This window comes from Micromys minutus (genome assembly GCF_963924665.1).
Source record: "Micromys minutus genome assembly, chromosome: 28".
Taxonomy (NCBI): domain Eukaryota; kingdom Metazoa; phylum Chordata; class Mammalia; order Rodentia; family Muridae; genus Micromys; species Micromys minutus.
Window position 1 is genome coordinate 19,921,396 of NC_137963.1, and position 288,358 is coordinate 20,209,753.

At 43.5% G+C, this 288,358-nt stretch overlaps 5 protein-coding genes across 8 annotated transcripts; 3 read left to right on the forward strand and 2 right to left on the reverse strand.

Annotated features, from left to right (window-relative positions):
- Window positions 1-5,387: 5,387 nt before the first annotated feature.
- CTNNAL1 (catenin alpha like 1) lies at window positions 5,388-56,645 on the forward strand. Of its 2 annotated transcripts, XM_080939944.1 has the most exons (20): window positions 5,388-5,562; window positions 19,767-19,956; window positions 25,657-25,844; window positions 29,826-29,945; window positions 32,149-32,238; window positions 33,286-33,456; window positions 34,957-35,157; window positions 36,832-36,918; window positions 40,838-40,996; window positions 42,758-42,850; window positions 43,631-43,781; window positions 45,990-46,027; window positions 50,660-50,710; window positions 50,810-50,964; window positions 52,215-52,263; window positions 54,066-54,122; window positions 54,880-54,993; window positions 55,573-55,656; window positions 55,778-55,870; window positions 55,972-56,645. In XM_080939944.1, exons 1-19 carry the CDS (start codon window positions 5,425-5,427, stop codon window positions 55,835-55,837), a joined length of 2,196 nt encoding a protein of 731 aa, XP_080796070.1. In that variant the 5' UTR covers window positions 5,388-5,424; the 3' UTR covers window positions 55,838-55,870; window positions 55,972-56,645. The 2 variants fall into 2 exon arrangements, with proteins under 2 accessions (XP_080796070.1, XP_080796069.1); XM_080939943.1 differs by having other exon boundaries at window positions 55,778-56,645.
- Window positions 56,646-61,229: 4,584 nt separating this feature from the next.
- ABITRAM (actin binding transcription modulator) lies at window positions 61,230-65,257 on the reverse strand. Its single transcript, XM_080940152.1, has 6 exons — window positions 65,044-65,257; window positions 64,122-64,173; window positions 63,565-63,694; window positions 61,896-61,972; window positions 61,704-61,773; window positions 61,230-61,616 (listed from the first exon to the last, which is right to left on the reverse strand). The coding sequence occupies exons 1-6, from the start codon at window positions 65,156-65,158 to the stop codon at window positions 61,479-61,481; spliced, it is 582 nt and encodes a 193-aa protein (XP_080796278.1). The 5' UTR covers window positions 65,159-65,257; the 3' UTR covers window positions 61,230-61,478.
- Window positions 65,258-65,469: 212 nt separating this feature from the next.
- Window positions 65,470-111,337, forward strand: ELP1 (elongator acetyltransferase complex subunit 1). Of its 3 annotated transcripts, none has more exons than XM_080940307.1 (37): window positions 65,470-65,607; window positions 67,724-67,886; window positions 68,992-69,144; window positions 70,774-70,855; window positions 71,760-71,840; window positions 73,093-73,178; window positions 74,699-74,795; window positions 75,054-75,144; window positions 76,101-76,224; window positions 76,929-77,022; window positions 78,992-79,222; window positions 80,279-80,443; window positions 81,966-82,065; window positions 85,130-85,315; window positions 86,520-86,626; window positions 87,229-87,335; window positions 89,425-89,478; window positions 89,570-89,675; window positions 90,613-90,728; window positions 91,052-91,125; window positions 91,366-91,444; window positions 91,531-91,610; window positions 92,735-92,872; window positions 92,970-93,055; window positions 93,258-93,406; window positions 94,373-94,496; window positions 94,837-94,934; window positions 96,597-96,798; window positions 97,954-98,015; window positions 98,931-98,993; window positions 99,488-99,548; window positions 101,931-102,044; window positions 102,725-102,836; window positions 103,298-103,425; window positions 104,157-104,311; window positions 105,984-106,059; window positions 109,391-111,337. In XM_080940307.1, the coding sequence occupies exons 2-37, from the start codon at window positions 67,737-67,739 to the stop codon at window positions 109,456-109,458; spliced, it is 3,999 nt and encodes a 1,332-aa protein (XP_080796433.1). In that variant the 5' UTR covers window positions 65,470-65,607; window positions 67,724-67,736; the 3' UTR covers window positions 109,459-111,337. The 3 variants fall into 3 exon arrangements, with proteins under 3 accessions (XP_080796433.1, XP_080796434.1, XP_080796435.1); XM_080940308.1 differs by having other exon boundaries at window positions 87,232-87,335; XM_080940309.1 differs by having other exon boundaries at window positions 73,093-73,169.
- A 4,116-nt stretch (window positions 111,338-115,453) lies between these two features.
- ACTL7A (actin like 7A) lies at window positions 115,454-116,880 on the reverse strand (the record flags this gene model as incomplete). Its single annotated transcript, XM_080940112.1, has 1 exon — window positions 115,454-116,880. The coding sequence occupies exon 1, from the start codon at window positions 116,774-116,776 to the stop codon at window positions 115,454-115,456; it is 1,323 nt and encodes a 440-aa protein (XP_080796238.1). The 5' UTR covers window positions 116,777-116,880.
- Window positions 116,881-118,793: 1,913 nt separating this feature from the next.
- On the forward strand, window positions 118,794-120,085 carry ACTL7B (actin like 7B; the record flags this gene model as incomplete). Its single annotated transcript, XM_080939999.1, has 1 exon — window positions 118,794-120,085. The coding sequence occupies exon 1, from the start codon at window positions 118,832-118,834 to the stop codon at window positions 120,083-120,085; it is 1,254 nt and encodes a 417-aa protein (XP_080796125.1). The 5' UTR covers window positions 118,794-118,831.
- Window positions 120,086-288,358: the final 168,273 nt, after the last annotated feature.

Here is a 288,358-nt window from a genome sequence, read left to right on the forward strand (position 1 = left end):
ATTTCTCACAGTTACTGCATTGGATACATTTTGAAATCTGAGACTTTTTTTTTTTTACAGTTTCTTTGGAAGTGGTTGAATTGACCACAATTAAAGCATTGGGCATTTTTCTATCCGAGACCGGTAGCATAGCTTATACTGTGGTGTTAGCATGATGCTTGTGAGAGCTAATATCAGTTGTGTTCCTTATCCACTCCTCCACTGGTGCTCCCAACGCTTCAATGGTCTAATTTTTACATTGTATATTAGCATTCTCAAATGTCAACATCTCTCACAACACCTGTCTGGCATCAGGGGCTTATATGGCTTTGTTTACAGCTGAAAGCAATCTTTGCAAGAACTTTGTAAAGGCTTCCCCAGCGCCTTATATAATCTTAGTGAATGTGGATCTTTTCCTGGGTTCCTCAGCTTTGTCCCACCCTCTTAAAGCTGCGAAGCCACATTGTTCTATAATGGCACCATCAAGTTCAAGGTGTTGAATATTGCCCTTCACTAAGCACAATACTCAGTACCATTCTCTGTTGTAGTGTTCCAGTGTCCTCTCTCTACCGTGTTAACCACTGTAAGTGGTGACCAGCCTCCAGCACAGCACCAATCCCTTCCAATCATGAGGAGTAATTCTGTTTTGGATAACTCGGTTACTTAATCTTTTACCTAAGGGGAATGCATTCCTTAGGAAGCACAGACTCTTTAAAATGACTCAGATCTATCATTTCTATAGGGTGCCACTTATGGTCATCACCATTAGCAGGCATCTGCTTTACAATCACTGGGAGAACCTGATAGTGATTTGTAATTCAAGGCCACACAATTGGCTTGAGATTAACCCTTTCTCTAACAGGCTGTTTCAGCTTTTCTGCATGCACCCCCCCCCCCACATCCCACCCTGCATACCCCCTGCCCTCCCCAACCTCCTGGCTGTTGGGACCTGAAACTGAAAGTGGGCAGTACTGGGCGTGATTGGCCCTCTAGCCCTCATTCATCCAGCTGGAAGCCCCTGTTCTCAGCCACTGCTTCTGAGCCCCTTTGTTCTCTCTTTTCAGGCACTTTCCAAGAGCTTCCACCACAGCCAATTCTGCAACCCTTTTCAAAAACAGAGTAGACCCTGGTTTTCCCATTTCGTCCATGCCGTGTTTCTCCGATTCCTCTCTATCTACTTGCAACCTTCCAATTGCTCAGCTATTCTTCCAACTGTTTTTGAGACAGAATATGGGAAGAACAAGAAGAAGAAATAGAATTCCCTCTGGGAACAAAGCAGGAGATAGGCGAGTGGCAGCAGCCACAGTAAACTTCTTGATGATGTCTTGAAGCAGAATATCCATTCCTTCATACACTCCTGACTCCTCTACACATTGGAAACTAAGTTTCCCATTTCACCTAGCCCCTTGTCTGGGCACCACTGTAGGCAGACTTTTTGGCTACCTTATATATGTGTGTGCATTTATTTGTGTGTGTCTGTGTGTATGTTTGTAAACAGGACCTCAAGAGAATGCACAAGAGAATGCACCAAGAAGCAAAAGTAGCATTCAGTAAAACAGAGAACAGAGATCTTTCATAGCATCTTGGATTGTGTAGGTATATTGGTTAATTTCAAGTTACCATTTACTGTCAACTTCAGACTGAAGGGTTACAAGAGGGAGCTAAAAAAAAAAAAAAAAAAAAAAAAAAAAACTGTGTACACCTATTTTCTCCCATTTTTTGCTATGAGAACGAGGTGCAGGCCTAGGAGTGTAAACTCCATGTATGTACATCCTACCAGCATTAAAACCGTGAGTCTCCTGACCCTCCTTCCCTGAGAACTGGCTGCTTTCCTCTGGGCTCTGAGATCAGCCCAGGTTGGAAAGTGGTGACCCGAGTGTGTTTTGTAGAGACCCTGTGTGCAAACTCTGTGGCTTTGGGGATGGCAGCTGTTTCTGCCAGTGTACAGCCAGTAAAGCACTTGCAGGAAAGAAAGGTCTTCTGGCTAACCTTGGTGTTGGTGTGAACTCATCACACTCTCTCAGAACTTCTTTCTCCATTTCCCACTTTGGTTAGGTGACCGAGAAGTGTGTCAAGAAGTGCTGGGAACTTCAGGCTAGTAGGGTGTAGACCAGAATACACTTGTTGAGGTAGTGTCCAGAGGTTCTAACCTAGTCTATGAGAAAATACTTTCCATACTCCAGTCCTAACCTTCCAGTATTTTCTGAGAGTTTCCCATAGCTTTTCCAAGAGTATCACAGTGGGACTTGGCCCCTTTCACAGTGAAAATTGCTTATGGCAACATACTCCCAAATTTTTGTTCCTGCAAAGAGTAACCAGTATTTATTTTCTATTTATTTATTTATTTCATCAGTTTCTAGTCTTTGCACATTATGCTGTCAAATGTGTTCATTTAACTCACTATGGTCTGGGAAGAAGTAAGATCTGAACCCACCAAACAGCCCTCTCAGTAGCTTAAAAACACTTAGAGAGTTTTAGGTGAAGAGTCTTCTTACCAGTGTCCCAGAAGCTTGGTGCTCGAATGGGCTGTTGTAATTGGATTGTGTTTGTTTTCCAGAAGAAACAAACTCACGGGTAAAGTAGCTTATGCAACATCTAGTTAGCAGCGGAATCCAGAGTGGGGTAAAGGTCCTCCTCAGCCTGCCTTCCTTATAGCTCAGCCACTTTTGTCATAAATAAGAAAAAAGTTCCCTCTAGCAGGTATTTGCAGAGTTAATAGAGTTGTAAGAGAAAGGCTGCCATGGGAGGGGAGAGTCCACGGTCAATTGAAGTTGAGGAATTCTAAATTCTTTCCTTTTCCCTGGGTGGCTTTGAGTTTGTTTTACGCCGTGACACGTTTTGATCTTAGGCGGGGACAGATTGTTGCACTTGATTTTGTTCTCCTATCCTTTTCCCCTTCCTCTTGAGCATCTCCATCAGATTTTGGCCTAGTTTACAGGTCTTTTAGAAGACTATTTCCAGTGAAAATACTGGCAATGAATTTGTTACCGTGGTACGATGGCATTGGTAACAAGTCCCAGCAGTGTGGTGAGATACCAGAAAGACGGCACATTAGCTGCCTAGAGTTGTCCTTGTGAGGAGTTTCTTCCCTACCTGTGGCATACAGAGTCAGTATTTGTGTTTCATTCTGCAAGCTACCCAAGAATCAGTTAATACTGCATCTTAGCAATGCTTTTGTATGGCACTTTATAATCTTCAGGCACCTTTGGGGACAGCCCTGTGAGCCAGACAGTGTTACAGTGATTGTACAAGGTAATGTCCTAGAAGCTCTGAAAACCTTGTTGCTGATTCCTTCTCTTTCCCCCTCTCCTGACCTCCTCCCTCCGAAGTTTACATCTTAAAAGGATAGAGCCAGAATTTGGTTGCAGAGTCTCTGACTCCAAGTCCAAAGTTCTATATACTGGTCTTTCCTTCCAGCTTTATGTATACAATGAAAAATATGGAAACAACTTCACACTGTTTGCTCATTGTGAAAACCAGGTTTTTTTGTGTTGGAATGACCCCGAAGTGTAATTGTCACTGCTCTTTGTCCCTGCAGTGCCACTTGTTCAGGTGCTTGATGTACTCCAGATACTGTTTGATTGTGAAACTAAGATTGAACTTACCATTGTAATTATTTAACTTGGAAAATACATCGCCTCTGCATTCTCAGGTGAAGGAGAGAGATGGTTTGAAAGGAGAAATAATACTCAGATGCAACCATAAATATTTATTAGACAAATGCCATTTCTTAGCTTTAATTTGCTTTCACAACTTACTGATGTAACATCTTTGTAAAATGTAAAATATTTATATTTTGAAATAAAGTTACAAATATTGGATGAAACGTGGTTGACCATAGCCTCTTCTTGAGAAATTTGAACTTTATCCAGACTTCCCTGCATATCGTACCTTTGGTGCCAAGTCTGTACTGCTGCCAGTATTCTTATGAAAATACTCTTACATGAGGGGAGCTGTCTGAGAAGTAGGTGTTGTCACCCTGAAGAGGCCAGAGGGTCTGTAGCTGAGGCAGAAGTCCTCAGTGGGTTGGTGGGAGACAGCCTGTGGATAAGGTATAGAGAGGTTTAAGGTAGATGTCGGGAGACAAGGGGCTTGGTGGAACGGCTCTGCAGTTCAGGGTGCAGATTGTTCTCTCAGAGGACCCTAGCTCAATTTCTGACACCTATGTTGGATGTGCCCTCACATGTGCATGCCCTCATATAGGCACAATTTACAAGAAAAAAAAATAATGGGACGAGTTGAATTCAGGGGTTCTTTTGTAGGAAATGCCTAAGCTTTGCTGATCTCCATTACCAGAGACACCCATGCTGCGCTGGCCGTCCTGAAACTTCCAGCACTGCCAGTTGAGCCCATCAGCATAACTTGATGGAGAAAGCCAGGGTTCCTTTTCACACCATACGTGCTCATGAGCCGCTATGGTCCTTCAAAGATGCTTTCTTAGACTGCTTAGTCAGTTGCTTGAATCCTGAGGTCAGTCTAGAATCCTTCCTAAGCTACAGGCTTCTGAATGCCTTCTTTGGCTTTATTCCTGGAAACTGGAGGGAAAGGAGCTTTGTCACCCCTTCTCACCACAGGGATTCTGTGTGAGCTCATGGTTGGACTCAAAATGGATTCTTAGCCTTAAGTGACTTCAGTCAGACACATCTTTTAATTCGAGGAGCAGTTAACACACTGCTAGCTCTTGGCTAATATTAAAAATAATTATTGAAAGTTTTTTAAAAGATAGTATCTAGCAAAGCCCAAACTTGTTTTTAATTCTCTTGAAGATGAATTCTAAAGATAACAAGATAACACTGCCTTCTTACTGAGTATCAAGAGAGTTATGTGATTGTATTATCAAATGTTTCAACTCTGTAAGAGATATATAATCAGAGAATAGTAGTGGAGGCAAAATGGGACTGACCTTCCTGGGAAGCCATGGAAAGAAAGTTGGTTACAAGTGTAATTGGTGTCTCAGAGCAGAGGTTCAACCCCATCAAAACATGATTCACGGGAATCAGAATTGATTTTTTTGAAGCAAATGGATTTGGTAGGAAGCTTTGTAAGGTCTTAGGTGTCTTGATTCTCCTGCTCTAGATAAAATTATGCTTTGGAACACATCCTTGAGGAAAGAGGCACAGGGGCGGCCAGGGGGCGGAGCTGTGGGGGTGGGGCAATGGCAACGGGTGGGTGGGGCCGCCCAGGTATTAGGGCGGGGCCTAGAGGGGCATGGCTAGGCTGGCGGGGCAAAACTAGCAAGAGTGGGGTGGCCTTGAAGGCGGGGCCGGGGCGGTGGTGCGGGCCTGGGGGCGGGGTTGTCGGGCCCAGGGTCGTTTGGAGGCGGAGCCGAAGTGGTGGCACAAGGGTAGGGGTGGGGCCTCGGTGCAGCGAGGCGGCGGGCAACCGGGAGGCTGGTTGGCGGGCGGGCAGAGGTGTAATTGTGCGCTGTACTGTCGGTGGCGGGCCATGGCCGCGTCTCCAGTCCCCGGCGGTGGCGGTGCGGGAGCTGTCCACTCCTCCAACGCGTCTGGCCTCGCGTTCGACTCGGGACTGGAGATCAGAACGCGCTCGGTGGAGCAGACTCTTCTGCCCCTGGTTTCTCAGGTACCGCGGTCTCTGGTCCCCGTACGCGCTGCCCGCGATGGCGGCGGGCGCTCTTTTCCCGGTCCGGCGTGGCGGGGCGGGAGGCGGCGCTGTCCCGCATTCCGCGAGCACCGCGGCGGTACGGCCGGACTCGCGTGGGGGCCCAGAGCCGGGCGGCTACTCCTGGGCTCGCGTTGAGGCACTGGAGCCCAGCAGGTGCGTTGTTCGGCCTAGGCAGCCGGACCCGCCTGTGGCTGAGTGAGGCCCTGCGGCGGGTCAGTAGGACCCCTGGGGGGTCTCGTGGCTCCCAGGGCCGAGCTGGCTGCCGCTGCGCACTCGGCCGCCACCGTCGCTGTCCGCATCCCAGGCCAGACCCAGACGCTGGGTGCAGACTAAGGCATTCCAGTTTGCCTCCTACTCCAGCGTGTTCTCCAAGGCCTTTGTCCTGTTCCCTTGGTCTTGTGTGGGCTCGCCCAACTCCCACCCACTCCAGCCACCTGTCCTGTCTCTCCCTGTCATTTGTCTGCCCACCACCTTTGGTAGAATTCTGCAGAGTGACAGGAAGGGGTACTTGTGACTTAATTCTGTTTAATGCACGTCTTTTGCCAGGTCTCAGTTGGCCTTAGTGCATTATTGTATTCGTGGGTTATAAAAGAAGTCTAGAATAAGCTAACTGGTGTGCTTAATTAAAAAAAAAAAAGTTTTGTTTCTCTGAGCTGAGGTATACATAACCCGAGGGCTAGAATTCCTCACCTACAGCTATGGTATTGTGCCAAACTCCAAGAGAGGAATTTTTGTCTTTGGCTGTGCGTTGGCGATGTGTGACTCACACTAAACTTTGTAACACCTTGGTGACTCATGCCAGGATTACCAAGATTTTAGAGATAGAAAGAATCTTAATTTATTTTATCCGACTCTAAATTAAAAGTTGATTTCTTACAACAACCTCAACTCCTGTTCACCAATGCCTTACATAAACACGTTTAATGAAGGGGAGGTGGGGGCTGGAGAGATGGCTCAGTGGTTAGGAGCACTGCCTGCTCTTCCAGGGGTCCTGAGTTCAAATCCCAGCAATCACATGATGGCTCACAACCATCTGCAATGAGATCTGATGTCCTCTTCTGGTGTGTTTGAAGATCTTAAAAAAAAAAAAAGAGGGGAGGTTGTCACTATCCCACAGACTATTAAATACTGCCCAGTCCCAAGAATATTTGAAAATTGTAGTTATATATGCTCCCTAAATTCTTCTAATGCTAACTAAGTAAATATCCCCATTTTTTTCCTGTATCCTGTGATTAGTGGAGCAATGGTGACTATACCTGGCACTCGGCGGCTTTCCCGCTTCCTGAGTAATGGATGCTTGGATGGAAAGAGTTCTGCCATTTCCTTTCTGGTGCTTACACCTCCTTCTGCCCCAGAGACCTCCCAGAACCCCCCATCACCAGAACAGCCACACCCCATAAGCAGTGAGGGATGGAGAGAGATGGGAGTGATAGACTTGAAGCTGATCGTGCCTTACCCATCTATTTAGTTCTACAAGTAGGCTGTGTTCCAAGCACTTTGCCAGTGTTAACTCATTTAATTTTTGTCCACCCCTGAGGTGAGGTGTGTGGATATTCTCAGAAGACAGATGACGAAATGGACCATTAGTTAGATCAGTTCATCTGTTGTTAGGAATTTCAATTCTTAAAATGACAAACTTAGACCTGATTCCAGGTAGCTTGGCTCCAGTAGTCTGCATTTTAGCTTCTCCCCTGTCCCCTCTGCAGAATAGAGGAGGTGTTGAGGTCATCCGTAGAGAAGTTACAAAGAAAAAGTTCCAGTGTAGAAAAACTAGCCAGAGAGCTACAATCTGGAAAAGCGGTAACTTTGTATAGTATCATTGCTAAAACATCACCAGTGCTATAATGGGGCTGTAGTTTTTATTCTAGAGCAAAAGAGTAGAAGAGGAAAGGTGTAATTTGCTGCTAAAAATTAGCTAGAGGGGGAAAACGCCCCTCCCCGTTTGGTGTGAAGCCTTTTTCAGCATCACGGTTGAGGTTCTGTGCCCCGCAGCTGAATCTGTGCCACAGTTCCACAGCTGATATGCTTAATGGCAGGCCGTCCTCAAGACGAAAAGTTAAGTTCCCCACAGTATCAAGAGATGCATAAAGCATGGTTAGGGTGCTTGACTGGCAAGCCAGAGAAGTACATAAAGATAATTTAGAATGATTTCAGTCTCACTGAGTTTAAGATATTAAAACTGGAGTGAGCGGGAACATAGTTGCAGTGCTGGCCTTTTTTACATGAAGCCCTTGGTCGATTCCTGGAAACACATAAACTATGGTGTTTATTTAGGGTTGGGGTTAGGGTTAGGGTTAGGCACTAAGGAAGTGGAGTCAGAATCAGGAGTTTGGGGCCAGTCTGACTTGCATGGATCCTTCTCTTTCTCTGTCTCTCTGTCTGTCTCTCTCTATCTCTGTCCTCCCCCTCTTCCTCCTCTTCTCACCCTCCTTCTCTCTCCTCCTCTCCCCCTCTGTGTTTAGGAGTGGGTGTGGGGACAGTCCTCTAGAACACTCACTTTGTCTTCTAAGGATACAGCACTAATTTCCACATCTCCCTAAGAATATTTATGTACTTTAAGCAGGAATGGTTGCTGCTCTTTAAAGGGCATTTGTTTTAGTTGGTAGGTAGAGTGTGTATAGAATAGCGAGCGCATATAAAGTATCAAATGAGCTTATCAATAATAAATGCTCCTGGAGCTCAGACTTTGAGTGGGGAAGGACACTGTGAGGGAGACCAGGCTTGAGGTAAACAAGTAAGATTAGTATCACACGCTGTGAGGTAGATAACTGTTATTCTTGTGTTAATCGTCCCTCTGAAAGTCTTGACTTTTAGGTCTTTCTAGAAAAAAACAGGTCTTGTCAGAATCAGAACAACCTGTAGAGTTTTCTCTCTTCACAGATTAGAAACGAAATACTTTCACAGCAGTAGATACAGAAAGAACCTTCATTTTCCTTCAGATTCTAATTATAACAAATAATTGAAAACTACTAGTAAGAAATGCTTTTCTTGAGTGGTTGTAACACAGCCCAGAATTGCTCATCTCAATGTGAATGGTAGGTAAACTTAAGAATGTCTGTATTGTATTTGAAGACTTTGCCACGAATCTAAAGTCAAACCTAGGTATTTTTAATTTGGTATGCTTAAGAATAATTAATGTAAAATCTTTTTTATGTGATATTGTAATCTCAGTTCAGATTTAATTCCAAGTATAAAACCCAAATGGTTTTTATATGTAGTAAACTGAACTGTAATGGTAACTTGTGTGTGATTCTGAATATACAAATAAAATGTTTTTATTCCTCAAAAAGAAACAAAGAAAAGAAATGCTCTCCTTGCTTGGGATGCAGATCAGTGAGGAGAGTGCTTGTCTAACATGCAGGAGGTCCTGGGTCCAGTCCTCAGCATTGGGGCTGGGGCCGGTGATGCTGAGGGGCCTGCGGAATGACTGAATGGAAAGGTGCTTGCTGGGCAAGCATGAGGACCTGCTTTTGGATCCCAAGCAACTGGGTAAAAGCTGGCATGGGGTAGAGTTAGATGGATCTGAGAGCTGGTTCTTGAGAGATTCTCTTAAAAAAACAAGGTGGAACTGGGCACAGAGGTGGTGGCAGGGTGGGAGGGGGGAACAGGGGGCAGGGATCTCTGTGAGTTCAAAGCCAGCCTGGTCTACAGAGTGAGTTCCAGGACAGCCAGGGCTACACAGAGAAACCCTGTTTCAAATAACAACAGCAGCAACAACAACAAAGCCAAAAAAAAAAAAAAAAAAAAAAAAAAAAAAAATCAAAAAACAAAATTGTGGAAGACATCTGATTCTGACCTCTGGCCTCTCCATATACATACATAGGCACCAATACTTGCATAGATACATGTATATACATAATACACACACACACACACACACACACACACACACACACACACACACACTAAAAACATTGCCAGAACAACCTATGTTAGCTGATAAGGGTGTCTACTGGAAACATTATAGCAACAGTAAACTTTAAAGATCCATTTATTTTTAAAAGGCAGAGACAAGAACTGGTACCTGCTATCACAGACCTATTCAAACTATGCTGGAAATTCTAGACCTTCTATAAGAGAAGAAGAAACAAAAGGTACAGAGATACTAAAAGAAAAATCAGGAGCCCCATTGCGTTAGAATTATCAACATGAAAATAGCACATTCATAGAATGCATATTCTCTGAATTGTCAGTTGCATTTATCTACATTAAAATTTATTTACATAAAAAGTCATTAAAATAACAAGTAAGACAATAAAATGTGAGGTTACTAGAAAGATTTTCATGTATGTATAGCAAAGAAAGATATCAGACTATGGAGAAAAATTTAATGAAAGCCAAAGTAGATTTGGGTGACTGACAGAAAAGTACTATGTTCATGCCTAGACCAATAGAAAACTCAAGACACGGCTTTTCCTAACGATTTGTGAATTTAATGCAATTCCAATGAAAATTTAACATTTGGGATAATATTTGGCTAAAGTAAGTTTAAAAATTTGTATGAAAGACCAAAGAACTAAGAACAGCCATAAATAAAGCAAGATGTGTGAGCTTACTTTACCAGAGTCCAGATGTGATGGTGTGTGCTTTTAGAACCAGAATTTGGGAGTTGGAGGCAGGCAGATCACTGAGACTCGGAGGCCAGCCTGGTCTACATAGCAGGATCCATGCCACAGGGCTATAATCCCAGCACACGAGATGAGGCAGGAGAATGATTAAGTAACAGGCCATTCTGAGTGACATAATGGGACCCTGTCTAAGAAAAAAGTGATATGGGCTGGAGACATGGCTCAGTGGTTAAGAGCACCAACTGCTCTTCCAGAGGTCCTGAGTTCAAATCCCAACAACCACATGGTGGCTCACAACCATCTGTAATGGGATCTGATGCCCTCTTTTGGTGTGTCTGAAGACAGCTACAGTGTAGCAATATACATAAAATAAATAAGTCTTTTAAAAAAAAAAGGAAAAAGGTTGATACTATGAATGTTCTAGCAATTCAACCCGTCTATACCTGCAGAGAAACCCTGTATATATTTGAGACATAGAATCTGAGTATTAATAGCATTTTTACTAGTGAAGATCCCAAATGAAAACCTACCCAGATCTTTTAACAGGATGTTTAAATAAATTGTGGAGTGTTTGGCCCCTGAGAGTCTGTGTATGAATAAAATGACTGAGTCACAGCTGTGAATCTAGCCCGTTGCTTGCCTTTGCTACCTTGTGGGTTCCTTTTTTTTCTCACTCTTTATTTCCTGGGTTTCACTCCCTATCAATAGACAGGAGAGAAAGAAGGATGTGGGGGGCGGGGAGATCTGAAGATCTGAATCTCATATCTTTCTCCTTTGAGCATGACTACTAACAAACTATAATCAACTCCCCATGAACAGCCACCAACCCTGCCTCTCAAGGTCCTAGGATTTATACACCCTCAGAAAAGTCCCCAGAATTCCAAATGGCCCACAACCACAGAAACTATCTACAGCTGGCAGAACTGTGCCCCTGTTAGAGCACAAGACAAATCATAGCTGCTTTGGACAGTCCTAAGCAGTCCCATATTCCCATAGCTGGGGTTAATACGAGAACATATGCTTATAACATTTCTGGGGTTTTTGTTAGTTTGTTTTTAATAAGTACACTGTAACTGTCTTCAGGCACTTGAATAAGACTTTGGATTCCATTACAGATGGTTGTGAGCCACCATGTGGTTGCTGGGAATTGAACTGAGAACCTCTGGAAGAGCAGGTAGTCAGTTAGTGCTCTTAACTGCTGAGACATCTCTCCAGCCTATTTCTGTTTTTTTTTTTTTTTCTTTTGGTTTGTTTGTTTGTTTGTTTGTTTTAAAGAAACCAGAATTCTCGCTACACTGTCCCTCTTCGTGTTTGTTGTAGATCAAACCCAAGGTCGTATGAGAACTAGGCAAGCACTATGCCACTGAGTTAGAGCCCCAACTTTCTAACACCAGATAGCATCATAGCCTAGGCAGGACTCAAGTTCACAACCCTCCACCTCCCACAGCTGGGAGTATACATGGGTACCTCCAAAATGGGGCCTGATAGTCTGTCTTTTTAAAATCTAAACTTGTTTTAAAAAGCTCCAGGCTGAGAACCATGCACCCACCCTTTAAATACTCATTCCCCCCCCCCCCCCAAGGCTTTCCTATAGATAGTTTTTATCCAAGGGAGGGAAGGAGGATTCCTCCACCCTGGTATGGAATGTCATTGTGCCCTTGGGCTTTTCCTGTGTGTGATTTCCTCAGCTCGAACCCTTTTCGTGTCTAAGATAACCTCACTTCATTCTTCCCATCTATCTCTTTGCTTGGGGAGCTTTTTGGAATCTTTGCGTCGCTAGGGATTGTGGGAGAAGGTAGTCAACAAGTGGCCATCTCTTCTTGCTGATTGGTGCACTGGACCTAAGCGTGCCTTTGACCCCAAAGATAAGGGACCGCTCAAATGATGAGTGTGCCTGTCCCCGCCGCCTCGAATGGTGTTTCAAGTCCCTGTTCTGTACAGCAAATTAGCTCCACGTTCTTAATCCTGAGAATTTACCGATGAGTTAGATCCAGGCAGGAACATCTCCGTCTCAGACTGGCTTTTAGATTATCCTTTAGGTCCTAGAGAGTCGGACTCCGTGTTTTCTTTCCTCCCAGCTTCCTGTTTTACTTGCTTTCTTGCCTCTTCACAAAGTAGTTCAAGCCCAGTCAGTGAAGTATTAATGTCAGTTCTAGAAATTCAGAATATCCCCAAACACGAGAAAACAGGAAGTGTGTAACTGACACTATCCTAAGCACACTGATTAACTCTCACTTATTTCCCGTGATAGCCCGAGCTATCCTTCCTGCAGATGTGACAGAGCTGTTACAGAGAGACTGATCGCCAGCTACATCTTCACCAGGGCTTCACTCAGGCTGAGTGGTGGGAGTCATGGCCTCCGTTTCCCCCTCCATCCTTAGTGTAACCGAGGAGATAAGAGAGCTATGGTGATTAAGGGTATGGGCCGCTCTTTCCTCTGTGACCCTGGGCATATTCTTAACCTCTGCCAACTTCAGGCTTTTTTACCTGTTTAAGTCTTCATAGTAATAGGCAGATACCCAATAGAAGTTAGGGATGTAAGCATTTAATGAATTTATATGTGTAAAAAATACATACCAGTACTCACCATGATAAATCTTAGTCTTGTTTTTTATATAAGGAAATTAAAACAAAATCTCAATTTCATAAAAGTTAAGTACATACAAAACAAGACTGGAATAATTAAATGAAAATGTCCACGGGATGATAGGACGCTTTGAGTTATTTATTCTTTGAGGTTTTCTGTATTTACCATCCGTTTTGTTTTGGGAATAATCAACATGTGCACTTTCTCTTGATTTTTACTATTTTTAAATGTGTGTGGGTGGGTGTGTCTGCTTGTAGGTATGCACATGTAAGAGGAAGTGCCCAGGAGGCTGGAGGTCCTGGGATCCTTTGGAGCCAAGAGCTACAGATGGTCCTGAATTTCTTGACATAGGTTCTGGGAACTGAACTCAGTTCCCCAGGAAAAGCAGCAAGTGCTTTCAGCCACCCAGCCCTGGGGCTGTCTTTCTAAAAGCTTGAAAATGTTGGGACATAAGTAGATCTTTGAATAAGGAATTTTATAAATTGAATTAACTCTTAAATATCAATTGTCAATGACTGTATCTGGAATGAGCATTTTCCAGAAGGCTTCCAGTAAGAGGAAGACAGCCACACCTAATTGTGCCCCAGAGAGGATGCTTAGAGTGAAAGCAAAATCCTTGCTTGGGAACTGAACAATAGTTAGCACTTTATGCTAATTGTAGGAGCTGTTTTTTTTTTCTTTTTAATATAACTGGAAAATGTAAGTGTTACACAAATACAGAATTTAATGAGCACAGTGTCGTAGTGTCTGGGTTGCTGTTATAACAATACTGAACTGAGCTAGAACCCAGCGTGTGGAATGTCTTGTTCAAAACTCAGACCCACAGATGAACAATAAACCGCAGACTCCTTAAACAGCAAGCGTTTATTTGGCACAGTCTGGGAACCGGGTGGTCTGACACCAGAGTGTTACGTGTTTGTGATACCACCTGCTTCCTAGACTAGACTGATGTCTTCTCCTTGTCCTGCTGATACAAGGATCAGGGGCCCCTTGCTGTCTCTTCTCCGGGTATTAGATCCTATTCATGGAAGCTCTGAGTTCACGGCCAAATCACGTTCTAATAATTGGGTGTTAGGGTGTCACCGTATGAATGGGGTGGGGCATAGCCAGCCCCATTCTTTTCACTCTGTAATCTATTATGTGAGAGCTTGAAATGGTGGTCAGGGTCTCTGTCTACATCTGGTACTTCAGGTTCCCTTGTGTCTGCCATGTCTGAGGGACGACAGTGACAGTGAGAAGGGTGGATTTCATGTCTGTGCCTGCTTCTTTTAGACAGCCTCACAGTCCTGTCTCAGGCGTCCACTACCACACTGGGGTCCTTCATGTCTGTCATCCTGCTTTGGACACCATAGCACAACCATTCTCACGGAACACTCTGGTGATCACACCTCTGTGGATGTGACGAGCTAACGGCTCCTCGGTACCATTTGTGCTAAAGAAAAGGTTCCGTTCCTTGGAAACCAAGAAATGACCAAGAATGTTCGAACATCTTCCTGGACTGGGGTGTGGGGTGGGGGGAGCTTTGCTTATTCATTTTTAAAATGTATTAAAGCTTTATTATACAGAACTTGCAGCCAGGTGCCAGGACATATACCTTTCATTCTAATGTTTGGAAGACCGAGGCAGGTTGATTTCTGAGGCCACTCAGGGCCACACAGAGAGACAGAGGAAAACCAAACCAAACCAAAATTAACCAACTTAAAAATAGAACCCGTAAAAAAGAAAATCACAAAGCAAAATCAATCATACTTAACTTTATACATCTCAGTGAGCTTCTGTACAGTGAGAGCAGTCATTCCAAAGCTGTAGAGTCACGCTGGATTTTATAAATCTGCTCTCAATACATTTTATGTACTTATCTACCACCAAAAATAAATAAATAAATAAATAAATAATCAATAAAAAATAGCCTTTTATTCTCTTCGGTGACTGGGAATTCACTTCAAAACTCACATGTGACATTATGTTTACTTCTACATAACAAAGTGCCTCAAAACTTAATGGATTAAAATAAGTCAGTTCCTTAGAACCTGGGGTTTGAGAACTGCGAGTTACTTCTCTGTGCTGTCTGGAAACCCGAGAATCTTTGTAGCTTTGGCAAGTAGCCTTAGTTCTTCATCATGGGAGCTTTCCTGTGGTTCTAGTCAACTGCTTTCCCCTAGAGTGAAGGGATCAAAGATGGAGAATGGAAACCCAGGGAGACCATGCCTTTCCCTCTAGAACAATGCAGTCTCCTCTGCGTTACTCTGTGTGCTGAGATAGAAGTTATCCCCTTGCTTCCATCTGTGGAGTGCTGGAATTACAGGCATGTTTGTCATAGCCCTGGTGTGTGGTGCTGGGAATCGAACCCCGGGGCCTAGTGCATGTTAGGCCAGCACACCACCTCCCGATGTACATCCCTGTTTATTCTGCTAGAAGTGACTAAGGAGAGGGGGTTGGAGGCTTTGCCTCTGGTAGGAAGCAATAGCAAAGAACTTGTATTCTCTAACCTCTGTGGTCAATTGTTTCCTTTCTTCCATCCATAGACAACCTCTCCTGAAAGCATCAGCTTGAATCGCAAGGCTGGCCTGGAAATTTGGCTTTTTATAGATAACCATTTCCCAAGTGCAACTTTTTCTAGCTGTAGGAAAAATATGACGTGCAGGGTGTTTTGTAGGCTTATACTAAAAAACAAGGAAAGAAAAAACTACCGGCTGCTAGTTTCCTAAAATGTACCTGGATCCAGGTTGGCAGTTCCTTAATTAAAGCTCAAGTCCCCAGAATTGTCTTCACGTCTTGGCACTAGTTTCTCAGTTGGTTGTCCTTTCCTATGAAAGGCAGCCCTTGTTTGTAGCTAGTTTCTCAGCCTGTGGAAGCTTGGCAGTAGGAAATCCTTCAGTTCATATTGATCCTCCCCCTCCCTTATTTTTTTAATGTTTCTGCCATGTGATTAATTTTGTTAGTTGTTCTTTGAGTCACGCTGCACTCTGTGCATTGCACAAAGCCATCCCCACGATCTTGCAGAGGTCACCTCCTCTCTGCCTCTGACTCCTGGGACATCTGGAGTACAAATGTCTAAGCTCCGAAGGTCAATTGCAAGACTTTGCAGTCGGTCCCTTAGCGTTGGTCTTTAGATTTGGCTTTCTTGACAGTGCCTTAGATTTGACTTTTGCCTGAAAGCCATTTGTGATTTTATCACAGTGTGTCATCTGGCTAAGAACTTTCAAAAGCAGCAAGTTGTGGCTTGACTTTATTTAACAGTGTTTGATTTAACTTCTCTCTGCTCACTTACGTTTTACCGCCCCTTCAAACCACCTTAGCTAGACCATCTACCTCATGAAGAATAGTTTCTACTTTCCTTGTTATTAAGGGTGATCTTCTGTCACATAGAATAAAGATTCTTTCCTTCTAGTTTCTAGTGATTTTTTTTCACCTAACAAAACAAACAAACCAACAAACCAAGAAAGGAGAAAGGTGTGTGAGAGATTGAGTGTTGTGTGCTACAATGTGTGTGTGTGTGTGTATGTGTATGTGTGTCTGTGTGTGTGAGTGTATACATGTATTGCTACAGTGTGTGTGTGTGCCTGTGAGTGTGTGAATGTTTACATGCATTGCTACAGTGTGTGTGTGTGAATGTATACATGCATTGCTACAGTGTGTGTGTGTGTCTCTGTATGTGTGTGTGTGAATGTATACATGCGTTGCTACAGTGGAGGTCAAAGGATAAGCTTGAATATCTTTTTTTTACCTTTCATCTTTGAGACAGTCTCTGTTTGCCTTTGCTAGGCTAGCTGCTGACCCATGATCTCTGAGAGATTCTTGTCTCTACTTCCCACTTCCCATAGCAGTTTTGGCAATTTGGTTGTCCTTTTTACTGCATTCGCTTGGGTTCTGAAATTCAAATTCATGTTTTCACACACTTTACCTACTGAACTGCCTCCTTAATCCCTTCCCCACTTCTTTTTAAATAAGCTTCTGCCTACACTTTTGTTGTGGTCTGAATGTTGCTTTCATCTCACAATTCTTACATTGGAACTCACAATTCTTACATTGGAACTTAATCCCCTTGGTAATGTTAGTAATATGAGGCCTTTGGGAGGGGATTCAATGGTGAATGAGACTAAGCTTTAGGGTGGTGCCTAAGGAAACTTGTTTACTTCATCTACCAAGCGAAGATCCAGAAAGCACCCTCACCAGACACCAAGTCTCCCGGAGGCCCGAAGCTGCACTTTGTAGAATTGCTAGTGAGTTCCTATAGGACCAGCTAGAGGTATTCTGGCATTCCAAACTGAGTCAGTTTCCCCAAAGTTTCCTACATGTACAGAGAGAGAGAGAGAGAGAGAGAGAGAGAGAGAGAGAGAGAGAGAGAGAGAGAAACAGAGACAGAGAGACAGAGAGACAGAGAGAGAGAGAGAGAGAGAGAGAGAGAGAGAGAGAGAGAGAGAACATCACAGTATCCTACCATGAGGTCTGTTGTTATCTTCTCATGAGAAGTGAGTTTATACTTGGGAGAGAAACAAAGTTTCTTCTTCGCTGGAGAGGTCTGAAGGAATTTATGAATATGTTTCAAAATCACAGAGATTATTATAGTACATTCCTGCCTAAAAACCTTTCTGTGGCTCCCAGGAGTGCACAGAACACAGTGCCATTGAAGCAGACTCTCATTCTGTATCTCAGAATGGCCTGCAGCTTACAGTCCTCCTGCCTTCACCTCCCTGGGATTGCAGACATGCACTACCACACCCGCTCAAAGCATGCACTCTTTGCTGAGCTTCCCAGCCTTCCCAGCCCCTGCTGTCCATCAGGGGCTCCTGGCCATCCGTCACAGGCACTGGTTTGTGCCTGTCACCTTTGTCACTGCTTTTGTTACACTGGCGCGATGGCCTCACTCCAGTCCCTAACAGGACAGGCTTCTCCCCAAAGCCTCTCACCCCTCAGTCTCTGTTCTGAAATCCATTATCCCTGCAGTTGCTATTATCAGTTCTGTAGAAAAGAGCAGCCAGTCTCTGTATAATATATTGTTGTTATATTTTTCATAAAACATCCATTAAAATTATTCCCCTAGCACTGCGGCTCTTCATTTGAATGTAGCACAGACCCTTTCATCATTCCCTGATGTTTCTCATTTTTTGAGAGTTGTACTTCATCTATGAAATATATTTTGTGATTGAGTTGTTATTCTACTATACTGCAAACATTGGAGGTAGGATTGTATGTCTCAATCCCTCATGTGTCCTGTCTTAGTTTCCGTTCTATTGTTGTGAAGAGACACCGTGATCAAGGCAACTGTTATAGAAGTAAGCATTTAACTGGGGTTTGCTTACGGTTTTAGAGGGAAGCAGACAGACGGCTGAAGCAGTGTCTGAGAGCCTGCGAATCAGTAGCTTCCTGACCCACAGGCATCACGCAGAAAGAGACTGGGCCTTCCATGGACTTTTAAAACCTCACAGTTCACCCTTAGAGACCTTCCTCCTCCAATAAGGCCTCACCTCCTAGATCTTCCAAACAGTTCACCAACTGGGACTAAGCATGCAAATATATGAGCCTATGGGGACACATTTAGTCAGTCCACCACATCCTGAGGTCGTGGCATCTAACAGACACTAAACGTTTGTATTAAAATATTGTGTTGAAACGATACTGTAGATGAAAACAGTAGCAGGGCTTGGGAGAGAGCTCAGTGAATAAAGCACCTATACCACCAGCATGAGGACTGGGTTTGGACCCCAGCACCCAGTTAAAAACCAGATACAGTGGTACATATCTGGAATCCCAGCACTACAGAAGAGGAGGGAAACAGAAGGATCCTTGAATGTAGGGCATTCAGTACATTTCTCTGTGCCACTTAAGCTCATCCCCTGTGGTGCTGGCAACCCCAGGATTCAAACTGAGACATTTCCATTAGTCCTAAGCTCTTAATACCTTAACTTAGAAAATACTTGGTACAGAATGCTTTTCTCTTATATTCTGTTTTGGGTCTTTTTAAGATGTAAGTTTTATTTTATCCGTGTGGAATGTTGTTTTGCATGTATGTTATGCACCGTTTGTGTATCTGATACCCACAAAGACTAGAAGAGGGTTTTGGATCCCCGGGAATAGAGTTACAGATGGTTGTGAGCTGCCATGTGGGTGCTCGGAATTGAACCCAGGTTCTCTGGAAGAGCAGCCAGTGCGCCATCACTTTTTGAGTCATCCAGTGTTTTGTTTGGGTCTTTACTATCATTGCATAAAAAAATATTTCAAAATGAAACTCAGTATACATTTACTAGCTGGTATCTGTGTCTAACATTTTAAAACAAATATTTTGCAGGCATGTATTGTCCACGCGTTACTTTATTAAGACATTCAAAAGATTTTCATTTGTTTTAATGATCTATACATGTCACTCTTTATATTTATTTTGCTTCAGGGCTTAAAGCCAAATGATAAAACTCTTGGTATATTATGTATTTTGGGGCTGCTGATACACAAAACCAGCTTGAAACAGTAGATTGCACTGGCCATTCTAAAGCTGTTAGTGAATTCAGTAAACTTGTGCGACTCAAGTACTATCTTACAGTGCTGGAGATCCAACAAAGGACTCCCGTGTGCTAGGCCAGTGCTCTGCCACTAAGCTACACCCCCAGTGCACACGTACCGTTTTGTGTAACCCATTTACTTTGTGAGCAATGGAATGCTGTGAGAGGTCTCTTTACTTAGAGCAGCTTAGGTAGAACTGAGGAAAATGTGTGCTGTGAACCAGTGATTTGCCCTGCCAAGTTCTCAAGCCTTAAAGATTTGTTGGAAGGTCTGGGGAGTGGATGTGTCAGATTACTGCCCTCGAGTGAACTTGTAATCACAATTAATAGAAACACTGTCCTGTGAAATGATGTAAGATGTTCCATCGTCTGGCCCCTGGGCTGCAAGGTCCAAAGTAGTCTGATATTCTGGGTTTAATTTGGCCTTTGTGATATCTTTTTTTTTCTTTTGTAAGTATTGAGATAAAAGTTGCTTTTTTTTTTTTTTTTTTTTTTTTTGTAAATTTTCAGATTACCACACTTATTAACCATAAAGATAATACCAAAAAGTCTGATAAAACTCTGCAAGCGATTCAGCGCGTGGGACAAGCTGTGAACTTGGCAGTTGGAAGATTTGTTAAAGTAGGGGAGGCTATAGCCAACGAAAACTGGGATTTGAAAGAAGAAATTAGCATTGCCTGCATTGAAGCTAAACAAGCAGGTATGTATGTGTTTCTACCTTCTGTTTGTTTGCTTTATTGGTTTGTTTCAGGAGACAAAGTTCTAGCTGAGCTGCAACTTTCTTTGTAGGCCTAGCTGGCTTTGAATTCCTAGAGACCCACCTGCTTTGCCTCTGCCAAGCCATGCGAGTCCACACCCAGCTCCCGTTTCCTTCTTGAGGCAGGTCTCACTGCATGGCCCAGGCTGCTCTCAGAGAGAGTGGGGGTCCTCCTGCCTTAGTCTCCCAAGTGCTGACATTGTGGGTGAACGTCACTGCTCCCAGCTGTGAATATTTATTTTAAAGACTATCCCGATGCCATTCATTGTTCTGGATATTATAGCAAATATTTTTTTATTATTTATTTAATCTGAAGCAGTCTCACTGTGTAAACTAGGGTGGCCTTTAACTTGGAGTGAGCCCCTTGTCTCTGGATTTCAAATGCTAGGACCACAGCTCTGTTCCACTACATCCAGAAAAACTTAGGAATTTGTTTTCTAGAGATGGGGATTGGACCCAGGGCTGTTTTTATGCTAAGCACCACCAAGCTACATCCCTGGCAAAACACTCTAGGTTAAGATATCCAGCCAGAAGGTAGGGGTGTGTGCCTTTAATCTCCCACACTCTGTGAGTTCTAGGCCAGCCTGCTCTACAGAGAGAGTTCCAGGACAGCTAGAACTAAAACAGAGAAATCCTGTCTTGAAATATAAAAAATAAAAACATTTAAAAAAAATCCTAGAATATTAATGACCTGGGTTGGCTTTTAGGAACGGTGGGCTCCTTCTGACTCCAGTCCTAAGCCTGAAACATAGGATTCATTCACTGGTTAGAATGGTGAAATGCTATGCTGACTGAGATGAGAGGTCGAGAGAGGGTTAGGGATGAAAGCAGGGAGCTTGCATGTGAAACACTTACATACAAACAGCTAAATGCAGACAATGCTATGGGCTTACCGAGAACAGGAAGAACGGACAGCCTACTTGCTGATGTGGCTGAACAGACAGAACAAGGCTGCTCACTGCAGGTGACGGAGGACTCTGGCTCCATTCTTGGGCTTCTAGCCATCTGCCGGTTCAGGGAACAGCTTTATGTGGGACGCAGAGGAGATGACCTCACCTTATGTGTAGTTTATATATTTTTTTCCATTATAAAAAAGGACTTGAAGTGGGCCATAATAAAAGACATGTCAAGTGAATCTATTAAAATCAGAGAAGAAATATACCAGGATCTTTGGCAAAGATGAATATTTAACTAAGCAGCAAATTTATCTTTGTACTTCCTGGAAAGCAAGACGAAAATGGGAGAAACAAAGGGTTATATAGTCCTCATTGTTTGCTGAGAGGAAACAAACCATTCCGTAAGAGGAGAGTCCTGTTTTCCTGGCAGCACCTTATTCTGTGGGCACTTCTACAGCATGCTACAGGGTACAGTGGGGTAATGCAGAGAGAACTGTTGTCCCTGACAACAGCCCTTGCTGAAGGGCGGGGTGGGATTTACAGGGAAAGAACAGCATGAGGGCCGACGGTCCCTTACCTTGTCACCCTGTGCTTAGTGTGCGTGCAGAGGGAGCAGGCATAAGCAGACAGCTCCAGCCAAGGACAAGGCAGGCCCCCTCCAGTGGCACGGGCCTCACACACATCTCTTCTAAACTGGGTGAGGTTCCCTTTCACTCCATGAGGAATCCCACCCCAACCGTGAGCCTCCTGACATTGCACATAAATAGGGGCGTTTCACCGAACACGTGACGTGAATCACTTCTGAAGGTCTTCTGGCTCACTCGGCCCTGATTGGCCTCTTTCTTGTGTGCTGGAGGGGAAGAATATGAAGCAGTGGTCAAGACCTAGCAAGTCCCTCAGGTTAACTGTTAGATTCCAGTCTGACCTCCTTTACCAGGCAGGGAGACACCGGGCAAGCCATGTTCTCATGGGAGCATGGGGTTATTCTTATCCGTGAAGGCATGTTATATGATGTGAAGGCATGTTATATGATGTGAAGGCATGTTATATGATGTGAAGGCATGTTATATGATGTGAAGGCATGTTATATGATGTACGTGTGCACTCAGCATGAACACGTGTTTACCAAGTTTTCATGTCATGGTTCTTGCATCTTAGTCTCTCTCTGTTTTACTTTTTGCTTGACTACCTGTCAAGATTTGTTGCTTTTTTTTTTTTTTTTTAATATGGCAGCTCAGTGAGTATTTTTGTTAGAGTGTGTCTTAGTTAGGGTTTCCATTGCTGTGAAGAGACACCATGACCAAGGCAACTCTTATAAAGAAAACCGTTTAATTGAGGTCGGCTTTCAGATTCGGTCCATCATCATCATGGTGGGGAGGATGGCATTGAGTAGGTTGATGCTGGAGGAAATGAGAGTTCTCCATCTTGATCTGAAGGCAGCCAGCCAGGAAAAGACTGTCTCCAGGCAACCAGGATGAGAGTCTCAAAGCTCACCCCCACAGTGATGCACCTACTCCAACAAGGCCACACCTCCTAATAGTGACCCTTCCTAGGCCAAGCATATTCAAGCCACCACAGAGTGTCTTAAGAGTTTTCACTCTAAGGGACTATACTAGCTCATGGCATATAATAAACTAGAAATGATAACCTGTAAGCTTTGTGCCTTTTTTGGGAAGTCTTGGCAGTCTACACTCAGAATAGCTGTGATGGGAAGGAGATGCTCTCAGCCCTGTTCTGCAATGGACCAGCTGGAACTGCCCACTTCCTTTTTTATTGACTGCCCAGGGTTCAGTCAGAAAAAGAAAGGTCGAGCATGCCATCTGCACATGCTTCTATGCGGAGCCTTTGGTGGCTGAGAGTGATAGGAAAAATGGACATTTTCCAGAGGAACAAAGGAAGCATCTTTTCTTTCAGCTATTGCTGCTGAAACACACACTCAGCCACTTCCTCTGCTCTTTCCACCATAATAAGGGTCAGTTCTGAGCACTTTTGTCCCCTGTAGATTTTGCCGTAAAAAGCTTTGTGACACAAACATTTCCACTGCTGTGCAGCAAGTTAGGCTCCAGGCAGCAAAGGACCTCAAACAGGAGTCAGGAAATAGTTCCCCTGGGCACTCTGGGTCTGTACATCTTATGAAGCTGGGTGAAGGTGTCTGTTAGGCGTCACTTCCTAGTTGACTGTCACCACATGGTTCTCTTTGTATTAAGGCTGCCTGTCACCGTGTGTGTGTGTGTGTGTGTGTGTGTGTGTGTGTGTAGGTTAGAGGGGCCCCTTGGGAGTCTGTTCTCTTTATCATGGTGGTAGAGATTAAAATCTGGGTATCAGGTTTGCATGACAAGCATTTTGAACACAGCCATCTCATTGGTTGGCCTGAGCCGATGTGATTGCTTAATTTCAGAAGTAGTATACCTTCTCTTCAGCCTCCATAGGCTTAGGACAACATAGTAGAGGACAGTCGGCAGATGTAAGTACCTGTAGGCAGAGCTCTTAGGGAGCCATCTTGGAGGATGGCTACCATAAACTATTTATCGGTAAAGCATCAGTTAATTAGTTATCTATATTGAATGGCCTGTGTTTTGTGTTTACCCACCTGTATCATTTTAAATTTCTGCTGTCTGAAATTAAATTTGTCATTTTCTTTCCGAGTCGGATACTTTGTAAATGATTTGTTTTATAATTTTGAATTTTTTTCTTCTTATCATCGGTCAGATACTAATTTTATATTTTCTTTCCTCACTGTCACCCAAATCACTTTCTTTTCATGTTCCTATGGCTACTGTCTGTGACTTGACCCCCTCGACCCCATTAACAACTGCCCTGCTTTAAGTCTTTGTATGACTTATGTGTCTCAGCAACTGGCCATTCTAAATATTGATTGTATTGTCTTCTGTGGTTTGGCTGAAAAGATTCTAATACCTTTAGCTTAAGATTTTCATGTTAATGACTAAAACATTTGTATGTATATTATAAAATTAATCACTCGGGAGGTAGAGGCAGGTGGATCTCTGAGTTTGAGGCCAGCCTTGTCTACAGAATGAGTTCTAGGACAGCCAGGGGATTCACAGAGAAACCCTGTCTCAGAAAACCCCATAATAAAGTAAAATTGACAATAGACTTTTTTCGAGAAACTCAGTCGTTAGACATGTATATTTTTAGGATCTCCAAATTTATCTTTAACAAAATTATTTAAAATATTTTATTAATTGTAGTAGTAAGGAGTTTTAGAAAAGGTCACATTATTTTAATTACTTTTATATTGCTTTGATAAAACATGATGACCAAGGCAACTGATAAAAGAAAGAATTGGAGTGAGGGTATGGTGGACCAAGCAGGGAGCAAGGCCACGCCTTCTACACCTCCCAAACAGGGGATCAAGTGTTCAAATGCTGGACATTGGAGGGACTGTCTTTCAAACCAGCACAGGAAGCTTGGCCTCATTTTTTAAAAGAGTGGCTATTTGTATAGTTTAATAATAATTCTTACTCTAGAAATCAATTTGGTGGCACTTGAAAGAAAGAATTTTTTTAAAGATTTATTTATTTTCTGTAGATGAGTACACTGTAGCTGTCTTCAGACACACCAGAAGAGGGATACAGATGGTTGTGAGTCACGATGTGGTTGCTGGGAATTGAACTCAGGACCTCTGGAAGAGCAGTCAGTGCTCTTGACCACTGAGCCATCTCTCCAGCCCCAAGGAGGAGTTTTTAGAAGGTTGAAAATCTGTGTCCTAGAACGGTCTTCTCTGGGGACCAAAAGAGGTATAAGTATCGGAAGCTGTAGAGAGGGCTCAGTGGTTAAGAGCACAGGTTGTTTTTACAGCCCTGCCCTGGGTTTAATTCCCAGCATCTGAACCATCAGTAACTCTGGTTCCAGGGAATCCGATGTGGTATACAGATAGGCATGCATAGAGACAAAATATCCTTACACACAAAAAATAAAAATAAATATATGAAGCTTTAAAAAAATTAAGCTGGCCATGACGCACACCTTGGCCAGTCTGGTTTACATGGCAAGTTTTAGGCCAGCCATGAATCTTGGCTACATAGTGCCATGGACGCATAGTGGTGAGAGCCTGTCTTAAGAACAGAATTAAACAAAACAAGCGCCACTACCAAACCTGAAGGTCAGCCAGGGTTGGAACTCAAAGGGGGAAGGATCTTACTTGGTTTCCTTTTCCCTATCCTCTCCCAGGCAGATCTGTAGACAGATTTCTTAAGTATCTATAGTTTGTTTTTCCAGCCCCATCTCCCTTATTGAAGATGTTAACCCTTGGGCCTAAGGCTTTGTCTTTCTACTTGGAAGTCCCTCCAAACCCATTTTTTTTCAGGCAGTTGTGTTGGACAGTGCCCCTCCCTCCCTTCCTCACCTCCCTCTGCTTGCCCAAGGTTTGGGCAGCTGGGTCCTGCTCACTGCTCTGGATTTAGGGTTTTGGTGCTCAGCCCCCCAGGGCTTTCCTTTTATCTTGCAGAGAGGCGGTCTTTAGATTGTGTGCTTGGCTAAACTACTAGAAAGACAAATTGTATTTTTGACTGGGTCAAAGTTTGTCATGGGTCTGAGAGTGTACTTTTTTGTTTGTTTTTGTTGTTGGTTGGTTGGTTTTGCTAAAAAGCATCCATCATAGGAACCATCAGAGGCAGAGCGGCTTATTCCTGCTGTTTCCTGTGTTAAAATGCATGGGGAACGAGAGAAATGTCTGCCTTTGGTTTAAGTTTTCATTCCCAACACAATAGTCTCTCTTTCTTTTTAGGTGAAACAATCGCCTCACTCACAGATGTGACCAAATGGAGCCATCTGGCGTCAGATGGTCAGGTCACAATTCTGACAGACAAAACAGGAGTCGTACAGGCCGCCAGGCTGCTGCTTTCCTCAGTGACAAAAGTGTTGCTGCTGGCAGACCGGGTAGTCATCAAGCAGATAGTGACATCGAGAAACAAGGTACTTACTCACGTGTGTTGCCGTGAATAATGAAGGTGTGGCTACTGGGTCCCTGTTCTCACTGTGCGAAGGCACATGGTCTGCAAGCCTCAGAGCCCAGCGCCCTGCTCTCTGCCCGCTGCTTTCACACACTGCCCCCTTGCCCTGACGCACACATCGCGTTCTGTGGGCTGCTCCAGCATGGCACCACACCACGCTAGCCCCGGGTATTCTATAGTCACTCTCTCCTGGCTGTCTCTCTGCCAGTCAGGAACTCTGCTCACATTCCCCACAGCCTGGTAAAAATCAAAGCTCTAGGAACATGTAATTCATCAATCAGACTTATACGTTAAATTCTCAATCTACAGTCCATACAATAAACTCACAGCCAGTTAATAAAGGTATAAAGCGCCCACCTCGACAAGATAAAGTTGACCTAGACCTCCTGGATCTGCACCATCCTGCTCCTCCATCTCCGTTCTCCTCCTCCTCTTCTCTCCTGCCTTACACTTTGTCCGCGCCCCACTCTCTACTGTCCAATCAGGTATCGCCTTGACATCAGCCTCCAGACTTGTGGCCCTGTTTGTGTCTCAGGTAGTTCGGAATCCTCACTGAGGTGAAATCCTGGTGATTTGACAGTGTTTGTTAACTAGTTATAGCACCTGTTGCCTAGAGTTTAAAATGTTTCCTAAACCTACTGTCTCTAATTTTCTGAGCCTAAGCTTTTATTTATTTCCATGTTAAAAAAAACCATTATTATTATTGTTATTTTTATGTACATGACTGTTTGCCCTACATGTAAGCTTGTGTACCATGCGCATGCCTGGTGCTCACAGAAGCCAGAAGAGGGTGCCAGATCTGCTGAAACTAGAATTACAGATGGTTGTGGGCTCCCACTGGGAATGAGATGTGGTTCTTCTGAAAGAGCAGTCAGTGCAATTTGGAGCTAAGCTGATGTCGTATGTGGTAGAGACCTAGCTGATAAGTATCCTCCAGTTCTTTTCCTTTTATTTAAGTCAGAGAGTCACCTTTTAAAAGCTAAAGACAAATGTAAGTCATCTGGTGTCTGGCTGTACCCAGTTGATAGAATGTTTGCTTTGCATGCAGGAAGCCATTATCAGCACCATGTATGGAAAGTGGAGTCAGGATGATGTGGAGATCAAAGCCAGCCTCAGTTACATGGAAGTTTGAGACCAGCCTAGGCTACTTGAGATCCTATCTTAAAAAAATATTTATTGGGCTGGTGAGACGGCTCAGTGGTTAAGAGCACTGACTGCTCTTCCAGAGGTCCTGAGTTCAAATCCCAGCAACCACATGGTGACTCACAACCATCTGTAATGGGATCTGATGCCTTCCTCTTGTGTCTGAAGACAGCGACAGTCTACTTATATATAATAAATGAATAAATAAATCTTTAGAATATATATTTATTGTCTGAAACTGTAATTATCCACAGCTACAAAGTTTCCATATGTAGAGTCCTTAAATATTTCTGAAGAATTGCAAAATTTAGGTCTTACACTCTCTAGATCTCTTGGCCTCTTGGTCTCCCCCCTTCCCCCTCCTCTCCCCATTCTCCCCCCCCCCCCACTTCACATGCTCATGGCCGGCCTCTACTTCTCTATTCCTCTCCCTTCTCTGCCTCTACTACCCTCTTAACTCCCCCCACAACGTGACCTAAATAAACTCTATTCTGTACTTAAAAAAAAAAAAAAAAAAGAATTGCAAAATTCAATAATGGAGCTTAAACTCTTCCCGTCTGGTAGACAGTGGCTGTGCCCTGGATCATTGGAAACCAAGGGCCAATGCTTTCTGTGGATAATCCCCTAGGTAAGATGGAAGGCAATCAAATCAGCTAGAGCACAAATGCATTCTGTCAGTAGGACCCGAGGCTAGCCCTACTGATGCCCCTCACAGTGAGTGAACCAAAACGTTTAAAGAGGAGAAGAAATGGAGAGAATGGCAGAGGAAAGAAAGACTGTCTGAGATAGAGGCTTGCTTACTGTGCAGTCTTTCTTATCTATGGAAACTGCTTGTGTTTCCTGAGCTGTCTGGGCAGGCTAGCAGGCCAAGTGCCCTCCTTAGCCTCATTAACAATGTGCAAACACAGGATATCTGTGTTTTTCTAACCTATCTTGGTCTGACCAAAACTCAGTAGTTATTTCAGAAAACACAATCAGAAAATGATTTCACATTCATACTGTGTTTCTCACGTCAAGGACACAGCGTCTTCTGATGGCTGTGCTGAGCGCAGGTCCATGTTCTGTTCCCGCCTCACTGTCTGAAGCCTCTTGGCAGCTGCTTAGTCTACACAGCAGCTCCTGACTAATGCGAACGGTTTTTCAACTCTGAATCTTACCCCCCTCCCCTGACTCCTCACTCTGCAGGTTACCTCCCTTCCATTTTTTCTCCAAACTGGGGTTCCTCTAATTCTGGTTCAACAACCTGTACAGTTTTTGGTTTGTTTGTTTTGTTTTGTTTTTTTCTCTTCACTGTCTTTCTAGTTCTTATTATTACCTTTGTCAACTTTCTGTTGCTCTGATAAAACGCCCAAGGCTAGGTAATTTATTTTATTTTTTAAAGGATTATTTATTTTATGTATGTGAGCACACTGTAGCTGTCCTCAGAAACAGCAAATAAGGCATCAGATCCCATCACAAAAGGCTGTGAGTCACCATGTGGTTGCTAGGATTTGAACTCAGGACCTCTGGAAAGTCAGTCAGTGCTCTTAACCACTGAGCCGTCTCACCAGTCCAGGTAGGTACTTCATAAAGAAAAGAGATTTACTTAGTTTGCCTTATCTCTTTGGCCTCTGACTAGTCAGAGAGGTGAGTTCCAAGTTCAAGACCCTGCCTCAGAAAATAAAGAGGAAACAGATTACTGGATATACTCAAAGTTAAGCTCTGTTCTCCACAGAAGTGTACACACAGGCACTTGCACACACATTTGTTCACACACATGAATATATGCACATGTACTTCAAATGAAAAGAGTTGGAAGTCATCCTGTGCTTTATAGGAAGTGTGTGGTAAGCCTAGATTACGGACTGTGTCAAAAACAAAACAAACAAAACCCTAAATACACAGAGGAGGATCTCAGTCATGATGTCCAATGTGAAGAGGGAAAGAGTGAACAGGGCTGTGACTGCTCAGACCTGGCTTTGGAGGTGTCCCCAGGTCCCTCTGCTGGGAGCTTGGGTCCCTGTGTATTCAGGAGAGAATTGCTGGAGTCTGTTAAAAGGCAGATAAGGCACTGAAGGCATCCTCTTCAGAGGTGATTAGTACAGCCTTCCCAGAGTCTCTTAAAGACTTACTATTATTAAAAGGTAAGATTGATCTTGAGGGCAGGAAGGGGGTTGTGACTCTCTACCTGTAATCTCTACTGTTGAGAGACTGAGGCAGGAGGATTATCATGAGTTCAAAACCAGACTAAGGGTCTGTGTAGAGAGTCTCAGGCCAGCCTGTCGCATTAAGAGACCCTGCAAAACCCAGAATCTACCTCTAGTCAGAGACATGTTCTTTTAAGGGTTAATCCAATAGGGAAGGTCAGAGGCCTGCCTGGGAGACCCCTAGAAATGTGGTTCACCCCAGCAGTGGCTTCTCTTTTTCAGAACTGTTTGTCCCTGGTGCTGTCCCTACACCAGAGGTTTTAGTTACTTCTCTGCTCCTTCTGCTCTTTGTCCCCTTCTGCCTTCTTCTTGCAAATGGTTTTTAGTTCCCCAAGCCCTATTTAATTATTAAGATTTACTTCTTCCTTTGAATTTGTAAACAAGCCCACATCTCTGTATCCTAAAACCTAAACATCAGTTCTCTAAATGGTTCTAAGCTTTGTCTTAGTAGTCCTTCTTCAATGTGTGTGTGTGTGTGTGTGTGTGTGTGTGTGTGTGTGTGTGTGTGTGTTTTCTCTGCTTCCCTGATTCACATGGAATTCTAGCTTCCCATTTCCTGTCACTCAGTCCCTTTCTTGTTTGTTCCCAACAATAAAATACTTTCTGTTTTGCAGGTTCTTGCAACCATGGAAAGGCTAGAGAAAGTAAACAGCTTTCAGGAATTTGTTCAGATATTCAGCCAGTTTGGAAATGAAATGGTGGAGTTTGCACACCTAACGGGGGACAGACAAAATGTAAGTACTTATCACTTTGAGACATCTTCACATAAACTCAGACCTTTTACTTTGGGTGGAAATGTGATCTTTGTAATCAATGAACTGACTTCTTCATTTACTACATCTATGACCTTGTTCTTAAGAACACATGGCATTGTTCCTTTGGCATTGGCTATATTATGTTAGGTATTTAATATACATGATTGATCTTAATATTCAATGCATCCCTATAAATTGGGTGTTCTTATTGGTATTTTTTTATGTAAGAAAACTGAGTCTGAGGTGAAGGGATTTTTATCTTAGGGCACTCTGCTAACCAATGGAGTTTGGTTAAATTTATTCCTAAAGCCTATCATTCTTCAAACGCAACTTGATGTCTGTTCTTCCAGACCTACTTCCCAATTCAGACCAACACTTCTAAGTCTGAGGAGGTGGACAACCACATCATGTCCAGAATAGGCTTTTCCCAGGGAGGTATTTGCTTATGAACCCATCGGGTCTGCCGTGTGGTACCGAGATGCCTCTAGGAGCTTTCCTGGTTGCAGCTACAGTTGGGAGATGAGCATGGGTCTGGAGCATGGCAGGCCGAGGACTGGTATTTACCTTTAAAAAACTGGATGTAGATGGCTGAGCAGAAAAAGGCGCTTGCCTGAATGTAATCCCCAGGGTCCACACGGTGGAAGGGAATGACTGACTCCTGGGCATATGCATACCCATGCATGCATGTGAGCACACATGCATACACACAGACGTACACACATACTCACACTATGTGCACCTGTTGCACTTTGTGCTCTGCTCTGAAGTCCTTGTATTTTTTACACTGTTTCACTCCTGTTTCTTCTTCTCTCACCATCCTCTGTCTTCACCTTCCCCACAAAGACGATGAGCATAAAGTATTTTTATGACAGTTCATCACCTAACATTTTCTGGATCACCGGAGTGACGTTTGCGTGACTCAGATTCCAGAGCCTGTGTAGCCCTTTTTGGCTGTTTCCTGCTGGCCACACAACTGGAAAACTTTCACTGTTATTTTGATTTGTAGTCATAAATCTGGTATGGAGCCGGGATGGTGGCTCACTCCTGTAATGTTAACCCTTGGGATTCTTTTCCTTCTCCTCTTCTTTTTTTCCTCTTCCTCCTCCTCCTCCTCCTCCTTTTCTTTTTTAAATGGAGTTTTGAATTTATTTATTTATTTTAAGACAGGGTTTCTCTTTGTAGTTTTGGCTGTCCTGGAACTTGCTATGTAGACCAGGCTGACCTTGAACTCAGAAGATCTGCCTGCCTCTGCCTCCCAAGTGGTAGGAAGATGTGGGCCACCACTGCCCTGCTCAGCTCTTGAGAGGCTAAGGCAGGAGGATCACTATGAGTTTAAGGTCAATCTAGGCAGCCTAGTGACTTCCAGGGTAGCCTGTGCTACATGGTAAGACCCTACTTCAAAGATCAAAAAAGAAAAGAAAATTGGTCTGGAGAATATTGGTAAAGGAGTATTTTTACCAAGTCCAGTAAGACTGTGGTTGAATCTTTTAAAACCTGTGCCCTGAAGTGCTGAAGAGTACTTGAAGCGTAGCTGAAGAGTAAGTAGCCCTGGCTGGCCTCGAACTGACGGTGTAGACCAGGCTATCTTCAACTCATAGAGATACTTCTGCTTGTGCTTCCCTGGTGCTGGGATTTAAAGGCATACGCCAACATGCCTGGCAGAAGTAGCTGCTAAATTTAACCCATCGGATATAGGGAAGTAGTCATTTTCCCACCGGGGTGTTCGGTAACTGCTTTGCCTGGCTCACAAGATTTCTTAGCATTTACATCAAGAGTTCAAGCCCTTTCTTCCTTAATTTGGTCAAAATATGCTGAAAATAGCCATCGGCTAGCTTCATTCTTCATATCCAGCAGTCTCATAACTTGTTTACTGGCTGTTGGGGATATAACAGTGCATCCGCCAAAGCCTCTGCCCCCTGGAGCCTCTGTTTTAGAGGATGTGGGAGGAGGCAGATAGTAACACAGACACATGGATTTCAGGCCGCCAACCTCAGAGAGTGAAACCGTGGGTGAAAGGCGTGACCATTTTCACTAAAGCATAGACGGTTCTGGAAACTTTCGCAGCTCCTTTCTGAACGGTGTGACTGGCCCTTTTGAACGTTATTGATGAGTGAATGGCTTTTCAGAAGATCGAGTTGCTTGTATGATCTTAGACTACCCAGGGATTTGATCTCATCTCTAGGATTTGAAAGATGAGAAGCAGAAGGCTAGAATGGCCGTGGCGAGGGCCGTGCTAGAAAAAGGTACAATGATGCTCCTCACAGCCTCAAAGGTAAGAGCCTTCGCTGTCACCCACGCCAGTCAGTGACGGGGAAAATCTGAGCAAGCACTTTAGCTTTGTTTCCTCTGTTCTTTTTCTTATGCTGAGGGCCAAACTTGGTACCTTTTGCCTGCTAAGCATGTACTCCATCAGTGAACCTCACCCCAGCCCTCTTTGGTGTTTTTGAAGAGATGATTCTGTTACTATGATCACAAACGCTGGCCTTCCTTCCCCAGCTCCTGAATCTGAGCCTGCTTTGATTAGCAGCTAAGCGGAAGAGAGTGTGGATTGAGTATTGTGAACAGAGCTGCCAGGCACACCCCCTCTGCAGGCTTTGGCAGGCCACAGGATCTAGTAAAAGCTGGGCAAGGCAGGATTGGTGAAGCGGAAGCGGGGGAGTGTGCGGAATACAGACTCCACTGCTTTCTTCCATGAAATCACGGCCTCTCCTTTCTATTTCTACTTTTATAAAATGATGGGCCAGGAGTGCATGTTTCCAAGTAGCAACTGGGGCAGTTCAGGGACAAGCTGGTAAATGTCTCTATGTCAGTGTGTAAAGAATTGCCTTTTCTTCTGCAAGTATTTACTGATGTGCTGGGATTAGCAAAGCCACAAAAGCAGAGGCAGAACGTTCTGTTTGGATCTAGAGCCTGGAGTAGGTCTTTATTTACACCATGTTTTAAAAGTGAAGGATTCAGCCACTTCCATCTTGCACCTTGTTCCCCCAACTCCTTTCTGGTTGTTGCTTGTGCGAGGCAGCACTGTGTAAGACAGTTTTAATCGTGATAGTGGTAGTAGGTGTTTCCATCCCCGTGATCAAGATGAACGTACTGTTGATGTTTGAACATGCAGGTTTGCTCTCTGGTTGCTCACTTAACCTTCCTGTCACTTTTTACTCATCCTGCTTCCACACTAGTGAGGAGAGGCGGCTGGGGGAGCCAGGGTCCCAGGAGACTTGGGTAAAGAACCATTTTTATTAGCATGGCATGTTCTCTGTATGGTTTTTAATGTGTCATGGTACGCGGTGTTATTAAAATAAAAACCTCAACTGTTCTGAAGACGTGTCTCAGGCATCCCAGCTGTGAGTCAGCCCATAAGAACAAAGAAGGAGTGTTTGACCGAATGAGAGTGGCCCTGGGGAAGGTCATTGAGATCGTGACTGACTGCAGACTCAATGGTGACACTGACAGTTCATCTGTCAGCATCTTTACTGCGATTAAAGAGCTGAAGGTAAGAGTAAAGAGTAGGTTTGGCTTCTTTTCCTGTCTCACTGCACCTTGATCTTGTGCGAAGGCTGAGGTCAGAAGAGGGAGTGAAAGAAAGCAGGGGGAGAATTGTTCTCTTTGCTGACCATTGCCTGAGGAGGCGCTCCCACCATGGGACCCAGCCATGTTGCTCAGGCTGAATTCAAACTGAAATCCTCCTGCCTCAGCTTTATGACTGTTGGCATTATTGGCATGGAACACTATGCTTCCCTTGATTCGGGTTTCTTTTTGAGGGAGAAAAGAATCTGCAGAGAGAAATTTAATACTGTCTTCTGTTCTTCGCTTACTGTGAATAAGTGGACATGTCTATGTGAACTGTTTAATAGCCTTAAAAGGACCAGTACAACTTCATTAAATTACTGTTTAAATACACATACACAAACATACACAAACACACACAAACATATACAAACACACACACATACACAAACACACACATAAACATACACACACACAAATATATACAAACACACACAAACATATACAAACACACACACACACATAAACATACACACACACAAACATATACAAACACACACAAACATACACAAACACACACATAAACATACACACACACAAACATATACAAACATACACAAACACACACACAAACATACAAACACACACACAAACATATACAAATATACACACCACAAACATACACAGACACACACATACATACACAAACATACACACACATACACAACACACAAACATACACAGACACACACATACATACACAAACATACACACATATACACAATACACAAACATATACACACACACACAAACATACACAAACACACACAAACATATACAAACACACACAAACATACACAAACACACACATAAACATACACACACAAACATATACAAACATACACAAACACACACACAAACATATACAAACACACACACAAACATATACAAATATACACACCACAAACATACACAGACACACACATACATACACAAGCACACACACACATACACAACACACAAACATACACAAACACACACACAAGCACTGGGTCTAAAACAAAAATAAAAATCAGTAACGTAAATGATGTGAATTGCACATGATTAACTTTTAGGTTTCAATTCTCAGTCATCATTGTGTGTTTCTTACTATCCATGTCGCTTTAAAGGGTTTTATTGTTACATTTAGCACAGCTTCCCACTTGAGTGCAGACCTCCTTGGGATTTTGTTTGAGCTGTAGATGCTTCACCTGTCTGCTTAGTAATCTCCTGGGAAGGTCATTCTAGTAACAGTTCTTGCAATGAGGCCTTGCGTGGCCAGTGATGACTCCTGAACACAGTGCCCTCCCAGGTGACTGGAGATTCTAGTGACAGTTGGATGCAGGCTGCAGTCTTCCTAAGCCTTGCCAGCACATCTCAGGACACTATTAGAACTTGTAGCCCATTTTCGGGATACTTACGTGGATGCGTGTCCCTTTGCTCTCAGTTGACTATTGAAGCTCTTCGGGAGAATGCTTACCCTGAGTCTAAGGAGAGCCTTTCTGCCGCTCTGGAGGCCATCTTGGAACGAGTGGAGGACTTCACTGACTCGGCCTACACCAGCCACGAGCACAGGGGGCGAATCTTGGAAGTGTCCACGCAGGCGAGGACAGAAGTGCAGCAGCTGGTTTCCGTGTGGATGCAGGCCGTAAGAACCGTGTGTTAGAGTACATCCTAGGCGGTAGCTTTTCCCTAACGTTTGGAGATGTGGAGGGACAATGCATCGATTGGTAGATGACAAGCATGCCTTATCTTTTGTGCCATTCCAGTGGGCAGAACTCTGCTTTCCCTCAGCTCACAGCACGTGCTGTGTTCAGGCTGCAGACTCTTTCCCTGCTCTCCCCGTTCTTCTGCCAAGCTCACTTCTGGAAAATTCCTCCCCCAAATGCTCCTTTAGCGGAGGAATGAACCTTTTGGAGGCCCTTGGGACATGCACGTGCTGCTGGTACCATTCCACTGGGATGTATCTAACCCCGAGCACTTAACAGCTGATTTACAGACTTGATTTAGAACGGCCATTGAGGTCTAGATGCAGTGACGATCAGGGTAGGCCTGGCTGACGGGTCCTGAACTGTAACAGCCAGCAGCCACTTAGGAGGCCCGGGTAGCATACTTTCAACATGGGAGGCTGTTCAAGCAGGGAGGGTAAAAATATGTCACAACACGGAAAGTTTGTCCCATGTCCTATATCAGTAGACTGCGGAAAGGAGGTTGAGGGGACAGAGGCCCAAGGCATGTTCTGGCACCTTATATAAAGAGTGGAGAGAAGTCACAGGTTTGGGGGATATTTCCTTGGCATTCCTACAGTGCACTTTATCTGGGAGTCTTGCCCTAATAAAATCCGTTGAGGGATGTGAGCACTGCTTTGCCTTGAACTGTGTATGAGTCGTATGAGAGGAGGCTGCATTAGTGATGGATCCTAGTGCATTAGTGATGGATCCTAGTGCATTAGTGATGGATCCTAGTGCTTTAGTGATGGATCTTAGGCTCCACACTAGATACTGAGTTTCTTGTGATGAAACACTCAGGTCGGAGATGTGATTTTATTACTATTACCTCCACACCTAACACACTTCACACATTCCAAAGCACTCGGCCTTTGCCTTCTGTGTGTTAGAAGTGCTGTGTGTTCTTTTTTCCTCCAGTTGTAACTGAATGTCTTTCCCCTGCCAGGTGCCAGAACTCTCTGTCCACCAGGACTTTACAGTATAGAACAATTCGGGCGGAGGTGGGACAAGGGCACAAAGAATTTGTCTTAAGTGTCTTGATAGGCCCCATGCTGAAGACATAACCGGGAGTGAAGCTAGAATTGGGAAGGGCCTGGAGAGGCTCCCAGAAGGCATCGGGACTGACACTGAGCTACTGGTTGAGAGACTTGAATACCTGTGACTTGCATAATCTCAGCAGGAAAGGTAGACTTTAAACAAACAAGAACTAAAAACCATTAAGTATATGGTTCTGAGCTGCAATAATTACTTGGAGAAAAAGTTACAGTAGGAGAGAAAGAGGCCTGACTTAGATTAGGTGGCTCAGGGTTCCCTGGGAAAGAAAGGCTTGTGTAACTCCTTAGAGAGAGACAGAATTTTGGTATTCAGCTGTGCCAAAAACAAAAGGGTGGACATTTAGGCTAAAACTAAAAGAGATTCATTTTAGACCCAGATTATTAAAGATCATTTGGTTCTGAAAATTCACTTGTTTATAGTTACTGTGAAAAATACAGTCGTCAAGTGGCATTAAAAAGCACTATAATTTATAGGGACAGTTTGACTGGGAGTGATTAAAAAGGTAAAGTGACCGATGTGTGTACTTCTCAAAATTCCAGCAAAGCAGGAAGACAAAGAGCGCTGGCGAGGAGCTAGAACTCACTGTTCTGAAGATCAGCCACAGCCTGGACGAGCTAAGGAAAGAAGTAAGGAGTTTGACACAGCCTCAGGCTGTAGGATACATGTGAAGTGCATGTATGTTCCTGTGCCTATGGAATGCTCAACTTTCCCTGTGGGCACTCGTGTGAAGCCACCACTCATTAACACCGTCATTCTCAAAGCTCACACTCATTAACACCTTCATTCTCAAAGCTCACACACAGCAGCCTTAGTCACAGTAGCTGGGAACCACCTAGGTGCCCATCAACAAGGGCCGTCGATAGGCACCTTAAGATGGCTCTGCCAAACGCTGCCCAGCAACACTGCAGTGAGGTGAATCACAGACCACACTGCACACTGAGTGAAGAACCCAGGGACAGAAGAGTGAGCAAGTGTGTGTTTCAATTTAGAAAAAAAAAAAAAAAATTCTAGGTTAGGAAGCACTAAATTTCAACAACAGAAATCAGATCAGTGGCTTCATGGGATCAAAAGCTTTGAGATATTTACTGCAGAGGGGCAGAGGTGGTCTTTCTGAGACCATGGAGATGTTTGACATGTTGACTGTAGAGGTAGTTCTATGATTTATGTGTCTGCAAAACCCATCAGACTGTATCTTTAAAGTGCGAGCATTTGGGGAAAAATATGCCTCGTTGACGTTAAAGTTGTTGTTTTTTTAAACGTCCTTGAGTTGAGATTTCCTTGTTCCTTGTGTTCATCCATGACTGACTTGGGCACTTGGAATTGTGAGTCCTGAGGTCACTTCTCCATCAGGTCTGTTATACTGTCCCACGGCCATCTGGTTTTATCAGCACTGTCTGGGGACACTGTGCATTTGTGTGTAACATGTACTGTTCTCTCCCTGGGGCACACAGCAGGGCAGCTACATTCTGTCTCTGTGCCAGCAAAGTCTAAATAGGTGCTGTCTGGCCCTCTGTGCAGATGTCCAAACTCTGGTTTGTTCTCAGTGAAAGAACCTGAAGGTTCCCTCCAGAGTGGGTGTGTCATTTTTCATATAGCTGTAGGACTGCCTCACAATCCCCCAGCACCCCAAATCTGCTATGAGCCATAAAGTCTGTTTATGGAGCCCAGAGTCTCTTTCCTTTGCCATTCTGGGCTTTGGCTGCTGATACCGATTTTTGTAAAGCTGAGGCACAAAGAGGGAAGCTGGGAAGTTGGGGAGGACAGTTTTCTGTGACCTGTGCCCTTATGTGTCATAGCCTGGAGCCAGTTTTTGCTGTTTGTTTTTGGAGATTTGGGAATGCAGCCTTATGTATGCTAGGGAAGTGCCTACCACTGAGCTATAGCCCAGTGACAGGCAGTCGCACCATGGCTTCCTACAGTAGAGGCGGTACCTTCCCTCTTATGGATGCCTTGTGGAGATTTTTCAGAAGTTCTGTGTCCCTGCACCTCAATACTGTAACTACTAGGTCAAACTGTCCCTCCCAGACCCTCCTCACAAAAACCTCTCCTCTCCCATATCTCTGCTTTGTTTTCTTTCCTTGTGCTTTGAAGCAGGTCCAGGTCTCAGGAGAGTGAAATTGGGTTCTGGGTATTTCTTTCCGTGCTGTGTATTGTGTAGGTGATGCCTTTCATATTTTAACCAGAGACTGACATCCTTTGAGACCTCTTTTAAGCTTCCTGTTAAGTGTAGAAGGAAGTGCTTCTTCTGACTGTTTGATCTCCTCATATGAAGACCTAATTAAATGTTGGAATGCTGAGCTGTGGTCCTGTGAGGCCCTTGGCGATGGATGAATTCCTTGCAGGCTTCGTTTCCTTACCCCATAGCCTTAGTCTGTTACTCTGAGGATGGACATTGCAGGCAGAGCAGAGTGATTGTTCTGGCTGCTTCCTCTTTTGTTGCTAATGAGCTGTCCTCACGACCTTCCTAAGAGCGAGAAGACCTTGGCAAGGCACTCAGCCACTGTGGACGGACGAGTTGCACAAAGACATGGTGTTAGATACTCTCTAAGGCCCTGCTGGCTAAATTAGGTCCTTTAAAATCCTATGACATACAGGAAAGTAGCTTAGTGTCTTTTTTTTTTTTTTTTTTGGCTGTGATTATTCTGACTTGATATGCAGACAGCTCCCCTGTTTAAAGTCCTACCGTGTCATTTGAATTGCTCTCCAGTTACTTTCTAACAGACTTAACTTAAAGTCAGGATTTCTTTAAAGTAATGCTTTTATTAAAACTTACCCAATTCCAAACCTGCCATGTAATTTACACACACACACACACACACACACACACACACGATCAAGTGAGAGGGAGGGCGAGAGAGAGAGAGAGAGAGAGAGAGAGAGAGAGAGAGAGAGAGAGAGAGAGAGATGTCTTGAGCTGTCCAAAGATAGCTACTGTGAGTTACAACTGAAAATGAGACAAACACAGCGTGAGGACTGTGTTACTCTTCATAGTGCTGTTTTTGCCTGAAGCCAGAGTGCTCCCTCCTGGGCTGGAGAGATGGCTCGGTGGTTAGAGCACTGACTGCTCTTCCAGAGTTCCTGAGTTCAAATCCCAGCCACATGGTGACTCACAACCATCTGTAATGGGATCTGATGCCCTCTTCTGGTGTGTCTGAAGACAGCTACGGTGTACTAGCATAAAATAAATAAATAATTAAAAAAAGAAAATGCTCCCTCCTGATAGCCAGCACTGGCTCTGGCTTGTCCAGGTGTCACAGCGGCCCTGTTATGACACAGGTAGTTGACAAGATTTTACCCAGTACCTCATTGGCTCACACAGTGATGCCTTTTTTTTCCAGAAATGAATTAAAATGAAAATTTTAAATACTGGAAATTAGACTGAGGCCCTTGTACACACTGGTGAGCTGTTTACTCCAACTGTCGCCTTTTGTTTTTGTTTCTTTTATTTATCCGGTACTGGCAGTTAAATCCAGGCTTGACTGAGCTGTACTACTGTCTCCTAAAACCCACTTGATGACATAGGCCTCTAGTAGTCATTACTTATAGTAGTTGATGACATAGGCCTCTATTAGTCAGAACACTAAACTTTTTTTAACATTGAAATTTAAAAAAAATTTATGTCTGTGGCTTTGTTGCCTTCATGTATTTCTAGACACCAAGTGTATGCTTAGTGCCCGAAGAGGTCAGAAGAGGGTGTCAGAGCCCCTGGGACTAGATTTACAGGTGGCTGTATGCTGTCCTGTGGCTGCTGGGAACTGAACCCAGACCCTCTGGAAGAGCGGTCAGCACTTTTCACAGCTGATCCATGTCACCAGACCTTGAGTAGTAAACTCTTCATTCTGTCCCAAGGACGTTCAACAGGGAGAGAAGCTGTGTGGGGGAGGCCTGGCTGGCAGAGGCGAAGAGTCCCAGCTTCTCCACCACGTGGCCAGGGCTTGTTCACACACACACACACAAACACACACACATACACACATACACACACACAAACACCCACACACACCCACACACACACATACATACACATACACACACATACATACATACACACACACACACCCCACACACACATACACACACACAAAACACACACACACATACACATACACACACACACACATACACACAAACACACACACAAAACACACACACACACACATACACACACACACACATACACACACACATACACACACACAAACACACACACATACACACACACATACACACACACAAAACACACACACACACACACATACACACACACACACATACACACACATACACACACACAAACACACACACATACACACACACATACACACACACACATACACATACACACACACACACACACACACACACACATACACACACACATACACACACACACATACACATACACACACACACACACACACACACACACACACACACACACACAGACTCCTCCACCTCAGCACTTTGGGGGTTCTCTGCTGGGTGGTGGGTCCTCAGCCTTTCTGTCCCTGTTCCTGCTCTAATGCCTTCCACTGTCTTCCTCAGCTTCACTGTACAGCCTTGCAGCTGGCAGCCGACCTGTTAAAATTCCACGCTGATCATGTGGTTTTAAAAGCATTAAAAGTTACTGGAGTAGAAGGAAATTTGGAAGCTTTAGCTGAGTACGCCTGTAAACTCTCTGAGCAGAAAGAACAGCTTGTTGAGGTGAGTAATAATAGGTTTGCTTATTAAACAGATTGTGGTTCACAATATGATAGCAAAATGAGAAACTATTAACACGTTTTTTAACTAACCCACCTGAACATTACCCTCTCTTCTTTTTGGAATCTGAAAAGTGTAACACATGTCTACCCTGTTCTGACAATAGGTTGGCCTCTAAAACAAAACAATAAAATGTACTAGAGCCATAAAATACATTTTAAAGTATCCTTTGCTTTGTCTTCTCAGACTAGACTCTGGGGTGCCGTAGAGTAGTATTGTTTCTGTTTGAGTCTGGTGAAGTCCCAGCAAGAAAGAGCTGAAGCTAGCATGGCATGACCAAAGCTCAGCAGGAGAGCTGGGCTCGGTGTGGCATGGGCAGCAGTTGGGAAGCCAGTGATAACAGAGCCAGGGCACCTGAAGGTGAGGGCGGGTGGGGGGGATAAGGGGGTGGGGGGAGAACATGGAAGTCTGGGACTAGGCATTTATGGCCCTGGGTGCCCCAGTAAACATGCAAGGAAAGAACATTCCTTTCCTTTCCACTGGCCAAACACAGCTATGGACAACCCAAGTTAGCCACACAAGGCAGAAAGCTGAGTGGATAAGGTAGGACGGTGGGAAGACACTGTCCATTCTTGACCCTCTTCTTCCACTCTGCCCCAACCCAGTGACTCCCCTGTTACTTGCTGTATAATGCCAGCTGACTGGAACTCATTGAAAATGTTACCATGTATCTGCTAGTTTACAAAAAAAAAAAAAAAAAAAAAAAAAAAAAAAAAAGAAAAAAGAAAAAAGAAAAGAGAAAAGAAAGAAAACAGAAAAGCCCATAATCATGCATGTGTGTGTGTGTGAGATCAGTCTTGGCCAATGTGTTTTAGTTAGGGTTTCTATTGCTGTGTAGAGACACCATGACCATGGCAACTCTGAGAGTTCTACATATTAATCTGAAGGCAGCAGGAAGAGACAGTGAAACACACTAGGCCTGGCTTGAGCTTCTGAGACTTCAAAGTCTGCCCCCAGAGACACACTTCCTCCAACAAGGCTACACCTTCCAATAGTGCCAGTCTCTATGAGCCTATGGGGACATTCATTCAAATTACCAGCGTGTGTGCAAATACAGTCTTCTTCTTATATACCCTGCTCAACAATCCTAAAGGTCAATGATGCTTCTATTGAGCTTGGCTTCCTCTCCTTTACCTGTCCACACAGCAGCCTGGAAACCCTAGGGAGCATTCTCAAAGTGGCTATTTATTTATTTCCTTCATTTAATAGATTTGCTTCTGCTCTTTGTAGAAACCAAATATTATGGATATAGAGAAACTGTAGGAAACCTATAACAAACTTTTTAAACTGTAAAACAAAATCAAAAGGTTTCCTTTTAAAGTCTCATGATGATGTTTACTAATTCTCTAAAGGAGGCTTTCTGCTTTATAACCAGCTTACCTACTCCATTGCTATCACAGAGAAGAAAGGTTTGTGCATATATTGATCTTCAAGAGAAGTCTCAGCCCCGAGAGAACTTGTGATACTAGGCAGTTTAGCATCGGGACTCTGGAGGCAGACGCAGCAGGTAGACCTTCCCAGGGTTCCCTGTGGTTCCCGCTCACATCTCCAGCCACCTTACCTCAGTCAGATAGGAAGCAGAAACAGTGTGCTCCGCCCATGTCTGTGCCTGCTTTGGCCTTCAGTCATGTTTGGGTTTGTACACGTAAGAATCGTGAGAAGGATGAGGGTGTGGATGGAGACTGAAGACACGCTTTCTTGCAGACGTGTCGATTGTTGCGTCATGTGTCCAGCACAGAGCCCCTGGAGATAACATGCATGCACGCAGAGGAGACGTTTCAGGTGACTGGCCAACAGGTATGGAAATGGCACGTTCTTCTCTGTCTACTGTGTGTTATTTGACTGAGCAGCGACCATGAGGAAGCAAGCAGAAAGGTTTGCATCAGTGGAGGCCAGCTCTGCTGAGAGGAAGAAGGACACTGGAAATTGGTTGGTAATGTACTGGAACATGGCTGACATTCCACTGGGTCATCTGGTGTTTCTGCCAAACTGAGATTGGTACATTTCACTGAAACACTAGATTATATCTATTTTTAACGAAGCTGTTTATAATGCAGGTCACTTTAATAAGCTTGCAAAAGAAAGACATGCCACAAAATACAGTTCGGTTTAATAACTCTTAAGAACAAAACAGGGCCAGCTAGATGGCTCAGTGCTTAAAGGTGACTGCTGAGCAGCTGATGACATCCCCAGAACCCACATAGTAGAAAGAGAGAACCAACCAACCTCCACATACACACCTGCCTGTGCACACACACACACACACACACACACACACACACACACATGCACACATAACATAGTAAATAAAAACATACAAATAAAGACAATGTTTCTGGCCATGCTAGTTTTTGAACAAGGTTCTATTAGATGCAGAATAACTATCTCAAGTTAGGCAGATAACACATTATGCTATTAAAATACTAAAATATTTTAATATTTATAAAATAAATTTTAGTATTTAGTATGATAACCTGAAGAGGAAATGTGAAGATTCACCAGTTAGGATTTGATGTCCTGGATGATCCCTAGGGCTGAGATTTTAACGATCACACACGTGCTTCCGGCGCCCTTTAGATCATTTCTGCTGCGGAGACACTGACGTTGCATCCGTCAAGCAAAATCGCTAAAGAGAACCTGGATGTGTTTTGTGAAGCTTGGGAATCTCAGATTAGTGATATGGCGACACTGCTAAGAGAAATCAGTGATGTGTTTGAAGGCCGACGAGGTGAGAAACTGCAGGCTTTAGTCATGTATGTGTATATTAGTATAACTGATATGTATATTAATATAAGTAATAGTGCTCTGTTTTGTTTTTAATGTCAAGACTTGGTTACAAAACTAATTAAACTTTTTATAGCCCAGATGGGTTATTTTTATAATAAAATGTCTCCCATAGGAATAATGACAAAATTATTATTTTCTTCTTATTTAGTATCTAATCAATAAAATTTATTAGACTTGTGGATATTTAAATTGGCATTTCCTACTGAAATCAAGCCAGCTTTTTATTTCTTTTCCAATTTTAAAAAATTTTAGTACAAAAGCTCTTGTACAATAGAGAAATTCTCTGATTTTGTTACACTGAATTCCTAATGAAATGAATGTAATTATTTGACTTTTGAAATGCCTTCCTTCTGCTTGGGTGGAATCTCTTTCCTTGATGACTACATAAACTTGAGATATTGTCTGTGGTGGGTAAGTTTGTTGGCATTTGTACAACATGTAAGGGCTGTAGGTGTTTGGGAAGCCATTGTCAGCGTCAACTGGCAGTCTTGTCTACTGCCTATCATCCTGTGTCTTATGATTTATGTTCATGTGTCTGTCTTTACGTATAGATTTTTCCTTTGAATAGCTTCTATAAATGTTACTGTGTTAAAGATAAAATGTTATTTAATGTGATAATATTAAATGAAATATTTTTTACTGGAGATGAGCATTTAAATATTTTATGTTAAAAATAGGATAAATGTTGACTTAAAAATTAGGGAATGCTATATCCCTTGCTCTCCTTCCATGTCCCCGGGCCAGCAAGTGACCTTCATCTGAATGTAGAGTGAGTCTCCCTTCCTCTCCTGCTGATGCCTTGTCTGAGAACCTGAGCTGCCTCTCTGTCTCGGATCCTCATCGTTTCTCGGCCATGGTGTTTGATCAGCACTGTGATCTGTCTTTTCTCTCTTTTATCTGCCTAAAAAACGAAGTTAGAATAACCTTTTCCCTCTTATGCAGCAGTTACTGCTGGGCTGTAGTTAGTTAGTTGTATGGCTCATGCTTTGTGTGAGGCCCTGACTTCATTCCCTAATACACAGGAAGAACAACAAATCTCAAACAACTAAAAACCTCAGCAGCTGCATTTCAAATCTTCCTTAAAAATTTATGCCCATTTATTTTAATTTTTTTACAACTACAATACTAATTAAATGGTCACTAAATGTTTTAAGGTTTCTATTGCTCCGCTAAATACTCTGACCAAAAGTAACTTATGTCAAATTGACAAAACAAAAGAAAGAAAGAAACAAACAAAAAACAACCAGGACACTCAAATTCAAAGAATTGGTTTCCCCCCCCCCCCACCACTAAAATGTTGATGCTAAGCTGGCTTAGTCAACATGAAGTTTGTGGCCAGCCTGGTCTACAAAACACTTCCCAGGACTGCCAAGGCTGTTATAAAAGAAAACCCTGTTTTGAAAAACCTATGATGATGATGATGATGATGATGATGTGTTAGTGCTAAGTGTATTTGACAAGTAGCAACATGGGTGGAAGTAGTTTCTAATTTTGATTCTTTTTGCGATTTGTTTTGGTTTTTAAAACTTATTTCACAAACCTTATCTTAAATTAACAGACTAGCTTTATAAAACAAAATCATTATCTATTATAAACTTATCAGCCCGAAAGATGACAGATGGGGGTGAACTGGGGCCTTGCAGGCTGCCTGCCGTCCCTGTAATCAACTTCATGTCACTCACAGCCCCCAACCTGTGTGCTTTACTTCCTTCTCCTGTCTTGTCCAGTGGGGTTGTCCTATCCCCAAGTAAAAGTGCTGTACGATAGTTGGAGATGATGGGGTTTGGTGTACTGAGGAAGGGAAGAACTCTTGCTGGTCCTGATGAAAGGATCCGGTTGGGAGCAGCAGGCCGCGGCAGGACCACTCTGATTGAGGCTGCCGGGGAATGGAAGTCAAGCCCAACGACATATTTTGCTTTGCATTTTCCCTTTCCTTGGGGGTAAGCTCTGGCACCGCAGGAGCCTTAGGGATGCAGGTATTGGTAATGTTCATTTCTGCAAACCAAGTTATGCTGTCGGTCAGAGTCACGTATAATCGGCAGTCTAGATTATCACAGCTGATGTAACCTTGTTTGCTGTTGTAAAAGTTAAATGTGAATGGTAAAACTGTATCAGTAGAAAGTTTTAAAGTGATGTATGTTATTTGTAGGAGAGAAGTATGACCATCTTTCACTTCCAAAGCCCGTGGTAAGTACAGGAGCTCTGTATGTTTCAAACGACTTCAGAATTAAATTATGCTCCTTTTACCTATTGCTACTACCCTCCCTCAGCAACAGGGAAAACTTAAGATAGTATATGTGTGTTCACTATTCAGAGGTACTACTTTGGGCAGCAGCCTTCATGTGACCTATACTCTTAATATTTGTGTTCAGCTTGGGGTTCAGAGAATAACATCCTAACCAGACTGCCCACATTGCTAACAGCTGCTATGTTAGATAGTGCATGTTTAATCTTCTATAAAAAGGAAATGAAGAGAAGAGAGAGATTGATAATTATTAATAGTAACTGGTGGTGAGGGGATGGCAAATATCCAAAGACAGTAACAGGAGCAACAGGAGTAAGAAGAGTAAGAGGAGTAAGAGGAGTAAGAGGAGTAACAGGAGTAAGAAGAGTAAGAGGAGTAACAGGAGTAAGAAGAGTAAGAGGAGTAACAGGAGTAAGAAGAGTAAGAAGCTAGACAGTAAACTTTCATGTCTGGGAACAGTAAGGGCAGCAGGAATGACAGCTGTAGCAAAGAGAACAGAAGACAAATCAAATCCTCAGAGTTTCAAAAGGACAGGGCTGCCGAGGTGCCTTAGTGGCTAAGAGTGCATACTGCTTTCACTGAGGACTTGAGGTTGGTTCCCATTACTCATGGAAGGCAGCTCACCACCCCCTGTAACTGCGGTCCAAGAGACTGCAAAATCATCTGAGAAACACTTATCTGTGCCTTAAGTTATCACCAAACAGTTTGGTAGTTTGCATTTTATCTAATTTTTCCATTTTCATCCACCTTGAACCCAATAAATGACAACAATTAATATACTGCTATATTTAATCAAATAAAGATAGGTTGTTTTAAATGCTGTATGTTGGGCCTCTTATAAAACAGTTTTGGGTAAGAAAAGACATACAATACAACAGGGCATGGAAGTGCACACTTGGAAGTCTGAGGCAGGAGGATCCTGATTTTGATGTCAACTAGTAAGACAGATTCCCAAGATAAGACAACTGAACAACAACAAAACAAGAAAAGAGAGGGAGGTGCTCCTGCTGTGAGGGAGGTGCTCCTGCTGTGAGGGAGTGCTCCTGCTGTGAGGGAGTGCTCCTGCTGTGAGGGAGTGCTCCTGCTGTGAGGGAGGTGCTCCTGCTGTGAGGGAGGTGCTCCTGCTGTGAGGGAGTGCTCCTGCTGTGAGGGAGTGCTCCTGCTGTGAGGGAGTGCTCCTGCTGTGAGGGAGGTGCTCCTGCTGTGAGGGAGTGCTCCTGCTGTGAGGGAGTGCTCCTGCTGTGAGGGAGGTGCTCCTGCTGTGAGGGAGTGCTCCTGCTGTGAGGGAGGTGCTCCTGCTGTGAGGGAGTGCTCCTGCTGTGAGGGAGTGCTCCTGCTGTGATGGAGTGCTCCTGCTGTGAGGGAGTGCTCCTGCTGTGAGGGAGGTGCTCCTGCTGTGAGGGAGTGCTCCTGCTGTGAGGGAGTGCTCCTGCTGTGAGGGAGGTGCTCCTGCTGTGAGGGAGTGCTCCTACTGTAGCTCACTGCTGAAGCACTTGTCTCCTTATACAGGCCCAGGCTCCATTTCAGAGAGCAAACTTGTGCTATTTATATCTGGAAATCTTCAGCTTTATATAACAGAACTGCAATTCCAAATAGTGTCCACTAGGTGGCAAGGTTGACCACTTTTTTTTTTTTTTTTTTTTGTCTTTGTTCTGTTTTGCACTCACACATTTTTCTTGGCGGGGGTGGTGTGGTGAGAGCATGGGCCACGGTAGGTATGTGGAGGCCAGAAGACATCTGAAGGACTGGTTCTTTCCTTCCACTGTGTGGGTCCTGAGGACCAGGCCGACTTAGGGCTGTCAGGCCAGGTAGCTAGGCCTCTACCCACTGAGCTTTGTCACTACCTTGTGGCCACACTGTAAAGATGGCTTGTTCACTTTTCTGCAGTTCCCCTTAAGATTAAGATACTTTTGCAGTTCAATTTGTAAACATAAAAGTCATGTTTATATGAGAAAGATAGGGAATAAAGTCTAAGTAAAACCTAAAAGCATTGAGAAGGTACTGAGTTCGCTTCGCATACGGCTTTGTGGTCTACTAGACCATGGAAGGAGTAAAGACCATGTGACTTGTGAGTGAGCATCAGTCTCTGCAAACTCACTCTCGGTTCTTCTCCGCTCCTGTCTCCAGTAGTAAATGCCAGGAGCTCTGTGTTCAGATGTAAGGAAGGCACTGACAGGAGGGGACATGGCTCTTTTGTTCTGTGTCAAGCCTCGTGACAGAGAAACTGGTCAGAAGTAACAGTATTAAAACAAGGCAAACAAAAGGAGACAGACCTACTTGCTTGTGTGTGTGTGTCTGTGTGTGTGTATGTGCACGTATGAATGTGTGTGTTTGTGTGTATTCTTGCTCTTGTTATGCATACTTCTTGCTTGTGTGTGTATAAACTCCTGGCTTGTGTGTATATTTACATAAATCAGGAAGCTGTCACTTCACAGTGGGACATGGTCTGGGAAATTTGTCATAGGTGATTTTATCATTGTGAGAATATCTTTGGAGCACTTGGTATAACCTAAGATGACCATGGTCTCTATAGGTGGTATATTTTTGTTGTTGTTGTTGTTTATTTTAGACAAGGGATTGTGTGTCACAGGCTGGCCTTGAACTCACTGTGTAGTAGAGTATGCTTTTGGACTTCTTGAATTATTTTTTTAGATTTATTTTATATGTATGAGTGTTTTGTCTGTATGAATGAATGTGCACCGTGTGTGTACTTGGTGTCCATTGAGGTCAGAAGAAGGCGTTGGATTCCCTGGAGCTGGAGCTGCCATCTGGGTTCTGAGGACTGACTCAGATCAACAAGAGCAGCAAGTAATCGTAACGACTGAGCCACCTCTTCAGCTCCTAGATGACAGTTTTATGGGGCCATCATTGTAAATTTGTCCATTTGCTGATCAAAGTGTTGTTAGATGACACATGACCCTCTCTTCTCCCTCCCTGTCTAAAACATGCACAGACATGCATGTACCGATGGACCTAACATACATATTTACTCATACATGTTGAGTATCATTATACTTTGAAGTTTGACCTTTTCTCAAGCTTGCCCTAAATGCTGTTGTCCCCTTTCACAGTGCTGGGCAGTGTTAGCATATGGCAGCTTCCGGGGAGATATGTGAAGAGGAACAGGAACAAACAGTGCTCTACAGTGTACTATGCTGATAGGTTAGCTCTTCTAAATGTGCATGCTCTCGAACACACACACAGACACACACACACACACACACACACACACAGACACACACACACAGACACACACACACAGACACACACACACACACACACGATGCTGGGGAAGAATTGAACCGAGAATCTCACACACATAGCAAGGAAGTGTTCTGACTGTACTTGTAGCTTTTACATTTTCAGCTTATGATGTGCTCATCAGGTGGATAGTAAGGGCTACGCAGACAGCTTAGTGGTTCAGTGCACTGGCTGCTATTGCTGGACCTGAGTTCAGTTCCCAGCAGCTGCACTTCAGCTGCAACTCTAGCTCCACGGGATCTGATACCTTCTTCTAGCCTCCAAGGGCACCAGGCATGCCCACGGTACACGAGACCAGTCATGCAAGCAGAGCACCCGTACGCTAAACGTTTCGATCTTTTGCTTAAGCTAGACAGTACATGAATGTTTATTTGGCTATAATTCACATTTTGCATATACATATGTAAATATATGTCGTGTGTGTGTGTGTGTGTGTGTGTGTGTGTGAGAGAGAGAGAGAGAGAAGAGAGAGAGAGAGAGATTGGAGTAAGTGTTTCCACTGCTCAGAAGCTTTCTCCAGCTATTGGCCAGTCTCTACTGAGCTCCATGTTCTTCTTGTTCTAACTATGAGAGCTCCTGGCGTGTCTGAGAGTAGGAGAAATTCTCACTGTGGCTGTTATGTCCAAAGAACTTTTGAATGTATATTTCAAAGAAGCACTGCTACAGTTGATGGCAGGGTGCACTGTGGCTCTTTGTTGCTTGAGTTAGCAGGAATCTTGGAACTAGCCTGGTGACCCGTGATAGGCTTCTTCCCTTCTAGAGGAAATGCGTCGAGTTCCTAATACTTACATGAAAACAAACGTGCTCTTTCCACAACAGGAGACCACTGAGCACCGGCTGAATTCAAAGTGTAGGGACTTTACAACATGGTTTCCAGGATTAGCCACTGTGACAGCTGTAAAACTATTAAAATTCAGAGTGTTGAAGGCATTAGGTTATTGCATCATAACCAGCAGGAACATCCTACAAATGACATTTCATCAGAAACATTCAAATGTTACAAAATTATTGTAACAGAGAAGTCAGGGAGCTCTGGGGACAGTATCAGTGGATTCTGAGAATATTTTAGGTTCTATCTTTATGAAAAGAAGCAGGCAGCTCGTAACACAGAAAGTCTTTGCCCTCTTAGCCCTGAATTCCAAACTGATGACCTGCTCTGAGCAGAAGTCACCCAGTAGAATATTTACCTGCTTAGTTTAACTACCTGCTGGGTATGGTGAACTTAGGGTTCCTTACAAGTCCCATGTTTTCTATTGCTGACAACTTCCCTCGCAGTTAAACACTAAGACTTTCTAATATTTTTATTGTCACAGAAGAATAACGCAAACCTGAAATCACTAAAGCCTGACAAAGCTGATTCAGAGGTAAGCTCTTTGGTTGTGTAACGGTCTTGTGTCAGTAATGAGACAGGGTTGTGAAATATTCCTCCCAAGGACAGATGTGTGATGAACGTGTGTTTCTAGGAGCAAGCCAAGATAGCAAAGCTGGGGCTGAAGCTGGGGTTGCTCTCCTCTGATGCTGACTGTGAAATCGAGAAATGGGAGGATGAAGACAACGAGATCATTCGACATGGACGGAATATGTCCAGAATGGCCTATTCTTTGTATTTATTTACTAGGTATGCGGTGCCATTTTGGTTGTTTATGTATTTGTTTATTCAGCTATTTTTGAGACAGGGCTGGCCTGGAACTTGCAGCATTCTTCCTGTCTCATGCTCCTGAGTACCTATAGTATGCACCATAAATAGATACATCATTACAAAGTTAAGAAAGGATTGAGACATGAGGAATAACCCCACAAGAGTAGCAGAGGCTGGCTGAAGCTCTGTGGGCTGGGATATGTCGTTTGGGGACAGAAATACTAAGGTTCAGGAAAACAATTCCTGTAAGGCATGAATGTATGCTGTTTTGTTCACTTAGGCAATGTCTCCATATGGCAATCTCTCCTTGTGGTCAAAGCACAGGTTGTTATTTTACCACAGTGTCTGCACGTTTCCTCAACATTTCCCCTTAAATCCTGTGGCATACCATCCAGGTGCTCCCTGCAAGCCTATTTGCTAGCCTTCAGTCTTGAGATTTGTGCTGTTCCTAGGCATGTTTATAGCCCTTCCTTAGCAGTTGCTTGAGATCATTATAATCACTTACACAATATATTAACAACTATTTCTATATAACAATTCATATTTCTTAGTGAAATATTTAAGATGTTTTTCTTTGTAACCTTTGCTATGATTCCATCTCGTGGTTCCGGCTGCTCTTCCCAGCATCCATCACAGAACAGGAAGGATCTGCTTGCACATCACAGCTGTTAGGGGCAGAAGCTGTTGCCGCTGGAGTGTACCATCTCCTGATTTGTGTCTAGGCCATAGCTCCTCTCCTGTATATTCTGGTTGCTCTGTTGGGATTTACCTTTCATTTTTTTGGGTCCCTAATTCTTGGTAGCTTTTAAACTCCCAAATAAGACTGGTCAACACAAGTAGTAGTATGATTATTTTCCACATTTAGAACTGGAAGTTTCTGCCAGGTCTGATACTCTTTTCAATGCATAAGAAACGAATTTGGTTGAGACATATTATCAGATCTCATTTTGTTATTCATGAAGCAAAATAAAGCAGCCAGAGGGACAAATAGCACTAATCACTTGGCCAGTGTCAGTTCTCTTTCTAATATGAAATTAACATATATGACTTTAACCTAGGAAGTAGTCATAAGGTTGTTTTAAGAAAAATGTCACAATATTATCAGTACGTTCATATTATACTTTACAAATTGAGTTCTGCTAATATATAGAATGCTCTAAAACATTAATGTTCTATAAGCCAATTTCCAGGGTCATATTTATATTTATTTTAATAACATTCTCTTTTAGAGGAGAGGGGCCACTGAAAACTTCCCAGGACTTAATTCATTTCCTAGAGGTATGTTTTAATTTTACAAATACTCAGGTAGATAAGATCCTGAAGGAGAAGAAGGGAAACATGGCTGAGGGTGGTTGGAAAGACTTCAGTAAGGTGCCATTGGAGTAGGCACATTGCTGAGGTGACAGATGGAAGGGTGAGCGAGGTCAGAGTATATAGAGGCAGAACAGGTGTGACAGAGTCATAGCAGAGTGGAAGGCACAGCATCTCTGCAGAATCCTAATGTTTTTTGTTTGCAAGTGTGATGGTGCTGGGCCCACTCAGCCTTGGGAAGCAGTGGCATGATACAATGTTCTAAATGCTTTGACTCAGCTAACACTATAAATGCTTAAGGACATTGACTAAGGTGCTGTACTCCAAGGGAGGGCATTAGGCTTATAGAGTGGAAATGAAGCGTTGTGCTTTGCCCATGTTGAATGCAAAGGCCAGTTCCAGGAACGGATGGAGATTTGGGAGTTACTGGCTTTCCCGTGCTTTTATTATGGTGGCATTCTATCAAACAGAAATGGCAGGGAAGCTGTGAGAACTGAGAGAATGTGGGATGGTGAGGGGAAGAGAATGGTGCAGTGATGGCCGAAGCCAAGAGGAAGCTAGCTGACTTCCCTTTCAGGGCTAGAAAAGGCGCAGAGGGCTTTCACCTTGAGATCTTGTTAACCACCAGTGGCAAGGTATTAAGCTGGTGACCACCAGGTCAAAGTTCACCCGTCTTTCCATATTCTTGATCTAGTTTTCTTCCCAACTACCAGGACTAGTTTTCTTCCTGAATCATGTGTGTGCTTGTGCTTGTGTGTGTGTGTGTGTGGGGGGGGGGGTTATGTGTGTGGCCTTAGAGGTCAGAAGAGAGTGTAAGATTCCCTGGAGCTGAAATTACAGGTGGTTGGGGCTGTGTGGCTCTGTGAGCTGAATTTGGGTCTTCTGAAAGAGCAGCAATTATTCTTGCTATCCCAGCCAAGCCTGTCTGCAGCCCTTGCTGTGGTGTTTTAAGCGGTCTTACGTATTCTGCACTGTAGGTGTCCTGACCATCCCTTGCACTTGTCTGGCCATGGTTTTTACTTGTTATAAAATGCAAGGTGAACAGACAAAATCTGAAATTACAACAATATAACAGTCTGGATTGGTTATCTCATATAGGTGGTGCAGAATGTGTCTGAAGGGGAATTCTGACATGGTTAGGTGGGAACACCCGAATTCCAACCTGACCTCATTCCCCAGCGTTCATGACTTCCATATTTGAGGATTTTATACATGTATATACCCTCCCCTTCTTTTTTCTCCTGATCCCTCTCCCTCTAGAACTTGTTTTTCTTCTAAAGTCCTGACTTTCCTGTTCTCATGTCTTTTATTTTTATAGCCCACATTTTAACTGGCGTGGTTTACATGTGTATAGTTGTCAGGTTTTTTTTTTTTTTTTACTGAATCAAGTTATCAGTGGCTACACGCTGAAGAAAGATGGCCCCTCTCTGTAACTGGAGAGTTTATCAAGTGACCTGGGGATGTCATTAGAATGGAATAGGTAACTTAGGAAGTTGTGGATCCTAGGTCTGTGTGGTTCTACAGAATAACTGGAGGTCTTTAGGTATAGAGGAGCCTCTCTGGGGATTTCGTCCTAGGTCTGGGAAAATTTCTGATTCTATCTAGACCCTTGTGTTTCCTGTAGTGGATACAATGGGAAACTTCTGGAGCTCTGAGGCCCACTCTTAGTGTCTGGGTTATATTTCAACTGTGTGAAAGAATTGAGAATGTTTGTTTCCCAATCATCCAGAAGACATTGGTGTAAAACAGTGATGTTTCCTCTCTACCAGGTTTTTGCTGCAGAGGGATTAAAGCTTACTTCAAGTGTACAGTCATTTTCAAAACAGGTAATGCATTGTCTCCCTGTCCAGTACTAGTGATTTTATATGCTCACACTGGAAGCATTTTACTAGTATATAAAAGTATATAGTACGTAGGTTAGGAGCAAATCCAGAAAACATTGTTTTGTTGTCCTGTTATTTTATCCTATCTTATTGTGCTGTTACATTATGTTATTTTTGTGTCATTATAAATATTCTTTGGGGGTGGGATGGATCTAGCCCAGTGGAAGGCTTTACCTAAAGTGCACAGACAAAATGTCACAATATTCACAGTTTGTGAAAATGAAGTCATTCTATGAAATTATTTCTTATTTTTATATTTTTATAGAGGTTAGATGTGGTGTAACATTCAGGAGACTTAAAACAGGTGGGTCTCTATGTGTTTAAGGCCAACCTAGTCTACATATCAGCTACCAGGTCAGCCAGGGTTATGTGTGAGATGCTTTCTTAAAAAAGAAAAAGAGGGCTGGAGAGATGGCTCAGTGGTTAAGAGCACTGACTGCTCTTCCAGAGGTCCCAAGTTCAAATCCCAGCAACCACATGGTGGCTCACAACCATCTGTAATAAGATCTGATGCCCTCTTCTGGTGTGTCAGAAGACAGCTACAATGTACTTAAATAAATGAATAAATGAATAAATGAATAAATACATAAACAATTTAAAAGAAAAAGAAAGAAAGAAAGTAAAAAGAAAAGAAAAAATAAGAAAGTATAAAAGATGGAGATTTGTTGAGGTTGTAATAACTTTCTAAATTCCATTTCAGCTCAAAGATGATGACAAACTTATGCTTCTCTTGGAAATAAACAAACTAATTCCTCTATGTCACCAGCTTCAGACAATAACTAAGACATCTTTGCAGAGTAAAGTGTTTCTAAAGGTAAAGGAGCGGGTGGGTTATGTGTGGAAACCCGGGAGAATGTTTCAGATGTCTCTATCTGCTCCAGCCCTCTGTGCTGAAGTGCAGTCTGTTTGCTTGTTTCTTGCTTGTCTGAGAGCAGCTCCTCTGTGACTGACCCCAGAGAGCAGCAGGTCAGCAACAATTAGATTTGAGGTGGCAGATGAGTTCCCAGCACTGAGCAGCTACTTCTGAGTCCTTCCCCTGGAGTCTTCCCCTGTGTCACGAATGTCTTGGAGCTGTATCTTGTGATACAGCTGAGGAACGGGGTCAGAGTAGGGGACGCACTGTCAGTGTGTGGAGTGTCGAGAAGCTTATGCACCGGGTGACGTGGAACGGCGCTGTTCCATCATCCTTCCTGGGGTTCCATGACACAGGCGTGAGAGCGGCACGAGACCAGGCAGCCAGTGCTACCCTCGCTCTAGAAGCTCAGACCCCACAGGTACCCTGATCTATGCTTTTCAGGACCTTAGGTTGCCATGATGGAGAAACTGGATAGTGTAGATGATAATGGTTTTGGAAGTCCTGCTGTCGAATGACACACATGCTCTGTCACTGTAGGTTGACAAGTGTATCACAAAGATAAGATCCATGATGACTCTCGTCATCCAGCTCCTCTCACTTTGCTATAAGCTACTGAAGAAGGTGAGATTGTTTTCTATATTCAGCTTTATTAACTTAAAGGAACGTGACAGTGTGCACTCTTCACTTTGCAGCTTGTTTTCAGAGCACAGCAGAAGCTAATTGTCTTAACTCTTCCTTCCAGATGGAAAACAACAGATGGGTCTCAGCGACAAACAAAACTACCATGGATGGTCAAACCTGAGCAGTCCGGGGTTAGGGTCTGGAATACCATGTGGTACAGCTGACATTTTCAAAAGCAAACGATCTCTTGTACTTTCACAAGTTCATTGGTCTTTTAGAGAGAATGCTGAAATCTTTCTCTTTTCTGATCTTCAGATTAGACAGTCATGTTGCTGTGGCGGTTGCTAAGATTCTAATGGCAGTGCAATTTGAAAACAGACACTGTGCTCAGGGTGTTCTTCAGCGCACACCAAATATCCCAACTGTCTTAACAGCGGCTGAATCCCAAAGAAGCAATTTTAAATGCACACTCCCCTTTGGCTTCCTTAACTGTTTTTAAAGCTGATTATCTACAACACTAATCTCAGCAGAAAATATACAGTGGCCTTGTTGAACGCAGTTTTTCTTAGGCCTGTGGACTCTTCTTCAGTTCTTGTTGAAGCAGGATAAGGGTCCCAGATCACACCTGCTAGCACTGTTGCTTCTAATACATATCTCACCGGATAAGGTCGTTAGGCTGCAACCACTTCCCTACTTCTGGAAGGAAAATGGCAGGAGTCACTCCAAAGAACTCTAGATCAATTTCAGAAGAGAAGATGGTTTTGTGTTTTAGCTGTAGTATGCACAGCTGACCAGGCAATCCTGAATAATGGATGGAAACCTAAGTATTACTGGTTCAATAAAACTTTGGAACGATCCTCAGTATTGATGAAATGACAGTTGCAGAGGACAGAACATTGGGAACTAAGAGGCTGTTTAGATTCCAGAGAACTGTACACTGTATTTTATGTATGTGCTCATTATAAAATAAATACGTTTAGTCTTTTTAACTTTAGACCTCTTTTTGGAGGGGAGGGGGGATGACACTGCAGATGACCTGTGTGCTTTGTAGGCTGTGTAATAGTGCAAGGGAGAGGCTGCCCGGAGCTCAGCAGGCTGGTGTGCTGCACTGCAGAGCATCAGAACAAGGGCTGAGTGAGGGAACGTGTGCAGTACCTGCCTGAGCTATGTAGAAACCTCACACGGTCAGCTACCATCAGATGCCAACATAACCAGTCTTCCTAAAGCACAACCTTGCAGGCAGCTGTTACAGGGAATGGCTGAATGGAACTCTCGTCAGTGAAATAGACAGGATTGGTACTAATGTGTGTGAGTGAAAACTCGGTGATTTCTTTTTAAACTGAGAAGCAGAATTGCTAAGGTCACTGGATTTGGAGTGTTAATAATTTAGTAATAAAGCAGTTCCCTCAACAAAACTGCAAAGGGCTATCAGATATGTGGCAACAATGTTATCTTTGACAACAAATACAGTTTATTAGTATCAAACATCTTGGGATAATGTACACTTCAATAAAGACTGTACATTCAAACTGAATTCATACTGACTGGCTTAATTCTGATCCATTTTCAAAATTTGGGGCAGGCATACTGGCCAATGATAAAGTTATAAAGTGCCATTCCAACCTGTACTATTTTACATTCTGCATTTGAAAGTACTTCTAGCATGGGTTTCAGTCTGTGAAGCAAACATTCTCTTAACTTGCATTAAAATGAGTGGAGAAAGACACAACCTGGGGAACAGATACGGACTCAGCATGAGTATCTGAGAGTCCTTTCTGCTACTTAAGAGTGAGGATCTGCTGCTGTGTGCCTAACTTTCAGCCTAACATGTTCCATGTAGATGGCATAATTGAGGGACAGCCATGCTGACCCTCAGGTTATAAGAAGTTTGTCTTATGAACTAAAAATATTAAAAAATGCTCCTTACAAATAATTGCAAAATACCTTTACTCACCTAAAAATGGAATTTCGCTGCCATGGTGGGTGAGGGAACAGGGTCACATGCCATCACCAGCCCAAGAGGACAGATCAGATTTTCATCTGTGAAAACTATTTTAAGGGAACTTCAGTTTTGTCCCCTCCTACTTACAGGGAGCTACTTCTTCTCAGTAAACCTTGCTTGGCTACACTTTAAATTATTTCATTAAAAACAGGGAAAGGACAGTTATTATATATTGCAGCCTTTAAAAACTTTGAGATTTAGTCTTTGTTTTAAATTTAGTGTAAATGTCTAATCTAAAGCCAGAATTTCATAGCTTTTTTTTAAATTTTATTTTTGTAGCTTAGTAATGTAAAGATCTTGTTCTGTTCTAAGGCATCTATGCCTCTAGATGACAGACTCAAGCACCTTTATTACAACAAACTAGCTGACCCTAAAATGTGCAAGATGGAGTCAGTGCCAGGTCTGTGCAGGAGCCAAGGTAACACTGCAGCAGGACTCGTCCACTTGCTGGAAGAGCCCTTGTCCATTTTCAAAGCTTTTCTATGCAGAGTGGAAGGCAGACTCCACATTCCTGCCGCTCCCCAGCAACCCAGATGGAAAGCCACAGAGAAAAGGGGGAAGCTGGACTTCATTTCAGTTTGAAGTAGATTTGGGCAGAGCAGACAGTTCATTTTGTTTCTCCGAAAGTATCAAACTGTTAAAATTATACTTGAAGTGAGGGGGCCTGGAGAGGTGGCTCTAAGGCTGACAGCGCTGCTTTTCCAGAGGACCTGGGTTTACTTCCAAGCACCTGTGTGACGGCTCACAACCATCTATAACTCCAGTTCCGAGGAGTCTGATGTTCTCTTTTGGCATCTACAGGTGTTGTGTGTGTATAATGCACAAGCATACATGCAGAAAAACATACACATGAAACGTTTTTAAAAGTTGAGGCAGAAGTTGAAAGAGAAGTGTGCTGTGCCAGGGTATCCAAGTGCAGATCATTAGCAATTTATTCCCTGGTTATAGGAATGTAAAACCTCAAAATACTTCTCAAGAGCTCTGTGGGTTTTAATCAGAGAAGCATTCCTCTTTCGCCATTTGTTAGGGCAGCAGGAGAGGAACAAAGTGAGGCCGGGGAAATGGCCGAGTCAGCAACGCGCTTCCTTCCTGCTGTAGACTGAAGGGAAAGTGACCCCCCTGGTCTCCAGTATTTGAGACTTGGTCCGTAGCTGGTGGGATGAACTTTTTAGGTAGACTTGCTGGAGGAAGCAGGTCAGCCCACTTCAGTGCCATGTTCATGGAGATCCCGAGACTGTGAGCCGAAACAGGTTCCCTGCGCCTTTGGTCATGGTGTTGTATTCCAGAAACAGATAGACAACTAATACAGAAGCTGGTACCATCGAGTGAGGGTGTTGCTGCTAAAAATGTGACTATGGTGGGTTTTTTTGTGGGCAGGGGTGAGGTGTGGAGAATGTGGAACTCTGGGACTTAGGACCAGAAAAATGGTTGAATGTTGAGAGTACTGTGAAACAAGACTTACTGTTTTGAACCTAGAAGAGTGTAGTACTGTGAATATAGACAGGAGAGGGATTTTAGAGGCTTTAGAGGGAAAGACTCTATTAGCAAAGTAGCCAGAAGCCATTTATGTGACCCTTTGAAGAATCTGGCTGTGTTCTCTCCAAAGCTGAATTTAAAAAGTAATGGACAGATTTCTCAGGAATTAGCTATTTCCAGTGAGTGAAAACAAATGTGTGTGTGTGTGTGTGTGTGTGTGTGTGGTAAATACCAAATGTACAGCTCAGAGAAGAGCACAGGGAAGCTTAATGTTGACTTAATAATGACCTGGGTGGCATGGATTGGGAAAGGCTGCGATTACTATAGATTAGTGCTATTAAGAAGTCCCGTTTGGGCTGGTCAGATGGCTCAGTGATTAAGAACACTGACTGCTCTTCCAGAGGTCCCAAGTTCAAATCTCAGCAACCATATGATAGCTCACAACTATCTGTAAAGGGATGTGATGCCCTCTTCTAGCATGCAGGTGTACACGCAGATGGAGAACTCATACATTAAAAAGAAAAGCTCCTCCTAGTGGTGCAGATAAGGAAAGGATGGCCTGCTGACCAGCTCAGCTACCACGCAGGTGCAGGTCTAGGGCTCTGAACTGGCTCACCCCAAAATCTCTTCCATCTGTGAAAAGGCCAGTCCTGCTGTTCCAAAGCTGCAGGATCTCCATGACACAGGACAATAACAGGATAACGGGGAAAAGTCCCAATGAGGATGCAATATTGATGGTGTCACAGAAGTAAGAGATCTTGAACCAGACCAATGACTCATTGCAAGAACATTTGTAAGAGAGGATGTAGACAGGTATACACTGTGGGACACACTCTGACATACTATATCCTACCTTCTGAGATTTGGGGTGTGTGTGTTTTAGTTTGGGAGGAGGGGCACGATGTGAAACAGTTAACAAGAACCTGGCTGCTTTGCTTGGAGAAAGCAACACCAAACAAGAGCTGCTGTGAACATGATCAAAGGCTATGGAAGTCGACTTAATTTTCAAATATTTTCCACATGGTACTAGCTTTGTGGGCACAAAAGATGCAAGAATGAAAAGTCTGGATGTTTCCTGGCTTCAGGTCACTGAGGCCAGGAAACGTGGCAGAGATGGAGTTTCTGCAAGGAGGCCATGGCAAGTCACTGTGAAGCTGTAAGGGCAAAACTTGGGCTATAGCACAAATCCCAAGACACTGGAAGTATAAAGCTGCGAGACATCTGCCAAGAAAGAGCTGCAGAGCAGAACCGTTCTGAGAATGACCCGTCACAGGCAGCCATGCTGGTGGCTTGGTCATCTTAGAAACTAAGCCCTTGGACAGTGGCTATGGAGCTGCTGGCTTTGGCCTTTGGCCCAGCATTTCCTCACTATGCCATCATCCGTCCCTCTGGTATGGGAATGGGTATTCTTTGCCACTGTATGTTGGAAGCATGTAACTGGCTTCCTGATTTACAGGGTAGACAAGAGATTGCATCAAGTCTTAGAAGAGACTTTGGAACGGCGTGGAAATTGTTAACCACTATGGGAACTTTGGATATTGGACTAGCTACATTTTGCGTGACCTAACTGTGGGCCAATACATCATGGGAAGAATGTAAACTGAATGAAAAATGACCCCCATAAATTTAGGTGCCCCAGTGGTGGCACTGTTTGGGGGAGATTATGGAACTTTTAGGACATGAGGAACTGTATCATCAGGGGCAATTTATAACCACATTTCCCCCTCTATTTCACTCTGCTCCTGGTGTGTGGTAGACATGTGACCTCTTAGCTTCCTGCTTTGGCTACCATGCCTTCCCACTATTGTGGTCATCCAGTCCTCTGGGCTACAAGCCCAGATAAACTCTTCTGGAAGTTGCTTTTAGTTGTGGTATTTTACCACAGCAACAAATACACTTGAAAGCATGAAGCCCAGAGTTTGGGTTTCCAGGCCCAAATACAGCTGCGTATGGTGGTGTGTGCTTGTTTTTCCAGCCTTGGAAGATGGGACGCAGAGGACACGAGCTATCTGGCAAAGTTCCAAGCCGAGAAGAAACTGTCCTTAACAAAGGCAAAAAAAGCACTAAGTTGTTTTTTGACATATATGTGCACCCACAAGTACACTTCCCAGCGCACACAAAGCAAGTACCTGGGAGAGGCAGGTCCCAGAGCCTGAATACATATGGGGACCAAGGCTTGTGATGTTAAAACAAAGGAGGGAAATTAGGTCAGGCAAAGGCTTAGGCTTCTCCCATGGCTGGCTGGGCGGCTGTGAGGAATGCTTCATACACAGTGGCTGTCTTCAGGGCACTGATGGTTTCGGCCGGGTGGGGTGACAATCCCGTGCTGCCACCATCACAAGGCTCAGGACGTGGTTGTGGTGGCATTAGTGCGTTTTATCACGACCTCTTCATACTGTTGCTGTGTCAGTAACCCTTCGGTCACGCTTTTACTTTCTTCAAATTTGGGCAATACAACTGCAATGTAGCCTTCAGTGGACGGCTGGGGAAGGGAACAGAACACTTAGTAATGCCCGATGATGCCCAAGAGGTGTGTGGACAGGGCTGCACTCCCCCAGCTCCCCTATACCTTTTCTTGAAGAAGGGATGGCTGATGAAGAATGTTTTCATTCACTTCCATCAATCGACCTCTAACACAGCTATTTAAAAACAAAAAGAACTTTTAGAAAAAACCTTTTTGCCAGTAATTTTTCCTTCCACGCACACAGGTATTTGAGGTTGAAGCACTAACCCTCTACAGGACAGATAAAACACTGCTTACCTAGATATGGTATATTCTTCTCCATCGGAGCAGTAAATCTTACACAGAGGAGCGAGCTCTGTTAGAAACTGTGCCCCCTGAGTAATGAGAAGGAAAAAAAGGTGTATTTCCATTTTCCTCTAATAGGTAGCTCTCACTATTAAAACAAGATCTTGGAATTTGTGTTTCACAGCAAAATGACTTAAGCACATAAACCCATTCATGTACTTCAGCATAATAACCTACTCTGTGCTAAGTACCATCTGATTATCATGGGTAGTTTAGTTATAGACTAATAGGGGTGTGTGTGTGTGTGTGTGTGTGTGTGTTTTAAATCACAAATGAGAAATCTATATATGAAGATTTCAATTTATGGGCTGGAGAGATGGCTCAGTGGGTAAGAGCACTGACTGCTCTTCCAGAGGTCCTGAGTTCAAATTCCAGCAACCATAGGGTGGCTCACAACCATCTGTAATGAGATCTGATGACCTCTTCTGGTGTGTCTGAAGACGGCTACAGTGTACTTATATATAATTAATAAATAAATCTTAAAAAATTCAATTTGTAGACTAATTCATTGCAAGCAATATTATAAAACTCATTATGACACTTGTCAGCAATATCCTACAAACTTAAGTTTCAGGAAGGCCCTTATCTTTTGCTGAGTGTGGTGCTTTTGTTTTAATCTCTGTGTTCAGGACACGAAGTCAAGTGAGTCTCTGAGTTTGAAGCTAGCCTGGTCTACCCATCTAAGTTCAGCCTAGCCAGGGCTATAGCAAAACCCAACAACAAACTAAAAACATTGAAAAGATTCCTATCTTTTATACTAGAAATTAATAGGTAAAGGAACTTTACACAGTTAACTGCCAAGATTTTTTTTTTTTTTTTTTTTTTTTTGTAGAAATAATTTTCTAACTAAAAAACAAAACTGGTGGGCTGGGGAGATAGCTCAGAAGGTAAGACTATTTCCTACTCATAGAAAGGACCCAGGTTCAGTTCCCCAGTACCTACATGGTAGCTAACAACTACCTGTAACTAGTTCTAGGGAGTTTGACAAGTTCCCCTTACCTCTGCAGGCACACGCGCATGCAAACATGTGTCACAGACACATACATATAAATAAAAATTAAGAAAAAAAGTTTCAATAAACCCCAGAAAACTGACCAAAATGCATACCGTCACTATTAGTACTGCATGTTAACACACTTCCTGACAGCATGTATGATCATCGCTTCAGGTACTCTGGGAGATGGCTAAATCAAGGGTAGTTTGGCAAATATCTCTAAGCAGGGAATGAGGGTGTGTTTTATGCACTGCCTTCCTTTTAAGGTTTCTGATTGTGAACATGGGCGGCTGAAGCCAAGATTCTTTCTGTTTGTTTTTGAGACTTTTGTCACGCAGACTTAACCAGCCTGGTGCTCACTACAGCCCTTTACTGCCGCCTCAACCACCCAAGAGGTGGGGCCACAGGCCAAGGCCCACCTTCCATCTCAGCCTTTGAAGGTAAGAAGAACAGGAGCACAGAGCCTTCTGACAGACACTGTACCTCTCGATCCATTGCGGGGGTGGGGTGTTCTTCTTACTGAAAACTTGGACCGCTCGGAAAAGTCTTATGGCTGACTGGATCCATCACAGCATGTGTACAGAAAACTCTCAGTAGAAAAGAACAATCACAACTGCAGAAACATACCCGTTTAAATTTCCCAGATACTTTGTTCTCGAGTCTGCTACAGTTGTTACTGATCTGATAGGAAATACTTTTAATGGTTTTGCCTCTTTGAAGAACTGGATGAGATCCTGCCAGTGTGATGACACATATTCTACAAGGAGGAAAACAGTTAATCCTGTGTCAGGGCGCGGCCAAAAGCCTCCTCCTTCAACAGTGTTCCTGCTGACGGTCATTTGGTTCAATGATCTCTTTCTCTCTGCTGTGGCTGGTGCTTAATACAGAAGAGGAGAAAGCAGAGTTGAATCTCCTTCCTGGGAAGGGGGCAGCAGAGAAGCAAGGCAGGACATGATGCATGCCTCCACAAGGAGCCATTCCATCCTTCTGCCAGCACAGTGATTGGCACAGGTTGGCTAAGCACTATATAACTGAACAAGACTTGCTCCTCCCTCCACACTCCTAGAATACCATCTCAACACCACAGAGGACAATTTCATGAATGCTCAAACCCAACCCAAGACCACACCAGGCTAACTACTAGAAGGAAAGTGCTGATAGTTAAAAATTTCTGGTTTGCTTACCGGTTGGAGTGCTGGAGTATACAGTGGTCCTCACAGGGTTTTCCTTTAACATCTGGAGGAATAAGTGAGTTGCTGGTTGTTCTTGGTATTTACTCTTACTATGTGATCACTTTCTTTGGTTCATGGAGGTAGTTCATTATGAAGCTGATCACAGTGGTCAAAGTAAGTAATAGCTCTGAAGCATTTTAAATAGTCTAATCCAGCTAGAATCCTTTATTCAGTGTTAAGGCAGGTGAGGTTATTAACCCCTCCATCTTGTCTCTTTAAGATGAAACCCATCATTTCTATTAGAGAAACACCATTATAAGCACCACGTTGCTTACATTGTGATATTGCTTTGTGGGGCTATTTTGATGTTATGCAAAAATCACATTTTTCTTTGGAAAATTCAGTCCTAAAGAGAACTAGGAAGGTTGCTTATCCTAAATATTGTGTGTGGGCCTACCGGTTTCCCAGAATTAAAACGGATAAAGTAGAGAGGTCCCCAAAGGTGGCATCAGCATTTCCTGGGCACAAGGAACACCAGCGCAGCCTACTTCAAAACGTCCAGTGGACAATATGCACTGTTTTATCTTAACCGTAGATACTGATTCCCTAACATCTCTTAATGTTCTCTCCACGCCTAAGATTTCTTCCCGTAGGATTGATCCCTCCAACCACCCAAACACTTAGCAATGTGTGGAAGCCCAGATAGACCAAAGCCGAGTTCCTTAGTTTAGTTCACGTCTTTTCCTGCAAACAACCCACACATGGCAGTGCACTTCCCACGTCGAAATGCGCTTTTGTTCTCCACCAGTGTAAACCTATATTCCTGGGACTATGAAGCTCAAGGAAGGGCACAGGTGGCTTACATCGCGTGGCAAAATGCCTACGGCATCCACCCTGTGCAGCAGAGCGGAGCTCATCACCATTCCGCACTTACCCGCTTTATACCAGCGAGTGAAGTATCGATCTACAAGCGAGGGTACCGGGGGTTCGGTAGCCATGACTACCGCTGGCGCCACCAGCCCAGCTTCGGGGCAGCAGAGCTCTTCCATCCGGCTGGTCCAGCAGTGTACTTCCGGTGCGTGGTGTCGTGCGCACGCCCGCGCCTCTCCCGCATGCAGCCAACCCCCTTCCCGACCCCAGTCACTTGCGCTGCTGGGCCAAAGTCCAACTGTGGGGCAAATACAACTGGGTGTCAAAGGGCTGGGGGACGACAGACAGCAAAGTCCTTCTGTTTCTACCTGGCTAGGATCCCCGGAGCTACGGAGGGAGGCGCATCTGGCCACACCCACCTAGTGACGTCAGTTAGCGCGCCTCGCGGGTGACGCCACGTCTGCGCCGCCTCTCTTGTGCTCCCTGGCTGGTTTCGCCCATCAGTGAGTGGTGTGTGTGTGTGTTTCGTCTCCCGAGTGCGTCGACGGTTCCATTCCAAACCCAGTGCGAGGTGAGGGATCGGAGCTGTGCACTGAGGCGAGGGCGCAGTTCCGCTAAGGCGTTGTAGGTGAGCATTCGCCCGTCCCAGTCCGAGCCGCTTTGTGCGGCCTGCTCTTGCGGTCCAGAACTGCTCTGGTGCAGGAGAGGTGCACGCGCCTCTGCCTGCGGGCGGGGCGGCGTGGACCGCCCCTCTCAGCGAATTTCGGGTGCTTTCTGTACACTTGTACTCCGGGTCCAACCTGGGGCGCCGAGAGACACAGCTGCTGGAGATGAGGGTTCGGTCCCCCACTTACCGGTTTCCTTGCAGAGTATAAAATAAAACCTCTGCCAGCTAGTTGGTTCGTCGCGGAAGCTGGTGGTCGGTAATAGAGGCCTCTGCTGTGCTGCGGGTCCTTTCTCTCATTTGGACTTTTCTGTGGAATAGTATATCACATGCTTCTCTAGCCGATGTGCCTAACCTGAGATTTCTGTGATTGCAGTGATTGTGTAGTCTTTGTCTTAGGGCCTAACGTTTGGGCAAGTTTCGATGTAAGTCACTTAACGGATCTTAGGTATTGTGTAAAGGATTCGTTTGTATACCTCTATGTGTAAGTGAACGAAAAAGAGGCAAAGGCAGATTTAGAAACAAAGACGACAAAAGTCCCAAACCAGGATGAGCTGTTACTTGATAAGAGATCATTAGGTTTTCTGTTTTTCAGGTTGCATTTCATGTGCTTGTTAAGCTTATGATAATATCAGGAGATAATTAATGTTCAGTTTGGACTTGTTCAGTTACAACTACTTATATAGGTATATCTAATCTCCCCTTTAGTGAGCTACCTAGCCTGAAGATAGCGGAGCAAGGGGAGAAAATGGAGCAATGGTCAGAATTTTAGGGCATGATTAAAGGTGTATAAAAGGACCTTTTTAGCACATGTATGGATGGGGAAAAGTTGAATTGATAGAGCCAAGGGAGGTGCAGTTGGAGGTGCCAAAGGAAGGCTATTAGCAGATTATGATCCTACAGATATTTGGAAGATAACTCTTTTTCTAACTTTGAAAGTATTGGGAAAAATACGGGGCTATGTAGTTTCAAAAAGTTAAATGAGTGAGGAGTGTTGGAATGACAATTTAGAGAAGTCCGTTTTCATGCTAAAAGAGTTGGGGCATTAGAGAGATTAATGAGTTTGCCTTTTATCATGTGCATGAAGCAGCCAGAAGAGGGCATGAGATTCCCTGGAACTGGAGTTATAGATGGTTGGTTGTTAGCTGCTGTGTAGGTGTTGGGAACTGAACCCAGGTCCTCTGGAAGAGCATCCCGTACTCATTAACCTCTGAGTCATCTTTTCAGACCTGAACTCAGTGATTCTTTAAAAAGCCCAAATTGCTTTGCTGTGTTTTATCAGTCAGGGTCCAGTTAGAAAAGTAGAGGCCACACAGTACTTCAGCAGGATTTATTATGAAGAATTATTTAAACTGCTATAGGAGGAAGAAAAGGAAAAAGTAAAAAACAGGTAATTTAGAAGGAAGCTGAAGGAAGCAGTTCCCATGGGTCCGGAGCAACATTAGGGCAGATGTTGGCATCGTCAGGATCTAACCCCTCGTAGAAAGGCCTGTAAAACTCAGGATGGAGCCTGGGGCTCCATTTCTTTGTCTGAGGATGCAGCGTGTCTGATTCATGCTACTGCCTATGGATTGGCAGTGATGAGTCTGGGACCCGGGTCCCTGTAAAGGTAAATGCTGATTGCTGGCATGGTAGTCACAGTTACAGACAGATCAAAAGAAGTGAATCTTCTTAATTGCTATTACCTTCTATCATTTCTATCCTCGAGTCCATGGATGCAAGGCAGCACAGATTTTGATGAATAGACTCCAAGTTCATGGATAGGGATGTGGATCATGGCAACGTTAGATCATAGCATATGCTGTGGTTATCATTTGATTATGACTCCAGATTTCATATGTCACAAGTCCAGATCAGCCCTGTGTAAAGCTAGAAGCTTTAGGAAGTCAGAGTGTGGCTGTGTATATGCTGGTGGGTTCACATTAAATAGTACCCCCTACTATTCTAATAACCAGTTCTCTCCTTCTTGAATCATGCTTAATATGAGGATGGCCATTTATCTCTGTTACGGTAGTCCTTTCTCTTTTAGGAGTTAATGTTTCATTGAGGGAAATTGGTTTTTTGTTTTTATTTTCCTCAGAAGTTGCTTCATCATGAGAAATCTGAAGTTGCATCGAACCCTGGAATTTAGGGACATTCAGGCACCAGGGAAACCTCAATGTTTCTGTCTGCGAGCTGAACAGGGGACGGTTCTGATTGGTTCAGAACGTGGACTGACAGAAGTAGATCCTGTGAAAAAAGAAGTAAGTCACTGGTGCCAGCTTCTGCCTTGGCCTTGCACTTGTTTTCCTCCAAAGTAATTCACATATTCCTGACTAGTCGGTCTCTTTGCTTTGTGTAGATGGCTTACTCGATAGAACTTAACAATAGTAGGCACCTTCAACTCTGCTAATTTTGTAAGCTAAGTTGGCAAAGCTCTGACCATATATTTTATGAGTGCCTCACATTTTCCCCTGTATACTGTGAATTTGTATTATAGTATTGATCCATTAGCAATCTACATGAATATTGCCATAGAGCTTTTACATTTTATTTATTTTGTGGGACAGTGATTTGAACCCCCTGCCTGAGCCTTGTAGAGTCTTTCAAGCGTAGGTGGCTAAAATCCCAGACCTTAATGCTAGAACTGACCATGGATATTGCTGGAAACTGTAAGTTGATCTGATATGTTCCATTGATTATTTTTTGCTATTCATGCTTTTTATGTAGATGATTGATTGTCTTTGTACACATTGTAGAAATATTAGACAATGGCAGTTAGGGGCTAGACGTGTTCAGTGGTAAAAGCCCTGAATTTGATTTCCCATTGGAAAACATGTGAACAAAGGGTGCAGTCAGTAGCTGTACTTTTATAAGATATTTTTAAACAACATACTTGGGCTGGTTGTTTTGTTTTGTTTTGTTTTGCAAAAGGGATTTGTTAGGTACTCCTTGTTAAAAGAAAATAGAGTTGTACTATTTCTAAAATGAAACTTTGGGTTTCAATCTAGGGAAAATACTCGGGAAGTTTGTATGTTATATAAGAATCATTAAGGTCTGAAGAGATGGTTCATCTGTTAAGAGTACTGGCTACTCTTAAAGAGAACCCCAGTTCAGTTCCCAGTATCCATATGGCAGCTTACAACCATCTACAACTCCATTTCCAGGGAATCCCACACTCTCAAGGGGCCTTTGAGGGTACCAGGTATACACATGGTCCACATATATACATGTAGGCAAAATACCCATGCACATAAAATAAAAAAAAATAATCATATATAAAAAAATTATTGGGAACATTTTTTTTCTGGAACTCAGATGGCTCTTGAATATAAACACTGATTTGCTTATGTGTATGTTTTGTGAAAGGTGAAGACTGAAATTTCTTTGGTGGCAGAAGGTTTTCTTCCAGAGGATGGAAATGGCCGCATTGTGGGTATTCAGGACTTGTTGGATCAAGAATCTGTGTGTGTGGCCACTGCGTCTGGGGATGTCATAGTCTGCAATCTCAGCACACAGCAGGTAGGTGTAAGGCCTGGTCAGGAGGAAGTACCAGGTACCCTAGGCAGAACCACGTGTTTGTATTGAGGTCTGATTTATAGCCATGACATTAAAACATGCCCATGTCACAGGGTTTTGGTGGTATTTCAGTGGTTAAAAACCAGGTTGGTCTACTGCATCCATTAATCAGACAGAATGGTTGGGACATTACACTTTAAATTAGAACTTAAAAGTTGAATAAAAACTAACCATTCTTAAGGTGTACTTTATCTGAATTTCTCAATTAAGAAAGTCTGAGTTCTTTAGTTGGGTTATGTTTTCTTTTATAAATTCTGATTGGATAATTTTAGAGTCTAATATAAGCACTACCATAATGCACCGTTGCATACTATAACATGCTTGTCTTACTGTACTAATTATATAGAAATGACCGGGAAACATATTCTAAGACTTGAGGGGAGTTAGGCTACAACCTGTTGCTTTCTTACACTAGAATAAGACTGATTTTTCTGGATTTCCACTCCCCCCTTCCTCCCTCCCTCTCTATTCCCTTCCCTTACCTCTCCTTCTCCCTCTCCCTCTTCCTCTCCTTATTCCCCTTCTCATTTTTTCTTGATTCTTTTAAAATACTTCTTTGATGCCAGGCATGGTATCTTATGACTACAGTCCCCACACTTAGAAAGTGGAGGCAGGGGATTGCCATTATCTCAAGGCTAACTTTGCTACATAGTTCCAGGCCAACCATGACTCAAAAGAGCAGTAGCAATGTTACTGGGGTAACCGTGAGCCTGATCTCTAGTGCTGCAGTGTTCCTCACAGTGGGTGAAGGCTTAGGTTATGGCGAGCTCTTTGTGCTTTTTAGTGCAAACTATTTACTCCTCACTGGGGTCTTGTTTCTCATGCTTAGAAACGCTTGAGGCTTAGATAACTTAAGTAGCTCCCTCAAGATCAGAGTTCCCAGATGGAGCTTGACTGTCACAGCCTGTAGCACCTTCACCCCTCAGCATTTCTTTGAATATGTTAATAAACTTCACTCTATTCATGCTAAGCATTGTCGATGTCTACCATATAAGTTAACTGGTTTTGCTCACATTTAAACGTTAGAATTTTCCTTCCAATTTGTCTCCTGATTCCTGAGCCAGGCCCAGTCCACTTATCTCCATTGAGATCACTTTTCTTTGTGGCTTCTCACTGTCACAAGACAGAATTCACGTCCTTGCTGCCTGATAAGACCAGTTGCTGTTCCCCAAATTCCCTCTCATCTTTGTCCTTCATTCCTGTGTAGTGTGTTCCCCAGGATCTAGTTGCAGTTGAGTTTTAATCCGTCTTTAAGCCTTGCCATCCCCACACTGGCTCCTTGAAGGTTCTCTGTCCTGGTCCTGCTGAGCTTTGAGACCTTCACAGAGCGCCCCTAGACTCCCCAAGCCTTTGCTCTAAGACTCGCTTTTCCAGGGTCTTTTCTAGAGTCATTGCTTCACGTCCTCCTGCTTACTCTGCTTACTATGTGTCTAGTGAGTCCGCAGTTGTTCCTGAGAGCACGTCTGGTGGGTCCTCCACTTTTGTGTGTTTACATTTTCATCGTTTGGTAGAGTGTAAACCTTTATTGAGAAACCGATGTTCTAAAGATCCCTTTTGATTTCTCTGATGCAGCTGGAATGTGTTGGGAGTGTGGCCAGTGGTATCTCTGTCATGAGCTGGAGTCCTGATCAAGAGCTGCTGCTTCTTGCCACAGGTTAGTTTTTCAACTGACTTTGTAAAACTTGTTCCTAATGTCGTACGGACTTGGAAGGTTTCAGAAGTCTTGGAACAATGATAGCTGATTGTAATGTTACGGTAATTATTCTTAACACTTGCCTCTCTATTAGCATACCGAGTTGTTTGTGGAGCTTTGTGGTCTTTGGTAGTGAGGAGTGGAGTAGGAGAGCTGAGGAATCTGATGTGTACAGCAGTCAGTGTGAGCACAGTGTTCCTTAACCTATTCTAAACTTAGGAATTGCTGGGGTGGGGGGGTGTGTGAGACTGTTGCAGTCGAGTTTTAAGCTCTTAAGCTACACTCATGGTCCTATTTTATCCTCTGAGACACCTTCACAGAACCTTTCTAGACCCTGCATGAGCCTCTTGACTTTCCTTGCTTTTAGACTCGTTTACTAATTAGGGACTTTTGTAGTAACTCCAGGGCAGGGATGTGGAGATGACAGGAAAACCTGCAGGAGTCAGTTAATCTTTGGGGTCAAGCTCGGTTGTCAGGCATGGAGGAAAGTTAAGCTGTCTTGTCTGTCTAGGCATTCCTCTACATTCCTCACAGCTCTTCTGTCTGTCTGTTTTCCTTTTCCCTTGAGATGCTTTATTCCAGATGAAGTCAGTTTATGTCTGTAGAAATGTCTTAGAAAACTAGCAATTTTTAAAGTAATAGAGGAGGGCACTAGGGACTTTTATGTTGAATTTATACAATCAGTTGCTAAGAATAAGCATCTGACTGTTCTACTCAGAGTTTGTGTTTTAGAGCATTTTATGTGCATGCATCCGTTTACCTCTTCTACCAGGAACTCCTTGTTCAGTAGCTTCTGGTGCCCTAGACACTTGGAATGACTGATTTGTTACATGAACAAAAACTGTTTTTCATTTGTTCCCCTAAGCTCAACAGACTCTGATTATGATGACAAAAGACTTTGAAGTAATCACAGAGCAGCAGATCCACCAGGATGATTTTGGAGAAGGTAAGCATTGCTCTGAAATATTTTGTGACATGAAGTTCCTGTTTTCCTCATTTTCTTATTCATACCAGTCATCTTCACAAGCCCAAAGAACTTCAGTCCATTTCGTTTCTAAACAGGCACATTGCTATTCTCCCTTCAGATCTGACAGGTAGCTTTCTCTGTATTCTGAGGTTTCCTGGATATCACTTAAACCTGACGAAAGATGCACAGTAGAATTACAGGAGAAGAATTACTCAGGCTCCAATAAGGAGAGCATGTTTGGAGGACAGTTTTGTGGCCACAAGAAAAGAGTGGAGGCAGGTAGAAGGAATGGTTTTCCTACCAGCTAGATCAGATCTTTATTTTTCCTGTGGCTATCAGATTGTCTTCTTGCTGAGTTCTGGCCACAAGTATTTGACCATTGAGGCTGTGAGTGTATTGATGGGGAAGAGAATGGAGATATTTGTTGACTTGTAAGGAGGTCTGGCCACTGGAAGTCCCTGAGCAGCTGACCCAATTGAAGAGGGACTGTTAGGGGCAGGTTCTGAACTGTTGTTAGGGCCTTCTCATTTTGCCAACTAGGGGACAGTATTTGGATGCTTCAGATAATACCTTTAATTTCAGCACTTGAGAGGCAGAGGCAGGTGGATCTATTGAGTTTGAGGCCAATTTGGTCTACATAGTGAGTTCCAGGACAGCCAGGTTATTATCTAGACCCTGTCTCAAAAACCAAACAAACAGACAAACAAACCAAACCAAACAAATCTTAGAACTGCCTTCTGACTAAATCTTTGGAAACAATTTGAGGGGTGCTGTGGATGGTAGAAACATGGTTGGTTGTTTGCTTTTTCTCTAAGGCACATGTCACAGATTCAGTAATGACTTGATGTGTAAGTATTAGGGCAGCCGTAAGAGAAGGAGATTAAAGGTTTCTAGAACCTGACTTGAGCTGGGTCACAGTTAGCCTGGGATTGATAATTGATAGACATTCCTGGCTACTGTCTTGAGATATGTGCTTTGTGATTCCTACACACATTTTATAAATCTTTATAGTTGGTCAAGTTTCTGACTTGTGTCATGCTTTCCAAAGTAAGAGCATTTCACCTCTTGCTGGAGTCACTGCTGCAGGTCATTGGAGGCTCAATTTGTAACGTAATGACTGCTGCTCAGCTTCTGGAGTTATCACTGACTATCTTCATGAAGAATGAACAAAACTGCTTTGATTTCAGCTCCTTTGCTTATTACTTGTTTTCTTGTTCTTGAAAAACCGTAGGCAAGTTTGTCACCGTTGGATGGGGCAGTAAGGAAACACAGTTCCACGGCTCAGAAGGCAGGCCACTAGCCTTTCCGGTACAAATGGTAAGGCGGGATATAGGTGTTCAGTTCTGCCACGTGCTGGAGCCCTGCCTGGCTGAGAGACCGTCTGTCTCTTCTACAGTAATGAGGTGCTAGCTGATAGGTGCCCTCGGGAAGTGAGTCACCCATGAGAGACAGTCTTCTGTTTTCCTTATGGACAGCACCCAGTCTCATTTACTGTTTAATAGATTTTCCTAAAGGCCTGGTCTTGACTTAAAAGTTTATAGTTTTCCAAAATGGGTTGAAACCCATTGCTTACTCAGAACTATTCATAGGAATGCTCTGGTAGTAGGCTATGGTGTTTTGATGCCCTGCTGACAACTTGCTGGGCTCAGTAAAGTTGTTTCATGTTTTCTAGCTTTCTTGGATGAGTTCTCTCACTAATTAAAACATGTTTATTAAGAATTTACATATGCTGCAGTCTGTGGGAGACACAGTCCGAAAGATAAAAATGTCACGATAGACTAAAGTGAAGATACCACCAAAGTCCAACGTGGGTTATTTACAAGACTTTGAGTAAAGTACTACTTACCGGAGCAGAAATGACTCAAAGACAGCTGCATACCAAGGCCCACACCAGCATGTGTGATAGCTTACAAATGCTGGAAAACCAGGAACATACTGAACAGCTTGCAGGTAGCTCAACAGGTTGGAGTGTCCAGTACAAGTGACTCTGGTCTAAATCTCTTCCAGGCAGCCAGCTGGTTTCTGCTTTTCCCAGGCAGGGGTCTGATCTCAGAATCTTCTTTGTAGCTTGGCTTGTTTGAGAGAGACTCAGCTTTTACTATTTACGTCATCAGGGAGGGGGCCTAGTGAATCTGGTAATTTTCAGGGACTTCCTGAAGCTATTTTGAGTTTTACCTTCCTTCTGAAGGAGCTTCCCTGCAAGAGGAAGTGTTTCATCTTGGAGGAAACAGTTACACAACAACCTTTTGCTAGAGGAAGTGTGTTGTGTACTAAATTTCAGTATCTTAGTAAGATACAATATGGTCTAGCGTCTTTGGCAGAGCAGAGGTAGCAGTGTTTTGAAACGGAGCAACCACTGGAATGTGAAGTGTGTTCTGGTGCACACCTTACTCCCACCCATAGGCTTGTCTGTTTCCAGGCTCTGGGTTGAGATGCAGGTGGCACTGGAGACCCTTCTCCTGGCCAGCACTGAGGGCAGAACTGCTTTATCTGTGCTGCTGCGGCTACTGCTGCTGGCTCTTCTCTGCCCACTTTCCTCCCAGTTTCTTTACTGTGTCCTGTCATGAAAAAGGACTGTTTACACTTAGACAGACACTTCTTTCCTTGCTGTAGTTTCCTAACTTGCTCCTTAGCTTCTTGTATTTGTATTTGTAGCATTTCTAGTGCTCAAGGAAGGAAGGCTGTGTTGATTTTATTAAGATATTCTTGATTTCCAGTACTAATACTGGTTTTCTGTATGGCTTTGAAATTATATTAAAGATGAGTATTTAGTAGCCAAGGCTTGTTTGGCTTGGGAGCATTGATTTCCCCAGTAATATAGGTGTTTCTCTCTTTAGCACGAGTCTGCCTTGTCCTGGGATGACCACAGACCACAAATTACCTGGCGTGGGGATGGGCAATTTTTTGCTGTGAGTGTTGTTTGCCCAAAAACAGGTATGGAAATAAATTACTCTTAAACATTTACCTAAATGAAAATCTAGAGAAGTTTTTTCCTTTTGCCTTGAGCAGAGCATTAATTACAGAGTGGAAAGATGTATTGCTTTAGATGTCAGTGGCTTAGGAACTAGAAGCAAGCTTTAAGGTTGTCTGGTCAGTCCTCCCTACTAAACACAGATTTGCCTTCGGAAGGTAGAATGTGAGTTACCACAGTATGTTAAGTCCCTGTGTCTGTTTGCTCTCCCTCCTTTGCAGAGGCTCGGAAGTTCCGAGTGTGGAACCGAGAGTTTGCCTTGCAGTCAACCAGTGAGCCTGTGCCAGGACTGGGGCCCGCCCTGGCTTGGAAGTGAGTGAGCCTATGAGCCTGGGGCTCTTCCTGCTTTCCTCCCATCCCTCTTTCCGGATTCAGCTGGATCCTAGCATCTATCCCCTTGTTCTAAGACCTGACACTAGTTGCATCTTTAATTCCTTAAAGGTTATGGTTGTACATATGGCTGTTGTGGGAACCAAAAAGGGTGTGTCTGTTGGGTGTCCTAGTGTTTGACGCCTGTGGGACAAAGGGATTTTTGTGAGACAGGGTAAAGGACTTTCTTCTGGACAGATTCCCACAGCAGGTAGCCTCCTGGCTGAGAAACCTGCAGGCTGCATTCCTGCATCTGGCTTCTCTTCGCTTCCTGGATGCACTGCTTTGTGCAGACCACAGTGTGCCTGTCACTGCTGCCTGCAGGTCACGTAGAACACAGGGCACCTGTGTCACAGCAGCTGTCATATATAGCCTCATGTTGCGTACATCTTGCTTGCCACATGTATTAGAGTGGGACTGGGTGCTACTTAAGTGTTTGAAATAAGAAGTTGGAGAGAAATAGACTAAGGATGATTTCAGGAGGGAAAGCATGGAACATTTGGAAAGTTATATAACTGGAAAAAAAAGGGATAACTGAGGATACTGTGCTTGAAATGTAGTTTGTTTTTAATAGTTCAGTTGCAGTTGAAATCAGAGAAACTGCAAATGGTGCCTTGACTAGTTAGGAAGAAACACACACCTCTTCCTCTTACATGCTGGGGTGAACTACTTGCCAGTACTAGTAAACAAATGGTGGGCTTAAAACTTTCTTGGAACCAACATCTTAAATAAATATATGCACATAACACCCCCCCCCCCCCCCACACACACACCTTACTGGAAAAAGGAATTACAATTAATTCTTTTCTTCTGGGGAAAAAAATAAAATTGATTTGTCCCAGTCTCTGGGCACTCAGGGTGAATACCGTTAACTGTTCTAACTCAGGTTTTGCTTTAAGACCCTCAGGCAGTTTGATTGCATCTACTCAGGATAAAGCCAACCAGCAAGATGTCGTGTTTTTTGAGAAAAATGGACTTCTTCATGGGCATTTTACACTTCCTTTCCTCAAAGATGAAGTTAAGGTAGGTGTCGGAATTCTTTGTCATCCAATTAGAGAGCTGTCCTTAGCTGCAGAAGTTTGTGTCTGACAGAGGTTAGCAACAGAAGCTACTGTGTAGAAAGGATGGCTTATGACTCAGAGCTGAGAAAAGTCACAGCAGGGAATAGAAATGCTGTCCTTGCTTGTGGGCTTTGAGAACTGACTTTTTCTGGTGCTGGATATTTAAACATTAAGCACCTTATATACATTAGAATCCTGGGTGGAGACATAGGAATCTTTAATTGTGTAATGTTTTATAAAGTCATGTAGAATAATCTTTTTTGAATAAAATTTTAAGAGTTTTTTTTTTTTTTTTACAAAATCATGGTTTTTATTTATATTGTACCTTAATTAGTATTAATTATTAAAATAACATGTAAAAGTAAGATAATGCATTTACACAATAATATAACATATTGCTATATCTAATAGTCAAATTTCTTGATTTTTCTAAAAATGCTTTTCTTGTTACATTTGTATATAAATCTTCACACATAATGCAAATTTTAAGTCCTTTTTAAAGTACCAGTTTTACAGATTGGTTTAGCAGCTAGAGATTAGTGACTTAAGCTGATCAGCTCCAGTGTTGTAGGGTTATTTGGTTTATGGGTACAGGGAATTCAGCTGTACTCAAGAATTTGAAGTAGACAAACAACTGAGTGTCAGAGTGACTTTTGTCCCTACTAGGTAAATGGCTTGCTATGGAATGCAGATTCCACGGTGCTTGCTCTGTGGCTAGAAGACCTCCCAAGGGAAGACAGTTCCACTCTGAAAAGCTACGGTATGGCAGCTGCTGGACATTGGCTTGTGCTCTGTATCGTGGGAAAGTAGAAACTTGTGGGGTTTCCATTGGGGGGGTGGGGAGTAGGTTTGGATCTGTGAGGGTGTCAGCCATGAATTATTCAGAGTTCTCTAGAAAAGCAGAACCAGTAGGATGTAGATACAGGACTGGGAGGAGAAGTTGGAGTTGGCTCACAAGCATGTCAGGGTGGCACATTTGAAATTTCTCTGGCAGGCTGTAAGTTCAGGTGGGGTTTTTATGTTGTGGTATTGAGACAATTCTTTCTCTCCTGGGAACCCTGGCTTTGCTCTTAAGGCTTTTATGCATCTTGGGTAATCATTTTACTTAAAGGCTCTCAGAGCAGAGACACGCCGAAAGCACAGTCATCAGTGCAGAAAATGAAGCGCCATGGGAGTGAGCGGATTTAGGTTTCTCCCGAGAAGGACTCTTGTAGCTTTTACGATGTGTGGGCGTGTATCTTTAAGTGTCCACATAGGGTCTGATGTCTTTTCTTTCTTGTTACCTCCAGTGCTAGGTAACTGCAATTAGTCTCAATAGGCAAGCTCTCTGTCACTAAGCCAACCCCCCCCAACCCTGCTTAAGGTTTTAAGGAAAATATTAAAGTAATGAGGAAGGTGGGGGGTAACTCTAATAGTAATGTAATACATAATGTTTCCTTAGACCTGGCTGGTCTCAAACTCAAAGAGATCTGCTTGTTTCTGCCTCCAGAGTGCTGGGATTAAAGTTGTGTGCCACCATGTCTGGCATGCTGGTTTTTGATGTGTATTTTAATTACAACATTTTTCCCTTGTCTTTCTTGCCCCGTTGCTACAGACTGTTTTATACCTTGCTTTGATACTGTATCACAAGCAGGTTTCCATTTCACATATCCATCTGTTTCATTTTAGATTGCTGTATAATTTTCTTCTGTTCGGTTAATTAACTCTTTTTCTGTTAGACATTTATATCTCAGGGTCAGTAGCAGTAAAGTAAATATTTCTCCATCAATCTTTATGCTTGCCTATTTTCAAAGTGTCTTTCAAACTCGTTAGTCAGTAGAACTTTTAAATCTGAAAACATGTAATTGAGTAGTTCATTCATTCATTCACTCATTCATTTTAATAGTTCTTAACCCTGGCTAAACCTTTAATAAAAATAATGAAACACAGGCTTCATCTCAGAATTGGATTCTTCGTTTTGGGATAGAGAAGATAGATAGATAGATAGATAGATAGATAGATAGATAGATAGATAGATAGATAGGTATTGATATGGGCATAGTTGGCCATTTTAATGCATATTGAGATGGTTGAAGGTGTGTGTATTAATTTTTGGGCAGCTAATGTTGGTTAGCACTGGATAGCTTGGGACATAACTGTATGCAAAGCGCTCACAAGAAGACAGGCATCTTACACCCAGCTTACCACAGAGTTGCTGATCCAGAACCTGGCTGGACTGCCTTGGAGCAGTCATATGCCACAGAAGGGCTTTGTCCACAGCAGACCACATGTTACGCCCTGGTCTCAGTGGACTATATCCCCAGGGGCAGTGTAGCTGGTTCAGTCCGTGTGAGGATTCTTTGTAACGCTTGCACTAGATGATACCTATGGATGTCACAGTTCTCAGATTGTGTTCATCCTGTGTCATGCATAGCTGTGCATTTAGCCTGGTTATCTTCTGCCCAACTCTGCAGGGAGGAAACATGCTGAGATACTGCTTCTATAAGCACAGAACTGAAGGTAGAGATGAAATAAATGTGCTTCTGACATTGATGTGTGACCTTTTGTCTTCATAGCAAATTTACATCTTTTGACATTGATTATTACATAATTATTATTTTGGAGATAACAACACGAAATAAAAATTCTTGGACAAAATACAAAATTATCCCTGTTCCCCTTTTTGCAAATGGTCTTCAGCTTGGTCTCCGGTCTCTGATGGCTTTTCCTTCCTTTCTCTCCACACACAGTCCAGCTCTGGACCGTGGGGAACTATCACTGGTATCTCAAGCAAAGCCTGCCCTTCAGCACCACTGGGAAGAACAAGATTGTGTCTCTGCTGTGGGACCCAGTGACACCGGGCCGACTGCATATTCTCTGTCAGGGCTGGAGGTATCTAAGCTGTGACTGGCACTGGACCACTGATCGGAGCTCTGGAAATAGTGCCAGTGACATGGCAAATGTGGCTGTTATTGATGGAAGTAAGTTGCAGTGTGTGTGAGTATGCAGGTCTTGGACCCAGCACCTGCCGATATGCTGGTTTAACCAGAACAGTAAAGAAATCTTCAGTTTGGTTGTTTGGCTCGTTTGATGTCTTTGATGATTGGGAGTATCACTGTGTAGAATATGTACTATACTGACAACCCTAGTTCCACCGCGTCCCAACTCCCTGTTGAACTATATTATAGCCTTATACATTAACTTGTCTGGCCTTCGAACTGAAAGACTGGTAATTTTCTCCTTTTGCAGAGAATAGTGGAGCCATAGCGTAGCAGCAGAGTCTGTTAGGCTTGTACAGGAAGCTTTCGTTTTTGTGTAAGCACTATAAAGCACCTCTTTTTCAGGATGCTTAGTCAAATCCAAGACTGACCTGTGAGGAGGACTGGTCTTTTTAGTTAGGTGTAGGATCAGTCATGGAGAGCTGTTTTCTAGAACGAAATAGCCATGGACAGTCTGCTGATAGTAGGTAAATGCTCTTGCCACTCTGGTCTGTGTACGGCTTTTAATACTGGTTCTCTAATCATGTTCTATACAGAACTTAGTCATGCCTCAATTATGAATTTCTATATAGAAAGTGCTTTTTTAATGTGTGTTGGGGTCTCTTTTAGATGGAGTTTTGGAATATATCTTGGTAGTCCCTGTGTAGATCTCGCTCCTTGAACTCATGGCAGCCCTCCTGCCTCAGTCTCCTAATTGCAGCCCTTATGGTTTTGGAGGTTTTGGCTATCCTAGTTTACGTCTGTCTTCCTTACAGACCCAGTTTTAAAGGTTTAAAGGTGGAACTTTGACCTCTTGGTCTTTTTGCCCTGATCCCTGGCACCTGAATCTTCCAAGTGCACTGTAGGAGTAAGGTGTAGTCATGTGCACATAGAGCCCCTCATGTCTGTACTATTTTTAAGTTTATTAAAGAGGAAATGCCAGAAGTTATTTTGAAGAGCTTCTGCAGGCTGTCTGACAGTTACTTAACTTAGAGATGCTTACTGCCTGCTTTACACACTGAACACCTGCATTGGCTAATCTTTCTTTTCATTGTGCAGACAGGCTGTTGGTAACAGTCTTCCGGCAGACTGTGATCCCACCTCCCATGTATACCTACCGGCTGCTCATTCCACATCCAGTGAACCAAGTCATGTTCTCTGCTGACCTTGGAAATGACCTTGCTGTCCTTGACGCCAGTAACCAGATTTCTGTCTACAAGTGTGGTAAGTGGAAACTCGGGAACAGGGAGCTCACTCAGTCCCTGTTCCCAAAAAGAAGCAAGTCACAGTGTGATGTCACCTCAGTGCTAGTGTTTCTCAAATTCAAAAGTCTAATTGATTTTATTGTCATGTTATTTAATTGGCCTGCATCTTCTTCTTGTTCAAAATTCTGTTTGGTCCATGCATACATTTTCCCATTCCTTAATGATCCTGAACAGTGTGTTACTTAAGAATAATATTCAGATCTTGAGATAGCATAGCATCCTCCCGTTTCTCAGACTTCTCTGCTTTCTCCTTACTTTGCACACAGTTGCACACAGTCTTGGTGCTCTGAGGCTTTTCCTGCTGTATAGCAGTGTGCACATGTGGCCACAAATGAGAAGTGCCTTTATTCTCTGTCCTGGAAATTTCCACAGTGTTATTTGTGAGAGTCTGTGTTTGTATCCTGACAGTTGTAGCTTTGTTTCAAATACTTGTTGGCATTTCAGCGAGGAGAAGCCTCCATAGCTGCCAGGTGAGTAACAGCTTAGAGCAGTTCCTACTTTCACATCAGCCCTTCTTAAGCAGACAGCCTGCTTTTCATAGGGATTCTCTGGACAGATGACCAGCTCCTCTGATTTCAGTTCCACACTGTCCAGTGCTGTTGTAGTCCTCAGTGTGTGCAACCGGCTTTTCAGTCAGTAATGCTCACATGTTCAGTGTTGGGCAAGTGCTGTGCGGCAGTTAGTTATAGAATAACGTAGGAAGACTAGGAGGACGGTAGTAGACTGTTGGACTAGGAAGGCTTCTCTGTTTGAGCAGAGTCCTGCTGAGAATCCAAGAGAGACAGCACATGTGGGGAAGAGCATTCTAAGCAGCCATTGTGATGTCTCTTGTTGTGTTTAGAAAACAACCAGATGTTCAATGACTGTAGGAAGACAAATGGGGACGGGTTGGTGGGGCATAGGGCTGACAGAGAGTAGCTCTTTCAGGGCCTTGAAGGCCTCTACTCTAAGCTAGTTGTCGTTAAAGAGTTACAACAGGGAACAGTGTTCTAGCTGTTTTAGAGGATAATATTATGTGCTGGGTCAGGGAACTAGATTAACAGTGAAAAAGAGTATCATCTCCCCCTGAGGCTGCCCCTCCCACAGGGTTTCTCTAGGCTGTTCGGGAATTCACTGTGTAGACCAGGCTGGCCTCAAACTCAGAGACATGCCTCCCTCTGTTTCTCAAGTGCTGGGACTGAGGTTGTACCCCCACTGCCCAGCAAAACTGTCTTAGGAATTCTGAGAACTGCAGAGGGTGTGAGGCTGGGGACTGTGGAGCACATCCATGGTGTTGGGAAGACGGCCCCTTCCCCAGCCCTGCTGCACAGGTCCTGCAGTTGACATGGTGTTATGGGAAACAGGTTTTCATTGACCTGAAAGGTATGTGGAGATTCTGGAATGAGGTTGAAATATTATATTTTAGATTACTTCGTCTTCTTGGCGCTAGGAGAAATAGCTTGCAATGATAATATTTGCATTTTTGTTTGTTTGTTTTCTAGGTGATAACCCAGACATGGATTCCACAGTGAAACTAGGAGCTGTGGGTGGAAGTGGATTTAAAGTTCCTCTTAGAACACCTCATCTGGAAAAGAGATACGCGTAGGTTCCTAAGTAATTTGAGTTTCTAGGAATGGAACTCAGGTATTATTTTGTCCTGGATTCTTCCAGCCTTGTTCTGGGGAATGTGAAGTAGGTTTACCAGCTGAGCGTGGGTAAGGAGGCTAGTTGTTTACTGTGTACTGTATATTCCAGTGACAAGAAAGATAAGGTCATGACCTATCATAGACTCTTATTTCCACAGCAGTCTTGTTATCTATAGGGAGACTCCCATGGGAAGATGGAAATAAAGACGGTAAGGCACAAGTGCATTCCCTTACATACATGGGACATCATGTTTATGATATGTGGATGACCCAAATCAGTGTTTATCTTAGTCTCATTTGAGATAACAGAATTCCTGAGTGTTATAATTTTAGACTCAGGGTTGAAATCAGTGTACTCTGTCTTGGAAACAGCAGTGCAAATCGCTGGGTGTATTTAATGCCACTGGAGGTATTTGCAAAAGAATGTGGAAGCCAAATCGAAAGTATTGGCTTCAGAACACCACCAAATAAGAGGACAGAATTAGAGGATATGTAACGGTTTGCTCAGGATCCTGGATCTGCTAACTGCAGAACCCAGAGTTAGATTCTATTAAGTTTGGTGTGTTTCTGTTCTTAATTACTAGGGACAGCTGTTATAAAATTAAAAGAAACAAATACAAGTAATAGAATGTAGAAGTGGTTTCTTAGATATGTGTCAAATACTTAGTAAATACATACTTTTCAAACAAGTATATGCTTTGCTGCCTGCATATAGAATGCTAATTAAGATTGTTTGTCGGTTTATTTTTGTTGGTTTTGTTTTGGGTTTTTTTTTTTTCAAGGCAGGGTTTTTTCTCTGTGTCACTCTGGCTGTCCTGGTACTCACGTTGTAGACCAAGCCGGCCTCAGACTCACAGAAATCCTCCTGCTTCTGTGTCCTGAGCACTAGGATTAAAGGTGCACACCACAGCACATGGCCTAAGTTTTTAAACTTTATGTTCCTTCATTTATGCTACATTAGCAGTTTTCAAATTACTGCAATAGCTTTCTGAGATCTGTGACCTTAAGAAGGAAAAGTCTATTTTGGCTTCAGTTTTTGAAGTTTTAATAACCTGTTGGCCCCAGTGTTTTGGCACAGGGCTTCAGGATTGTAGCGGGTAATAAAAAGCCACACTTGCCGAATGGCTCCTTGTCTCTGTGAGGTGAGGGTATTCTTCTAGTGAACTAAACTTAAACTTCTTTACAGTGGTACAGAGGACCAAGCCCTGACCTGTGGGCCTTGGGAGGAGTACTCCAGATCCACATGTAACAGTTTGAAACCACTAGGCAGATACAATTCAGATTAAGAATGAGGCTGTTTAGAACAGGGTATCTTCTTCAGTTCATGACCCTCTTTCTACTAAGTAGGTTTTATGTGGCTGGGTTCATAGATAGATACAATAGTGCACAAGTCAAAGATTTACTTACTTTAAAACAATCCCTTGGAATGGGTGAGATAGCTCAGCTAGCCAAGTGTTGGCTTGCAAGCATGAGGACCTGAGCTTGGTTCCTAGAAACTTCACCAAAAAAAAGCCTGGTTTGGTGGCTTGGGCATAGTGCTGGGGAGGTGGGAAGGCAAGAGGGTCTATTCTGATTGGTGAGCTTGTGATGCCAGTGAGAGACCCTGACTCAAAGGAGGTGAATGGTATATCATTGAGGATCCACCTGAAGTTATCCCCTAGCTTGCACATGAACACACAGGACAAAGAGACACATAAAAATAGCAGCCCCAGTTCCTTGGTATACATAGAATCTTACCACTACTTTTCTTTTTCTTTTTTCCTTTTGTCTTCCATTCTTCCTTTGTTCGTTCATTCATTCATTCATTCATTCACTTTGTGGTTCTCACATGAAGTAATGTGACCCCATGTGATCCTAACCCACAGTTTACACAGTTGTGGCTTAGAATATAGTTTTAGAAATTAAGGGGAGGAAAATTCTAGTCATTCAGATAAGATATTCTAAGTATACAAGTCTAAAGAACTGATTGGGGTTGGGAGAAAGCAGGTGAGAACCAGAGCCAGGATACCTGTGTGATGAGGACTCTGGCCAGGCTGTGTGCAGTGGAGACAGTGTTGAGGGAGAGTTGGCTGAGCAGGCAGATCATGCTCTGAACCAGCTTCTTAAGTAGCTGCTGCTGATTTGCCACTGGACCCTGAGGTAGGATTCTCCTTTGTCAGTTGACAAAAAGATGCTCAGATCAGGCAAGTGTTAGAAGCATGGAAGCTGTCCACCTTATTAGTTCTTTTCATGAGAGGTTCCGAGTAAAGGGCCCTGCCTCAGTGGTTTGAATGTTGGTTATTGGTGTCTTGGGAGGGCTCTGTAGTTCGTTAGCTTAGGCACAAGAGTGGGGAGTTTTCTTACACAGTTATTTTCAGAAAAATGTTCTGTAAGTCTAAAGATCTTGAGATAGGAGGTTGATTTAAAGTATACATTCTTCAGTCAGTCAGACATTGGTACTAGCAGGTTTTTTTTCGTTATTCTTGAGACTTTCATGCATGTATCCAATGACAATAATCATATCTGCCCCACATTTCCCTCCTCCAATTCCTGGCTTGCCTTTCCCTCCCCAAACTTAATCCTTCCATCTTTTTTTTTGTAAATAACTTACTAAGTCCAGTTAGTGCTGTCCACATGTGTGTGAGTGGAACTATTTGCTGGAGCATGGACTTCCTACCCACTGGAATCCTCAAAAGAGCAGCTCGCTGCTGTGGCCACTATTAGCAGCTGTGGCTCCACAGTAAGACTAGAGTGAGGATGTCTATTCAGGTCCCCACTACTGCGTCAGCCATGTCATGTCCAGAGGACAGCGTTCTGCAGCACTCTTCCCACCCACCAGAGCTGTTCTTTTTGTCTCCTTGTCCACTGTCCTGAAGCATTAGGGAATTTTGGGTGGTGGTTGATAGAGATGTTCAAGATTGGAGCTCAGGTTTGGTTTCTGCAAATAAGAGGGACTTGTCTGTAGTCTTCCTTTATAAGGAAAGGTCTTAAAAGTTTCATGGTTTAAAGCTTTATTCTTATTTCTTTAATATTTGAAACAGGATTCAGTTTGGGAACAAGGAAGAAGATAAAGAAGTAAACGCACTGCAGTTTAGCTTTCTCACCTGGATTGAAGACGGCGCTTTCCTGGCTGTAAGCCACAGTCACTCGGGCCCACAGTCCACTGTTCACCATTTGACTGTGGCCCGTTGTGAGGCAGATGAGGAACAGGGACAGCTGGATGTCAGGTATCACAGTTCATCCATGCATTCAGTATGTTAGATTGGAAGTGCAGTTACACACGTGTGTATGAACACAGGGAGGAGTGAGGAGGAGGAGCAACTTCCTTGTTAGACATAGCAAGAGGCCTAGATGATGTCTGAGTCATGTGTAATCAAAGAAGTAGTGAAAAGGGGGTGTAAATATCAGGTAGGCAAAACAGTGTAAGTTGTAGTAAGTAATAAGTATTATAATTGATTTTAATAGGTAATCAATCACAGTGGTCAAGTCTCATAGCCAGTTTATTAAAGTTTATCTACATAATACATTTTTAAGTAGTGACAGTAAACTTGGCCCTCATCTTCTGTGTGTGACTTCATTTGCCACTAGAAAGCCTCTTTTTTTCTTTCTTTCTTTTTTTTATTTTTCTTTCTGGTTTTCCATTCCCTGGGCCTGAGCTTGTTTGAATTATGGCTGTCTGGGTCACCTAACAGTGTCAGACTACTGAAGAGTCTTCTTTGCCATGCAAGTCCTAAGGTGAGGTAGAGAAAGTTTCTGGCAAGTTTCGAGAGTCTTTCAGGCTTCTGAAGACTGACTGCTTCGTCTTCTGCTCACGCTCATTTATGTGTGTGCATCGTGTACACGTGGTGCTCGTGAAGGCCAGAAGAGGGCTTCAGATTTCCCGGAGCTGGAGTTAGAGACGGTTTTGATCGACCATGTGGGTACTAGTACTAGCATCCACCTCTAGATCTCTGCGCCATCTCTCTAGCACCCCTCAGTCTTCTTACTTCTTTAAATTTGAGACACGGTTTCACTAAATAGCCCAGGCTGGCTCTGGCACATGCAATCTTCTTGCCTCAGTTCCCTGAGTAGCTGACTAATGATAGGCTCACTGGGCACAGCTGATAGAATGTATATGTTAAGACTATATAAGGAAAGCTGTAAACCAGTACATTACAGTGAGGTGCCCTCCATGTAGGAGTGCTGTTCCCATGGCTAGGCTGGCTTACTGGCTCTGGAAGATTGCGTTAGTAACAGGTAACCTTCTCCATCTCTCTGTTGCTATCTGATTCTTCCACTGTGTGTGCAAAGTGCATATGTATGACATTGACGTAGGCAGTGTCTCCAAGGGATAGTGTTAGTTTTCACTATAGCAAAAGCAGAGAAAGTTTTTAAAGAAAGTATCTCTTATACTTACCTCCCCTGCTGTATTTATTTTGTTTTTTGCTTTAGATCATCTGTGACAGTGGATGGAGTCATCATTGGTTTACGTTATTGTTCTAAGACCAAGTCATCAGCAATACAGCTGGCTGATGGCCAAGTGCTCAAGTACCTTTGGGGTGAGTATCAGAGTTTTAGGAAAGGAAACTTATAAATAAATAATTCTTGAGCCTGTGTATTTGGGAATATCTTGTCAGTACAACTTGATTATTGGAGATTTTTATTTTCAGCTCTTTAAAGTTATTATTGACTCTCCTCTTCCTCTTATTAGTTTATTATTATTATTTATTGTTGTTATTATTATTATTATTTTGAAGTCCATTGGCTGTGTATAAGAGAAAATGTGCAGTTTTTGTCTTCACAAATCCGAGTTAATTCCCTTGATTGTTAGTTGGCTTTGCCTGCTTGTCATGCCAAGGTTGCAGCCCAGGGCTTCATGCACACTTGGCAAGCACTGTATAATTGAGTTACACCTCAACCCAGTGGCTAAGCCTTCTAGCTACCCTAGCGCGCTATGCCATAGAGTAGATGGGCAGGTGTAGTTTGTTCCTGTTCGGAGCATTCTAACGTCTGTAGAGTGATCCAGACCTCACTCAAAGGTCTGATTCATTCTGGTGCTGGTTTTTCTTTTGGTGGGTATTCTGTTATTTTATTTTTTTTTTAGTGCCTCACAGGAAAGAGCTTATGAACTATTTGTAAACTAAATTTGCCAATTTTACAGCAGAGTCACCTTCCCTGGCTGTGGAACCCTGGAAGAACGCTGAAGGATTTCCTGTTCGATTTGCTCATCCTTGCACACAGATGGAAGTAGCCTCAATTGGAGGACAGGTGAATAAACACGGGGCAGGAAAATGCATCTTGGAAAATAGTGACTGGGGACACTGGGTAGAAATGTCTGGGTCTTTACTGAATCTCAGGCTGTAACAGGAAGTTACCTTTCTCTCTTGACTCCCAACGTCTTCACCTAGAAAAGGGAAAATGAGTCTTCCAGAGTTCAGGAGATAATTAAGGGAAAAAATACATGTAATTGGCAAATTTCACCTATTTATAGAGTATTCAAAACCTTATAAAATAACTCATGGTAAAAGCATGCAATCTGAAGAGTAATATTTGACAGGTTGTCATCACAAATATTAGAGTTAATGTTTGAGATGGAGTTGTAGGATACAGAAGTCAGAACAAAGCAACTCTGTGTTAGTTTCTTTTCAGTTGCTGTGGTAAGACACCATGACCAAAGAAACTTACTAAAGAAAATAGTTAATTCAGAAGCTCACAATTCCAGAGGGTAGTAGAATCCATGACTATCATGGTGGGAATATGGCAGTAGGCTAGCAGGCATGGTGCTGGGCAGTGCCGAGTGTTTATGTACTGAGACGACCACCATAAGGCAGAGTACTAACCGGGAATAGCCTGGGCTTTGGAAACTGCAAAACCTGCCCCCACTGACACAGCTTGTCTTGTCAACCGTGAACCTTGGTCATTCAAACCACCACACCTTTTAATATAGGCAGACTCCTCCCTTCTGATAGGAGAGTGAAGGCAAGGAGCAATGTATGATGGTAGCCAACAGTGAAGCATTTGGGGATAACTAGAGTATGATCGTTATGATAGCGATTGTTCCAGAAAGTCTCTGAGGCAGTGGGGTGTGTGCTGAGACATGGAGAGGAAAGCTGTGCCTAGAAAGGAAGAGTGGCCCCAGGAGAAGGAATTAGAAACATCTGGAATTTAGAAAGATGGGCAGAGTAGGCTTGGGGCAGCACACAGAAGATGCTGCAGGCCACATCCCAGCTCAGGTTCTCTGCCTTAAGCTGTGCTCTGTGCTGTCCTTCCCTCTTGAGGTGGCACAGAACAGAGGGGCTGACTTTGTCCCAGCCAGTAGCATATTTACACTGTCTAGCAAGGCTCATCACTTTGTAGGTGAATGCAGATGTTGAGGAGTAGCAAGAAATAGGTACTGCTTTGTAGTGAGAGTTTTGGTTTCTTTAAAAACCTAGTTATTGTGAGTCTGATTTTGATTTAATTCCAGTTGGAGAATATGGGGCTGCTTCAGTTTGCCCACAGCAGCCTGCTATGATTGTCTTGGGCTCTTAAGGGGAATCAGTTTTTTGCCAGTTGCAGATTGTTTTAATTTTGGGAACTCTGGGAAGGGCATAAATGGGAGAGCCCCCAGAGGGACTGTGGATCTTGTTGCTCTCTCTGTTGCTGCTGGTGGTTCCTTCTTTTGCATTTGCTTGATTGTTATTGCTGGGATGCTGGATAATCTGACCACAAGGATTGGACTTGCCCCTAGGCACCTGATGCCCTAACCAGCAGGTCTATGCCCATTTTCCCTCTAACCCTTCTCTCCAACCTGGTGTTGTTGGGATTGGAAGGGATCAGGGTGGAGTAAGTGTTGGAACGGTGGTAGATAGAGCCCAATAGAGTAAAAAAGCATGTCATCACTACCTTTTCTTTTTAATCTGATAATTAAAAGAGAACCCCTTGGGGGAGGGGAGATGGGAGCAGGGCGGGGTAGTGGGTTAACATCTCAAATGTAAATACAGAGTATCTGATGTAAAAAAAAAAAAGAGAGAGAGAGAGAACCCCCTTACTGACTTCCAAAAAGAAAATCTATAGATGTTTTTTAATCATCAGAGATGTATTCATCATGTTCAATATGTGATTTTTGCTGCCCAGAGGATTAGGCCGGAGCTGAGTGGGCATAGGATGGAAGATCGACAGAGACTTTTAGGGTGAAGTCAGAGAAGGGAATGATATAGACAGGATTAGGTACAGTGGTTTGCTTGATTAAATGGTGGAGCAGCCTTGTCCTAGCTGTCTGCATGCAGTCCTTATAGAGGCGCAGGGAACCAGTAAACTGTAGGTTTAAGACCTTGAAAATTGAGTTGCTAATAATTTAAGGTTCATTTCTTTTCAGCAATGTGTCCTTGGTCTGACTGACAGGTGTCGCTTTTTCATCAATGACACTGAGGTATGTAGGCTTGGTTTGGGTTTATCTTTCTCACAGTAATGCTTCTGAGTATGATAGCTAACTTCCTGTCGGCCTCTTTTGCCTATTGCAGGTCGCATCAAATATCACATCATTTGCAGTATGTGATGACTTTCTACTGGTGACAACCCATGCCCATACCTGCCAAGGTTTCTCTCTAAGTGGTGCCTCACTTAAAAGTAAGCTCTCCTTTACAAAACGGATGAGTCCCCTTCTCCAGTGTCTTAAAGTCTTGATGATTTTTAAATTCTTCACCTACTGTGGCTCTTTACCACAGAGTCCTAGGCTCATTTATTAGCATCTTTCTTTGATACTGTATTTTTTAAAGAATTCCTATTTTTTACATTGTATGGCTGAATGTGCACAAGTGTACCTGCACCTTAGGTGGGTATGTGCGTGTGGGCGCAGGTATCCTTGGAAGATGGCATTACAGGCAGTTGAGAGCTGCCCAATGTGGTTATTAGAAACTGAGCCTGGGTCCTCTAGGAGAGCAGTATACACTGTTAGTCCTGAACCACCACCTCTTTAGCCCCCTCAATATAGAATTTTTCTAATTCATTGTTTCGGTTACCAGAGACTGCACAAAGGAAATTCTGACATAAGTAACACATCCTAAAACTTCTTTGTGAAATTTCATTACACAGCTCATGTGCTTTAACTTCTTTGGAATGATTTTTCTCATTGCTCAACTGCCGTTTGTACTTCTGGATGCCATTGTTGTTACTTAGCACTGATTTATTTATTTATTTTTTTAAATATTATCCCACCCCTCATGAACCTTATTTTAAAAGGCCAGTTTATTTTCTTTTTTGCTGATTTGGAAACAGGAACTCTTTCTGCCATTAGTATGTTTATAATGTGAAGATAATGCTAAGGACTAGAAAAACTTGTCCAATCTCTGTATTCCCCAATTGATTGAGAAGCTGTGTATGTGAGTGTACGTGGGTGCTTTCCAGGAGTGAGGTCACTGGAAGGGCCAGGGATCTTGAGGCTGAGTGGGAGGAGAGTAAAGGAACTTTACGTCCACTGAGTTTCAGATTCTGGGCAGCTTTAGCAGCACTTATGGAGTATGGCTTGCTGTGGTCATTCTCCACTCTTAGCCACTGGTATTTTTAGTGCTACAGGCAGGTATGTGTGCCAATCAGGAGGCCAGTGGAGAAGTTCTGCGGAAAGTGGAAAGGGGTTCACGGATCGTCACAGTTGTTCCCCAGGACACAAAGCTTATACTCCAGGTAAGCCGACTTTCAGTTCACCACAGACAGGTATGTGCAGGCTGCATTTTAGGCTCTTTTGTACTTTTCTACTGTTTAGTATAATCATCCTTTCTTGGCTATCTGTTGGCTTTATGCAAAGGAGTGTTGATTGGCACAGACTCTGACCAATAAGGTTTAAAGGGAAACTTGCTTGAAAGCCAAGATAAATATTAAGCACAAGTGGATTCTGCTAATTGTTCATTTTATATCATTGTGGTGGTTCAAGAAGAGTTAAGTAGAACTGTGCATCCTGCTGCTTAAATGATTTCCAGTTGATTAAAGATGCTTTGTTTTATGTCGAGATGCCGAGGGGAAACTTGGAGGTTGTTCATCATCGGGCCTTGGTTATGGCTCAGATTCGGAAGTGGTTGGACAAGTAAGTATTTATCTGTACGACTAATACTGTGTGCATGTAAGGACATATACTTATATATTTTAAAAGGGAAATAATGTGTAGTCTGTTATTTTTATTCTTTCTGTAATTTCAGAGTGAAAGTCAGAACTTGTTTGTTATTTGGGCTGTAATTGGATTCTAGCCAGTATGAAAACATTTTCATTACAGGGAAATTAGTTTTTAACAAAATATGTTTTTTATCCCTTTTTCCTGTCCTCACAGACTTATGTTTAAAGAAGCATTTGAATGCATGAGGAAGCTGAGAATTAACCTCAATCTGATTCATGACCATAACCCTAAGGTATACTTTGCATCTGACTAGTTCTCTAGCTTCTTTCTTGTGTGAATATTATCTAAACTAAAATACTTGTACACTTTCTTTGATAGGTGTTTCTTGAAAATGTAGAAACCTTCATAAAACAGATCGATTCTGTAAATCATATAAACTTGTTTTTCACAGAACTAAAGTAAGTATTTTAATAACTCTCGATTATCATACTTTTAGGTGTTGTCTCTTGATAAGGAAATCAAATGTCCGGAGCTAAAGAACAAAACTTTAAATTATTGTAGTGCTGAGGGCCCAGGAGGGGTTTTGCTCTATTTCTTTAACATCAGATTTTTGGTTTAGTTTTAGTTTTGTTTTGGTTTTTCTTTTTCAAGACAAGGTTGCTCTGTAACCCTGGCTGTCCTGGAACTCACTCCTTAGCCTGGCCTCAAGCTGAGACATTGGCCTGCCTCTGCCTTCCAAGTGCTGGGATTAAAGGTTTGCCACTGCGCCCAGCTGTAGCATCAGTCCAAGGCTCTCATCCTGAACTGTTATTTGACCAGCTTCTGCTCATGAGATTGGCATCAAGTAAATCATTCTCTGATGATTTTCCTCCAACTTTTAAATGAAACTTTTTAAAGATAGAAAAACATTGACTGTTGGTGACACCCAGGTTTTGTAGTTTCTGTTGACCTATATGTGCTTTGATTGATAACCATGACCCCTCCTTTTGTTTTAGACAGATGTTAAAGAAAGGTGGAGACAGCAGTCCTTAGCTCTAGAAGGTCCCTTGTGTAGCACTGTCTAGAGCACTCTCTTAGTGTGGGACTAGTTAACTGTTGTCGAATGTCTAGTGCTGTGTCCAGTGAGTTTCAGCCCGTTTACACATCCTAGAATCCAAACCCTATCATGTCACACAGTGAGGTCCCTCGCATCCATTCTCACATCACTGCCCTAGCTGTGGGCAGCTGCTGTCCAGTGTTCCAGCACAGGAAAGCCTCCCGTTTTACATTACCGTATGACGTAGCCAGGACGTGTTGACTGTGGTGTGGACACAGCTGCTTTCACTTGCTGTGCATCCTGCTGTGTAACCCTCCTCTGATGACTTGGACTCCTTGGTTGTAACCTGCTTTAGGCTAATGTGAGAAAATTGTGAACATTATTCAGTAAGCCTTTGGTGGATATGTTTGATTCCTCACTACTTGAATAACTTAATTTTCCAGGTCCCTTTTTACTGATTGTCTCACAAACCTGCCTGATATACATTAGTAATTGGATCACCACACTGTTTGGTAAAGTGACCTGTTCATATACTTTGGTTCTTAGGGAAGAAGATGTCACAAAGACCATGTACCCTCCCCCGGTTACCAAAAGTGTCCAGATGTCCACCCATCCTGATGGGAAGAAAGTTGACCTCATCTGTGACACTATGAGAACAGCCATGGAGGCCATCAATCCTCGAAAGTGGGTGCTGTGTGTTGTTGGCATACACGTCCCGGGATGTGGAGATGTCTGTCCTGTGTATTAGTCTTGTCATTCTGGTTCTTACTTACTACCTCAGGTTCTGCCTGTCAATACTCACATCTCATGTGAAAAAAACGACTCCAGAACTGGAAATTGTGCTGCAGAAGGTACACGAACTTCAAGGTAGAGACCTGCATAAGACACTTGCTTGACTCATCCTTCATTGTCGGCAGATGCCGTTACTATGTCATTGCCACTTCATGGAATGAGCACACCACCACAGCTGGTTTTATACGGCCGTGGGACTCAAACCCCTGCTTCGTGTGTGCTAGGCAGACACTCGACTGACTGATCTCTGCCCCTGTTCTTTCTTGAACACCAACAGGAAATATTCCCTTTGACCCTGAGAGTGTGAGTGCAGAGGAGGCTCTGAAATACCTGCTGCTCCTGGTAGATGTCAATGAATTATTTAATCATTCTCTTGGGACCTATGACTTTGATTTAGTCCTCATGGTAGCTGAGAAGTCACAAAAGGTATGCAGAGTTGATACTTTTTTGCTCCATTTTGAAACTTACTTTAATTATTTATTTAAAAAAATTTTTTTAAAGATTTATGTATTTATTATATGTAAGTACACTGTAGCTGTCTTCAGACACACCAGAAGAGGGCCTCAGATCCCATTACAGATGGTTGTGAGCCACTATGTGGTTGCTGGGAATTGAACTCAGGACCGCTAGAAGAGCAGTTAGTGAGCCATCTCTCCAGCCCTTGAAACTTTATTTAATCATACTAATACGAGCCCTGCTCTTTGGAGCGGTACCTTATCTAATGCTACAAGTGGGTTCAGACCTGAGTCTCCAGGGCTGGTATTGCTAATCCCCATTGTCTATATTGTTCTATGTGTATCCACTTGTTCTTGAGACAGTATCTTGTCGTTGACCTGGAACTCACTAGACTAGGTTGGCTAGCTGGCCAGCAGGCATCAGGGATCTGACCATCCATTTCCCTAGTGCCAGAAAAACAGCCCATGCCACCATGCCTGGCTTTTTATATGGGTTCTGGGGATCCAACTGAAGGGTCTTATGCTTATACTAAGCTGTATCCCTGGCCCAGAAAGCTGCTCTTTAGGAAGAAGAACCAGCTTGCTAGGCAAGGTACCGAGCAGGAGGAAGTAGGCCTCAGAGACTTGTATCTAACTCAGTATATTTCTACCTTTGTTTTGATGTGTGCTCTTCATTACTGCCTTGTAAACCAAGTCATCAAGGGCACCGAGAGTCAGAGGCTGTTGTGAAATGTAGAGGTTGGTCATCATTCCAAGTTTTAACTGATAACACCCAAATATGAGCTTCTTTTTCCCAAAGCTTTGATTTGATGTATTATATATGATATATAATTGATATATAAGTATAACACATATTTAAAGTTATGTTGCTTTATGCTTATTACCTTAATTACAGTTTATATTATGTAAATATTACAAGTATTGACTTTTTTCTTAGGATCCTAAAGAATATCTTCCATTTCTTAATACACTTAAGAAAATGGAAACTAATTACCAGCGGTTCACCATAGACAAGTACTTGAAACGATATGAAAAGGCCATTGGACACCTCAGCAAGTGTGGTAAGGTTTTTTTGGTTGGTTGGTTTTTTTCCCCTTTCTGTTTTTTGAGATGGTGTGTGTGTGTGTGTGTGTGTGTGTGTGTGTGTGTGTGTGTGTGTGTAGTATTGGCTGTCCTCAGAGATCCATCTACCTCTGCCTCTTGATTGTTGGGATTAAAGACTCATGCTACCAATTTACTTGTGTGGTAAATTTTTATTACTGCTTTTAGTGTTTATTACTGCTTCATCTTCTTTGAAACTAGACTGTAAAATAAGATATAGAAAGTTCCACGTTAATGTTGCTTAGGAAAGGTTTAGTAAGTGAAAGCCATTATACAACCAAAATCTGATTTTTTTTTCAGGACCAGAGTATTTCACAGAATGTTTAAATTTGATAAAAGATAAAAACTTATATAAAGAAGCTCTGAAGTTGTATCATCCAGACTCACAACAGTACCAGGTATGTGGTGAGTGAAATGAGGCCCCGATTTTGCTGTAGGTGTTAGTCAGGAAGTGATGACATCTTGAGTCCATACACTGTCCTCTGGCTTCTAGAGTTGTCCTATGACTTGTTAGGAGAAAATTAGCCAGGGCAGCAGTGTTTCAGGAGTTTCAGAGGTTGGTTTGTTTATATAAACATTTCTTTAGGTTTTCTTATGTCTTTACTTCTAAGTCAGTGTGTTATCTGGTCCTCCTCATGACTCGATAGAGTGCTGTTCCCAGGTTACAGATGAGGCCACAACTTGCAGAAATGTCCAGAGCTGCATAGTGGCATGCCTGGGGTGCTGAGGCCAGGCTCTGTGACCACCGTGGCCATCATCGGCCATTTTTGTTTATCTGGACACACATTCTTAGTTTGCTTCCTAGTACTATGATAAAACACTCTGACCCAAAGCACCTGAGGAAGAAGAAAAGGAACTTGGAAGCGGGAAGTGAGGCAGAGACCATGGGGAATGCTGCTTACTGGCTTGCTCTGTGGCTCATGTTCAGCTCCTGCCTTCCATACTCCATGCTGACTCAGTGGTTTCTTCTGCATTTCTTAGCAATCAAGAAAACAGCCTCAGGGCACTCTGATGGAGGCAGTTCCTCAATTGAGGTTTTCTCATCCCATGTGCTTAATAACCAAGAATGGCTGTCTGTCAAACATGTCTTACGGTGATCTAGTCCCTGCCACTTGTTTATTATCACTGTAATGATCATTACTCCATTTATGTGCATGTGCCCGGTTTTCTGTTTTTGCACTGGGATCATGCAGGTGCCCACAGAAGCCAGAAAAGGGTTGTTGGCTCCCCTGACACTTGTCTGATAATGGTGTTAGGAACCGAACCTGGGTTCTTTGCAAGAGCATTGAGTGCTCTTAACCTCTGAGACATCTCTCCAGCTCTTCATGCCAGCTTCTTTAGCACCACTTTCTGGCATCCCCCATATTCCCAGTTAACTGTAGATTGTTCCCCAGATGTGTTGAATAATGACCTGCCAGCTCTCTATTGTGTCCTTTCTTGAGTCCACCTGTCCAAGGACATTACCAGTCTCCCATGAAAGCTGTTCTTAGATTAGGGGCCAGATAACCTGCTAACTTGATACTTTGTCTCTGCCAGGCTGTGGCTCCCAGAAGGGCAGGGACTGTGTTTTATTCTTGTATCTCTGCTTCACCCCAAGCTGCCTCTGAGCTCTGGTTTTCTCTCCTTCCCTCAGCTCCAGTAACATTGTACATTCTTAGCACATAACCCTGGTGCCTTATTTGCTCTCTCCTGATTCTTCACATATTCATTCCCTGGAGCCTTCAAAGGCGGCAAACTTATCATTCTCTCTCATTTATCTTCCTCTACCATTAATTGTAGACCATGCTGTGTTAGCCATGTAGGCAAAAGCTTAATGCACTGGTTTTAAATTTTGTCTGTGTGTAGGGGGTGGGAGGTAGGGTAGCTTAGCTGTTACTCCTACCACCTAGAATAATACATATGTGTAGGTACTCAGTATATGTTGACTGAATACTGTGTCTTCAGAAGGGTTTTGAGTAGGAAAAGGATGATGTTCAAGAGCGGTGACTAAAGTAGCTTACACTGGAAACATAGAGAAGCTATCGACACATTTCTTTACCGAATCTCTGTATTTGTCACAGGCAGTCAGTGTTGCCTATGGCGAGCACCTGATGAAGGAACACTTGTGCGAGCCAGCAGGACTTGTGTTTGCCCGCTGTGGGGCTCTGGAGAAGGCTCTTGAAGCATTTTTGGCTTGTGGCAGCTGGCAGCAAGCCCTCTGTGTGGCTGCCCAGCTTAATATGACCAAAGACAAGATGGCTGGCTTTGCTAGAACTCTGGCAGGTAAGCAGGACCATTTTCTGTTTATTCTTCAAAAGGTTTGTGCTTGTTGCTTTGTTTGGTAATTTTGTAAATGAGTTTAGGACAACATTCCTGAGACAGACTCGTTGTTTTAAACAGAGTAAGAATTTATTTGGTGCTACAAGCACCTCCAAATGCAATAGCATATTAAAGAAGGCAGTTTATTTCTCTGACCTGGGTGTGCTGGGTGTATGTGGCTTTGCAGGCCCTGAAAACAAGATTGTGGCTGCAATGTCCTTTTAGTTACACTATCCTGTCTAGTCCTTCTTACTCACTCACCCTTACTATGGCCACATCTAGCAGTGTAGCCGTGTTGGCCCTTCAGGAAGGTAATGATGAAGTTTTGGATGGAGCTGTTCTGGTGTAGCCAATATATGCTTGAAAACCATAATAGCAGTTGCCAGGAATGGTGTGGACAAGACCAGAAGCAGAAACAGAAAGCAGAGGCTGCTGACAGGCTCAGGGCTGAGGGGTCTCCTGAAGTGGAGGCTAGGCCAGCGCTTCTGACCTCTGAGAGTAGAGCAGTGCTACAGGGCTGGCCATGACCAGTGAGCTAATGTCTCTGACACAGGTGGCAGGTAGGAGGTGCTTAGTGAATGCCATGTCTTGTTACCTTTGAGAAGATAGGTGCTCAGAACTGGGGTGAACTTCCTGTGTTCATATAAAGACCATGTGGGGCTGTCCCAAGTATGTCAGCAAGTCACTCACTTTGAGCCTGGCCTTATTGGGTTTTAACGTGGTCAGGGAAGCCATGAGCTATGAGCTGTGCCAGCATGCATTTCTTTTGTTACTCACCATGGGTATCTTGTAAAAATCATCCTAGGGCAAGAAGGGGTTAGGCCATTCTATTCTCAGAGGTGCTAGTGAGTTTTTCAAATCCTGTGATTAATTTACTAGGCTGGCTAGCATACCTCTGTAATCCCTCTGTAATCAAGGCTCAGATCATAAAGATCCTGAGCCTTTATGCCTCAGGCTGGCCACCTAGAATACACAGACTGTGGATAGGAGGGGTGTGCTTCATACTGTGTAATATACCTGTGTCCTCACAAAGACTCAGAAGCTTTTAGTCTGGTGCATTGTAGGGACAGAAATGGACAGTTTCTTTTTGCTGCCAAGTCCTTGTTGCTGTCTTTGCAGGAAAGCTCGTTGAGCAGAGGAAACACACTGAGGCAGCAACAGTTCTGGAACAGTATGCCCAGGTGAGTTCTCCCCCCACACCTTATCAACAAGAGACTTCCTGGTGCCTGCTGATGGTGAAAACGGCAGGAATCGTGCTAATGGTTAGCTCTTGAGGAAGAGTTGATTCTTAAGGATTCTGAGTTGATTCTGACTTGCCTAGAAAATCTGTCTGGTACATCTCTTAAGTACAGACTGCTTACCCTTCATCCAAATCTGAAAAGCCTCAAAATCTGCAGTGTTTGTGAACTGATAGGGATGCCACAGGCCTGCCACATGTGACAGGTTGTATTTACAGTGTAGGATCATTTCGATATGGAGTGTGTGTGTAGAAAATACAAATGGGCTTCTTGCTTTAACTTCCCTTCAGTTCCCCAAGACAATGCATTGTGTATATGCAAATATTCAGTACGATCTGGGTAGTCTGCAGTGGTTGTTTTCATATGGAGAGGCTCAGACCACTATAAAGTAGGCATCATAGAAACTAAGAATTATCAAGAATGTACAAAGATAGACTAGAAGAAAATATTTTCAAAGCATTTATCTCAATGGTTTAACATTTTAGAATATATGAAGAACTATAATTCAACAAGAAACAAACAAACCAATCAGGAAATTACTGTTTGGCTCACTATACTTTTTAGGGTATGGTATTATTTCCATTTAAGCTTGGCAGTGAATTTGGGAAAATGCCATTTTGACAAGCTTGTCTTGTGGCTTTGATATCCAAGGATGTAACAAAAACATGCTTGTGGTCACTCAGAACATTAACCCTTTTAACCAGTGTATATGAAGATTAATATCTAGTAGATACTGGGCCAGGCAAGATGCTGAGAACTGGAGCTATGAAGGCTGGACTGCCTGGGAATGTGGAGGGCTCTGTGTGGTGGCTTCTGGCGCTCTGTGTTCATTGCTGCTCTGTTCCTTGCTCTTGTCAGGATTATGAAGAAGCTGTGCTCTTGCTGCTAGAAGGATCTGCCTGGGAAGAAGCTCTGAGGCTGGTAAGAGACACGTCTGAAAAGCTTCTATGCTGGGAGGGGCAGCAGCAGCCAGGTTCCCTGTCCTCTGAGTAAGCAAGGAAATAGAAACAGCTCGGTCCCAGTCCTAAGGATAGCTGTATCTATAAAGCCATTTAAACACCAGGAGGCAGTGGCCACACCTTTAATCCCAGCACACTTTAGGCAGAAACATGGAGATTTCTGTGATTTTTGAGGCCAACCTGGTCTACAGAGTGAGTGCCAGGGCAGCCAGGGCTACACAGAGAGAGGCTGTCTTGAAAAAAAATAATAATTCAACAACAACAGCAAATACAAATCTATCCCTTGGAATTGGGCTTCATATGCAGCGTACTGCTGTTTCTTGCTAACATGAGTTGAATTGTCTTGGAATTCAACGTAGGAAGCTTGTTCCTCAGGAAAAATGTTGAGGTCCTCTCAGTCTGTCTTAACTCTGTTGTAGAAGTGTTCCTGCCCTAACAGGCTGCATTTTTCCCTAGGTATACAAGTATGACAGAGTGGACATCATAGAAACCAGCGTGAAGCCTTCCATTTTAGAGGGTGAGGATTCCATTTAAGTAGTGTTCACTTTTAGAATTACGGAGAAAGGGAAAAGAGATATGGGCAGGACTCCGTATATTATTGCATTTTAATATGTTCTGTGGACTTCATTGGAGTCTTGAGGAATACAGTGAGCTGTTAAATGACAACATTGACAATATTTGGATGTTGAAAGCTGTGATGAGTAAGTCTTTGTAATACATGGGCTTGGATTTATGGCAGGCCTGACTCTTCCATCTCTAGTGTCTCTTGCTAGAACCAACTGACCTCAGTAGCCTGCCTCTACCTGTAAGGTACTGGCACGGAGATGGGTTACGTCTTGGTGGTGTTTGTTGGGGGTAATCTTTGTGTTTGGGATAGTTAATAGGCTTGGGTAGGCAGTATCATAGATAGTCATATTTTATCAGTGGTAACGTTCCTGCTTTTATCTCTTTATTATTAAGAGTTAAGTGCCTCCCTGCAACTTAATTTCAGATTCTACAGAAGTTGCAGGGTGTGTGTGTGTGTGTGTGTGTGTGTGTGTTTGTGTGTTTGTGTTTAAATGTATAAACATTTATAGAGAAACAGGAAATAAAAAATACAGTAAAATGTTACTTATGGGTAACTAGGTAAAGGATGTATGTTTGGGATGGTTACAACTCTTGAGTAGGCTTGAAAATTTTCAAGATAAGCTAAAACCTATTTCCAAATAAAGTATGTGGCTCTAGAGAAGAGAAGAATATTAACTAATAGCTGCAGAATGTTTGGTCTCTGGATCCCTTAGGAACAATGTGGGAAAGAGCATCGGTTTCACGAACAGTCTTAGGGAGTCTGTTTGGCTTCAGTGCTGCCCTCTAAGCAGGGCTGCCTGGTGAATACAGTTGTGTACTCAAATTCTTGCCCTTCCTGGTTCTGATTATAGCTTGTGGGTACTTTTGTATAGTTTGCATTTAAACTGAGTATAGAAAGCATCCTCCCTGACCCTGTGCACTCATCTAGGTAGCTCCTACTAGTGACAAAAACTTGTGAATGAGTTGGGCGTTGGTGGCACACATCTTTGATCCCAGCACCAGGGAGGCTGAGACAAGCAGATCTCTATGAATTTTACACCAGCCTGGTCTACAGAGCAAGTTCCAGGACAGCCAGGGCTATACAGAGAGACCCCGTCTGGAAAAAAACAAAGAAAGAAAAACAAAAACAAAAAACACCTTGGAAATGCTGATATTTCTTTTCATAATATCTTTGCCCTGGGAGAGTGTAATTTGTTTGTATTTTCTTGTATTCTGCTAATGTTGATTTTCTACTGGACGATAATATAAAGCATTAGAAGCTTCTGTTCTGCACCATATCCATGGGTGTTCCAGAAAAGGCATTTAGGCTCCCTCCATCCTGCCTTTGTTAGCAGCTCCCTTCCTTTCTCCTTTGTTTGCTTTTTTTATTTTAGATTTGGTATCAAATCTTCACTGATTTGATTTTGTATGTTTAGTGGTAGAGAATATACTGGCATGGTATTGTGAGGGTGTCTTTGCAGGTGTCAAGACAGACAGCAATTGCCAAGAATTTAATTACTCAGTTCACATTGATCTCATCAACTTTCATCAAACCTTGGGAAGTCTGATGCCAGGAGGTTTATTGCCAGTATACTTAAATACACTATAATTTGGAAAAAAAAGTTTTCTGGTATAATACAATCTCCAGTGCACAAGGAAGCATGATTACATAGAAACTCAACTCAAGGGTACATGCCATTTCTTCCAAGAAGATGGGTTCTGTAGACAGGCTACCTGTATTAGCTTAAAGGCCTAAGGCTCTGTCCTGGTCTATCATATAGAGTATAGAGGTTGTTTGGGCTATTAGCCACCTACAGTCATGATTGGGGCAGCTTGGCTATGTAGATAATGCAAGGGTCATTTAGACTATAATGTATCTCCAGTTCTAGTTGTAGGGGGCGGGGGTTGGGGCAGCTACTGGTTATGAAGGTAATATAAGGGTCATTAGATTACTAGCCACCTTTGAACCTGATTGTAGGAGCTTGATATGACCTGACCCAACAGATAATACAGATCACCAGGCCATTGATCATCTCCAGTTCCCAGCTTTCTGGATGGAAGCACAAAGTTTTGTATTTTTCCACTGTAAAGACAATCCGGCATGCTTAATATTCCTGATTTCCCTGGAGATATATGGGCACAAGAATTTTCATGCTTCCAGCAGACTTGATGGATTCTGGGATCTGTGTTCTCCAACTCATTAATGGAAGAATTAAAAATTCTTGATTGGTAGACCTGGATATATCTTTTGTTATTGAACTTTAATTTTGCTTCATCACACACTACTCAACTTAAATTTTATCTCTTTGCTTCATTAATCATGCTCAGGGTATCTTTTATTCCTCTTCCTTAGCACAAAAAAGTTACATGGACTTTCTGGACTCTCAGACAGCCACATTCATTCGCCATAAGAACCGCTTGCAGGTGGTTCGAGAGCTCAAGAGCCAAGCACCACAGGTGCATGTGGGTGAGTGCCTCCAAAAGTATCCCACTGGTGCTGTGGTGTGTGAACGCGGGCCCAGTGTGTGTCTCTGCTGTGTGCCCGATGGCAGTGTTCTGAGACAGTCACTTTATAAAGAGACAGGCGCGTGGTTTTAGAAGTAGAAGAGCTGGGCATCAACACTTCAGTGCCAACATGTGCTTGACTTTTGGGAAGGGCAGTGGGACAGAAAACCTGGTTGACAGATCCAAGAGCTACGTGTGAGAAAGTGAGGGGCACTAGTCTTGGCACAGGAGTGCAGAACTCAGTAACTGAGAACAGCATCAACCCCTTGCGTTCATCACTTCCCATTGAGATTTAAACCTACAGGGGTTGTTGAGTCAGGACAGACTGCTGCTTTATTGCTATATTGTAGCTGTTTGAAACTTCATAGGAGTTAACGTATGTTGGACAAGTGCTTACGATCTGAGCCAGGCAGAAATCAGAAGATCTCTTTCCCCATCCAACCAGACCAGTGATGTCTTCAGTGTTTTCATAAAACAGGTTTCTGGTCCCTTTCCACCTACTCCCCCAAAAGCAAGAGAGTAAATAGGGTAAACTACAGTGTTACCTTATTTACTTTGAGAGCAACTTCGTAATATCATTCATTCTCCAGAATGTGCTGGGTGTATCGTCATCTATGTCTGCATCTGCTTCATCTTCTCCAGATAACGAGGTGGCCCATGGCCCAGAGACGGACCTGTTCTCGGAAACCAGCAGCGTTATGAATGGCAGTGAGATGAGCGGCAGATACTCCCACAGTAACTCCAGGATATCTGCGTACGTACGAGACCTAGGCAGCCACAGAATAGCAGATTGGCTTTCTGTAGGGAGAGCCGGGGGGCGGGGTGGAGGGATGTCCCTTGGACAGTGTATGCTATGCAAGGACCTCCCAGCACATCCGTAAAATGAGGCTGCTTTTTAAAGTTCACGTCTTACTGTAGATTTCACATTGGGTTTTTCCTCATTGTTCCAGTGTACTGTCAGGTGACCTCATTTTACCTTGCCCTTTATTTTTTAAGACAGTGTCTCAGTATGTAACCCTGGCTGGCCTGATACCAGGTTGGCCTCTAACTCACAGCAATCCACCTGCCTCTGCCTCCTGAGTGCTGGAACCACCATCCCTCCTGATCTTACTTTGTATTTTACCCCCAACTTAAGAGAAAAACAGATAGGTATAGTTGGCTTATCAGAGTACACTCAGGAAGGACCTCCTTTTCAATGTGTGTCATTTCTGACAGGAGGTCATCCAAAAACCGCCGCAAGGCAGAGCGGAAGAAGCATAGCCTCAAAGAAGGGAGTCCCCTGGAGGGCCTGGCACTTCTGGAGGCGCTGAGTGAAGTGGTACAGAGCATTGAGAAGCTGAAAGGTAAGGTCTCAGTGTTCACTGTGGCTCTTGACCGCAGAAAGTGGCAATGGTTACCACACACAGACAGCACATAGTTAAGATGCATTGGGGCTGTTGAAATGGCTCAGAGTAAAAATGCCTACCCTTCTGAGGTCTGTCTCTGGGACCCACATTGTAGAAGGAAAGAACCACCTTTCACATGTTATTCTCTGATTTCCACCAACATACCCACAAAACGAAAAAAAAATTAAGATGATAGACACTATTTTCCTGTTAGAGCAGCAGTTCTCAACATGTGGGTCACAGCTCCTCTTGGGTAGAATGAGCCTTTCACAGGGGTCACTTAAGACTATCAGAAAGCACAAATATTAACATGAGTCATAACAGTAGCAAGGTTAGAGTTATAAAGTGGCAATAGAATAGTTTTAGGATGGGTTCACCACAGCATGAGAGCCTGTATTAAAGGGAGGCAGAGTAGTAACGTTGAGAAGTGCTGTGTATGAAACGCTCACTTCCATACACGGTCCTGAGTCAGCTGTTCAGGGACAGGGGCTGCACAACACAGCTTTCTACTCATTCCCTCTGGGTCTCTTTACTTCTGATGTGCTGAAGTACTGCAGCAGTTGGGAGGAAGGTGTAGGAGGGTGTGTCTCTAACGTGCTGGTAAGACCTGGCAGCTCGGGGAAGAGATTACTGTGTGATTCTGGCAGTAGAGCTGGGACACAACTTACCTTTTCCCATTTCTTCTCTAGATGAAGTGCACGCTATTTTAAAGGTGCTCTTTCTCTTTGAGTTTGAAGAGCAAGCAAAGGAGTTACAGAGAGCCTTTGAGAGGACTCTGCAGCTGATGGAGAGGGCACTTCCAGAGATCTGGACTCCTGCCGGCCAGCAGAGTTCAATGACACCCGTAAGCTTCCTCAGAACCATGCGTTCTCTTCCTTCTCACAGTTTACACACATAATCCAGCGTCAAACGAACCCTCTTAGAGACTACCTCAGCCTTGTGCTTGCGTTAGCAATGTGTTTACCTGTTTCATGCTCAGGTGAAGTAAGCTATTATTTTTCCTTTTCACGTTGTGCATCGGGTGATCTGAAAGTCTTCAGTGCCAAGAAGTAGGCAGGGGAAGCTAGGATTAGAGTTGACCTTTCCTTCGCAGATCTGAAGTCACAGAGGGGACCAAGGACTTTGTGCCCATGAAGCATTCTCATGTGTTATTATCACCATCCCTGTGCCTTTTAGGCCTTTGCTGGCTACCTGAACCCTCAAGTCAATTGTTGAGAATTTTGATTAGCCTTTAGGAGGACTGGTGTGTCAGTTAGAGTCCAGCAAGGAATAATTATATTGTTATTTCCACACAGAGTGTAATGCCTGGATGGTTAAATAAGCACTGGGAGGCTGAAAAGGCAAAAGAGAAACCCAGGAGAGTAAGAGACACAGTTAGAAAGGCATCTCTGTCCCCTGCTGGGGGAAGAAAGGACAGAGCTGGGAATGGTAACGGGTCACAGGCCCACACTGCAGCCTCTGGAGAAGGTGCTGGTTAGTGGACCTGAGATTTGAGGATGGAGTCCTGAGGGGGCTTGTTCTAAGTGAGAGATGGATAGAAACTGGAATGAACAGCTCTTCCAAGAAAACATGTCACTTTCCCTCTCTCTGACTTTGCAGTCTCCCCTATTGGAGGAGTATACTAGGGAATCAGCTGAAGAGATGCTTCATGCCCCTCCCTGTCTTCACTGGCAGTGAACAGAAGGCTGGATTTGGTACTTAGCAACAGGCGGTTGCAATCATTTCATTGGCTGGAAATGTTGGATTCTGGGGTCTTGATATCCTTGGTTGCTGGGGATACTTGTCCTGTGTGTTTGACTAGACTGCTTTGAATCTTCAATAAGAGGCTGGATATTTGTAAAGAGCACTTCACAAACCACAGCAAAAATGGCAGCTAAAAATCAGGTGCTACAAATGCTTGAATGTTGCTTAGAAATGTGATCATCTTCAAAACTGTAGTGCTTTGAATTTAGAATGTCTCTCCATGTCTGCTCTGAAAACATTAGGTTCTAAGGCACCAACTCTATAAATCTTGTAGATAAAATGTATGGATTTGTTTCCTTTGCAAATGTAGAAATGGGCCATGTTCAGAGTGCCATGAGTCACGTGCAGATGCTCATAGTCTTACATCTGGTATCTCCCAGAGGCTCACTGCAGGCATGGACCCCAGTGAAATATATGTAGGGTTGGTGTTCCACTCATAAGATGACACTACATTTTTTAAATATAAAAATGATTTCCCGCAGTTCTTTGAGTAGAATGAATCCTTTGTGTATCCTGTAGACTTTTAGATTTTCCCCTCCTCATGGGTTATGCTCATTTGGAAAAGGGAGGCATAGATACTATTGCAGAGTTCTCTCCTCTGTTACTTGTTTCTGAGAGTTAGGAGACAGGTCTGAGATGAGACAAGGTAAGACAGTATGTCAAAATGTTGAAATTATAATGGAAAGGACGCCTTGTCAGTACCATAACTAAGAAAAGCAGCACGCCTTTTTTTTTTTTAAAATCTCTGTTGACATAACCTGTTTTCTGTTTAGGTCCTAGGCCCTGGTTCCACTGCGAATAGCATCACAGCCTCTTACCAGCAGCAGAAGACTTGTGTCCCTGTTCTCGGTTAGTGTCTCTTCTCTCCAGATTATCTTAGTGCTGTGCAGGGCTGGGTGTTGGTGCTGGAGAGCTCAGCTATGGAAGGAATCCCTCTCCATTCCAAGGCCATACTTTTTTAGTGGCTCTGTTACTTGTAGTGGTGGTGGCTTGGAGGGAAGGATACAGTATGACCTTTTCTGTTTGTAATTTTCGAGGCATAGTAATTCACAGAGACCCACCTGTCTCTACCTCCCAAATGTTGCAATTGAAGACATGCACCTCCATGAACAGCATAATGTGATGTCTGTTTACTTTTTAGCTAACTCTAGAGAAGCCTGTGCTAGGGCATGTCCTACCATCTGTCTATCGCTTTTCTCTCCCAGCCTTTCATAAAGCCTGTGCTTCATTGGGAACTAAAATCTTTTCTTAAGAAAACTTTGTTTAAAAAAATGCAGTGATAGTTGCATGCAGTTGTCCATACACACATGCACAGCATCACAACTGTGTATGAGCCCTAACAGTCCATACCTACACATATGGGAGATTTTTGAGTTGTGATTTTGGCTCTTGCAGTTACCCTTCTCATCTTCAGAACATTTTTAGGAGATAGATGTTTGCATTACTTTACAACTGATGTTTGAATTTGAAGATATTAGATAATAATTTCATTATTGTCAGTTCTTTACATTTCCTATTTAGGTGTGCCTAAAATGCACCTCCCCACACCACGTGGGAGATGGTTTTAGTTGCTGGACATACTCTTACAAGTTAGAAACCATCAAGTTCCATCTTGAAAGCTGTCTTGAAATTTACATGCATGTATTTGGTACCTAAGTATTTGGACTTCAGGCAGACCTCTTTGTGCTCTGGAAAGCCAGTGATAAGCTCTAAGCTAAATGCCTTAAAAGTTGCTGTTTCTGGCTCTTTCTAGTGTGATAGGCAGTGGTCTGGAATGTTTTTCGTGTGGAAGCTTACTGCAATAGATGACATGTGGGGTGGGCCTTGCATGTTCTCCTAGCACCTTATGTTGTCCATCTCCTCTAATGCTCCTCTGTTCAGGAGCTGTGGTGCTTGGTCCCTTCCTCCTGAGATTTGGCACACCATCTTTGCCAACACTTCGACACACTTACCATGTGAAGCAAAAAGAAAGTCATCTTAGACTAGAAGCCATTTTGCTGTTCTGTTCTGTTTTCTAGTCCCTGTACCCATTCTTACTGCTGGCCTGGTTATGACCTTCAGGACAGCTTCAGTTTCCCCTTTCCCTAAGTTTTTCTAATGGCCTGCCAATATCAAAGAATACCTCTGCTTCTCTGTAAACACTGGAACATTTGAGGTTCCTTGTCTGAGTTTATGTCAGTGTCCCATGGTTCCAGGGCTGGGTGATATTTCATCTTGTTTCTTGTCACTGACAGAATAACCCCATCATGACAGGAAAAGCATGTTTGTAGGAACAGCTTGCTGCTATGGTGGCAGGATTATGTGGCAGCTTATTGTAACATGGCACCAACCAGGAACCAGAGAGGTCAGGTTCAAACTATAACTCCACCTCACCTCAGCTCCTGTGATTGCCAGCTATGCCCCATGGCTGAAACGTCCTACAGCCTCCCAAAACACTACCACCAGCTTAGGATCGACTGTCTAGTACATAAGTCATGTGTGCGGGTGGTGGTGCATTTTACCAAATTTTAACAGGAAAGAGAAAGTCTTATAATTCAAAAGTAACTAGCAAAAACTATTCTAAAAACGAGTCCCAGTACCCAAGCCCTTCTCAAGCTAACAGTGGTGTGAGCGTGTTCAGGAGGCAGTGTAGTGCCTGCAGGTCATTCTCTGTGCTTGCTTCATGCTGGGGCTGTACAGCAGCACACACCGACAGAAGACTGTAGGCCCTGCAGAAGTGCAGGGTTCCTGGCCACAGCTTGAGGTGACAGCTGTGAGGCCACAGCTGGGAGAGAGGCACAGAGCTGGATGTTCCATTCTGGGTGCTTCTGCGGGAGTCTGACTGCTCAAGTCTCACTGAAGAATCCTCCAAGTATTTTATTAAAATGAAACTTTTGTCCCATGAAATTAAACATGAAAATGTAACACACGTTCCCTTTTGCTATCAGCCAGTCCAGGTTGTCACTGTCCTGTCTAAATTTGACATGTTACAGTTATTCTTCGTTAAGTCTAGAATCAAATACAGTTATGTTATGATTTTAAAAGACAATAAACTATTTTTTAACTTTACCTTTTTAAAAGATAAAGTCTCATTCAAGCTTTAGCCACCATGAAATTATAGACCTTGTTTATCCCAGTTTTGGTTCTGATATTTTTATATAACCAAAGCTTCTGGTGGGCTTTATGTACATAGCTTGGCTCAGTGGCTGCTGGTGGTGGTAGTGTTGGTTTTGCATTTCTGCTAAATGGCTAGGGGCGGGGGATAAACAGATATAAACTATTACTGTCAGTGGAACTAGAGTCTGGATTACAAAGTATGTTGAAGAAAATTCAAATTTGATCCAGGTATAGTGACATAGGCTGTCTGCTTAGCACTCTGCAGGAGAAGCAGGAAGATTAAGTATAAGGCCTAGACTACCAGATATAGGCCTGGGCTGCAGAATAGCAAGATCCTGCCCAGAAAAAAAGGGGGAGGGGAGGAGGAATTAAAATCTAGTAATTCTTAATTTATGTGTGTATGTGTAAGCATGTGTTTGTGTGTGTAAAATGCAAAATTATGTTTTAAAGTTGGATTGTTTAAAGATGGTTTATTCTTACATTGTTAAATATTTTAAAATCATTTAGTAAACATATGCAAACATACTACTAGAAATTTAATTACAACAAATAATAATGAGAAAAACATTCTCATATATTCTTTTTAAATATATAAGCCTGTGCTTCCTATATATGGCTTCTAGTTATATACGAGAGTCCTGATATCTAAAAGAAGAGATACCTGCCTAAGTTTTAGGTGGTAATAACAGAGTCCCTATCTGAAACTCCTTTCTATTTTATTTTTAAAGAGTCACAGGTTTGCTGGCCATCCTGCTCAGAGTTGTACCACACTTTGTCATTTGCTTGATGCTGTTACCCACAGCCACATTTTATTTTATGTTTAAAACTGAGAAAAATTCACACATTGTAAAATGTAATCTTAGATGTACAGTTTAACAATTATACAAAGCATACAGTGCAGGGCTGGAGAGAAGAGTTGGTGGTAAGAGCACTCATTGCTCCTGTAGAACCAGGGTGAGCATGCCTAATGCCTGATGTCCTTTTTGTCTTCTTAGGGCAGGACCTCCAGGCTGCGCTTGCTCAGACCCTGCCAGGTTGCAGGGTGGCAGGCCCATTATCACTTGCCTTTCATTCCTGCTTTCAGATGCTGGGCTTTGTGTGCCACCGAAGATCGACCAGAGAAGCCAGTGGAAGCTGAGCCTGCTGGAATAACTGCCCTGTTAGGAAGGCATCGCTGGGAAGACCATTTGTCCACCTCCCATTGTGCTTCTAGTCTTGCTCCTCAGAGAACTGGGGTGTGGGATAGTCCACCTTTGAACTGCCTACAGCTGCAGTGAGCACTAGGCCTCAGCTAGCACTATGCACTCTGGCCTTGCTTTGGGGTATACATCTTAGGTACTATATCACAAGTTTGTTTTAGCCAGCATATTGCAGTCTTTATAAGAATTGCTGTTTAGCTGGTCATAGTGGGACATGCCTGTAATCCCAGCAACCCAGGAAGCTGAGGCTGAAACACTGATGGAAGTTCAAGACCAGCATGGGCTACATTGCAAGGTCTTATCTCAAAACAACCTAGTCTGATGTTCTTGTACATGAACTGGAGTCTCATTCCCAGATTCAGGCCTGGTTTCTGTTGCAACCTTGGACAACTCATCATAAATTTGATCCTCAGTTCCTGTTGTTCATAGGGAATGATGTTTCATGGCTTCTACCTCAGAAAATGAAGACAAGTGGAACCACATCTCTAAGTTATTTGTTGTAAACATGGTGTGCAAACAGGCAGCTAGTACTGCCAGCATTTGGTAAGATGTGGTTGTATAGCTGGCATCTTTTCATCTAACTCTAAGCAGAATAAAAAGCTATTGGAGACTGGAGAGTTGACTCGGTAGAGCAGTTGTTGCTTTTGCAGAGGACCTAGGTTGAATTCCCAGCACCCACCGACAGCTCACAACCATCTGTCTTCTCCAGTTCTAGAAGATCTAACATCCTCTTTTGATCTCAGTACCAAGCGAGCATGTGGTACACAAACACATGCAGGCAAAATACTCATACACACAAAATAAGTCTTTAAAGTTAAAAAGTTAAATGTGTTGTCCTTCCATGTTATGTGCTATTACCTTTAATCAGGCTCAGCCTCCTCTGGCTGGCACTGTTATAGGGACTGTTACAGAGTCAACAGCAGAACGGACCTCGCTGATGGGTAGGCAGCAGGCATGTATGGTAGCAGGCTTGGAGATTACTCTGTTCCTCAGACACTGCCTCCTTTGACTAAAGCATTTTGTCTGTGTCCAGCGAGACTCATTTAGCTTTTTGTACAGCGTTTTCGACATCAGATGTAGAGATGCAGAGTTTTGGGTTTGCCTAGTCCAGTATTTCCTTACTGTGTTCCCTCCTCAACTTTGGAACCTTAATATATACATCCTGTACTATTGTATTGTGTGTTGGAAGTATGTGATTTGCTTTTTTGCTTTTGATTTGTCAGAGGGTTACAAATAAGATTGCATAAATCTCAGAAGAAACTTTGAACTTTGGACTTTTAAACATTGTTGAGAGTGTTGGTCTATGGGGACTTTTGAAGTTGGATTAAATACATTTTGTATTATGTTATTTATGGCTGCAAGCCAATGGGGCAGGAGTGGATTGTGATAGTTTGGATGTGGTCTCCATAGACTCATGTGTTTGAGTATTAAGAGCTGTGGCCTTGTTGGAGGAAGTGTGTCACTACGGAGGTGGGCTATGCTCAAGCTACATCCAGTGTACCACACAGTCTCATGCTGACTTTAGATGGAGATAGAGAATTCTTGCCTGGTCAAACACTGTATCTGCCTGTAGGCTGCTGTTCTTCCTCCCGTGACAGTAACAGACTAGATCCCTGTAAGCCAACCTTAATGAAATGTTCCTACATGATAGTTGCTATGGTCATGGTATCTCTTCACAGCATTAAAACCCTAAGACATTAACTGACCTGTGTTTTTGTTTCCCAAATATCTTTGGAAGGATGAGGTTACTGTCTGTTTTTTGTCAAGTCTAAAAATTGGTCAGTTTATTCTAATAAGAGGTTTTGAAAAATTATTCTTTGACGATTTCATATTTCCACTTAATGTATTTGATTTCTCATTCCCCTCTCTTCCGTTTAAACACTTTTTCTTCCCATCTTCCGTTTAAACACTTTTTCTTCCCAAGAATCCTCTCTTCTATTCTCTTTTTAACTTAGGTTTGAATGTATGAGTATATGTGGAAGGCTAGTTACTGGAACATGGAGAATTTTTTGTGGGTGTACCACCTAGAAAATAATATCCTTCCCCAACAAGAGTTTCATGGCTAATCCTTGAGTACAGTTAAAATCTCTTGTATGGCTTTCATACCAGAGTCAGGCTTTCATTACTATGTGTAAACTAACAAAAATCTATAGATCTACTCAAAATTGTAATTTAAGAAAACTTACCTAAGTATTTGTTATATAATTGAACTTTTCTGGATATTTAAAATTTTTTACAAAATAGAAAAAGAGAAGACAATATGTTATACTTTGGAGAGCTCTACCTTTTGACTCACCCTATAATGAGTTTACTCCAACTAGATGCCAGTTTCAAGAGGCTATTAGTACTTTGTGATGACTCTTTGGCAGGCATCAGTGAACTTATATATGTGACATTTATTGTATTTAAAAACTCTTAATGTGCTTAATGGTGAAGAGTCTGTGCTAACAGACAGGAAATGGAGATAAATGTTCCTGCAAACAATGGCATGGGCTTTCACAGATGTTCTGTTTCCTTAGTGTTATAGCAGCCCAGTGTGGTAGTGCACACCTTTTAAGCCCAGCACTCAGGAGACGGGCATGTGGATCTTTTGAGTTCAAGGCTAGCCTGGTCTACAGAGTGAGTTCCGAGACAGACAGCCATGGTTACATAGAGACCCTGTCTCAAACAAACAAAATATGTAATGGTACAGCAATAAGAATATGTACCAATTGTCCTCCCTCTTAACTATGCAGGATTAGATTTTGTTTATTTTGAGATTAAGTAGGTAGAGTGGGCCTTCTGTATTGAAAGCTGAGGGACTTGTAGGGTGTGGGACAAGGTAAATGAGAGCTAACTTAGAGCAACAGCTTTCTTCAAAGATGCTCCTAGGTTTAGGTTCTGTTAGAAAATTCTTAACACTGTAAGAATCTTGGTTTCTCTGGCTTGTGTCGAGTTAGGTTTGTTCTTGGCCTATATTGAATTATGTAGCTTTGTTCAATGTTGGGAATCAACAGGGAATTTGCAAAGAGCCATCTTCTCCAGTCTGTGGATGTCACATTCACACATTCTAAAACCTGAGGGAGAAACTAACATCTGGAGGTATTTAGGAATTTTTATTGTTATTTTGTGGTACTGGGCATTGAACCCCTTCAGGGCTCTGAACATGCAAATCAAGTGAGCCTCACTCTCAGACCTAATGTTTTCATTATGTCTGTGAATATAGCTTGGTGTGTAACTTAGCATTTGTACACATCTTACGTAAATTTCTGTCTCTTTATTTACAAATACACTTGAAAAGCTTGTTGTTGTTGTATCTGAAGAGTGGGAAACTTGACATGCAGTCAATCTGGTCTTGAACTTGCTGCAGGCCTTACCCCAGTCAAAGGGCATTTAGAAACAAAACAAAAATCTGGCAGTTCTTAGTAACTGCAAGTTAGAAAGTAATGTCTTTTTTCCCCCTGTCTTAGTCACTGTTCTACTGCTGGGAAGACTCTGACCAAGGCAGCTCTTACAGATAGAAGCCTTTAACCGGGGGCTTGTTTGCATTCATAGGATTGTCAATCATCATGGTAGTCAGGCAGACATGGTGTGGAGAAGTGGTCATGGTCTTTACATTCTGTTCCACAGGCAGAGAGGGAGACACTGGGCCTAGCATAAGCTTTGAAACCTCAAATTTACTTCCCACAAGTGACACACTTCCCACAAGGCTACACTCCTGATCCTTCTCAAACAGTTCCATTCCCTGGTGACCAAGTATGTGAGCACAAGAGCCACTGAAATCACTACTCCTGTGTTGCTAGGGCCATACTGTAGAAGCTCATGGGAGTCTTCAGCTGTTGACCCTGGGCTGAGGAGGGAGCTCGCCACAGGTAGCTATCTAAATGTTCAAGATCAGTGGTTCTCAGCCTTGTAATACTGTGAACCTTTAATACAGTTCCTCAGGCTGTGCTGCTCCCAACCATGAAATGTTGCTACTTCATAATTTTGCTACTGTTATGAATCCTACTTATCTGATGTGGAACTCCCAAAGGGGCCACCCACAGGTTGAGAACCTCAGCTCAAGCAGCTGTGTATACAGCCAAGGCACCCTTGGTGCTGTTTGGCAATACTAAATGGTACTCTTGAGTTCTAAGCCTTCTGTGCTGTCTAGGCTCTTAAACTGTTTCCTGTGCCCTGTGTCCGTCTTTACCCTTGGCACCAAAGTCCTAAAACTTCAGACATCTTGATATAAAGATGAGGGTATGGGTTCAGAGACCTGGACAGAGGAACAGCACTTCTCCAAGATTGTGTGTTCCTTGCTGTCAATAAACATTTCTCGGTGTTCTCCGCTGACATTTTGAGTAATACCATCTACAATGCCTGCAGTGGCATTGTAGGTCGGTTTTTTTTTTTGTTGTTTTTGTTTTTGTTTTTGTTTTTTGTTTGTTTGTTTGTTTCTTTTTACAATTTCCCCGGCTCTACTCACTAGATAGTAGTACATTATTTCCATCCCTGTTAGAACAAACTTGTCATGTTACCCTCAGTTAGCTATTAAGCATAGATGATGCCAGAAATGCTAAACTGTTGTGTTTGTGTGTGAAGACTCTTTTCTGCTGGGACAGGTAGCCAGTGAGGGTTTTGAGAGTGCTCTGAGAACGCAGTTGTATAAGTACTTAGGCCTGGAGACTCTCTTTAGAAAACACCTCTCATCTCTCCCTCACCAAGACCCTTTTTACCCTCTGGGGCTCGTTTACTTGGCCTCATGACATCTGAGTATAGAAGTGATTTATGACTGTTTTCCATTTTGATGAAGTTTAAAATACTTTTCTAAGAATTTATAGGGATTGCCAATCCAGAGAAAAGGTGGAGAAATGGAGATCTAATCAGCCTGAACTTGCCCCTAGTGAGTGCTCATGCAGTGTTTCCAGTAGCTTAGGAAGAAACTGAGGTAAGATGTATAAAGGCTCAACTCTTCTCTGATCTCTGACTTTCCTAGGTAAGACTTGGTCATCTTGGCAAACCATGGGACCCTCAGATGCCTTTCCATTGCTCTTCATCTCCACCTCCCTACTTCTGCTCTCTGATGTCACATAAATCTGCTGTCCCTCCTGGTGTGGGTCCAGGCTCTGACAGGTTAGGTCCCTAGGCAGATGCAGAATTGAGTGAATGGCTCTCAAAGCCTCTGCAAAGTAGAGAGATGTATGCTTTCCAGATGCTCAGTGTGTGGTTGTGACTAAGACCCCCAGTAAGAGCTAGAAGTCACGGTTGTGACTATTGGGGTCACTTCCTGGGGGACAGATCCTGAAGCATGTATCTACTTTCCATCATGGGTAAGAGAAAGCCACTGGTCAATATAGGGAAACTGGTTGGGATGGCTGGGGTCTCCAGTCACATTCCAGACCACTTGTGTTATCAACAGCAGCTCCTGCTTCCGCCCACATCTCAGGGGGATTTATACACCTGAACAGACTAGAGTATCAGATTCCTCTGAGCCATTGGGCAGCAGCTGATCAGAGGGAGTCCTGGGACCGTGGAATGTCTCAGGTTCTGCACTGTCTACAAGTTCCTTGACCACTAGTTTAGCATTCTGTAGGGTCCTTTAACATAATTTACTCTTAATTTGTGTAGATCACATTTTTTCTTTAGTATATTTTAGCAGTGATGTATTTCTACAATGGAAAGCACAAAGGGCAGAATAGTGTTAGAGCGAGTTTCTCCTAAGAGACACTTCTGAGCACTTAGCATAGTGCATGCGATTCTTTCATATACCCCTTCCACACCTAGGATTTGGTACTTTTTAAAAGGATGCATACATCCGTGTGGCTCTTACTATGTCAGGAACTATAGACACACTCTGAAGGGAAGGGGACAGACACGAGGGGCTTTAATGCTACAGAAATGAACATGCCAGCTCAACACCACGTGGAAAAGGTTCAGCCCTCAGTAAAGCTGGCACATTGTCACCACAGTGAGCATGCTGCATGTGTTCAGAAGCACCTTCTGTAGAGGAAGAAAGGCCCATGTTCCTCGTATTCAAGGCGATGGACCCACAGTGGTTGAAAACCCTGGAGTGAGGCTAGGATAGAACCACCAGTCCAGACTGCAGTGTCTCTCTCGGGCAGCACATTTACCTGTGGGGTGTCATTGGGACACATGCTGCTCAGTTCCTTCTGCAGACGGTTAGGGAAACCCCTGAGCATAGTGCTGCCCCCACAGAGCAGGATGTTCCCCATGAGGTCTCGTTTGAGTGCAATGTCACACTTGTTAAGGCAGGACACTGTCTGGGTGTGGAGGCCCAGCTGCATGGACTTGATTAGAGAAGGTTTGAAGAACATTTCTGAGCAGAGGAACCTCTCCTGACCCAGAGAGATCTCTTTCCCATCAGGCAGAGTATAGTGGATCTCATGTTCAGTGGGAGGGATTTTCTTCTCTTCAATAGGGTCCAGGGCCACAAAGCAGCATTTCGTCTTGATGTCCTCTACAATGCTGAGGTAGTCCTCCGAGAAGTGTTTTCCAGAGTTGTTCAGGAGGTTCATCAGGTAGGTTGTTAGATCAGATCCTGCATAATCTAGCCTCCCTGTGATGCTGGGCAAAGGATAACCCTCATAGATGGGGACCACATAGGACACACCATGTCCGACCTCTACCACCAGGCCAGAGGTGCGTCCATAGGAGTACATGGACAGGCGGGACTGGTAGGCAATGTGCATTGCAGGCGTGTTGAAGGTCTCAAACAGCATCTCAGCATACTTCTCTCTGTTGGTGTGAGGACTCAGAGGTGGATCTGAAACCAGGACTGCGTGTTCCTCCGGGGCGATCTTCATCTCCTGTCGGAAGAGGTATTCCCAGATGTCCTGCACTGTGTCCCAGTCCACAACAATGCCGTGACGCAGGGGGTTGACCAGCTTGAGGTGTATATCTGGGTTAAGGAGCTCGTGCCCCACAAAGGTCTCCTTGCGATTATCCCCAGTCTTGGCCGTCTCCATGTAGGGCTTGCCCACTGTTGTTGAGATCTTATGAGTGGGCTTTGGCAGGCCAGCGAAGCCACATTTACAGAAGCCAGTGCCCAGATCCACAACCACTGCTTTGGTCACCTCTAGCCTTGGCCTGTCCTTGGACATAGTTGACTTAGCAGGGTCTTCTGTCTCAGCATTGTCCCGACGGACCCATACTGCCCTCTTTGCTGGGCCATCTTTTAGGGAGGCAGTCTGGAGGACCTGTGTCTGCATGGAGGCCTGGTCATTAGCTTTTTTGGCAGGCCCGCCCCCTATGTCTACTGTCTGTGGAGCCCACACACCATCCAGAGACATACTGCTCTCAGAAAGCTCTCGATCCTGCTAGCTACAAGGCCTGAAAGGCTTGAATCCGGACAGCTTGAGAATCTGCCCAACAGTGACATCACTGATTGTGACATAATTCAGCAACCAAAGACTTTGTAGACGCTGGAGACTGGTGTTAGGGTACACCAAGAGATACTGTTTTTCATGTCTCGCCCCCCAGTTTTGTAGTAAAGGTTGATTTATTCATTCAGTTAATAGTTGTTGAATGCCCGTGACATGCAAGGCAGCCAGGAATACCACAGTAAAAGGGGGAGCAACAGAGCACTGCCCTTATCTGGTCTACATTCTAGTTGGTGTGCACAGGGTGGGGAGGGGTAGGGAAAGGGGGAAACAACTTATTTGTTGAACAGAAATATAATTTAGAAAAGTTTTTAGAGAGAAATAGGGGGAGGGCATGGGCTGAGCTGATGTGGCATAGGCAAGCCTCCCTGAGCCGGCAGCAGTGGTGTGAAGAGCTGGGGAAGGTGATGAAGCTGACACGCCTTAGGGAGGCAGTAGGTGCAGAGGAGCAGGCTGCATGGCTGCTGAGTTAGCGCAGGGCAAGCAGGACACAGCCAGCTCCAGCCCGTGGTGGTGTATAAGCTGATTGGAGCCGCCACACTCATTCTCATGAGTCTGAGAAACAGTTTCGTCAACATCACAAAGACTGGCCCAAAAGCTGAACGAAAAGAGATGTGATGGATATCTGAGAGCACACTGTTGCTAACCCCAACTGAGAGAATTTTCAAGAAGACCAATGTGACCACGGGAAAGAACCTGGGAGTTTGGATGGGGTGGGTGGGAGAAGTAAGTCTGGTGTGGGAGACAAACAGGCCCCATCAGGCTATTGTAAAGACTTGACTCTGGGTGGGCAGGGTTTGAAAGCACTAGAGAAACTAGAACAGGCTGACACCGGCTGAGTGCTTCTCCCAGGCTCTACTGTTGCTGCAGTAACTGACCTGCTGCCTCACTTTGGGCACCAAGGTGATGAGAACATAACCTTAAGAACTGTTTTTGAGCATAGACTTGCACTCTTTCATTGGGCTCATAGGGTGTGCATTGAAATCACACCCCGCTGAGTCCCACCAGTGTGAACGCTAAGGCTCAGGTGTACAGACAACACCCAGAAGGGGTAGATAGCCTTCTTCAACATGTGCTGCACACACATGTTGACACCTAACGTGTCTGAGGCTGCTTGACTAACTCCAGCCGAACACACTGCTCCCATATCCACCACACTTGGTGCAGAGGTCTTCAGACCTAGTTAATTGATGTCGGATGAACTTGTTAAAGAATTCTCACCCTTTGAACCTCTACACTAAGTGCAGAACCCAAAATCTAACCTTATGCCCCATCTTAGACCTTACCCTCAGCTCTGTGCTAGATGTGTCTGCACAGAGACTATATTGGTTCCTTCCTTTCAGAAGGTGGTGGCAGATCCAGCAAAAGGCTGGCAGTTTTATTACGGAATGCCCTTGCAAGGCCTTGTGGAATGAAAGAGGAGCTGGCCCAAACTCTGAGCTTTATGACTAAAACTGAAGCAGCCTTCAAGGTCTTTAGGAGACTTGGTTAGTTGGTATTGGGTGAACTAAAGCTAAAGTATTATCACTCTTAATGAACGGTTTGCTCTTGATTTTTCTGAACCTCTTTAAGGCTCTGCCTAGCCCCAAGATTCTGCGAAAATAACATACTAGAAACACCTGGTGCTTTGCCTGTTTTTCTATAGGGGCTCAATTTATCAATGTCAAGGAGCAGAAGAGGAAATAAAAGGATTATCACTGAATGGTCAGGCTTGGCAATGTGAAAACGAAGTAAAAGCACCGAGACCCAGTATATTAGGGTTATTAGCCCGGTCCTGGAGCAAACCGTTAGTCATGGATGCGTGTGGGGAGCAAGAAGAGCAAGCTCCCCCTCCCCCCATCTAAATGGACCATTCCTGGTGACATCACAACCCAAGTGGTTGCCAAGGCACTGTTGGAGGTGGGCTCTCATTTTCTCCCCAGGAGCTCTAGGGTGTGGATGTAGGAAGGTGAGGAAGGGAGGCAGATGGCGACAAAAAACAGCCCTAGCCCTAAGCCCATGGGCACAGCCCAGGGCGACCCTGGAGAGGCAGGAACACTGCCAATCGCCGAGGCTGGCATCCGGGACACAGGTTCCACTCAACTGAAGGCAAAACCCAAGAAGATACGGAAGATCAAGGCACTGGTCATTGACCTGGGCTCCCAGTACTGTAAGTGCGGCTATGCGGGAGAGCCGAGGCCCACCTATTTCATCTCCTCTACCGTGGGCAAGCGCAATGCCGAGATGGCTGCAGATGCTGGAGACACCTTCAAGGAGACATACGTGGGCCACGAGCTGCTCAACATGGAGACATCTCTGAAGCTGGTTAACCCACTGAAGCACGGAGTTGTGGTAGACTGGGATTGTATCCAGAACATCTGGGAGTACATCTTTCACACCGCCATGAAGATCCTCCCCGAAGAACATGCGGTGCTGGTGTCCGACCCTCCGCTCAGCCCCACCAGCAACCGGGAGAAGTACGCTGAGCTCATGTTTGAGACCTTTGGCATCCCTGCCATGCATGTGACCTCCCAGGCGTTGCTTTCCATCTACTCCTATGGCAAGACCTCTGGGTTAGTGGTGGAGAGTGGGCATGGCGTGTCGCATGTGGTACCCATCTCTGAAGGGGACCTGCTGCCGGGCCTGCCCAGCCGTGTAGACTATGCGGGCTGCGACCTCACCAACTACCTCATGCAGCTGCTCAATGAGGCAGGCCACAAGTTTTCAGACGACCACCTACACATCATAGAACACATCAAGAAGAAGTGCTGCTATGCCGCGCTGCTGCCAGAGGAAGAGGTGAGCCTGGGCCTGGAGGAACTGCACGTCGACTATGAGCTCCCCGATGGGAAAGTCATCACCATTGGCCAGGAGCGCTTCCGCTGCTCCGAGATGCTCTTCAAGCCCTCCCTGGTGGGCTGCACCCAGCCTGGCCTCCCTGAGCTCACCGCAACCTGCCTGGACCGCTGTCAGGGCACTGGCTTCAAGGAAGAGATGGCTGCTAACGTGTTGCTCTGTGGTGGCTGCACCATGCTGGATGGCTTCCCTGAGCGTTTCCAGAGGGAGCTGAGTCTCCTCTGCCCAGGGGACAGCCCCACCGTGGCCGCTGCTCCGGAGAGGAAGACATCCGTGTGGACCGGCGGCTCCATCCTGGCCTCGTTGCAGGCCTTCCAGCAGCTTTGGGTCAGCAAAGAAGAGTTTGAGGAGCGGGGCTGTGCAGCCATCTACAGCAAGTGCTAAGGGGCGGGCCCCACAGGCAAGAGCTGGAGAGCAGAGGCCCCCACTGGGCCACTCTATACCTTTACAGAATTTCGCATAAAAGTTTAACCTGTAACGATCATGTCTGGTCTGGAGTTCTTGGTCAAATCTGAGAGCGGGTGGGGAGAAGTTGAGAGATAACCCTCTCTTTAGCCTGAGTGTACGGGACTCAGTCACCAGATGTGAGACATACCTTCTCCTGGGAGGCAATGTGAATGCGGGAACGGCTGCGGCAGTATTTCCATAAAGGAAGGCAGCTAGAAATGGCCCTCGGCCAAGTGGAGGGTCTTATTAAAATGGCTGGTACCTGAGTTGAACCAGAGTGAGCTACTCCCAGTTCCTTCAGGTCTCTAAGCCGGTCCATTCCACCCCTGTGCCTGCTCCAGTTGCACATCTGTCTGTCCTCCATCTGTCCTTCATAATGGCCTTCCTCTGGAGCAATGGTGCATGTAGGGGCCAAGATTGGGGAGGCCTCTTACTGAAATATCAAAAGCAACACACCACTTTTCCCTTCACAAAAGAACGACTACATAAGAATTTTGTTCAAAGTCTTAGAGAATGTCTGACGCGCAGGTGCAAAGACCAATGGGCATCCACCAATCACTGTCTTGTTTATTCCCTTCTGATTTGTCCCTGAGGTTAGACGTCGTGAGAGCAGAAATTGTACCTCCCAGATGTTCTTCAAGCCCCCCCGGCTGTACCCCAGGGTGTGAGCTTTCCCAGAAGCCAGGGAAACAGATTCCTTCCAAGCTGAGGGATAAATGGCGCAGGTGTCTCTCTTCACAGATAAGCAAGGAGGTTTGAAGACACCGAGTCTTGTCCCACATCACCTGCCTAGTAAAACCAGAGTCTCCTGTTAATTTGTGTCCAAAGTGCACTCTTGATTTTTCTACCTCTTGGCAAATTACCAGTTCCTCTCTTTTTAAAGTATATAAAATATCCCTTTCACATGAGAGAAAAAGGGTTGAAATTTTATAGTCAACTTTAGGCTTTAAAATGAAAGTCAGTGGTTTAGCAAAGGAGATTCTTGTCTTACCTAAGGTTCTCAGAGTCAGGAGTGACAGCACTGTTTAAGCCCTATTGCCCGGACAGGGCAGGACCCCTGCAGCGTCTGTCCAGGTTGCCTGAGCTCACCTCACTAGTCAGGACCCCTGCAGCGTCTGTCCAGGTTGCCTGAGCTCGCCTCACTAAATGTTACCAGGTATGCACCAAGTGTCATTTGCACACTTTTTAAAAAATTTGGTAAGTTTTAGTTTATTTTTAACTTTAGTTTCAGTTTTAAACTGTTTCACTATGTAGGGCTGGATGGCCTGAGCTCACCAAGATCCACCTGCCTATACTCTCAAGTGCTGGGACTAGTGTGACAACCGTGCTCAGCTTGTACAGAGTGTTTTAAGAAATCAATTTGAGGGCTGGAGAGATGGCACAGTGGTTAAGAACAACTGACTGCTCCTTCTGAGGTTCTGAGTTCGGTTCGGTTGCCCGAAACCACATCTTCTGGTGTATCTGAAGACAGCAACAGTATAGTCATATACGTTAAAGAAATCTTTTAAAAAAATCAACTTGATTTTGATAAGTCACTAGGAGTTTTTTTGTTTGCAGACTGGAGAGATGGTTAGCAACAGCTATTGCTCTCACAGAGGTCCTGAGTTTGGTTTCTAATACCTCTGTTGGGTGATTCATGACCATCTGTAACTAGAGCCCCCAAGGAGATCAAATACCTCTGGTGAGCAACTGCATTTGTGCACGCGCGAGTGCGCGCACACACACACACACACACACACACACACACACACACAGACATAGACTTTAAAATCTCTATAAAAATTTTTTCTGTTTGACTCTTACATTTTTTTCTGGCTAACCAATGGGCAGTTAAAGATATGGCCTGTTTGGTATGCATGCTGGGGCAGCTTTTAATAGCTGCTAAAAGTTAACAAATATTCTGGAGTCACTTGAAACTTGACATAATGGGACTATTTACACCCACAGAGCAAATCTGTCTCCTCCAGCTTGTTTAAATTGGCAGATGGGGGAGAATAGATCATCACTTGGAAAGGCAATTCCCAAAAGACAAAAAACAGAACAGAACAAAACAAAACAAAACAAAAAAAAAAAACCAAACAAAAGCAAAAGCAAAAAAAAACAAAAAAAAAAACAAAAAAACAAAAAAACAAAACCCCAACCCCCCCCCCAAACCAAACCAAACAAAAACAAAACCCCAAAACAAAACAAAATGAGCAAGGACAACAGAATCAAACCTGAACGGTCGTCCTCTCAGGCAGTTCAATAGACCTGGGGAAGAAACTAGGAACCTGTATCTGAAAAGTTCTCTGAGCAGTTCTAATAGACACACTAGTAAAGTGTTCAGAAGAAGGTGTGGCACGTACTGTTCATATTTCAAGCAACCCAGAGGTTTATTTGACATCAGTGGGACAAGCCAAGAGTCTGGTGACCGAGATGCCACTCCTCCAAGTCAGGACAGCTTTCTCTATACTCAAGCTCCACTCTTCCTCAACCTGGCATCCACTTATCTGTCTACACTCCTGGGCTATGCTCGTGGAAGTGCCGAGGTATGCTGGTTCATCTTATGTCAACTTGACACAAGCTAAAGTCATCGAAGAGGACCCCTGTCAAGGAAAGGCCTCCCTTAAGCTTGGGCTTGTAGGCAGGCCTGCATTCTCTTAGTGGTTGGTGTGAGTGGACACAGCTCTCTTCTTGCTAGTGCCACCTCTGGGCCGGTGGTCCTGAGCTTTATAAGAAAGTAGAGTGAGAAAGAAAGTAGGAGAAGCAAGCCCGTAAGCAGCACTCCTCCTTGGCCTCACCTCAGCTCCTGTTCCCAGAATTCTTGTTTGAGTTCCTGTCCTGATTTCTCTTTAAATTAGATATTCTCTGTATTTACGTTTCAAATGTTATCCCCTTTTTTCCCTCTCTTATACCCCTCCCCTCTTCCCTAGCTTCCATGAAGATGCTCCCACTCCCAACCACTCACTCTCCTTCCTCAGCACCTTGTAATTCCCCTACATGGGGGAAACAAGCCTTTACATGGCCTCTCCTCCCATGGATGCCAGCAAGGCCATCCTCTGCTACATATGCCACTGGAGCCATGGGTCTCTCCATGTGCACTCTTTGGTCGGGAGTTTAGTCCCTTGGAGCTCTGGGGGATTTGGTTGGTTGCTATTGTTCTTCCCATGGGGTTGAAAACCCTTTTAGCTCCTTCAGTCTTTTCTCTAACTCCTCCATTAGGGTCTCCGTGCTCAGTCCGATGGTTAGCTGCAAGCATCCTCATCAAGTATGGCTCTGGCAGAGCCTGTGAGGAGGCATCCATATCAGGCTCCTGCCAGTAAGCAGTACTTGGCATCAGCAATAGTTACTGGGTTTAGTGACTGCATATAGGATGGATCCCCAGGTGAGGCAGTCTCTAGATGATCTTTTCTTCAGTCCCTGCTCCTCTATTTGTCCTTGTATTTCCTCCTGTGAGTATTTTGTTCTCCCTTCTAAGAAGGACTGAAACATCCACATATTGGTCTTCCCTCTTTTTGAACTTCATAAAGTCTGTGAATTTTTTCCTTGGGTATTCCGAGGTTTGGGGCTAGTATCAGCTTATCAGTGAGTACATACCATGTGTGTGACTGGGTTCCCTCACTCAGGATGATATTTTCTAGTTCCATTCATTTGTTTAAGAATTTCATGAAGTTGTTTTTAATAGCTGAGTAGTACTCTATTGTGTAAATGTACCACATTTTCTGTATCCTCTGTTGAAGGATATCTGGGTTATTTCCACCTTCTGGCTATTATAAATAAGGCTGCTATAAACATAGTGGAACACGTGTCCTTGTTATATGTTGGAGCATCTTTTGGGTATATGCCCAGGAGTGATATAGCTAGGTCCTTGGGTAGCACTATGTCCAGTTTTCTGAGGAACGGCCAGACTGATTCCCAGAGTGGTTGTACCAGCTTGTAGTCCCACCAACAGTGGAAGAGTGCTCCTCTTTCTCCACATCCTTGCCAGCATGTCCTGTCACCTGGATCTCAGGGTTGTCTTGATTTGCATTTCCCTGATGACTAAGGAAATTGAACATTTTAAAAAGTGTTTTTCAGCCATTAGAGATTCCTCAGTGGAGAATTCTTTGTTTAGCTCGGTACTCTATTTTTAAATAGGATTATTTGATTTTCTGGAGTCTAACTTCTTGAGTTCTTTGTATATATTGGATATTAGTCCTCTATCAGATGTAGGATTGGAAAGGATCTTTTCCCAATCTGTTGGTTTCCATTTTGTCCTATTGACAGTGTCCTTTGCCTTACAGAAACTACAATTTCATGACGTCCCATTTGTCAATTTTTGATCTTAGAGCATAAGTCATTGGTGTTCTCTTCAGGAACATTTCCCTGAGCCCATGTGTTCTAAGGTTTTCCCACTTCCTTTTCTATTAGTTTCAGTGTACCTGGTTTTATGTGGAGATCTTTGATCCACTTGGACTTGAGCTTTGTACAAAGAGATAAGAAAGGATTGATTTGCATTCTTCTGCATGCTGACTGCCAGTTGAACCAACACCATTTGTTGAAGAGGCTGTCTTTGCCATTAAATGTTTTCAGCTCCTTTGTCAAAGATCAAGTGATCATAGGTGTGTGGTTTCATTTCTGGGTCTTCAATTCTATTTCATTGATCTACCTGCCTATGTATGTACCAATACCATGCAGTTTTTATCACAATTGATTGGTAATACAACTTGAGGTCAGGGATGGCCACCTCTAACAACAAAAATAACAGGAAACAACAATCATTATTCCTTAGTATCTCTTAACATCAATGGACTTAATTTCTCAATAAAAAGACATAGACCAACATACTGGATACATAAACAAGACCCAGCATTTTGCTGTATACAGGGGACTCATCTCAGTGACAAAGACAGACACTACCTCAGAGTAAAAGGCTGGGGAAATGTTTTCCAAGGAAATAGTCTCAAGACACAGGCAGGAGTAGCCATTCTAATATTGAATAAAATAGATTTTCAACTAAAAGTTATCAAAAAAAAAAAAGATAAGGAAATATCAAGATAAACTCTCAATCCTGAACATCTATGCTCCAAATGCAAGGACACCCACAGTCATAAAAGAAACTTTACTAAAGTTCAAAGCCTATATTGCACCACACACAATAATAGTGGGAGACATCAACACCCCACTCTCATCCACGGGCAGATGATGGAAGCAGAAACTGATTTCTTTGCGTGATGAACAGTGATGTAGAAGTGTAAGCATCATAAACTTTCCTCCCTGAGATGCTTCAGTCACAGTGACAGTAACCCTAAGTAAAACAGATTCTTGCCAGGATAGTACAGTGTTACTGTGACAGACATGATCTTAGTGTTTTGGAAAAGATTGTGAAAGGACTTTGGAAGTTTGGGTGAGAAGCCATTGAGTGTCCAAAGCTTGCTAAGCTGTTCTGTGGGGGCTTAGAAGAAAGGAGTGTTAAGAGATGCACAGATGGTGGTAAGTTCCAGAGGGAAGTTTAAAGAGTCTGTGGGGGCATTTGCTATTTTGAATTAAGAGTCTATGGTTCTGGTGAGCTGGGGCTGAAGAATCAGCTGCAACTAACAAGATACCAGAACCCCTAAAGCGAAACCTTTGATTTGCTAGGATACTTGATGTTGGTCGTCGGGAGTGGAGAAATTAGTAATTAAGAAGAGACCAGGATTGCTGAAATCTAGGAAGTATTTCCTTAGGGTCAGCTCATAGAGGCTGTGATCCAGAGGTGTCCAATGTTGTAACTTGTGTTGGCAGCTTATCTTGGTAATGTGTATGAGCCACCCAGGTTTTGAAGACATGAAGGGTCATGGAGGGCAGCTGAGGCTTGCCACTGAGAGACGTCAGGGAAGACCACTGTTGGAGGTGCAGAGCTAAAGGGGCCATTCAGAGAAACTGAGTCTTGGCACCATGAAGAGGGCCCAAGAAGAGCCTGTTGGTAAAAGTGCAGCCTAGTTGCAGCAGGAGATCCCTGAATTTTGGAGATACCAATACCACAGATAGACCACCACAGATAGACCACCACAGATAGCTGGCCTGAGAGTAGAAGATAACCTGTGTGTGTTACAGAGGGTGGAACTGGAGAAGTGGCCTGAGCCCTTTGGAGGAACTCAGAAACATGAGGCTGGTAGAATCTCAGAACATGCCTTCATAAGATCAAGCTGAGGCAAGCCTATAGATCATTTTCTTCATTAGTAATTGATATAGTAGGATCCAGTCCACTGGGGATAGTACCACCCCTAGGCCGACGGCCCTGGGTTTTACAAGAAAGCAGGCTGAGCAATTCATAGGAGCAAGCCAGTAAGCAGCGTCCCTCCGTAGCCTCTGCATCAGCTCCTGCCTCCAGGTTCCTGCCCTGTTTTGAGTTCCTGTCCTGATTTCTTTCAATGATTAAGCAGTGATGAGGAAGTGTAAGCCAAATAAACTGTTTCTTCCCCAAGTTGCTTTGGTCATGGTAATAGCAATAGGAAACAAGACAAGACTTCCACCACCTAACTCTCTACATTACTGTGACCATATATGTCTGCCTTGGCTTCTGTCATCTGCACAGCCTCTGTAGAAATCACAGTGACCTCACTTGTCCATCTCAGCATCATGGGCCATTGATCTTGGCCTGAAGTAGGTACTCAATACGTTTCTGGTAGATCTTATAAGTATTTGCTAAGAGTCTCAAACCTGGTGGCATGTCACACTCACCTGGGGAGTGCACAAATTTACTCTGAATAAAATCACAATGTCTGGGGTGGAGCAGTTGCCCTGGAGTTCTGATGTGTAGCCCAAGGAGAACTGTTCTTCTCCATTTTCCTTTTTTCAAGTATCACAGCGTTTATTGATAGATACAAGTATATAAAATCAGGACATAAACATGACTTGATAAATTAAGTTCTCCATTTTCACCGTTAGAAATGCCATCGTATCTAGCATCTAGCATATCTAAACGTATCATATCTCACCCTGGAAATATGTCTCATCCTTCAGTGTTCTAGAGGGGTCTGAAAAGGATCCAGTCTTCCAAGTTTCTGCACTTATGGAAGTATGTAAATTAACAGAAAACAAATGAGTCACTGCAAGACAGACCTCTGACAGAGAGTCAAGCTAGAAAACCCTGGAGTTAACTCAGAAACAGAACAAGCAAGGCCTGGAAACAAAATGTTCTTTTGATAAAACCTGCTTGACTCTAGTCAAAGAACAATGGAAAAACCATGCCTAAACCCCCGGAACTGTGGTTTCTTCAGGAGAGAACCCTGTGCAAGAGGGCTCTGTGCAAGATTGTTTGCAGTTTTAACTCTCTCTTTCCACAGAAGTACGTGTTTTATTCATAATCCTTCTACAAGGTATTAGTGGTTCTACACAGAGGGGAGCCCCATCCCTGTATAGTTAGGAACAAGGGATGAGATGTTTGGCTGCTCAGCATTCAAAGTGTCATTCCTCCCCCTCCCCCCCCACCCCAGTCCTCTGGTACAGTGGGGCTCAGTGGAGAGCTGATCTTAACCTCCTTCCTCTGAGAGAGTGGAGCACTGAGAGCCATGGCAGCTTTTACAGAAGCTCAACTTCTACCTAGCTGGTGTGTGACTAGGGTAGGTGAGTCAGCACCTCACCATAGCTGTGGAAGTGCAGGTGAGGCACAGTAGGGAGCTGAACTTTACCTCAATAGGGAGCTGTCCAGTTAAAACCTTAAATGGGACTGAGTCTTTGTGATGGTTTGTATAGGCTTAGCCCAGGGAGTGGCACTACTAGGAGGTGTGGCCTTGTTGGAGTAGGTGTGGTCTTGTTGGAGTAGGTGTGGTCTTGTTGGAGCAGGTGTGGTCTTGTTGAAGTAGGTGTGGTCTTGTTGGAGTAGGTGTGGCCTTGTTGGAGTAGGTGTGGTCTTGTTGGAGTAGGTGTGGCCTTGTTGGAGTAGGTGTGGTCTTGTTGGAGTAGGTGTGGTCTTGTTGGAGCAGGTGTGGTCTTGTTGGAGTAGGTGTGGTCTTGTTGGAGTAGGTGTGGCCTTGTTGGAGTAGGTGTGGTCTTGTTGGAGTAGGTGTGGTCTTGTTGGAGTAGGTGTGGTCTTGTTGGAGTAGGTGTGGTCTTGATGGAGTAGGTGTGTCACTGTGGGCGTGGGCTTTAAGACCCTTGTCTTAGCTGCCTGGAAGTCACTCTTCTAGCAGCCTTCAGATGAAGATGTAGAACTCTCAGCTCCTGCACCATGCCTGCCATGCTTCCACCTTGATGATAATAGAGTGAACCTCTGAACCTGCAAAATTAACCCCAATTAAATGTTGTCCTTTATAAGAGTTGCCTTTGTCATGGTGTTTGCTCAAAGCAGTAAAACCCTGACTAAGACAGTATTACAATATCAAAACTTTCAGAACTCGGTCAAATGTTAAATAACATTTGATTGTAAAAAGGAATTTGGCCTTGCTCAAAGGAAGGTTCACCTTTTGCTCTTAGCATCTGGAAGGTAATCTTTATCTTACCTCAAAGTAATATTTTTCCTTAGGGGTAGGTTGGCCACATCCAAAAGTCTCAGATTCTCTCAGTAAATTTTACACTCCACAAAACATCCACACTATAAACCCAGAGCCAAGTTTTGTGATATAATTTGCCCATCTAGACAAGACAACTCATCTTATGCAAATCCATCTCTTATAACATATTCATAACAACCCTGTAACAATGCAGAGCATGTCTAGCATAGAACACAGTAGGTCATCCTCTTCTTCCTCCATCTTGCCTCTGCTCGCTTGCTTCTCCTCTCTTCCTTTAAACTTTGTTCCCGCCTACCCTTCCTTCTCATCCAATGACAGGCCTTGCGCCTGCCCTATTCTAAGTTCAACTGCACATTAGGAACTGTATTAAAGGGACACAGCATTAGGAAGGCTGAGAACCACTGACCTAGTTGCAGTACAGGGTTGGGGGTTTCTGAGTTGTTAGGTGGATGGTGTGGAGAAGGGTATGTGTACACAGAGGTGAGGTGCAGGTAGGCTGCCATGTGCATTGTTATAAGAGGAAGGTGTGTATAACCCAGATCAAATGGGGGTCCTCAGCTACACTACTGTCTTCCCTGCTTGCCTGCCTCAGGAGCAGCCTCCATTTACCAGGAACAAATACTTAGCCCTATGAAGTCTGGTTAGCTGGACATTAAAGGGAGAACATCTGCCCAGCAGAGGGATGCTGGATGTATCCTCAAGCAGGGGGAGGTTATAGCATGATTTGGGAGAAGGGGGATGTTTTGGTGAAATTTAGATGGAAGGGTGGTATTTCGATAGGCTGAGGTGGAGCCGGGTTGTGTGTCAGGTATTAGGCATTATGACAAGGCAGAGGTGGGGTCTCACCTCTTAGAAGCTTCACAGGAAGACATGGATTGTTATGTCCCCTAATAGCACCTGTGTCTGGGGTGCAAACCCAGGACACTTTGTCTAAGTGAATTCGACCTTGCCGGCAAGAGCTAGTTTTTGCTGAGAGGCTTTAAGCCTGCATTCCTGGAAGAGGAGGAAAGAGTGCAGGAGCCAGGGGGGATGGAGGAGTCAGGGGAACAGGAGCCAGGGGGATGGAGGACATCAGGGGAACAGGAGCCAGGGGGATGGAGGACATCAGGGGAACAGGAGCCAGGGGGGATGAAGGAGTCAGGGGAACAGGAGCCGGGGGGATGGAGGACATCAGGGGAACAGGGTCACCTGGGCAAGGAACCTCACAGGAGCTCACAGAGACTGAAGCAGCAAACCACCTTCATGGGTCTGCACCAGGTCCCCTGTGTATCCATTACAGTAATTAGCTCAGGATTCTTATGGGACTCTTGACTCTTGTGCCTGTTCTTGAGACTCTCTTCCTTCTATTGGCTTTCCATGTCCAACTTCAATATGATAGGTTTTGCTTCATCTTATATTTTATTTGTCAAACGAACAACAGGCGACCCTGTACTTCACTAGGACAATGAAAACAATCAGAAGTAACAAACTTTCCTCCCTAGCTGGGTGTGGTAGCACACACCTTTCATCCCAGAGGTGGAAGAATCTTTGAGTTTGAGGCTAGCCTGGTCTACAAAGTGAGTTCCAGGATAGCCAGGGCTAAATCAGGAAATCTAGGATAGATGCAGAAATCCTATCTCAAAACCCAAAACAAACAGAAACACCCTGCATTCTTGCATCCTGGAAGCTGGAAGCTGGCTAAGTTGGTAAAGTGCTTGCATAGCAAACATGAAGGTCACATCAGAACCCACAAAACAAACTGAGTACACTTGTGGTACACTTGTGGTGCACTTGTGGTGCCAGCACCAAAGAGGCAGAGAAAGGTGGATGCTGGAGCTTCCTAGCTAGCTGGCCTTCGGGCCGATGAGATGCCCTATGTCTCTATTTTTGATCAGCTACAATTTCAAAAACTGATTTCTCGGGACTCACGTAACCACCTCCTGCACACAGTTCTGCAGGAGGCTGGGCAGTGCCCGGGCTTCCTCGGAGAAGTGTCTTTTCCGGCTGCTTTTGTAGCTGGTTCTGTGTTCTTTTCATTACCCATCCTGGTCAGCGGCATTGCAGGGATTCCTTCTTTCAAGATTAAACTGGTTCATCTGCTCTCTAAACCCAGCTTCCTGCCTGTGGCTCTAGCCGAAGAGAAACTGCAGTAGCGTGGGACTTTGGAAGTTGTGACCCTCCCTTCTTCCATGTTCCTCTTCTTGCCATCCGAGGGCTGCAGTGCGGCCTGGACTTGTGGCCAAGGGGGGGGGGCTAATAAGGGACACAGGGGAGGAACCCAGGACGAGCAAGGACAGATGTCATGAAGGTGTGTGCCAGTGGTAAGGGCTGACCTGGACTCTCTTGTCTCTGGTCCAGGCTAAAGCCTACAGATGAGCTACCGAGTGCCTTTGTTCTGCCTGCGCTCAGTCTGTGCAGGCAGAGAGGCGAAGGAAGGCATGACTGTACTCTTTGAGCTTCTGCTTGGCAAGTCTGGAAAAGCCGAGGTCGCCCTCGAGGGCCCTCTGACTTCCTAGCTCCTTGCCTGCCTTTTCTGACCCTGGCCAGCACCCTTTCCCAGCCTCTGTATGAGTCCTCCCTGCTTCTGTCTTGTCATTGGCTGACCGGATAATGACACTGTTGTTTTTAAAGTCAAGTTTTCACTTGAGGACAACAAAGGAGATAGTGTTATCTTGAGTGTGAAATGTCCCCCATATTTCTCATGTGTTTGGACACTTGATATCCAGAAGGTGGCGCTATTTGGGAAGTTAATGGAGGCGAGGTCTCCAGCAGACAGCTTGGAGCTGCAAGGCTTGGAGTCTCAGCTATTTCCAAAGAAACTCAGGTGTTGGTTGGCACAGCAATGCACTTGATGAGGTTTTGCATTAGAAACTCTAATTATGACAGTGTTTACTAGAGGTATAAGGGGATCTTTTTATTTTTTGAAATGTGTTCTTCCCTTTGGATGAGTATTATATAGCAATTTTATGAGGATTATTTTGCAAATAACTATCATGAGAAAGATGTTCTTATAGTAGATAGAGGTGATCCACAGATTGAAAACTGCAAAAATACTTGTTGCAAAAATGCTTATGTATTTTCCCTCAGACTTTGCTGTGCATATTTAATATTCAAGTCATATGTATAATTACATATATGTATATGTATATACATATTATTTACAATCCAGCCATTGCCCCTCCTCCCGATTCTCCTTCCCACAGTTCCTCAGCCCATTCCTCCTCTAACCTTGTGCCCCAGGGGATGCTTCCCTACCCCAGGCCTCCTCTCTCCCTGGGGCCTCAAGTCTCTCTAGGGTCAGGTGTATCTTCTCTCACTGAGGCTGGTCCTCTGCTATATCTGTGTCAGGGGCCTCATATCAGCTCGTGTATATTGCCTGGTTGGTGACTTAATGTCTGAGATATCTCAGGGGGCTGGGTGTGTTGAGACTGCTGGTCTTCTTATGGGGTTGCCCTTTTCCTCACCTTCTTCTAGCCTTTCCCTAACTGAACCACAGGGGTCCCAAACTTCAGTCCAATGGTTGGGTTTAAGTATCTGCATCTGTCTCAGTTGGGCCTCTCAGAGGGCAGCCATCCTAGGTTTGTAAGCACACCATAGCGTCAGTAATAGTGCCAGGCCTAGGTGCTCCTCCGTGAGGTGGATCCCCAGTTGGGCCAGTCACTGGACTGCCTTTCCCTGTCTTTTTTGTTCCTGCAGTTATCTTAGACAGGAACACTTCTGTGTCAAAAAATTTTGACTGTGGGTTGGTGACACCATCCCCTCTTGAGGCCCTTTCTATCTACTGGAGGTGTGCTCTACAAGTTCCCTCTTGCCCTGTTGGACATTTCATCTAAGGTTCTTCCCTTTGAGTCCTGAGAGTCTCTCACCTCCCTGGTCTCTGGTACTTTTTAGAGGGTCTCGCTACCTTCCACCTTCTGAGGCTGCCTGTTTCTATTTATTCTGCTGATCCTCTGGGCTTCTTTCCTGCCCCTCCACCTGATCCTGTTCCCCCTTTCACCTCTTCCTCCCCTGCTCACCCAAATCCCTCCCTTCTTCTGCCTCCTGTGATTGTTTTCTTTCCCCTACGAAATGAGATTGAAGCATCTTTACTTGGCCTTTTTGCTTGTTGAAGTTCTTAAATTCTGTGGATTGTATCCTGGGTATTCTGTTCTTTTGGCTAATATCCACTTATTAGTGAGTACATACCATGCTTGTCCTTTTGGGTCTGGGTTACTTCATACAGGATGATATTTTCTAGTTCCATCCATTTGCCTGAAAAATTCATGATGTCCTCATCTTTTTAAGTTGGATATTCTCTGTATTTACATTTCAAATGTTATATCCTTCCTCCCCCCACACCCTTCCCCTCCCCATCCTCTTGCCCCCTGAAGGTGCTCCCTCTCCCAACCACCCTTTCTCACCTCCGCGCCTTGGCATTCTGCTGAATACTACTCCATTTTGTAAATGTACCACATTTTCTGTATCCATTCTTCCACTGTGGGATATGTGGGTTCTTTTCAGCTCCTTGCTATTATAAATAAGGCTGCTATGAACATAGTGTCCTTGTTATATGTTGGAGCATCTTTTGGGTGCCCAAAAGTGGTATATCTGGGTCCTTAGGTATATGTCCTACTTTCTGAGGAATCACCAGACTGATTTCCAGAGTGGTTGTAAGCAGCTTGCAATCCCACCAACAATGTAGGAGTGTTCCTCTTTTTCCACATCCTTACCAGCAAAAACCTGAGGTTTTGTTCTTAGCCATTTTGATTGGTGTAAGGTGGAATCTCAGGGTCATTTTGATTTGCATTTTCCTGATGATTAAGGACTTTGAACTTTTTTTTTGTGGTTCAATTTCTTTTTTTCCCTTACAACTTTATTTTAAAAAGAGATACATGTACAGATTTTTTAAAAGCATCTTGGCATAAAACTATATGAACATATTTTTGTCAGTACTTGATTCTTTTAGAGGTTTGATAGTATGCATTGAAATCTTACTAGTTACCATAAGCATAAAGTACATGTAGAACGAAACATAACATGGAAACAGTCTGAGTTTTCTTGATGTGTATAGATTAAACATAATGATTTTTGAATACCCAAAATTGCCACAAGGCTATATTCCTAGCTCTTGGATTATTAATGATTTAAGTAAGGTCTAGGTGTACCACACTCTAAGAGGGTGCTATACACTTATTTTTTTTTTCTAAGAAGGACTGAGGCTTTCACTTACTGGCAATTGTTTGTTTGTTTGAGCTTCATATGGCCTGTGAGTTGTTTCTGGGGTGTTCAGAGATTTCTGGGGTTAGTATCCCATTATCAGTGACTGCATATTATGTCTGTTCTTTTGTGACTGGGTTATATCATTCAGGATGATATTCTCTAGATGCATCCATTTTCCTAGGAATTTCATAAAGTCATTGTTTCTGATAGCTGAGTAGTACTCCATTGTGTAAATATACCACAATTTCTGTATCCATTCATCTACTGAAGGACATCTGGGTTCTTTCCAGCTTCTGGCTATTATAAATAGAGCTGCTATGAACATTGTGGTGCATGTGTCTTTGTTGTATGTTGGAGTATCTCTGGGGTAAATGCCCAGAAGTGGAATAACTGGGTCTTCAGGTAGTACTATGTCCAATTTTCTGAGGAATAATCACCAGACTGATTTTCTAGAGTGGTTGTACCAGTTTACAACCCCACCAACAGTGGAGGAGTGTTCCTCTTTCTCTGCTTCCTCACTAGCATCTGCTGTCATCTGAGTTTTTGATCTTAGCCATTCTGACTGGTGTGAGGTGAAATCTTAGTGTTGTTTTGATTTCCATTTCCCTGATGACTAGGGATGTCTAGCACTTCCTTTAAGCATTGCTTGACCATTCAAGATTCCTGTGTTGTGAATTCTTTGTTTAGCTTTGTACCCCATTTTTAAATTGGGTTATTTGGATTTTTGGAGGTTAGCTTCTCGAGTTTTTTATATAGTTTAGATATTAGCCCTCTGTCAGATGTGGGATTAGTGAAGATTTTTTCCTAATCTGCATGTTGCCAGTTTATCCTATTGACTGTGTTTTTGCCTTACAGAAACCTTTCAGTTTCATGAGGTCCCATTTATCAATTGTTGATCTTAGAGTCTGAGCCATTGGAGTTCTGTTTAGAAAATTTCCACCTGTGCCAATGAGTTTGAGGCTCTTTCCCATTTTCTCTTCTGTTAGATGCAGTGTATCTGGCTTTATGTTGAGGTCCTTAATCCACTTGGACTTGAGCTTTGTGAAGGGTGACAAATATGGGTCTATTTTCATTCTCCTGCATACAGACTGCCAGTCAGACCATCACCATTTATTAGAGATGTTTTCTGTTTTCCACTGTTTGTTTTGGCTTCTTTGTCAAAGATTAGTTGTCTATGGGTGTATGGGTTTACTTTTGGGTCTTTGATTCTATTCCATTGATTGACCTGTCTGCACCAATACCATGCGTTTTTGTTTGTTTGCTTTTTAAATCACTTTTGGTCTGTAGTATAGCATGAGGTCAGGGATGGTAATTCCCACCAGATGGTCTTTTATTGTTAAGAATTGTTTTTGTTATCCTGGGTTGTTTGTTTGTTTTTCCATATAAAATTGAGGATTGCTCTTCCCATGTCTGTGAATAATTGCGTTGGAATCCTGATGAGGGTTGTGCTGAATCTGTAGATTGCTTTTGGTAGGATGGCCAATTTTACTATGTTAACCCTAGCCAACCATGATTGTGGGAGATGCTTCCATCTTCTGAGGTCTTCTTCAATTTCTTCTATCAGGAATTTGAAGTTCTTGTCATACAGATCTTTCACTTGCTTGGAAAGAGTTACACCAAGATATTTTATACTGTTTGCAACTATTGTGAAGGTTGTTGTTTCCGTGATTTCTTTCTCAGTCAATTTATCATTTATATAAAGGAAGGCTACTGATTTGAGTTAATTTTATATCCAGCAATTTTGCTGAAGTTGTTTATCAGCTGTAGAAGTTCTCTGGTAGACTTTTTTTGGTGGCTTATATAAAAGATATCTATACATATTTTTAATGGGTAAAAACATAATAACTTATCACAAGCACTCTTTTATATGCTTCTTAAACATCATTTTCAATGTCTACAATGCTAAACTCATGTTTTTTCTTTTCTTTGATATTTAAGTGTTTTTTTTTTTTTTTTTTGAGACAGGAGTTCACTATCTAGGCTAGTCTTGAATTCATAGAGAGCTGGGATTAAAGGTGCACATCACCATGGCTAGCCTAAATTTTTGATAGCATAAGATGTGGCTTAACAGTTTTTTAGATAACTCTAAAACAGAGTTTTGTTTTGTTTCTAATACATTTATGTAGTATGTATGTATGTATGTATGTATGTATGTATGTATGTATGTATCTATGCATGTGTTGTGGTGCATGTGTAGAGGTCAGAGGACAACTTCCAGAAATAGGTTCTTTGATTCCACACTAAGGTCCATGAGATTAAGCTCAGACAGCCATGCTTGGCCCGAATTCAGGCAGTCAAACTTGACCATAAGCACCTTTAGCGGATAATCCAGCTTTCTAAACCTCATTTGGTTTTTGACTCGAAGGACAACCTGAGGATGACCTTGAATCCACTGCCCAAGTTCTGCTTCTACAAGCCTGGGCCACTGTGCCCTGTCAGGACTTGAACTCAGAACTTTGTCCATGCTAGGCAAGCACTCTACCAACTGAGCTAACCCCGAGCCCTGGGTTAGATATTCTTATGATGCTGTTTTATCTTCACTCTTGCTTGTTAAGCCTCTTCTTTTCTATGTTTTATTCAAGTGCCTCAGGTTTTAAAATATTCACTCTTACCATTTTACTTAGCAGTTTTTGAGACATGCCTATCAATCCCAGGTTGGCTTTAAACTCCTGATGTTCCTGTTTTCCTCTAACAACTGGGACTATGGCCATGTGCCGTTGTACCCAGCGTTTAGCCACTTCTTTTTAAATAGTCATCTTCAAATTATATCGTTCTATTTCACAAAGCCTGTGAAAACTTACGCTTTCTTATACCCTCTGTAGGAGCTCTGTCTTTTTTAGGGTTAATAAAGATATAGTTAACAGATTATTCTTTGCACAGAACTATTAAAACATCTCAACGTCTCCTTGACCATCCCCGTCCTTAGGGGTAAACAATGATACAAGTTTGGCAAACATCCTTCCAAACCTTTGCTGTGTGTTTACATGCATTGGTATGAGTAAGTAATTACAACACACATAGCTTATTTTTCATACATGTAAGATAGATACCATGGTGTGTATCATTCCACAGCATGTGTCTTTTATTTCACAATGCCTCTTTTTTGTCTACCCTTTTTGGCTTCATCGTCTTGGGTATCTTTATGATATTCTATTAAGTGAATTCTAGTGTTTTCCTTAAATTGAGGGCTGTTTGTGTATTATTCTCCATGAAAGTCATCAGTGCTGTAAGTAAGGGGTCCTTCCTCATGCCTTATTGTACGTATTTGCCCAAAGTGTATTCCTGGAAGTAGAAGGAAACTTTTAATGGAACCAACCCTCTTGGGAAAGAACAGAGATGGAACTGAAGCCCAGAAGATCTCAAGCTATAGTTAAATTGGAATTAGAAGGTGGTGGCAAAGGACACAGGCGAGGGCAAAGGCATGTGAGAGGGTTTAAAGCTTTGGGAAGTTTCTGGAAAAACAAGGTAATGACCTCATATTTGGAATGAAGGACTTCTGGGGAAACACTAATGGGTTATCATTTTTTTTATGCCCTGGGAACAAAGAAGATATATTTCTTCATCAGAGATAGCAAAAGGGTTGGCTCAGAGTCACAAGGGTAGAGGGCGTCTCCTTACCTCGGGGAGGTGTAAACCTATGGAATTTCGAGAAAGCAGCTGTATCTGCAGGTCCGCTGGTGAAGCGCAGTCACCGTTCACCCTGAAGCAAGACCTTGGATGGGTCAGACTCGCTCACCGTCTCAACTTGAGCCTTAAACATTGCTAAATTTTGCCCTTGCTCTAGGGTGCCAAACAGCATAAGGAGACGGCTTAGTTGAGCTGAGGAAGCTGCAGTGGGGGCTCTGAGGCAGAGGAGTGGACCACGTGGCTGCCACCTCTGCCTTGAAAGACCCCCGAACTGGGGAAGCCCCTCACTCTCATACCGGGAGAACGAGAACCCAAGAACTCACAGACAGCCTATCTTGCTGCAATCAAGCAAGAGGTTTATGTAAGGGGAGGGGGAGGCCAGAGCTCTGGGGACGACACATATCTCATGCAGGAGATAGAGGAGTCGACCCCAAACTCAATTAGGGGGACATATTTACAGGGAAAATTACATAAGCAGTTAGCAACAAGCACATAACAATTTCATTGGTTTATTCAAATTGGCGCACTCTGTCTGCTTTTGGATATGATTCAACTCTAGACCACTCTGTTTTGGGGCACACTGACCTTCATACTAGTTTTTCTCAGGACTGCAGTGAGACCTTATCGAGACCAGGTGGTCTGTGGGTTTTGTTCTCAGCCTTCAGACATCTTTGTCCTCAAGGAAGGGTCAGTGGGGCCAACTTGAAATTTTAACTCAGCCTCTCTGTAGCTGACTCTCTTCTTCTCTCCAGCTTCCTGTGGACTTCTTTCTTCAGTAGCATCAAAGAAGTCCAAAAGGGAAAAGCCGACAATGCAAATTACAGGCTAGAGAAGGAGACCCATTTCCGAGTAACCATTACCAGTCCACAGATGGTTCCTAGCCTAAACCAAGCACAGAGGAAGCCAGGAGGCTTTGGTTTGGGTCTGAGATGTGGAAGACTGCCATGGTTATAAATAGTCTCTTGACCACCGAGCAGAGCCTCTTATTCTTGCTGTGCCTGTAGGGGCTGGGGCTGGGCACACTACCCGCATGAGGCTGTTCAGAACGCCCTCCAGGTCCCCTCCATAATCATTAACTCAGGTAAGAAAACAAAACAAGCAGATAAAAACAAAACTAACAGAGTGGAGACAGGTCATCCACTGAGAGCTGGTACTGGCAGGATTCCTTAGGGCCAGGAAATGAGAGAGGTGATATTTGAGGTGGCACCCAGTAGGTACTTGCTGATTGTCACGAGAGGGGTCCTCCCTATGACCTCACAGACAGACACCATGAAAGTGTGGCATGTCTGAGTTGTCTTCTGAGGACTTGGAAGCAGAAAATACCTCAGCCAAGAAGGGCTCCCTTGAGTCCTCAATCTCCCTGCAGTGGAATATTTGAGGTACCTCTTAAATTAAGGCACATCTTGAGGACTTGTTCCAAAAGTTCAGTGTGGAGTCAGGGAAGACGGGGGGGGGGGGGACACAGAATAGTCAACATCATTGAACTGATTCAAAGGAGCTCAGATGCTTGCTGGTATCTGACCCTTCCCCCACCTCTACCTTAGGGTTGCCCATTACTCTGCAATGATCATAGCACATCTTACTGAAAGCACTCCATACAGTCTATGGAATCCTTTCAAGGTTTGCAAGTCAAAGGAGTCAAATATTGGCAATTTTGCATGATCCAACTTAGTATATTTGTTTTTTTTTTTTTTTTTTTTTTTTTTTTTTTTTTAATTCAGTGGAGATCTAGACAATAAGTTACCGAGACCTTTGAGTGGATACACGTAGGGGGAAGAGAAGTCTTCCAGGTGGGATTATAAACTAGTAAGCACCTAGGATAGAGGTTGCCATGCCTGTATGTTTAGAAACCATCTCAGTGGAAACTTTAGTTTATTACTTTTAAAAAAGAGATACTGTTGCCTATGCTGGCCACAAGAGGGAGCCAGGTCTGGGATGGAGTTAGAATTTGGATGCTGGAACCAAACTCCAGTTCTTTGAGGGAGCGGCAGGCTTTCATTGCTGAATCATCTTTTCAGCCCCCACTTAAGAATTCTCAGACATGGTTCATAAGGAATCAGGTCTTCAGGCCTTAGAGAGAGGTAGCTTTGTTCTTCATGTTTTCGGATTCACAACCCCCAACTCCAGGGGTATTGTCTCCACAAACTGTGGGAGAGGTTTCTCCCTAGACTGGAAAGAGAATATTGTCTTGAGACAGAGTCTCTACGTGTAGCCTTGGCTGTTTTGGAACCAAGCTGGCTTCAAACTCATAGAGATCTGCCTGCCTCTACCTCCTGAGTGCTGGGATTAGAGGCGGACACCACCATAGCTGACAAAAGGGTTTTAAGGCAGCCATAGCAAACCTTTTATAAAATAAGGGAACAGCATTGCCTTTATTCTCTGCTGTGTGACAGAGTACTTGGGACTGGGGCATTACAAATGTTTCAAGAGCATAGTCCTGACATCTGTCTGATCCCTGTAAGTGCTGTGTCAAACATGGAGGAGAACGGTTGAGTCGGTGGGATTGTGGTAGAGAGACAGCATGAGGGGGTGGGCTCGCATTACATTTAACAACCTACCTCTTTGGTAATTAACCTGATCTTTGGAGAATCACGCTAATCCTTCTTACGGACCCTATTCACCTCTGAAAGGTTTAACCTTTCATTACTATCTTCCTAGAGGCCAGTTTCCCAATATTAATTGTATACAAAGTACAGCAGCCATCAACCCATCAAACAATGAGAAGAAAACTCAGAGTGGATCACAATGTATCACACAAGTGAATTGGGCTTTAGACTTGAAAACAATCCGGTACTGAAAGACCGAATTTTGGTCCTTAATTAGGGTTATTATTGAATCATTCAGTTGCATGATCCTGGTCTGATCAAGTGTCCTCCAGCTGTCTGCACCTCTAAAATAAGGAGTTTGTTATGTTGCAGGAGTGTGTGATGTACTGCTTCTGAGGAAGGCACAGGAGACCCTCAGAGCATCACATGTCCACAAGAAGGTCTCAGTGTTAGTTACTCTGATCAGATTCTAGGCTGGAGTTTTTTCTAAAGTCTGCAGGATATGTCCTTGTTCAATAGCTAATTTGGCAAATTGCTTGCCCTGGCAAATTGGAGTGACATGAAGGGCTGGATACTGGAGTCCGTGGTCATTTTCAAAATCCCACCTTCACTTAGACAAATTGTCTTTGACAAGTGATGTCCCATCTCTGCATATAACAGACTCAAGTCGAAGTATTCACTCTATAGAAGTAGTTAACCGATACATTCTCTATTTTCTTTTTATGCTAAATCAAACCTGGAGATTTCCTCTAGCACTGAGCCACATCACTAGCCTTCATGGTATCATTTTTGTCATGTTTATTTCATCAAGTGACTTTGGCTCTTCCCATAATAACTGGCTTAGGTCAAGACTCATTCCCTGTCCACCCTCTCATCTGCCCTCAGAACTCCTGGCTTCATGCCATCCTCAGCCGCTCTCCTATTCAAACCCTAAAGTGGGCTCTCGTTTTCCTGGTCTTTGAAGCCATCTCTGGCCTTTGAATACTTACCACCTCCCAGGCCCTAGCTATTCTCTGCCTTCTTTCCAGTTGACCCATGTTTGCTTGTCTCCTGGTTCACATTCTTCACACTCCGGTCCCAACGGTTTTGTGGATCAACGTGGCATCTTTCCCTCTCAGTTTTCCCATCAGAATGAATATTCCCTGATGACAGAGACTGTATTATCTGTGAAGCACCCCATACATTTGTGGGGTATGAGTGAATGCATGTTGTAGAATCTGTAAGTGCCGATAAATCAGCACAGGCAAGCATTGAGCTGTTGGTCTCAGAGGCTGTGAAAAGGCCAGGTTTCCACATCCACTCCCCACATTCTCTGGGAACTCCCCAAGCTGCCTCCAAGTAGAGCCACCAAACATTGCTGGGTGATATTTTAAACCAAGCTGGACACAAAGAGACAGAAGTAATTCATAGGAATCAACCAGAGTTCGCATTTACAGCCCAGGACAGACCACCAGTGCTACAAGCAGCCAGTGTGTAAAAAGCAGCTTTGAACATAGCAGAAAAGATGAAATTGTAGCATGGCTGCCTTTGATGTCCCATCTGCTTTGTCTTCCCAAATAAAAGGGAAACTCTGGCTTCAGGCTGAATTTTCAATGGCAAAAATAGACTAAATTCCAACCCTTAAATTATCAAAAGTGCCACATACTTGATGAGTAGCTAAGCAGAGGACAGAAACCACCAAGTTAGTAATTAAATGGGCTTAAATCAAATTAACAGAGACAGACATTCTTGTCTAGCCCTGGTGCCTGTGTGTGTCAGACTTGAGACCTGATACATGACTGTGGTTGTCATATCCCTCTGCCCTACCTGTCTCTCCGGAGGGGCTCCAAGGCAGTGTTTCTCAGTCTTCCTAATGTTCTTATCCTTCAATGCGGGTCCTCACACACAGGACCTCATGTTGTGGTGACCCGCAACCACAGAATTATTTGTGTTGCTACTTCATGATTGTAAATTTGCTATGGTTATGAATTGTAATACAAACATCTGATACCCAGGATATCTGCTATGAGACCCTCAAAGGACCCAGATCAAAGATGGAGAAGAAGGTAGGTGTGAAAGGAGTCAGGATGAGATGGGGGGGGGGCTGAATCTTCTCCTCTTCAGAATCTGTTTTGAGATTCTCTGAAGGGCCATGGAAGACTTTCCTTTGTAGAGACTAATCGGTGCGTAGCCCTTGTAAGTATTCTGACTTGAATCATCATCTATTCACCTCTAAAACACTGAATGTCTGCAACAGTGGCTAAAGCAAAGTCCTTAGAGAGCCACATGCTGGTGGTAAAAACCAGACACAAAAAGTTAATAAATACATGATCCTCCAGGTAAATGTGGTTGTCATGAACATAGATTCTGTGAAAGCAGGAAGATGAAGCAATTTGGGGGGCATGGAGGAGAAGAGGAAATTGGAGTTGCTATGTGTGTATGCACATACGTGCACATATACATGTGTATAGTGTATACATGCATGTGGAAGATAGCATCAATGTTGGATACTTCCTTCACTCATTCTCCACGCAACATGAAGCTCACTGATTTGGCTAGACTGGCCCAGCAAGTCCCAGAGATCCGTCTGTGATCTCCCTCCTCAGTGATGACTTCATAGATGTCACAGATGACTTCATAGATGACAGCCACTGTCACACCTGGCATTTTATTTAAATGTGAGTCCCGAGAGACTGAACTCAGACCCTCGTGATTGCATTTTGAGCCAGCCCCTTACTGACGGAGCCATCTTCCTAGTTCTGAAGTTGCTGTATATTTTGGACACCAAAGGGAAGCTTCTCTGACAAGGTGATAATTGAACAGAAACCTAAGCAGGGAAGAGAATTCCAGCAAGTGTCCAGAGTTGCAGAAGTGCTTACCGTGCTTAAGGGAACGCAAGGGGGCCAGTTCAGGGCAAGCATGAAGTCAGGGTGGGTAGGCAATAAAGTTACAAAGAGATGGGGGCTCAGTCATCCATCCTTCTGAGGAGGCTGGCATTTTATCTCAGTTAAGAACAAAGCCCTGAGAGGTTTGGAACAGATACACCATGACTTTCAGGAGTCATTTTGGGTGTGATGTTGAGAGTGATGTGAGCACTCCTGTGCTGAGACTTAAAAGCAGTGACTGGTTGATGATTTGAATGGGGGTAGAGGAGGAAAAGTTGCAAAGGCAGCAATAAGAACTTTAGCCTGTCCAGGTGGAAGGAGCAGGTCTTGGGCATGTTCAAGAGTGTCTTCGGCTATGCTAATCTGAGGAACCCATGATACTGATAATGGTAGAAGGGATCTTCACTGCCATCTCAGCTGAAGATGGGGATGAAGGACAAAACTGATGCTAAAATCTCTCGGTGTAGTTGGAGCTGAGAAGATCTTGCAGTGACCAAGAAGGATCTAATGGCTCTAAGGATGAATGAGTCAGGTCTGCTGGCAGCAGGACAGCTCCGGGTGGCTGGTCCAAGCACAAAGGTCAATGCAGCAACCAGAATCTGGTTCAAATTCCTGAGCACTCTTATGACTCACCCCTTTCTGATGCCTTTCCTCCCACTTGGCTGGAAGAACTTACTCGGGTTTGGGCAGCCCTTTGCCTTCCCTGCCTGCGTTTGACAGCTTTCTTTTGACTGGTCCTTGTTCTATGCCCCATCTGCATACGTATATCCAGATCAAATTTTCATCAGACCAGCTCCCAGCCAGAGTCCCCTCTGGATGAGGCTAGGGGCCAGGTTCTCTAGCATTTTTTCCCAAAGAATGAAGACTTCCAAGTCTCTTGACTAGGAACCACAAAGCCTGTGGGGAACTTATAGTTGTAACTCCCCTAGCTCCTCTGGATTGGTTGGCATCCTGTTTCTTCTTCCCTATTTAAGTTTCCTCTCCTGCTTCAATTATTCCTGGCTGCAAACAGAAGTTCTCCCTGTTTGTTTTTCCTTCTGTCTACCTACTCCATTCTTGAAGGGAGAACAAGACAAGCATCTTACTGGAGAACAGATGTCTTAGTTAGGGTTTTATTGCTGTGAACAGACACCATGACCAATGCAAGTTTTATAAAGGACAATATTTAATTGGGGAAGGCTTACAGGTTCAGAGGTTCAGTCCAGTACCATCAAGGTGGGAGTATGGCAGCATCCAGGCAGTCATGGTGCAGGAGGAGCTGAGAGTTCTACATCTTCATCCAAAGGAAGCCAGGAACAGACTAAGCATTCTCAGGCAGCTAGGAGGAGGGTCTCCAAGCCCAGCCCCTGAGTGACACACTTCCTCCAACAAGGCCACACCTTTTAATAGTGCCACTCCCTGGGCCAAGCATATGCAAGCCATCACAACAGACAACCTTTGTACCACCTTGACAGGTGTTGCAAGCAACAAGCTCAGTCATCTTACCACTTAGAAAGAAACACCAAGCCACCATATGCTATCAATGCAAATACAAACCCTTTCATGGGACAAAGGAAAAGCTCATGGACGGTCAGCTCGCTGTCTGTCAGGGGACGCCACTGATGCTTTTGAGTGGATGTACAAGAACCTGAAACTGGTGACTGAAAGCTGGGGCTATCGCTCTGTAGTACACACTTGAAGCCCCATTGGTTCTTGATAGATTCTCGAATCCCGTCTAGGGTGGAGGCTGCCTTGAAGTATCTTTTTCTTATGAGGACATTGCCATAATTTGGGGGAAGAAGACAGAGCTACAAATAACGATATTTCAGTCCTTTCTCAATAATTTAATTTTGTTCATTCACCTGGAGAGCACTTGGTCAAGTTCACCTCATAAATCAAGATGGTGAAGAGGAGAGGATAGTCGCTAAGCACAAGGAACTGGGGTAGAGCCTCCTGAGAGCTTTCTTGCTCTGCTTCCTATTTTCTGGTCCAACATGGCATCTCTTGGATGGTGATGGAGACATCACAGATGGGCAAGATTGGTGCCATGTTAATAAGCTGAAAGAAATCCTCACTTTTAGTTAGGCATAGTGGTACACTCCTACAATACTGGCACCTGGCAGACTCAGCAGGAAGATCAAGAGTTCAAGGTCATTGTCAATGACTGCCCAAGTATGAGGAAACTCAGTCACACAGAGGTACTTTACTGAACATTTGAAGCCTGTATTGGATCAGGCTACCTGATTCTGAAGGTATCCCAGGACACCTTAGGATCATTTCTTCAGCATTAGAAAAACAACTTCCTCTTCCTGTGGTCAGGATAGAAGGTAACACCTACTACGATTGTCATGTACCTATTCGGCCCTTGCTATGTGTAGGCTGTTGGGTTAATTTTGGGGAGTCCCAAGTTCTCCGATATGCCACAGGGCTCCGGCTGCTGGGGGAAGACAGGGCGGAGAAGTTGAAGAGCACTCACCCCCCTCTGTCACCTGGCGGTAGGAAAGCTGCAGAGCTCTGCTCTGGGGGTGGGGAAGCACAGCCTGAGGAGACAGCAAGCCAGAGCTCGCTCGGGAGGCCCCAGGCCTGTGACAAGGCCTAGGTTGTCTGGTTCCCAGGCTCTTGGACACCCAGGTGCCGCTGGATGCTAAGGCAGAGCTGAGACCAGAGTCGGGGTGGTGGGCTGGCTCTAGTCCAGAGCTGAGGGGAAAGGGGAGAACCTCCGGCTGGTCCCTTGCAGGCAGTGGGGGCTGCTTGTCTTGTCCTCAGAGGGCTGTAGGCTTGGTTTTGGTGGCAGCCACAGCTAGGAGCATGTAGAGGCCATCTATGGTAGATTACATGGCAGCTCTGTAGGTGAAGGGCTTCTCTACAGTGGGTCCGATGAAAAAGACAGTCCATGCTTTTAAGGCATTTGTTGTTATGAAGGAAAGTGGATAAGTAAAACCCCAACTTCTCAGGGTGGGCCTGAGATTCAATACCTTCTGCGGGGAGGAGTGTCTGGGAAGAAAGGCTAATTGACTAAGCCTCCAGGCCATTAGGTACTTCATTATAATGAAGATCTGTCCTGAGCCTACATGACCACGTCCTCACTTCTGGGGGGGGGGTGGGGGGTGGGGGGTGGGGGGTGGGGGGGTGGGGGGGGGTTTGGGGCATTGCCCTAATGTGACTGGGCTACGAATCTGTGGCCAGTGTGGGTGCCTGGTTTCGGGAGTTTTAGAGAAACGTCTGCCGTCCTTTAGGGTCACGGGGTTCCAGTCACCTCTCAACCGGAAACCAGGATACCTTTCATAGCTCAAGACCCCACAGTAGGTTCCTGCTAGTAGGGTCTGTAGCAGAGAAGTTTTTCTTTTACTTCTTTTTAAATTAGGTGTATTAGTTATACCAAACAATGGGTTGCATTATGATATTTCCATATATAATGTATATATAATGTATTCGGATTGTATTTGCCCTATGACTGTCTCTGGTCTTCTATCCACTCTTACTGATCTCTTTCCACTCCCCCAAATAATTTTCAGTCTGGTTTCATTTCTTCCTTTTCCTTTCTTCTTCTTCTTCTCTCTCTCCTGCTCTCTTTTCCCCTATCTATCTTCTTTTTAAAATGTGACCCAATGACTTTAATAGGGTTGCTCCCAGGAACATGCTGAGTATTTCTTGCAGCATGAGTAACTACCAGTATCTACCCTAGAAACCCTCAACTGCCTTGAGGAAAAGATGGTTCCTGAGGCCCCTACTCTCTCAGGGGTTGACTATTGATGGGCTCAGTCTTGTATAAGTCTTATGCAGGTAATCACAGCTGATGGGAGTTCATGAGTGCATGGTATAGATTCTTTTTCCCCATCGGAGGTTTTATTAGAAGAAATTGCATGCAAAGATACTCTACAATTATTAAACCATGTTTACAAGGAAGTAGGATGTTTTACACAATAGAGAATAATGGTAAGCAAATCCATGTACAAAACTATAGAAAAACACATGGGGGCATAACATCCCCTGCACCCCATAATTCATGTTTTCACATTACATCCCAATCACAGCACCCTTCGCTCCTCTCCGTTTAGTCCCATCCTTCAAGTCCCTTCTTCTATTATCCCCTCCCCTTCTCCTCAGGAAAGGGGAAGCCCCCTCTTGGGTACCATCCCACCCTGGGGCATCTAGTCTCAGCAGGACTAAGTACATCCTCACTGAGGCCCAACCAGGCAGTCCAGGTTGGGGAAGGGAATCCAATGACAGGCAACAGAGTCAGAGACAGTCCTAGGCTCCGATTGTTAGGGGACCCAGATGAGACTCGAGCTGCACATCTGCTACAAATGTGTGTGGGGACCTAGGCCCAGGCTCTACATGCTCTTTGGTTGGTGGTTCAGTCTCTGTGAGCCCCCGTGACCCAGGTTAGTTGACTGTAGATCCTTTTGTGGTATCCTAGATCCCTCCAGCTAGCTGGATTCTATCCCCCATTCTTCTACAAGAGTCTCCAAGCATTGCCTGATGTTTGGTTGGTCTCTGCATGTATTTCCATGTAGATGAATGAAGCCTCTTGGGAGACAGTTACGGTAAGTTCCTGTCTGCAGGCATAGTAGAGTATCACTAGTAGTGTCAAGGGTTGGCTCTCTCACATGGGATGAGTCTCAAGTTGGGCCAGTCATTGGTTGGTTGTTCCCTCAGTCTCTGCTGCATCTTTATTCCTGCCTATCTTGTAGGTAGAAAAAATTTTGGTTTGAGGGTTTTGTGGGTGAGTTGATGTCCCCTTCCTTCTACTGGAAATCCTGCAGTCTCTATATCCCCTGTTGGTAGGAATGTCATCTAGAGTCATCCTCTAAGACTCCTGGTAGCCTCCAGGTTTCATCTGGTCTCAGAGATGCCCCCCACTGATTTCCATTCTCATTCCTAGCCCTTTTCTTCCCCTCCCCCATACCTGATCCACATCCTCATACCTCTCCTTACCTCCCTCTCCCACCCAGTTCACTCTCTTCTACCTCTGATGACTGTTTTGTCTCCCCTTCTGAGTGAGATGCACACATCCTTCTTTGGGCCCTCTTTATTACCCAGTTTCTTTGGGTCTGTGGATTGTAGCATGATTATCCTGCTCTTTATGATTAATGTCCAATTATATGTGAGTAAATACCACACATGTCTTTCTGTGTCTGGATAACTTCAGGACGATATTCTCAAGTTCTGTACATTTGCCTACAAATTTCATGATGTCTTTGCTTTTAATAGCTGAATAGTATTCCCTTGTGTATATGTACCACATTTTCGTTATCCATTCTTCAGTTTGGGGACATCTAGGTTGTTTTCAGTTTCTGGCTATTATGAATAAAGCTGCTATGAATATAGTTGAGCAAGTGTACCTGTGGTAGAGTGGGGGCATATGCCCATTTGGGTATATGCCCAGGAATGGTATAGCTTGGTCTTGAGGTAGAACTATTCCCAATTTTCTGAGAAGCCACCAGACTAATGTCCAAAATGGTTGTACAAGTTTGCACTCTCACCAACAATGGAAGACTGTTCCCCTTGCTCCACATCCTCACCAGTATGTGCTTTCCCTTGAGTTTTTGATCTTAGTCATTCTGATGGGTGTAAGATGGGATCTTTGATTTGCACTTCCCTGATGACTAAGGATGTTGAACATTTCTTTAAGTGCTTCTCGGCCATTCCACCATTTGAGATTGCTCTGTTCAGAATTTTTCTCTTTAGCTCTCTACCCCATTTTTAAATTGGGCTACTTGGTTTGTTGCTGTCCAGTTTTACCACCACCCACTCATTTTCCTTGATAGCAAGGCATAGCTACTTGCCCAGAACATAGTCACACGGCCATATTTAGCTCAAGGAAGACTAATGTGTTAAATGGGCTACATCTGTACTTAAAACCCATTTTGTCAGATTATAAGACTAACGTGCCTTGAGCTGAGCTAAGGAGACACCTTGAAATGAGGGTTTGCACCTAGTCTTATTGCAGTTTGTTATGCTGAGTTTCATTGATAACACTGGGAGGCCTGCTCTTTTTCAACCTGGTGAAGAGGAGAAGCAGATCTGGGGGGAGAGGGGATGTAAAAGGGGGAACTAGAAAGAAGTGGAGGGAGGGGTGGCTATGGTCTGAATGTAGTGTATGAGAAAAGGATAAATAAAAGAGGAAGAGGAGGTGGAAGGAGGAATGGAGCAGAACCATGTGGACCAGAGAAGCTGTAAGTAGCAAAGGAACTCATAGCTGGGAGACAGAGAAGAGTAGTGGCCAAACTGCCCAATCTAGGTGTGCAGCTTATAGATACTGTAACTGAGGTGTGTTTTTTCCCCCCACTGGCTTATTTGAGTTGGAGATTTACTGTAACACACCACGACCCAAGAGAAGGGATGGAAAGACTTTTGTGCCAGATCTAGGGAGGTGGACAGGCATAAGACAGATATTCGCCCTGTCCCTTAAAATGGGTTAAAATAGATCTGCAACCGTTGATCTGCCTGGGTTGATACACTGCCTGCCATCATTTGCCTGAGTGGAGCCAGTGTCTGGATATGACATCTGAGCAGACACTCAGCAAACTGCACCTTCTCCAAGATGAACGACCCGGCGGGCCCAGAGAACCTTGGTGCCAGAAGAGGTCGGGAGCAAGGCACATCCTTTAAGAAGGATGTTTCAATACAGCAGACATGTGGAAGGACCTGTGATGGAGGAGTATAAACCCCGCAGACAGTGCAAGACAAGCACCGAGCCTTGGTTTGCTTTGCTAACGGCACTTTGTATTGGTTCGCCTTACATTGTCTTGTTGAGCTCAAGTTGTGGCAACACCACCATTGAAAGAAACTGGCCCAAGAACTGCTCTCAGGGTTCCTGTGGCCGCTTGGCACTTCGGTGACCTCTCCTCAGGCCAGTTGGTGAGCCTGGCACTTCCTTCAGGATTGACTTCAGCTGCCTGTTGTCTGCCTGCTGAAAGGATGGGACCGTAGCTGCCAGTCCATGTGTGTTGTCTGCCTACCTAGAGGACGGGTCTGCAGCTGCTGAACGTATTTGGTGTTTGCTACGGGACTGAATCGCTGCCCAAGAAGATCGAGCTCATTCCCAAAGAACTATTGCTGAACAGGTTCACTTCCCAAATCCTAATAACTTTTCTCTTCCACTGCCTCTCCTGGGTGGTGAGCAAGAGGAGAGGTTAAACCCTTATTAAAATTGCAAGTATGCAAAAATGATAAATAAAATAAAGAATACAATTTCTTCTTCTATCCTCTGACCTATCTCTCTCCTAATGTCATGTCCTTCTTTGTTATTAATACGTTTTTGTGTGCAGCTAGTGCTGCTCATAGTGTAGGGGTGTTTGGCCATCTATTGGGGCATGAACAACCTTCTAGAAGCCAAGTCTCCAAAGGAGGGTGATTCTCCCTGCTTCAGCTGCCATCAACAGCCAATAGGGGTGCAGTCTTGAGGTTCCATTTCCCCTTCATGCTAAGATTTTAACTGTCTAGATCTCTGGTAACCACAGCTGCTCTGAGCTGTATGCAAGAGCCATGCTATGTCCCAAACTCAAAGTGACACAGATCTCCTCCCTCTCTGGCTCTCACATGCCTTAATCCCCATGTTGCATAAAGTTCCTTGAACCACAGAGTGGTTCTATAGATCACATAAAGTGAGAGTGTAATACAGGCAACGCATCTACAGTGAGACTTTCAGAGTTATACTAATCACTTGGCTCAGTTATGAATCTCTGTATCAGTGAAAGCCCACTGCAGAGAGAAGCATTTCTGAACAAAGGTGAGAACAGCTCAGATCCACAGCTATAAACATGAACATTTAGACTGCAGTTTGACAGCATAACCATTGCGGGGATTTGAATGAAAATGGCCCACACAGGTCCACAGGAAGAGGCACTATTAGAATATGTGGCCTTTTTGGAGAAAGTGTGTCATGGGGGTGGGCTTTGAGGTTGAAGAACCTCAAGCCAGGCCCAGTGCCGTTCTTCCTGATGGTGCTGTTGCAGAGTTAGGACTCTCAGCTCCTTCTCCAGCACCCTAACCGCCAGCCATCATGCTGATGTTTCCTGCTAAGATGACAATAGTCTAAACCTATGAATTGTAAGCCAGCCCCAATGAAATGTATTTTTTTTTTTATAACAATTGCTATGGTCATGGGATCTTTTTCACAGCAATAGAAGCCCTAACTAAGGCAACCACTTAGCAAAACAGTATAGGATTCCCCTTAGGGTCTAGGATCTCCCTAGCCATGGACTTTTGATCAGTTTTACAGCATCAGGCATGAGTTCCTTTCTTTGGAGCTGGTCTCATATCCAAGCAGAACACATGTGGTAGTCCCACAGCCATTGGCCATCTCCTGCACCAGTGGGCACATATTGTAAGCAGGTCAGTATTGTAACATGCAGATCAAGTGCTGGGTAAGGCCACTGATGTCGTTTCCCCTCCAGCAGCTTGTGAAGCACACTCCAGCATTACATAAGCTAGGCGGCAGGGAGTGAGATCCCTGTTTAATTCAAGGTTGGTTTCTCGATGTCCCAGTGACTTTAGCAACACTGTCTTAGCATCTAGTTATGGTGGGAAACCTAGAGCAAATGCAATAATCTGGGTTGCTTTTCATGTCTCTGGGGCCTCCCTCACTAGTAATTCATAGAGAGGTAGCTCATGCCTAATACTGGAATAATAGCCCATGTTTTCTGGAAGCAGTGTTCTTAACACATTGGGTAGAGTATCGATGATTCAGAGATGACCCTAAGCACTTAGTGCAGGGTTTTTGGTGACATGATGAGCCCATTTAGAGAGGCACTGCATAGACCCTGAGAGTGAGGTGAGAGAGAAACCATTTCCCACTTTAACTTAAATACATGCCTTTATATTTTGCTATTTATTTATTTACTCATTCATTCATTCATTTATATTTTTCCAGAAGCCTTTTGGTTTTTTAAAAAATATTCATTTATTTATTATACTTAAGTCCACTGTAACTGTTGTCAGACACACCAGAAGAGGACATCAGATCACATTACAGATGGTTGTGAGCCACCATGTGGTTGCTGGGATTTGAACTCAGGACCTCTGGAAGAGAGAGCCAGTGCTCTTAACCACTCAGCCATCTCTCTCCAGCCCCAGCTTTTTGTTTTTAAGGAACTGGAAATTTGGGCATTTCCCAAATATCTCTGTAACTGTTTTCCCACAGAAAATGCAAAAGCACACATTTAATCTTAGCTCATTTGGAAACATTTCGGGGAAGCAGATCTACTGTGGAAATAGGTAAGAATAAATAAATAAAATATTTTTAAAAATCAGAAAAGAAGTAATTTCTTGTGATTTTACTGGGGACCAGTTAATACTAGTTTGGCTAGGGCTATTTGAAATTCCAATGTCTTTGGAGGGCCGCCCTGGAGGGAGTCTAATTTGTGGGGTCAGAGACAATTTCTACCAGCACCTGAAGTCTGGGGACATTGAGTTAAGTTACACCAACAGAAGAAAAAATTTTATTACTGAATATAATGGGTTCATTATTTTGTAAGCGTGTGTGTGTGTGTGTGTGTGTGTGTGTGTGTGTGCGCGCGCGCGCGCGTGCAGGTATAAACATGGAGGCCAGAGAATACTCTCATGGAATCACAAGCATGTGTGACCACACTGTTTTTATGTGAGCTTTAGGGAGCAAACTCAGGTCCTCATGCAATGCTTTATCACCTCCCTGGTCCCAGAATTATCTTTGAACGCTGCAAGAGAATATTACAGACTTCTGACCATTCTATGTTGTGTGGGAGACACACAGCAGGCCACCAGATTAACCTCACAGATATTATTGTGCTTAATTCTAATTATTAATGAGCTTTAAAACATATAGTTTTGTTCCAAATGAGGGTTAATACCCACAAATAACTGGAAATGTTTGACTTTTACCCACTCAGTTTGTGTCTCTATCATATAAATTATAGCAGGATCCAAGGTTAATTAATTACCTTGACAGTTTGAATTTGAATCAGAACTTTTTGTCTATACAGGGATAAAGTGGCTTTCTGCAATGGTAGGGTAGATGGAATTTTCATTGTGTTTGCTGATCCACTGAGTCATTCCCATTAGGTTAGCCCTATAAAGCCCAAGGGGAAAACTTTTGATGCTCTAAATTAAAAATATCAGCATTAGGGATGTCTTATAGAATCTTTTTGCATGGATTTTGTATTAGTTAGGGTTTTACTGCTGTGATCAGACACCATGACCACGGCAACTCTTATTCCAAGGCACAGCATTTAATTGGGGCTGGCTTACAGGTTCAGAGGTTCAGTCAATTATTATCAAGGCAGGAGCACGGCAGCATCCAGGCAGGCATCTTCATCTGAAGGCTGCTACAATGAGGGTCTTAAAGCCCACACCCACAGTAACACAGCTACTCCAACGGGGCCACACCCTCTAATAGTGCCACTTACTAGGCAGAACATACAGAAACCATCACAGATTTTATAGCAGTGGCTTGTGGAGCTATGGCTGATTTGCCACATATCTGAAAAACAAATTTCTTTTGAGTTTTGATTGCTTCCCTTATTTCCTTCCCTTCTGTTTCTCCTCCTTTTCCTCCTTTTTTGTTTGTTTGTTTGGATAGGTCTTGCTATGCAGCTAAGGCTGGCTTGGTACTTGTTATGTAAGAAGCTGACCTTGAACCCAACCTCCCAATGCTGAGATTACAGGTATGCGCCATCATGCCTAACTTGCTTGCTGACAGGAGCCTGGTACAGCTGTCTCCTGAGAGACTCTGGCAGATCCTGACCAATACAGATTCTGACACTCGAAGCTAACCATTGGACTGATCACAGGGACCCCAATGGAGGAGTTGGGGGAAGGACTGAAAGAGCTGAAGGGGCCTTATGTGGCATTAATGGGAGGGGAGGCCCTTGGTCCTGGGAAGGCTTGATGCCCCAGTGTAGAGGAATGCTAGGGTGGTGAGGAAGGAGTGGATAGGTGGGTGGGGAATCACCCTCATAAAAGCAGAAAAAGGGGGGATGGAATAAGGGGTTTGCAGTGGGGAAACTAGGAAGGGGGATAACATTTGAAATGTAAATAAATAAAATATTCAATCTAAAACAAAAAGGAAAAAGGGAAGATTTAAAGTACAGTCAAATGTACGTTCAGAAAAGTATAACATATATCATAGCTTGAATTTTTACAAATTTCCACCCATATCATTGAGACTTAATGTAAGAAACAGAAACATTGTTAGGACCCCGAGAGGTTCCCCATTCCTCCTTGAAGGTTGTTTGTAGAACTGTACTTTTTAGACACAGGAGAAAACTTCTTTTTTTGTCCCCATCTACTCTCAGTACTCTCCAGAAGTCAATGAGCTCTGCCCGAGGTCAAGCCATCCCTTGACTTACTCTGATAACAATAGCAGCAACAAGTGTCAAGTCTTCCGCTGTGTTTTCATTACGGTCTCACCTGGTTTGCAAATGTTTTCCCATCTAACATTGCAGCCGCCACGGCAGTATGGTTCCCATTCACCACAGGACACATGAAGAGGTTCAGAGGGGTTACGAAGCAGACAGCCCAACCCAGCCAGTTTCCCACCTCAGACATAGAGACCTTCGGAGCAGCAAACGTGTGTGACTTCCGTCTCTCCAGAGATGGCCCTGAGAATCATTGGAGCAATAGACTAAAGGAGTGTGCTTCTCCTTCATTCCAAGACACGTTAGCTCTCGGGAACTCACAACAGGACTGGAGAAAAATCAGCATTCCCCAGTTCACTCTTTGGCCTCTTCTCTCTGCCAGACACAGCATGAACGTGAGACATAGGGCCCATGGGGTTTTATTATAAGACTCTCTTGGTACTTACTAAAGAAAGACAGAAAAGAGACACATGAGTTGGCACGTCGACTCAACAGTGGAAGACAGTTAAAACGCCACAGAGGTGGCTAATGAGAATCAATAGAAGACATAGGCTCATAGTTTTGAATGCTTGGTCTCCAGATGGTGGAACAGTTTGGGAAGGACCAGAAAGTGAGACCTTGATGGAGGAGATGTGTCACTGGTCATGGACTTGAGGATTCAAAATCCCACACTAGGCCCAGTCTCTCTCTTTGCCTCCAACCTGCAGATCAGGATGTCAGGCCTTAGCTATTGTTGCAGAACCATGCCTGCCTGCCTGCCTGCCTGCTGCCATGCTTCCCCCTATAATGGTCATGAACTCACCCTTGGCCCTGTGAGCAAGGCTCCAATCAAATGTTTTCTTTTATAAGTTGCCCTGGTATAGTGTCTCCTCACAGCAGTAGAAAAGTAACTCAGACAGTGGTTTTCTGTAATTGCCTCTTGGTTGAAGGGGGAGTAGCATACTTACCATGCGAAGTCGGTTCATCAGCAGTGGGTCAAGAGCTTTACTATTATTTATTTGTTTGTTTGTTTATCTATCTATCTATCTATTTATTTATTTTGGACACAATGTCTATTTCAGCTGGACTAGTTGGCTAGGAAGTCTCAAGGAAGTCTTTGCCTCCCAGTACCCATTTCTGGGGCTACAGATGTGTGCTGCCATGCCTAACTTTTATGTGGGACTCGGGTCCTTTTATATTACCCACGGAGCCCTCTCCTTGGCCCTGGATTAGCAGTTTTAAGCATGGTGATGCTTTTCTTCCAGACCCAGGCTCGATGTTCTGGGTTGTGACTGTGTCACAAACACGAACCTCAAATCTTGCTGTGCTGAGTCAGTAGACGGGTATGAACCAGTCTTTCTTCCTCTCCTCTACTATGCCAAGCCCTCCCTTAGCCTCCCTGGTTATTTTTTTCTTCTGCTGAAACCCTCTAAAGCCAGGCTTTCAAGCAGCTTTGAGTTTCACATTCAACGTACGGCTCAAACACATCACAGAAGTGGCTCTAGGGCAAAGAATCTCAACCTGTGGGTCGCAACCCTTTTGGCGTCCTCTATTTCCAAAAAAATACTTACAGAACGATTCGTTCATCACAGTAGCTAAAGCACAGTTGTGAAGTAGCAACAAAAATGATTTTATGATTGGGGCTCATCAGAGCAGGAGGACTTCTATTAAGGCCCAGCATTAGGAAAGTTGCAAGCCAATGCTCTGGGCTTTACAGTGTGTTTTGTTGGTGACTTTCTAAACATTTTATGTATTTATACTTCAATGGAAAGGTTGATTTTACAGAAGTCACTGCCTCCAGTGGATAGTGCAGCCTCAAGTGAACTGAGAGGTGGCTGCTCTGTTCTGTCCCTGCCTGATCAGGGCCGTGACTCCTGTAGGCATGGCTGCCATCATCTGCCATCATAAACACCCTGGGGTCAGATGTATAGAGGAAAGATCAGTTCATTGGTGTCTGCCTCCCAGGCAGCCTCTTCCGCTAGGACCCATTTTCTCCCAGGAGGCTTTTCGACACTGTCCATGCAGACACTTGTCATCTGTCCCTGTCCAGTATCCCCTGTCACAATTCTGTGTGCCCCCGAGGCCTGATTCCCAGCCGGCACTCAGGGGAGTTCCATGGCTTGTGTGTGCTTCACCGTGCAGGGCAGGGCCTTGAACCGGGAGCCCTCACCTCTCCCGAAATGGTGTTCTGCGCTTTTTCAATTTCTTAAGATTCTTAAAAGCTGGTGAGGCAGTGTTTCATGAATTGAAACGGATTGTGGAGGATCTTGGGTCCTCTGTTTTGCAGTCAGGGTGAAGTGAATAGGCCCGCTCTACAACATCCTACCATGATGTCCTATGCTGCCATGAGCACCAATAGTGCGACCAAATGGTGATGAACAGAAAACTAAAACTCCAAACCTGCGCCAGTGGTTTCTGAACCTTCTCTTTTAAGTTCATTTGTATTGAATATTCATTACAATAATGGAAAACTAACTAACACATCATCTTGCCCATGGAAAGCATAATTTACTTTTTTTTTTTCTTTTTTTTCTTTTTTTGCTGATGGGCATAGGACTGAATGCATGCCCATGCAAGTGAGGTCATGTATGGTTGCTGAATAAGGTGGGCAGCAAAATCAGTGTCGTTTTTATGAGCCACGTAAAGATGACAGCATTCGGGGTGTACTGGCTGGTTTTGTGTCAACTTGACACAAGCTGGAACTATTACAGAGAAAGGAGCCTCAGTTGAGAAAATGCCTCCATGAGATCCAGTTGTGAGACATTTTCTTAACGAGTGATCAAGAGAGGAGGGCCCAGCCCATTGTGGGTGGTGCCATCCCTGGGATGGTAGACCTGGGTTCTATAAGAAAGCAGGCTGAGCAAGCCAGAGGAAGCAAGCCAGTAAGTAACATCCCTCCATGGCCTCTGCATCAGCTCCTGCTTCCTGACCTGCTTGGGTTCCAGTTCTGACTTCCTTTGGTGATGAACAGCGATATGGAAGTGTAAGCTGAATAAACCCTTTCCTCCCCAACTTGCTTCTTTGTCATGATGCTTGTGCAGGAATAGAAACCCCGACTAAGACACAGGGTAACTGGATAAAGAACTCTTCATTTCTGGTGCTATGTATTTTTCCTCCTTCTAAGCTAGAGAATGACCCAGGGCCTTACTACACCACAGTCCCTTCTGTAATGTTGATTCTGACTGTCTCTCAGCCTGTAATTATACCTTATAAAAAGTCCTTGGGGGAATATTTTTAACTGGAACGAAGACCCTGATAGCTTTGGAAGTAGGAGGTCAATCCACATGTTTGGGACCATTCCACCTACCACCAACTCTCTCCTTACTCTCACTGGAACAATTAAAAAAAAAAACATTTTTTTTTATCATACCATGTTTTTTAAAAACCTGTTTTCTTTAAGCTTTAATGTATATTTTTAAATAGTCTAGTTTTTTTTAGACGTTTATGTGTGTGTGTGTGTGTGTGTGTATGTTTGTATGTGTGTGTATGTTTATGTGTATGTGCACTTGGATGTGTGTGTATACTCATGTGTATGTGTATGCTTGTATGTGTCTATATACTTATATGTGTATGTGTGTGTATGCTTCTGTGTGTTTGTGTATGTGTGTGTACTTGTTGGGAGAGCACGGAGGGCCCAGGTTGATGTTAGATGTCTTCCATTATATTTTGTCTTCTTTGCTGAGAGCTGGGTCTCTTGCTGTTTCAACTAGCTATCCTGTGGAACCCCTGTCTCCACCTCCCAAGTGCTGCTGGGATTATGGGCCAGCTGTCACACCTCTCTGGCTTTAACATGGGTTCTAGGGACCCAAACTCATCAGCTGAAGGCCCGTGAGCTCCAGGGATCCCCCTGTCTCCTCCCCTCCTTCCCAGGGCTGTCTGGGATTATGGACATGTACTTGGTGTGAGAGAATTGGACTTAGGTCCTTATGCTTGTTCAGGGAGCCCTTGACCAAGGCCAACTCCCGGACACTTTCTTGAAGTTTTTGCTTGAGTTTCTCCCATAAGTGGGCACAAATGCCTGTAATATGAACAGTAACCATTATGCCTTGCAGTGAGAGAGCTATACGTTCTTTGCTAGTCTCTGCTTACTTCCGTCCAACTGCCTCTAACTATCTCAGTTTTCATTCTCAGCCGCCAGTATTCAGTGCTCTTTGGAAAAGGCAATGCAGTACTGGGGAAAGCGGAACTACTCTCTGCCTTCCTAAGCTTTCCCGGTAAGTGGGCAGAAGCAGCCTCAAATGCCCACAGGGTGGGTTCCCCTGGGTTGAGCTCCACACAGGATACAAAGTTGGCCTCTTAGGTATCCCGTGAGTTCCCCAGGGGACCAGGCTGTCAGTGTTTCCAGTCTGGGTATTGGCAGGGGGATCTGGCTCCCGAATGCCACTCAGAGCACTCTTGGCTCTGTCCCTTTCTTGTTCCTTCTTGGCCACCTTTCCTACCTAATTGAGCCCAAATTGCCGAAAACAAACTTTCTCAGGGCTGTTCGCATCCTGCTGGGTATCAGCTTTCCATAAAACCAAAATTGCTGCTTCGTCTAGACCTGCATGTTCATTCTTCTATTTTGAGAGGAGCCCCAAGCTCGTACTAGCGCAGTAGAGGTCGTAGTTCCACAAAGGCCAGCCTCCCACGGGCACTTGAGTAGTGTGTCTCTGGGTGGTCTCTGAACAGACCTCTGTTGCTCTGGTCTTGCCAGGGATGACAACGAAGACAGAAATAACATGTTCAAAGTGAGAGAGGGGAAAAATAGCACAGAAAAAGCAAACCTAAGACCCGAGGGTGGTCACCCAAAAACCCTAGTCACAGAGGGCTGGGGTCCCCAGGCTTTCTATTCCTCAGACTCCATGGGCTTTCCTGCCTGCATTTCCTGGGTTTGGAAACATTCTTTTTTCTGTTATTGTCTCCCTTGGGACAGTGGTGTTGCCTAACAACCGACTCTCCAGGAAAATACATGCAGTTTGCTTGTTTGCCTGTTTCCATAGCGTCAGCTTCTAGGTTGCTATTCCAAATATCGGCACAGTCTAGCAGCCGGAGGTGAGTTGGACACGCATGACCACACAGCTTTATGTGGTTTCCCACCTTTAGGGAAGAACCATGTCAGCTGCTGGCAGATTACTGCACTGAGGATAGAACTGACCCAGAGCCCGTGGTCTGGGGTTGGCCTTTTCATCTTAAAAAAGAAATCTTAAAATCTTTTGATTTTAAGCCGGTCCTCTCCTTACACTATGGGTCATAGAGAGAGAACTCAGGGGTCAGGTTCGGTATTGAGTAATTTTACTGATGGACCATCTCCCAAGCCTTCCCAAAATTTGACAGTTGGCCCAGGGAAGTTCATGCCCCAGAGACTGTTGTTATTTCACGCACCCTGAAGCCTCCTAGCTCTTCACGTTGTGAGTGGGGAAACTGAGATTCAGGGAGGAAGAGGATTCCACAGTGGTGGGCAAGACGTTGGCGGAGCAGGGTCTGAGTCTGTAACGCTGACCTTGTACGTTCTGTGCCCTGCGGTAAGTACTCAGGGTTTTCCTTTCAGGGCAGCTGCCTGCTTCCTCCCTCCAGGATCCCATGGAAGTCTAAGTCAATCAGGTTGGCTCGGTGGAAGGGAAGCTAGTGACACTCTGACTGATGCTTCCATGGGACGGTGTGGTCTCAGGGCAGCACATGAAGGAGAAGGGAAACTCCCCCCATTCTGTTCATGGACTTTCCCAGCACTGTAATTTGAGGGGTTGGGTTCACCTCCTCTCCCCAGAGCCTTGCCCGGGAGCGTTGGTCAGCAGCTCCTGGCTTTTTACCAGTTGTCACCTTGGCTTCTTTTACAGGTCTGTGTTTTAGGTTGGCTTCCTTCTGCCCTAAGCTCTCTCCAGGGTTTGCTTCCCTCAGACCCAGGCCTGATTTCCTATGATAGGAAGCTGATGTTTTTCTGAGGGAGAAGGCAGAGGAAGCTGGCCCGGGCTCCTGGGGACATGTTGCTGCCAGGGTGTCCAGGAAGGGGCTGGGTGGGTTATACCCCCGTGAGATGTGGAACAGCATTCGGGATTCAGGCTGCAGAGGAAAGAGGGAGAAGGACAAAGAAGGGGAAAGGGATGTAAAACTGTTTTTACATTGATTGACTGTGTGTGTGTGTGTGTATGTGTGTGTGTGTGTGTGTGTGTGTGCATGAATGTGAGCTCATGGATGAGTATGGGGTGGGAGAAGAGAGGAGAGAGACAGGGACATAGGAAAAACACACAAGCCTGGGTTCTTGAGTTTCTCAGTGCCTGTGGCCGTCTACCCATCACACTCAGATGAGCTCTGAGAAAGGGAACAGTCCTACCATCGGTGGCATCCTTGCCTACCATCTAATCCCTTTGTGAATGGTTCCTCAAGTGGATGCAGACTGAACACATCAAACTTTACCATTTTAAAAGTCAATATGGTTGGCATACTGGGTTACAAAAAGATACTCCGGGGAAATTGGAAGTGTATAAAATAAACGCTTACAAAGGAAAAGAAAAAGAGAACAATGTAAACAAAAGCAGTCCGAAGCACAGCGTGGAGCAAAGGCGCTGAAATAAGAGAAGAATCAAAGTCTCTGGCTAGGAGAGTGATGAGGTCAAGGGTAAAAGTCTGGCCTTTTCCTGCGCCTTTGCCTGGCTGGCTGAGGGTGGCCCTTAGGAGTTCTAGAATTCCTCTGCTCCAGCTGCCAGCTCCTGACCTTTTCCTACAGGGGCTCTTTGACTTAGTTGTTTTTCCCCCTCTCCCCTTGAGGGGACAGGTGTGTCTGCAGAGAGTGAGCCATGCCCCTTGGTACGTCCTCCAGTCGTCCACGGGACCTGCCCTGCTCTGCCGCCAATGTCTCCTTGCTGAGGGCGAACGCTGTCTGGCTGTTTTCCTCTCTGAGGGGTTTGCCCACCTGCCTCTGTGGAGTGGCCTTTGGAAGGCAGGGCTCCCTTTACACAGTCCTTGGCACTAGAGATGACACAGACACTTAAGTTCCTGGGAACCAAGTTGGAGTGATTCGGGCCTCCCCGCTTTCCCTGAAACCCCAGTGGCAAACTGAAGGGGAGGCCCTCTGGAACCTTCCACAGTCTCTATAACAACCCTTAAACACCCACACTCTACACCAGGACAACTGCAAGAACTTTGTTCTGAGTATAAATGACTCCGAGTGTTCACCTGGGAACAGGTGGCATAGATCACCCTCCCTCCAGCATGGACTCGGGACTTCACGGCAGAAGGGAGAAAAAAAAAGCATGCAAGAGGCAGCGGATGGGAAGGGAGGGCTATGATTTGTTGACTTCTGGACATGATGTGGCTGTTTCGCACATCAACTTACGGCAGCTGTGGCTAACATACAAGACCTACCTAAGATCAAGTCAGTCAGAATCCCAACATGGGTGGGCAAAGGTGCTCCTGATGTTGGGCCCCAGGGGCAGGGGCTTTATGTCGGAGATATCCACCCCCACAGAGACACAGAGAGGTGGTGTAATTCCAGTATACTGGGGACATCCTGTAGCCGGGACAGAGACAACCTTGAGTTCCCCTTTATACATTTTTGTGAGGTAGGATTAACCCAGCACCAGTCAGCTACTTTCCATTTGCGGTCAGTGTTGTCCTTTCACACAATTGGGGACCCCAGGAGGAGTGACAGTTATCTGGCTTCTGCTGTCCTACCCATTTGGTATAGCAGGAAGTTCCTAGCACGATCAGAGACCCTTTGAGGAATGATTTAATTACCTGCCCATTTGGTTATGGCAGGAAATGGGATCCTCAGGAGCTTCTTAGGGTTCCACACTGAGGCCTTACCTCCCACAGACAGCTATTGGCAGTTGGTGGCTTCTGAGGGAGGCGGAGTCACCCCCTTAGTAAGTTGCTCCTGACTCAGTGGATGGCTGCACACTCATGTTCATTTGGGTAGCACAAGTTAGTGCTCTGGGGATTATTAATAACAAATATCAATGGATATATATATATATATATACATATATATATATACATATACATATATATATATGTATATATATATATATATATACATATATAAAGAGGAACTGGAGCTGGAAAGGAGATGGAGTGGGCACTAGGGAAGAGTTGCAGGGAGGTAGTGGTAGAGACATATGATAAATATACATTTTTAAGGTGCTCAAAACGTTCAGATATTAAACATATTAAAAATCTGTGAGGTATTAACATCCAGAGGGCTTCTGGATGTTAATGCTGTTCTGTCCTCTGTAGGGCTCACTCCTACTGTCTTCATGACAGGGGCAGGAAATGGGGAAAGCTAAGTCCCAGGAAAGAAGGGTGGTTACTAAGCTTGGAAGGTGGGGTTCAGGATGTGGGGTGTGCATCTTCCTGGGCAGGACTATGTTCTTTTCATTCCATCACTTTGAGTAAAGAGCAGGCTGTGGAAAGGGCGGTGAAGAAGGAGAGGAGCAGGGGTTAGTGGAGGGGGTGGGGAGACTTATTGTATGGGAGCCATTTGGGTGTGCAGTTTTCTGAGTTTGGTTTGCACCAGAACTTCTATTTGGTGATCCTTTGGCATCCTAGGTCTTCCTTCCTCCCGCCCTCTTTTCCTCCCTCCTCCCTCTCTTCCTCCTTCCTTCTCTCCCTCCCTCCCTCCCTTCTTCCATTCCTCCCTTCTTTCTTTCTTTCCTCCTTCCTTACCTACATATCTCTCATCCCCTTACCTCCCTCTTTTTCTCTTTCATTTGCTTGGTTTGTTTGTTTGAATGTAGGATGTCACATAGCAATGGCTGGCCTCAAACTTATTGCATAACTGAGGATGGCCTTGAACTCCTGACCTCCCTGTTTCTAGCTGGGATTACTAACGTGTGCCACCATATCTGGCTTCATCTTGGCTCTCTTGCTTAAGTTCTTTGGACAGGAAGGCCATCTTCAGCTGAGCATAGTGTGTGTGCCTTTGGTAGAAATTGTTGAGGGTTGGAGGAAGATGGCTCCTGGATCCCAGGTCCCTTTGCTGGGGACCCACAGTGAATATTTATCACTTTTGTTGAAGACTCTATCTTTCTCCCTTCCGGGCCTATCCTTCCTTATCAAAGGAACCATTCAGAAAATGTCTTAAGGTTTCTCTCACTATGACAAAACACCATGAGTAAAAAAAAAAAAAAAAAAAAAAAAAATCACCTTGGAGAAGAAAGGGTCTAGTATCACTTTTGCTCCATCTCTCAGTTCATCATTGAAGGAAGGCAGGAACCTGGAGGCAGAGGCCATGGAGGGTGCTGCTTACTTACTGGCTTGCTTCTCCTGTTTTTAAAAGAACCCAGGACCCCCAGCCTAGGGGTGGACCCACCCACACTGGGCTGGCCCTCTCACACCAGTTCCTAGTTAAGAAATCCTTACAGACTTGCCTACAATCCAGCCTTATGGAGGCACGTTCTCAACTGAAGTTCCCTTCACTCCGATGACTTTAACTTGTGTCAAGTTGACATAAAACTAGCCAGGACACAGGAGGAAATAACTGTTAAATAATTGTTCCTGGATACCTGCTTTAGGACAAGTCCTGTGGGAGGAGATGGGGTGAGAGCTGGGCTTATCAATCACCGTGGTTTGTTAGCCAGCCTCTGTGCTCAATCATGAACACTTTTCCCTCAGTGGGATGTTCCCAGAACCCACTGTGTAGTCACAGCTCTTATTGGAGCACGGTGACCCCCCAACCCTCTATCCTTCCCTAGCCTTCTTTGGTGTGAGACACCGAATCTGGAAACCAGTGGTTTGGGGCAGCTTTGTTGTCGGCTGTTTTCTGGATATTTTAGCTCCAGGGCTGAGCTTATTAAGCTGAGAAATGTTCTGTGGAACTCAAAGAATCCATATCTCTGTCAATGAGTTCAGCTTCTGTGTTAAACAAGGCTCAGAACCTTGTTGAGTGGCAACCAGGCACTTTTCTCTGGGCTCCACCTCATCTCTGGGCAGCAGCCAAGCATCCCCTGAAAAGCATGGGTGTATCCATATTGCTCCTGTGCCCCAAACCCCTTACAGTAGTGCACAGGGTGAGATTTTTGTCCTGGTGTCGCATTTCCTCAGACCCCACTACTCCTATCACTGTGGCCACACTGGGTCTTTCCTTGGGATGTTTTCTCTCGTCTTTACAAGTGTGGCATAGAATCTTCCACACACGGAGCTACCCATCCCTTTGGGCGCGAGAGAGTAGCCTGGCTCCTGTTCGGTCTACCCAACTGTGAGTTGTGAGCCAGCTCTGGGGCGTGCAATTGCCTTTCGCTGAGGCTTGCGTCTGTGCAATCATTACTACCCTTAAAACGAAATAAAAAGCAGGGGAACAAAGAAAGGGTGATGAGAAGAGGGAGAAGGAGTGGAGAGAGCATCTACGGTCTGGCCTCTCCTGACCCGGCATTATGCACGGGACATCAAGTCTCTTACGTGTTCCTTCATCTGTACGACAGGGTTGATAATGCATCTTATCTCTAGCTGTCATTATGAGGTCTGACTTGATGTCTGTACTGTGTACCTCAGCACCGTGCCTGCCATGTAGCATTTTATTATAGTTATTTAAAACTTTCATCGTTTTACTTTTTGTTCATTGTAACAGAGATTATGTAAAAAAAAAATACATACACGAGCACTTATTTTAAATTGCTTCAGATCACTTAATGATCTCAGGGTTAACCTGGACTACATAGTAAATTGAGGTCAGCCTGAGCTATATAGCAAGGTCCTGTCACAATCTATTCCCCCAACAAAATTAACTCACAAAAATCACTCTTGAATCTTTTTTCTCTTTCCTTTTCCCTCCTCCTTACTGTCATCTCTTCCCCCATTTTATCGTCCTTTTCTTCTCCCCCCACTTTTTAAAACATAGCAATTACTTAGCTTTATTTGGTGCCTACTGTGTGTCAGGCCGTGTCCCATAGTTCGGGAGAAGATTTTGGTGAGAAGAATGTGAGTTTTGTTGTCTTCTCTTGTTCTTGTCCTGGAATGAACTTTGAGGCTGTCTATATGACTCAGCCTCAAAGGGCAGCCCAGCAAATCGGGGATGTGGGGGAGGGAAGTGTGGACAAAGCCCTGAGGATGAAAAAGATCTGCCTCTTAGGAGTCAGCCCTCTCCCCCCCATTTGCCCAGCAAGACACCTCCCATCCTGATATGGAAATGCTCTTCCAGCTGTCCTTCCAGCTGCCCTTCCAGCCACAGCCACCTGGAAGCTCAGATGTAGTCATTGTTTCATTTTAGGAGCCAAGGTATGATTTTCTGGGCTGTGACCTCTTTGGAGCCTTCAAACACTCTGAGGGTGGATCGAAACCTAATCCACAAGGTCTGAAACCCTTGAAGCTAAAAGGAAAAAAAAAAAAAGTCAATTCCAGGTTCAAAGGAAAAAAAAAATCCAACAAAAACCAAACCAAAACAAAACAAAATTTCCACTGTGCTTTCGATTGAAGAGGTTTGTTCAAAATAAGATTACCCCAAAATAATGTTCTCAAATTTCCTTTAGAAAAATCACATGCCTGTGGTTGGAACTTTGTCACCCACAGAAGGGTAAAGGCGCAGTGTGGAGTAGTGGCTGTCAGCCACTCAGAGAATATGAAATGCTGTTGTGGATTTTTTTGTTGTCGTTTGGTTTTGTTTTATATTGGGAAAGGCCTATGGTTAATTGTGCCGGCTAGTTTTATGTCAACAGGACTCAAGCTGAAGTCACTGGAGAGGAGGGAACCTCAACTGAGAAAATGCCTCCATTTGATTGGCAAGCCTGCAGGGCATTTGCTTCCCCCCCTCCTTTTTTCCCCCCTTTCAACTTTTTATCGACTCTGTGAATTTCACATGATGACCGCAATCTCACTCATCTCCCTGTTCCTTCATACCTGCCCTCTGACCCTGCAACCTCCCCCTAACCAGAATCCCAAAGAAAGAAAGAAAGAAAGAAAGAAAGAAAGAAAGAAAGAAAGAAAGAAAGAAAGAAAGAAAGAAAGAAAGAAAGAAAGAAAGACAAGTAGGTAAGGGATGGGGTCAGCTCTTTAGCTCTCCCACCCTGGGAGCCAGCTCACCAGCCTGCTACAGGTGGTGGGGGTGGGGTTGGGGGAGGCTGGGAGTATCGGTAGGTAGGGGCAGGGAGGAGTTACATCTCTCCCAAGCCTACACCACCAAAGGGCAGATGAGGGGCGGGGCCAGCTCTCCTATGCTCATGCCCTTGGGGCTTACGGAATTTTCCTAATTGGTGACTGCTGGAATAGGGCACAGCACTGTGGGTGGGGCCATCCCTGAGCGGGTGGTCTTGGATTCTGAGAAAGCAGGCTGAGCAAGCCACGTGGAGCAAGCCAGCCTCTGCATCAGCTCCTGCCTTTAGGTTTCTTGCCTGTTTGAGTTCCTGTCCTGACTTCATTCAGCATTGATCTAAAAGAGTAAGTAAGTAAGTAAGTAAGTAAGTAATAATAATAATAATAATAATAAAATAACCCCACCCAAAAAAAAAAAAACCCAAAAACCAAAAACCAAAAACCTTTCTGCCCGAAGACCTTCAGTATGAAGTCTTATCACAGGAATAAAAGCCCTAATTAAAAAAACACCTAATGGCTGCGTTACTTTACTTGGGGAATCAATGGATATCATTAGTTTTTCATATTGGCTTAACATACACTTCATAAAAACAGAACCATTCAATATAGCCGAACCAAAGATCCTTTATCTAAGTCGCAACCTAAAACAATAGGCATGCCCCTGCCTTCTACTTTGTGCCCATAAGCCCCAGCACATTTCTTTGGTTTCCAATGTGTGTAATTAGAGATAAACAACTCACCAGGTTAGTATGCGTTGGTATGAAGCGAACAGAACTTTTGGCTAAAGAAAAGTATCTTCATGACGCATTCGAATACTTTTGTTCGTAACCGCATTACTTTACTTAGAGATCAATGGATGTCATTAGTTTTTCATACTGGTTAACATCCAGTTCCTGGAAACAGAACCATTCATTGTAGCTGAACGAAACATATTTTATCTAAGTTACCACCCAAAACAGGGTACAATAGGCATGCAACCTTCGAATCTTTACTTGGGGATCAATGGATGTCATTAGTTTTTCTTTCTTTTTTTTTCTTACAACTTGATTAAAAAAACCAGAGATACATGCACAGATTATTAAAAGCATTTTGTGTAAATATGTATGAATATATTTTTGTCAGTACTTTATTTTGTAAAGGTTTGATAGTATGCATTGAAATCTTACTATTTACAATGATCATAAAGTATATGTAAAACAAAATGTAACATGAAAATAGTCAAAGTTTTCTTGGTGTGTAAAGATTAAACATAATGATTTTTAAATACCAAAATTTGCCACAATGCTATCTTCTTAGCTATTGAGTTATTAATGATTTAAGGTCTAGGTATACGCCACTCTGAGAGGATGCTATACAGTTATTATTATTATTATTATTTTCTTTTTTTCTAAGAAGAACTGAGGTTTTCACTTTTTGGCCTTTCTTTTTTTTTGAACTTCATATGATCTGTGAATTGTTTCTTGGGTACTCAGAGCTTTCTGAGTCTAGTATTCAATTATCAGTGACTGCATATTGTGTCTGATCTTTTGTGACTGTGTTACCTCACTCAGGATGATATTCTCTAGATACATCCATTTTCCTAGGAATTTCATAAAGTCATTGTTTCTAATAGCTGACTAGTACTCCATTGTGTAAATATACTGTATCTATTGAAGGACATCTGGGTTCTTTCCAGCTTCTGGCTATTATAAATAGGGCTGCTATGAACATGGTGGTACATGTGTCCTTATTGTATGTTGGAGCGTCTCTGGGGTATATGCCCAGAAGTGGAATAACTGGGTCTTCAGGTAGTACTATGTCCAGTTTTCTGAGGAACTGCCAGACTGATTTCCAGAGTGGTTGTACCAGCTGGCAGTCCCACCAACAGTGGAGAAATGTTCCTCTTTCTCCGCATCCTTGCCCGTATCTGCTGTCACCTGAGTTTTTGATCTTAGCCATTCTGACTGGCGTAAGGTGGAATCTCAGGGTTGTTTTGATTTGCATTTCCCTGATGACTAGGGATGTCAATCACTTCCTTAGATGCTTCCCAGCCATTCGATATTCCTCAATTGAGAATTTTTTGTTTAGCTCTGTACCCCATCTTTTAATAGGATTGTTTGATTCTCTGGCATCTAATTCTTGAGTTCTTTCTATACATTGGATATTAGATCTCTATCAGATGTGGGATTGGTAAAGATCTTTTCGCAATCTCTTTGCTGCTGTTTTGTTTTCTTGACAGTGTCCTTAGCCTTACAGAAACTTTGCAATCTCATTAACTCCCATTTTTCTGATCCTTGGTCTTAGAGCACAAGCCATTGGTGTTCTATTCAGGAAATTTCCCCCTGTGCCTATGTGTTCTAAGGTTTTTCCCACTTTTTCTCCTAGTAGTTTCAGTGTACCTGGTTTTATGTGGAAATCTTTGATCCACTTGCACTTGAGCTTTGTACAAGGAAATAAGAAAGGGTCTATTTTCAGTATTCTGCGTGCTGAGTGCCAGTTGAGCCAACACCATTTGTTGAAGAGGCTGTCCTTTTTCCAGTGAATGTTTTCAGCTCCTTTGTCAAAAAAATTAAGTGACCATATGTGTGAGAGTTCATTTCTGGATCTTCTATTTTGTTCCATTGATCTACCTGCCTATCTCTGTACCAGTACCATGTGGTTTTTAATACAATTGCCTTGTAATATAGCTTGAGGTCAGGGATGTGATTCCCACAGATGTTTCCTTGTTGTTGAGAATAGATTTTGCTATTCTAGGTTTTTTGTTATTCCAGATGAATTTGCAAATTGTTCTTTCCAACTCTATGAAGAAATGAGTTGGAATTGATGGGGATTGCATTGAATCTGTAGATTGCTTTTGGTAAGATGGCCATTTTTTACAATGTTGATCCTTCCAATCCATGTGCGTGAGAGATACTTCCATCTTCTGAGATCTTCCTCGATTTCCTTCTTCTTGTCATACAGGTCCTTCACTTGCTTAGTTAGAGTCACATCAAGGTATTTTATATTGTTTGTGACTATTGTGAAGGGTGTCTTTTCCCTAATATTTTTCTCTGCATGTTTGTCCTTTGAATAGAGAAAGGCTACAGGTTTCTTTGAGTTAATTTTATATCCAGGCACTTTGCTGAAGTTGTTTATCAGCTGTAAAAGTTCTCTGGTGGAATTTTTGGGGTCACTTAAGTATACTATCATGTCATCTGCAAATACTGATATTTTTACTTCTTTCTTTCTGATTTGTATCCCTTTGATTTCCTTTTGCTGTCTAATTGCTCTGGCCAGGACTTCCAGTACTATGTTGAATAGGTATGGGGAGAGTGGGCAGCCTTGTCTAGTCCCTACTTTTAGTGGGATTGCTTCAATTTTCTCACCGTTAAGTTTGATGTTGGCTATTGGTTTGCTGTATATTGCTTTTATTGTTTAGGTATGGACCTTGGATTCCTGTTCTTTTCAAGACTTTTAACATGAAGGGGTGTTGAATTTTGTTAAATGCTTTCTCAGCATCCAGTGAGATGACCATGTGGTTTTTTTCTTTGAGTTTATTTATATGGTGGATTACGGTGATGAATTTGCGTATATTAAACCATCCCTGTATCCCAGGGATGAAGCCTACTTGATCATGGTGAATGATCATTTTGATGTGTTCCTGGATTCGATTTGCAAGAATTTTGTTGAGTATTTTTGCATCAGTGTTCACAAGGGAGATTGGTCTGAAGTTCTCTTTCCTTATAGGGTCTTTGTGTGTTTTAGGAATGAGGATTACTGTGGCCTTGAAAAATGTGTTGGGTAGTGTTCCATCTGATTCTATTTTGTGGAATAGTTTGGGAAGTATTGGTATTAGGTCATCAATAAATGTCTGATAGAATTCTGCCTTAAACTCATCTGGTCCTGGGCTTTTTTGGTTGGGAGACTTTTGATGACTGCTTCTATTTCTTTATGTGTTATGGGATTGTTTAGATAGTTTATCTGGTCCTGGTTTAACTTTAGTATCTGGTATCTCTCTAGGAATTCATTCATTTCCTTTACATTTTCCAGCTTTGTTGAGTATAGACTTTTGTAGTAGGATCTGATGATTTCTTGAATTTCCTCGGTTTCAGTTGTTATGTCTCCACTTTCATTTCTGATTTTGTTAATTTGGATACTCTCTCTTTGTCCTCTAGTTAGTTTGACTAAGGGTTTTTTCAATCTTGTTAATTTTCTCAAAGAACCAGTTCCTAGTTTTGTTGATTTTTTTTGTACGGTTCTTTTTGTTTTTATTTGGTTAATTTCTGCTCTGAGTTTGATTATTTCCTGCCATCTACTCCTCTTGGCTGTATCTGCTTTTTTTTTTTTTTTCTAGAGCTTTCAGCTGTGCTCTCAAGTTGCTAGTGTATGCTCTCTCCAGTTTCTTTTTGGAGGCACTCAGAGCTATGAGTTTTCCTCTTAGTACTGCTTTCATTGCATCCCATAAGTTTGGGTATGTTGTGCTTTCATTGTCATTAAATTCTAGAAAATTCTTAATTTCTTTCTTTATTTCTTCTTTGATCATGCTATCATTGAGTAGAGCATTTTTCAGCCTCCATGTGTATGTGGGCTTTTGTTGTCTTTGTTGTTATTAAAGACCAGCCGTAGTCCATGGTGATCTGAGAGGATGCATGGGAGTATTTCAATCTTCTTATATCTATTGAGGCTTGTTTTGTGACTAACTATATGGTTAATTTTGGAAAAGGTACCGTGAGGTGCTGAGAAGAAGGTGTATTCTTTTGTTTTAAGATGAACTGTTCTGTAGATGTCTGTTAATTCCAGTTAGTTCATAACCTCTGCTAGTTTCACTGCGTCTCTGTTCAGTTTCTGCTTCCATGATCTATTGATGAGAGTGTTGAAGTCTCCCACTATCATTGTGTGTGGTGCAATGTATGTTTTGAGCTTTAGTAGGGTTTCTTTTATGAATATGGGTGCTCTTGAATTTGGAGCATATAATTTTTGATAACTTTTGGTTGAAAGTCTACTTTATTTGATATTAGAATGGCTACTCCAGCTTGTTTCTTGGGGCCATTTGCTTGGAATTTTTTTTTTTCAGCCTTTAACTCTGAGGTAGTATCTGTCTTTGTCTCTGAGATGTTTCCTGTATGCAGCAAAATGCTGGATTCTGTTTATGTATCCAGTCTGACAGTCTATGTCTCTTTATTGGGGAATTGAGTCCATTTATGTTAACATATATTAAGGAATAGTGGTTGTTGTTTCCTGCTCTTTTTACTGTTAGAGGTAGAATTATGTCTGTGTGTCTTCTTTTGGTTTTCTTGCTTAGTTATTTTCTTGCTTTTTCTATGGTGTTGTTTCTCTCCTTGTGTTGGGTTTTCCATCTATTCTTCTTTGTAGGACTGAATTTATGGTCAGATATTGTGTAAATTTAGTTTTGTCCTGGAATATCTTGCTCTTTCCATCTATGGTGATTGAAAGTTTTGCTGGATTTAGTAACCTCGGCTGACATTTGTGTTCTCTTAGATTCTGTATGATGTCTGTCCAGGATCTTCTAGCTTTCATAGTCTCTGTTGAGAAGTTGGGTGTAATTCTGATTGATCTGCCTTTATATGTTACATGTCCTTTTTCTCTTACTGCTTTTAGTATTCTTTCTTTGTTTTGAACACTTGTTGTTTTGATTGTTATGTGTCGGGAAGAATTTCTTTTCTGGTTCAATCTATTTGAAGTTCTGTAGGCTTCTTTTATGCTCATGGTCATCTCATTCTTAAGGGTAGGGAAGTTTTCTTCTATGATTTTGTTGAAGATATTTACTGTGCCTCTTAGTTGATATTCTTTGCCCTCTTCTATTTCTGTTATCCTTATGTTTGTTTCTCATTGTGTAATGATCCCCTGGACATTTTGGGTTAGAAGCTTTTTGGTTTTTGCATCTTCTCTGACTGTTTTGTTTATGTTTTCAATGTTTTCTTCAGCTCCTGAGATTCTCTCTTCAGTAGTCTGTTGGAGATGCTTGCATCTGTGACTTCTGATTTCTTTTTTATGTTTTCTATCTCCAAGGTTGTCTCTTTTTGTGTTTTCTTTATTGTTTCTATTTCCATTTTCAATTCTTCCTCATTTTGGTTGTGTTTTCCTGTAGTTCTTTGAGTGATTTTTGTGTTTTCTCTTTAAGAGCTTCTATTTGTTTATGTGTGTTCTCCTGTAATTTTTTACAGGAGTTATTCATGTTCTTTTCCAAGATCTCCATCAACATTGTGAAGCATGATTTCAAGTTTGAGTCTTGTTTTTCTGGAGTGTTTGGCAATCTGATGCTTTCTGTGTTGGGAGACCTGGGTTCTGATGTTGCCAGGTTATCTTGGTTTCCATTGCTTAAGTTCTCTCACTTTCCTTTTGCCATCTTGTTATCTGTGGTTATATGTAGTTTTGTTTCTCCTGTGGATCTGAGGGCCTGTGGGCTCGGGAAGAAAACTGCTTCTGAGTGTTTGGCTTTTTGTGGGCGAGCAGAGAGTTCTGGTGGCAGGTACTCAGTTGTCTTTGTGGGCTCATGTTGGGAGCTCTCGTGAGGTTGTTCTGGAAGCTCAGCCCTTTGCCTACTGGTCCTGAGAACTAGTGGTGGGGACCTGGCTCTTTCTTCAGGCCTAAAAGGACCCTTTTTTTTAGTGAGCACCTAATTCTCTGCTCACTGAGAACTTATGGTGTGCCCTCCCTGGTCCTATGTGTCAGGCCCACCTCTGGTCCAGGTGTAAAAGTGCCTGTGGAACTAATCTTCCAGCACCGCATTACCCAGGCAGATCACGATTCTCTCTGACACAGTCCCGGGCACCACGTCCAAGCACTCTCTGTGCTCTAGGTACTTACTGCAAAACCTCACTAGGCCTGTGCCCCAAGTTATCTGCTGGTCCAGGTGGAAGTGTGCCTGGGCGTCTGGTCTGCAAGCACAGTCTGTCTGGGAAGATCCGGATAATCTCTTACTGTGGGCCGGAAAGGAACCTTTGCCACAGTCACCTCCTACAAGCACTATCTGTGTTCTGGGCGCTCACAGCGCAGCTTCACCAGGCCTGCGCCCCAGGTTATCTGCTGGTCTAAGTGGGAGAGCGCCTTGGGGTCTCATCATTAGTTTTTCATGTTGGCTTAACATACAGTTCACGGAAACAGAACCATTTGTTGTAGCCAAACGAAACATCCTTCATCTAAGTCGCCCCCAGAAACAGAGAACAATAGGCATGGCCCTGCGTTGTACTTGTGCCCATAAGCAGCAGCCAGTTTCTTTGGTTTCCAATGTGCATACTTATATTAGGTTTAAACAACTCAGCCGGTAAGGATGCATTGTTATGAAGCGAACAGAACATTTGGTTCATGAATGTGATCTTCACGATGCGTTCGACTAGTTTTGTTCGCAAGTGCGTTACTTTACTTGGGGATCAATGGATGTCGTTAGTTTTTCCTATTGGCTTAACATACAGTTTATGGAAACAAAACCATTCTTTTTAGCCGAATGAAACGTATTTTATCTAAGTTGCCACCAGAAACAGAGTACAATGGGCATGCCCCTGAGTTCTACTTTTTGCCCACAAGCAGCAGCACATTTCTTTGGCTCCAAGTTAAATTATTTACATTTTAAAGATAGATCTCAAAATTACCCTTTCCCAACATAAAGAAGAGTTATGACTAAACTGGTCGTATAGCTTGAGACAGATTTGGGACCATAAAAACCCGGGGTATAAAGCAACACTGTTGTAACCTTGATAATAAGTAATAATATAATGTCCTTTTACGAATCTTCGGATTTCAGTTCTTTTGTACAACCTACATATACCTTGTGTTCCTCTCCCCCTCCACCCTCCCTTCTGTTTGCTGCTTTGTGTGTGCTTATGTTTATGTGCACTTGAAGGCCAGAGGTAGACATCAGTGTCTTCTTCAATTGCACCGTGTGTGTGTGTGTGTGTGTGTGTGTGTGTGTGTGTGTGTGTGTGCATCCCTCTTCTTGGTGTACTTGTATATTTAGTTAGAGATCAACTCCAGGCCTCTCACTTTGCTTGCTCCTGGCAGCACTAGTGGGCAGAAAGTGTGAGCAAGTGTGCCCTCTCTGCTGCAGTCCTTCTGCAGTCCTGGGTATTAGGACCTTTGGACCCACAACTGTTACAGCTCTTCTATGGGCTTAGGATTTCTTAGTCGTTAGCATTGTCGTTCTGGCATTGCAGCTTCTAGCTATTCTAGCCATGTGTTAAGTATGAGGGATTCCCCAGACCTTGGTCATAGCCAGTGTCACAGCTTGGGTAAGGCAGCTCTTTAGGAAGGGTTACATTTCTCAGGCCAGGGTAGAGACCCTTATCTCTAAGATGTCTCCCTGGAGCCCCTGTGGTGACCGTGGCTGTAAGTCCCATTGCTACCTCTCAGGATCCTTGTAGACGTAGTCCTTCAGTCTCAGTTCTTGGGCCCCTCTTCTGTCTGTCCTCTGCCCTGGTGGCATTTGAACTGTGCAGTCACCACTTAACCTGTCAAGCATCCACAGCTGGGCCCTGTCACTGTCTCTGTAATTCTGTTATTTCTTCTGTCTCTTTATGTAATTAGCACAGCCCTCATTACTAAATGTAGTCAAAAGATTGCCTGAGCGTAGCCCCACATACAGCCAGTGCTGTAAAGACGTAAGGATGCAGCAGAGGGGCTCATGGAGCCTGAGTTGGGTCAGCTTATATACCTTAAAGGAGCATCGGACCAACCACAGCTATTTGTTTTGGGCCAATCTAAGTCACCAATCACAGCCATTGAGGTTTGTGTTTTGGATCAGTCATTGCTTGCCTTTTTATTAACAATCCCAGCAGCCCCATTACTAGGCTGCCAGAGGACATGCTCCTTCTGTGAACTAGGTGGACATGGTTACAGGGCCATCTAGAGTTCACTAGGGCTTGGGATAGTCCACTACAAAGCAATCCAGAAAGCACTGCCCTGGGCTGCATCTTTCAGGGCTAAGGGAATGAGTTAAAAGGTTTCTGAAGGTGGCCATGGAGTGTTCAGGGTGGCTGGTGCTGACACAAAGGATGTGCAGCTGGTTGCTTAACTAACTGATGGTCTTTTGTTTTCCCCTTAAAGCAGCCAGGGCAGAAAGAGTCTAAGTACTTGTAATTAGGGAGTTAATTTATGCATCCACCAGAGTGTTTGCTTATTTATAGGAAATTGAGCATCACAAGGGTGCTTGTAAGTTGAACATATCATTCTCTTTCTTGGGAGTCTTCACCTCAAAATCTAGGCTTCCATGTTGTTAGGCAGCCCAGGTCCAAGGAGAAGTTATGTGCAGTAAACGATGGATAAAAATGCAGACTATCACATAGACATTAAAAGATACTGCTTTTGAAGAACCTATGGGGGTTGGAGAGATGGTTCAGAGGTTAAGAGCACAGACTTCTCTTCCAGAGGTTCTGAGTTCAATTCCCAGCAACCACATGGTGGCTCATATCTATTTGTAATGAGATCTGATTCCTTCTTCTGTCCTGCACATAGACATATAGACATACGTATAGACAAAACACTCAGGTAAACACATCTTTAAAAAATCTATGGTAACTTGGGGACATATGTTATAGTAATAATACTTAAACAATCAGACAAAACTACATATCTAACATCACCTCATTTCGCTTTAAAAACTTGAACACAGGAGAATAGCCATCAGGAAACATGATGATGGAATAGGATTAGAGGTAATTTTAAGTAATTATTTTCCATTCCAAAATTCCTGTAGTGATTGTATGATATTTGTATAGTTAGAAAAATGATAACATCTAAGAATAATAATCCCCTTTTCATTTATTTGCTGGTGTGTGTGTGTTTCTCATCTGTTCCAGTTTCTGACATGTGTTAGGAAATTGAGCATCATGGGGGTGCTTGTAAGGTGAACATTTAGATTCATAGAACATTAAATTAGTAGAGATTTTGTCTTCACCCAGGAAGCAGCTAGAGATAGAGGTGGTGGCTGGAAAGTTTTCTTTTATCAGAGCTAATCTGGAACAAACAGGCTCTGGTCAGACTCTCAAGAGCCCGTTCAGCTTTACTTTCTTCTCCTCAACCTTATTTCTTCCTGCTGACAATTGAAACTTGAAGCATCCTGGAACAATCACCCGGAGTCTCCTCCTTGTCTTGCTCTGGCTTCCATCCACAGACTTAGGACATTTTGCTCTCTTAAGAGGAAGAAACATCTTTCTGGAATTGTGTCTCTGAACATCACATATGCTGTTCAAATACAGCTCCCACATGAGATTCCTACTCTTTCTCTCCCCCTCCTCCTTTCCCCCTCTCTTCTTAATTTTTCAGAAAATAAGGAGATTCAGGAATGTCAGAGTTGGGAGAAACTCAACAGATTGATTTTACCCCTTCCTTCCAGATCCAGGAAGTTAAGTGAATTCCTAGGACTATAAGGCAAGATTTAGAAACTAATACAGAGGCCCAGGTTTGTTTGTTTGTTTTGTTTTGAGATAGCAGAGCTTGCTAGAATGAGTGGCATTAGCCACTCTTGAGTTTGAGTCTGCTCTATAAGCTTATGAGTAAAATTATTTCAACTTGTCCAGATGCAGTTTCCCTACCTATAAAAATGTATTGGAAATACTATTTTTCATCTTCTTTGTAGATAACCAAAGTGAACATTGTTATTGCTGGTTTTATTTGATGACACAATTTCTCTCTCTCTCTATCTCTCTCTCTCTCTCTCTCTCTCTCTCTCTCTCTCTCTCTCTCTCTCTCTCTGTCTCTGTCTCTCTCTCATTTTATGTACATGGACTTTTTGGACATTTTGCCATGTATGTATGTATGTATGTATGTATGTATGTATGTATGTATGTATATCATATGCATACCTGTTTTCTATAGAATACAGGAGAGAATGTCAGATCCCCTGAAACTGGAATCACAGTTAGTTGTGAGATGACATAGAGTTCTGGAAATAGGACCTGGGTCTTCTAGAAGAACAGACAGTCCTTAAAACCACAGAGCCATCTCTCTATCCCTGATCATATGTCTTAGTCAGGTTTTCTATTCCTGCACATAACATCATGACCAAGAAGCAAATTGTGGAGGAAAGGGTTTATTCAGCTTACACTTCCACATTGCTGTTCATCACCAAAGGAAGTCAGGACTGGAACTCAAGCAGGTTAGGAAGGAGAAGGTGATGCAGAGGCCATGGAGAGATGTTACTTACTGGCTTGCTTCCCAGGCTTGCTCAGCCTGCTTTCTTATAGAACCCAGGTCTACCAGCCCAGTGATGGCACTGTCTACAATGAGCTGGGCCCTCTTGTCTTGATCACTAGCTGAGAAAATGCCTTACAGCTGGATCTCATGGAGGCGTTTCCTCAACTGAGGCTCTTTTCTCTGTGATAATTCCAGCTTATGTCAAGTTGACACATAAAACCAGTCAGTACTAAATTTCTTAGGATATGTTTGATCACATAGTTTCTTTCAGGGAACTGATCCACAATGTAGATTATTGAACTCTCTAGAAACTAATATAGGTGGTTCCCACGGCCATAGCTGTGAACATGTAAGTTAACTGAATATCTTTCCCATACCCAGTGCCCTCCTTCCTGTCTGTCTAGACAGATTGTATTTTTTCCTTGACTGTTTTTAGGTCTTAGGCTGAACAACCCTATTTTCTATTCCATTATCTATAATAAATTTTGCTTCTAAGCCTATTTTAAAAATCAATTCATGTTTGAAACTTTTTCTAACACTTGTAAATTACCTTAGGAAATCTCATGTATTTAATCATTCATTTATTTATTTTTGAGACTGTGTCTCACCACATAGTCCTGGTGGCCAGAAATTTCTTATGTAGATCAGGTTGGCCTCAAACTTACCAAGGTCTGTCTGTTTCTGTTTCCTGAGTGCTGAGATTAACAGCATGTACTACCATGCCTAGATCTTGCTTTCAGCTTATCCATAAACAATTCACTTGTGTGGACATTAATTTTTATACATTTAGTGTGTGTGTGTGTGTGTGTGTGTGTGCGTACACGTGCCCATGTGTGTTATACACCATGGAGTGCATGTGGGTTCAGACGACAACCTTATTATGTCAATTCTCTTTTTTACATAAATTCCGAGGATCAATCTCTGGTATCAGGTTTGCCAGCAATTGTTATCCACTGAACTATCTTGCTGGACCAAGAAACGGGTTTTTAGTTTTAGTGTCTAATAAAACAATCACAAGAAAAATGACATTTTCATCCATTAGATTGGTAAGAATGACAGCACCTTCTGTTCTGTTTCACAATGTCTTTGGTGAGAGTGACTATGGGCAGAGCCTTTTTGGAAGCCATTTTGTATTTGTTAGCTTAAGCTTGTATGTGGCTTTCGTTGTACACATGAACAATAAGGCATATTTAAGAATGCGCACTGAAGCTCTGTTTCTAATCTAGAAACAACTGCAATGATTAATGGAGAATGGTTAATGAGTGGCTCATTCATTTCACAAAATGCTCTGAAGCTGGTGAAAATAATATAATTTCTCCGTGTTTGACAAGGGAGGGTCTGGAAGACACAGATATGCCAGAAGGACACAGCCATGTGCACAACGAAGCTTGAATGGTTGAATCCAACTGTTCCTAACACCTCATGTACTGAAGACTTGGTCCCTTGTTGGTGGCATTGCAGAGGAGGCAGTAGGTCATGAGGGTGCTAACTTATGGGTGAATTAATCCACTGATGGGGGTGTTGGGGGATGACCCAGGTGAAGGGAACAGGTCACTGGTACATGGCACTGCAGGTACATTTAGTCCCTGGACTTTCTTTCTCTCTTGGCGTCTACCATGTGCTTTCTTCCAGGGTGTCTGGCTTTGTCTGAAAACTATGGGACAAACCTCTGAAATCATGAACTAAAATAGAACTTTCCTGCTTTCTTTTTTTTTCAGGAATTTTTAAAAGATACATTATAGGATATATAATTGCTCAAACATATGTAGAAGGGTGGTTATTTGGGGGAAGTAGAGTGGAATTTTTCTTTAGAGACTTTTCTAATAACTAGGATTATTTATTTATATAATTATTTTTTCTTTTTTACAACTTTATTTAAAAAAAGAGGGATACATATACAGATTTTTAAAGGCATTTTGGCATAACACTATATGAATATTTTTTGACAGTACTTAATTCTTTTAGAGGTTTGATAGCATGCATTGAAATTGCACTAGTTACCATAAGCATAAAGTACATGTAGGACAGAATGTAACATGGAAACAGTCAGTTTTCTTGGTGAGTATAGATTAAGCATAATGATCTGTGAATACCAAAAATTGCCACAAGGCTATATTCTTAGCTCTTGGATTATTAATGATTTAAGGTCTAGGTATACCACATTCTGAGGGGGTGCTAAACATTTATTTTTTCCTAAGAAGGACTGAGGCTTTCAGTTTTTGGCCTTTGTTTTTCTTGAGCTTCATATGGCCTGTGAGTTGTTTTTAGGGTGTTCAGAGCTTTCTGGGGTTATTATCCATCTATCAGTGACTGCATATTATGTCCGTTCTTTTGTGACTGGGTTACCTCACTCAGGATTATATTCTCTAGATGCATCCATTTTCTTAGGAATTTCATAAAGTCATTGTTTCTAATAGCTGAGTAGTACTCCATTGTGTAAATATACCACAATTTTTGTATCATTCACATACTGAAGGACATCTGGGTTCTTTCTATTTATAATAGCTTCTGGCTATTATAAATAGAGCTGCTATGAACATTGTGGTGCATGTGCCCTTATTGTATGTTGGAGCATCTCTGGGGTATAGGTTCAGAAGTGGAATAACTGGGTTTTCAGATAGTACTATGTCCAATTTTCTGAGGAACTGCCAGACTGATTTCCAGAGTATTTATGTAATTACTTAACTAATTCTTATTCTTTGAGACTTGAGTTTCACATTGTCACCCGCCCTGTTTGGAACTCACTATATGGCTTAGGCTATCCTTGAGCTCTTAGCAATCCTCCTGCCTCTCTCTTCTGAGTGCTGAAGGTAGAGATGTAAGCCACCATGCTTAGCTCTTAGTAAATTAAAAAAAAAAAACTGTTTTGAAATTGAATTATGCTTAAAACACAAACACTATCTATATTTGGACATAATTATGATATTTATTGTTGTGTAAACAAATGACTTCACAGTTTGATATCTTCAAGCAGCACCCTTTCTGTTCACTATGCTGTGTGTGGGTCAGACATACAGATCCGCCTTGCCTACATCGTCAGCTTTAGAATCTATTAAGAGGCTTCAACCAAGTGTTTAGCTAGGCTGGTCACATAATTTTGAGTCTAGACCGGAGAGAGTTCTGCTTCTAAGATTTTGTATATAGTTGTTGGCAGGGGAGGATTGTCCTTCATAGGCCATTGAATTGAGACCCTCCGATTTATAATGGTTATTGACTTGAGGCCCTTCTCCATTTCTCACTGTGTAAATCTTTCTAATAAGGCACTGGCTTCACTTAAGCACACACACTAGAACTACAGAGAGAGAGAGACAGACAGACAGAGAGAGAGAGAGAGAGAGAGAGAGAGAGAGAGAATGAGAGAAGAAAGATCAACCACAAGTTAGAAGCCCCAGTGAATGATAACCTCACCATGGACTTTTTAAAGCTTTACTAAATACTATTCATTAGAAGCAAAACACCAAGTCTAGGTGACACCCAAGGAGAAGGAAGTGAGTGTTGTGAATGACAGCAGCAGGCATCATGAAGAGCCACGTCAGATTGCTCGCTACAGAAGCCAGAAGCTTAGGTAGTTGAGAAAAAGACGCAATTTCAAATCTTACTCATGTTAGGATTTCTTGTGGCCAGTATCTTCCTCACTCTGTTTGCTCCCACACAGTTTCTATTTTAGTTTAGATTTGGTGCATAAATCAATTCAACATTTAGTGTTATGAAAAGTAATGATTGGATGATTATTGTTCATGAGTGAGTGACTGACTAGCAGTTGTTCAGGCTGGTCTGTGGTGGCCACCCTCACAGATCTATTTGCCATGTTGGTTGTTCTCTGGGGCACCAGATAGGACAACTGTTTACTTTGTGTGGCCTTCTATATTCCAGGAACCTAGCCTGGGCACACATAACAATCATACGAAGAGACATTTCATTGTTCAAAGTGTATCACATGGCTATAGCCTATATTGTTTTGATTTTAATTTGTGAGCAATTTGAGAAACAGTCATGGAAAGAAACCTTTTCATAAGTCAAAATAGAGGATGCTACAGGGGGATTTTTTTCAATGTCTTGCACATTAACTGTTAAGTGATAAATTCCTTCTAGAAATGACTATCAGAAGGATTCTCTTCTTACTTGATAAATGGTAACCTGTTTTGCCGCCTAAGGAACAGGAAGTGGTTCTGTCACTTCTGTTTGAGGGTTGGGGAGGAGTTGAATGCCAGAGGTAAAAAAGTAAAATTTAGTATGTTGTTATAGGGTTTTTTTGTTTTGTTCTTTTTGACAGGGTCTTTCTGTGTAGTCTGTCTATCCTGAAACAAAAATAGATCTACCTTCTCTGCCTTCCAAGTGCTGGGAATTCCTAAACCTGTTATAGTCTCTCTCTCTCTCTCTCTCTCTCTCTCTCTCTCTCTCTCTCTCCTCTTCTGAATGATTTTCTTTTCCTGTTTATATGATTTTGATTTTAACTTTTGGCAAATGTTGGGGTTGAAGTGATAAGAACACAAATTAACACTGGTTGAATTTTTCTGCTGTGAGCAGTTGCTTATGCATGCTCTGCATAATAGATAGACCAAGGAAGTACTCTAAGCGATTCTTCAGTAGGACTGACTCCCTTGTGGTGTGACTCATGGTACTCATGTCACACCATGTGAAAGACAGAGAAAACCTTTGTGGGCTGATTTATAAGAAGCTCTAGTCTTGATTTATTTATAAAGTAACTTAGATGCCCGTGTATACAATGCACTCTCTAGGGTTCTTAACATTAGCAAAACTAGATCTCTATGGTGATCATAGCCTTCAGATTTTAGAAACTATTTGAGTGAAAATAGCCCCCATTGGTCCACAGGGAGTGGCACTGTTAGGAAGTGTGGACTTGTTGGAGGAAGTGTGTCATTGGGGTGGGTCTGTGAAGGTTCAGAAGCTCAAGCCAGGCCCAATGTTGTTCTCTGCCTTTGTATCTGCAGGTAGAACACTCAACCTCCTCTCTCGAACCATGTTTGCCTCCATGTCTACATGCTTCCTGCCATGATGATAATGGACTCTGTAAGCCAGCCTCAATTAAATGTTTTTCTTTATAAAAGTTTCCATGGTCATAGTGTCTCTTCACAGCCATAGAACCCTAAGTAAGGACAGGTACTCTTTTGACATTCTGCTGTTTAGATCGGCTGGTTCATCATAAAGAAAACTTAAACAAAGTCTTTGGGTGAGAACTGAAAATGAAGACCTGATGTAAAATGTAGACACCCTAAGGACTTATTTATACACAGTTTACTATTTGCTGCTGCAGAGAAGAGAGGCAGAGGTTTTGTTGAACTAAGGGGTTAGGGGTGGGTACCAAGCCCATCCCTCTCTGTCTTTTCCTAACCCCGTGACTCCTCTTAGACTTTGGTCCCTTCAACATTTTAATAGCTTGCTTATGTATGTATGTATGTATGTATGTATGTATGTATGTGTGTATTTATTTATTTACTTATTCATTTATTGCATGTGTGGAGGCCAAAGGGCAATTTGTGGGAGTTGGGTCTCTCCTTCTACTATGTGGTTACAGGTCATCAGGTTTAGTGACACTTGCTGGCCTTTTGTTTCCTAATTACACACACACACACACACACACACACACACACACACACTATTAGGCCTACCCTGAAGAAGTGTAGTCAGAAAATGGGGAAAGATGGTTTGCAGAGAATCTGACACTTAGCACACACTTAATAGTCACCAGCTACTGAGTGTTGCTGTTCATGTGAAACTGCAGAGTCTGTTTTCTACTTTGTTTATTCTGTGTGGAAAAATTTTTATTGGGCTCAAAATAAGCTAAGGATCTTAGAGCTCCTGCTGGTTTAACTGCTGTCCATCAAAGTCCGGTATATGTGGAGGAAGAAACCAGAAGTCTGGTCTTGGGAGGGGGCTCAGTTACTTCATGCTCAGATGTGGTATCTTGACAAATTTCTTCATGATTCTGGAACTTTATTGTTATTTTTTAAATATATGTTGCTGGGCTGCAGAGTCAGCTCAATGGCTAAAAGCATTCGCTGCTCTTACCGAAGAACCTGGTTTCATTCCCAGCAGTTACAAGGTGGCTCACAGCTGCCTGTAACTTCGACCCCATCTTCTGGGCTTCAAGGGCATTAGGCACACACACACACACACACACACACACACACACACACAGTGCACAGACACATATGTAAGCAAAACCACTTACACACATAAACCAAACTATATAAATCTTAAAAATGTAGTGTGGCTAACAAAGACACATGCTCCACCATGTTCATAGCAGCCTTATTTATAATAACCAGAAGCAGGAAAGAACCCAGATGTTCCTCGACAGAGGAATCAATACAGAAATTGTGGTACATACACACAATAGAGTATTACTCAGCTATTAAAAACAATGAGTTCATGAAATTCCTAGGCAAATGGATGGAACTTGAAGCTATCATCCTGAGTGAGGTAACCCAGTCACAACAGAACACTCATGGTATGTACTCACTGATAAGGGATAATAACGCAAAAAGCTTGAATACCCAAGAAACAGCTCATAAAACTTATGAAGTTCAAAGAGAAGGAAGGCCAGAAGGTGGATGCCTCAGTCCTTCTTAGAAGGGAGAACAAAACACTCATGGGAGGAAATAAAGGGGCAAATAGAGGAGCAGGGATTGGAGAAAAGATTATCCAGTGACTGCCTCACCAGGGGATCCACCCCATATGCAGCCACTAAAACCAAGCACTATTGCTTGGTTTACTGGCAAGCAGTGCTTACTGGCAGGAACACCATATGGATGCCTCCTCAGAGGCTCTGCCAGAACTATACTGATACAGAGGAAGATGCTTGCAGCTAACCATGAAACTGAACACAAGGACCACAATGAAGGAGCTAGAGAAAGGACTGAAGGAGCTTACAGGATCTGCAACCCCATGGGAAGAACAAAATTACCAACTAACCAAACCCACCACAGCTCCCAGGGACTAAGTCACTGTTGGAAGTTATGCCCAACTCCCATCTGATAAGGGTTAGCTGAACTGTCCACTTGCATGCCTTGACTTTGGAAAAACACACCTTCCTTTGTAATACTAATGCCCAGTCACAAGCCTACTCCACACCTGTTCCTGTTCCTATTTCTGGATTTAGACTTCACCCCAGGGGGTGACATCTCCACTCAGCAGCTAGGGAATCTGCACACTACCTTTGCAAGTGTATATACTAAAGCCAGTTGCAGTAGAAGTTGGAGATGGAGTAAAGCATTTATGGTAACAGGAATCATTGAGTTGTGTCTTTCTTTCAAACCGTAGGCCCTTGCCCAATTTGGAGTAGCTGTTCGTGGTGTGGGCACCACCAATGGAGGTCCCCACTGAGATCCGGGAAAGAAGGAATGTCCTGAAGGGTTCACCCCGTGGAATAAGCCGGCCGGCAAGTTAGGAGATTGGGGCGGATTGGAAATGGGATCCACAGTTGGTGGATCAACTAGTGATTGTGCTTAAGCAAGAAGTGTAAAAGAGGTAATGGTAAAATGTTATTGTATATGTGCTATGCTAAAGATTTAGAGGAACAAGGGTAATTCTCATAGGTGTTTTTAAGTCTTTGTGAACAGATTGGAGGTGGCTTAATTGGAGAAGAGAGAGAGAAAATTGGTCTCAGAAAAGCAGCCCTCTCCCTTGTCTGGGATGGTATGGTGAAAGAAAAGGAGAAAGAACATAAACAGTTCCAGAGTTCTTCCGGGGGAGCAGGAGGTCAGGAGACTTCTGACTCTCTGACTTCCAATGGAGAAATGTCTAGTCCTGGTTCTGGGTTCCTTAGCAAGGATATTAGGGTCCCTTTGCCCACATGTGTCAATTTGTGTCCATGTTTTCTGTGTCTGAGTGTTGCTTGTGTTTCATGTTCAAAAGAAAAATGGTTAAGACGTTATCTTTTGGATGATCACCTCTTGATTTAGTTTTAACTTATGTCTAAAAGGGTAATAATAAAAGGTAAAATAAAAAGCAGGCCATTAGGGCCCTGTACCTGAAGTTAGCTCAGCTGGAGTCCTGCTGGGAGCTCAGAGTCTGCAAAGGCCACTAAAGGTGCTGGTCTTAGATTATTGACTTACAAGCATTTGGGTATAATTAAAAATTTGTAACTTTGGTAACAAAAGTTTGTTTAAAACTCAACTTGGTCAGAGTCATTCTAGACAACAACACATGGCATAAGTCACGTGTTTTCTATATATAGGGAAACAGTTTTCTATGGATACCCCAAACTTGGGATAATATTTTATGTAATTCTTATTCTAGAAAGTAGACTTACAAGATACGATTTAAAATAATGGGGTATTAGAAGCTGCCTCATCATGCATTCATATATGAGAACTTGCAACCAAACTTTGTGGTGTGAAAGTAGTGAACTTGGTATTAATCTTATAAAGAATAGATCATTTGCATTGCTAAAGAAATTGGTTTTGCTTTTCCAAAATTATGATTATGCTCTAATGTTATAAAAGAAACTTAAAAATTATGGTAAAACTGCTGGTGTTACATTGACTGCAGTTTGCAGTTTGATCACAGGCTCAGGATTTTAACTCACATATTTGTAGTTCAAGAAAAACATCAATCAGGTAGAAATTGTTGTGGCTTTATGAAGGGTTGATGAGGCTGTGGAAGTTAGGGGAGCGTTACAGTCTGGGTTACTGCTTCAGCTGCCATTCCAAAAAATTATAGATTTAAAAGATTGCATTTATACTATTCCTCTGCATCCTCATGAATGTAAAGGGCTTGCCTTTGGCTTGTCTGCTTGTGGTTTTGAAGAGCCCTTGTGGCAATGGGTGTCTTTGAAAAGTTTAGCCTCAGGGAATGGCTGATGGTCTTTTATTGTTTTGTTGCTTCCTCAATGTCGGGAAGTTGGGACTTAAAATCCACAACATTTACTATCGTAGATGCTTTGTTAGCTAGAGTTTTTGCTTTTACAATGAGCTTTATTAGGTCACCTGGAGGAAGCGGAGCTGGCGGCCAGCTCTGGGCCGATGCGGGAGGCAGTTATGGGCGCTGTAGCCCGGGGTTGTAATTTTGTGTCAGTGAGCAATCCATAAAGTGTCAACATGGGAAAGAAACGAACAAAGGGGAAAATTGTTCCAGATAAGGCTTCCTCTGAATCTACAGAACCAATGTGCAGACACCTTAGAAAAGGGTTGGAACAAGGTAATTTGAAAAAAGCTTTAGTTAATGTGGAATGGAATTTCTGCCAAGACTGTAAGCCTGACAATAAAGTGAAAGATAAACCTGAGGAAGAAGCAGAAGACCCTTCGGTTTGGCTGTGTCTTAAATGTGGCCATCAGGGCCGTGGCAGAGATTCTCAGGAGCAGCATGCCTTGAAGCACTACACTACACCGAGTTCCGAGCCTCACTATCTGGTGCTTAGTTTGGACAACTGGAGCGTCTGGTGAGCTTCAATTCCTATTCCTGTAGATGACGAATAATTTAAAATGCTAGAGAATGAAACTGCTGAAGAAAAGTAAACGTGTTCATGTTTGTCCCGTGCTCCTGCGTGGCAGAAAACGGTTACACAGAAGGAATGGGGATCGTCACCTCCTGTCTCTTTTAAACTTAGGGACAGGAAGTACACATTTCAAATACACAAGAAAAATAGGAAAAGGATAACCATTGTCAGGCCATTTATGGTGTTGTGTCTTCTAAATTGTAATATTATTAACTGATTTTTATTTCATTAAGAACTGTCTTTACAAAAACAACAACAAAACAAAAACAAAAAACAAAACAAACAAACAATCAATGAGCTTTATTATTTTGGGGAGTGGTTGTTGCTCCAGAAAAGGAGCCAAATAGTTGTTAAAGTTCTTTTCTCTATGCATGCTTTTATATTTCCTGTAAATATATGCATGCAGCCCATAGATAATGCAATTGCTGTATTTATAGATGGTTCATTTATGGGAAAGCAGTATGTACAATTGGATCACGTCTTCATTCTCTTGAGTTTCTGTCTGCTGCAGCATAAATTATTTGATTATGTGCTGTAACCACTGTTTTTAAATGTTAAAAATTAGTTGATCTTTAAATTTATATACTGATAGCTGATATATAGCTTATGGTGTACAATTGCTTCAAATTGTTTTGTTTTTCGATATTGCTAATTCTTGAGTTTTGCAATTGTTTATACAAATACAACTTCATTTGAGAGAACGTTCTGTTCCATATTTTATAGGTTATTTAAGAGATACTGGGTTGCCTGGATCCCTTAGTAAAGGCAATGCCACAGCAGATTTGTATACCAGGCAGATTATAATCTCATTTCTTACCATCAAAATAATAATGGTCTGAGACAACAATTTAATATTTCTCGAGAAAGTGCACATCAAATCGTAAAGATTTGTCCTGAATGTCTTCAGTTTCTTCCTATACCACATAATGGTGTTAACCCTCCAGGACTTGTACCTAACCAATTATGACTCATATTTTTGATTTTAGAAAATTGAAATATTTATTTGAATATTAACACCTTTTCATGTTTTCTAGTTGTAACTGCTTTAACTTGAGAAGCAACTAAAAGTGTATATTCTCTGGACACGTGTGTGCTCTGTTTGGTGTTCTTAAGAGTAACACTGATCCCATCTCTGATAGACAACTTGCTGCTGAAGCCAGAGATTGTTTACAAAAGGTCCAAAAACATTGGAAAGAGCTCATTTGAAATGTATAGATTGTTCAATACCTTTACAATTATTAGTATTTCCATCTGATCATACTTCAACAGAAGAATTTGACAGCAAAGACCTATTTCATGGGTACATTTACTAGCCTCACCTTTGAGAATTGTTGTTTCTTACCCCAAACTGTTATTAATTTAATAATTTAAAGCACAAAAGTGGCAGTGCAGACCTTTGGAAAAGAGCCAGAAGTTATCATTACACATTATTCTAAAGAGTAAGTACGTTTTTGTTTTTGTTATTTTTTTTAAGCATAAACCCATACAGATTGGGCTATTTTTTTTTTTATGCAGTACTATTAGTGAACTTGATAATCACTATCCTGCTAATAGATTGTCTCAGTTTTTTAAGGAGTGTCCCATTGTGTTTCCTAAAGTGGTTTCCTCCATCCCTCTTACCCATGACAGGTTGGTTTTTACAGATGCATCTTCTAATGACTTTGCTTCTGTGGTATCTGAAGAGATTCATGAAACCTACCAAGTAGCAGTTAAATCTGCTCAAATGGCTATGCAATTTTTTTGCAGAGGTTTCCTGAAGAAGCCTTAAATATTTATACTGATAGAATCTATGTTGCTGCGATTTTGTCACCTTTAGAAACAGCTGCTTATGTTGCCTCAGTGTCAGCAGTTATTGATCAGTTATTGAAATTACAGACTTTGATTTGGCAAAGAAGATTTCCTATATTTGTAGGGCACATTATAGCTCATACTGCCTTTCCAGGATGGTTTTTGAGGGAAAATCGGCTTGCAGATGTGTATACTTGCCCTCTTGCATTTGTTATAGAAGAATCTAACGAGGATAAAGCTATTAGGATGCATATTAATTTCATTTGGATGCAGGATCCTTAAGATTTCATTGTAAAATTATGAAGCTCTACAGGTCAAGCTCTACAGACAGTCACTCAATGTCCCTTGTGTGCAGAATTCATTTCTGCTCCTAATCTAGGAGTCAATCCTAAGGGACTGACTCCCAATGATATTTGGCAAATGGATTTCACACATGTCCCTTCTTTTGGGAAATTACAATTTGTACATGTTTCAATTGATACTTACTCAGGAATGATATATGCATCTGCACATAGTGGTGAGAAATTAAAAGATGTCAAAAATCACTGCTTGCAAGCTTTTGCATATATGAGTGTTCCCAAGAAAATTAAAATAGATAATGGTCCTGCCTATTCCAGTAAAGGGTTTGAACAATTTTGTTTAGATTATGCTATAATCCATAAGACTGGAATCCTTTATAATCCGCAAGGACAAGCAATCATCAAATATAATATACTCATCACACCATAAAGATGTCTAAAACAAAAAAGGGGGGCATATCTCCCTTTATGCACATTTATCCTTAATTTTATATATTTAAAAAAATTAATAGTAAATTTTGAAGGCCACTCTGGCTGATTGACATTGCAGAGCTTGCCCAGGGCAGCAGGGAATGGTGTGATGGTGAGATCTTGCCTCCCGCTTGTGGCAGGAGCCAGATCCTATTTTGACTAGGGCTCGAGGCCCTGACTGTGTGTTTCCTCAGGAATCACCTGTCTGTGTTCCTGAGCAATGTGTTTATTCTGTGAAACCCATGGAGTAATAGTATTGACATTATGGGGGGATAGTCTCAATTGTTCTCAACAGGAATGTCTTCTGAGAAGTCACTGGGAGAGTGAAGACCTGCAGGGGTGACAAGGATCCCAGAATCTGCACTTGTGCCTGTGTTTGTGGAGTGTACTGGAGAGAATCAACTGATTCTTGCCTGCATCAGGAGGATTTTGACTGCAGCTGTTGTTAGTGCTGTTTTAGCAGCTGCCTTTGTAGCTGCAGTCTTTTGAGATTGCCTCTCCCCACCTTACTGCCACAGATGCTCGGTGGAATTTTTAGAAGTGGCTGAGGCCCTCTCCAGTTAAGTTAATTTGAAACCTTTCATTTCATTGGATATGCATTCAATTGGGAATGTTAAATTTGAATTAAGTCGACACTGTTACAGGAACAACTTCTTATGGTTCAAGAGGCTCTTAAGACTGGGCTAGTATTAGCTTTGGGCGTATAGCCCTTAAAGCAGCTTTGGCGTGTACCCTCACTTATGTCCCTTGGGCAAAAGACAAGCCAGAGCCAAGATGTCAGCTGACAGACAGTAAGCAACCCTACAGCTCGAGTTCAATGGAATGTGAATAAATTAGGTGGCCAGAGATGGGAAAACCTACGATGGTGTGTGTGTGTGTGTGTGTGTGCGCGCGCGCGCGCGCGCGCGTGCTTGTCGACTTAAGACAGAGAGTCCACAGAGGCCTTCGTCAGTTTTTCAAAGACGGGTAACACAAATGCTGATGTCTGTGGGTGCCTAAAACGAGTCACTTATTTTATAAAATATTTTTTGGGGAAATGTTGGAAGTTATGCCCAACTCCCATCTGCTAAGGGTTAGCTGAACTGTCCACTTGCATGCCATGACTTTGGGAAAACACACCTTTCTTTCTAATACTAATGTCCAGTCACAAGCCTACTCCACACCTGTTCCTGTTCCTATCTCTGGATATAGACTTCACCCCAGGGGGTGACACCTCCACCCAGCAGCTAGGGAATCTGCATACTGCCTTTGTAACTACCTTTGCAAGTGTATATACTGGAGCCAGTTGAACTAGGAGTTGGAGATGGAAACATAAAGCATTTCTGGTAACATGAATAATTGAGTTGTGTCTTTCTTTCAAACCCTAGGCCTTTTCCTGAGTAGCTGTTTGTGGTGCGGGCACTGCAAAACACCAACCAATGAGTTCGTGTGGAGAGACCCATGGCCCCATATGCAGCAGAGGATAGCATTGTCTGACATCAATGGGAGGAGAGGCCTTTGGTTCAGCATAGGCTTGTTTTCCCAGTGTAAGGGAATGTCAATGTGCTGAGGTGGGAGAGGGTAGTTGGGAAAGGGACCACCCTCATGGAGACAATGAGAGAGGGATGGGGGATGTAATTGGGGGAAGGTGATAACATCTGAAATGTAAATGCAGAGAATATCCAATTAAAAAAAACCCCAATAACAACAACAAAAGACCACCACCACCACCAAAAAACCCCCAGCAGTAAATGATTGTCTTAAACTAGGAGTGCAATGGCTTCCAGGACAAGCTTCAAGGATGCATCAAAATGTCATAAGGAAGCCTGTCAGCTTGCATGTTCATTAAAATATTTTAATAATAGTTTAATTTAAAATTATCTTGCATATATTTCCATATGCCACATTAACATGAAAACACAGACAAAATAAACCAACCAACAAACAAAACACTGCAGTGTAGATCTCCCTGACCACATGACCGCTGTGGAAATCCCCTGGATTCCCATACGGGGGGGAAGATACTTGCTTGATAGCAAATTACATCCGGATGGCAGATCTGGATGCCAAGCTTCTGGCAAGGGAATGCTTGGGACAAGCAGGATTTGTCTCAACTGTCACCATGACACAGGTTGGATTGCAGTGCGCTGATGATGTAGGTGCATTATTTCATATCACACTTGCAGTCTTACGCACAGAAAGTTTTCTTGCACCAAATTGAACACAGTCCACACTGGAGAATACAGGATTGGAGGATGGTCTACAGTTTGGAGTCATGAGATTTAATTAAAGCTTGGATGCTGGTACTACTCCCAAAAAACTAAGGCTGCTAAGCTGTCTGCTGTTACAGGGCATCTTTGTGAGTACCACCTTCTCCAAGACCTTGGCATTTGTGTAGTCTTCTGCTGTCATTCTACAAGGACATCCTCCTGTGTCTCCTTAATCATGCTTGCCGTAGTCCATCTTGGGGCCCTGTGCCCTGGCTGTGAGCTCTGCTAACAGTGCTCCCAGATAGCTCTTCCTCATCTCTTCACTTCTTTTTGCACAGACACTGTCCCTGCAATCACCTTTTGGAAAAATTTAACCTTTCTCCAATGTTTCTGATTCCTACCAGACATTTTCTCTAGCAATACTACTTAATGTTTTGTGAAATACTGTATTTATGTGTTTTCTCTGAAGAATTAGATTTCTCTTCTCTCACTGGAATATAAGGTCTACAAGTTATTTGTGAAGGAGTAAGGAAAAGGTATGAAAGATAGACAGATGGATAGATAGATAGATGATAGAGAAGGAAGGAGGCAAAAAGGGGAGGAGGGTGGGACAACAGAGGGGAGGAGAAGGATATTATATATGTATATATATATAGTAGACAATAAGTGCTTCATTGATTAGAGCTGTTGGCCAAGAGAATAAATAAATGGATTATAAATGAATAAACGAAAACAAGTAGAAAATGTAGGGAGAACCAGAGCCCTTAAGTACAATAGCAAAAGCAAAAGGCTGGAGAAATGGCTCACTAGTTAGGAGCACTGGCTGCTCTTGCAGAAGACCTGGTTTTGGTTTCCAGTACAAATATGGCAGCCCTAGTGCTACAGAATCCATTACCTTCTTCTGGCCTCTGGGCACCAGTCATGCATTTGGCATACTTTGTGTGTGTGTGTGTGCGTGTGTGTGTGTGTGTGTGTGTGTGTGTGTGTGTGTGTGTATGTGTGTGTTGTATGAAAACATGTACATGTGCATATGCATGCAGAGACCAGAGGCTTTTTGTAGCTTCTTCTATTACTTTCCACCTTATTAGTTTCTTGAGACAGAGTCTCTTACGTGGGTACGGGGGATTTGAACTCAGGTCCTCTTGCTTTCAGCAAGCATTCTTACACACTGAGCAATCTTCCCTGTTACATATATATATATATATATATATATATATATATATATATATATATGTGTGTGTGTGTGTGTGTGTGTGTGTGTGTGTGTGTGTGTGTATACATATATATGTGTATATATATACATATATATGTATATATATATAGACATATAGTCTTTTTTAAACTTAATAGAAGTGACTGTCAAGTTCTTTGAAAGAGCAAATTTGAGAGAAGCCAAGGGGTCTATAATAATAGGAACACTGAGGAAGATCATGCCAGTTTATTGACACCGATCATAAAGCCAAAATAAGAAAACCAGTGTCCTTCTTGTGCTAGAGTGGCATGAATTGGGGAGCTAGAGAAGAGATAAACGAGCTAACTGACTGAGCATCATGGCTGCTCTGTGTGAAGGTTTTCCCACACATTGCTTTCCTGCTTCTTGATTTCTTGTGTTAGAGCATCATAACTTCAGGACTTGAATCTTATAGACAAAGGAACAAGGTTGTGGCAGTCTCTACCCAGTCCCGAGCTGCCCAGACAGCACACTGTAGCCCCAGAATCTGAACCCAGACCCAGCGCCGATGGTCAGACTCTTACCTTCCACACCATTTGAAGAAAAGAGGAACAGCTCCCGGGTAAATATTTAGAAAACACATCACGTACTGGTGTCTTCAACTTAGATCAGTCTACAAATTGGAGAGCTAGCCAATGCTAAAGCACAGGTGAGGTGAGAACTGGGTATGGTGGTACACTCCTGTAATCCAGTGCTTGGGAGGCTGAGGCAGGAGGATTGATAATCTGGGGCCAGCCTAGCTATGTGGTGAATCCCAGGCCACCTTGGACTATAAACAAGGGGAACTTGACCATTCAAACAGACAAGCTGAACTGGGCTGGGGTTGCAGCTCAGTTGGAAGACTGCTTGCCCAGGATATACAAAACCATGAGTTTTCTTAACATCTTTCCTTAGCCAGGAGAGGTGGTGAAAGTCATTAATCTTAACTCCCTCGGAGGTGGAGAAAGGATGATCACAAATCGAAGGTCACCTTCAGCTACAAAATGAGTTCCAGGTCAGCTTGGGAAGAATGAGACCCTGCCTCAAAAATCAAACCCAACCCAAACCAAACGAAAAACCCAAACAAAACAAAATACCCTCAAATAACAAACTGCAATCCCCAAGTCCCACAAAATACGAGGTAGGATGTTTAAATAATATGAAAAAGCATTTTTAGTGTGGGCAAAAAGAGCTGTTTGCAAAGATGCTAGAACACCCCCCCCCCATCGTGTTATTTTCATGCAAAGCAGGCTCCCAGTGGTGAATTCAGCTGCTGATCTTCGCTGTTGTGAGACAACCTGTCACCAGTAGCAAACAGAAATGGCATCCAGATTCTTTGTATGGATAGATGCCAAGGTCTTCCCGCCACAAGGGGTGCTTTACCTGTCGCTGCAAACCAACCAGCCTGACTTTGTCTGTGCCAGATTCCCACAGGATTCTAGATCTTCCTTGCTTGATGTGAGTTGTCAAACCAGAGAAAAGAAGCCTTTTAAACTCTCTTTTTGAGTTTTTTTTTTTTTTTTTTTTTTTTTTTACAGCTATGCGAACGAGGACTTTATTTCTTATCTGGTTGCAGGACTGGAGGGAAGCCATTCTCTCAGCTGTCTACATTACGGATGGATGCAGTGGTCCATACATGAGCCCCTTTTCGGTATCTGGAGTCTCAGAGAGTTAGGGGATACTGGATGTTTAGGGATGCTACAGGGGGATGCTATACGTAGCAGGAAGCGTGCTGAGGGGGAGGGGATGCAAGAGTGTGGTTGTCACTGGATGGCAGGCCACTCTGAAGGGTGAAGAGATGCTGCTAGGCCAGAGATACTGGAGAACGACAGTACCCAGGTCCCAGCATCAAGGTTTCATCTCCTCATCCACGGCGCTTTGTACTCAGCGTGGCGTTGGGGAAGGAGCCTTGACTTGGGGGTTCCCCAGGTCTCCTGGAATCCTCTGTGTAACTCTGGGCAAGGCTTTTAAGCCTTTTTAAACGTTCTTTCATCATCTATAAAATGTGTCTAATGACACTCAGCCAATGTGGTCTTTAATATGACTAAGGCTGTGACAGAGCTAGCCCAGAGCCTGGCCCATGGGAGTCTCTCACCGGCAGGGGACCTAGTGACTCCTTGGGAGGGGCTGACGCCTCTGAGTGGCTGGAGAGGATGCCTCCTGGCAATAATCAAGATCCACCACTAAGGGGAGCTCGAGCTCCATGATTGACTGCACGGCCACTTCCCAAAGCTTAGCTGCTGGATTCAACCCCTGCAACACTTAATTTATTACTTAAGAGTCAGTGCCTGGTCTGGCCTGGCCTGTTCTGGCCTCCTCCTCCTCCTCCTCCTCCTCCTCCTCCTCCTCCTCCTCCTCCTTCTCCTCCTCCTCCTCCTCCTCCTCCTCCTCCTCCTCTTCCTCCTCCTCCTCCTCCTCCTCCTCCTCCTCCTCCTTCTTTTTTGTTTTTTTTTGCCTAGTTTCTTTAGGGGCACCTCAGTCTTGTTAGTTGGGCACCTAGAGCTTGGCTTTACATAACATACACTTGACTGACAGCCAATGTGTGTCTTGGCGAGAAGAATTCTGTCATTAGCTATGGGAAAAGGGAAGTAGGTCCGGGTTAATTAGCAATCAAGGAAGACATTTGTGTTCCCAAGTGTGCTGGAATACTTCTTTCCTGTCTCAGAAGACACATTCTTGGTTCTTACCTCCCTCCCTCCCCTGATACTGTTTCTGATAAGTTCTGTGAGCTCTGGTGATATATGTCCAGTTCATGGGGCTGACTTTGAGAACCGTAAGGGAAGAGCGAGCCCAGTTTGCCTGGAGATGAAGGGACTGTCAGTCTGCATGGCACTAGAATCCTGGGTTTCAATTCTTTTCATCAGGGAAAATAAGATAACCGGGCTGGGCATTTTCTAACACAGTTCTAGCACTGACATCTTCCTGCTTGCCAACAGAAGGCCACGCCCACAGAACCAGTTGTGAAGAGGTGCATTGGAAGACATGTCGCTGTGATTTATGAGTGTGTGTCGATGTAGTCCTGGAAGCCACAATGAGGCGTTCTCGGAGATTCTAAGCCGTGGAACAAACCATTCTGCTGAGCAAGGCAGGGGCACATCAAACACTTGGGGGGTCTGCTGGTCTCCTGTGCAGTTCAGTGTTCTGGGCATTTATTTCATTTGCTAGGAGAGGTTAGAGCATACTCGGAAGGCAATGGTTAGGAACATCATTGTGGAAACCAGTGGTCCAGCACACAGGCTTCTGACATTTGGCAGGCACTTGGTATTGACTGTAGGGAGAGGGCTCAGGGACAAGAGAGAGACCGGGACACAAATGTCAAGTCCAGAACAATTTTAGAAGCTGGTGGAGGCATGTGAGGGGAGGATTGGAATGCACTGGGTACCTGTATTTAAACACTGCCTATCTTTGGGGAGGACTGTGAGTGGGTGAGTGGTTGAAAACGCAGTTAACACACAACACAGATGAGTTATTCTAGCGGACATCTTCATGGGGACATGTCTTTGGACAGTAAAGATTGGCACAATGCAAAACTTCAGTGGCATGATGGTCCAGCATGAGTCGCTAGGTCTGGCCCTGGTTTTTGCTTTTGTTTATAAGTCCCTCCCCCATGATGGAACATAGGAACCTGCCCTAAAAGATCCCATCCCCAGTGTAAGCCATGCAGCCTGGGGCTGCCAATCTTGTAGGCAGGGCATGGATTACAGTCTAAGGAGGTAGGTGTACCCAGCTGCAGTTTTGAAAAACCCAAGCAGGGTTTCTGGGGCTTAGGGTTGTAGTTGGCATACAGTAGGAGCTCCATAATTGCTCCCTAGCACACTGTGGCATACTTAAGTGTAACTGGAATCTTGGAGCTTATGTGCCTGGAACCTAAAACAACTGGATTGGAGACAGAGTAAGCTGCGTGGGGAGACAGGAGATTAACCCCCAAGACTTTGTTGGTTCTTCCCTCCAGTCAGCAGGCTTTGTTGTGTGTGTGTGGTGAGAGGGAACCAGGGCAGTCACCCTGAGCTTAGTCTTGTCCCTTGAGTCATGTGGTCAGCCAAGATGGCGACACTTGTGATATCTTCACCTCTCCCATCTCCAGCCCTTGATCTCTTCTTCTGCTTGGGACACCTGGACACTTCTTAAACACGAGTCATGGCAGTGCCTGCTGGAATCACCCAGGGCTACCTGGGCTGGGGGGTTCACTCAGAACAAGAAAGCCACCAACAGTGTGTATATACTAAGCCATTGTACTGGCTGGTTCTGTGTCAACCTGACACAAGCTGGAGCTATCACAGAGAAGGAGCCTCCATTGAGGAAATGCCTCCATGAGATCCAGCTGTAAGGCATTTTCTCAACTAGTGATCAAGGGGGGGAGGGCCAGCCCATTGTGGGTGGTGCCATCCCTGGCCCAGCCCATTGTGGGTGGTGCCATCCCTGGGCTGGTAGACCTGGGTTCTGTAAGAAAGCAGGCTGAGCAAGCCAGGGGAAGCAAGCCAGTAAGTAACATCCCTCCATGGCCTCTGCATCAGCTCCTGCTTCCTGACCTGCTTGAGTTCCAGTCCTGACTTCCTTTGGTGATGAACAGCGATGTGGAAGTGTAAGCTGAATAAACCCTGTCCTCCCCAACTTGCTTCTTGGTCATTATGTTAGTGCAGGGACAGAAATCCTGACTGAGACAGCCACCCATGACAATTGCAAAGTGTCTCTGTCTGTTTTCTTATCCCCTATCGTGAATGGACACCCAGCTCATATGTTCATAGCCCAGAAATTTTAAAGGATCCTTAATGAAAATAACATACACATTCGCTTAGGCTCATTTTTTTTTTTTTTTTTTTTTTTTTGGAAGCCCATGGACAATTTCATTAGAGTCTCAGAGAAAAAGAACAGGGCAGGCATGCTTTAAGTCTCAGCAGCTTTGGGGGTTGCAGGGGGAGACAAAGGGGAGAAATAAAGAAAGGTATGTGTTTTGTTTGATTAGGCATGAAGGTTAATAAAATGGAGGTAGGACACACATCTGTATAGGGAACAGCAGAGTGTGTTGAAAAGGGAAAAGCATGCTTTTCCAAGTTAGTGTGTGGGGTAAGGATTAACTCTCATTTCTGCCGCCATGAACGTCGTGGTCTTGAAACGCAAATGGGTTGGCTAGAGTACAGAGGAAGACAGACACGCAGACACTAAAAAGCTACTTCCAGGTGGGCTGTGTGAACCTTAGTGGAACCGTGCCAATAACACAGCTACAATATCTGGAACCTCAGCACTTTTATTGTGGCCAGCACATGCAGTGAGGGGAGCTGGACTATTGGAGGTCTCTGTAGGTTGGCAGCCCCAGGCTGTAAACAGGCAGCAGGAGGAAGCCTCAGTCACTAGCTTCTGCGCACACGGCCAGCATTTGCACTCGGATCAGAGGCAGGCCTTGCTATCCTTCTGAGCCATGGGGCTTGTGAACCTGGGACAGGAGAGGTGGGCACATGCAGGCTCCTGCTCACTAGCCTTCCTTTTTATTTCTGTCATCTCTTCATCTGGCTGTCTCCTTTGCACTGTATTTTGATCTTATGAGGTTCTGTCTGTCAGTTGGTGCCATATTTTTCTGAGGGACTGAAAGCCCATTATAGAGAGTCCATTAGCTGGCAAAAGGGGCAGAGACAGCCCAGCTCTCACTGTTAGTCCCACAGAACCACCAAGCTACTCAGACATAACATATACTCAGAGGACTTAGGTCAGACCCCAGGTCTCTGTGAGTCCTCATGAGTTTCAGTCAGTTGACTCTGTGGGCTGTGTCTTGTGGTATCCTGTGGGAAGCCACCGCATTCGCCGTTACAAGATGGCGCCCAGCCTGAAGGGAGGGTCGCCAGTTTTGAGATAAACAACCTAAGTGCGCATGTACATATGCCTGTTTTGCTGACTCATGCTGACTCCGAGTATGCTAATTAGGGCGCACAGAATGTACCAACCAGGTAGCGACACAGTCCTCCTAAGCATATATAAGGAGGGTTGGTTTCTGGGCTTGGGGTCTTTCGCCACTGCAATCAAACCCATAATAAATGCCTGTAGAAGGATCCTGTTGTGGCGCGTCTTCCTTGCCGGTGAGATAGGCGATCGCTACAGTGTCCCTGACCCCTCTAGTTCCTCTGATTTTTGCTCCTCCTCCTCCTCTTCCTCCTCTTCCTGTTCCTCCTCCTCCTTTCCTGCCTTTCCCTCCTCTTCTTTCTCCTCCACAGAGTTCCCTGAGCTCTGCCTAATATTTGGCTGTGAAACTCTGCATCTGCTCCCATTAGTTGCTAGATGATGTCTCTTTGATCTCTCTGATGACGATTCTGCTCAGCTCTGGTCTCAGACCTCTCTGCAGGGAGGGCAAACTGTAGGTGAAAGGTTTTGTGGCTGGATTGGTGAACCAGTCCCATCCTTGCAGCCTTGCCTGGTTCCAGAAGGTGGCAGGTTTAAGCTCCCTGTCCCCCCATTACTGAGAGTCTTTGCTAGGGATACTCTTGTAGGTTCCACCAACTTTCCATTGCAATATATTTCCAGTTTGCACCTGAAAATTTCTCCAGTATTTCCTCTCTTTTCCCGACACGATCTCTCCTGTTCCTAATCCCACCCACCCCGAGTCCACACACAAAGTCTATTCTATCCCTTTCCCTGGGAAGTTGTTTCATCTGCTACAGGAGATGAGCATTAGAGCAGGCCTTGCACCTCACCTGGGCAGCATAGTAGAGCTGGCCCTGGGTATGGGGGTTATGGGCGAGTCAGTCCTGGTGGGGGGCATGGGTGTGGGAGGGCTGGCCTTGCCTCTTGTCTGCCATCCGTGGTGGGTGGGAGCGATGGCTTTGACTGGGACATGAGAGCGGGGAAGCTGTGCCTGCCATTTACCTTTTGCAGCTTGGTAGAGTTGACCCTGATGGTGGGGGTGTGGGTGAGCTAGCCCTAGGGTGTGAGTACGGGAGAGCTGTCCCTGCCTTCTTTTTTGCGGAGCAGTGGCATGGATGAAGGAGAGATGTTCACCTCCTCTCCCTCATCCCTCAAGATCTATGGCAGGTGAGAGAACTGGCCATGGTCCTCACCAGCTGCAGCACTCAGGAGAGTGAGCAGCACATTTCACCTGGGCAGCAGGACAGAGCTGGGTCTAGTTGCAGGGACTGTTGATGAGTAGCAGGCTCTGAGGGTGTAGAACAGAGACCTAGCAGGCTGACAAGGTCAGATAGGTCTCAGGCCCAGATCCAGGGCTTTGAATGGGCTTAGCCCAACATCTACCCCATCAGTGAATGGGGTACCCTATGGAACCCATACGACAGGACCTCCACGACACAGGGCAGCGACAGGATATCTGAGAGGAGTCCCAGTGGGGTTCCAGTATTGATTGTATAGCAGAAGTCAGAGGCCTCGTACCAGACCAGTGAGTCACTGCAATGAACATTTGCAAACACAGATGTGTGGACAAAAGGGTGTAGTGTGGGACACTATGACACATTGCAGCTTCCACATGAGAGTTTTTCCCTCTGTTGCAGTGGAGGTTGCCAGGGTGGAGAGTCGGTATAAGGAGACATGAGTGGGATTGGGATGCATGATACGAAATTAACAAAAAAACAATATGAAAAGTTAAAAAGCAGCACTGGAATTTTGATGAGGATTGAATGAAATCTGAGGGTTACTTTTGGCATTATAGCCCTCTATACAACATTGTATTTTCCAATCTGTGAACATGGATGTTCTTTTGATCTTTCATTGTTTTCTTAAGTTTCTTACTTAAATATTTTAAGGTTTTCTTTGTAAAGATCTTCTATTTTATTGGCTAGGTTTATTTCAAGTTATGAGTGGAATTGTTTTTCTAATTTATTTATCAACATGTTTGTTATTGGTATATGGCAAGAGCACGGATATATTTTTTATTTATTTCATTCTGCCACTTTGCCAGAAGTATTAATCAGACTAACAAGTTTGTTGATATTGTTCTTAGGCCTCTTTTATATAGGATCCTATCATTTTGGTGTCTTCAATTTCTTTTTGTATCTATTTTATTTTCTTGTCTTATTGCTCTAACTGTAGCTTCAAGCACTATTTTTTTTTTAAAATAAAAGTAGACACTTTTTTGTCTTGGTTATGATTTAAGTTTTGGTCAATTTCATGTATGATGGCTATGGGTTCATTGTATGTAGCTGTAATTATGTTGATGTACATACCTTCTACCAGTCTTTTTTAGAAGACCTTTCCCCAGTATTTATATCTCCTTAGTGAATTCCTCTTTTATATCATGTGTTGACTTCCTTATTTTATTCAGATATTTCTGTTCCTTTCTATCTGTTTAAGAGTTTATCTGTACATTCTTTGAGTCCTTTGAACATATTTATAATCATTCTTTTGATTTTTTTTTCTGGCCTGGGATTTCATTTAGTTCCTTCTCATTTTAGGGTATTACTATGAGGCTAGTGCTTTTTTTTTTTGGGAGAGTCATGTTTCATTGACTTTTCATATTTTTTATGTTTTTGCATTGCGATGCATGCAGTTGGGACCAGGTAGCTGACTGAATTAAAACAATCCTTGCTCTTGTAGTCGAGTTGCTGCCAATATTCAAGAAAGATTAGTTTGAAGTAGAGTTAAATTTCTCTCCATTGGACTGGGAAGTCTAGCCAGGTAGTTAGACTCATATCCTAGCTCTTTGGGCCTTAGGCTCAGTTCCTTAGTATTACCCTAGAGAAAGAAAGTGGACTCCTATTCATGGAAACTATCACTAATAGCATGATGTTAATGAACATGATGACCACTATGATAATACAGTAAAAATCAGTTACATAGCAACCATCTCTTTGACTTCAATCATTTGAAGTAACTTGGCCTAGGATGATGGCTCCCTGGGTAAATGTATTTGCTGCCTAGCCTGCCGGTGTAAGTTCTTAGTGGTGGAAAGACCTGACTCTCATCCACTGTCTCATGGTTTCCAGATCTGTGCCCTGCCACAGGTATTAGTTATTAAGGGTCTGAGTGAAATAAAAAAAAACCCAGAATAAGATTTGTGATTAGTTTGTGGTTGAAAAGAAGCAAAATGGAGGAGGGGAAAGTAAACAGTAGTGGGAATAACAGGGGGGAGTGTGGCCAAGGCAAGGCAGCTTTGGTTGATGGTAGACAGAACCAGAAAGGGGAAAATGTAATCAAATGGCCTAAGTCAACCCCACTGGATAATCTCGAAGGAAGTAGGTAGACAGAAGTAGGATTAGAAATGGAAAAAAGAAACTCACAAAAGTCATTAATTTAGAACTTTCCTATTGGTCAAATTTTTATGCCGTGAGAGGAAATAACTTTCTCTCTTGGCCTGTCGATAATTAAATGTCAGGTTTCCAAGTTGCTTTCTTTCTTTATGATGGAAGAGAAGCAGTCTGAGAATTTAAACTCTGTCATCTCTCATTCATGTGACTTCTAAGCTGGATAATTCAGCTCTCTGAGCCTTAGACTCCCTGTTTGCAGGGTAGGGGGAATAGTGCAAGAAACACAGAAAGGGAGGGGCTTGACTTCCTTGACACAGTGGGAACATCTGATAGAGACTGTGATATATGTACATTGAAATACATGGATGGATAAACATCTGATTGATGGATAGAAACAGCCATGGGCAGACAGAGACTAGTGAGCATATGGAGACTATAATGAATGGACAGCAACTATGATGGATGGAAGGAGGTGGGTGGACGGAGAAAGACCGTGGTGAACAAACAGAACCTGTGACGTGTAGATGGAGACTGGGGCAGGATTGGGTTGTGATGGATGGAACAATAGACAGATGCAGACTGTGGTGGATAGTGATTGTGACTGTGGAACCTGGAAGGAGACTTTGATGGGGGAGTGGAGACTGTGTTGGGCAGATGGTGACTATAACAAATGGATTTACAGTGGAGCCTGTGAGGGATGGATAGAAACTTACAAACAGACTGATATAGGTTGCTATGGACAGAGACTGTGATAAATAGAGCAGTGACAGATGAAGATTTGGATGGGGTGAGGACTGTGATGGACAGTTGGTGACTATAATGGATGGATGCTCTGATAGCAGGATGGAGGCTGTGAGGGATGAAGGAAGACTGATGAAGATGGAGACCGGGGTAGATGGAAGCAGTAATGGGTAAGACTTTGATGAGTGAATGAAGTCATCCTAGGTAGATGGGGTTATAGTATATGTGAGACTGTTATGACCTTTCTGGGATGAGAAACTAGACAAATGTCACATTTACTTTGAATAGAACAGTGGTCCTTTTGTGGCAGACTTTGTAGGGGTCTCTCAGTTCTTGCGATTTTGTAGGAATGACTTCAATCAAGAGACATAAGCAGTTTGCACACACACACTTATTTAGTGAAGCAGCAGTTAAGTTAGTGGAACTAAGCAAAACACTTCAAAGATAGTCTGGACAGGCTGCTCCGAGTGGAGTGGAGTAGAACCTAGTAGGTTCTGTGTGCTGTATTTCTGTTTGTCTTGTTGAGACAGGGTTTCTCCATGTAGTCTTGGCTGGACCAGGACTCACTGTGTAGACCATGGTGACTTTTAATGCACAGAAATACACATGCCTCTGTCTCTCAGGTGCTGCGATTAAAGTTATGCAGTACAGTCTTATAGATTTTAGGCACTTTTATGAATATTTAAGAAGTGAGTGGCACATTCATGGGATAAGATATTTTTGCCCCAAATCACAGTGGAGTGGATTTACATTTTAGGAAATTTCCTCCCACGAGCTCCACAAAAATGTAGGAGTGTCAAAACAGCAATGCAGGTGATCGTTGGATGACATCATCTCCTTCGAGACCAAGGAGGCTTTGTTAGCAAATGTGTGTAGGCAAATGCCCAGGTGGCCTAGTTTCTGGTGTAGCGGAAACAGCCTAACTGCAGCTTCAAGGATATCTAACCACAAAGGGGCACCTGACCTTCAGGCAACAGAGTTACATGATGCAACCACAGGTTTCCTCAGTTACATCACAGCCAACTCCCTGTCTGAACTAGAGATATGAACTTAGAGGGCACTTTGATATCATATCCATTTAACAACAAAAAAGCAGTAAGTTTACTCTTTGGGTGTCTATGAGTTTTCTAACTATTAGATGCTTAGTGAGATTTACAGAATCAGGCATGAGTCTTCTCCTGCGGAGTAGGCTTTAAATACAGCTGGAAAGCAGTTTGTTGTCCCCATAACGTTCGTGCCATGATTACACTAATGAGCTTATTTGCCATGTTAGTTGTCACAGCTCACAGGATCCCCTTGGTAAAACTATTGATGGTTTTTCTCTCTGAGCAGTCTTCATAGAACCTTCTGGCAGTCTCAAAGCTTGTCAGCAGAGAGGAATCTTCTAGGTTATTGATTTCTCCTTGTTCTATGATCAAAGTGTATGGTGCCATTAGCAATAGGGTCTTCCATCAAGTTCTGGTGGGTAAACAAGAGCAATGGTGACTATCCAAGCCAGGCCCTCATATTTACTTTCCTCAGCATTTCTTACTTCACTATTTTAATCCTAACATTCCTCTTGATTGTAACATTTGTTTTTATTTTTTTTATTTTTGTTTTTTTAACATTTGTTTTTAATCTTAACCCATTTACAGGGGTCTTGACTCTTGAGGGAGGAATGTGGGTTGCAAGATCTTCTCTATTGGGAAGATCTGGGCATCTGATATTTCTTTGGAATAATAGCAAGAAGGTAGGCAAATTAAGGTGTATAGAATAATTCTAGACCTCCTTGTTAAGTGTGATTTCCAGGACAGTGAAATCACTCAATAAAGCATAGAGATCAAGTAGAGTTTAAAGAAATAGTTCCTTACTACCTGTTACCTACTGTAATCCTCAATGGTCTACATTTATCTAGCACTTCTTAGGAAGCAGGCCTTGTATCTACTGCTTTAAGAGAAAATTGTGTTAAACCTCTGAGCCCTTCCTACCAGGTGGGTGCCAATATAACCAGCATCCATAGGCCAAGACAAGAGCTCAAATATATATAAATATATTTTGGATTCCACAGACGATCTCAAAAAAGACATTTCTTTGTGACGAACAACTGTGTATTTGCCGCACATCTGAAGGGAACAAGGAACTCTGATAAATTTCTAGGTCTGAAGATTCCCACTTGCACTAATTTTTCTACTTGCTTTGATGATACATCCCTTGGTAATGCAGGGAAACCCTCAGGCCACCTTAATCATTGAATCTAGTGACTCAATGCCAAAAAAAGTCATTATGCCTGAAACCTAACAAATCATTCCTCTTCTCTACTGAGGAATCCAATGCTCTGTGGCTGCAGGTTTCTTGGCCGATTCAACAGTCTGCAGAGGAGGGGTGACTCCTGACTTGGAATACAGACACCTGGTTTCAGATCCCTGTCTGTCAAATGACAGACTCTGGATGAGTCTCACTTTCAATACATGTGAGGTTAGGGCTGGAAGCAGAGATCCTCTAATAAGGAAAGGTGAACTACCAAACCTGGTGCAGGATCTGTATTTATAAATAAAGTTTTATCGAGACACAACCATGTTCATTTACTTTCACAGTGTTTGTTGACATGCTACAGTGAGTTGAACTAGAGGCCATGGGGACTATATTATATTTACTATGGGCTTTGTATGGAAAATAAAAATCAAGTTCTATTCCAGCACCCCTTTTGTTTTGTTTTTGTTAATCGAGGTCTTTCAATGTATCCCAGGCTGGCTTCTAACTCAGAGATGCGATTATAGCTGTTTACCACATTACCGGCTAGTCTCATCTTTGTATGTGGTGAATTAATTCCAGAAAGAGAAAGGAACTTTAAAATGCCACATAAAAAAAATTAAAAACAAGAAGGTAAAATGGTAAAACCTTAGGCAAGAAGAGAAGATTGAGAAATAGTCTTCAACAGTCCAGTTGCTTGCTTGAGCTTACCCACTGTTGAAAGGACCTTCCACTCTTTAAGAGGGGCCCAAATGTGGCAAGGGTTATCATATTTAAATGGTTGCAAGGGTGTGAGTCCCTTGAAGAGTCTGTACCACAGGAGGCTTTGCACTGAAACCCCCACAAAGCCACCAAGATGGAGCAGTTCCAGCTCACACTGCACCTGCAGCACCCCACTGTGCTTCAGCTCTGAAGTAATCTGCCGGAAGTTATGATTCTTCAGCATTTTGGAGGCTGTGCTCATTTGGTGATCTAAACATCTATCACGTATCTTTGCATATTGGCACAATGTGCCATTCAGCAAACGGATGGTAGAAACAACATTTTAGGGGAGTGGTCTTTAAAAGGATGCCTATTTTAGGCATGGCTAAATTAGAAGTGTTTATCTGAAACTCAGTGATGTCTGCACAAATCACACACTGCTTATTAATGTGTGTCCAAGGTCCCTTTGAGTATGAAAATGCCCTAACATTGTCTTCATTTCCTTTTTAATTACATGTACATATGTACGTATGTGTGCATGAATGTATGCGTGTATGTGAGGTATGGCTCACATGAAGATCAGGGGATAACTTATGGCTATTGGTCTCTCCTTCTACTACAAAGGTCTCTGAGAATGAACTCAGGTCATTTGGCTCAGTGGAAAGCACATTTACTGGCTGAGCCATCTCTCTAGCTTGATACTATTTCTATTGGGATATATTAAACTTTTGAAGTTAAAACCTAGCATTCTCCCTCTTCTCTTTGCTCTATTCATTTCTTCCTATGTACAATTCATGACCTCAGAAGTGTGGTCCAGGGAAGGTAAAAGGGAAGTGTGGCTTCTTCATAAGACATGAAAAGGTCATAGACAGGACTTCGGGGAGTAGACAAGGGATTTGAGGGGTGACTGATGAGCCGAGACTTCAGATGCCCATTTACTTAGGGCAAGCATGGCAGAGATGTGAACGGTCCAGACCTGTGAATCCTGGTGAAAGCAGGGAGCAGAGTCTTCTGTAACCTTTGGTGTGAGTCTCCTCATGGCAAGTCTGGAGGGACCTTTCAGTGTGATTGGCTAATGACTATCCCATCCCACCTCATCCCCCAATTTCCTGGCCTGTGAGTGCACTTAGGATGCTGAGCCCTTCCAACCTCAGGCTCTGCCTGTTTACACATCTCAATGGCATCCCAGGCATGTGGAACATGGACAGATGTTAACTTGCTCCGAAAGCTAAGGAGTGGAGAGAACACAGGCTCTCCCTTCAGAGGAAGAGATACCAGACTACATAGTTCCTATGCATTTTTGAGATGCCACCAGCTCTACCTGAGCCAGTTGTCTCCAAACTATGTGTCTGCTTGCATGGGACATGATGATATCTGTTTTCAAAAGTTGCCATTCCAAAGACACAGATGACTATGGAATCAGGGGCCGAATGGTGCAACAAGGTAGCTGGTGTGTGTGGGGGTATCAGTGGGAGAAGTCATTGGGGGGTTCATTGTGCGGGTCAGCTGGGGGAATCAGTGGAAGATCAGTGGGGGGTGATTGTGGGGGGTGAGTGGGGATGTCAGTAGGAGATCAGTGGGAGGGATTGTGGGGGTCAGTGGGGGGACCAGTTGAAGATCAGTGGGGGGGGTGATTGTGGGGGTCAGTGAGGATGTCAGTGAGAGATCAGTGGGGGGATTATGAGGGGGTCAGTGGGATGTCAGTGGGAGATCAGTGGGGGGGGTTGTGGGGGTCAGTGGGGATATCACTGGGAGATCAGTGGGGGTGATTGTGGGGGTCAGTGGGGGGACCAGTGGGAGATCAGTGGGGGTGATTGTGGGAGGGTCAGTGGGATGTCAGTGGGAGATCAGTGGGGGGGATTGTGGGGGTCAGTGGGGATATCACTGGGAGATCAGTGGGGGTGATTGTGGGGGTCAGTGGGGGGACCAGTGGGAGATCAGTGGGGGTGATTGTGGGAGGGTCAGTGGGATGTCAGTGGGAGATCAGTGGGGGTGATTGTGGGGGTCAGTGGGATGTCAGTGGGTAATTAGCGTTGCTGACCCCACACTCAGCTTTAACAGTTTATGGAAGCTCAGTTAATCTCTTCTTCACTTCTCTTTGGATCCTTCTTTCTCCTCCAGGAAAAGTTGCCACCTTCTGTGATTTAGTTTGTTTAGCTTTCTTTATGTCTTCCCTTCTCAACAGTTTTCCTAAAAGCTCTGATCCAGTAGCTTACCTGACTTGTTTTCCTTGTTACCATGGGAACTGGAGTCTCTTCTGAATTTCTCTAGTCTTCCTGTCACATTTCACTAAACAACTGGAACCCTGTGTACTGACTCACTTGTGTTCTTGCTTTTGACATCGGTGGGTTCTCAGTTCCTGTCCCCTGCCCCCTACCCCATTGGTCACCCAGTGGCTGGTAGACTAGGTTAGACTCAGCATTTGTATTGGAATCAAAGCATTCTCTACTTGGGCACAGAAGCTTGATGATTAACGAAAATACTCCAGAGAAACAGATGCTGACGTTATGAGTACCCAGTACCCTCTAATTTGGAGGCTTAATGTTTTGAGAAAGAATAAAGACCCACAGCCTAGCCTGTGACACATCCTACCCAGGATTTGTTCTAGCCCAACAATATTTATTGGTCAGGATATTTTTCATATTCTGTTTTGGGCTGTCTAAATTCTTGTCTCCAAAGACAGATGGCTCACGGTGGAAGGGAGTAAGTCCGCAGTAATGAAACCTTTACTACAGGGCTGGTAATGACCAGTGAGGTAATGTCTCTGACACAGGCGGCAGGTAGGAGGTGCTTAATGAATGCCATGTCTTGTTACCTTTGAGAAAAAAGGGGCCTAAAACCGGAGTGAATTTCCCGAGTTCATAAAAAAGACCATGTGGGGCTGTCCCAAGTATGTCAGCAAGTCATTCACTTTGAGCCTGGCCTTATTGGGTTTTAACCTGGTCAGGGAAGCCCGTAGGCTATGCCAGCATGCATTTGTTTTGTTATTCACCATGGATATCTTGTAAAAATTCATCCTAGGGCAAGAGGGGTAAGTATGTATGGTCCTAAATAACAGAGTCCTTAGCTACTCTGACTTCTCTCTCTTTTAGGTTTCTCCTTAGCTTTATCTCTCATGACTGTAAATCCTTGACCTGAAAGAGAGTGTGCCTTGTGCATAAACATCTCTACTTCTCAGAGCTCTAAAGCCACTCTTACATTCGCAGAGTGCGGCCTGAGGCACTGGGGATGGTTCTCTTGTCAGGCAAAAGGGACAGGAGGTCGAGGAGCTGTCAGAAGAGCTTTTTGTGTCAGGATCATTTTGGTGACATTCTGGAGTCTATTCTGTGTGCAGAGCCTTCTGTTTGCTCTGACCACTGTGTTCTTCTATTGTTAGTGAGATAGTTTTGAGTCATAAGAGCCAGATAGTGGTAAAGAATTTTATTCACTACTGAATGCAATCCTGTGCAGTGCTTTGGCTAAAGCTTCTTGATAGTGGGATTATCTTTAATGGTCTTAAGTGTCGTGGGTCCCCAGAGCTGATAGGGATGGCTTGAGACTGTGGTTGTCCTAAGAGATAACCCAGAAAAGAAAGGAACTTCTGGGAACTTGTGTCATTGTTTACTTTGGTGCTGAAATCACAGACTTAAGGTAAAACTCAGGTTTCTTGGCAACTCCCTGATAAGTCTCTCTTTACAGAGAGAAACTGTCAGAAGAGCCACTGAGACATGGCCAAGAGCAGAGGGAGTGGAAGTGGGGGCCTAGGGAGAGGCTTCTCCTGGTAAGGTAGAAGTTCATCAGTTCCCACTATGATCTGGAAGATGAAGACTTGTGGCTAGGTTAGCTCCAGGCGTGTAAGGCCCCCTGGGAAATTTCCTGATGTTGCCCCATGACTGACAATGTCAGCATTTTTTTTTTTTCTTATTAGGAGGTCACTTATAGAACTCTGATGGGGAAGGACAGTTGCATCATTATCAGCATGGGTGACAGGCAGTACTGGCAGTTTGGGAAACATGAGAGGACAGGACCTCCATTATGTTTCACCCTTGTTGGTGGGTACTGACAACTGGGTGGCACAAGACAGGGTCACAGGACCTACCCACCCAGCAGAGGCTGAAGAGCTACCAAGGGACTTTGCCAGTGGGGAGAAGAAAGCAGAGGCACTGTGGGGGTGGCAGGTAAAATCTGCTTCTATGAGCATGCACAATCTTTTGTTTCCGAGACATGGTGGAAACTTTGAAAAGGCACATCAATTAACTCCCTAGGTCTGATGTACCAAGTGGCTATGAACTGTGGCTTAAGAGAACAGATTTGTTCTCTTACAGCCTTTTAGGCCGGAAGCCCAAATTGAGCATGTTGGCAAGAGTTCACTCCCTCACCAAGGCTCTGGGGGACAATTTGTTCCTTGTCTTCTCTGGCTTTTGGTGGCCGTTGACCTCTCCGATGCTGTCTTACTCTGATCTCCTCAGTCTTCATTCAGTCTTCTTTTTCGTGATTTTCACATTTCTCCCCGTCTCTTTCTCCATAATCCTCCCCCATCCCTCCTTCCATTGCTCTGTCCCTTCATCCCTCCCGCCTCACTGCTGAGCAGTTACCTATCGTCTTGACAGCATTTTCAGCACACACTATCCTATTGTCAGCCACATCCATTGTGGAGCAGATCTCTGGATCTTGTATGGCTGAAATTGTTTATGCCCCTCCTGTGTCCTGGTACCCACCTTTCTACTTGTCTTTGGATTTTGGGTTTATTGTGTTGTTCTGGGGGAGCCTGTCCTAACCAAGAGTCTTAGTTAATAAAACTCTATAAAGTGCTACCCCCCCAATAAGGCAGAACATACAATTTCTGAGAATTTTGTGTGGGCTTATCTTTGGGCATGTCACCTTCCAGTCACCAGTCAAGCCCCAATGACCGGGTAAATGGGGGTAAGTCAGAGGGAACAAGAGAGCAATCTTGGGGACTGTGACCTTTGCACTGTGTTGAGGAGTATGGCATTAGTCACTTCCCTTTCTTCAGTCAGACGGCCACCTTGAACTTACACACTGCAGTCTCAGCAGTGACTTCCCCTTCACATAAATGTTTCCTTGTAGTTCCTTCCTCTGGCCTCTGACCAAAGATCCACTGGCTGCTTTTGTGTAGCTCAAGGCTCCTTTTGCTCTGCTAATGAAAGTCTAATTTATATGTGTATGTATATGTGCATGTATACATTATTGTATTCAGTGTCTGTCTTCTTTCAGCAAAGGACTGGTGCTAGCCTTTCCCCATGTCCATGAGCTTGCCTTTTTGCCTTTTATTTTATTTTATTTTATTTTTTTGAGTTAGGACCAGTGAGTTGGTGGTGGAAGGAACAGAGACAATCTCTAGCATCAGATCTGGATTTTACATTGACTGGGCTACTTTGTTCTGGGACTCTGGGCATGCCCTGGTTGCTATGGTTTAAATGTGGATGTATGCAAACAAAGTCCCTGGAGAAGTAATATTGAGAAGCAAGTCAAAGACACCTAACATGAGGGTCTTGAGGGCTCTGTTGCCAGTGGGTTAATATATTTGATGGAAGGATGAATTTGGCTTCCACTGTTCTCTCCTCCTCTCTCCGATTTACTGCATGTGTTCTCGTGTGTACATTAGAAGACAAGTTGTCTACGTTCCTACCAGGTGGGGCTTAGGAATTAACCTCAAGTCATCAGACTTGGCAGGAAGAGCCTTCACATGCTGACTTTTCTCTTTAGTCTTCTCAGACGCTCTCTCGATTGCCACGGATTACCACAGATGCTGCAGCGAAAAAACTATCGCTCTCTGCAGACCCCTGGGCCATAGACTTCTTAGTGCCTGGGCCTACAAGAGCTGTATTTATTGTCCCAGGTATCATATGATAGCATCAGGAAACTGACAGACACCGGGCTTCTCTCTCCACATCTGGAGAAGAGAGATGATAATTCTCTCTCAGGGGAACACATGTAGGTGTGGCGCCTGGCCTGGAGGAGGTATGTAGCAAGTTTGTTTTTTTGCTTTTCCATTTAGGTGTCTGAAGAAGTCACCTTCCTGTCCCCACCAAAGATATAACTCTTTTCTGGCACTTTGAATCTGAAGACAGACACAAATTATTCATCAGTGACCAATTTTGTACCATGGCAAACTGCTGTTTTCAATCAGCCATCTTTACTCTCTCACAGCTGTGGCATGCACAGCTCGGCCAACTGTAATTGTAGTCTTGTGACGTGCTCCAGATGTGGAGGTATTCTGCCAGGTGTTTATTGTGAGTGCACAATAGGAGTGTTTTAGCACACTCGGCCTTTCTTCTCTCCTCTTGCCTTGCTCTGAATGCTCTCTCAGAAAAGAACTAGGCCTTGGTCTACATTCTGTGTCTAGTTGCTGAAGCTTTAGGACTCGGTTTGAAGAATTTTATCTGAACTTCCTAGTTCTTCTGGGCTTTCCTGGCTCCAGAAGCTTACATTTAGCAAAAAAATAATTTTAAAAAGTTACTTTTATTTGTGTGGGTGTGTATGTGCGTGTGCATGTGCAAGTGTATGTACCTGTATGTTTCTGTCAGTCCCTGGAAGTCAGGAGAAGGTACCAGATCTCTTGGAACAGAAGTTATAGGCAGTTGTAAGTTAGTTGTAAGGCCAGATATGGGTGCTGCGAACTCTATTCTGGTCCTCTGGAAGAGTGCTAAGGTCTCTCTCTCTACAATTGAGCCAACTCTCCAGGTCAACAAATACTCTTCTAACCTTTTCCACATTCAAAATTGTCTTCTAAATACTAAAGAAATGTCTGTGAGCCAAACAGAGTTCTTTTCTTCATGGAGCTTTTAATCCAGTAGGGACCCAAACAACAAGAAAAACAAATCAATATATCCTTTATATCCTCATGGTCAGGTGCTGAAGGCTGGGATTACAGTTCATTGTGCTGTAGGAATAGGGCAGAGCCTAGTGTGGGGAAGCTAGGCCACAGAGCCAGTACCCTGAAGAGATACTAGGGCCCTGTTGTCTTCTCTCCCCTTCTCTCCTTTTCTCCTTCTTGAGTTCCATGTAGGAGAGGTTTCCTTCATGCATTACCCACCACGATGCATTCATTCCCTTGCTATGTAGGTCCAAAGGCAACAGGAGCTCATGGTCTACAGCTTCTGGACTGAGGCCCTGGTAAACCTTTTCTTCTTTTGAATTATTTCTCTTGAGTGTCTTGTAACTGTGACAAGAGCCTGTCTAACATGTACATGCTATTATTATATTATGTGTTAAATAAATATAAACCAGGCTGAGACGATAAAGTGTAAGAAGACACCCCTTTCAGAATGCCTCCAACAGAATAGATGGAAGAAAATGGAAGTGTGTCTCTTTCCTCAGTAAGAAGACATCTGTTAAAGCAACTCCTAGGTAACCAGAGATCAGCCTTTTTACACTTTGTACTGTGGTTCTCAACAAATGGCTAATATGCCACATGACCCAATCTGGCTGCTCCAGTTCCTACCAACAGGTCTGGATCTCATAGAGGAGGAAAGAGGGACCAAAATGGCATAGCTCTGTCTTAGAAATTCGGTTTTAAAAGTTGTTACTTCTATGTTGATCCCTTTAGCTGAGGACTTTAGTTACTTGGCAGCACTTGGCTGCAAGAGAAGCTAGGGGACATTTTGTGTATTTTGTGTAACCACATGTCTTGCAAAAAAATTCAAGATTTGTCTTTTCCAGGGGCAAACTATAAGAGTGGATCTTAGGGGGAACCACAGGCTCTGAGAGTTTTTCCTCAAGTGGTACCATTGTCATAGAGACAGAAGATGATTTTTACCCAATTCAGATCACTTGGTCACTTCCTCCATGCTTGGCACAGAAGGAAAGACAAGTAATACACAGACCTACCTGACCTCCATGTTTGAGAGTCAGAATAGAGGTGACAAGCTGGTGACATGAGGTGGTCAACAGGCGAAGTGTGTTTGACAGTACTCAGAACTGTCACAGAAGGAGCCAGCTGGCTTTCAAGTTCTTCACTCAAGACTGTTCCCATATGACCAAGACTGGAGAGCAACAGGCCTTTCAAGCTGGGTGATAGGATTTGATTAAAAAATGTCCATTCACACTGCTGGGGAGATGGCCAGGCTGGTAAAGTTGTTGCTGCTAATTCATGAGAACCCGAGTTTGTATCCCCAGAACCCATGTTAAAAAAACAAACAAAAACCCAAACAACAACAACAACAAACCAGGCACAGCACCATGTGTCTGGAAGTCCAGGAATGGAAAGCAAGAGATTGGTGGACCCAGGAACTTACCTGCAGTTTAGCCATTGCAGGAGCTCCAGGGTTAGAGAGAGACCTTGCCCCACAAAATGAGGTGGTAGTGGGGTACAAAGCTTTTCCTGAAGATGCAAGCCCTCTGAGAAAGCTCAGCAGGAGAAAATAATTTACGGTCTTGCTCCTAAGTCCTCTAAGAGATTGTATCACCTGGTGCTCTGTAGCCCATCCTCAATGTGTTGTTGGTAGCTGGCTGCCTCCTGGATCTAGCGCAAAAGGTGTGTGAAAAGACAGAGAAGTGAAATGGGGTTTCACGGTTCCTGCCTTGGGGGGGTGCTTAAAATAAAAGGCTTAGAACGGCAAAACGTCATTTCGTCCAAAAGATTTTCCCTTTTCTGCTTTGCTTGTTTACTTGGTAAGCAGAGACAAGAGCAGGGAATGTTCTGGTACAAATACACAGCCTGAGGGAGTTAGAACTTTTCCTGCTGCCAGGAATATCCCAAACAGAGCCTTGAGTGTTTAAGCAGCCCCTGGGCCACTTAAAGCCAGCTTAGGTAAACGGAGAGACAGAGGTTTGGGTCTGTCCCTGGCCAGTCAGTGTACAGCTGGGTGATTGCAGTGGGGGGGGGGGGTGTCAGCAGCTTCCCCTCTAAATGATGGAGTCCCAGCTTTGCAAGACTGAACTTTAACTTAGCACAAATGTTAGCACATTACAGCAGCTGCATGAAGCCTGTCTGCAGGTGGGAGAGCTCCACAGTGGATTTAGCACCTAAGCCTTTGGGGTCAAAGGGAATCATGACATGACAGAACCACCATGGGCTCAGTCTTCCTTTGCTCTGATCCTTCACCCCTTCGTTCACAGAACACTAGCCGTTGTATCCCTGTTCCATGGAGGGAAGTGGGGGTTCATAGTGACCCTTCCTTCTTCAGTGGGGGGTAATATTAGAGACCTACTTATAAGAAAGATTACTGTAGTACAGGGGGAGAGGAGGGATGAAGAGAGAGAGAAAGAGGGAGAGATGGGACACACTGGGATCCCCTCCCTTCCTTCCTGCCTCCCCTTTTCTTAATATAAACGAGAGGCACCCAGCTAAGCGCTGCCCCTTTGCCCCTTGACAGAAGTCCTGTTCGCTACTTCACCAGCTCAGCCTTACGGAATGTTGCGCTGTGGCTGTGGGAACATGTCCTCTGTTCTTGCCATAGACCATTGGCAAATACGGAAGGAATGAGACTCACGGCCTCCCTGAGCCTGGCCTTGAGGGACTCTCTTCCCAAGTGACCCGAGGACAGCAGTTCGCCTCACTTCCTTCCCTTGACTCTTGCCCCACAATCCATTTAGAGTGGGGCTGAAATCTGTTCAAGCCATGGCTCTGGCACACAATCTGGTGTCTGACCGTCATGTGTGTGCTTGGCATCTGACAGGTCTGCAGTGTAGGGCACAGGCCTGGCTCAGAAGAGGCTGGAATGTACCTGCCCAGTGTGCTGTATAGCTGAGCCAGGCGACTGGAACAGGCTAGACTTTCCTGCTTTGGGGGCTCCCTGGCTTCTTTGTAGCACAGGCTGTTCCCAAGTAGGTGACTAGTTTGCCCTGGGTCTAGCTTCAAGAGTTTAAAAAAAAAAAAAAAAAAAAAAAAAAAAAGAGGGCATTTGATTTAATACACCACACTGTCTCAGCGGGCTGAGCTAAACTCAAAACAGAATTCTCCAAATTTTTTTAACCCATGATGACTTGAAAAAAAAAAAAAAAACCCAAGATTTCCAGGCGGCGTATAGTTATGATACTATTTAATGATCATATGCGTATCTGAATATATGGGGGGTGCTCTGCGGACAAGCCTGTCTGCACTGCGTTTGCACAGCCGAACTCTGGATTATGATCATCTTCTTCTTTATACACTTGCACATTTTTAATTGTAATTCTTTCTTTTACACATTATTGACACTTTCTCTCTCTCCATCTTTTACCTGTTTCCTTCTGTCTGTCTGTCTGTTTCTCTGTGTGTGTGTGTGTGTGTGTGTGTGTGTGTGTGTGCTTGCGCGCGCGTGCGTGCGAGTGCGTGCTCGTGCAAGCACGCCCGCCCGCATCCACATGCCTGTCAGCCTGCACCATTGTGCACTGGAGGATGGAGGTCAGATGATAACTTGCAGAATTGCTTTTCTTTCATCACGGGGGACTGAGGGATTGGACTCAGATTGCCTGGCTTGACAGGAGGTTACTTTACTTGTTGAGCTGTATCAACCCTAACAGAGTGTGTAGTTTTCCTTCCTTCCTTCCTTCCTTCCTTCCTTCCTTCCTTCCTTCCTTCCTTCCTTTCTTCTTTCCTTCCCTCCCTTTATTTTTCCAAAGGAAAGATAATCCCCAGTGAATTCACTTTTTATTTGGAAGAAAGAAATCATTTTCTTCTCTGGTTGTATATTACTTTGTGTTTTACCTAGTAATTTTGCACATCATTTCTTTTGAAATCTCTATGATTCTAAATGTACAATACAAATACCCTCAATTTATAGATATAGAAGCCTGAGGCTTGCAGAGGTGAAATGAGCAGTTTTACCGAACTGTCTCTCTTTCTCCCCAGTCCTACATTTCACTTGTGTAGAATTTTATCTGATACTATGAGGATCTTGTGACTTTCACTAGTCATTTCTCCTCTTAGTTTACCTATCTGTGAAATGGGTTAATGCTATATCTACCTATGGGATGTTTGAGAGACTGAAATGTGGTAGTGAATGTGAAGCAGGGGCACAACCCATCCCCCATGACCATCAATTGATGCTGGTTTTTCGCTATTCTTGGCCAACTTTGGAGTAGGCACCTCCTTTCTCTGGGTGTACTTATCAAGTGGAGAAGTGAATGGGTTATATTCAATGGTGATTGGAATGTCTGCATCTTAATTCCCCAGTTTTTCAATTACCTTGATTATGAAGCAAAGTTGACTTTGAGAGACGGTGTTCCAAGATGTAGCTGTCATTCACTAATTTCTCTGTTCTGAAAATTAACAGCCGACAAAACCCAAAGCGGTCGGGCCAGAGAGGTGCCCTTGCCAGTAGTGTTTGCTGTGCTTTGTGAAGAGTCTGAGTCTCACCCCCAGCCTCAGACAAATGGTGAGGCTGCAGTGCATGCCTGGGGTCTGTGGAGACAGGAGGATTTTGGGGAGCTTACTAGCTCATTACTCTAGTTGAGATGAACTGTAGGTTAAGTGAGAGACTATTTAAAGATAAGGTGCAGGGCTGATGAGATGCCTCCCTGGAAAAAGTGCTTGCTGTGCTAGCCTGGTGACTGGAGTTTGATCCCTGGAATCTATTACACACACACACACACACACACACACACACACACACACACACACACACACATACACATACACACACCCACATACACACACACACACACATACACACACACACACACACATACACACACAAACACATACACACACCCACATACACACCCACATACACACACCCACATACACACACACACACATACACACACACACACACACATACACACACAAACACATACACCCCCCCCCTACACACACTGAGAGTATATACAAGGGAAAGAGCCTCAGAAGCTATATACGTCCTTGTATCAAATGTGCACTTCCTGCGGGCGACATCAGTCCTTTAATGACAGAGCCCTCAAGACCCAACTGTCCTTTTGTTAGGGTTTTAGTCTTTGATCTGATGACCTGAATGTAGATGAGAGAGACTATTAGGAAGAGAGAGGAATGGTGGAGAGAGGAAAGAGAGTGAGCAGGAGAGGTAGGTGTGATCAAAGCATGATATATGGAGATATGAATAGATGAAGATGTCACCGTGAGTGAGATTCACGAACATGTACAATTACTATGCATCGGTGACTATAGCAATGACACGGGACAGTGAACCAAATATCAGAACACTGCAGAGCGTGGGCAGGGTGCTCCTGCCATAGATGATCAGGTGCGCACGACTATAGAGCTGGGTTACCTAGAGGAAGGCTTGGGCATGAGGTAGGCAAGCATGGCTGGCACCTCTTTTCAGAAACTCTACCTTGCTCCTTGCCAATCCCCACCCTGGCTGCAGGAGAGCTGAGGACTGTCCTGAGTTAGGTGTTTCTCTTGGTTCCACGTGTATCTGCTTTTTCTCATTTGTGTTGGAACATGAGACAAGAGTAGAGTTCAGGCCACATCATAAATCAGAAGCTTCCATGTGTCATTTCTGTCTTCAAAGGTCGACTGGAAAACCTTGTGGGAATTTCCGGACTTGGCTGAGCTGATAACAGGGGCTGGGGTGGTGGGGTTGTGGGATGCTGAAGGCTCACTGGTGGCTGATTCCAGAGGAGGGGGTACATGATGTTGGAACTCAGAACACAGTATTGTGGGGAGCAGGTAAATCTGTCGGGAGTAGAGTTTACTAGTGACATAGACTAGCTGAGGACTGTGACATGGCTTTTATTAATTAGTTAAACTAGACACACCCTTTATCATGGCATTGTTGGGCTTCTCTGGTGTTTAGTGACCAGTCTCCAACATTAGTTGCTAGCTAAAGAGTCATCTTGTCTCTGCTTTTTAATTGGGATGAGTTTAGAAGACAACGTCCAGCAAAAGGAAACAGCAGTAGCAGGGTTTTGAGTAGCAAAGGACACCCCATCACATGTTCCCACTCATTTTTCTGCCTCCTGTTCAGCAACTGAGGAAGCAGCAATGCTGCTGCCCCTCCCTCATCTTCTCTCTTTCCCATGCCTTTCCCCCCTTCATCCTTCAGGCACCGCTGACTCGCTGACTCTCCATGTTCTTCCTCTTTCAGGGCTCCTGGTTGGTCAAAGTTCAAATGCCTCAGTATGTCAGGCAAGGTCCTCTGCGTCCCATTCAGAGTGGTACCTTCTTCCCAGCCTCTTCTTGAAGTTCTCTTCTTGAAGAGGGGATTAAAGCAGGATTCCTTGTGTGCCTTCTTGTATTATGACTTATCTCTCTGAGACTCTTGTAGGAGGAGAGAAGACAATAGACTTCGAAAAGAGGAACTGAATATACACTGCATCCTAGTGTCTCTCTGCTTTTGCCCAGTGAGCTTGAAGGGAGGAAACCCAAGGCCAGAGCAGCTGTGATTTGGCAGCCGTGGTCCTGGATTCAGGGATTTTGGCGTCACTCAGCCATAGGGGTGGAATGAAAGGAGAGGGAAGCTTGTGTTTCATGCTTGCATCAGGCATTTGGAGAGTAACACTATCCTCCAAAGGGATGAAGATATAGATTCTGTGTTGCCTTGGTGACATAAAAGAAAACTATCAGTTCTATTTTGAATGTGAACATTTCAAAGTCATTGTTAAATTTCTGTCTGATTTTGCCAGAAAGGCTAGAGTTGTGCATATCTGGGGTTTAAAGCAAATCCATCATGTTTCTTAAGCCGTCTCTTTCCCTAAAATCTGTGATAGGTGGGGGGAAGAGGCTTGGAGACAGCAATGACTTCAAGCTGAGCAAAAGGATTCTCTCCTTGAATTCTTGGCTTGAACGGAGCATCCACCCTGAAAAATGTACTTTGTCTGCTCCCAAGTTATTTTTCTCCATCATCTCCGAGGTTGGAACTGGCAACTCTGTTTATTGTGCACTGAGGGATTAAGTTGCTCTTCTGTGCAGCACAGTCGTCATTCAACACCAGCTCAGGAAAGCAGGAATTGGTGTTTTGATTGTTGTTACCATGGTGACCAGTGGCCTGTTGGTTTGATGACCAGCAATGTCTTAAGTAACTGTGCTGAGGACTCCGGTCTGACGGGCACTGTTTCTTCTTTCCCGTTACCTCACTTCTTGCGTGTGGCAGGTTACTCTGGCAGTAGCTCACGTCATGGTTTCAACATGCCTGGACACACTCGGGGAAGGGCAGGAGCGAGCCGAGAACGTCATTCCCAGAGGCTGCATGCTGCTGTTGCTTGGCTAGGATATCCTATGAGGCCAAACAAACCCTGTCCCTGCCCTTACAGCTTCTTCTGTGCTGAACTCAGAGCTCTTTTCTCCCGTCTTCTTCACAAGGTCTAATATCTCTTAACTTAGAATGCAGCCTTAGGCTCTTGGAGGTCTTTGTTTTGTGCTACACTCATGTTCCAACTAAATGTTTGGTCCCCTAGGACCTTTTTCAAAGTTTGAGCCTTAGTTTCACCTAGGATCTGGAAGCCTTTTGGGAATGTCTCTAATCCTTACATGTGCCACATGGTGTCAATTGCTCTGGCCTCCCTTCCAAATGTCTTTTCTGCCATCCCTCTGTCCTTTATGGCACAGGGAATGTTTGTTCCCCTTGGGGTCTTGCCTTGGACTGAGTGTGTGTCTCCAGTAGCTGTGTTTTGTTAGTTTTTAGCTCAACCCTCCTAAGCATCTCTATGATCCACAATTCCTCTTTTCCCAGTCCAGAATATTCCCTGCTTTCCACAGGCCTGGTTGGAAACCAGCTCTGGATTTTCTTGGCCTTCTGGCAGTTTGAGATACAACTTATTCATCTTTTTTTTTTTTTTTTTTTTTTTTTTTTTTTGTCCCACAGCTGAAGGAGACAGATGTCAGGTCATCAGGTCACTTTTTGAGAGAAAATGGCCTTGACACAGCTGTGTAAACTTGTGCAACATGGGCAGTTCTGGTGGTGTTTGAAGAAAGATGAGTGACAATATTCTCCATGGGTGAGGACCCTCAAGGCAGGAATCCTGTGCTCTGTCTCAGGCTCCCAAGAGCTGGCCTCTGATTTTGGAGAATTAAGTACCTTTATTATGTGCTCAGAAGTATTATGCAAGGCCCCTCCCTGTGCTTCCAAGGGATGTTTGGTGCCTTCCCAGATCTGTCCTTAAGTTGTCTCTCCATCTGCACCGTGTGACAGAACAGCTGAGCAGCTGGTACCTTAGGAGAGTTTCTTCTTCCACCAAGACTGCCACCAATGGTTATTAACACTGTCCCTCAGTCCCAGCAAGAGTGGGGTGTTTCATTCCTTTCTTCTCTTTTGTGTTTTAATTTATCCACTTTATATCCCAGTGTCAGTTCCCTCTCTTCCCTCAGAACCTCCCCCACCCTGTCCGGTTCCTCCCTCTCCTTCTCCTTTGAGAAGGGAGAACCCACTTCAGGTGACACCCCCTCATTATTTTCTAGTCACCTTTGATCATGAAACCTGTCTTATTCTCAAGTTTTCAAAGCCCAGGCCACTCCAAAATCTTAAATCATGACCAGTTCAAAACTAGGATCTTGTTCTGCCTGGCTTGCAGCTTAGACCCAGCCTGTGGTTTTGAGATTTTGTTCATGGTGGTCTGGCTTCATCCCTTCCCAAGAAGGCCCAAGAACTTAGCAGCTGAGTTTCCCACTGGCGCGTACATCTAGCAAATCACATTGCCTCCAGTCTCCTCCTTGACGTCTTTTTCCTCAGAAGTGAGCCTGGTCAACCCATTTGAAGGATGTCTTTGTCTGACCCAGTTTCTAGCACTTGGCATCTCTTGAAATCAGTTTAATGTTTGTTGTTTGAGAATTTCGTATATACGTATGTGTTTTGACCAAATCAATTTTCAGTTCCTCTTCTCTGACTCCCCTCTCTCTTCCACCTGCCTATTTCCATATTAACTTCTTGTATTCTATTAAAAAAAAAGCCTCACTTGGCCTGCTTGGTGCTGCTGGTAGGTGCATGGGTCTAGGGCAACTTCCTGGAGCACAATGGAGTCGCTGAAGCTGGGACTTCAGGAACAATATCTGTATAAGATCAAGCTAGACCAAATCCCAGCATGGGCAGGGAGGGACCTGGAAAGTCTCACCTGGCTAAGGAGCCATTGGCCATTTATGACTGCCAAGGAGAGTCAGTTTCTTCTGGGATATGGCCCCTAAGATGTTACCTGATTGGTCATTGTTACTATGATTATTGCTATTAACAATGATTTTGCATTCTTCTTTGAAATATTCAATGTTTTTTTTATAGTATTTTTTAGTTCAGGATGACCTTGAAATTCAAACAAAACACTCAGAGGCTCATAGAAAGCATATCATTCATAATAATAATGATTATGACAAAAACAATATGTAAGACCCAAACTCTGGAAATTAAGGGTTGTGTGTAATCTTCGTATATGAAGAAAACTATAAAGGTTATTGGAGGGTCCTTGAAGTAAACTCTAAGATAGTTGGAATGACAAAGATATTTTATTATAGAAATATCATTTCTCAATATGGGACATGCCAATATTTTCTTTCCAATCTAAATGTAAATAGAATTTTGTGGGCAGCTTAGCAAAAGTCACAGACCTAATAGGAAAAGCATCAGATCAGCTGACAGCATGGGAAAAGGAGGAATGTGTAGGAAGCTTCCACGTCTGGAAGAAAAAGAAAGTGCCATACAAGAATTCGTGTGGCAGTAACTGGATGTGTACGTGTAACTGTGTAGTGAGTGAGGCCCAAGAGGAGCTCAAGAAGCCAATGACTGTCACAGGAACTTGCTTTATACCTCAGGCTGCATGCCAATTCAGAGGAGAGAGGATGTGTTAGAAACAATTTTGGTACAGTTAACTATAATTTAGGGTGAAAAATCCTCTCCAACTTCCATCCAGATACATTTCTGATAAGTTAGTTTATTTAAGCAATATAACTGATATAAGCATTAAGCAATTTTCTTTCTAGAAGAAAACAGAAAATATAGTCATTTGATTATAGATGGATGAAGCTTTTTTATGCGAATAAACTAGCAGGCTTTAAAAGGATTGATGTGTGTTACAATTTATAAACAAAAGTACAGCATACATAACAAAATCAATGGAACCATAAAGATGATTCAGTCAGTAAAGAGCTTGGCCCACAAACATGAGGATCTGATTTCAATACCCAGAACCTGTGTAATAAAAGCATGTAATATCACTATTGATGAATTGGAGACAGTCAGAGTCCTAGGGCCACTTGCCAGCCTAGTTTACTTAGTGAGCTCCAGGCCAGTAAGAAACTGCTTTAAATAAACAGTGTCCAAGGAATGACCTCCAAGGTTGTCTCTGGCCTTCACATGTACCTAGATGTGTATGTACACATAGATGAACACACACATACATGAACAAACACATACATGTGCACATGCACAAAACACACACACACACACACACACACACACACACACACACAATCATAAAAGTGGTTATCAAAGCCAGGCATGGCAGCTTGTCTCTGTAATCTAAGCACCCAGGAGGTCCACAAATCTAAGGCCATCCAAGGCTACACTCGTGAGCCCTTGTCTCAGAAATTTATCCACATACCCAAGGGATGGGGAGGCTATTGTCCCACTATACAGGATTCAAAAAATAATTGAGATTCTTAATATGTAAAACATTTTCATAAATCAAAAGAGAAAAGACAAATATCACGGTTGAACTGGTTCACTGCATAGATAAGAAAGCCATAAAACTACCAATAGATATCAGCCCTGTGTGCAGTGACTTCATCGCCTAATACGGGAATGACCTCACCCTAGTCAATCTTGCCAGTTTTTGTTGTTGTTGTTGATATGGCTTTCATTTGAAAACCAAATTTGATTGCAATCCTTACTGGTCCATAATCTTGTAATAGAAGTGGAGTATTCCAAGCAGTAGACCCCCAACACAAGGAAATAACTAATTAGCAGAGGGATTCTTCTGGGTTGGGCTTCTGTAATTCTTTCATACTGAGAAGTTGATGATGTTTGATGTTGCCATGCGACCTTTGTTAACCTCTCACTTCTAATACCATAGGATCTTAGCCGTGTTCCTCTGGAGAGACTGAGGTAGGGACAACTTGGGATGATGAGTCAGGAGGCTGCATCCTGTGTCTTCAGGGCTGTGAGAACCGGAAAAGCCGTTCTCCTGTGCACCGACCTCCTTCATGTATCTGAGGTAGCACCATCTGGGCTTAATGGATTACTAAAAGAAAATAAAAGAGACCATGCCCTTGGAAGGGGCACTTGGTGGGAGGGTCTAGGAAGAGTGGGAGGGGCAGTGGGTGGTAGTTATCATCAAAATACATGGCACACAAACATGGAATTCTTCAAGAGTAAGCAAAAGAATATTAAAAAAAACATACAATGTTCATGACATGTAAAGGGAGCAAATACGGCCACAAATTGATAGTCGAATAGTATTGTGAGGAGTTCTTTGACACTGTCGTTTCCATGACGATAAAGATTTGTGATGTACTAGTCAGCCTACTAAAGATTTAACCGTATCATCTCATCCAGCATGCTCAGCTGCCTAGTGAGGGGGACACTGGTTATAATCTTTTTTCTCTTTTCTTCTTCTTTTCTACCTTCCTCCCTTCCTTCCTCCTTCCCTCCCTCCCTTCTTTCCTTCTTTCATCTCCTCCCCCCTCTCCTTTTCCCTCCCCGCCCCCTCCTCCCCCTCCCCTCCTCTACTTTCTCTTCATCTGTTAATTGTGAGAATTTCTGATTTGTTGAGATATAGGAATCTTAACTCTTTGTCTGAGTTACCGTCTACTGCCCTGTACTTCTTAAAATTCCCCTGTATCCTTTGCCCACACCTGCTGTCTCTCTTATGATCAGGTTTCATGTCCTTTCAGTGCCTTTAAGCTACAGGACATTTGTTGATCCTTTTCCCACTATACCGACATAACAAGCCTTTGAGGGTGGACAGTGACAGGCCAGCAAGTGCTGTCTTTTGTAGAAGCAGCCTAGGTGCTCTGAAGCTCTGTACCTTGTCGGTTGTCACACCGTGGGAAGGCAGAGCAGTAGGTCTGGTGTTCAGACTCTAAGGTCAGATCTGAGCACGCTTGCCTGGCAGCAGGATCAGGTAACCAGCGTGTCTACATCTTTAGTTTGCAAGTACAGAGAGATGTGAGGAGACCACAGATCAGTGGTTCTCAGGGTCTGGGGGCCGTTGGCATCAGTAGCCCCCCGGGAACCTATAGAAGAGCAGGTTCTCAGGTGCTACCTCAGACCCTCTGAATCAGCCACTCCAGGGTGGGGCCTAGACACCTGTGTTTTTACAAGCCCTCAGTTAACTCCAGTGTATGTTCATGTCTGAGAATTCCCTGGCCTTGGTCATCGTGAGGCATACTTCCTGCTATTCTTTATTCATTGTGACTTTGGCATCACGTGGCAGGAAGGCAGGAACACACCTGACACCCCTTTTATGATAATCTTTCACCCAGCTAAAGGATCACCCTGACAGCACAGGCCCTCAGTGCCCTGAAATGTCGCAACTGCACACATCATGCCTGAAATTGGTCAATCAGACTTGCGTCTTTCACCACAGGATCAAAGTCCAGGAATACGTTCTTGCATTACCTTGGGTTTTCCCTAATTAAGCATCTTTTGTCTTCCCATAGGAGAATGGGAGAGATTATCCAGGATGTAAGTACAGGCGGAGCACAAAGCATGCTTTTCTCACAGATAAAAGTGACAAATGGATGAATGGGGTTTATCCATCTGAGCAGCATGTGTGCAGTTCTAGTACTGGCTAGAGGAGGAGTGGTGTTAAATAGAGGACTTACACAATATGACGTAGATAATGACAGAATCATGCAAAAGAGGTGGTACTGCAGAGGAGAGACTAGCACATGTATGTAAGCGCATGTGCGTGCACGCTGTACACGAGAAAGAGCGTGTGACAGAGTAAATTACTGTTTGAGATTTCACAAAGGAAGCCATTCATTCTTGGGCTGGAATTTTAAGATCAAAGAGTTCAGCCGGGAGGGAAAAAAGAAGTGAAACCGATGTCATGGATACCAGAGAAACTTAAATACAGGGAGGTATGGGATGGCGCAGTGTGTTCTGGGAGCCACAGGTGGTTTGGTACGGTGGGTCTCTGAGTGTCTGAGGACAAGTGACATGAGCCCAGGCAAGGAATCGGGAGGCACATTCACGGCTGCAAAATTACCCTCAGGAGCTTGCATTTGACCGCAATGCTACCATGTCTGTAAAAGTTCCTACTGCAGACCACTGGACTTGGGGGCCGGCTTAGGTTTTCTTTTAAGAGCAGTAAAGTGAATTCGAAAAGCACAAGAACATGATGATTTCTTCAAAAACCCAGGAAGAATGGGAAGGAATGTGGGAACGTCTCGATAAACTTGCTGATCTTCAAGCTGGGCAGGCACAGATTTTGAACTGTGCCCCTGTGCACAGGGAGGCTGTATAGGCACATCCCTCTTAGGGTGAAATCCATGTTCTTTACATGGTTCTTTTCAAAGCCCACAAGTCAAGTCCTGGCTACCTTTTGGGCTGGGAGACAGTCTCAGTGGTCACGTCTGTGCTGTCCACGATGCCCGCTGGCCCTCCCCTCCCCACACAATCATGTGACCCAACCTACACCAGCCGCTCTACAGTTTTCATGCTGTTCCCACTGTTTCTCCTCAGTTCTGCCCCTCTAGATTTTTAGAGCTTTTAGGAGGCTGAGTTTGGTTTTGTTACTTTTACGTCATTCACCTTTGTGTCACTGAGAGGAATCACAAAGCGGAGATGAAGAAATGAATAAAACCATGATGATTGTAATGGCTGACATTTATACAGGGATTTGGGACTCACATATACTATCTCATTTAATCTTCATTTCAGCTCTGTGGTGGATGATCAGCATCCACGACTTACATGCAAGTGGGTAGAGGCCCAGAGAAGCTAGGTGATTTTCCCAAAGTGGCACAGCTGATAAGAGGGGCGACCATGTTCTTCCCTTTGTCCTTCTCAGTTTCATTCTCTTGTCTTTGCTGCACATCCTTGAGAACAGTTTCACTGTGACTCATTTGTTCTTTATATGGCTCCTTTCTGTGTGGAGGAACTTCCTGTGGCACTGGTTTTCTGGTCCCAATGAACTTGAGCATCCTTCCTTCTCTTCCCACACACAGTCTCTTGCTTCTCAACCCGGGCTCTTTCCCGTCTCTAGAATTCATTGCTTGGCTCTAGGGAGCCTGCATGTGATGAGTGTGTGAGTTTATATCTACACAGCTTCTGTTACAATTAGAAGATACAAAAGGTCCAGGAGAAGGCAATGGTCAGGCTCCTCTGAAGGACAGGGATGCTACAAGCATTGCTTTGCCTACTGCTGTAGACATGCAGAAGCATGCCTCTTGCCCCTCTCCTTGACTCTCATGAACTGCCCAAGGGTATGGTTTGTAGGGAAAATATTAAACTGAGCACCCCCAAGAGAAAATGAAGTCATTGCTTGCCCAAGAGTGATTTATTCCTTCATTAATAACATCTTTGCTATCTTTACCAATGATAAATTAGGTCCTTACTGCAGATGCTTTTGTTCCTAACGTGACGCTAACGATGGGCTTCTCATCACCAGCAGGCCTTCACTCTTCCTCCTGGTCCAGCTCCCCTAATAGATCACTCAAACTCATCACTCATTAACATACCTTTGAACTCGACTTTTGGGCTGTCTCATTGTCATAGGATATGACTAGCAATTTGGCTTTTGAAGGGGATTATACTGGCTGGTTTTGTGTCAACTTGACATAAGCTGGAGTTATTGCAGAGAAAGGAGCCTCAGTTGAGGAAATGCCTCCATGAGATCCAGCTGTAAGGCATTTTCTCAACTAGTGATCAAGAGGGGAAAGGCCCAGCCCACTGTGGGTGGTGCCATCCCTGGACTGGTAGAGCTGGGTTCTATAAGAAAGCAGGCTGAGCAAGCCAGGGGAAGCAAGCCAGTAAGTAACATCCCTCCATGGCCTCTGCATCAGCTCCTGCTTCCTGACCTGTTTGAGTTCCAGTCCTGACTTCCTTTGGTTATATACAGCAATGTGGAAGTGTAAGCTGAATAAACCCTTTCCTCCCCAACTTGCTTCTTGATCATGATGTTATGTGCAGGAATAGAAACCGTGACCAAGACAGGGGTACAATATACAAAAGAAATTATGTGAGAAAAAAATAACTAACGCCTTTACTGATGGGGTGGGGGCGGTACGAGGCGGTGTGAGGTTCAGATCAGCGTCTTATAAAATGAAACCTGAGGCCGTCAGGAAGCCTCACACAACTGCAATCTTACCTGTGGCAGATGCACTGAAAGCAGATCTGCAATAGGAAAACAAGGAAAAGAACAGCTATTGAAAGCCTACTAAGGTGCAGGCTTTTCCATGCCTAGCCACATTACATCAGCCTCCTGTGTTAGGTTACCCCCTTGTGTTAGGTAGCTCTAGCTCTTCAAACACACGTTTCTTCTAAGCAAAGTCTGTTGACTCAAAATTCATGAGAAAAGCCATTTGTTCTGAGTGGAGTGATAGAGTGCTCTAGCAGAGTTGAAGCCAGAATCCCAGGAATCCTTTAAGAAATAACATCAGGAGCTGTTTGAGGTGGCTCAGTGGCTAAGGACATTTGCTGCTTTTTCAGAAGGTCAGTTCCTAACGCCCACACTGGGTGGCTCAAACCATTTATAACTCTAACTCTAGAGGATCAGACACCCTCTTCTGGCCTCCATGAGTACCCACACATGTGTATATACACACACACACACACACACACACACACATACATGCACACACACACACATACATGCACACACACACAGACACACACAAATAAAATAATAAAACACATCTTTAAAATTATTAAATTAGTAATGACTTGAGTAGACATCTTAAAAATCAATAATAACTGATTGGCTATTGATAATTTAGTTATTGATTGCTTTGAAACCTTTAATCCTCTTCAGATTTCTTCTGGGTTAGAATAACAGGACTCAGGAAGTCTTGTTAAAAACGGTTCTACCGTTCAGCTAAGAGACACAGTCTTCCACTGAAATAAATGTTATCCCGCCATTAGAAATCAGGAGTCTGAACTCTTTTCTGAAGTGACTCTTTTTCTCTGTATGGAGTTTTTTAACGGCTTCCTCACGGAACTGGCATCTTTCCTGCACTGGTGCCTGGCTTTCCCCACTGCTAAGCACAGAGGTTTGGCACTGGATGGGGGTCTCAGTTGCTCACACCAGCTTTGTGATTTTTCAATGTTCGGGTTTCCCTGTGACTGGATAGGAAATGGGACTGGCTGTGGCCAATGGCTGGGACACAGGTGACGTGTGTCAGCTTCATCTCAAAGCTTTGCATATTGTTTATTCAATCTCCTCTCTTCTTTCCTCCCCTCCCCTCCTCTCCCCTCTTTTCCTCCTCTCCCCTCCTCTCCCCTCTTTTCCTCCCCTCCCCTCTTTTCCTCCCCTCCCCTCCTCTCCCCTCTTTCCTCCCCTCCCCTCCTCTCCCCTCTTTTCCTCCTCTCCCCACCTCTCCCCTCCCCTCCTCTCCCCTCTTTTCCTCCTCTCCCCTCCTCTCCCCTCTTTTCCTCCCCTCCCCTCTTTTCCTCCTCTCCCCTCCTCTCCCCTCCCCTCCTCTCCCCTCTTTTCCTCCCCTCCCCTCCTCTCCCCTCCCCTCCCCTCCTCTCCCCTCCTCTCCCCTCCCCTCCTCTCCCCTCCCCTCCTCTCCCCTCCCCTCCTCTCCCCTCTTTTCCTCCCCTCCCCTCCTCTCCCCAACCTTCTCCTCTTCTTTCTCATTGTCTCCACTCTCTTTCTTGATCTTTTTTCCCCCCAATTCCCTCTAACGTTGAAAATAAAAAAATAAATTACCATACAAGTTATTGGGTATCATGCCACCTCAAAGCATGCTTGAGCAGGTTCTTTTCCTCCCAGTCTCTGGCACCCTTTGTATCTCTTTTTAACTAGCCCCCCGCTGTCTCTTTTCTTCTTTCCTGTTCCATGTGTCATTTGCCTTCTTACCCCTTTCTCAGTACCCAGTTTTACCTTCTATCTCTCTCCTCTAGTTTGTTAGGATTTACCCACATATATAACCGTATGTGTGTGTGTGTGTGTGTGTGTGAGAGAGAGAGAGAGAGAGAGAGAGAGAGAGAGAGAGAGAGAAAGAGAGAGAGAGAGAGAGAGAGAGAGAGAGAGAGAGAGAGAGAGAGAGAGAGAGAGGTGCATTGTAAGCTAGGATCTGTATATAAGAAAGAACATATGGTTTTTGTCTTATTGAGTTTGGGTCTCTTTGTTTTGTAGTTTGCTTTTTAGATTCATTTTCATGTAAACCTTATTTACTTAGCATCTGAGTAAAAGGCCATTGTGCACATGTACCACATGCCCAGTATCCAGTCATCTGTTGGTGGACAGCTAGGCTGCTCTATTTCCTTGCCCTTGAAAATAAAGCAGCAATAAACCCGATGTACAGACATCTCTGTGGGAGTATAAGGAGGTAGACTTGAGAAGGATTACTGTCAAAGTCATGTAAGATCCTGGCCTTTTGCTCATTAGAGGGGCTCTAATGAACAGAGATTTCCTTAAACCCTGTGACCACCCTGGAGTATGATCCAGAAAAGAGAAACACCTCAATGTTGGATCTGCTCTTGTTACTGTGATTCAATCTAGACACCCCTGGCAGCGACAGTGGCCAGTTATGGAGAAATAGGTCCATGAGATTACAAAGTCTTTCTAACGTCTTGTAGTTTGTGTGGTCCCAGTGTGGCTCTGCTAACTGTTAACAGCTCTGTTCTACACGTCTGGATTTCCTTAAAAATTTGCTTAATTTATATTGTGGTGCTGGGGCTCAATCTTAAGGCACATGCTAGGCAAGTCTTCCACCATAAAGCCTTTGTATATGTCCAGCCTTTTCCCACTGCCTCTAAAAGCAAAGCTACCTGTGTGTTCGAAGTCAACTATCACCTATTCCTAGAGAGAAACAGCGACTGAAATTTGGCTTGCAAATAGACCGTCCTGGGACTTCCGTTCTGACTTAGCTGATATTTATGTTCTGACTTAGCCGAATTTTAGATACCCAGGCAGAGGATTAAAGCATCACACTGGTTGGATGAAGGCTGGCTCAACTGTCTCATTGGATCATCTGTGAGTGTCAGGTGAAATCAGTGGAGACAAGCCGCCTCTGTAAAATGCAGAAAGTCACCTTTACTGCGGGATCAATGCATGTTACAGAAACTTCTATCCTGAAGCAGCTTCTGCTTCAACAATGTTCTTGTCTTGGGCTCCATCTTATGTGGCTTCTCCCTCTTGGGGACAATCAGCCTCAAAATCTCGGTTCTTTTGCTTTGATGTGGTAGCAATTGTATTACCAGCCCTCTGCCCCCCAAGGCTCACCTCACCCTTACTCCCCACACAGGCCACAACAATATGTCTTTGTCCCCTCTTCCTGGTGACTCACCTTCAGTGGGTTCCTTCCATCTCACCAGCTTCACCCTGACCACAAAAGCAGTCCTGAAGATCTCACGCTCTAGGAGAGCACAGCTCCCGTCTCCTCCCTCTTGGCTTTTCATTCTTCAGAAATCGGTTTTCCCGAAGCCTGGTTTAGCAGGCACGGCTCTGCTCCTCAGGGCTCAGCATAGGCTCCCAGTTGCCTCATTAACACGCACGTGTACCCTCATCATATTCATTCTTGCTACAAATGCAATTCATACTCAATGTGGCATTGGACAGACCAAGAAATGGAAGAAAGCCCCTACCACACTACAATCTATAGGATGTCTAGTTTTTCCTGCATGTTATATTTTTAATCAGAATGTTACCACTCTTTCATGTCTAATTTTTTTTATTTCATGAAAAATAGATAGGTTCAGTGAATCAGATTGATTCAGTGGACTCATTAATGTCTGTGGAATAGACTGACAATTTCTATTATGAAACACTGTTTCCCATTTAAAGTGATGTTAAAAGGTGTATTATTTGTATTTTATGATATTTGGGGAGGTGGTAAACCTCTAGAGATGGACCTTTTTAGCTGAAATTGGTCTTCAAGTTTTAATACCTCTTAGATGAATCATTAGCTGCCTTTCTAAAATTATTGCACACTGCTCCAAGCAGTGTGTAAGAGTGTTAGTGTCAAAGCCCAGAGCTTTCCTTTTGGTTAATAACAAAGTTAGCCATCTCTTCCTGTGTTTGCTAACTGTATTTTTTGGCTTGGAAACAAACTCTATTTATAGCCTCTTCGTTTTATAATCTAAGGCTATGTGTGTTCTCACTGCCTTACAAATCTTCCCAACACCTTAATGACATTCTGTCCTTATCTCGCTTGCTTTATTTAGCATGTCATTTGCCTCTTTTCTTCTCAGTATAAACGGTTATATTTATTTCCAGGTAGTTCCAGATGTCAGTCTTTCTCTCTAAGTCTTCTTACTTTGTTTTATGGGAATGAAAACACGGATATATAACACACACACACACACACACACACACACACACACACACACACGTCTTTTATTGTTTCTGTAAAACGTTAACTCTTCAGAATGACCTTAGCTTATTTTGGTTGTCTATGCAAGGCCAGACTGTGACTTACTTTGTTGTCACGTAGGTAATGCATTCGTTAGGAATTTCCCATGAACCCTAACTGCTACCCTTGCCATTTAATACATTTTTAGGTAGTTATGCTTGGGAAGCTTCCTGAGGCCTCTTACTCTGTGTCTTTGATCTTGCCTTTTCTTTTGGCATCTTCATAGCAATATTTTATTTGTTGCGGGTTTATAGCACTTACAAAATCCAGTAGAGCAAGTATATCTACATTATTCGTCTCTTTTGATATTTTTCTTCATAATCCTCTCACACTTATTCTCCTAGATGAACTTTACAATTGTTTGCTCAAGTTCCAAAAATGGTACTGTAATTATGGCCGAAAAAAATAGGAAGCCTATAAATTAATATATGGACTTCCTGCTTAAGCACAGGGGTTCCTTTTCATTTATTCAGCTCTTTCTTTATTCCCCAGTGTAAAATTGTAAGTTTTCATGAACGCTACTTGTTACATTAATTTTTCATATCGCATCCCTTTCTGGCTTTTTACTTTGAACTGGATCTTTTGTGAATTTTATTTTTTAACTTGTCAATTCTTTCCTCCCACCTGTGTGTGTGTTTGTGTATATGTGTGTGTGTGTGTGTGTGTGTGTGTATGTGTGTATGTGTGTGTGTGCGCGTGTCTCCCTTTGTCTCTGTGTGTTTGATGTACACGTGTCTCTGTATGGCATCTGTCATGATGCACACATGAGGTCAGAGGATGATCTCAGATACCAGTGCTTGCCTTCCACTTTGTTTGAGGCAGGATCACTTTATTACTCACTGGTGCATATGCCAAGTTAGCTGGCCAGAGAACTGGGAATTTTCTTGTGTCTTATCCCCACCTCACTTTAGGAACACTGGGATTACAGACTCAGGCTACTGTATCTTTGTCTGGGCTTTGGGGAACTGAACCCAGAGCCTCAGGCTTTCGGGTCAAAGGCTGTGCTGATGGAGCCACATATCCAGCTCCCTAACTGGTCAAATCTTTTTAGTAGATCTAAAATATTTTTTTCCTTAGTAGAAAAACCAGCATCTGCAGATGATTATAGTCGTATTTCCTCCTATAAACGATTTCTACCTCTTATTTATTTTTTCTGTGCTATTGCATTGATTAAGACTTCTTAAACAAGGTTAAATCTAGGAATGAGGATTGGCAGGCCAACTTTGCATTTCTAGTGTTTCCCAATTAATTGGATGACTGACAACTGCTTTCAGGACGTTACCATCTCTTATGTTGAAGTAAGTTGTGGATTTCAGTTTCCAGAAAGCCTTTTCTTTTAATCTTGAATGACTATTGAATTTTATCAAATGTCTCTTGGCATCTTTTGAGATGTGCATATGGTTTTTCTCCTTTGACCTGTTGATGTGATGAATTATGTTAATAGATTTCCTTATATTAAACTATTCTACATTCCTGAGATACACTCCACTTCGTCAGTCTGTATTATTCTTCAAATGTACGGCTGGATTTGATTTGATAATATTTTATTTAGAATTTTCTTCCTTCAATGTTTTGAGATTGTCTTCTAGTGTTATTTTTTTTTAAAATAGTATCTGTTCCAGGTTTTGATTTCAGAGTTTTTTTGGCTTTCAAAAATAAAATGAGATGGTTTTCATCTTGAATCAATTAAGTGACATTCCAAATGTGGACATGAGAGTTCACAGCATGCTATGTCAGAAAGAACGAAGAGCTGGGAGTTAGAAGACCATGGTTAAGTCCCTGCCCCTACCCCATCAACTTCAGAAATTTGGCCATGATATTTCACCTTCTCAAGATTCTACTTTCTTACTTTAAAAACAGGATCTCCATTCACTCTCTGTTCCAGTTCTCTGAGTAGAATGTGACAGTCCAGTGAGCTCACGAGGAAGCAAATGCTCTGCAGAGGCGCTGATGGTATTCACCAAGCACACACACCATGTCCTTCCCTAGAACCCTTGTTATAATCCTCACATGCGCTGGAGCTGGTTGGCCCCTGGACCTGCTTCATCACACCACCCAAGGGCGTGTTTCACGTGCAGGCTCTCTAGCCTTGCCTGCCTGCTGACTCAGGATCTGCACTTGCACAAGAACTGCAGGGCAGTTCTCAGTCACGATGCAGTGTGAGAAACGCTGAGGGGAATCCCACATCATAAAAGTGCAGATTCATCAGCCTCAGACAAGAAATCACAGCTGCAGCATTTAGGAACAATTCTCCTGTTGACTGTCGAGTTCACACTTCTGATATTCTGGATGCAACAGCTACAAACAAAGCATGCAAATGCTAGTCACCAAGAACAAGGGTCATGGATGTGCACCGAATTTTCTAGGTCAGAGGTGACTGACTGCCTTTGGAAACAGAACACGTTGGATCCTTCCACTGTGTTCCTCTGTTGAGTCCAAAATGTAAAAGGAGTTTTAGTGCCTGCAGATGTATTCTTCTCTGGGGGAAATTCAGTCACACAATCCTTCTTTTCAGTCAATCCGAAGGAATTTCTCAGCGGATATTGTCAGCAACCTCAGACTCCCTCCCTTCAGCCCCCCCCCCCAACCCCTGGGCTAAGGATGACGGTATCATTTTCATCATGGAGTTTACACTCGTCACCCCTCCAGCATGTTTTAGCTTATACTTAGAGCAAGCATATGCTGAGCTTCAGTGCACACACCAGTCTATGCTCAGATTATGTGGACACACCCAGAGAACATCCAAGATCGTGGGAGAAACAGAAACCATGGTGACCAAGAGACCATCAACAAGGATTTCCTTCCTATAGAGCTATGTAAGTCATCATAACTGTTTGCAGGTCTTGGCTGGCAGTTGCCATAGAGACTGGCAGTTGGGAGGGATCCCCTCCTTAGTGACGTTGCTAACAGCTGTTTTATCCCTCTGCGTCTTACACACAGCAATCATTTCACACCCTACGCAGGAGAGAGGAACAGGTGTGTCTTTTCTATGTTGGCAAAATAGAGGAGATGAAATGTAAAAACGTTCCTAAACACAGCATTCTTCTACAATGAAGAAACTGTTTCCTTTAGTTAGAATTTAAATATATATGAAAAGAACTGAATGTGAAGCCAAGTTCCATAGCACAGCCCTGGGATCTCAGAATGAGGGAGGTGGATGCAGGAGGGTTGTCAGTGGAGACACAGTGAGTTCGAAGCCAGCCTCAGCTATGGAGAGAGACTCCTCGGAAAACTCAAGAGCTAGGAACAATAGTAGTAAAAGTTTAATAGTAGATTACCTGCCTAGAACGTGCAAGGTCCTGGGTTTGATTTTCAATATCACAAGAGAAAAAAAGATAAAATATAGCCGCTGTAAAGATGTTGTTGTATAGATTCAAAGTCTAGAACATCCTGTAGATGTGAAAAGATTGGATTAAGATATCCAGGTTCAGATATTACATCTGTAATGCTTTCCCCAATCCCTGAGGGTGGGAAATAGGTTAGAATATAAAGTTGTGAATGCCCAGGTATTTGTTTCTACATAACTCCCAATACTTTGCTAAGTTATATTAAAGTTTATGCATAACTATTGTTTCTCTTTAACTAGTCAACTATGCTAGTACTCAGCACAGGGCATATTCATGACCATACTGATTATGCATTTCTGCAAAAACAGATCGAGACAAACACGCTTTAAAAACCACACCTTTAATAACTCACAATTTATGTGGGTCATCTATCAGGTTCTCTGCTTATGACCTAATAGAATTTCAATCAAGATATCGCTTGGAACATTCTCCTGAGGCACGATCCACTTCTGAGCTCATTGAGCTGCTGGCGGAATTCCTTTTTTTGTGCTTCTCTGGGAGAATGCTGTTTCTTTATGCTGGTATAGCTCTCCACGTGTCTCTTTGTACAGGAGTTCCCAAGGCCCGTGAAAGGCTAACAGAACTTTAGCAGGACAGTCTCCTGCACTGCCAGACTGTCCTGGGAGTGCCATCATATAACCCTTGCCATGTCCTGCTGTGGAGAACTAACTCATTTTTGTCCCTCACACTTAGGAAGGGGGTTAGATGAGAATGTGTTCACTAAGAGTTGGGAGATGGCTTGAAGGTCTGTCACACTCTTGTCAACTGACATGTTCATTAAGATGCACCAGAAGCGTGAATACTCCATTTGGGCTTATTGAGATAAGAAAGGACACACCTATATCTTGCACATCTGTTTGAGTTGAGTCTCACACATTTGTAATACTTGAATTGCCTTTCATGTTGAGCCCACATATTTCTTTAGGGGCACTTACTTTACAATATTGACTAGTTTATGTTTAGAAAAATTGCTGCAAACATGCTGAACTAGGTTTACAAATCAGTCCACATGTATTTTAGAAAGTGTTCTGAGTGTTTTGCATGATGCAATACACAGTTACCATGGCAGCCATAAGAATAAAGTCTCTTAGATCTTAGAGATTATGATGGACCAAAAACCCAGGTACTCTGAAGTCCACCAGTATGTTTTTGCCCAAACTCTACTTCTCATGGACTGCTCCCAGCCACTGCCTGACCCTGGCAAAATTATCAACAAAGGCTGTTTCTGATAGAAAGAATTCTGTTGGGCCACTTAACTACTTTCTTCCCCCTAAGCTTTTTAGGTCTGAATATTATCTCTTCCTGCCTTCCTCTCTCCTTCATTTGAGGTCAGACCTGCATTGTGGTCTGATGTCTCTTTCAGCTTTCCCGAATTCACAAGCTGTCTTCCCAATATGTTTCTAGTATATCTAACCCTGTATTGGTATCTTTCATTATATTAGCTGATACAAACACATAGTTATCAGCATTTACATGTGTCTACAGATTCGGCCAGGGCTACGTATTTAAGTTTTCTCTATCTGACTTGATTCTAAGAATGGCAGAGAAGAGAATTACCTGACCTGGACACTACACTTGAGGTAGATTCTTGGACCTGGTTTAGTATTTTCGCTGTTATGACAGCCTATCTGGTTTAAGTTCAGGAGGGAAGATATGGGGCTATGCAGATCACTCAGTGGGTAAGGGCTCGTGTAACACAACATGAAGACACACACAGTTTGGGCCCCTGGCACCAAGGATAAAGATAGGTGTGGCCACACATGCCTGTAACTTCAGCACTCAGAGATGGGAGACAGTGGCGGGAGGCCTGCTGGGGCCAGACAGCCAGATGGAAAAAGGTAAACTCTAGGTTTGGCGGCGGATCCTGTTTCAAGGGAATGTGGCAGAAAGTAATAGAAATGGGCTCTCAGTGTAACTCCTCTGCTTTCCACACATGCACACAGTTATGCAAACCCACAGACACACACACACAGATGAGACAGACAGAGACAGAGACACATACACACAATGACACACACAGAGACAGATAGAGAAAGAGACAACACACACACACAGGCGAGAGAGACACATAGACACACCCAGTGACACACACTGAGTCAGAGAGATAGATAGATAGAGAAAGAGAGACATCACACACATACACATACACACACACAGAGACAAGAGAGACAGAGAAAGAGAGACAGAGAGAGACAGTGATACATAGACACAGAAACTGACACACAGATAGAGAGACACCACACACACACACACACAAGAGAGAGAGAGAGAGAGAGAGAGAGAGAGAGAGAGAGAGAGAGAGAGAAGAGAGAGGCTACATATACACACATGGAGGGAAGGTTTATATTAGCTCATGGTTTCAAAGACATCAGTCCATTATGGTAAAGAGGACATACTATATTGGAGTATTTCGAGCAGTTCGGCTCCTTGAAAGTGGACACTGCCACCTTCGTTGTATTGAAACAAGGAAGGTATCAGAAGTCCAGACAAGTGCAGTGGCTTGCATGAAGCCACAGAGCAGAGGGACAACAGAGCTACAGAAGCTTGACTTTCTCCTGCTGTCCTCTAGCACATCCTTAGCACACTGAGTACCACTGCCTGGTCTACTTTGCTTGTTGCCATTATAATGTCTCCTTACCTCTCTTCCCCATCTTCTTTGCTTTTAAAAAAACAGGCAGCCAACCAATAGGCTAACAGGCTCAGGAGAGGTTAGGATGCATCTTGGTGAGGCGGTCACAGGACCGCTTGCTGAGAAGCATATGATTCTGGTAAAAAAGAAAAAAAAAAAAATTCAGTAATCAACTTATTTGACCGCTCTTCACCCTAATGTGCCCCCATGCTGCTAAGCTGTTCCTGACATCCTCTACCCCCTTCTCCTTTAAAGAGGCCTCAACAAGGAATAATGAAACAGGTTGCAAGCATTTGGGGGCTTATTCAACTCTCTGAAGTGTCCAAGGATGCAATTTGTAGGCAAGATGTTAAGGAATTAAAATGGCTGGTGCCAGGCTGCGCTGTACCAATTTCTCTCTGGCTGTGCTATATGTTAGGTATGCATATGGTCCACACATTTTTCAGAAATCTACCCCCAGGTGTCAGGGCCTATTCTTTAGAGAGTATCAACTAAATATGGGGAGACACGTGTGCTGAGGAAATAAAAATACCCCCTCTTCCTCCAACTGCTCCTTAGAACCCTGCAGTAGCTGGGAGTCTTGGCATGGGCTGTGATTTTTTTTGTCTAGAGCTCACAAAGGCAGGACCTGGAAGGTGGGATGCTAGAACAGGACAGAGGGCACTGATGCTTTGTCTCCTTACATTGTACAAGACCCAGGAGATTGGGGGATCAGAGGACCAGAGGCAAGTACATGTTAGTCAGTAAGACAAGCAGTAAAAATGAGCTAAGGACAGACAAAGCCCCACAGATATAAGCCTATTTCCTTCTAACTTCTGTCTAAATTATCTATGTGTTGTGGATAAGGAAGGGGCAAGGTGATGTTGGAAGATTTGGTTTTTGTTCGATAGACTTGGATTTGAATCCATTTGTTTCCTAATTAGATAGTTGTAGACCACCCATTGTCCCTCCCCCCATTCATCCATCCACCACCCACCCACCCATCCACCCACCTGTCGAGCGCCCACGCTTCCTGCCGGTAGGAACAGACGTGCAACAAACAAACAGATTCTTCTGCGGACAACCTTTATTGTACAGCACTCTGAGCAGGGGACTTCTTGAGCAGGAAACTTTTCTCTGAGCCGGGGACTCCCTACCGGGTTCTACTGTCTAGGCGACCTCTCACGCGCAGTCTCCCACGTGCGATCTCTCTGTCCAGTCTCTCTCCACATGGGATCTCCCGCAATCTCTCCTATCAGGTCTCTCTCCACGTGGTACCTCTCCGCCATCCCTCCACGTGGGGTCTCCCGCAATCTCTCCACTATCTTCCTCTCCACGTGGGGGAGAAATGCACTGCTATATATGCCTAGGAGACTCGTGTCGCTACCTGATTGGTGCGCCCTCCAGTAACTCAATAGTATGCCCCGAGAGCGGGCTATGATGTATGTGGCGCATGCGCATTAAGTCTCTTGGCTGGGCAACAGCTCTGTTTGCTGAGTTCTTGGCGGGAAGCCGGCGCCATGTTTGGGTGCAGCACAAACGGCTCCCTACACCCACCCACCCATCTACCCACCCACCCACCCACCCACCCACCCACCCACCCATCTACCCACCCACCCACCCACCCACCCACCCATCCATCCACCCACCCACCCACCCACCCACCCATCCACCCACCCACCCACCCACCCATCCATCCACCCACCCACCCACCCACCCATCCACCCACCCATCCACCCACCCATCCATCCATCCATCTACCCACCCACCCACTCACCCATCCATCCATCCATCCATCCATCCATCCATCCATCCATCCATGCATGCATGTATCCATTCATCACCCACTTGACCATACAGAATGTCAAAAATCAGTGGTAAAAAGATCATTACCCTCAATGTCTCAATATAATATTAAGTGGACAACATTATTGTTTAGCTCAGAGAGAGAGAGAATTATTTTCCTTCTTTGAAGGAAAAGAAAACCAGGTATTAGTTAGAGAAGCTCCATGCCCACCTGTCTTCAGCCAACAATGGTGTGTGTGTGTGTGTGTGTGTGTGTGTGTGTGTGTATACGAGTAATGGAAACTTTATAACTCAGTTCTGTCCAACACATATTTAGTTGGAGGCATTTTTTTTTTGTGGAGAAAAAATATTGGGACTATTAAGACTGGCAGTGTCACCAGGCAGGCTTGCTGTGGTCCATCTTCTCTCGAAGTCCAGCTCTCTTGGTCCTAACCACACATTTATTATCTGACTCCCTGTGCCGTGGGATGTGTAATTAGTGCAGATTTGCTGTTTCCATGCTCAGTACTCCAGCAGACTTGTGGACGTCACCTACCTTTGCTTCAGTCTCACTAGTGGGGCTGGGAAGTTGGCTCAGTTGCTAAAGTACTTGCTTCCTGAGCAGGAGAAGCTGATGCTCAGAACATATGTAAAAGCCCAAATCATAGCACACACTTATAATCTACCCTGTTTCTTAAGTAAGGGGTGCAGCAGCTGAGAATGATACCCAAGGTTGACTTCTGGTCTTAGATACATGGACTTAGACATCTTCGTACACACATGAATCTTCAAGCACACACACACACACACACACACACACACACACACACACACGTACACACACAGTCCAACTGCCAATCTGCAGACCTGGGGGTTACCATTGGTCTTTTTGGTTTCTCCAGTGCTATGACTAACCATCAATTCTGGGTTGGTCAGCCTGTATCTCTTGCAGAAGCAGATTCTGGTATGATTCCTGGCTGTTGTGGGGTAACGACAGAGGCAATGATGGTGCCAGCAGTGGGGATATAATATGGCATGTATTAGGTGCTTCCTAGTGTTACACAAATAAAAGAAAAATATTTTGAAGCTAGCAGCTTCCAAAAGTGTTTCCTTTTCTTTGTAATTGAGGGAGCTTTTATAGGACCCCATTCAGTTCACTTTTGTAGTTCCCCTTACAGAAAGAGTGGGCAGCTAGTATCATGTACCCTGAAATACTTCCATGCCAAAGTGATCTCTTCAGGTAAACGAGTGTGTGTGGCACTTCCAGGAATTGAGAAAGTTAATGTAAACTTCCTTTGAACATCATACTGGCTTTGGGTATCCATGCCAGGGCTGGACTCTAACCTCAGTTACTGATCAGGGGACTTGGTCCAGAATGGCCTTAGAAGAGGCAAGACCATTTGGTTGGTGGCTCATTCTCTGGGAGCTCCCAGAAATTGACCTAGGTCCAGGTTAGTTGATACTGTTGGTTGTGATTCTCTTTAGTTCCTTCAATCCTTCCCCTAACTCTTCCATATGAGTCCCCAACCTCTGTCAATTGTTTTGTCTGTGGGTATCTGCATCTGTCTCTGCTGTTGGATAGAGCTTCTCAGAGGAGTGCTATCCTAGGCAAGCACAGCATAAAATCATTGATAGTGTGAGGGATTGGTGCCTGCCCATGGGATGGGTCTCAGACTGGGGTGGTCAATGGTTGGTCGTTTCTTCAGTCTCTACTCTATCTTTGTCCCTGCATTTCTTTTTGATGGGACCAATTTTGGGTCAAAAGTTCCAAAGAGCTTACATGGGCTGGTCCAAGGGTTTTGGCACGTAGGTAGCAGAGGGCTGCCATGTATGGTCACAGTGGGAGAGGATGAACCCAATCCTGCAGAGACTTGATGCCCCAGGATAGGGGGATACCAGGGAGTGGGGGCTCTCCATTCAGAGATGAAGGGGAAGAGAAGGGGGAACTGGGGGAGCAGACAAGTGGGGGAAGGAACTCTATGAGAAGGAACTGGGAGGGGGCAGCATTTGGGATGTAAATAAATAATAAAGGAAGAAAGAGAGAAAGAGAAAGAGAAAGAAAAAAATCAAGGCCTCTTTGGGTGAGTGAAAAGAGAGGCTCCTTTATTGGATTGGAATGGACAGCCAGTCTGTCTGCTTCATGGTAAACCAAATTTGAAGCCAAACAGGTACCAGCGCCAGGCCATAGCTCAGTGAGCTGCAAGGTCATCGATGAAGCACATTTGACTAAGAGGAGGAAGAAAGTTTCACTTCAGTCACAATTTTAAAGCCGACTGCCTGAGTTCAGATTTGCTTCCATCGCTTGTAAGGTGACTTTGGGTCCGCTAACATCTCTGTTCCTCATTTCTTTATCAATACAATCGGATTATAGAGCCCGCCATATAAAGTGACTTTGGTGATTTAAAGAGCTGTTGTAGGTAAATGACTTAGCGTGGTGGCTGACATGGAATAAGCACTCACTGTGTGCATATCTATTATCAGTCTTTGAATACTCAAACAATTCCCTCCCTGAAGCAACTACCTGCTTGGGCCAGCAGCATCTAATGTATGAATACTATCTCTCAATAATAAAAGGCCATCCAAATATAAGTTAAAGGAAACTTGTTTTTTTAGTTTGGGAATGTATCATTTTTATTTTAATATACGTATTTTATGTGTATGTGTGGATGCATGAATGTATGCGATTTACGTACACTATGAGTGTTAGCTGATTATCCACTGCTGTATAACTGTATGACAGAAGAGGCTGTCTGCTCCCCTGGAGCCCGAGTGGCAGGTGCTGTGAGATGCCTGATGTGGGACCCAGGAACCACGCAATAAGTTTTATCCACAGAGCCATGTCTAGTTCCGTGTATCTCCTTCTTAACAGTCACCGATCGACTAAGTGTTTAGAATTCTCTGGTGTCTGAATGGCTCATGAGTTGAGTTGTGAGCCTGTGATTGCTGCCTTTTTCTGTACAGTGCCTAGAATACAGTAGGTGCCTAGTAGTTGGTGTGGGCTCAACCAAAATCTCTTCATTAGCACACAGTGTAAACTCTCAGATCTCTCACTTGCTTGAACTACACTTTTATATCAGTTTTACTAGGTCTAGTTTTATAGTGTGCTGTCAGTATATTCATTTCTCCTATTAAATACTAAACTTTTTCAAGCAGAATTAGGTCATTTTATCACTTGAATTTTCCAGTGAGGATTTTCAACAAGTGTTCAAGAAAGATTTTCTGAACAGAATTGAGTTAGGCAATAAATCAGTCTGATTTTTTTTTTTTTTTTTTTTTTTTTTTTTTTTTTTTTTTTTTTTTTTTGGTGGTGCTTGGGACCTTTTGCTTGTTAAGCAAGCACTGTTATACTGAGCTACATCCCCAGCCCCTATCATTATGAATTGGAAAACAATGAATGATGTGGTGTGACCTGATGTACTTCATAGATCCTCTTGTACTGATTAATTTTCAGTGGAAGTTCACCCCTGTTCTCTGGCAAAATCTTTTCACTGGGGTCCTATCAGTTCCCGCAGCCCGTCACATGGGTTAGTGAGCAGTAGCATAAGTTGGGCTTTTTCTGTCTTGCTTTTCTTCCCTACCACCAAAAGAAAAATTAGGAAATAGCCTGAGTCCCTCATTTACAAAGTGCTTCAGGATTCCTGCTGCCCCAGCTTCTAGGACCAAGCCAACTATCATGGAATTTGCAGTATATTTAAATCCCCAGAAATGGGCTGGCTAGTTTGCATTCTAGCCTTTGGGAGGAAGATGCATTTAAAAATGAAAAGAGAGATGTAGGGGAGGTGAAACATTAGACTCAAGGTGCCTTGGATATCTATAGGTGTATAATGGCTACACAGCCCCCAAATTCAGTATTATCATTTACAATTGGTTCTCATTTGGGGTGTCCCAAAACAGCTGCTGCCTGAGGGTTGGGGGTGGGTAGCATCGTTTGAATGTTCAGGTGTGTTGGCTTCTGAGATGAACTTTTCTTTAACATTTCTGGTACCCTGACTTTATGGATCAAATATTTAGAGGCTGGCTATATCTCCTCTTCCCACAACTAACTTGGACTTCCTTCAAGCATGACAGTTTGAGTAATATTTCCGAGTGATATTTCTTCTGTTTGAACAGGATTTCTCAAAACTCTCCAGAGCTGCCGTTTGGACTAGCTTACGCACCATGGTTGATATCTGGTAGTTGGAGAGCTGCAGGTAGACCCAGGTCTGTAACATTGACATGTCAATGAAACATAGGCAAGAAACAAAGATACAATGGAGAATATGGCACTCTTTGTTTTATGGCTACAACCTGGGTTGTCACTCACTTCTCATATTGCCCTGTTCTGTAGGGCTCAGTGATGCACCTGGGAATGTTGCTTATCTCGGTGACAGCCTCCCTTCCCTGGCTTACATCCTAAGACCCAGAGGAGCTAGGTGACAGGACCATTTCGAATGCACTTGAAGGGAAACAGTGAAGGACAGAGTTCTCAGTTGTTTTAAAGTAGACTTCAAGTAAGAGAGCTCAACGTCAAGTGAGTAGGGAGATACCTGCCTGGACGTTGGCATCCTTTCTGATTCACTTCACTTTCTGAAGTTGCCATAGTTACTGGAATCTAGGATGTAGTGTTTTCAATTGAAAGTATGTCGGCTAGGTCATCCCATGGCTAGTCCCCACCAGTAAGTTTACTCTTTGTTCTCAGGGTCAAATTCCAATATCTTAGCATGGTTTACTGATCCAGCTTCCTTCTCCAGCCTCGTCATCTATGTTCACAGATCCACTCCCAGACAGAAATACACCTTTGTCCCCATATGACCCTCTGCTGGGCTTTTCATTCTGGTGCCTGCTTTCTGTCAGGAACCTACCTTTCTCCATTCTGTCTGGTGATTGCTACATATTTTCTGGAATCCTGGGTACTTGTTCAGTGTGTGCCCATGACTACCTACTATGAGCCAACTGGTGTGATGAGCAAGACAGTTCCCGAATTCCAAGTGATCACTAGGTATTCATTTCTCTGGGAAGCTATCTTCAGTGTATTCCTCTAGGATGCTCTCAGGGTTTCCATCATGTTGCAATTGATTTCAAAGTGTTGCGGGTATTTAAATGTATGTCTAAATGTGTGTCTAACTTCCTCAGCTTTCTTGGAGGGAAGAGACCACATGTTCTTGCTCATAGTTGAAGTTGATACACATACTAAATGGATACAGGCGCTCATGCACAAGGGGGTAAATGATGCTCCTTGGTGCTTTAGTGTCTGTTCTCTGTTAGGTGTTTTCCAGTGTTGGAGGGGGACAGCTGTTTCCTTACTCTGTGTGCAAACTCGGTACAAAGATCTCTAAGATGCACTTTGTTGAAACCTTAGTGGCAGAACAGGTTTTTGACACTTGGCCAGCAAATCTGGCAGAGTCAGGTTGCTCTCTTTAAGAAGATTAATTAAGGAGGACTTAAGAGAAGGCATGGGTAAACTGGTTACTAACAAGTAAGAACCAGCCGTAAGCTCAGCCCTATTTTGGGAACACACCAAAGTAACATCTTCAAGGTTGAGCTTGGCTTGGCTCAATTAATCCTTCTCTTCTTTGTGAGTTTGCTGCTCCCACACCCACCTTGGCCTCTCTCACTCATCCTTGCTGAACCATGACTCATGCACAGTAGGATCCCTCTCTTGTTCTTTGCTGGGTCTCATACTTTCTTCACCTTGCTGTCCTATGAGGACAGAGAAGACTGGGGGTGGAGGGAGAGTCTTAGGTAAATAAACCATTTTGAGTCTTTCAGAGAGAAGGAGGCTCCGAGTGGGCCTCATGATTCATGGCAAGAGGAAGATATGGAGGAAGGAGGAGGGATGGGTTGGATGAGGATCAGAGAGGCAGGAAAGGAGGTTGGGCTGTCTCATGGGGATGGGTGGAAAAGGCAAACACCAGGTCTAGATAAGGTGTGGAAGGTTTGAGGCAGGTGGGCGAAGGACTGCCGGCAGTCTGGGAAGTACATTTTTAAAACCTGATTTCACTTTATTAATGGAGTGCATTTACATATTAAATAGGATCACAGATAAAATACAATAAATTCGGGTAAATGCTCCCACAAACATCATGAAGACACTGATAATATTATGGAAGAAATTAATTAATGAATTGGAAAGAGACCAAAGTAGAGACTGGAAAAATGGGCAAATGATTAAAAAGGAAATAAAAAGAAAAAATAAGAAAGAAAGAAAGGAATGAATGAAGGAATGAATGAATAAATAAATAAATAAATAAATAAAGAAAGAAAGAAAGAAAGAAAGAAAGACTGAAACAGAACAAACTTGGACTTGAATGCCCGCACTGGGAAACCTTGGCTTTCCGTTCTTTAAACTGCGCATCCTTCAGTTGGTACCTCCCTATTAAGCCCTCATCCATCTTATACTACTTCTCTCCTAGAATGCTGATCTGAACCTTGCAGACTAGAGTCTTGCACACCCAAGTAGGGCAGGACACATGCTCACACTGATGTGTCTTCTTGACCCCAGCCTGAATGAGTCATTGTCCATGTGATCCGTGTGGTCAGAGCAAGGCACAGAACATCTCAAATGAGGACAAACTCAGACACTTAGGACATATGGTGATAACACATGGAGGTCATAAAGTCTGAGATGCTTTGTGCATTAGAGGTCACTAAGTATTGGTTTTATCGTCTTTCTCCTTAAATTCCTGGGTTTTTGTTTTCCCTTAGACCAGCAGTTCTCAACTTGTGAGTCACGACTCCATTGGGGATCAAATACTAATATTTACGTTGTGTTTCATAACAGTAGTTATACAGTTTTGAGCAATGAAAAAAATTTTTGATGGGGGTCACCACAACATGAGCAACTGTATTAAAGGGTCACAGCATTAGGAAGGTTGAGAATCACTATCTTAGCCAAAAACATGTTTTTTGCCGAAATTATTTATTTCACAAAATTTCTGAAGGCCATTTGAGCAGTAGTGTGCACTTGGGTTTTAGACAGAGATGTGTGGAGTGGGGATTTATGTTCAGGTCGTGTGTGTTTAGCTAGCTTTTTCAAAATTCTCCAAGATTATGGATGCAAAAGGGAAGTGTGTTGACAGACCGTTCGTGGAAGGTTGAGCGCCCACTGAACTTGTTATACTGTATAAGCTCTTTGCTTACACGTTCCCATTTAGAATCATGTTAGGGGATAGTCAGATATCACCTACGTGTCTTAGGCAGTTGAGAGAACTTGTTGGTTCTTTGAGGAGCAGCAGTGATCAGAGTGAGAATTATTCTAAAACTAACTTCCAACATCCAAATTCAGACATCTCTAAAAACTTGACACAGGTCTTTGCATACTGTGTTTATGACCAGGCAAGACTCCTTTCTTTGAGACACTGGAGGGCAGTGTGGTATAGTGGATTGAGCTATGGGTTTGGCATGAATGGATTTATTTGGGTGTGGTTTTGAAAGATGTGTGGCCTTGATAAAGTTCAGCAACCCCTCTGGGCCTTTATTTTCTAGCCCCCAAATAAAGATAATCAATACAACACTCATCTTGGGTTACTGTGAGAATCAGATTAAAAAAAAAAGGTATTAAAAGTGCTTTCCAAACTGTAAAGAGGTAAGCATACAACCTGCAAATTACTTCTCTAAAAAGTCCTGTTTAGGCATTGAGACTGAATATCCTTACCTCTGGTAGTAAGCCTTTTGAGGTTCAAATACACTGTACAAGACAGCACTCAATGAGTGTGCATTCCTGTAGATGGAGGCAGGATGAGTAGCCCAGGATAAAGAGTATCTACTTGTCACTTTTATCTTCTACAGGAAAGCAGATTGTCCAGGGTCCAAGAAAGGTACATTTGGTCGGGGAGGAGGAGAAGAAAGATACCAAGGTGAGTTTGGGTTGTTTCAGTGCCAGAAAAATCCAGTTTCACAGGGGACTTTGGGTTATACCTTTTTTTTTTTTTAAGAGTTATAGGTTAGAAGATTTAGGCACAACCTGCAGAAATTTCTGGTAGAGCTACTACTTCCAGAGAAGGACTGAACTTCCTGCGACTCAGATCTGCACATGTGAAAGGCGACTTGAGGAACAGCTGAGGGATTGGGGCTGTGCTTTATGGGGACGGTTAACAGAAAATAAAATGGACCTGGAGCTGGAGAATATGTTGGATGGACACACTGCTGCTTTTAGGGTCTTGGGGGCTGGTAGAAGGACTTCTTGCCTACACTGCCTCAGCAGCAGTCAGACGGGACTTTCCTAAAAGTCTGCCTGTCTCTTATTAGGTCAGGTTTAACTTATTTTAATTTTATGTATATGTTTGCCTTTGTCTGATTACCTATACATGAGTGCAAGTGTCAGCAGAGTCCAGTGGAAGGTGTTGGATCCACTGCAGCTGGAGATACAGGTGGTTGTGAGCTGCCTAACCTGGGTGCTGGGAACTAAACTTAGGTCCTCTGGAAGAGCAGTGATGTTAACTGCTGAGCCATTTCTCCAGCCTTTGGATGACTTTCTTTCCTTTTAAATTCTGATTGACTTGAGTAAACACAACCTCATTTGAGTTAAGAACATGGGCTTGATTGCCATACATCTACTGAGATAAACTACCATTCATCTACCACCTGAAAAGCACCCCACAGGGCTCATGCTCTAGGTCAAGAGCCTGTGTGTTGCTCTACAGCACCTTAAACCAGAAGCCAACTTGGCAACTTCGATGCTTACCCACCTCTAGTGCCAGACAGCTCATTTCATCTCTGGAGGTAGCACTTTGGGGAAGTTCTACAGTATGTGTCTAAGTTTTAACTGTAACTCTACCTATTGGCTCTAACCCTTGTGCCACATGAAGTACATCCATTTTCTCCCTCAAAATGGCACCATTTCATATATCCCATATCCCAGGAAGGCTGAGCACACCCAAGTCTATCTAATCTCCTTGGCTAGTGGGGTTTGAGGTGTCCTAGATATCTTTGTCACTGATTGTAGAAAATGTACCAATAATATTTCAGGGTTGTTTCTCAGAGCATAACTCCAGACACAGAGCACAGTCCTTTAGTGTCATCTGACCTGGTAAGAGCCAATGAAATGGTCCTGTTCCTCATGCTAGATCTCTGTTAATGTAGCTTCACCAGCCTTTGGATAACACTGAAAAGGGTTGAGAAGTCCTACAAAGAGTGATGATTTTTACATCAGCACTGAAATATTCTTGTCTTCAGCCACCCAGTGTCAGTGGAAGGTAAGCAGGGGTTGCCACACTGCCATGCATCCCAGAGAAGTGAGCTTTCAGGCTCCGTGACTGAGAATGCATCTTAATCTCTGCTTTCCCATTAATATTTATGATTAGCATTGCAGCTCCATTTGCTTGTAAATTATAAAGTGGATATTTATTGCACATGCAAAAAGTGGAAATTTAAAGATAGCAAATATGTCAGAGATAAACGTTATGAAAAATGTATCCTCACTTGATTTGATTGTGTTAAAGACTGTGGAGGAGGGGCCTCCCTTATGATTCAGAACATTCCACGATAAACACATCAGGTCTGCATATCTTCCAGCTCACTTCCAGCTCAGGGAGCCAGTAAATTATTGTATCCTAACAGGAGGCCACAATAAAGGAAACTTTTAGTCACCAGAGCTGTTCGGAGGTCAGTTGATCTACAGAAGAGGGGTGCTCTCTCATTCCTGATGGTGTTTAAGGGTGAATGGGCCAGCAGCTGAAGAAAGGTTATGAAGGCCCATAGCTCCATACTGATGGGTCTGGAATGGTGCTGCTGAGGTCCTACACATCTTAAGATCTTGAGATATGAGACTGAATCTAATAGGATGGTGACCTTGGAACTGCATGATATCTACATGGCCCCAAGCCTCACTTTCCCTACTTCCTCCTGATGGCTCAGTGATGCATGCTCCTGTTCTGTTAAGGGAGGCAGAACAGGGAAGCTTAGTGTAGAGCAGTCTAGTCTAGATAAGGACCTATAGGTTGGATGACACTTACTCTAGTTGAGACAGGCTGAGCTTGGCATATAAACAACTTTAAAGGGGAAATGTCACCCACATCATCTTTTGTTCTCAATGGCTCCTAGATTCAGACCATCTTCATGTGGTGTCCTCTACATTTTTTTTTAAGGAGGATGGGAAAGTGTGAGAACTCAATGGGATGACTTGCTTCTTTGTCTATGTGTATGCTTGTATGAGAGTGCACATTGTATGCAAGTGTGAGTGTGTGTGTGTGTGTGTGTGTGTGTGTGTGTGTTCATGATGACTAGAGAATAACCTTAGATGTCATTCCTTAGGTTTTGTCCACAGTTTAACCCCAAGTCAAGACCTCTTACTGTTCTAGAGTTCACAGAGTAAGATAGGCTGACTGGTCAGTGATTCCTAGGATTTGCTTGTCTCTGACTTCTCGGTACTGAGGTTACAAGTGTATGCTACCATGCCTGATATTTCTTTGTGGTTTCTAAGGAAGAAACTCAGGTCCTCAAGCTTCACTGACAGCCATTTCCAAGACCCTGGAATTTCTCCTTAAAATGTCAGGAAAAAGACCCTGGGAGGATATCTCAAAGGCCAGAAGTTTTTCTTCTTGGTTGCCTTCTCTCCTCTGGTGGCTTGGATGACAGACATAGCCTCACAACCAGCAACAGAAATTTTCTGGGGATGCCCTCATTTTCCCCTGAAACTTGCTTTGTCATTGTCAACCCCTTCACAGTATAGTAACAAGGGCCTTTTGGAGCTTGGTTTTCTTGTCTTTCTACAGTTATCACAAAAATTACTAAATCACAACGTTCCCTATGGTACCTGTGCACTTAAAACTTAAAACAAGCTAAGCCCTACCCCCATCTCTTCTGCCTCTCTTCTATCTCCTGTGCTAGCTCACTGATGCCTCAGTGTGGCCCTTCCGAAAGTCTCGAAGGACTATATAGAGTTTAATTTCTCATAGTGCCCTATCTACCTTTCTGCTTGGCAAATTCATAATCTTCTCTCAAGAATGTCATATTTTCTGTGACTATCTGAATTCTTTCCTGGACAGGGTGAGATCTACATGGCTACCTCTAGAGACCACTAAATCATGGTAGTATTAGAGGCAGGATGCTTTGTGTTGAGTCTTCTTTTGAGGCTCATGTGTGTCCACTAATGGGATGGGAAGCTAGCTGGAGGTGACATTTCACAGGCATCTAGGAAATGTTAGTAAAAGGAATGTGTAAGCAAGTTCTGTGCCCAGGGGCTGAGGATGCACATAGAGGTGGAGTGCTTACCAAGCATCCATGACAAAGGTTGGCTCCCCATAACTGCCCCACTTCTCTCTCTTAAAAAGTTATATTTTCCAGCAAAAGACATATTAATGGATTTCCCATGTTCTCCAGGGCCAATGGGTATGAAGGCAAGGGAGCCCTATTTTAGTAACTTCAGCTACCATAGCAAAATGGCTCAAGCAAGGTGACTTGCAGAAGGGAAATTTTCTGTCTTACACTTGTGGAGGCTGAGAACAATATGGAAGTAGCAGAGCTGTTCTCTTCCAGGGGATATAGGAGAAAGCCATTTTATGTCCTCAGTCTAGCTCCAGGTGTTTGATGTAACTTCTCAGGTTTCCTGTCTTGCAGAAGCATTAAATTCATGCATCCTTGCCTTCATATCTCTGTAGTATTCCATCTCAATGTATGTTTGTCTTTAAATCTCCCCCATTCTAAAGACATTGGTCATATTAGATAGAGTTTGCCCTATAGACCTCTTGCTAACTTGATTATCTACAAAGACCCTATCTTCAAACCAGGTCAAGTTGAGAGACTGCAGATTAGGACTTTGACATAGAGATTCAGAGGTAGGGAGGGGGCACAACTCAATCTGTAGCAAGGACTGGGTCTGGGTCTTCAATGACAGATCTAGTCGTGGTGTCCCTCTAAACATCCCAGAATGGGAGCAATGGGGTAACTACAAAAACCCTGAGACCACATTTTAAATATTTCTATCCCTTTGTAGAGTCCAATGATGACTCTTATTTCATTTGTTTGCCAATCAAATGTGAGGCTATCAAGTGCCTACTGTGTTCCAGCATTTAGAAACATGTTCTGTAAACAGGATGACCTCAAATAATCTTTGTCCTTCCCTCTGAGTAAGCCAGGATGAAGTGTCCATGCTATATCTACAGTCGGCATCTTTACTGAAGGCTTTTATTACCCTATTGGGAATCTGCCTCATCAGCCATTTGAATATTGATGTCACAACCCAAAGAATAGGCTGGTGGCTGCCAAGTTTAAAAACTTATGCATAACCTGGTTGTCTGATCTGTTTGAAAACACTATTGATGAACCACTTTCTTGGTCATTCTCCAGTCTTGAATTTGTGGCTTCACAAGGCTCAGGTGCCATGGATATTGAAAAGAAGTCATGTTTTGTGTCCCTTTTGCTTATATCACAGCCACTGTCTGTGCCACCAGGATCCCTTGCTGCATGTCGTGATGTCCAAGGCTCCTTTCCTCTTAGCTGTTCCCACCAGAACAGAATTTCTTCACAAGTCTTCACCAGGTGCTTGTCACAAGCTCTGGAATCTGTGTCATTTATTCCTGCAAGGCATAAGTTTATAAAAAATTTAATTTTTTATACAGTCTTGGGAGGTGGGAGCAAGATGACTATGAATTCCTGATCGGGAAACCCCAAAGTTGAAGTGCTCTAAAATCCAAGCTTTTGAATGTAGACATGATAAACCAAGTTGAAAATTTCACGCCTGCTCATGCATTCCAGTTCATGAATGCCCTATGAACACAGTATAAAAGCACATGCAGATCATGCATGCAAGGTGCATGTGCAGCAAAATGAACTTTAATTAATAATTGGTTCAGTCCCCAAGACATCTCAGCATATATGTAATATTCCCAAATATAAAAAAGTTCAAACTCCTGAATGCTTCTTGTCCCAGATATTTCAGACATGGATCATATAGTCTGTAGTACTGTAATCAACTTAGCCAAAATTTGACTAGCCTGACTTCCAATAGTTAATAAGAGTCAGAGCAGGGTTTCATGTTGAAGTTTGGCTTCAAATGAAGACTTCCACTTTCTCTTCCTCTGACACTTTTCTTTTAAAAAATAAAGGGTAGGACATGATGCCTTGACATACATAAACACTGTGACTTGATTCCTACATTCAAGCTATATAACATATCTATCTGCCACCATTTATTTTTGAGGTGTGATTAGCAAAATCCTACTTTCTTTGCAAAGCAAATTCCCTGTGTATAAAATTGTATTACTAACTATAGTCATAATGCTTCATGTTAGAGCCCTCAATTTACCCATCTCGCATTCATGTACCATTGACTTTTGACTAACACGTGACTCCATTTTCCACTTGTGTGATCACAGTCATTGTCTTTGTGTCTTCATATCTGTACTTGGCTTCATAGGCTCTCATGTAAGCAGGATCATGTGACATTTTGTTTCTGTACCTGGCATATTTTATTTTCCATATCTTCCAGGGTCATCCATTCTCCCATTTTTTTCTTAAGACATGTCACGTGCTTGCTGCAAATCATTTGTATCTCCCTATTGTCTAGAGTACAAACACATATCCAGGGATTTAAAATCATCAATTCAGTGTGTGCATGTCAGACGGAGATATAGATAAATAGATAGATAGATAGAAAGAAAGATAGATAGATAGATAGATAGATAGATAGAAAGATAGATAGATAGAAAGATAGATAGATAGATAGATAGATAGATAGAGTGATTGATTGATTGATAGATAGAGGCAGGCACACACAGAGAAGAGCAGAGACAGAGTTTTCTAGGAGGAAGCCCTTATTTAGATTCACAAAAAGTTCCAGACCTCAAAGGTTAAAGGGCACCTGACTTAGGCAACAAGTTGACTGATCATTGTCTGACCTGCATGTTCCTTGCTGGTTTTACTTTCTGGCACCTCTTCTTGTTCTGAATACCTAATGAATTTCTGGAAGGTTCCCTGAACTCTCCCAAGTCCAGACCCATTTCTAGAGCCCCAAGTCTCCTTGGGAGGAGAAGCCTGAGCCTTGACATGGCTTCATGGCTTTCCACAGAGCTGCTTCTGCTATCTGGTTCCTACACTGGGTAGCAACAGGTAGGTGGCTGAGCTGGGATGCTCTTCTTCCCCTGTCCCCTCCCTTTGCACACAGGCTGTGAACCCCTAAATTATTTGCTTGTGCTTTGTCTAAAAGGAGGTTTTTTTTTTTTTTTTTTTTTTTTAGCAAGAATCAGCCTTGCTCAGGTACTCTCACAGGCAAGTTGCCAGCTAAGCTGACATCAGCTTCTGGAAATCAGCTGTTATTACTTTCTGGGGTATTCTTCTGGGACACAAGCTGAAAAGCTTGCTCATCAAGAGATGCTCACTAGTGTTCCAGATGTGAAGCCCTTACAGATCTTCCTCCTCTTCCTCCTCCTCCTCTTCTTTTCCCCTGATTTCCTCTCTCTTCTTCTCAATTCTTCTCTTGCTCCAGCTGCTCTATACCTTCCCCTCTCTTATTGTTGTTCTTGCTTCTTCCACTCTTCTTCCTCCTCTCTCATCCTATTTTCTCTTTGTTCCCTTTCTCCTCATTTTCTTAGGGCTCTCCTGTAGCCTTGAGTGTCTTTGCTTTCACTGTATCCCCCAACCCCCTCTTCTACAAATCATGTTCTGAAATACTGGTCACCAAGCAAAGTACCAACAGTACAGACAGACTCAGCAGGGATTTTATTCCTTGAGAGCTGAAATATGACCTGAAATCCATATTTCTACTTTGTTCGTGGGTAATGTGATCTCAGCATGCAGAATACTTTTTCATACTTTAGGCTTTTCCTTCCCAAGTAAGCACATAGTCTGGCTTAAGTCCAACAAGTGTCCAAACCAGGCCAAACCTGCCCGTTTCAGGCTGTCCTGGGATTTCCAGTTGAGCAAACTTTGGGCTGCCTATTGCTAATATTACCTAGGTAATGTTTCTGGGCCAGGACTAGCATTTCCCTGTATGCTCCCAAACCCCAGACAGAAGCTCCATCTGTTGTCCTTTCATTGTAGTTCCTCCTGCTCTCCAACCTATGGTGGGGGTTGGGAGGGGGGACGTTCAGAAAGAGAAAACCTCCTTTAGGAAAACTTGGAAGACACCTAGGCTTCTGCCTGTAGATACTCTGCTGACATGGGCTGTGGACAGACAAGGGCCTTTAAAAAAATTTTTTTTTCAGGCTAGATTTTCTCAGGCACTCTAAGAGCATGAGGTAAGCTAACAAAATAATTGGGGCTTAACCCCCCTTTTTTGTGCCCATTCAGCAAATACTGCATGAGTTCCAGGTATCAGGTGAGCCTCGGGAAGCCAGAATATATGAGACCTGGTCTCAAGGAACTCAGGATTCTGGTTGAAAAAACAGCAATGCAATGTAAATAGGCAAGTGGGCAAAGGCACGCTAGGGTGGTCTAGGGGACTAAAAATGTATGGTGACATCACTCAATTCCCATTCCATTTCTGTCACTTTGTCACCCAGAGTAACCCCACAGTTTACTAAAGCTGTGCAGGGCTGTGAGACTCTGTAGTTATCTGTTTGCCAGGATTAAGGGTGTGTTTTAAACTCCTTCATGGGTTTATGTTCAAAAATGGCCACCAAACCCCATGGTTGCATGGAGGAGAATGTGACGTCTGCAAGAACCAAAACAACATCACTTTGATTCAGTCCCATATACCCGTCATCTGGCGGCAAAGCTATTCGGGAGCAGACACTCAATAAATATCTGTTGAGTGAGTTAATGGGATGGCTAGTTAAAGAGAAGACTGTCTTTGGTAGTTTTTCCTAAACTTGGACCTCAGAATCAGGTGATGAACTTGTTATAACATAGGTTCCCATGTTTAAAGGTGGATGATCTTCTAGGCTAGAGTAAAGAGTTTCTAGATCTTCCCAGGAAATTCTTATCTTCCTGGGTTGAAACCCCCACACTCCGAGCAACACTAGGGATCTTCTCTACCAGAGACGGATTAAAAGCATCTCTTGAAGTTGTTCCTAAAGGACCACTATGGGGTTTGGCCCTTCCCACTGTCTTAGCAGCGGGCAGGTCCTACCACAGGTCCAAGTTACTGGGGGTTCCTGAAGGTTATGGTGACACAGTCATAATGCAGGTGGTTTAATAGAACCAGAGGGAATATGAAATGTAAGCTTTCAGCAGTGAGCTCACTCCTGTGTGAAATTCAGGGAAGTTACTTGAGAAAGAAAGCCTTTTGTCTGTCATGAGGATCATTGTCTCCACTTAGGCAACCAACATTAAAAAAAAAAAAAAAAAAAAAAAAAAAAAAAAGAAAGAAAGAAAGAAAGAAAGAAAGAAAAAGGATGAGCTGTTTGTGGCACTTGGGTCTTGTTTACTTATTCATCCATATTGCTTATTCATGCTGAGTAAGTTTTAATTGTCTCTGACATTGAGCAAGGAGCACCACATAGGAGACCTGGGTGTGCTAACCTCTCACCACACTACTGTGGATAACGTGATTGCTGGCATGCTTTATACTGGCTCATCATGTGTGTCTGAGTAAAGAGATTTGATTCAGGCTGTGTGAAGCCCATCATCTTCCTTTTCTACAAATATGCTGCAGCTGAAGTCCCAGCCCATATTGCCTGCAAGGACTGGGGGCATCACTGTAGCCTCTGTTGCTAAAACTGCCTACTACTGTTTGCTTGATGAATGAAACAGCATGATGAGGTTGGAAGAGGGTTGACATCTTTGAGGACACTGTTTGAGTGCTCTGACTGTACGAACTGGGCTGGGTCGGGTGCTGACCTCTGAGAACCATTGCATTTCTTGTAGGCATGACAGGCAGCAGACACTACTAACCTGTCAGGTTGTGTGACTGTTTACTTGGTTAAATCTGGAGATCTGGTACATATATTTTTCTCTTATTCCTTCATTAACTACAGAATCCAGGCTGGGGTCCTGGGGCATTTTAGGAACTATTCGGAGCAATGGTAACACCCCAGCGTGCCTGCTTACTGTTAAAGATTTTCTCTTATATCCCTGAGCCTCAGTTTCCTTTTCTGACAAGCAGGTGTGACTCATATTTAAATTCTAGCTTTCCACCATTGTGGCTCAGTGTTATGAGCTCTAGGAAGCCTGTCTCATTAGTTCTCCCAAACCTCTGTTTTTAGCATATTTAGCTCCATTGAGGCTACAGAAGATCAGAATCATTAATATACCTTGTAAGTTTCCTTGACAAGCTGTCTGATTCCAGAGCCTACAATTTTAGCCACTGTAGTACTGGATCTCCAATGGGAATGAATTTGTCTTCTGGGACACATTTGGCAATGTTGAGATAGTGTTGTCATAGTCACCAGCAGGAGATGCTGCTGGTACCTAGGCAGTAGAGGCCAGAGGCCTTGGTCAGCATCTTATAGTGTTCAGGAAAGGTCATCATAAGAAAGAACGATGCAGTCCAAAATGTCAATGAGAAACCTTGTGCTACAGCTCACTACCTCGGTGAAATGATGCTATCCAGGCCCGGAGCACATTCATATTAAAGGCATCTCCCCCACCCCCTTCATTCTCAGAGCTCAGCTTAGAGAAGAAAGAAGAACCCAGGCTCCAGTTTCCTTCAGCAACTTGAATTTTAGCCTTAATAGTTCCCGGCTGCTTGGCACCTCTATCTCGAGAGTTCCTGCTTTTGTGAGATGTGCTGACAGTTATCAAGAGTCGGGGCAAGACTCTTCTTGGGAGAAGTCCAACTTCCCCAAGATCTGGCAAGTTTAGACATTCTTTACAGAATGCACACCTTACTGACCTTACAGCCCACACTGGCTCTACATGGCTGGGCTTTGTGCAGTGTGCTCCCTTTTTATGGGAACTGCTATCCCTCACCTTGTGCATGGAAGGCCTTGTAAGATACTTGCTGTCATTAATGAATCTTGCCAGTGGGAATCATGGATGTTGTCATGGTTTTGGCCCTTGAAAATGAATGAATCAAGGAGAAAACTGACAGTTGGCCTGTCATCTAGCTCAGCCACACCTTGTAGGCTGGGCACTTTGTCCTCACCAGTGACTCACCAAATGGCCTTGAGCAAATCTCTGGAATGGATTCTTTTCATTGCCAGCAAAGAGGGGCCTCTGCCTGGCTCAGGAAGCTGAATAGTGTTTGTTTTCAACCTGTGGGTTGTGGCGCCCCCTGGGAGGGGGAAGACAAACAAACCCTTTAAAGGGGTTGCATAAGATCATCAGCAATATTATAAATTTACATTATAATTCATAATAGTAGCAAAATTACAGTTATAGAGTAGCAACAAATATAATTTTATGATTGGAGGGGTCACCACCACCCAAGAAACTGTATCAAAGGCTCACAGCATTAGAAAGATTGATAACCACTATTCTAGGAGATGTCCTCTGGACAGACTAGCAGTAGAGATCTTCACATATTTAAAAGAGAACAGGAAACAGAGAGCTAAGATCACATAGAGAGGAATCAATGGCTGGTACCAGAGAAGCTGTGGCTTGGCTTTTGGGGTCTTACTTCATTGCAAATTCTCATAGATGCCTAATCAGTATGAGGTGTAGTTAACTTACTGTTAGCTTAATTAATGCAGCGAGGGTTTCGACTGTTGGTTAAAGCAGTGGAAGACTGCGAAAACGCTATGCACAGTTTTTCCTCCGTCATGATCCTCCATGCATGAACTTGAAGTTGGGCTTAAGGTATTGATTAGGATGAACAGCCAAGATCCACTCTAGAGAATGAATGGCCAATGGGGGAAACCATTTTTCTGCTATGAGCAGAAACCACTGGCCTTTTGAAGATCAAAGGAAAACCTATTGGAGTGAGTGTATTCTCTGGACCTTATGGCCCTAGGATCCCCTCTTCCAGAGAGAAGAGGCCACAGTCCCTTTGTGGGGCAGGATAGGTAAGGAAGATCCCTCAGTGTGGGTTCCAGTGGTGAGGAGTAGGCTCCGCCCTGGAAGGGGTGCTGTGCACTGTCATGGCTGCCTGCTTATTTCATTCTCTCTTCTGTTTCGGTGAAGACAAAGGGATCCAATTATCCCCAGTGTGATACTTCATGCCTGAGATTTGATGGGGGCAGTCTTTAGAATTTAGAAAGACTTGGGATATTTTCCAGAAACTCTGTCCCAGAGATAAACATGAATCAGGATTTGGGATACTGAGTTCACATTCACAGGCCTACTTCTATACTGTAGGAACAAAAGAACGTTGGGGCAAAGAAATCTATGTATCTCATACCCTTTATTCAGATATTGGTTGTTCTTTCAATTCTTGGGACTCCTGACCTCCTTGTCCTCACCCTCTTCCTCTTTGCAATAGCTAACTTTTATTCTTTACACAAGGGGTCACATAGTTGTCAAAAGTCAAGTCTATGTAGAAGCTTTGCTACTTTCTAACTGGAGAATACTGAGTAAATTCTGTCCGCTTCTCAAACCTCAGTTTGCCAGTACAGTTAGGTATCAAAAGGTGCTGGAGGATCCTATAAGATCTTCAGGATGAGTTGCTTATTAAAGTGCTTGGTACATGGGAGGCACTCTATAGAAGGTTTGCATCTGGCATCTGAAATCTATTTTATGTCCAGAGGATTCCATCAAGACATATCTTTGGGGGAAGCCACACCTATGCTCACTGTCAGAGCTGAGATGAGACATGTTGTTCTCCCCGTTGGGAGTCAGGGTGTGTGTATCACTTATGACATGTCTGTCACCAGCATCTCACCATACTACCTGGGGATCTGTTGTGTTGAATTTGGCATTGGTAAGTACGTGTCACTTCAAGAGCCATGAAAGTAGGCCAGCCTGGATGTCCTCATCAGACCTTTGCTGTGGTAGGATTTCTAAGTCAGCTGGAGATGCCAATGGCTGCTTTCAGACCGAATATTGGGCAGCCACCTTAACCCTTCTCACCAGAATTGTTGTTTGCTACCCTATCCTAATGCATCACCGTTAGTCACTGATTTCCTTATCGGCCTTGTGAACCCAGCCCTTGAACTGTTCCTGTGTAGTACTGGGCTCAGGATGGACTTATCAGATGAACATATGGATGGATGGAGAATAAATGATTAAATAAAAAAATAGATGAATAAATGGTGTATTTGCTTATGAAGATCCTTGGGATGTGGCAGCAGAGGAGCATCAGGATGATCATAGGAAAGATACCAATGGCAGAAGAAAGGCTGGCACCTCCCATCAAGGGCTCCATATAAGGGACAGATGTATTTAAGAAAGGCGCATGATACACAGATACTGAAGGGGACAGGAGCCATGGACACTAACCATAAGGGATGCAGCTCTTGTGGTGATTAAACTTTTTAAAACTCTCTTCAGCTCTGTCTCAGAAGGGTCTTTCTCCCTGAATAAATAATCATGTCTTATGTTCTTATTCACATGTCACAAGAACTCAAATCCTAGCAGGTCTCTTTTGGACCCCCACATCCATCAAAAGTAATGACATTGAACGTGGAGTAGCAGCTCCTTGAGGCATGACAGTGTAACAGCTCAGAAAATGCACCCTCCCTCTGCTAAAAAAAAAACTGTAATATTAGAAGGCTGAAATCTCTCTTTTCCCATCTCAAGAATACAGTTGAGATAGTTGCTGGGAACTCCCAGATGGACATATCTCATTCAGACTGAAGCAAGGAAGTCTTAATAGTAAACAGAGCGAGGTGGATGATGCTTTTGGTCTTTATGATGAATGTGGATGTCTGTCCCTTTATTTGATTCTTACAAGAATGCTGCTTCATAAGTATCATCTCCATTCTACAGATGAGGAACTAGAGTCTTAAAGATAAGTGGCGTAGAAAAGGTGACTCATCCAGGAAATAACTGAGATACATTTCAATGTAGGTCTCACACTTTAGCTCCCAGAACTTCACTTGCTATTTACTGTCCCCACCCAAGAAGAAGTGAACTGTCAGTAAAGGTTATTTATTGAGAAAGACTTTTTTTTTTTTTTAAATGAGGAGGCTGGACTTATCCCACCAAAGGCACTCATTGCATTATCTCTAGATCTCAGTTGGCATAACACCAGAGAATTTTATGTATTCCATAGTCCAGGAGCTGCATTTGATGTTTTGGGATGTATTCTGGTCACTAGAAAACCAGATAAAATTACAGTACATATACTTCACAACATAATCAACTAAAACAAATTGATTTTTTATTGGTAATAAACTAAGGGGTCTTGACCAAGACTCCATGTAGATTTTACCTCGGAAGACATTCTTGCATGGTAATTGTCTCCTTTTCATTCAGATCTCCAGTGCCTCTAGACTTAGTTTTGGCATTAAAGTATCTACGTCACTGTGGTCTTGCTAGGAATCATGCAAATCTTGGATCTCATTGTGCCTGACAGTTCTGGGGCCACACACATATTAGAACTTGCAGACAGCAACTTTTCCAGATGGTCTTCATTTTGTGACATCATCTCAGGTTGGTTATCCACCCTAGAGGATGTTTACGTGGCTCAGAATGTCTAAGAGAAATTGTAAGGTGGTCATATGTCTTTAGCCTATATAGTTCCTTTTCCAACAACATGCAACTCTATCTTGGCATAGGAAATATTTGCACAGGACTGTGAGACCTTGGTCTTTGGTAGAAGAATTAGCACAATAAGAAAGACTCTAAGTTCTATTGAGAAAATGGGAAGCCTAATTAGGTAAACGATAACTTTGTTTCCTTAGTCATCCTTCACTTACCTGGCTGCCTTTTAAATATTCTCCATAGCACATGTTACTTCTTGGTAGCATCATACTGATATATTTGTTTATGTTCATTGTCTGTCTCTGGGTTGAACTGGGCTCTGTTTCTGTTTAATGCTCCTTGAAGTATCTTAGTATCTGGTAAGCACTTGGTCAATGCTGGTGGAATGAATAGACAATTGAAAGAAAGCACATGATTGAATCAGGCTATGGCCCTGATACCCTAAATCAGCATTCTGATAGATGTATGTTGGAAGAAATCCTAAGCACAGATGAAGCAGACTTTGTATTTATTATCATGTCCATCAGTGTTCATGCTCCTTTATCACCGTGTTAGGTATAATGGTTCTTCTCTGTGGGCTTTGGGGGAGGATTAAAGTTAGTGCATTTACAAGTAAGTGGGTTGCTTGTGGGCAGATGCTTAATGAATATGATGGAAGTGGAGGAAATGATGGAACATTTTAATAAAGATCTTGCTTTATTTTAATTAGCATTTGCATATTTCTTCATAATTATGGAGCTCTTTCTCCATACCTTATTTCAGCCAATACCCACTCATCACAGGCTTATCTAGTGGTTATAATCAGTTCTATTTCATAGACAAAAATCAAAGGTTAAGGTTGGCTTTTGCTTTGGACATTCTTGAACTTTCAACAGCAGGCTCCAAGCCCCATGAACTAACTTCTCTGCTAGCACTGGGCAGTCACCATCTTCCTACCTGGCCAGGCTTGCCTCCCTAGACCATTTTTTTAAATACTGTTTTTGTAGTATTCACACCACTGGGCCCTTGAGGGCAGGGACGGCCTCTATTGTTTTATTTTGTAAATTTCCATGTGTAATCATGTTACTCATACATTTATTTAGTAAGAGAATTATGCAAAGATGTTGCATGCCTGGTTTGTTTATTATAGGTTTAAGCAAATATACAGACATTTTAGTTTCTCTCTATCCTCATCTCTGTTCTCAGCCTATATGCCCCTTAAGGTTGAAGATAGCATGGGAATGTTTGCCAGGGTTCCCATCTCTCTCCTGGCTCTTCCATTTCTCTCCTGAGTCTCAGCTCTAAAACTCTACACTTGCTTGACCTTAATAGTTCATGTAGAGTCACAGGCTTGGAGAGGCTATTAGATTACAAATTATACACACACACACACACACACACACACACACACACACACACACCAAGGATTCCTGAAACTTCCAGCAGAGAGGGATTAAAAAGGAATCAGGCCTTCACCCTCTTCAGTTTAACCAATGCTTACTGGATGATATCTTGCTTTTCTTTCTAGGGAGCAGGACTGATTGATGGCCATGTGATTATTCTAAGGTATTGCTGGTAAGAGGGGGCTCAGTTAATGTTATAAAAGTAAAAACCTGGTTTCAAAGTCAAAAACACTTGGTTTCTAATCTTCTACCTCAAAAGAAGAAAACTGTTTCTCAGCTTTTCTGATTAAACCATTCCAGAAAATTATGTGGCTTCTATAACTTTTTGCTTTCTCAGTACACAGATAAAATAGAACATTTTTCTCTGGCTTTATTGAAGGTCAAATTGAGATCTTGACTTCAGTCTGCATAGAGTAGATTCTAGTAAAGAATAGATACTCTTACTCATATAAGTATGGCTGACCAGTCCATTAAAATGAATAGTGTTTACTATCAAAATTGACTGAAATGTTGGATATCCCCTTTGACTTAATAATTTTTTAAAAAATGGGACAGTGGTACTTGAATCAAAAATTGTGTCTAGAGAACATAAAAGCTGTATGCTTTAAGAAATTTTTGGCATGGTTGTTTATATTAGTAACACTTTGAAGGTAAATTAAACAAGTAAAAATTATTATTTATTTAGAGAGACACTACATTTCCTTTATAAAAACAACAATAAGGGCTGGGGGATAAGGTTGCTAAAACTGATGACATGTAAGATTTAACATGGTGGATATAAAACTATATTTACATAATATACATAGTACTGGGTATATCTTACTATTTTGATTTTTACTAGTAGGCCTCTAGAGTTGCTTAGCTAATAAACAATCACTCTGGTGCCTCTTTTAAAGGAAAATTCTTTTCTCTTTAGTGTGGTGGTGGCCTCTGCCTGGAACTTCACCTGACAAGTCACATTATGTTTTATGCTCTGCAGGACACTGGACAGTGGGTCCTTCATCACAAAGTCATTTTGGTTGCTAAGAAATGGGTGGAAGTGGAGTGGCTGGGGAGGTTGAGAGTGGAGATTTTTCCGATAAGTTTTCTTTGTTGTTGAACAAGGAAATAAATAAAAGTGAGAATGAGCTAACACAGTTCAATTTCATGGCAGATCTGACCTTAGCTGCCAAGGCACTCTGCACAGGCAAGTTATTATTAAACCAGCAAGGTGATCAGAGTCAGGAAGAGATTTGAGGTGAGGTCATATGAAGGTACGGAGAACTTGGGCAAAGACTAATTGAGGAGGGATATTATATCTTTATGATTTTGAAGGTAGTGTGGATGGAAGAGGAGTTGTTTTGTGCTATCTCTGGCCAAGGAGGAAAAGATATTAAACAATGAAGTTGGAGTCAACAGGAGGAGAGTCATTAATAGTTACATGCAATGGTTAATATATATCATCGACATGATGGAATAAAGAATCCCGGGGGAGATGAGCCTGTCGGAATGGTCATGGGAGATTATCTTGATTACATTAGTTGAGTTGGGAAGACCCATGTTAATTGTGGGTGTAGCCTTCCTTAGGCAAGGCATCCTGGACAGTGTAAGTGTAAAGAGTAAAACTGAACAGTGACAATCACTCCCTGCTGTCTTGTGACTGTGGATGGCATGTGATCAGCTGCCTCAAACTCCAACTCCCTCGGTTTCTGTAACATAAAGGACTTAACCTAGTTGGATGAGCTAAAATAAATGTCTTCTCTCTTAAATTGCTTTTGTCAAAGTGTGTTGTCACAGCAACAGGGGGAAAAAAGAGAATAAGACAATATTGATGTCCCCAAAACAGAATAATATGATTTAGGATTAGGTCGCACTCATCACTCATGGGGGAGACATTGCCAATGGGAACTAAAGTGACCCACCACTGGTGTTTTTCCATGCCTCCCACCCTTGAGATTCTGATGCTTGAATTTTAGCTCCTTGGTGGAAAGTCTCAGGGACCCATATTTATTTCCTTTCTTGTCACTCTCCCCGAGGCAATCAAGATGTCATTGTGTCCCTTAACAGGGAGTTAATGGCCTATTAACCATCACAGTTTACTGTGAGGATTAGTTAAGTGACTTATCAAGTTTCCATAAGGACAAATATTCTAATGTGGCTGTGATTTTGGTGAATCACTTGAGGAAGAAGAGTAACAGATGATAAAAATATGACTCACTAGAAACAATATTTGCTTTATGAATTCATCGATCCACGATATACTTATTGAAACCAAGCTAACACTGGAATTTCCCCTTAGATCCATGACATGCAGATGTATATTATATGGAAACAACATACTACATAAAATAATATTTTTCCCCATGAAGTCATCCCAATTTAGTATGAATACTTTCTAAATCTCTTTTTTACTTGTGCCTTTCTAAAATCTCACCTGCGATGAGGAAAGTGTTTTGTGTTTTGTTAGGCTCGTTCCAGGTGAATTCTGAGCTGCTGTGCTGTCATTAGGAAAGGAGAGTAATGATGGTTTTGCTCTTCCATGTACACAGTACAATGGTGTTGCCGCTTTTAAAAAATGTTTTGAGCCTGTACACAGCTAAGGGGTTGTGATGAGGAAGTAACAGAGCAGAAAAGAGTTTTCACTGCACTGAGTATTTTTACTTGTTATCCCAGAGCTGGTTTTTCTAGAGGTTTTTGTGCAAGGTAGATAAAGTGCAGACCTGTTCTTTCCTTCTAAAAGCAGGGCCATCTTTACCTGGCTCTGTGTTGGAGAACTCACAGAAGAACATGGCTGAGTGAACACAGAGTCCAACATCAGTCTCAGCAGCAGCTTCCCAGGATAGGTGGTGTGATGGTGGGAGACCTGATGGAGTTGTGGTGGGTAGAGTCAGCCCCAGTTGCCTCTAAGGATGAGGTGAGTCCCCTGGAGAGGATCAATGAGACAAGCAAACAATGCCAACTCTCCAAAAGTCCGGCTGCCTTTTATTTTCATGGGGGTCTCGATAATTTTCAGCCATGCCAATGATAAAACAGTTCTGGAGAAAGATCTGTTGTTTGTTCTAAGTTTTAAAAAGGCACGTGGACAATTGCTGATACAAGATAAGGTTCAGAGGAGTGCTTTTGTATGGTTTATCCTACAGGGGATGCTGTCTTCCACATAGAGCTTAATCCAGTGGATTCCCAGCCACACAGGTGTTGCTTGCTCTGCAGCAGCTTAGCTAGATCATTGTTTTAGGAGTTTTGAATGGCTTCTTGGTGCACACACTTATGTCAGATGTGCTTTGTGTCAGAGACACCCATAGCTTTTTTGTGTACTCCTGTGTGGACACCATGAACGCACAACAATGGTACAATACTGAAACACATGATCTGAGTAATACCAATTCTGTCAATGTTCCCAAGTGCTGTTTTTTTTTTCTCCTCCCTCCCCCATGTTTGAAGTATAAAACAGTGAGACAATGTGAACTGTGAGGCAGAATGCTTAGGGGTGGCATAGGTGAGTGCATGGGTAAAGTGTTTTATCAACACTGAAGCATCTGAAAACTTTATTCTTCCTTGGCATTGTGTATTTTAAGCTAAAGGAAGAATAAGGGAAATTATTATTTTTATTTTAATCCCTGAAAATGCATGATTTACAGGTATACTTTTACAAATCTGTTTCAAATGTCAAATTGGCTTAGAGTCACCACTAGCCTTTAGAATTGGGCAATTTTGAATCCAGTCTTTGAATCATAGAATCAAGTGATGAAATCATTCAAAACCTTTGTTTTCTCAAAAACGAAGAAAGTACGTCCTTTGTAGAATTATTACAGGACTAGATGAGATAACACCCACAAAGAGCTTGCTTAGGGTTTCTATTGCTGAGATAAAACATCACAAGAAAAAGCAGCTTGGAGAGGGAATGGTTTATTTCATCTTGTAAGGCAGGAACTCAAGGCAGGGACCTGGAATGAGAGAGCTAAAGCAGAGGCCATGAAGGATTGTTCTTAGCAGCCTGCTCCTGATGGTTTGTTTATACAACTTATCTAACCCAGGACCATCTGCACAGGGGTAGCACTGCCTTCTCGTCTCAACTGTTATTCAAGAAACATGCCTATCAGCCAATCTTATGGAGGTGTTTTTCCTCTTTCAAGATGATTTTAACTTGTGCCAAGCTGACAAAAAGCCAATCAGGACAGACATAGAACGACAGCTTATGCCCTGTACACGAGCTATTCTGTACATGTTTTGAGCTATGCTCTATATAAAGCATCGTGCTCAGTAATAGTAACAATGATGCTATGGACAGATGTGGATCAGATGAGACATGGTGCCCCGCAGTCTTTGTATACAAAAGAGATGATATCCTAGGGTGGACATGATGAAATTTCTCAGAAAATAGTACATCATTCTTATACAAAATGTAATAATTCCCATTCATTCATTTACTTATTCATAAATGTGTTGGATTAAAGGCATCATATCAAGCTCTTTGTATAGTAGGCAATATGGCAGACACAGTGTTTGGAGTTCAGATTTCCATTGTGTTCTAGCAGAAGAGTCCTTTTGGTATCTCTCCCTGAACTGGGTCGATCCAACCACCATTAATGGTCAGTCTTAGAAAAGAGGCTGGAGTAAGCTGAATTCCAGATCAGCAGTGCACTCAGTTTGAAAGAACTGACACCACACAGTGAGCTGGTTTGAATCTCCATTTCTCAGTGACCTTGGGCAGGTCATTTTACATCCTATGATTCAGGTCTTGTATCTCTAAAAGGGTGATAATAATCATTGACTCACAGGATTCTTGTGGGAATCAAGTGTGAAATCAAAGATAAGCAATATGCTGTTGTCTGGCACACAGGGTATTTAATGTATGTGAGATTACATTTCCTCCTCCTCTTTCCCAATTATATCTAGATAAAGCCCTGCTCTGTTGGGTGAGCCATCCTTTACACACCCATATATGCAGACAGGAACATAGGAACACATACATTTGAGAAAATCACATCCAGAAGAGCAGCAACTCATGCTTAAGGCAAATTGCTCAGTTGCCAGTGGCTGTTCACTTTAGATCTTGGAAACATGCCCACTGATTGATAGACTGGAATCTATTCCATATTCAACAGAGCAGTCATCTATTTCTCTTGAATCATAGACTGCCTGCTTACAAACTTGATGTCTAAATAAATACCCATTTGACAGAGTGCATATGTGGGCTTCTTGGACCAAATCTATATATTTTGAATGTGGCTGGCCATTGTTACATTTTTTACCTCCTGTAGAGGAGAGAGAAGGGGAAGGAGGGTACATGAGAGCAAGGAGGGAGAGAACTAGAGTTAAAACTTGTTCTTTATCATTTTTCTTTCCTTCCTTTTTTAAAAACCGTGTTTTGTATGTGTATGTACACACACATGTGTGGATTATCTCCATGCACCATTTTCATAAATATGAGTGGTAATATCATTTGGACATAATGGGTGTGTGCTTTCTACCTCACTCAGAATAGCATTATGCTGACATCATCATTTTACATCCATCTGAGAACGTCTTAGCAAACAAATCAATGCTGTCATCTAATGGCTGCCAGAAGAATGGCCCGAGACCAACTATCCCAGGAAAAATGTGCTTTATTTTGGCAAAAGCCTGCTAACATTCATCTGTTTAATAGCTAAGAGCCCAATGTAGCCATCTCCTTATTCGTTTAGCTTCACTAACATCTTGCAATTAGCTTATCTCAATTTCTTAATTTCTGACTTTTTCATGAATTCTTTTAGCCATTGTTGGCACCTGAAAGAAGCACACTCCCCTCCTCCCTCAGCTAACCAGAGCACAACTTTGCATACAAATACAACAGTGGGACCTTGATCTTTCATTGTGCACTAGACAGGATCATTAATGTAGAAAACCCAAGCCTGCAATAGCTGGAATATCCTTCACTTCTTTCTGGCTTGCAGTGGGCTGGTACTTATGAGCAGATGTCCGTACCGTATAGCAGATTCTTATAATCTTCCCATACCTCCTTACCACCTTCCTGTTCTGCCTAGCAGAAAAAAATTCCATTTGAGTTTTAGGTGAACACAAGGCTTCCCAAGTACATATTTCGTTTTGCAGAATTCCTTGCAGCTAGATGTGTCAATGGTAGTCACTTTTGTCACTGGGATACAAATAGAATGACTGTGTGCAACTCTTATATCATATTTTCATAAGTAAGTGGTTGACCTTTCTGTACCTTTCTTCATTGGGTGTAGAATGTGCTGATGATCAGCCTGAGACTTATAGGATGCTGTGTATTGAGGATGCAGGGGACACACTGCCAACTTCATCCTAGTATGCCTTGTGAAAGAACTGCCTGATGCCTTCATCTCTCAGAGAACATTCAACAAAAACACATTTTAGTTTCATCCAGACTGCTAAAATGATGTCTCCTGAAACATCCGACCAATGCAATTGGATGGAGGTTTAGTTCCAGAACATTGACTGTTTCCAAAAATGTTTGTCTCTTCTTGCTTGTTATTACTGAATGCTTACTAGAGATGTTAGTGGAAGAGAGAGATTTCATGGGGCTAAGAATAAAGGTCTCTCGGTGAAATCCCCAGAGTCTTCATATGTCTTTTGTGGGTTGAGAAAGACCATCAGAGAATGGTATACCTGGCCTATCTTGATTTGGTCCCTTGGAGAATTTATCCTTGGATCTGAGGCTTGGTTTTGTGCCATCAGTCCACATTGAAGAATGCCAAAAACAGTCCCAGGATCTCCACTGTTGCACATCCTGGAGGATGAGACAGAGGATGTGGTTTGCTCTCCTTTGTACTTTCCCAGGGGAGAAGTTGCTTTCAGACCTTCTTCCAGGAACAGCCATGCTTCTCCTGAGCAACTGGCTTGTTTTGTTTTTGTGGACACTGTAAATTGTGTAACTGTCTGTGTTTTTCAAAGCCACCTCAAATTCTGTGGGAACTAGACAGTGTATAAAATAAAGCAACCCGGGGCCAAGGTCAAGCTCCCTATTTAACTCATTGTATTGCTTTTGGACCAGTTACTTTGTATGCCTTCATTTATCCTGCATGTTAGAGGTAATAAATTCTTCCTGTGGATACACTCAAATTCATATTCAAACACATTAACAGTTAAACCAAAACGATCTATTCCAGAAACTGACAGTAATATTTATTTTTTTTAAACCTCTGCTCTTTTGTGACTCCTCCTCTTTTACCATCCTTTGTAATTTTTGCTTCATTCAAGTATTTGGCAAATTTGAGGACACGTTGGGGGAGAAGCATCAGGCAAGTACACACTGTACTAAGGGTGCTCACAAGTAGCACGGAGAGCTGAGAATGAGTTTTCTACCACAGAAGATCTGAAAACAACAAGTAAATAAATAGTAAATACTTTTGTTATAAGAATTTGAAGCCACAGTAAATAGAGAGACTAGGATGTGGTGGGAAAGAGTCACAGCTGTTATGGAGGAGACAGAGGTAACTTCAAGGACGTGGCATCCATTGAATCAGAAACCCCCATGATAAAGAGGAACAATACTGCTCAGAGCCCAGGGAAATAAGTCTAAGGATGCAAAAGGATCTGGCATGGGGAGGAGTGAGGCAGAGGAGTCTGGAGAGCATCCCAGTTACTTTTATATTGCTGTGAGTAAACACCATGACTAAAACAACGTTTAAAAGAAAGCACTAAGTTGGTAGCTCATGATTCCAGAGGGCTAGAGTCCTTGGCTACTATGGTGGGGACCATGCTGACAGGCACGGTGCTGGAGAAGTAGCTAACAGCTTACATCTTAATCCACAAGCAAAAGGCAGAGAGACCTAACTGGGACTGACATGGGCTTTTGAAACCTTAAAGCCTGTCCTTAGTGACACACTGTCCCCAAATGGCCACACCTTCCAATCCTTCCCAAACAGATCCACCAATTAGAGACTAAGAATACAAGTAGTACATGATCTTAAATCCCAACCTTGCAGTTTTGGTCTTCTTTCTTATCTACCACAGACTGTCTCTGGAAGTATTCTATGGGATAGGGTCATAGAGTTTGGCTGATGTTTGAAGGAGGGATTTTTTTTTTTTTTTGTAGCTCTCATTTAGTGGAATCTCAACACAGCATGTGACAAGTTGTCGTAAGTATATTAGAGGGGCCAACAGGAGGGTCCCCTGAGTGTTCTCAGGGTGTTGGGCAAATTTTCTGAAAGCACGTGGTATCCAAAATGAGCTTTCAAGGAATGAGGGAGAGGTAGGCAGAGGAAACAGAGGAAGAATGGCCGAGATAGAGGGCTGGGTGATGGCAGAAAGGGCCATGGCAGCATTCAGATGTAATGCCCTGCAGAAGCATCACATGGAAGAGAGATTAGAGGACACAAAGCTGGAAACATAGCTCAGTCCTGAGTTACTGAGAACTCTGGGTACCAGGTGCTTTCCATCAATGGCAGTTAGACTGTAAGGAGCTGGGTTTCATCTCCTAATACTTTAATGACAATAATTTGGGGAAATATTTGCTGGTATTCTCTTTAAAACCCCCTTTTAAAAAACCTTTAAAAAATGTAAGGGTTCTTGGTATAGAGATGACCCCAAACAAGTACTCTATAAAATGGGATAATGCATCTGATGAAAAAGGCTCCATCTTCATTATTGCCTGTGTCTTTTTTTAAAGCTAAGTATTTATTATAGTTATTGCAATATAATCATAAATATTGCAATAATTTCATTCAAGAATGAGAATAAGTAAGCTTACATACCATACTAGTTGCTTTCTAAGGTAAAAATTTGAGGTTGACATTCAAAGGAGACATTTTATGGATAAGTAATACATGCATATATGAGGTATATATATTATCTTATAATATTTATGTGTATATTTACATATAAATGTATTTGAATGTGCAAACATGGGTGTATAAAGTAACAACTTTTAATATGTAACCATGTATATTTTCCCTTAGAACTCAATTAATATGTATGTGTGTCTTTCCACATCCAAAATTATCTACTAGATGATTAGAATTCTGCTTTCTCTTAAAAGATCATTGACTTACTTCTTTCTTTCCTTCTTTCTTCTACATTTTAAAATTGCATTTATTTATTGTGTGTGTGTGTGTGTTTGTGTGTGTGTGTGTGCATGTGTACATACACATGTGTGCACACTTCCAGGCACTCAGGCAGAACCATGTATCAAGGCGTGCTCATGGAGGTCAATAAGCAGACAACACTGCAGTTAGTTTTCTTCTTCTAGTACTTGAATCCCAGGGATCAAACTCAGATTGAAAAGCTTGGTGGCAAACACCTTTACTTATTGAATGCTGAAGACTAAATTCACAGCCCATGACATGCTGGACAAATGCTCTCTTCCACTGAGTCAGAACGGAGGGGGTGGGGGCGCCTTTTGGTGGGGGATGGGGATACTGGGAGGGGGCAGTGTTTGCTATAAAGAAATACATTTAATTAAAAAAGAGCCTATATAAAAATATTGAAATGTTATACTTTCACAATTATTTAAAATATCATACATACGTTTAATCTATTTCCTAATACCCATTTTAATAACTGTTGGTTAAGTACTGACTGATTAGGTCAGAAAAGACATTATTAGTACATGCAGCCTCTCAATAAAATTCTCTCTCTCTCTTTTTTTTTTTTTTAGCTGTTGCAAAAATGAAAGCTTTTTTTTTTTTTGTGTGTGTGTCTTAGTTTGAAAGAATGGCTTTGGGTCTCAAACAGAGAGTTTTAATGTATTAGCCTCATAATTAAGTGGACTGTTTGAAACATCAGATAATCTTGCCTTGTTCCTAAGAAGGCTCTGTAAGCTCTGTCTGTCCCTCAGCTCTGGACTTCTTTTTCTATTACCCTGAATGGGGACTTGCAGAAGAACACCTGTCTCACTTCCTAATTGAGGGGCTCTTGGTAAAGTAGTGCAGAATACATTGGAATCATTCCTAATGCTAGTGGCACCACAGTAAGAGTCAGCAAAGGTGGAAGAGCAGTGAGATTTTGATGAAGGTTTTACCTGAATGGAGAAAGGAAGAAAAGATGTGTGGAAGACTTTTAGATGCTTAGTACTCTAAGGTGTGTTTAGCAAGGGTAGACAATCTTGATCTAAAGCCCCAATAACCTCTGATTACCCAAGAAACAGCTCACAGACCATATGAAACTCAAAAAAGAAAGGCAAAAAGTAAAAGCCTTAGTCCTTCTTAGAAAAAAAAAAAGTGTGGACTGGAAAGATGACTCAGCGGTGAAGAACACTGACTGCTCTTCCAGAGGTCCTGAGTTCAATTCCCAGCAACCACATGGTGGCTCACAACCATCTATAATGTTCTGGTGTGTCTGAAAACAGCCACAGTGTACTCATATAAATAAAATAAAAGTCTTTAAAAAAAAAGTGTATAGCACCCTCTCAGAGTAGGGTACACCTAGACCTTAAATCATTAATAACTCAAGAGATAAGAAGACAACCTTGTGGCAATTTTGGGTATTTAAAAATCATTATGTTTAGTCTTTACACACCAAGACAACTTACTATTTCCATGTTACATTTTGTTTTACATGTATTTTATGCTTATGGTAACTAGTAAGATTTCGATGCATACTATCAAACCTTTAAAAAATCAAGTACTGACAAAAATATATTCATATAGTCTTATGTCAAAATGATTTTAAAAATATGTATGTGTATCTCTGTTTTTTAAAAAATAAAGTTGTAAGGAAAAAAAAAGATTAAAGGTGTGTGCCACCAGCACCTGTCTCATCTTCTGGCCTTTAAAAGAGAACAGAAAGCAGTCTCTTTTTATTCATTATGTATTAAAAATATTTTACTGATTCTTTGAAATTTTATACAATATATTTTGTTCTTATTACCCATCTCCCCAACTCCTTCCCATATCTCCTTCATTTACTCCCACCCTCTACACTCCATCCATAGGTTTTGTCTTCTTGTTTGGAAAAGTAAAATCTATCCAGTCCTGTTTATGCTGCCCATACAGTGGTGGATGTGGGTCTATCTTATAGGGTTGCAAACCACTTCAACTCCTTCGATTCTTTCTCTAACTTCTCCATTAAGGAGCCTGTCCTCAGTTCTATGGTTGGCTGTGAGTATCTGCCTCTGTATTTGTCATGCTCTGGCAGAGCCTCTCAGGAGACAGCTATATCAAGCTCTTGTTAGCATGCACTTCTTGGTATCAGCAATATTGTCTGGGATTGGTATATGGGCTGGATCCCCAGGTGGGGCAGTCTCTGGTTGGCTTTTCCTTCAGTCTCTGCTCCAAACTTTATCTCCATATTTCATTTCAAGAATATTTTTGTTCCCCTTTCTAAGAAAGACTGAAGCATTTGCACATTGGTCCTTTTTCTTGAGCTTCATATGGTCTGTGAATTGTATCTTGGTTATTCTGAGCCTTTGAGCTAATATCCATTTATCAGTGAGTGCAAACCATGGGTGTATTTTTGTGATTGGGGTGCCTCACTCGGGATATTTTCTAGATCCATCCATTTGCCTAACTATTTCATGAGCTCATTGTTTTTAGTAGCTGAGAAGTATTCCATTGTAAAAATGTACCACATTTTCTGTATCCATTCCTCTGTTAAAGGACATCTGGGGTCTTTCCAGCTTCTTTTATGAACAAGGCTGCTATAAACAGAGTGGAGCATACTTTCTTTTAATACAAAAATTTATGTCTGAAAAGAATTTTGCATTTACAGGTGTTCATAAACCTTTTTGCCTTTTATCTTTAAAATCAGCATGTAATGTGCTAGATACTATTATGACATATTTGAACAAAGTATGTTTTTATAGTACTCCTTACTTCCAAGGTCCCCATACCCTTCCCTCCTCTGTTCGACACTTTGCTGCATCCCCTGATGTGTGTGTGTGTGTGTGTGTGTGTGTGTGTGTGTGTGTGTGTGTGCAGGTGTCTCATATTTTTGAGACACAGTCTCACTAAGTTAACCCTAGATGTACTAGAAATTTCTTTGTATACCAGACTGGCCTTCAGGTCACAGAGGTTCATTTGCCTCTATCACCGAATTGCTGGGATCAAAGACATGTACCACTGTGATGGTTTTAATATGTTTGGCCCAGGGAGTGGCTCTATTAGGAGGTGTGGCCTTGCTAGAGAAAGTGTGTCACTGGGAGAGTGGGCTTTGAGAGACCCTGCTCCTAGTTGCTCGGAAACCAGTCTTACCCTGTTTGCCTTCTCAACAAGAGGTAGAACCCTCACTGTTCTAGCACCATGCCTGCCTAGATAATAATGGACTGAACCTCTGAACCTGTAAGCCAGTCCCAATTAAATGCTGTCCTTTATAAGCATTGCCTTGGTCATGGTGTCTGTTCACAGAAATGAAACCATAACAGACAACTACCATGCCAAGCTATTCCCATATTTTCTACTTTCACATCAACCTTGAGGAATAGGGGGTTTTTATTTTAGAGGAAAGGAGATGGAGACAGAAAGCTACTGAACTGTCTAAGGCAGATGGCTCTTAAGTGTCTATGTGGGGTTCAGCTCCTGTGGTTTTTTTCAGTTCTTCATACTTCTGCACATTAACTTATTGTAAAAAAAAAAATTATAAAGCTTGAAAAACTTTACTGTGGCAATTAAAGGTCCAAAGTTTATAAAGATTAAAATCAACCTGGGAGAGAGGTTATGAATGTTATAGAGTATCAACTAGTGTTGTGTGTGTGTGTGTGTGTGTGTGTCATATGTGCCTGTGTGTATGTGTGTGTATGTATGCATGCATGTTTTGTGATGATCATTTGGGGAGCTGGAGTGTTACTTTGAAGAAAGAAAGTTGATATTAACTCCAACATTCCTCCTACTTCTGTCAAGTGATGAGTTTCAGTGTAGAAGCAAAAGAACCTTCTGAATTGCCTGCGTGATTAGACAGAAAATTCCCCCAGGCCTGACTAGAGAACACCTGTACATCCAGGTAGAGCACTTCAAGATGGTGACTCCTTGTCTATCTGGAGTTGAAGGAGGCCTTTCCAGAGTTGCAAGCCAGAACCACTGTTGGCACTCAACTGTAAGTGAAGCTTTCAGACTTACAGACTGAACAGCTCAACTAAATGGAAAATCATATGCATCTTACAGAGATTATGACTTGGTTAAATGAAAATAGATATATGAAGGTCTAGGAAGAATGACTCTTCTTCAGTTTAAGGAAGAAACTCAAAGCCAGTGGTTAGAGAAACACAAAATGAAAGACTTAGAGCAGAGAAAGTCTAACTGGGATAGGAGCATTCAAGAATTTGAGAACAATATCTAAGAGCATCTGATAGTGCAAAGGGCATGGTAGAAGATGCTGGAGAAAGCTTTCTTTCTTGCTCCTTCCATCATGGCACTGTGGAGGAGCCAGCAATAGGTAACACCTTGCTTCATCCCAGATGGAGGTCTTATTTGGGTGGCATTGCAAGCACATTGTCTACACCATTCTGAGTCTGTAGGTTTCCACTCTTGTTTAGTTGTTCTTGTTTCTACATGCCACCTGTGCCCAGGACACCCTCCTTTTTGAGGCTAAGCCACAATTCTTGAGACATGAAAGACAGGAAGGAGGGTTAGATGGGAGAAGCTCTGCCTTAGTTTACCTCTAGGCAATTGGGGTAGACAAAGAAAAGGTTATGTTGCTTCTGGGGGGAAAATAATATACACATTGCATGTGTGGTTGGTTTCCTACATCTGTTAAGGAATCCGGAAACCTCATGCTTCCTGCCCAGTTGGATCTGGAGTCTGTGACGTCAAAATAAAGACCTGTGAGTCTACTTGTTAGGATGGCACTATGCAGACATGTATCATGCAGGAGGCGTAGTATATATATATATATATATATATATATATATATATATATATATACATATGAATATATATATATATATATATATATATATATATATATATATATATATACACATATGAATATATATATATATATATATGGATAGAATTGGTCTTCTCATCTATTCATTCATGCAGCAAATATTTTTTGAATTCCAACTATCTTCCAGACACTATCCAAGGTGCTAAGGATCTATAGAGTGATGCATATACAAGGCCTGTTTTTGTTGTTCATATTTTTTTGTGGACAATTATAGATTGTCCTGAGGCTGTTTATATTTTAATGTTAATTCCACTTCCCTAAGAAGAGCTACCTAGTCACATGCCTCCAACTGAGCCTTCCCATTTTAATTAGTAAAATAAAGGAAAGCCAGTTGAAGGGATCCATGAAACCTACCAAGTAGCAGTTAAATCTGCTCAAATGGCTAAAATCATGGCTATGCAATTTACTTGCAGAGGTTTCCTGAAGAAGCCCTGAATATTTATACTGACAGTATCTATGTTGCTCAGATTTTGTCACCTTTAGAAACTGCCGCTAATGTTACCCCTGTGTCATCAGTTATTGATCAGTTATTGAAATTACAGGCTTTAAGGTGGCAAAGAAAGTTTCCTATATTTGTAGGGCATAGTAGAGTTCATACTGCCCATCTAGGACCTCTATCGAGGAGAAATCAGCTTGCAGATGCGTACACTCGGTTATAAAAGAATCTAATGTGGATAAAGCTATTAGGATGCATACTAAATTTCATTTGAATGCAGGATCCTTAAGATTTCATTGTAAAATTACAAAGAAGCAAGCTCTACGGACAGCCACTCAATGTCCCATGTGTGCCGAATTCATTTCTATGCCTAATTTGGGAGTCAACCTTAGGGGACTGACTCTCAATGATATTTAGCAAATGGATGTCACGCATGTCACTTCTTTTGGGAATTTGCAATTTTTACATGTTTCAATTGATACTTATTTATGGATGATATATGCATCTGCACATAGTGGTGAGAAATTAAAAAGATGTCAAAAATCACTGCTTGCAAGCCTTTGCATATATGAGTGTTCCCAAGAAAATTAAAACAGACAATGGTCCTGCCTATTCCAGTAAAGGGTTTGAACAATTTTGTTTAGATTATGCTATAATTCATAAAACTGGAATTCCTTATAATCCTGAAGGACAAGCAATCATTGAATGTGCTCATTGCACCATAAAGATGTATTTGTCTAAAACAAAAATGGGGAAGCATATCTCCCCTCATGCTCATCTATTCTTAATTTTATATACTGAAAAACTTTTAATTGTAAATTCTGAAGGCTGCTGCTGAGCTGGGCCTGCTCTGCCACTGGAGAGCAGGCCCAGCTCAGCAGGGAATGGTGGGATGGAAAGACCTAGAGTCTTGTTTATGGTGGGGACTGGACCCCATTTTGACTAGAACCTGAGGTTCAGTTTGCGTTTTCCCTCAGGATTCTGAGTCACCTATCTGGGTCCCTGAGCGCTGTGTATGCCCTGTGAAAGCCAAAGACTAGTACTATTGTTATTAACAAGGGACAGCTTCAATTGTTCTCAAAAGGTTTGCCATCCAAGAAACCGCTGGGGGAGTGGAAACCATGCAGTGGTGACAAGGACCTCAGAATCTGCACCAGAACCTGTGCCTGTGGAGTGTACTGCAGAGAATCAACTGCTACTTGCCTGCACCAGGACTATTTTGACTGCAGCCATTAATAGTGCTGTTTCAGCAGCTGTTTTTGTAGCTTCGGTTTTTTGAGATTGCCCCTCCCCACCTTATTGCCACAGCTGCTAGGTGGAATTGTCAAGTGGCTGAGGCCCTCTCCACTTAAGTTAATCTGAAGTCTTTCATTCAATTGAATATGTATTCAATTAGGAATGTTAAATTTGAATTACTGTTATAGGAACCATTCGTGGTTTATGAGGATCTTAAGGCTGGGCTAGTATTAGCTTTGGGCATATAGCCCTTAGAGCAGCTTTGGCGTATACCCTCCCTTATCTCTCTCAGACAAAAGACAAGCCCAGAGCCAAGCTGACAGATTAGCAGTAAGCAACCCTATAGCTTGAGCTAGGTGGAGTGTGAGTAAATTAGATGATCAGAGGTGGGAAAACTGTTAGACCTAAGACAGAAAGTCTACAGGAGCCACGTGGGATATTCCAAGACAGGCAAGGCCAGTACTGATGTCTATGTGTGCCTAATACAGATCCCTAATTTTAAAACATAATTTTGGGGGAAATGTTAGAATAATCATAACCAACTCCCATCTGCTTATGGTTAGCTGGACTCTCTGCTTGCATGCTTTGACTCTAGGAGAGCAAAGAGCCCTCCTTTGTAATGCTAATTGGCCCAGTCAAAAGCCTACTCCACAACTGGTCTTCTTGTTTCCAGTTGCCCCAGGTTACAGACTTCACCCTAGGGGGTGACTCCTGCATCCAGCAGCTAGGGAATTTGCATACCTCCTTTGTAATTACCTCTGAGTGTATATACTGAGACTGCCTTCAGTGGCCACAGACTTGCAGCTGAAGATTGAGTAAAGGCATTTTTTGGTAACATGAGTAATAGAGTAGTGTCTTTCTTTCAAACCCTTAGGCCTTTGTCCGGTTTGGGGTAGCTGCTCTTGGTGTGGTGGGTCGAGGGAGGTGGAGAGGTCTGAGGAGAGAGAGGAGGTCAGAGGATGAAGCATGAAGGTTGTGGAACGCGGAGGTTCCCAAGGAACAGCTGGACCCAGGTGAAATTGGTTGGTCTTAAATAGCTGTGAACATTAAGGATTTTGTTGGGATTCTGTAAACCCCACCCCTCAGTTACCTAGCAACAGCCAGGTATACCCCACCCCTCAATTACCCAGCAGTGGCCAGGTATGCTCTGCCCCAGTGACCTGACACTATAAAGGAGCTGCTTGACCCCTCCTCTCTCTCTTGGCCTCTCCTGCCCTTGTGCTCTTGCAGCCTGCTCTCCCATTTCCCTTCCCCCCTCTCTCCCATGTGCTCATGGCCGGCCTTTACTCCTCTACTTCTCTCTCTCTGCCTCTACCACCCTCTTAACTCTCCCATGACCTGAATAAACTCTATTCTGTACTATACTGTTGTGTGCCTGGTCCCTCAGGGAAGGGATTCCCAACATGGACCCCTCAGAGGCATCTCCCTTGCCCTCAGGCCTCGCCGCACCTCCATGGGCCATATGCCCCCCACTCTCTTCATCCTTCCCCTAACATTGGTGCCGTGACTCGGATCGTTATCCTTTCACAACATTGGTGCCCTGTGACTTTTCCTTTCATTGGTGCCCCGTCATCTTTTCCTTACATTGGTGCCCCGTGTGGGGATGTTAGATTTCCTCACGACCAGATCTCTCTTTCCTTTCATTCTGTGACTTTTAACAACCTTGGATTGGTGCCAGCACCTCAAGAAAATGCAGGTTCGCATCCCGACGCTCACTAGCCCAAGACCTGGTAAGCTCCCTCCCCACATTGGTCAGAGTAAGCATCCATGAGGTCCCGGGGAAGTGTTCCTGAACTACCCCTGAGGACAGATGCTTTTACTGACCGTCATTCTAGGACTTTTTCCCTTGGGACCCCCCTCTTTTTACTAGACCCAGGCCAGGCCTGGATCTCACTCTGGAGCACCTCCTCCCCTTTAACCCCATTGCTGACTCTCACCCATGGGCCACCTCCGTGGAGAACAGCCTCTGAGTTTTGCACCCCCATGGCAGCTATACCTACCCTCAGCATTGGGATTGTTTTCACCGCCTTTGTCCCTATTTCCTGGGATGCTTTAGCTTAATTTACAGTGATCAGAAACCAATAAACTGCACTCCCTCCCTAGCTATCTGTTCTGTGTGAAGGTCTGGCCCTGCTCCTAGCCTCTGCTTGAGACTGTTTTCTAGACCTAGCTGTTCCCATCCCACATGTGCTTTTTCCATCCTGGTCTCTGTCCCAGACTCTTTGTCCACTGGTACCCAGTGAGCAGGTATCCTGTCCTGCGGAAGGATCAGCCTTGGTTGCTTGGGCCTGCGGCAGGAATCTGGAGCTAGTAGAGCCTGCCAGTAGGTGGGCTTCCTGAAAGGGGCAGCACCAAACCCCCTCCCTGTATGTGAGTGCCTCCAGTGCCCCAACTGCACTTTCTCACCTGTGTGCAATAGTGCCTGTCTCGTGCATGTTTTGTTTCCCTTTATTACTTTCAATCTTATTCTGCTTGATAGATTAAAGTTTTATTTATTCTAAGCCAGATTTCTGACTACATTGACAGCTAAGGTAACTGCAGTTTAACAACTAAAAAAAAAAACAGATTTCTATTTTCTAACAAGTAGCTCAGATATATGGTTACTTTCTTAAGTAAGCTCTGGTTCCATTAATGCTTCATGTTTCCTCTTGTTAAACTTCCTTTTCCACTACATACAATTCTTGCTCCTTCTGCTCCATAAAGGCTCATCTTAAAAATGTTTATGTTGTTAACTCATGTTGTTATCTCTTATAAGCTACAATCAGATCTACCTCCAATAGACCAAATAAGACTCCACCCAGATAAGTATATCTGCCTAAAGCTCACTACCTATTCTAAAAGTGTGGGATTCCTTTAGATTTCAAATGTGGGTTTCAAATGTACATCTAAAACTTTTCTTGCTTTACTGAGATAGTTAAGCCAAACCTGCGCAGGGACCTAGATTTTCTCGTGACCAGTCCTTGCCGACCACCCCGGCCCACCCCATCGGGCTCGGCATAGCCTTGGCTGCATGGCTGGCGCTGCGGTTGCCTATTCCTCTTAACCGACGCCACTGCCTCGAGTTCCCGGACTGTTTCTCGTTCCGCTCACTGCTGCAGTGACCTTCTCCCTGCCGCCGCCGCCTACCGCTGCCACCGCCATGTGCCACAGCTGCCCGACTCACAGACTTCCAGCACGTGAGTTGTCGCCATTACTGAAGCTCTAGACACTTGCTGGCCACTGCTCCGCCACGTGTGCCAATAGCTCCTGCCACGTGGGCCGCTGAGATAGATCAGCCACACACCACGGTTTCACTTTTCCTGATACCAGATCATGGCTAAGATTCCCGCACAAACATCGGCAAATTGGTAGGGATTGTCACTCCAGTTGGCAGAGAGAATCCCCTATTTCCCAAAAAGGCCTGGCCAGCCTTTGCGGGCAAAGAGGGTTACTTCTCTATAGCCACAGTTTTGAGACAGACATTGACCATTGAGAAGGTCCCGTCAGGAGAGCCCTTCACTCTTTATCCCTTCCCCCAGGGCTCTAAGCAGCCGGTTCACTCAGCCGAAGTCCAGGCCTGGCGAGGGCACTCTCTGCCAGATCTGGGATCTGGCGAAGCCACCAGGAGTCCGAGTGACGACTCGCAACCCCTGCGCATAGGTGAAACTTTTCTACCGAGTTTCATCCACTGGGACGCTGGATTGGATGGCTCCATAGCCCCCTCCCTGTACCTTCCCAATGGGCAACTCAATGTCTCAAAACGGGTCACCAGGCTCCCCACTGGGATGTCTCCTGGAAAATTCCAAATCTCTAAAACTGACACCTCAGCTAAAGACATCTAAATTGGTACACCTCTACAACAATGTTTGGACTCAGTATCCACTAGATAATGACTCAAAATGGCACCCTAGACTCATTAATTTTATGAGACCTTCACTCATACTGCCAAAGATCTGGTAAATGGAAAGAGGTTCCCTGTGTACAGGCATTTATCTATCTCCGCTCTAATCCTTCTCTGTGTTCTTGTAATCCCACCCACCTCCTTTTAGCAATGAGGCAATAAGGCAGATGACACCACAGCTCTCGATCCAGCCAACGAGCCATCGCCGCAAAATCCAAACCTCTACCTCAGCTTCTATTCATGTTATTCTAAGCTTTTCAAAACTCCCCTCCACAGCCAGACTCACATGTGGACGTGGACACGCCACCCGGCCTCCAGCACCACTGCCGGTGCCCCTTTCCTCCCTTTCTGTCCTCTTCTGTGCCGCAATCTTATAGTCTGATGTTCTATGCTTTACTATGAGACTCACTAATAATTTACTTCCTGAGGAAAGCCAGTGAGTTTGGGAGCAGAAAAAATGCATGCAGACGAGATCCATCAGACAGATAGACACTAACTTAGACCCTAAAAACTCAAAAGGTAAACAACTTCTAATGACCTATTTCTTTTCCCAGAACTAACCCGACATAAGAGACTAGCTTAAAAGCTTGAGAGGGGACCCCTAACTTCACAGGCAGAAGTCTTGGTGCTGGCCTTTAAAGTGTACCATGGGAAAGGTAAAAAGGCTCACAAATACCATATGCTGGCAAAGGATTCCCGACCAGCCCCAGCCACAGCTACACCACCAGGCCCCTGCTACAGATGTGGTCAACAGGTCATTGGGTAAAAGCTTGCTCCAGCCCTCACAAGCCAAGAGGCCGTGTCCTAAGTATGATCCAGAGGAACATTGGGCCGTCGATTGCTCTGTGTCATGCAAGACAGAGGGACATCACGCCCAAATAACCCTCCAGCCTTCTAGGCTTGGCTATGGACAACTGAAGAGGCCCAGGCTCCCTTGACCTGACCACTGCCATCACAAACAGGGAGCCACGGGTAGCTCTCATGGTATGTGAGCAGCCCATCTCCTTCCCCTTGGACACTGGGGCCACTTACTCGGTTCTGACGGAGTTTTGGGGACCTACTTCTCCCTCTCATTTTCCTATTGTCGGGTAAGAAGACACCTTACCTTCCTCACCAGATTCCAGCACTCACTTACATTTTTAGGGGTGTACCTCTCAGTCATTCCTTTTGGTAGTTTAGTGCCAACATGTCCTGTCCCTTTATTGGAGAAGAGATCTAGCTAAGTTGAGAGCCTCTATTTCCTTTGCTCCCCCCCCCCATTTGCCTGAACCCAAGCTCACTAGCAACCTTTCTGCTTCTTCTATCCAGTCAACCTGCTAACACAAACATGTTTCCTTTACCAGCTTCTCAGGTAGACACCGAGTCTGTTGCTAAACACTCTTCTGTTGTCATCCAATTACTAGACCCTACCAAGACCCTTTTAAGGTGATTCTTGAGACACCTGCAGCTCTTTTACCACATACAAGATCCATGAGATCCCAGGTGGGAGACAGAAGTTGTTGGTAAGCTCTACTGTAAAAATCCAGCCAGAGTCCCCCCTGTAAGTATCAACATCCAGCTGCCCTTACTGACGTTGCCATAACTCCACACCTTTCCCCATCCCTCTTCATGGCATGGCAAGCCATTTTAAAATATCCGAGACACATTATAGTAATTTGCTCTGAACCTTACCAATCTTCTGTCTACTTCAACGACAGACAAAAAATTTCTAATCAAACTATTAATTAGTTCCTGTTACAGGATTACCAGCCACTGTCCATAGAGGAGCCTGATGTAAACATCTGCCAGGTGGATCCCGATGGTGAAAGCCAGCTGCACCCCCTTACGACGCCCCAAGACAGCAGGAAGTAGCCAATGAGACTCGACGCCCCTATTCCCCTTTCACCATCGGCCTCCCCCTCCCGTTTTTTCTCCTTTTTATAATGAGAAAAGGGGAGGAATGACAGCATTAGGACTGCTCCTGAAAAATCTTTCTTCCAAACCAAATGTACTTAATCTCTACCTATAATGTATACATATGTGTGTTCCAGCATCTTGTCAAGTCCAGGTGCTCATTACATCTAGAACAGCTCCAGAGAAGCAACCTACAGATGCTTCAGCCTTCTCTCACAGACACAGATGCTTCCACTGGACCTGTTACTTCTGGCCTATCCTCAGATGGTTCCACAGACCCTGGACAACAAGGAAACAGCCAACTCTTAAGACTAGACAAACATCCCTACCCCCACTTTTCTGGACTCTCTAAAAACATCGCCCCAAACAAGCATGAAGCAGTTAAGAGATCACAACGACCCTATTCCTGGTCCACCATCGCCTCTAATTTTTCTTTTTTAATTAAACAAAAATGGGGGAATGTTGGGATTCTGTAAACCCCACCCCTCAGTTACCTAGCAACAGCCAGGTATACCCCACCCCTCAATTACCCAGCAGTGGCCAGGTATGCTCCGCCCCAATGACCTGACACTAAAAAGGAGCTGCTTGACCCCTCCTCTCTCTCTTGGCCTCTCCTGCCCTTGTGCTCTTGCAGCCTTGCTCTCCCCTCCCAGACCATCTACTCACCCCGTTACTTTGCCACCTTCGCTCTCTCTTGTGGAACTTTGCTGACCACCATCTACCCCGACCACACACTGAACCTTGCCCACTGCCTGTCAACATTGGAGACCAAGTTCTTCTATCTCCTCCAGACAACCGGCCCTCATCACTCTCCCCTAAATGGCAGGGCCCTTTTAAAGTGATTCTCGCGACACCTACAGCCGCCAAACTGGAGGGACTCCCTCACTGGGTCCACCTGTCCCATCTCAAACCTTTTGTTCCCCCACCTAAACATTCTTCATACACATCGACCCTAACAGGACCGTGCTCTGTCAAGCTCCAGAGGAAGTCGAGACAACCCACCTTACCCTCGGTTCCAGAAAATGAGACCCCATCCTGCCAGCAACATTCAACACCACTGGATTAGACATGGGCTTCTTATCTTCCCTTTACTGTTTGTCTTTATCCAGGGAAGCCCATATATCTGGAGATTTGAGGTTCAAGAGACTTCTGCAGATAACAAACAGTCCTTCCAAATAGGTTCAGGAAACTGCTCTATGGCCAGATGTCAGGAACCGATTCAAATCGCTGTCGTCCCTGTGTCGGTCATCCCATCCAAGTACTATGATCTCTTTACCTGCTTTCTCTTTGACCAGACAGCAGATGTTTGTAAGAAATGGCCAGATGAATATGGGGGTTGCCCATATTGGTCTTGCCAGATACACATGCTAGGATCACGGCCCCACCACTTCTACCAACAACGTAAGACTCTTTTTCTACATAGAAGATCCATGGGATCCCAGGTGGGAGACTGGAGTTGTTGGTAAGCTCTACCGTAAAAACCAACCAGGGTCCCCAGTGAGTACTATCAAAATTCAGAGAAAATATGTTTCAATTGCCCAACCCCTAGATATAGAAGGGGTAGGAAAAATAATCAAACACTCCTCTGAGGTCCTTACTTCCTTAACATCCCCCCTCATAAATGGCACCAGCTTGTCCTTCCGCCTTTTGCTTCAGACTTTGACATTAGCATACAAGCTCCTTAATATCACCCGACCTGGTCGTTTTAAAGACTGCTGGTTATGTGTTCCCCCTGGAACAAACTCACAATTGCCGCTCACAGCCTCCCCAGTGATGTTGCCCAATAACCTTACCTCACCCTTCATCAGCTGCCCTGACTCTGATGTTGCCATGACCCCTTACCTCTCCTCTATCTCTCTTCTTGGCACGGCAAACTGTTTTAAGGCATCTGGGACACATCCTGTAGGAATGTTAGGCTCCTTAGACTGCAATATGACCACAACCCTTGATACTCCATCTCTGCCACAGTGCCCAGTGATCCAAAATACATCAATCCTCTGTGGCACGCAGGCATATCATCATTTACCTGGCAGCTGGTCAGGAAGCTGCACTTTGGCTCTCCTTTTCCCCGAACTAGGAGTAATCCAGGGAAACGAGCCCCTGCCAATCCCAGTCGTCAATATGATAGCCGCCCGACATAAGAGAGCAGTTCAGGTCGTGCCACTTTTGGTAGCTGCAGGAATAGCAGTAGGAACTAGCACTGGGATAGCAGGAATAACTACTTCCATGACCAAATATAATGAGATCACTTCCACCCTCAACAACAGGTTTCAAGAAGTGTCTGAAACTCTGCTCACCATCCAAAAACAGATTCCCTGGCAGCTGTGGTTCTTCAAAACTGACGGGGGCTGGACCTTCTAACAGCTAAAGAAGGTGGCCTTTGTCTGTTCCTCCAAGAAGAATGCTGCTTCTATGTCAACCAATCCAGGATAGTGAGAGATAAGATCCAAGAGCTACAATCTGACATACAAAATTCCAGGGAACGTGAGACCTCCAGTTTCTGGACCTTCGAAAACCCTATATGGAAGTGGATACTCCCCTTCGTAACCCCTCTTCTAGTCATCTTTCTAGCATTACTATTTGCTCCCTGCCTTATCAATCTTGTCTCTACATTCCTTCAACGACAGATACAAAAAATTTCTAACCAAACCATTAATCAGTTCCTGTTGCAGGACTACAAGCCATTGCCTATAGAAAATCCTGATGTTAACGATTACCAAGTGGAACCCGATGGCGAAAACCAGCTACACCCTTATGACGCCCCAAGACAGCAGGAAGCAGTTTAAGAGACCCGACGCCCCTATTCCCTTTTCACCATCGGCTTCCCTACCCTCCCCTTTTCTCTCTTTTTATATAAGAAAAAGGGAGGAATGTTGGCATTAGGATAGCCCCCTCCCCCAGCAATGGCTCCACCCACAGGTGACAGGAACCTAGCACATCAATTGCCATGGAAACAGCCAAAGCATTCCCAGAAGACATCAGTTCTAAATCCCATCTCCACCTGGGGGCAAGTGACGTCACTACCCCTACAAAAGACCAAAACCCTTCCTCCTCTCCCTCTTTCCTCTTCCTCTCTTCGCCCGGCCTTGACCCCTGCCCTATCCCGTTCTATTAAACCTCTCCACGTGGAACCGTGTTTGGTGTGGTCTGTCTGGGCCTAGGCGAGCAATCTAATTTACAACAGATTTTATAGGTCTAATATCTCACGCAGAAAGGCAGTTTGACTATTTATGTAATCTTGTGTAGAGGGTTTGTGGATTGAGAGTTGGATGTATAAAATGTATGAAAAGCTATCTGGCTGTAGAGTTGTATTTATGTGGGACTTTAGGGTAGAGAAACACCCTGGGACAGAGTCAGAGAACAGGCGGTAGAAAACTGCCAGGGAAGGGAGTTGCGTGGACAAGTTGGGCCTTGGGGGTAGCATGGGGGTGGCTTCAGTCAGGTAGTTTGAGCCAAGCAATGGAGGTGTGCGCAGTCCATAACAGGGTTGGCCCGAAAAGTGAGACCTCAGGGCTGATAAAGAGATAAACCATTTTTTACTTTTTAATATTTACTGCAACAGACAATGAATAAACAAAATAAAAATTGTATAGTGACTAATGCTAGGGAAAAGGATGCCTATAACAGCACGGCAATGACAAAAAGAGATGCGGGCATATTTTAGCCTTACAGTCATGGCAAGTCTTTTCAAAGGGTATTGTTTGATTTGAGACCTTGGACATATATAGAGACCCAGAACTGCAGAGCAGAATTAAGGGTTGAGCATCCTGATAGAAGACATAGCATTGAGGTTGAGCCTGGAAAATAGGGTCTAGAGAAGTGGTTCTCAGCCTTCCTGATGTTGCCACCATTTAACACAGCTCCTCATGTTGTGGTGACCCCCCAACCATATAAGTATTTCATTGTTATCTTTATTGCTGTTGTTTTGCTACTGTTATAAATCCTCATGCAAATATTTGATATGGAGGATAGCTGATATGTGCTCCCCCCATAGGGGTCATGATCCACACAGGTTGAGAACTGCTTATCTACTAGAGGACATCATTCCCTATTCCCCTGAAAGAACAAGAGGAAGTGTCTTGCTCACCTTATTAGTTGATGCCACCTTCTTGGAATGATGATCAGGGTTGCTGTAGAATCTTGGTTATTACATTTAATTGTGTCACCAACAGGGCTTGTTGAAACCAAGATTTCTGGGCCAAACACCCAAATTTATGATCCACTTGTAGTAGTTTTTAGTAAGTTCTTCTTTGATGTTGACGCTGGCTGTTTGGGGACCACAGTTTCAGAACTATTAGAGATATTAGTATTTTTTTCAATGTCCAATTAACTTGCTGGTATCAATAAACAAGACTCATGCTTACTAAGTCATCACTACATCCCAGCCACATCACAGACTTCATTATGGAGTCAATGTGTCACCTGCACTATTTAGGAATTAAAAATAACTTACTGTACAGTGGTGAGGAGAAGCTCATAGAGTTTAAATAATGTGCTGGAGGAATCTGCATTTTTAACTAAAATAACCAATTTCTGTTTGAATATCACTTAGTCTATCTAGCAGGCAGGGGGAAGCTTCATATTTGATAAAAAAAAAAAAAAAAGAAAAAAGAAAAAAGAACCATAACACCAAGAAGGATGCTCAGAACATATAAAATGTAACATAAAAGTGAGACTCAATGTTGCAAATAGCAGAAGTGATTCAAGACCTAGAGTAGAGAGTCCAGCATGGAGAGAGGCATTAAGGAGGCAGAGAACAATGTCCCA

Excerpts from the sequence above, each read along its gene's own strand:
- CTNNAL1 (XM_080939943.1), top strand. The coding sequence starts at position 5,425 with ATGGCCGCGTCTCCAGTCCCCGGCGGTGGCGGTGCGGGAGCTGTCCAC. Across the intron at positions 36,919-40,837 it reads TGGACGAGCTAAGGAAAGAA|CTTCACTGTACAGCCTTGCA; the intron begins GTAAGGAGTTTG and ends TGTCTTCCTCAG. Across the intron at positions 43,782-45,989 it reads TGTGTTTGAAGGCCGACGAG|GAGAGAAGTATGACCATCTT; the intron begins GTGAGAAACTGC and ends TGTTATTTGTAG.
- ABITRAM (XM_080940152.1), bottom strand. The coding sequence starts at position 65,158 with ATGGAAGAGCTCTGCTGCCCCGAAGCTGGGCTGGTGGCGCCAGCGGTA. Across the intron at positions 64,174-65,043 it reads CACTCGCTGGTATAAAGCGG|ATGTTAAAGGAAAACCCTGT; the intron begins GTAAGTGCGGAA and ends TTATTCCTCCAG. Across the intron at positions 61,973-63,564 it reads TATCTGGGAAATTTAAACGG|GGGGCACAGTTTCTAACAGA; the intron begins GTATGTTTCTGC and ends CTCATTACTCAG.
- ELP1 (XM_080940307.1), top strand. The coding sequence starts at position 67,737 with ATGAGAAATCTGAAGTTGCATCGAACCCTGGAATTTAGGGACATTCAG. Across the intron at positions 85,316-86,519 it reads CAGGGACAGCTGGATGTCAG|ATCATCTGTGACAGTGGATG; the intron begins GTATCACAGTTC and ends TTTTTGCTTTAG. Across the intron at positions 86,627-87,228 it reads AGTGCTCAAGTACCTTTGGG|CAGAGTCACCTTCCCTGGCT; the intron begins GTGAGTATCAGA and ends CCAATTTTACAG.